This window comes from Mobula birostris, chromosome 14 (assembly GCF_030028105.1).
Source record: "Mobula birostris isolate sMobBir1 chromosome 14, sMobBir1.hap1, whole genome shotgun sequence".
NCBI lineage: Eukaryota > Metazoa > Chordata > Chondrichthyes > Myliobatiformes > Myliobatidae > Mobula > Mobula birostris.
The window spans coordinates 12,109,198-12,397,555 of record NC_092383.1 but is presented as its reverse complement, the minus strand read 5'-3'; the positions used below and the strand labels follow the sequence as shown (position 1 = coordinate 12,397,555).

The following is a 288,358-nucleotide window of genomic DNA, read 5'->3' as shown; positions in this document are numbered from 1 at the left end:
TTTGCTGTGATTTAAGGCTCTGAAGTTAAAATATACATGCATGGAAACTGAGATGCTTGCTGCTTCGGGGTGTAAGTACACCAAATGCTGATAGTTTCACTAACGTTATTTCCATGACCGCTAGCCAGATAAATACAGCTGCTTCAGTCTGAGATTACTGTTGACACCTCACCCCATGAGATCAAGCGTCACAGTGACATCAGCTCTTCAATGCCAACACGAGGTTGAGGTTAGTCTTGCGCCAGCTTGTTGCAGTTGGCTCGTCATAAAGGTGTTGACTTGCCACAAAGGTATGGGTTAGTTGGGCAAGGCAGTAGCATAACAGAATTCCAGATTACCAACGACTCCTGACTCTATTTCTCTGCTAAAATGAAGTTCATTATCTTCAAGGACCTCACCTAAATGGACATTTGACCTGCGTCAGCCCTTACATACTTCGGGTGGCGGGATGGAGACACACCTCTACCAAAGGAGGTGTAAGGCACTCCTTCCTTCTACTAGCCTGCAGGTCACCCTTGGGCAAGGTGTAGCACCTGATTAGCCCCCTGGTCAGGATCCTGAAGCCATGGGAGCAGGTGGTGGATGGTCATATGAGCAGCTGGTGCATATCACAAATCCTGGTTATGTGGCCATTGAGGCCAGGCAGACAATCTCTGGAGAATATTGATAATGGCTAGGGGCACTGCCCAGAGGAAGGCAATGGCAAACCACTTCTGTGCAAAAGTTTGCCAAGAACAATCATGGTCGTGGAAAGACCATGATCACCCACGTCATATGACACGGCACATAACGAAGGAAGCCCAAATGTTGAACATAATTGGTCCATTTGAAATGCAGAGCATTGCTTTCAAATCTGAGACACAAGAGACATAAGATTGTGGAATCCCAAGCAAAAATCAAACACTGGAAGAACTCAACAGGTGAAACAACACCTGTGATTGTAAAATTCATCAGAACTGACAAAGATGCAAAGCAGGAGATTAAATGACAAAGCACTCCCCTGATTTTCCTCAAGTTGTGAAGTGAAGGTTTTATGTCTGAGAGGAAAAAGAATGCTCCTCATTTTGACGTATTATTCACATGACATCACTCCACAGTACCCTGTAGCATCAGCCCATGTGATTTGAACACAGGGATTCAAAAAAAAACAATCTGGAATTGAGTTCAAGGACCGTAAGGTAATGTTGTATCTCCATAAAACTGGTTGGACCACACCTGGAGTATTGGCTTCAGCTCTGATTGCCTCATTATAGGAAGCTTTAGAGAGGGTGCAGAGGAGACTTGCCTAGATGCTGCCTAGATTAGAGAGCATGTATTATGAGGAAAGAATGAGTGACCTAGGCTTTTCTCTTTGGTGCGAAGGAGGATGAGAGGTGATTTGACAGAGGTGTATAAGATAATAAGAGGGGCAGATAGAATGGACAGCCAGCACCTTTTTTTCCAGAGTGGAAGTGGTTAATATGAGAGGGTGTAAAGTTAAAGTGATTTGGAGGAAAGTATATGGGAGGATATCAGAGTTTTTTACAAAGGGGGTGGTGGGTGCATGGAACTATGTAAAATGATCTTTGATGTTTTGTCCCGTCTCCCCTTCCCCCACCACCACTCCGCAGCCCCGTCTTCCTCAACTCCTGGGCCCTCAGAGGCTCCATCTTCCTCTCACCCCAACCCTCCCCTCTCCATTGACACCCCCAGCCTCCCCCCTCCCCCCTCTGATCCCAGCTCTCATCCATGCCGGGTCTTTACCATCCCCTCCGACCTTCAACTGTCGGAGGCAGAACGCTCTGTTCTCAGTAAGGGCCTCACGTTTGTCCCCCTTCGCCCACATCTCAGCGAGTTCTGTGTTCACCATGATGCGGAACTTTTCTTCCGCCGTCTCCGTCTCCGAGCCTACTTCTTCGGCAAGGACTCTTCCATCCCCACCGATGACCCCTTCTCCCGTCTTCAACCCTCCTCTTCTTCATGGACACCCCGCTCTGGTCTTCTGCCTGCTCTGGATCTCTTTATCGCTAATTGCCGACGGGACATCAACCATCTCGACTTCACCGCACCTTGTCCCCATTCCAACCTCACTCCTTCCGAACGCTCTGCTCTTCACTCCCTCCGCACTAATCCTAATCTTATTATTAAACCCGCTGATAAGGGGGGTGCTGTTGTAGTCTGGCGTACTGACCTCTACCTTGCCGAGGCACAGCGACAACTCGCAGATACCTCCTCTTATTTACCCCTCGATCGTGACCCCACTAAGGAGCACCAGGCCATTGTCTCCCACACCACCACCGACTTTATCCGCTCAGGGGATCTCCCATCCACTGCTACCAACCTTATAGTTCCCACACCCCGCACTTCCCGTTTCTACCTCCTACCCAAGATCCACAAACCTGCCTGTCCTGGCTGACCTATTGTCTCAGCTTGCTCCTGCCCCACCGAACTCGTTTCTGCATACCTCGACACGGTTTTATCACCCCTTGTTCAATCCCTTCCGACATATGTTCGTGACACTTCTCACGCTCTTAAACTTTTCAATGATTTTAAGTTCCCTGGCCCCCACCGCTTTATTTTCACCATGGATGTCCAGTCCTTATATACTTCCATCCCCCATCAGGATGGTCTCAAAGCTCTACGCTTCTTTTTGGATTCCAGACCTAATCAGTTCCGCTCTACCACCACTCTGCTCCGGCTAGCGGAATTAGTCCTTACTCTTAATAATTTCTCCTTTTGCTCCTCCCACTTCCTCCAAACTAAAGGTGTAGCTATGGGCACCCGTATGGGTCCTAGCTATGCCTGCCTTTTTGTTGGGTTTGTGGAACAATCAATGTTCCGTGCCTATTCTGGTATCTGTCCCCCACTTTTCCTTCGCTACATCGACGACTGCATTGGCGCTGCTTCCTGCACGCATGCAGAACTCGTTGACTTTATTAACTTTGCCTCCAACTTTCACCCTGCCCTCAAGTTTACCTGGTCCATTTCCGACACCTCCCTCCCCTTTCTAGATCTCTCTATCTCTGTCTCTGGAGACAGCTTATCCATTGATGTCTACTATAAGTGTACTGACTCTCACAGCTATCTGGACTATTCCTCTTCTCACCCTGTCTCTTGCAAAAATGCCATCCCCTTCTCACAATTCCTCCGTCTCCACCGCATCTGCTCTGAGGATGAGGCTTTTCATTCCAGGACGAGGGAGATGTCTTCCTTTTTTAAAGAAAGGGGCTTCCCTTCCTCCACTATCAACTCTGCGCTTAAACGCATCTCCCCCATTTCACGTACATCTGCTCTCACTCCATCCTCCCGCCCCCCCACTAGGAATAGGGTTCCCCTGGTCCTCACCTACCACCCCACCAGCCTCCAGGTCCAACATATTATTCTCCGTAACTTCCGCCACCTCCAACGGGATCCCACCACTAAGCACATCTTTCCCTCCCCCCCTCTGCATTCCGCAGGGATCGCTCCCTACACAACTCCCTTGTCCATTCATCCCCCCCATCCCTCCCTACTGATCTCCCCCCGGCACTTATCCGTGTAAGCGGAACAAGTGCTATACATGCCCTTACACTTCCTCCCTTACCACCATTCAGGGCCCCAAACAGTCCTTCCAGGTGAGGCAACACTTCACCTGTGAGTCGACTGGGGTGATATACTGCGTCCGGTGCTCCCGATGTGGCCTTTTATATATTGGTGAGACCCGACGCAGACTGGGAGACCGCTTTGCTGAACATCTACGCTCTGTCCGCCAGAGAAAGCAGGATCTCCCAGTGGCCACACATTTTAATTCCACATCCCATTCCCATTCTGACATGTCTATCCACGGCCTCCTCTACTGTAAAGATGAAGCCACACTCAGGTTGGAGGAACAACACCTTATATTCCGTCTGGGTAGCCTCCAACTTGATGACATGAATATCGACTTCTCTAACTTCCGCTAGGCCCCACCTCCCCCTCGTACCCCATCTGTTACTTATTTTTATGCACACATTCTTTCTCTCACTCTCCTTTTTCTCCCTCTGTCCCTCTGAATATACCTCTTGCCCATCCTCTGGGTCCCCCCCCCCCGTCTTTCTTCCCGGACTTCCTGTCCCATGATCCTCTCGTATCCCCTTTTGCCTATCACCTGTCCAGCTCTTGGCTCCATCCCTCCCCCTCCTGTCTTCTCCTATCATTTTGGATCTCCCCCTCCCCCTCCAACTTTCAAATCCCTTACTCACTCTTCCTTCAGTTAGTCCTGACGAAGGGTCTCGGCCTGAAACGTCGACTGCACCTCTTCCTACAGATACTGCCTGGCCTGCTGCGTTCACCAGCAACTTTGATGTCTGTTGTTTGATGTTTTGGATATTGGATACCTGAAACATTGACTTTCCCTTTATCTTCACAGATGTTGTTTGACCCACTGAGTTCTTCCAGTAATGTGTTTTCTATTATTGAATCTGATTCTGATCTTCACAATATTCAACATCTGTACACTCAAAATAAATCCCAGTCCAGAGGAGAAAGTCTAGGACATGATTCTGGCTTCTTCCCCCTTTCTTTCCAGTCCGGACGAAGGATCTCAGTCTGAAACATCAACTCTTTATTCCTCTCCGCAGTTGCTATCTGACTTGCTGAGTTTCTCCAGCATTTTGTATGTGTTGCTCTTACATCCAAAACAAGAAGCTAGATCTCTTGCTGCTCGCCCATGAGCAACACTGCTAACAAATGCTAAACCGGAGGAACTCAGCAGGCCAGGCAGCATCTACGGAAAAGGGCAAACAGTTGACATTTCTGGCGAGACCCTTCATCAGGACTGGAGAAAAAAGTTGAGAGGTCATAATAAGAAGGTGAGGGGGAGGGAGGAAGAAGTAAAAGGCAGTTGAAAAGTCAAAGGGCAGCAGAGATCACAGAGAGGGAACAGTGAGAGAGGGTCTCACTGAACTTCTGATGAAGGGAAGATTTAAACTCCTTCAGGGTAGGCATCCCTGTTAAGAGACTTCGCAGTGTAGTATTCGAATCGCAAACAAGAGAAAATCCGGAGATGCTAGAAATACAGACTGCACACACAAAACATTCTCTCACTACTTCCCCTCTTACCTTCTTACTCTGTCTTCTTATCTTTTTCTCTCCAGTCCTGATGAAGGGTCGCAGCCCGAAAATTCAGCTATTTACTTTTTTCCATTGATGCTGCCTGGCCTGCTGAGTTCCTCCTGCATTTTGTGTGTGTTGCTCGGATTTCCAGCATCTACAGAGTCTCTCTTGTTTGAAATGATAAATTGTTCATTTTCAAGGACTCTTCATCTCACCTTCTTGATATTTATTGCTTACTTACTTATTATTATTATTTATTTGCTTTTGTATTTGCTCGATTTGTTGCCTTCTGAACTGTAGTTGAACGTTCAAGTTGGACGGTCTTTCATTGCTTTTGATATGGTATTATTCAACAGATTTATTGAGTATACCCTCAAGAAAATGAATCTCAGGGTTGTATATGATGACACATATGTACTTTGATAATAAATTCACTTTGACATTTTGAACATTGATGTGAAGTATGTTGAAACAAAGTGTCAAATTTAGTTGGAGTCAGAAGGATTTCGACTCAAGTAGTTTGCCTGTACAGGTAGCATCCTCTTTCTGCATCAAAAGCTTGATCTTTTGATGTCCTGAATTTAAGTCCCATAGGCTCATGCTTCAGAGTTCTGTGGAGTAATGTCATCTGGTCAATGTGTCAAGATCAAGCACGTTGTTTTTCCTCTCAGGCAGGCATAAAACCTTCATGTCATAGATTAAAGTGAATCAAGTAAGTTCTAAGTCTTTTATCCTCCTGTTTTTACCTCTTTTCCAGTTCTGATGAAAGGCCTCAGACCTGAAAAGTTTATATTATTTTACTGAGATACAGCGCAGAATAGGCCCTTCTGGCCCTTTGAGCCGCATTGCCCAGCAACCCCCCCATTTAACCCTGGCCTAATCAAGAGACAACTTACAATGACCAATTAACCTACCAACCAGTACGTCTTTGGACTTTGGGAGGAAACCGGAGCACCTGGAGGAAACCGACGTGGTTGTGGGGAGAATGCACAAACTCCTCAACAGGCAGCAATAGGAATTGAACCTGGGTCGCTGGTACTGCAAAGTTGGGTGCTAAACGCTATGCTACCATGCTGTTAAGTGTTAATTCTTTCCACTGGCACTATTGACCTGCTGAGTTCCTCCAGCAGATTGTTCGCTGAGGTGCTGAGTATTTCAAACATTTTCCGCTCTTGCATTAGACTTCCTGCATCTGCAGTTTTCATTGGAAGTTCAAAGTTTAAAGTTCAAAGCAAATTTATTATCAAAGTACAGATATGTCACCATATACTACTCTGAGATTCACCCTGAGATTCATTTCACCTCCTTGCCGTTTGTGGGACCTTTCTGTGCACTAAAAAAAAGGCTTATTTGTTTCCCCACATTATAATCCTGAATACTCTTTAGAAGTACTCAGATGAACAGAGTGAAGTGTTTTGAGAGTTCCTGCTGGACTTTGCTTACTTATTGATGCAGCAACAAAGAAGGCATGACAGCCATTATATTTCATAGAACATAGAGCATAGAATAGTACAGCACAGTACAGGCCCTTCGGCCCACAATGTTTTGCCGACCCTCAAACCCTGCCTCCCATATAAGCCCCCACCTTAGATTCCTCCATATACCTGTCTAGTAGTCTCTTAAACTTCACTAGTGTATCTACCTCCAGCACTGACTCAGGCAGTGCATTCCACGCACCAACCACTCTCTGAGTAAAAACCCTTCCTCTAATATCCTCCTTGAACTTCCCACCCCTTACCTTAAAGCCATGTCCTCTTGTATTGAGCAGTGGTGCCCTGGGGAAGGGGCGCTGGCTATCCACTCTATCTATTCCTCTTATTATCTTGTACACCTCGATCATGTCTCCTCTCATCCTCCTTCTCTCCAAAGAGTAAAGCCCTAGCTCCTCATTAGAAGTTTGAGGAGATTTGGTAGGTCATCAACGACACACAAATTTCTACAGCTGTACCATGGAGAGCATTCTAACTGGTATCACTGTCTGGTATGCGGGGGCGGTTTGGGGGAAGCTACTGCACAGGATTGAAGTAAGCTGGAGAGAATTGTAAACTCAGCCAGCTCCATCATGGGCACTATCCTCCCCGGCACCCAGGACATCTTCAAGCAGCAATGCCTCAGATAGGTGGCGTCCATCATTAAGGACCTCCATTGCCCAGGTCATGCCTTGTTTTCATTGCTTTCATCTGGAAAGAGGTACAGAGCCCTGAGGATTCGTATTCGATATTCAGGAACAGCTTCTTCCTCTCCGCCATCAGATTTCTGAATGGGCATTGATCCCATGAACGCTACCTCACTACTTTTTTATTTTTATTTTTGCACTACTTATATATATTTACTGTAATTAATGTTTTTCTTTTATTATGTATTGCATTGTACTGCTACTGCAGGACAATAAAAATTGAAACATATGCGCATATGCCAGTGATATTAACCATTATTCTGATCCTTATTCTGATCAGCTGACCTGTGTTAACCCCAAACGGATTGAGTTGTCTTCCACACAACAGAGATGTCAGAGTGAAAAAAAGGAATTCAGTTGTTAGTTGCTGCATCCTTGCCCCGACTATACCCTGTACCAGCCAACCAGTCCCCAACTCAGCAAGGACAAGGCCATTGCAACCAGACAATAGACAATAGGTGCAGGAGTAGGCCATTCGGCCCTTCGAGCCAGCACCGCCATTCACTGTGATCATGGCTGATCATCCACAATCAGTACCCCGTTCCTGCCTTCTCCCCATATCCCTTGACTCTACTATCATTAAGAGCTCTATCTAACTCCTTCTTGAAAGCTTCCAGAGAATTGGCCTCCACTGCCTTCTGAGGCAGAGCATTCCACAGATCCACAACTCTCTGGCTGAAAAAGTTTTTCCTCAACTCCGTTCTAAATGGCCTACCCCTTATTCTCTGGTCCTGGACTCCCCCAACATCGGGAACATGTTTCCTGCCTCTAGTGCGTCCAATCCCTTAATAATCTTATATGTTTCAATCAGATCCCTTCTCATCCTTCTAAATTCCAGTGTATACAAGCCCAGTCGCTCCAATCTTGCAACATATGACAGTCCCGCCATCCCGGGAATTAACCTTGTGAACATCCGCTGCACTCCCTCAATAGCAAGAATGTCCTTCCTGAAATTTGGAGACCAAAACTGTACACAATACTCCAGGTGTGGTCTCACCAGGGCCCTGTACAACTGCAGAAGGACCTCTTTGCTCCTATCCTGAACTCCCCTTGTTATGAAGGCCAACATGCCATTAGCTTTCTTCACTGCCTGCTGTGCCTGCATGCTTACTTTCAGTGACTGAAGAACAAGGACACCTAGATCATGTTGTACTTCCCCTTTTCCTAACTTGACACCATTCAAGTAGTAATCTGCCTTCCTGTTCTTGCCACCAAAGTGGATAACCTCACATTTATTCCTTCATCTAAATCATTAATGTATATTGTAAATAGCTGCGGTCCCAGCACCGAGCCTTGCGGTACCCCACTAGCCACCACCTGCCATTCTGAAAGGGATCCGTTAATCTCTACTCTTTGTTTCCTGTCTGCCAACCAATTTTCTATCCAGGTCAGTACCCTACCCCCAATACCATGTGCTCTAATTTTGCCCACTAATCTCCTATGTGGGACCTTATCAAAGGCTTTCTGAAAGCCCAGGTACACTACATCCACTAGCTCTCCCTTGTCCATTTTCATAGTTACGTCCTCATTAAATTCCAGAAGATTAGTCAAGCATGCTTTCCCCTTCGTAAATCCATGCTGACTCGGACCGATCCTGTTACTGCTATCCAAATGTGCCGCTATTTTATCCTTTATAATTGACTCCAGCATCTTCCCCACCACTGATGTCAGGCTAACTGGTCTATAATTCCCTGTTTTCTCTCTCTCTCCTTTCTTAAAAAGTGGGATAACATTAGCTACCCTCCAGTCCTCAGGAACTGATCCTGAATCTATAGAACATTGGAAAATAATTACCAATGTGTCCATGATTTCTAGAGCCACCTCCTTAAGCACCCTGGGGTGCAGACCATCAGGCCCTGGGGATTTGTCAGCCTTTAGTCCCATCAGTCTATCCAACACCATTTTCTGCCTAATGTTAATCTCCTTCAGTTCCTCTGTTACCCGAGGTCCTCCGGCCACTATTGCATCTGGGAGATTATTTGTGTTTTTCCTAGTGAAGACAGATCCAAAGTACCTGTTCAACTCGTCTGCCATTTCCTTGTTCCCCGTAATAAATTCACCCGCTTCTGTCTTCAAGGGCCCAACTTTGGTCTTAACTATTTTTTTCCTCTTCACATACTTAAGGAAGCTTTTACTATCCTCCTTTGTATTCTTGGCTGGCTTGCCTTCGCATCTCATCTTTTCTCCCCATATTGCCTTTTTAGTTATCCTCTGTTGCTCTTTAAAAGTTTCCCAATCCTCTGGCTTCCAGAGGAATAATATGCAAGAGTAAACAGCACAACTGCCTCAAAGAGTAATATCCAACACTAACTTTTCCATCTCCCATTGATTCCCTCTCCATCCTTAAAGTTGCATTTCTGGCTGTCACAATATTTCCCCTTTATCAGCCCAATAACTAAATCTCTTTCTGAACTTTTGCAACGATCTCTGCACGAGAGGCCGTGAAACTAAACTGATAGTCACCTCTTGCCCAATACCAACTACTTACATTTAAGTTGACCCTGGTCAGTAATCCTTAAATATTAAATATCTTTATGTTCATGTCCTTTTAACTGTACTCTTCTGTATCCTTGTAACCTCCTTCAGCCTGTAGGATCTTCAGCTTCTTGCATTCCTTCACCTCCTGACTCCATGAGCGCTCCTGTCTCTGGGAATCTGGACGCAAAGCACTTGAATTTCCTCCCTAAATCTTCCTTTCTCTCTCACTCTCCGTCTTTTACTTTTTACTCCATCTTCCTCTCTGTATCTCTTTTTTCTTTCTGTTTCACTCTCTTTATTTTCCTTCTCTGTTTCTCTCTCTCAATGTCTATTTTTCTTTCTCTCTCTTTCTCCCTTTCTTTCTTCTCCTTATCCTTTCTCTGTCTCGTTCTCTTTTCTGCCTCTCTCTCTCTCTCTCTCTCTCTCTCTGTCTGCTGTTATCTAACCATCTTTGGAAACAATCATTTGGACCGAATGCTCCTGTACTTTTCTATGACTCTATTCTATGACTGAGATTTTCCACCATCCGTGGGATACACAAAGAACTACCACTTTTTGTCCATGTTCTCCTCCCTCCTTTGGTGATTGACTGTCATTGCAGGATGAAAGGCCTCACCACAGTACCGTTCACCCCAATTAGTAAATGTAGTGACTTTGCCCATTACTCTTTACTGCTCCATCACTAGGCATCAGCCAAGGTATCAGAGGGTAACATGTGGCCATAGAACAGTCCCTAGTAAAAACCAACACCTTTGGTCAGGACATTAAGAACTGAGGGGAAACACGGCCTTGTTATTTTGTGATGTAATAAACTCTGTATAACACAGAAAGTTAAAACCAACAGGAGAGAAAAGAGCTCGTAAACACTCAGCATTGTTTGCTGAAATAACCCTTAGGAAACAGCGGAAGAGAACTAAATAATGTCACTGTACAGATTTCTTGATTTTATATCTTGTCTTTCACGCACAGATGCCTTGAATTGATCAGTTCTGTTTTCAATTAGCTTTAGGTTCCTACAGGATTAGTTCATCCCTTGTGGGGATACGGTGGAAAATCAACAAAAACTGCCAGTCTTTTCCAAATATCAAGAGACCCTGGAGCTATAACACAAAGACCAGAAAATGATTGGGGTAAGGAGAAGTTGATTGCTTTATCAAGCCAAGGGCTATTGTAATGCAGTATTGCCTGGCCCCTCAGTTCAGAAACAAATAACTCAATTTAAGACACAACTTCAGACAGACATTCATCACAGCGAAGGTTGAAGAAAATGTCAAATTTCTAGCTATTGCTTTATGGGATGTTAAGGGAAGATTGGACCTTACTAGTTCTGCATTTCCATGAATGTTCATCAAGATGACTTGATAAATGTACGAATAGTGGCCCAACATGAAGCAACTTGACAAGATCAAAACCTTTTCATTGGGGAGATGATTCAGACAAGAAAAAGAAACATTTCAGTGTTTTCTCTCAGGTGATGACAAGTCTGTGGAGGAGCTGTGGAATTTTGCACAGATGAAACAGGGCATTTGATGCCTGTGCTTTTACCAACTCTTTGAAATTGTCTTCTAATTAGCCAATCTGCATTGTTCTGAAAATGTTGTAAATTAGTAAATTGGTTTAGTAATGACACACTTACACAGGTACAGTGAAAATGTTGATTTGGATGCTATTTCTCCCCACCATCAGCAATATTGTAGGGTAATGTAATTAGTGAAAATGAACATAATTCACAACCACTGGCATTGAGTTTGGGTTTCACTTTAAGGGGCCAGTCTGCTGTGATGACGTAATTACGTAAAGGGTTTCTAGTGTGCTTTGAGTTCAGTTCTTTTGGTGTTCAACTGATGAGTTGTTATGGCGAAACCCCACTGGAGGCTGCCAAACGCAGCAAGATCCAGACTTACAGGACACGACAGGTGATGCTCTGCTTCAGTGGGTGATGTTACACATGGGAATTCATCCAGGCTAAAGTGGCTAGACCTCTACTCGGAGCAGATTTCCTGTGTGCCCAAGGACTGTTGATCGATCTTGTGGCTTGTGGATGTCAAGGACTATGGGTCCCTCAGTAAGTTCCCCATAACGATTCTGTCAAGCACATGAAGCACCACATCTGAGTTTACTTGACTGCTGGGCAAATCCCAAACCTCACCAAGCCCACATTCTCCACGGTAGTTACAAAACATGAGATCGAGCATTACATTTCCACAACTGGTCCATGAGTCTGTGCCCATGCACATAGACTGGACCCAGAAAAGCTAGCAACAGCGAAGGCTGAGTTTGCCAACATGGAAAGAGTTGACAGTGTACACCATTCAAATAGTCCCTGGGCTTCGCTCCTCCATATGTTCCCGAAGTCTGATGGTTGTTGCTGCCCATGTAACATCTACTGATGCCTTAACGAGGTCACCGCCCCCAATTGCTACCTTGTCCCACACATCCAAGACTTTTCAACATGTTTAAGCAGAATCCAACACCCAGGGCATACCCTTTCTCACTGTTATCATCAGGAAGGAGGTACAGAAGCCTGAAGGCACACACTCAGTGATTCAGGAACAGCTTCTTCCCCTCTACCATCCATTTCCTAAATGGACATTGAATCTTTGGACACTACCTCACTTTTTTTTAATATACAGTATTTCTGTTTTTGCATGTTTTTTAAACTATTCAATATATGTATACTGTAATTGATTTACTTGTTTATTTATAATTTTTTTTAATTTTAATTATTATTATTATTATTTTCTCTCTGCTAGATTATGTATTGCATTGAACTGCTGCTGCTAATTTAACAAATTTCACGTCACATGCTGGTGATAATAAACCTGATTCTGATTCTGAAAGTCATTTTTCCAAGATTGGTTTAATTAGGGGCTACCACCAGGTGCTTGTGTGCTTGGGAAATATTCCCAAAACAGCTGTGCTAACCCGATTTGGCCTCTTTGAGTTTCTGCACATGCCATTTGGGCAGAAAGACGCAGCACAGACTTTCCAATGGCTGCTATACTCTGTATTAAAAGACTTTGATTTTCTTTTTGTTTACCTGGATGACATATTTGTCACCAATGCATCCAAACCCAGACATGTAATCCCATCTCCTCACACTTTTCGAGCACGTAAGCCAACATGGGTTGATTATTAATCCTTCTAAATGCCATTTTGGATTGTCAGCCATTGACTTTCTTGGCCATCGCATCTCCGCAGAAGGTGCGAAACCCTTCCTATCAAAAATAGCCGCTATTATGGATTTCCTACCACCCCACCCTACTGTAAAACTACAGTAGTTTTTAGGCATGGTGAACTTCTATCATCGCTTCATTCTGCAAGCTGCTGAAACTATGCTTCCCCTGTATAGTGCGCTTAAAGGGAAAACCCGTAATCAAGTGCTTGACTGGTCAGCGAACATGATCAGGGCACATGATGGTACCAAGGGAGCTCTTTCTAACGCCACCCTACTGGTGCACCTGCTCCCCAATGCACCCATGCCCATTACTATTGACACTTCAGACTCTGCTGTGGGTGCTGTGCACGAACATTTGGTCTGAGGCATGTGGCATGCGCTCCCCTTCTTCAGCCACCAGTTCAGCCCCCCGAAAGGAAGTACAGTATATTGACTGTGAGCTTTTCAGTCTCTGTCTGGCTGTCCGCCATTTTTGTTTTCTTTTAGATAGTCGTCATTTCACAGTGTTCATTGACCACAAACCCCTCGTGCGTGTGATGGCTACATTTTCAGACTCTTGGTCTGCGCAGCAGCAACGCCTCCTGGCCTACATATCTGAGTTCACAACTGATATACAATATATCAAGGGGAAAAAATAATGCTGTGGCTGATTGCTTGTCTCGTCCAACCATTGACAAGTAGAGCCTGACTGGGCCAACGTGGTGGCCAACCAAGCTGCTGACCCAGAGGTCCAGGCTTACAGAACAGCAGTAATTTCGGGGAATCTTTGGTTTCTGCCCTGTGCGATGATTCAACCAGTCACCCTTGCTCCATTGTGCCAGCAAACTGGAGACGGATTGTTTTCGACTCCAAGCATGGCCTCTCGCGTCCGGGCCTGAAGGCCTCACAGAAACTAGTTGCACTAAAGTTTATGTGGTATGGCCTTCGATAGGATGTGCGTGATTGCAGTGCAGCCTGTGTGGGGTGCCAGCGGGCAAAAACGAACCATCACATTTGGACGACTTTGGCATGTTTTGAGACCCTGTGCAACGGTTTGACCATGTCAATGTAGATCTTGTTGGTCCCCTTCTCCCCTCCCGCGGTATCACGTGCCTCTATACCATGGTGGACTGTACCACCAGGTCGTCAGGTCGGCCTCCTAGCCTCAACAATGGCTGCAGACATGGCTTGGTCATTCACCAGCACCTGGATTGCTCCGTTTGGCACCCCGTCTGATATTTCCTCTGACTGCGGTCCCCAATTCGTATCAAACCTCTGGACTGTGATGGCCCAGAAACTTGGCGTAAGGCTATCTCACACCATGGTGTATTACTCGCCATCCAGTGGCCTATCTGAGCAGTTTCACCGCTCCTTCAAGGCTGCTCTGAGGGCTTCCCTGACTGATGAGTGTTGGCATGATCGTCTCTAGTAGGTCCTGCCGGGGCTCAGAACAGCTCCAAAGAGGGCCTGCAATCGTCCGTAGTTGAGTTGGTATACGGACAGCCATTACAAGTGCCAGGCGATTTCACTCCTGGTGCTACAACCGCCTGGCCCACCTCTCAACAGCGTTCCACCCTCCTAGGCAAATTCAATCCTTTTTCACCTATTCCTACCTCCTATCACGGTGGACAGCACTCTTGGGTTCCTGTTGACCTACGTTCTGCCTCATTAGTTTTTGTCCTCTATGATGCACATCAACATCTCCTTAAGCTCCCTTATGATGGGCCATTCCACATTTTGGAATGGGGAGAAAAGACTTTCATCGTAGATAAGAGGGGTAAACCTGAATGTATTTCAGTAGGTCACCTTAAGCAGGCCCACCAAGATTTGGAGGATTCCGCTACCATGCCCCTGCTGTCACAATGCCGTTTTCAGTGAACTTTGGGGTGGGGGTGTGACTGTGTAGGGTAATGTAATTGGTGGAAACGTATATAATTCACAACCACCGTCATTGAGATGGGGTTTCACTTTAAGAGGTTGCTCTGACGTAATGACGTAATTACGTAAAGGGCTTTTAGCGCGCTTTGAGTTCAGTTTTTGGTGATCAATAAATGATTTGCTGTGGCTTTCTGAAACATAAAACACCTCCACCATTTCAATTGCGAAAACCTACAGGGGGCATTGCCTAAAGAAGGCAACATCTACCACCAACTATTACCACAATCTGGGCTATGCTGTCTTCTCACAGTTACCAGGGCAGGAAGCACAGAAATCTGAAGTCCCACACTACCCAGTTCAAGAACAGCTACTTCCTTTCAACCATTCAGTCTTTGAACCAACAAGCAAAACCCCAATCAATACAGTTTAGCAACAATATGACCACTTTGTATCAAAATGGGTTTTTTATTCTAATTGTTTCTTGTTGAAAAAATTGTTTATAATAAATGTTAAATTTATGCTTTTGTCGTGAATGCAGTTACACGTATACAGTATGATATTGTGCAATTCATGTTCTCAGTATTATTATGTTTTAATTGCACAATTTGTCTTCTTTTGTACATTGGGTGTCTGTCAATCTTTGTTTAGGTAGAGTTCTCATAAATTCTATTGCATTTCTTTATTTTCTGGTAAATGCCTGCAAGAAAATGAATTTCAGTGTCGGATATGGTGACATATATGAACTCCGATAATAGATTTACTTCGATTTTGATATACCTGTGCACATGACAATAAACTTGACTTTGGCTTTGACATTCCTATAGACCATTTTATGACGACAGTGCACTGATACAGTATGTCCGAAAACAATGTCTGACTGCAGAATAGAGAGCAGTGCAGGGAGACAGTAACGTGCAAAGCCATAATGAGCTAGTTCGTGAGGTCTTGTCATATTAGGGAATGTTCAGTAGTCTTATAACAGTAGGTTGGAAGCCGTCCGTGAGTCTGGTGTTATGTGCTTGCAGGCTTTTGTTTATTAATTTATGAGATACAGTGTGGAATAGGCCCCTCTGGCCCTTCTAGCCACGCTGCCCAGCAATCCCCCCCATTTAATCCTACCTAATCACAAAGGGTGCATCACAACCTGGTGTGGAAGTTGTCCTGTCCAAGACTGGAAGAAGCTGCAGAAGATCGTGAACACAGCCCAGCACATCACACAAACCAATCTTCCATCCTTGGACTCACTTTACACCGCACGCTGTCAGAGCAGTGCTGCCAGGATAATCAAGGACACGACCCACCCAACCAACACACTTTTCGTCCCTCTTCCCTCCGGGAGAAGGCTCAGGAGCTTGAAGACTCGTACGGCCAGATTTGGGAACAGCTTCTTTGCAACTGTGATAAGACTGCTGACCAGATCCTGACCCGGATCTGGGCCGTACCCTCCAAATATCCGGACCTGCCTCTCTGTTTTTTTGCACTACCTTACTTGCCCTTTTCTATTTTCTATTTATGATTTATAATTTAAATTTTTACTATTTACTATCGATTTGTCCTCCAGGGAGCGTGAAGTGCAGAATCAAATATTGCTGTGATGATTGTATGCTCTAGTATCAATTGTTTGGCGACAATAAAGTATAAAGACCAATTAACCTACCGACCGGTACATCTTTGGATTGTGCGAGGAAACCGGAGCACACGATGGATAGCCAGGTTTCCGGGAGAACGTACAAACTCCTTACAGGCTGTGGCAGGAGTTGAACCGGGGTCACCTGTACTGTAAAGCATTGTGCTAACCACTAGGCTACCGTGTCGCTTTACTGAGGCAGCGAGAAGTGTGGGCAGACTCTGTGGAGAAGCCTCAGAATGGTCTCGGCCCGAAACGTCGACTGTACTTTTTCCCATCGATGCTGCCCGGCCTGCTGAGTTCCTCCAGCATTTTGTGCGTGCTTCATGGAGAAGAGGCTGGTTTCCATGATATTCTGAGCTGTGCCTACAACTCTCTGGAATTTTTTGCGGCCTTGAGCAGAGCAGTTGCCATACCCAGCTGTGATGCAACTGGATCAGATGCCATCAGCGGTGCATGCATAAAAATTGGTGAGGATCAAAGGGGACATGGGTGGGTATCTATTACTCTTTTTGGAATTTACTGTCAAATCTGCTTCCACTTTCACCACAGACTCAGAGCTCAGTAACTCTGTCCACATTTTATCCCTCATCAAATAGTTTACTCATGTGCTCTGCTTGATCAGACCCCATGGCCTTGCTTTGTTCCATTGCCTTTCGCATTCTCTCTTACACCTGCAAGGATCTTTCTTTATTGAAGCAAGGACTCGACAGGCAATGGGAATCACAAAAATAGAAGATGCTGGAAAAACCCACAAGGGAGGCAGCATCAGATGGATGCAATTCTGCTCAAGGAGCAGAACCTAAAACATTGTGTAATGCCCTGGTTAAGGTTTCTACTGCTATGCTATGGGGTATTTCGTTTAGTAGTTTTCTGTGAAAGCCGCAGGCCCTGCTGGTAGGATGCTTTGGTTTTAGTTAAAGATAAGGACGTATGTTATTCAACCTACGTATCTGGTCACAGCCGATCAGGATGGTGGAATTGGGAGAAGATTCTAAAGAGAGCCTGGCGGAGAGAGATTTGTGACAGACACAGGTGGGGTTCATAGTTTTTTGGCGTGATTTGTGGTAAAGAGAAAATCGGGAGAAACGCCCTCAGGATTCGATCCAACAGGAAGACGTGATTGCAAAGAGTGCTTCACGAGATGAAGGAGTCCAAGATGGGAAGACCTATCGGTGATTGGCGATGAGAATTCAGTGCTGTGAATAACGGTTATACCAAGCTTTTGGAAGAGATGAGCTTCGACGATCTTGTGCACATTTAGACTGGTTTAAAGGTAATGGACCCTTTTATTTTTTTCTTTTCTTGCTTTTCTTTCTTTTAATATAGGCATCCATTAGTCTCGTGAGACCATGGATTTGTGCCTTGGAAGGTTTCCAGGGCACAAGCCTGGGCAAGGTTGTATGGAAGACCGGCAGTTGCCCATGCTGCAAGTCTCCCCTCTCCACGCCACCGATGTTGTCCAAGGGAAGGATACTACGGCCGATACAGCTTGGCACTGGTGTTGTCGCAGAGTTATGTCTGATTAAGTGCCTTGCTCAAGGACACAACACGTTGCCTCAGCTGAGGCTCGAATTAGCGACCTTCAGATCACTAGACCTACGCCGTAACCACTTGGCCACGCGCCAACACTTTCTTTTAATAGCTGTTTGATAAAGCTGAAATTAGTAAATATACTTTACAATTTTATGCAGTGTATGATCTGTTATTTCTTGCTGACTGATAATAGTGTATGAGCAGTATTTACACAGCATTTGCTCTATCAAGGTTCTGTTAATTAGAACATCCCAACTTTCCCATTTAGTTGGACCCTAAATCATACAACCCTAGATGTATATTGCGTATGAGAGGTGTCTTTCTCACCACTGAGTCACGTAGCTGTTAACAGAGTTAGCTATCGAGCCAAATTTGCATACAAATCCTCGTGAGGCGGTAACATTTGATTCTGTTTCCAAGGAGAAAAGGAGGAGAAGATGGCAGCGCGACGGCAGTGCACGCGGCCTCTCCGGTGAATGAATTATATCTGTTATCTGTCAAGTAGAGGACCGTGCACAATTCTGATTTGATGGAGACGGATGTGAGAGTACGGAGGAACATCTGGAAAACTTCTGAAATGCCCGCTTCGCTGCCGCTGCTACTGTGTGGTAACCGGAATCTCCGGAGCAGAAGGCCCCGAATCCTTGGCTTTGCTTGTTTCAGCGGCCGGGGCTAGGTCGAAGGCGCTCGACAGAGGATGGCGCTCGGGAGGCTGTATCGGAGGGGCTGGTTGGAGGCTCGAAGTTTTCGGACGGATGGACTCAGTGTCGGCTGTGGTCGGCTGCTTCCAAGGCATCGGCAAATTGACAGTGCTTGGAGGTTTATGGCAGGGAGTTTCTCCCTTTTGCTGCCTGCTATCGGGGTCTCAGGAGTCGATGGACTCGGGGACTTTTGAGAGTTTATTTACTGTGCCCATGGTTTGTTCTTCATCAAATTGTGGTATTGTTTTGCATTGCTGTAACTATATGTTATAATTATGTGGTTCTGCCAGTGTTAGTCTGTGGTTTGTCCTGTTTTCTGTGATATCACTCTGGAGAAACATTGTATCATTTCTTAATGCATGTATGCATTTCTAAATGACAAAAAAAGAGGACTGAGTGTTCTCATAATCTAATTTTCTGCAGTAGCTGCTTGAGTTGCTGAGTGCCTGGTTTGATAAAGCTTCCACAGTCAAGTCCCAACTTGTTTAAAATGCGCAATTAAATTTACAGTCAGTGGTCACTTTATTAGGTACAGGAGATACCTTATGAAGTGGTCACTGAGAGCAGCTTCATCAAAATAAAGTCATGCTGCTCATGACTATTTGACGACCCTGATTTGGTTTAAACACTGTGTATGACACATGTCTAGTGCACCAAGTATAGAAGGAATCCACTTTCCAGGGGGTCGAATTTATAAATTCTACACTCTGTGGCCTCTTTATTAGTTACACTTGTCCGCCTGCTCATTAATACAAATACTTAATCAGCCAATCATGTGTCAGCAACTCAATGCATAAAAGCATGCAGAAATGGCCAAGAGGTTCTGTTGTTCTTCAGACCAAATATCCGAATGGGGGAAGAAATGTGACCTAAGTGTCTTTGGCCAGGGAATGATTGTTGATGCCACATGGGTTGGTTTGTGTACCTTAGAAATTGCTGATCTCCTGGAATTTTCACACACAACCATCAAAGAATGGTGTGATAAGCAAAATAAAAATCCTATGAGCGGCAATTTCGTGGGCAAAAATGCCTTGTTAATGACAGAAGTCAGAGGGGAATGGTCGGTCTGGTACAAACTGACAAGAAGGTGACAGCAGCTCATATAGCCACACGTTTGAACAGTGGTGTACCGAAGATCACCATAAAACAGGGAGTTATTTTGTTATGTCTCCCTTCTCACTGTGAAAGGGGACACCTCTTTTTTCCTGTGGCATGTTGAATTGCTGGGTAAATCATTAGTTTTTGTTGTACTGTAGATCATGGTCTTTATTGTAAGGCCTTGCTATTGCATGCTTAGTGGTGGAAGGTGATAATGGTTTTTTGCAGAAGTGGGTTGGGGTGGAGCTGGGGGGGTAGTTGCTTTGTGGCTGCATGTGCGTGGGACAGGGGAGTGGGGGGGCCTTGGGGTTCTAATTTTTTTTCATTTTAAAATCTTTTTATTAATTATTATTGAAAATCAACAAAAAAACATTGAAGTAATCAAATCAACATATCAATATGTACAATAAGAGTTAAACTATTAAGTAACAGATTAACCAAACTAAACAGTATACCAATACTGTTGTAAGAAAAACCAAACTGTTAAAATTTTTTGGGGGGAAAAAGAACTCCTACTAACTAAAACAAAAAAACCTTACTAACCAAAAAAAAACGAGAAAAAAAAACCATTGGGAGCACAACCCCGGAGCTATACGCCATACAAGCTTCCATAAAAGAAAAGCATCAATCCGCCAACCAAATCCAACTACACAAGGATCAGGAGACCATCTTAATTAACTCAAATCAAATGATAGTAGCAGGCAAAAGAACCCCACCTTTTCTAAAAGTCAAATCGAGGATCGAAAGATTGACTTCTAATTTTCTCCAAACTAAGACATAACATCACCTGAGGGAACCATTGTATCAAAGTGGGAGCAGAAGCATCTTTCCATTTCAATAAAATAGCCCTTCTGGCCAATAATGTGACAAGTACAATTACATGTTGGTCTAATATAGAAATATGGTGAATATATTGAGGAATTATACCCAACACAACTGTCAATTTATTAGGTTGTAAATTAATTTTTAAAGCTTTAGAAATTAGATTATGAGGATACGCAGTCCTCTTTTATTGTCATTTAGTAATGCATGCATTAAGAAATGATACAATATTCCTCCGGTGTGATATCACAAAAACACAGGACAGACCAAGACTGAAAAACTAACAAAACCACATAATTATAACATATAGTTACAACAGTGCAACAATACTATAACTTGATGAAGAACAGTCTATGGCACAGTATAAAAAAGTTCAAAGTTTCTTGAAAGTCCCACATCTCATGCAGACGGGAGATGGAAGAAAACTCTCCCTGCTATGCCTGACCACAGTCCGACTCTGAGTCATCCGAAAACTTCGAGCTCTGATCAGCCCTCTGGCACCAAGTACTGAGTACCGAGCACCATCTCAATCTGAACGCATCGGCCTCAGCCTTGGTCGCCAGCAGCAGGCAAAGCCAGGGATTTTGGTGCCTACCCTTTAGAGATTTTTCGATCCCACAATAACAACAGCAGCGAACTAGGCATTTCAGAAGTTTGTCCAGATGTCCCTCTGCTTCTCACGTCTGTCTTCATCAAATCAGAATTGTCCACGGCCCCTATTTAACAGATACGATATCATTTCACCGGAGAGTTGCGCGCGCTGTGTCGTGCTGCCATCTTCTACAGAGAAAATAGATTTCCAAAACTGTTTCAATACAGAACATGACCAAAACATATGTGTCAATGTAGCCGTCTCAGTTTTACATCTATCACACTGACTATCAACATTAGGAAATATTTTAGACAGTCTCTCCTTTGTCAAATAACAACGATGTACAATTTTATATTGAATCAGAGAATGACTGGTACAAATCGAAGAAGAGTTAACCAACTTCAAAATTCGCAGCCAATCCTCTGTTGTCTGACTCTCACAGCCATCTGGACTATTCCTCTTCTCATCCTGTCTCTTGCAAAAACGCCATCCCCTTCTTGCAATTCCTCCGTCTCCGCCGCATCTGCTCTCAGGATGAGGCTTTTCATTCTAGGACGAGGGAGATGTCCTCCTTTTTTAAAGAAAGGGGCTTCCCTTCCTCCACTATCAACTCTGCGCTTAAACGCATCTCCCCCATTTCACGTACATCTGCTCTCACTCCATCCTCCTGCCACCCCACTAGGAATAGGGTTCCCCTGGTCCTCACCTACCACCCCACCAGCCTCTGGGTCCAACATATTATTCTCCGTAACTTCCGCCACCTCCAACGGGATCCCACCACTAAGCACATCTTTCCCTCCCCCCCTCTCTCTGCATTCTGCAGGGATTGCTCCCTACACAACTCCCTTGTCCATTCGTCCCCCCCATCCCTCCCTACTGATCTCCCCCCGGCACTTATCTGTGTAAGCGGAACAAGTGCTATACATGCCCTTACACTTCCTCCCTTACCACCATTCAGGGCCCCAAACAGTCCTTCCAGGTGAGGCAACACTTCACCTGTGAGTCGACTGGGGTGATATACTGCGTCCGGTGCTCCCGATGTGGCCTTTTATATATTGGCGAGACCCGACGCAGACTGGGAGACCGCTTTGCTGAACATCTACGCTCTGTCCGCCAGAGAAAGCAGGATCTCCCAGTGGCCACACATTTTAATTCCACATCTCATTCCCATTCTGACATGTCTATCCACGGCCTCCTCTACTGTAAAGATGAAGCCACACTCAGGTTGGAGGAACAACACCTCATATTCCGTCTGGGTAGCCTCCAACTTGATGACATGAATATCGACTTCTCTAACTTCCGCTAGGCCCCACCTCCCCCTCGTACCCCATCTGTTACTTATTTTTATGCACATATTCTTTCTCTCACTCTCCTTTTTCTCCCTCTGTCCCTCTGAATATACCTCTTGCCCATCCTCTGGGTCCCCCCCCCCCACCGTCTTTCTTCCTGGACCTCCTGTCCCATGATCCTCTCGTATCCCCTTTTGCCAATCACCTGTCCAGCTCTTGGCTCCATCCCTCCCCCTCCTGTCTTCTCCTATCATTTTGGATATCCCCCTCCCCCTCCAACTTTCAAATCTCTTACTCACTCTTCCTTCAGTTAGTCCTGACGACGGGTCTCGGCCTGAAACGTCGACTGCACCTCTTCCTACAGATGCTGCCAGGCCTGCTGCGTTCACCAGCAACTTTGATGTGTGTTGCTTGAATTTCCAGCATCTGCAGAATTCCTGTTGTTCTCTGTTGTCAAGGTCATGTTAAGCTCTCTTTCCCAATCTTGCTTAATCTTAAGTAAAGGATACTGTTGTAATAGTAAATTATAAATTTTCCCAATAAAACCTTTCACTAAAGGACGCATTTTTAAAATAATGTCTAACAGGTCAGAGTCTTGTATATATGGAAAGTTACTTAAATATTCTTGTAAGAAATGTCTGACCTGAAGATATTGCAAGAAATGTGAGTACAATAGAGAATATTTAGTTACTAATTTCTCAAAAGACATCAATCAGCCTTCTTGAAATAGATCCATGAAGGAATAACCTCCTTTATTCCTCCAAAGAGAAAAGGTAGGATCACTAAGTGAAGGTTTAAATAAATAGTTTCGATAAATTAAACTAAGAAGGTTAAATTTTTTAAGATGAAAAAAATTACGAAACTGGTACCAAATTCGTAATGGCTGCTTAATCATAGGATATAAATTTAAAATGGAAATTTTGACTAGTTGTACAGGTAAAGAGGCTCCTAATAACAAAGTTAAGTAAAATTGTTTCACAGCTCTCAATTCCAAATCAACCCAAGGTGGTCGTTCGTTTTTATCAGTCCAATATAACCAAGAACACACATAACGTATATTAACCGCCCAATAATACATTCTTAAATTAGGCAGAGCAAGACCTCTATCCTTTTTTGATTTTTGTAAATGATATTTTCCAATTCTTGGTCTTTTATTATTCCAAACAAAAGATGAAATAATAGAATCAACCTGATCAAAAAACTCCTTAGTTAAAAAAATAAGAATATTTTGAAATACATATAAAAATGTTGGTAAAATCATCATTTTAACTGCATGAATTCAGCCAGCTAACAAAAGTGTAAGTGGATCCCATCTACAAAATAATTGCTTCATAAAATTCACTAGGGAAACCAAAGTAGCTCTATAAAGGTCTCCATAATTTTTAGTGATGATAATACCTAAATATTTGAAAAAGTCCATAACTTTAAAAGGAATGTCATCATATATAGAAGCAGAATCATTTAGAGGAAATGATTCACTTTTATTAAGGTTTAATTTCTATCCTGAAAACATTCCAAATTCATTTAATAATTTCAATAAACTAGGAATAGTTTCTTCAGGATTCGAAACATAAACTAAGAGATCATCAGCATAAAGGGAAATCTTATGAATAGTCCCATTTATGGAAATTCCTTGAATATCTTTAGCTTCACGAAGTGCAGTAGCCAAAGGTTCCAACAACAAATTAAATAACAGGGGACTTAACGGACATCCTTGTCTCGTACCCCGTGAAAGTTGAAAAAAAGATCTACAATTATTAGTAATAACAGTGGCAATAGGGTTTTTTACATCACTCTAATCCACTTATTAAAATTAAAAAGTTTTAACTTATTAAAAAGTTCTAACTTTTTAACTGTCACTCATTCTTTGGGGCGCACTTCTCTTTTCGTGGATGTCTGTTGTATACATTTCTCTGATATTAAATAGAATTATTGAACTATTTAACACTCAATATGTCAAACATTGAAGTGGATGGGATACAGCAGCAGAAGACCGTGAACCTACACTCAATGGCCACTTTATTAGGTACAGGAGGTACCCAACCAAGTAGCCTCTGAGTGACTGTTCCATGGTTCTCTGGGGCAGTGCATTCCAAATGCACGAAGTTGTTTCATCTCAGACCGAATTGGTCAGCATTTTACAGCAGTCAACCTTCCTGAAGTTTGGCTGTCTATAATCATACAGTATATTGTTCTTGCCATGCATTGGACACAGGGCAAATTCTCATGGCCACTGGTGACCTTTTCCTGGTTCATAAGTAACCTGCTCCCCAGTACAGCTGAAGAGAAAGATAAAACTAAAAATCCAACCATGCAGGTGGCCTATAGGGTGATGAATTTGTAATTCATTGTAGGGTTATTTCATTTAATTGAGCCCACAAAATATATTTATGAGCAGAGAAATATCTTTTAACAGGGGCTTGTTGCTCTCCGTCAATCACTGGGTGTCTCAGTGCAAGGGACATTGATTTCATTTAAGAAAGTTGCAGAGGATGGAAAAGCAATGACTTGACAGAGGTTTTTGAAATTATTAAAGGTATCTTAACAAGGTCGCTGCATGGAAGAAGGTGAAAGTGATATGACAGTCGCCAGTTATGCGCCACAGTGGCGTAATGCTTAGTATGACAGTAATACAGCTCGGGGTGGGGGAGTTCAGAGTTCAAATCCGACACTGTCTTGAGGAGTTGGTACATCCTCCCGTGAATGAGTGTGTTTCCTCTGAATGCTCTGATTTTCTCTCACATTCCAAAGACTTACCAACTACTAGGTTGGTTGAACATTGTAAATTTCCCGTGATTAGGCTGGGGTTAAATAGGTGGATTGCAGGGCAGTACAATTCATTGGGTCAGAAGGATCTGTTCTGCACACTTTCTAAACTTCAAAGTAAATTTTTGTATCAAAGTACATATATGTCACCATATACATCCCTAAGATTCATTTTGTTGTGGGCATACTCAACAAATCTACAGAATAGTAACTATAACAGGATCAGTGAAAAGCTGCCCAACTAGGGTGTTCAACCGGTTTGTAGAAGACAGCAAACTGTGCAAATGTAAATATAAATAAATAGCAATAAATAACAAGAACATGAGATGAAGGTCCCTTGAAAGAGAGTCCATTGGTTGTGGGAACATTTCAGTGATGGGACAAGTGATGTTATCCTTTTGGTTCAGGAGCCAAATGGTTGAGGGGCTGAAGATAGCTGGATTTTGCACATCCACGCTTGCATAATTCTACAGATGCCTGGTAGAAAGCATCCTGACAAGATGCATCACTGCTTGGCACGGAAACTGCACTGCAGCGCACAAGAAGGCTCGACAATGGGTGGTCAAAACTGCACAGCACATTGCCGGCACCAGACTACCTGCCATCAAGGGCAAATATAGAGAAAGTAGTCAGAAAAAGCCAGTAACATCATGAAGGATCCCACCCACCCTGCCACTCCTGTAAGGGAGGAGGTACATAGCATCCACACCAGGACCACCAGACTCAAAGACAGATACTTTCCCCAAGCAGTAAGGCTGATCGACACCTCCACCCACTAACTTACCCGTTAGTCACCTTATGTACGGTTTAGTATCACCTAACGGACATACAATCAATCTACATATATAAGTTATCTTATGTATTTCTATTTATTGAGCTTTTTGTTATTATTGTGTTATGTAACTTTCGTGTTTTTTGTGCTGCTTTGGATCTGGAGTAACAATTATTTTGTCCTCCTTTACACTTTTATACAGGAACTAACATTAAACAAAATATTGAACAGCTTGTTTTCTAAAGCAACATACTCAAAATGCTGGAGGAACACAACATCATTGGAAATGTATAGACAGTCGACGTTTTGGGCTGAGACCCTTCTTCAGGACTGATAAGGAAGTGGAAAGAAGCCAGAATAAAAAGTATATATTTATTGTGTTTTTTATTATTATTATGTTCTTTACCTTTTTTGTGTTGTTTTGTACTGCGTAGGATCCAGAGTAACAATTATTTAATTTTCCTCCACACTTGTGTGCAGGAAATGACATTAAACAAACTTGAATTTTGAATTTCAATCAGCACCATACAGCAGTAAAGTTCTTTCACCTGCTAGAGAGGGAGAATGGATTCCTTTCCTGGTAAAGGAAATGGAGTCCAATTCTTCTCTGTTAGATATTGTTTTAATAAAAACCTGATTGTAAGAGGTCTTTGGATCAGACATACGCTTCACCATGTTTTCTCATTCAGCCCTGTCATGAGTGTATCATGTCAAAGTCAATGTTCAAAGTAAATTTATGATCAAAGTATGTAATGTCACCACATACTACCTTGAGATTCATTTTCTTGTAGGCATTTACAGGAAAATAAAGAAATACAACAGAACTTATGAAGGTATTGTAAAGTGCCTGACATTAACGTGTGAAGAAGTAAAATGTCTACAGTTCGGATCTTCCCTCCGCTCTTCCTGCACTTAATCTGTGCGTCTGTCTCAAGAATTAAAGCACTTTCAACAGCCTCGTAGCCCAAGGTTAAAATAATTGCTATCATATCTAGGGTTAGGGGATCAGACTCATGTTGCATAATCAATGTGGAATAATATTCTCTCAGTTTACTGAACTGTGATGAAGTGAAATATGTTTATCCAGACTATCTTCACTCCATGGTGGTTTGCCAACTGGAGCTGGGGAAAGGAACATCAGTTACTTCTTGACTTGATCTACGATGCTTTTAACTAAAGAATCAGGTGCCCTGTTGGCTTTTGAATTCTCCCCTTGCAATTTGTTTGGCCTTCTTCATTTGAAACCTTTTGGAACTAAATTGTGTGAAGTGCTATACAACAAGATCAATCTTAAAGCGTGCATCTTGAACATAGAACATAGAATGTCTAATCCACATGAACCAATGAAGAAGGAGAGAACTTGTATTTCTTTATCTCTGGAAGTGTGAAGTATTTCTGAAGTGTAATCATTTTTCTCAAGTTGGAAGAACAGACGTCTGCTTGTGAGCCTCAGTTTCCCACAGACAGCCTCGTGTTGGTTTTCTGTTTGTTGAGGGCTAAGTGCTGACTAAAAGAAGAGGGCAAACTCAGATAAAGAGAGGTGATCTTGGCCCAAAGCATCGGCTATTCATTTCCCTCTGAGGGCAGATTGCAATTCTCATTTGAAAGGCTGCTCCTGTAAGAGTCCAATACTGACACCACTGCCACTTAAAAGCAGGGTTAACCATTCAGGACAACCATTCATCAGATCTGGTCACCACCCAAAAGGTTACCTCAATTTATCCCTCAACAGATGTTGCCTGATGTGCCCACTATTCTCTTTATATCTTATCAGTCCTCATTTTCAGCACCTTTAGTATTTTGTTTCTGGACCACACCAGAATCCGACTAAGGGGCCGAATGGCCTACTCCTGCTTTTCTTATGTTCTTACGTCATGTTATTTTTAGCATTATCCACATTTTGCAGTCGAGAGTAGCAGTTAATACCTGGATCCATCCACATTGCTATTTGTGGGCTCTTGCAAGAATAGAAAATTGATTGCCACGTTTTTCGTATACTGGAACAGCGATTACTCAAAAATCAAAGTCAAAGTAAACTTATTAATAATGTACGTATGTGTTACCATATACTACCTTAATATTCATTTTCTTGCAGGCATTTACAGGAAAATCAACATTTTTGTTTGCAAAGCCCTAAAAGGAAAGAGAAAGGTGCTAGAGTGAGTGAGTTGTGTGCATGCTATGTTGACACCAGAAGTGTGGTGACATTCGCAGCTCTCGTGCTGAATGCCCCTCAACACATTCCTCAGACTGTTTTGGTCTGCACCTATTGTCTATTGTCTATTGTCATTGACGCAATTCACTCTATGTTTTAATGTACATGTGGCAAATAAAGTTAATCTTTCATCTTTAATCTTTAATCTATAAGGATGCAGATCTTGCCTTAACTCAAGATGTTCCATCCTCCCTGACAAAAGGCACATTAAGATCAGTTATAGGAATGGAACCTTGTTATGTTTTGTAACTCCAGAAACCAATCAAAAGAAAAACACGGGAGCCGGGAAAATCGCGTACTTAGTTTTTTTCTTTAGTGAGGCACTCACATATGACAAACATGAGAGAGTCTGCAGATGCTGGAAATCCAAAGCAACCCACACACACAACTCAGAACAGGCAGCATCGATGGAAAAGAATAAAGAGTTGACGTTTCAGTCCTGATGAAGGTCTCAGCCCAAGATATCAACTGTTTATTCTTTTCCATAGAAGCTGCCTGGCCTGTTGAGCTCCTCCTGCATTTTGTGTGTGTTGCTTTCATATAATGTCGTGGCTTAATGACGTATGCTATTCAAAGTTCAAAATTCAAAGTCAAAGTAAAATTTATTATCAGAGTCCATACATATCACCACATACAACCCTGAGAATCTTTTTCTGCAGGCATGCCTAGCAAATCTTTAGGTCAGGAACTGTGAACAGGATCAAAAGACAAAAAACTGTGCAAATCAGATATAAATAAATAGCAATAAATAACGAGCACGAAATAACAAGATAAAAGAGTCCTTAAATGAGTGTCGTTATCCCCTTTTGTTTCACAGCCTAGTGCTGCATCTCCTGAAGCATTTGTATCTCCTACCTGAAGGCAGCAGTGAGAAAAGTTCATGGCCTGGGTGGTGAGGACCTTTGGTGATGGATGCTGCTTTTCCACGGCAATGTTTCGTGTAGATGTGTTCATTGGTTGGGAGGGTTTTACCCGTGATGTACTGGGCCGAATCCATTCTCTTTTCTAGGATTTTACGCTCAAAGTCATTGGTGTTCCCATCACGTATTTCCTGCGTATAACCCATAATGAATTATGTAAACAACCTAAGAATCTTAATCAAACGATGTATTACAATATTGCAACTATAATTGAAATATTAACTACATAACAGGCCTCATCTAAAATGAGATCAATGAGCCTCACCTAATTTACAATGTCAAGCCTTTAGGCAGGTTTGATGAGTGCTTTATTTCCTCTCTGTCACCTTCTATTCCTATTTCTGACGGGAAACTACCGATGATTTGGGGCCTTTTAAGAAGAAGAGGTGGGGAGATAGAGGACACATGGAACATATCTCCAGTGCTGGTACACATCATGGGCCAAGTGGAAAGAAAAATTATTTTTAGACACAGTGCAAAATTTACCAGCAAGGTCCTCAGAGAGTTAAGGGGATCGGGCAGATGGATGTTTGGCAGCCGAAGCACTGAGTATTAATTGCAGGATGAAGCCTGCCTGTGGGACTTCAGCAAATACTTAAAACTCCAATAGCTTTCAAGCCGCTTATATTTCTTGATATTCTCAAATCCCCATACAGCTGTGGCATTCTTGCCATTAATATTACCTGTTAACTAGGGCCTGTCAAATAAAAGTTGTACGCAAATATCCTAGTACATGGAGGTGTTAAACAGGAAAGTTACTGCACAGCATGACATCAGTGTCTGATACCGTAGCCATCTGGGCCCAGATTGTCAGCACTGACTGCAATGGAGTTTGTTTATCCTCGTCATACGGAAGAACTGAAGGGATTGAAATGCTTCGTGTGTCCTGGGTAAAGTTTTATTTCTTCATATATGCCCTCCGCTGTGGAAGTTCACGTACTTTATATGGGCAAAAGCACTGCAGGTGACTCAAAGAAGTATACATCCTGAACAAAGGAGGGAAGAAAGCCGGTGCTGGCCAGAGCGAAAAGAGAGAGAAGTGGCAGCTGGTATATTACTGAGGGAGAGAGTCACCCGCCTCCTCGCTCACCAGCTCCATTCATGCAGCCCACTCCCAGACTGGAATTAATGGACTGAAGTCTGCACGTTCAGTCAGAAGTCCAGAAGTCATAGCCCAGTGGCCGAGGCCTGAAAGCCTGTCCTAGAGCTGGAGGACTGACCGTGCGTGTGGGAGGAAGGGAGGGTGAGGGGGGGAAAGGGGCTTATTTTGTTGCTTGTTGTGGCATTCCCCTGGGAGGTCATCCCCCACAACGATATCCAAAGCGGTATACATATTATTAAAGGGAATGGCCACGAGAGTGCTTTGCACTAACTGCCTATTCACATTTCTATTTCTCCTGACAGTTACCTAGCTACCTGCCTCCTGCAACACAGGGGTGACTACTTCCTTGTAACTCTGATCAATGATCGCCTTACTCTCCCGAATAAGCCAAAGTTCATCCAGCTTCCGCGCTAGGTCCCTAACATGGTCTTCAAGGAGCTGCAACTGGATGTACTTCACGCAGATATAGTTCTCTGGGAGACTCTGGGTCTCCCAGAACTCCAACATCCAGCATGAAGAGCAAACAATGGCCATTTAAATTACACTAAGTACCCCTGACACAGTAAGGAAAAAAGGGAATCTTAACAGAAACTTACCCAGAGCCAACGCCTCTTCCGAGCCAAAGGCCCCCTTTGAGCTGAATATCGTCCTGGTATCTACCCTGTATCTAAACTCACTGCCTGTCTACACTAACCTGTTCTATGTCTTTATTCTATTTATTTATTGACATACGGTGAAGAATAGGCCCTTCTGGCCTTTTGAGCCACACCACCCAGCAATTCTAGCCTAATCGCAGTCACATGGCCAAGTGGTTAAGGCATTCGACTAGCGATATGAAGGTTGTGAGTTCGAGCCCCAGCCGAGGCAGCGTGTTGTGTCCTTGAGCAAGGCACTTAACCACACAGTGCTCTGCGATGACACTGGTGCCAAGCTGTATCGGCCCTTGCCCTTCCCTTGGACAACATCGGTGTCGTGGAGAGGGGAGACTTGCAGCATGGGCAGCTGCTGGTCTTCCATACAACCTTGCCCAGGCCTGCACCCTGGAGAGTGAAGACTTTCCAGGCGCAGATCCATGGTCTCGCAAGACTAACGAATGCCTTAAATCACTGGACAATTTGCAATGGCCAATTAATGCCTTTGGAATGTGGGAGGATAGTGGAGCACCCAGAGGAAACCCACCCAGTCACCGGGAGAACATACAAACTCCTTACAGGTAGCAACGGGAATTGAACACCGGTCGCTGGTACTGCAAAGCTTTGTGCTAACCATTATGCCACTGTACCACCCCATAGAGGACTGGGAAGTGTACACTGATATGGGGTGGTTGGCATCACTCGTTCAAAAGCTTTCCTGTTAATCGTGAAACAAAATAGTTAAACCAACCACTTTTGATTCTATTCCAAGGAACAGTGCCTCCAACGCCACAGTGAGTCAGCCATAACGCTGGAGAACCCCAGCAAGAAGAGCTCCGAAGCTGAAACTGACTCATTTGAGAGGAGTCATGGCGGGGTTCTTTCAAGGCTTGCTGAGCTGAATGCAGAGTTGCTGTTTCTCTGATTTGGAGCTTAACACGAAGGGTCAGAATCTCAAAATAATGATTCTGACATTCGGGAGAAAGATGAGAAGACATTTATTCTTCCTTTGGGTAGTGATCATTTGGATTTCAGATATTAAGAGAATCGAGAAAGATGGAGATGGTGCAAGAAAGTAGTTGGTGGTCAATAGGTTTTCAGATATTAAGGGAATCAAGAGATATGCAATCAGTGCAAGAAAGTGGGTTGTGGCCAATAGGTTTTCTGATTTTCGGAGAATCTAGGTTTATGGAATCAGTGCAAGAGTATGTTATAGAGATCAAGGATCAGTGATGATATTATGAATAATGGAGCAAGTGGAATGGGTTGGATACCTACTATTGCTTGTATTTCTAATGTTCTTATGTTCTTATTCAAACCAGCCATAATCTTGCAGATCTCTAATAAGTCTTCCCCAACTTCATTTTCTTCAAGGAGAACAAACACAGCTTTGCTTGCCTAACCATGTAACTAAAATCTCTCATCATTGGAGTCATTCCAGTAAAACTCTTTTTCTTCCCTCTCAAACGCCTTCTTTCAGTGTGGCATACAGACTCAATACTGTATTTGTGGCTGAACCAGAGTTTACCCTCTCACCCCTTCTCACCTGCCCATCACCTCCCTCTGGTTCCCTTCCTACTTCCCTTTCTTCTATAGTCCACTGTCCTCTCCTATTAGTCTCTTTCCCCTTCAACCCTTTAATTCTTTCACCTATCCACTCTCAGCTTCTTATTTCATCCGCCACCACCCACCCACCTTCCCCCCTTACTTGGTCTCACCTATCACCTACCATCTTGTACTCTTTCCCGTCCCCTATCTGATTATTCTGGCTTCTTCCCCCTCCTTTCCAGTACTAATGAAGTATCCTAACCTGAAATGTTGACTGTTTATTCCCCTGCATAGCCTGCTGAGTTCCTCAGCATTGTGTGTATGCTCTTTAAGATTTCTAGCATCTGTAGAATCTCTTCAGTTTTTGAAGAAAACTTGATTGTTTGGGAAAAAATATATAGAATTTCATCTGTCTGAATACTGGGTAAGCTGAAAACATTGAGAAGTTATTTTATTTTGTGTGTGTTGCCCAAGATTTCTGCAGAATCTCTTACGTTTATGAAAGCTTTGTTGTTGGACACTGTTAGAGATTCCATTCCATCTGATGACCAATGTCCAAAGTTGTTGTCTGTGGACATGCCTGACATCTTCCCCCCGTCCTTTTCAGTTCCAAAGAAGAGAATCAGTCTGAAATGTTGACTATCTATTCATTACCATAGATGCTTCCTGACCTGCCGAGCTCCTCCAGCATTTTGTGTGTGTAGCGTGGACATCCATTCCAACGTCCCTTTATCCTTCAACAATGCACAATACCTTTACCATTATTGTACATTCTCTTATCTTTTTCACAGCTCCATTAACAATGGATTTTAAATTCCATTGACCACTTTGCTGCTCAACCAGACATATCATTTATATCTTATTTAAGTCTTGAGTAAAATCTTGTTGAACAGAAAGAATAGCTCCTTTAAAATCTCCTGATCTTTCCAAGGCTGCTTAAGTATAAATCAACTTACTTAAATTTAGCAGAGAAAGAAGGGGCTGGTTATTAATTGGTTTGAAAATGGCAAAGGTGTATACTGCCTCATGTGGATGATTCCTAACAACTGAAAACTTCAGTTTCCTCTCTGAGTTTAAGAGAATGATCTTGGGAATGAAAAGGTTAATATACGGGGAGCATTTGATGGCTCTGAGTCTGTACTCACTGGAGATTAGAAGAATGAAGGGAGGATCTCATTTAAACCTATTGAATATTGAAAAGCCTAAATAGAGTGGAAATAAAGAGGATATTTCCTATAATTGAGGAGTCTAGGACCAGAGGGCACAGCCTCAGAACAGAGGGATATCCTTTTAGAATAGAGATGAGGAGGAATTTATTTGGTCAGATGGTGATTTATCTGTGGAATGTATTGCCATGGGTGGCTATGGAGGCCAAGCCATTGGATATATTGAAAGCGAAGTTTGCTAGATTCTTGATTCATAAAAGCCTCAACGGATACAGGAGAAGAATGGAGTTGAGAGGGATAATTAATCAACCATGATAGAATGGCAAAGAAGACTCAATGGGCCAAATAGCCTAATTCTGCTCCTACTGTATGTCTCATGGTCTTTAATTCTCTCATGCCAGTTATCTGGACAACAGCCTCAACCACTTTTGATTTCCCTCATAGTTTATGACACAACTGGGTATAGTGTGGAACAGGAAATAAACCAGGCGCAGTCAACACTTCATCTCTAAAGATCTGGGCTTGCTTTCAATGAAAATAAAAGGGAATAGATCATAGCTTGACATTAATCCAGTGGAGTGTGTTATTGATTAATGGGTCTCAAGGTGAAAGGAAGCTAGATGATCTGCAATGCTGACATTCTATTTGTCTCTCTGAGGTGAGTTTCCAAAAACAGACCATCATCCTGCTCTTCCAGTTCCATAGCTGGGGTGACAAGGTAGCCTAATGGTTAGCACAAGGCATGACAGTGCCAAACGGGTGCTTCAGTTTCCTCTCACATATCAAAAACGTACAGGTTAGTGTTGGAAATCTGTGGGCACGTTATGTTGGCACCAGAAGCATGGCAACACTTGAGGGCTGTCCCCCCCCCACCCCACACACACACCTTCTGACTGTATGTTTCATTATTGTTTCAATGTATATGTGAAAAAGAAAGCTAATCTTTAATCCTTATGAATTTTCTGAGCCACAAAATGATGTTAGCTGGTAAATGGAAAATTGGAAAATAGAAAAGGAAACAAAAAGGCAAAATGAAAAAAAGCTAAAATCCAGAAAGATTTCTTTAAAGGTCTCCTCTCATCTTGAGGCCCATTAATCAATAATGCTCCACACTTAGTAGGTGTCAAAGAATGATCTATCCTTTTACTCCACTTGGAAGAAAATCCAGATCTTTGGACAAAGTTTATTTCTCACTCCAAACCATCCCCATGTGTGTCATAAACAACTGTGCAGAGAATCAAATTGAATTCAGCCCATTGTGCAGATAACAACATCAGGCAGAAGAGCAGGAGGTATTGGTAATGACCTACAACACACCTCCCTGAGCCCCATGTTAAATAATAATCAGTCTCTTCCCTCTCCACTGAATTTAAGGGAGCAGAATTATTGCTTAATCTGCCTTGGGTAGGTCCGTAAACTTTTACAGAGGCATTTCTTCTACTCATGAAGTTTCTACTCAACCTTAAGACTTCAAGAAAGTATACGTGGGCAGAAAAACTACAAGCAGAATTCAATCCAGAGAGTGAGAGTCAATGCACTGGGGAATGGAACAGGTTAGAGTATACAACAGATGGAAGTTTCAAGGTTCAAGATTCAAGATTGTTTCATGTCATTTCCTGTGTACAAATGTAAAGGAAAACAAAATAATTGTTCCTCTGGATCCAAAACAGCACAAAAAACTACAAAAGATAAAAAAAATAATAATAATAATTCAAAAATGACAATAACTATAAATACATAAGATATATTATCAGAGTACATACACACCACCACATACAACCCTGAGATTCTTTTTCTACAGGCATACTTTAGCAAATCTATAGAACAGTAACTGTAAGCTGTAAACAAACTGCAAATGCAGATATAAAATAAATAAGTAGCAATAAATAACAAGCATGAAATAACAATAAAGCATCCATCAATATAACAATAAAACAGAGTCCTTAAATCGAGTGTAGTTATCCCTTTTTGTTCAAGAGTCTGATAGTTGAGGGTTCGTAACTTTTCATGAACTTGTTGGTGTGAGACCTGAGGCACTTGTACCTTCTACCTGATGGCAGCAACGAGAAAAGAATGGCCTGGGTGGTGAGGATCTCTGATGATGGATGCTGCTTTTCCATGACAACATTTCCTGTAGATGTGCTCAAAGGTTGAGAGGGTTTTACCTGTGATGTACTAGTCCGAATCCATTACCTTTTTATATTTATGGTGCTATTTTTAGATTGATTGTATGTCCATAAACTGACACTAGGCACAGGAGTGTCTGTACATAAGGTGACTGACAGGAAATGATAAAGTAGCGGTGGATGGGGTGTGGAGGGATGGGATAGTGGGTGGAGCTGTTGAATGGCCTTACTGTTAGCCTCCTCCCTGATGGGAGTAGGACGAACAGTCCATGAGCTGGATGGGTAGATCCTTCATGAAGTTACTGGCCCTTTCCCAGAACCTTTCTGTATGAGTGCAGGATGCTGCCAGTAATGTGCTGGGCAGCATCAACTACCCGTTGTAAAGACTTCCTGTCTGCCGCAGTGCAGTTTCCGTACCTAGCAGTGATGCAGCTCGTTCGGATGCTTCTAGCTGTACGTCTGTATAATGACGTGAGTGTAGATGTGCATAGTCCAGCTCTCTTCAGCCTCCTCAAAAAGTAGAGCCATTGGTGAGCTTTCCTGATTGTGTAGGATGCGTTTTGGGTTCATGGGAGGTTGTGTGAGATATGCACTACCAGGAGATGGCAACTACTTGAAGTTTCCACAGCTGTGCCATCGAAGTAAAGTGGGACGTGAGTGGTGTGAGTTCTCCAAGAGTCAATAACCATCTCCTTTGTCTTGTTGACATTAGGAAGAAGTTACTTGCCTGGCACCAGGCCTCAAACTCTTCCACCTCCTCTCTGTAGGCTGTCTCAGCATCGTTGGTAATGAACTCACCACTGTCATATCATTGGTGAACTTGACAATGTGATTACTTGGGTGTTTGGCCATGCACTCATGTGTGTGCAGAGTGTATAGCAATTGGCTTAGCACATAGTCCTGTGGGGCATCGGTGTTGAGCCTGATGGAGCAGTTGTGCATCCTCACTATCTGTGGTATGTTTGTTAGGAAGTCCAACACCCAATTGGACCTGGGATATTATCTGTCCTGGCTCTCACATGGAGGCTGACTCTCTGAAGGATGTTAAGTGGTGGTGTCAGAATAAAGGACTCTTTAAGTTCCACAGACGTACCGTGGACAGCATTCTAACAGGCTGCATCACTGGTCTTGTAGGAGGGGGGCGGGCCACTGTACAGGATTGAAGTAAGCTGCCGGGAGTTGTAAAATTAGTCCACTCCATCATGGGCACTAGCTTCTGTAGTATTCAAGATATCTTCAAGAAGTGATGCCTCAAAAAGGCACCATCCATCATGAAGAATCCCCACCACTCAGGACCTGCTCTCTTCACATTGTTACCATTGGGAAGGAGGTGCAGAAGCCTAAAGGCACACACTCAGTGATTCAGAAACAGTTTCTTCCCCTCTGCCATCCGATTTCTGAATGGACGTTGAACCCATGAACACTACCTCACTGCTTTTTATTTCTTTTTTTGCACCACTTATTTAATTTAAATATTATATATATATATATACACACCTTCATAATTCACAATTGTTTTCTATATTATCATGTATCGCATTGGACTGCAGCCGCAAAGTTAACAAATTTCACAACATATGCTGGTGATATTAAATGGATTCCGATTCTGAAGTTTACTGATTCTAAAAGGAAACAGGATAAATCAATAAACTGATTAAAATGGCATATGTGATGCTTTTCTTTGTTAGTTGAAGCACACAGTAGAACATAAAATACAGGAGGTTATGCTGGAACTGTATAAAATACTTGTTAGACCAGGGCTGGAGTACTGAACACAGTTTTGCAAGGATTGGAAAACTCTGGTTAAGAGGAAAGGCCTGATTGTTGCCTTTGAAGGAAAACATTGAACAAATGTATAAAGTTTATAGCATGGGGAGCTATTTCCTTTATCAGAGGGTTCAAAAACCAAGGGACTGAGAAGGTTGGTGAAGGAAGGCGTAAAGGAATATTATTTCACCCACAGGGTGGTAGGGATTCGGGATTCTCGGCTTGGAGCGAAAACGTTCATAGTTAAAAGAGAAATTTATTTTGTGCCTTTGAAGAGGCAGTGATGCAAAGTGGAATTGTCTGCAAAGACTTTTTTCCAGTGAGCATAGATAAGGTGAGATGAAAGGTTCCCATCACTTTCAACAATATTCTATGACTTCTGAAATTGCTTTCCCCATACACCTTTCCCCAGGCAAAAACGGTATATAAACATAATTTATTGTCCTTCAGTCTCAAAATGAGAACATCTTTGAACAGAATCTTTACAATACTGAGCCATTGTTTAAGGTTTCAACAGCTTTGAGAAAAAACCTTTTGTATCTAATGAGCTAATAGAACTTCGAATGCTTTGCCTGCTGTGACTTTGGATACAGATTCAACAATAGCCTTCAAACGGGACTGAGGTAAATTCTAAACAACGCTGAAGGCAGAATTATCCATTAATTTAATTGCTCCTCCTTTGATGCCACCCCTTCCATTTTCCAGGCTCTACGTTCTGGAAATCTTTCTCCTTTCCTATCCATGTTCCTGTCCAAATGCCTCTTAAATGTTGTAGCTGCACCCACTTCTGCCACTTTGTCTGTCAGCTTGTTCCATACAGTCACCATCCTCTGAGTAGGAATGTTGCCCTTCAGGTCTTCTCTCTTCCCTCTCACCTTAACCAACATTTGGGGACCCCTATTGGGGTAAAAAACTGTGACCATTCACTTTATGTGTGCAGCTCATGATTTTATAAATCTGTATAAGGACGTCCCTCAGCCTCGTGTACTTGAGGGAAAAATATCACATTAGTCATAGAGTCATAGAACACTACAGCATAGAAACAGGGATTGTGGCCCATCTAATCCATGATGAACACTTATTCTGCCTAGTCTGATCAACCCACACCTGGACTAGCCCTCCATACTCCTTCCATCCATGTACTTATCCAAATTTCAATCTTATTGATATCTTTCCTGTAGGTAGGTGAGCAGAACTGCGCACAGTTCTCCACATTAAACCTCATCCAGGGTACTGAAAGAAATGGCAGAAGTTATAGTAGAGGCTTTGGTCATGATTTACCCAAAATTCTCTTGACTCCAGGCAGGTCCTGCCGGATTGGAAGACAGCGACTGTCACGCCACTGTTCAAAAAAGGATGTAGACACAAGGCAGGTAACTTCTTTCCAACTGTGATAAGACCGCTGAACGGATCCTGACCCAGATCTGGGCCGTACCCTCCAAATATCTGGACCTGCCTCTCGGTTTTTTTACACTACCTTACTTTCCATTTTTCTATTTTCTATTTATGATTCTTAATTTAAATTTTTAATATTTACTATTGATTTGTAATCCAGGGAGCGGGAAGCACATAATCAAATATCGTTATGATGATTGTACGTTCTAGTATCAATTGTTTGGTGACAATGAAGTATAAAGTATAAAGTATAGGCCAGTTAGTTTAATATCTGTAGTTGGGAAAATGCTCGAAGCTATCATTAAAGAAGAAATAGCAAGGCATCTGGAAAGAAATGGATCCATCAGGTAGACACAGCTTGGGTTCAGCAAAGGCAGGTCCTGTATGACAAACTTACTGGAGTTCTTTGAGGATATAACAAGCACAGTCGATAGAGGGGAACAGATGGACGTTACTTGGATTTCCAGAAGGCATTCGATAAGGTGCCAGGTAAAAGACTTCCCCATAAGATAAGGATATATGGGGTTGAGGGTGATGTATTAGCATGGATAGAGGATTGGTTAACTAATAGAAAGCAGAGAGTTGGTATACATGGGTGTTACTCTGGTTGGCAATCGGTGGTGTGTGGTGTGCCACAGGGGTCAGTGCTGGGACCACAACTGTTCACATATACATTAACGACCTGGAAGAGGGGACCAAGTGTAGCGTATCTAAGTTTGCTGATGATATTATATTGAGTGGAAAAGCAAATTGTGCAGAAGATATGGAGAGTCTGCAGAAAGATATAGATAGATGAAGTGAGTGGGCAAGAGTCTGGCGATGTTGGTAAATGCAAGATCATCCACTTTGGAAGAAAAAATGAAAGAGCAGATTATTACTTAAATGGTAAAACATTGCAGCATGCTGCTGTGCAGAGGGACGTGGGAGTGCTTGTGCATGAATCAAAAAGGTTGGTTTGCAGGTGCAGCAGGCTATCAAGAAGGCAAATGGAATGTTGGCCTTCATTGCTAGTGTTTTGAATTTAAGAGCAGTGATATTATGCTGCAACTGTACAGGGTACTGGTAAGGCTGCATCTGGAATGCTGCATGCAGTTCTGGTCTCTTTACTTGAGGAAGGATATACTGGCATTGGAGGTGGTGCAGAGGAGGTTCACCAGGTTGAATCCAGAGATGAGAGGGTCAGACTATGAGGAGAGATCGAGTCACCTGGGGCTGTACTCGCTGGAATTCAGAAGAATGAGAGGAGATCTTATAGAAACATGCAAAATTATGAAAGGGACAGATAAGACAGCGGCAGGAAAGTTGTTTCCACTGATAGATGAAACTAGAACTGGGGGGCATAGCCTCAAAATTTGGGGGAGTAAATTTAGGACGGAGATGAGGAGGAAGTGCTTTTCCTAGAGAGTGGTGAATCTGTGGAATTCTCTGCCCAAAGAAGCAGTGGAGGCTACCTCTGTAGATATAAGGTTGGATAGATTTTTGCCTAGTAGGGGAATTAGGGGTAATGGGGAGAAAGCAGGTAGGTGATGAGTCCATGGCCAAATCAGCCATGATTTTATTGAATGGTGGTGCAGGCTCGATTGGCCAGATGGTTTACTTCTGCTCCTATTTCTTATGTTCTAAATAAGTTCAACATAACATACCAACTTCTGTAGTCAATACTTTGATTTATAAAGGCCAATGTGTCAATGCTCACTTTACAGCCCTATCTACCAGATGCCATTTTCAAGGAATCTTCATTCCCAAATCACTTTGTTCTACAGCACTCCTCGGTGCCCTACATTTCATTGTGTAAGACCCACCCTGACTGGTTCTCCCAAAGTGCAACACCTCACACTTATCTGCATTAAATTCCACCTGCCATTTTCCCACCCATTTTTCCAGCCTCTCTAAAAGCACAAGCTTTCCAGCCCCACTAACATCATAGCATAACTTTTTTTCATAATTCTTAATTCCTTGATCACTTCCCTTTTGAAGGCTCTGGAACATCCCAACAATGTTTAAGGCAGTTGTTATGGAAAAGGAGAAAGTGTGTGGGAACGGGACTAATTATCAAGTTTAATATCATTGGCATGTGTCGTGAAATTTGTTGTTTTGCGGCAGTAGTACATTGCAATACATAATAATAAAAACTAAAATACAATATATATAGAAAGTAGCATTAAATAAAATTAAATTAAGTAGATAGTTCAGAAAGAGAGGAAAAGAAATACTGACTTATTGTTCATGGGTTCATTGTCCATTCAAACTCTGATGGCAGAGAGGAAGAAGCCGTTCCTGAGTCATTGAGCATGTGTCTTCAGGCTCCTCCACCTCCTCCTTGCTGATAGTAATGAGAAGAATTCATGTCCTGGGTAGTGGGCATCCTTAATGATGGATGCTGCCTTTTGAGAGTTTCCTGGCTGCTAGGGAGACTAGAGCCTATGATGGAGCTGACTGAGTTTAGCAACCAGTTAGAATGCTCTCCATGATATATCTATAGAAATTTGAACGTATCTTTGGTGACATACCAATTCTCCTCAAACTCTTCATGAAATATAGCTCCTGTCATGTCTTCTTTGTAGCTGAATCAATGCGTTGGACCCAGGATAGATCCCTAGAAATGTTGACACGCAGGAACATGAAATTGCTCCCCCTTTCCACTTCTATGAGGAGTGATGTGACTTACCCTTCCTGAAGTCAACAATCAATTCCTTGGTCTTACTGATGTTGAGTGCAAGGTTGTTCCTGTAACACCACTCAACCAGCTGACCTACAGTATCTCGCCCTTGTACACCACCTTGTCACCATCTGAAATTCAGACAACAATAGTTGTATCATCAGCAAACTTATAGATGATGCTTGAATTGTGCCTGGCCACACAATTGTGGGTGTAGAGGGAGTAGAGTAGTGGGCTAAGAACGCATCCTTAAGGTGCACCAATGTCAATTATCAGCGAGGAGGAGATGCTTCTTTAAAAGAGCTAGTTCAGGTACGAAGGGCAGAATTGCCTCTTTTGGGTTTGTGCTGTTCTAGTTTCATGGTTTTCCTTCTTCTCTATTCCACATAATTAATTTAGCCACTGCAACCGTACCTCCAAGCGTGAAGGAAAATATGGGGTTCTATGCACATTTAGTGACCACTTTATTAGGCATACCAGAACACCTGCTTGTTAATGAAAATATGCAATATTGGTCTCAGCCCAAAACATCAACAGTTTATTCCTCTCCATGGATGCTGCTTGACCTGCTGAGTTCCTCCACACTTTTTTGCTCTAGATTTCCAGCATCTGCAGGATCCCTCAAGTTCCTATTTATATTCTTCAATCTCTTGCCAAGTTTGTAACTTTACTCCATAAAGCCTTTTGATGTTACCTTTTTAACTTGGCACAGCTTGTAGAGCTGGGTGTATGCAACATGCACAAGACTGCCAGAGAGGTTAGTTATTTCAATGAGCTGTTGTGATGTAGAACACTTCATTAACTCAACGATAAAGAATACAAGATTGCGTTTCTGTTGCAATTTCCATAGGAGCCTAAAATGTTTTACAGTTTATTTTTAATATTAAAATAAACTTAGCAAAGGTTACTCAGGGGTATTTTTAAGTGGCAGGCACTGTTGTCGTGGAAGAATTGTGGCAGCCATTTTGTGCACATTTAGCAACCACGCACTGGAATGTGATAAGGACAAAATAATTCCACTTTAGTGATGCACACTGGGTGAAAATTATCCACTAGAACACAAGGAAAATCTCTTCTAAAAGTAAGGATAATGGTCAAAGGAAAATTTGGAGGTTGCTGCAGCAATTCTGTGCTTTTTAAAAATAATTCTTTCTGTTCACCTGAGAGAGTAGAGGGACTTCCCATTGTGCTACTCTCTAGAGCACTATCTCCAAAAGTGCAGCTCTCTCTCAACACTGTACTAGATTGTCAAACTAAAGTTTTGTACCCAGTATCCTACAGAATCAAGGATAGTGCAGTGGTCTCTAATCCGCAAGAAACAACAAAGGCTTCAATCAAAACAGAGATAGCTTCCATCCGGCCCGATGAATAATCTTACCTCAAGTACAAACAAGGAAGATTATAGACTCATGGAATTTAGTGAATCAGAAGAAAGCCACTCAGCCAATCAAGTCCTAGAGTCATTGAGAGGCCATTCGGCCCACATTGTTATGGCAACTAAGTGGCCCATGAGCTTGCCCCAGTTTTTGCATCAGGCCCATATCCTTCTAAACCATTCCTATCCATATGAATTTTCAAAAGTCTTTTAAATGTTTCACTTGATTCTGGCTCTACCGCCTTCACTACCACCTGTGTGAAAAAGTTGTACTTTTAAACCTTCTTCCCCTCTCTTTAAACCTATGCTCTGTACCTTTGGATTCTCCTACCCTGGGGGAAAGAAAATGGTTATTCAGCTTACTATGCCTTCATGATTCTATGAACCTCGATGAGGTCACACCTCAGCCTCATACACATCAGGGAAAAAAAGTCCCAGGCAACTCAACCTTTCCTTCTAACTCAAGCCCTCCAGTCTGAGTAACATCCTTGTAAATCTTCTTTGCACTTTCTCCAATTTAATGACATCCTATATATTCAGCTGATACTAGGCCAATCCTGTTTTGCAAATTAATCTCTCTCAAATGCCTGCATAATATTCTTTCAGAAGTACTGATTAGTTCAATTTAAACCATCCCTGCAGGCATTGTATTCAAGATTATAATTACTTTCTGCAGAAGAAATCATTTTCCTCAAATCCTCAGTGTATCCTTTTCCCCAAAATTTTAAATCCATGTTCCCCGGCTATTGAAATAAGAGCTCCCCACTATTAACTCTTTCTAAACCCTCTTTCGAATGCTCCTTCAAATTGCCAATCTTCAAAGCGTAAACCCAAGAGATTCTGCAGATGCTAAGAGTAACATTTACAAAATGCTGGAGAAACTCAGCCGATCAGGCAGCATCCATGGAGAGGAATAAACTGTCCACATTTTGGGCCAAGGCACTTCTTTAGGACTATCAGCAGGACTGGAAGGAGTTCTGGCCTGAAAGCTGCCTGATCTGCTCTAGTATTTTGAATGTGTTAGTCTCCAAGAACAATCCTGGATCTAAATCTGATTGGAACTTCCACATCTTTTCTCAACATATGGCAATCAGAAATAAATGGAATGCTTGCTTAGTTGTAACCTAACTAGTCTTTTATAGCTTCTGCATGATTTCCCTGTTTTAGCACTCTACAGCTATATTAATGAATCCCAAGATCCAAAATGCTTTCCCAATCAATTCCTCATAATTTCACAACTCTACAGTATATGCGCCCAAGTGGGCATTATGATTTTAACCAGAATAAAATACAATAAATTAGTTCTCAAGAAACCCCAGACACTTTATGATAAACACATTACAGAAAGTCCGCAACTTGAGCTTCTGCCATTATCGAAGACAGTCTAAACAGCCTCTGGAGCTGCACCAATGAGAAGATTAAAAACCCCTCCTTTGTGTGACCCAAAACAAACCAAGAAACTTGTAGCAACTCAGCACCTGGTCCATGCAGTGTACTCTATTTTGCTCATCTTGAGAAGAGTGTCTGTCTTGGAGACGTAACTGTGAAATACAGGTGTTTCTCTACATTTGCTTGTCATATAAAAAAAGCAGTAGCCATATTTCAAGTGATTATGACCAACATCGGAGCCATGAGCTTTGGATGCAATTTCTGGTAGGAGTTCCCAAATTATCAACAGAAATGGGCACCTAATTTTATTTGTTTTTGCCAGCTTGAATAGCATTCCCCTTTCAAGTGGGTGGCACATCGGCATAGCAGTTAGCACGGTCAATTCACAGTGCTGGGAATCACCATTCAGGGTTTGATTCCCATTGGTATCTGAAAGGAGTTTGTACATTCTCCCCGTAGCTAAGTAGGTTTCCTCCAGATTCTCTGTTTTTCTCCCACATTCCAAACATATGGTTAGGGTTATGGTTAGCGCCTCCAGATTTGACTTGATGCAAATAACGCATTTCACTGTGTGTTTCGATGTACATGTGACAAATAAAGCTAATACTTATCTCTAATATTTAAGATCAAACAATCCAACATAGAGGGGGAAGTTCTAAAACCTCAGCCTCTGTAGCCTCCCCAGCACTGAGGACACCTTTAAAGGGTAAAGTTTAAAAAAGGCGGCATCCATTAAGGACCCCCATCAACCCGGACATGCTCTCTTCTCATTGCTGCCTTTAAGGAAGAGGTACAGGAGCCTGAAGACACACACTCAACGGTTCGGGACAGCTTCTTCCCCTCTGCCATCAGATTTCTGATTGGGCAATGAACCCATGAACACTACCTCAGTATTTTCCCTCACTTTTTCTACTACTTAATTAATTTATATTTTATATACTTCTTTTATGTTTTATGTTTTTATTACTATGTACAGTATTGCAATGTACTGCTGTCACAAACCAACACAGTTCATAGCATATGTCAGTGATATTAAACCTGATTCAGATTCTGATTAAACCTGACTCTGATCCTGAAGTGAAAATAAGATGCTTTGAACATCATGGAGCACCCCCTGGCTTACATTTTCCTATTGAGCCTGTCCTTAATGTTTTACATTATTTTTTTGTGTGCTAAGTAGTCTTTGTTTTGCTTGCGACTATTCATAACAGCATGATACACTTTCCTGCACCCATTCTCTCTTTGGCAATAGACCGTGCCCAGTGACAGAGTTCATGATGGTCTCCATCATTGTGGCTATGTTGGTGTCCAGTATTATCTGCAATTCATTAGTTAGATCATGTCTGGTTCTTCAATCTCTCGAGACAGAACTATTTAAATGGCTAAGAATTACATGTGCTGTGACAATGCATCTGAATGCCAAGCAATTCAACCATTAGCGCCAAACCTGGAGTACAAGATCATCTCCACTTCAGACTTTCCATGAATGTCCTATATCATTTGAGGTCAGAAATACTTCACTCTCCCACCCCCGTCATTCTTTCTTCTCCCCTCTCCCATCAGGCAGAAGGTATAACCGTTTAAGAGCAGCAGAATCAAGGCCAGCTTCTATCCCACTGTTATCAGAAACAGAGCTCTCATATGCCAAAAAAAAAAGAATTCTTGAACTCTTGATCTCCCAATCAGAATCAGGTTTATTTCCACTGACATATTGCATGACATCTGTTATTTAGTAGCAGCAGTACAGTGTATACATGAGTACTCTGAGTTACAAGAAGTATTAAAAATAACAAATAAGTAGTGCAAAAATAGAACAAAAATGGGGCAGTGTTCACAGGTTTATAGTCTGTTCAGAAATCTGATGGAAGAGAGAAAAAACTGTTCTTAAAACATTGAGTGTGGGTCTTCAGGCTCCTGTACCTCCTCTTTGCTGGTAGCAATGAGAAGAAGGCATGCCCTGGATGGTGTGGGGCCTTAATTATGGATGCCACCTTCTGAGGCATCAATTGTTGAAGATGAGAGGCATACACAAAATGCTGGAGGAACTCAGCAGGCCACCTATGGAAAAGAGTACAGTTGACATTTCAGGCCACACCCCTTCAGCCTGAAACATCGACTGTGCTCTTTTCCTCGATGCTGCCTGGCCTGTTGAGTTCTTCCAGCATTTTGTATGTTGCTTGGATTTCCAGCACCTGCAGATTTTCTCTGGTTTGTGACTTGTTGAAGATGTCCTCATTGGTGGGGAGGCTATGGTCCATGGAGAAGCTGGCTGAGTTTACAACCCTCAGCAGCTTTTTCTGATCCTGTGCATTGGTCCTTCATCATTGTGTAGTGTGCATTGGTACTTCATCAAGGCCCTTGCAATTTAATTGTCTGCCTGAACTGCCCTTTCTCTGTAACTGCAAAACTATATTCTGCATTCTCTTTTCTTTTTACTACCTTGATGTAATTATGAATGAAATTTTGGAACCCCTATCTAAGAAAGGATGTGTTGACATTGGAGATGGTTCAAAGGAGGTTTACAAAAATGATTCCGGGATTGCAAAACTTAACATATGAGGAGTGTTTGATGGCTCGGGGATTGTACTCACTGGAAGTCAGAAGAGCGACGGGAGATAATAAATGTTGAAAAGCCTCAAAAGAGGAGATGTGGAGAGGATGTTTTCTTTGGTGGGGGAGTCTAAGACCAGAGGACACAGCCTCAGAAGAGAGGGATGTCGATTTAGAATGGAGAAGAGAAGGAATTTCTTTAGCCAGGGAGTGGTGAATCTGTGGAATTCATTACCACAGGCGACTTTGGAGGCCATGACTTTGGGCATACTTAAGGTAGAGGTTGATAGATGCTTGACTACTCAGAGCATGAAGGGATAGGGGAGAAAGAAGGAGATTAGGGCTAGGAAGGAAAGTGGATCCGCCATGATGAACTGCCAGTGCAGAGTCGATGGGTAAAATGGCCTAATTCTGCTCTTACAGTGTACCTTATGGTCTTATAATCTTATGATCTTCGTGGATAGTTTACAGACAAAAAAAAAGCTTTTCATTGTGTCTCAGGACATGTGACAATAATACACCCGTGCCAATACCAAACACATACAATAAGGTTTCATTTTGTGTATATATAAAATTTGCTACCTATTTCAAATTTCTTAATTAGGAGCGTCATGATCAAGATGGATCACATGGTAATTTTTGCGCTGGTTATCTCTTCAACTCCTTCAAGCTCCTTCATCTGTGCTGAGATTTAAGCATTAACTGAAGGTTTAGACTTTTTCTACGTAAAAAGAGGTGCCACCAGATCATTAATATTAATGTTAGGTAATAGTCGGGCCTTGATTTCTCATCTTACTTGGAAGTCAAATGTGACACTCCCTTTATCCACACAGATTCTGAATCCAAAACCTCTAAAGAAGGAAGCATGTGGCACATTGTGTCCCATTTGCTAGCACTACCTAGCTTGAAAAATGCAGAAAGATCGCATGGGTGAAGTACCAGAGTGCAGTGCTTTGTGGCTATTAGAAGCTAAAGCTTCCAAGAATAAAAGGAATATGAAAGTTAAAATATACAAAACTACACTCAGTGTCCACTTTATTAGGTACTCCTATTCAGCTTCTCGTTAATGCATATTTCAGCAGAAATTCAATGCATAAAAGCACGCAGACATGGTCAAGAGGTTCAGTTGTTGTCCAGACCAAACATAAAAATGGGGAAGAAATGTGATCTGAGTGACTTTAACCATAGAATGATTGTTGGTGCCAGACAGGGTAGTTTGAGTATCTCAGAAACTGCTGATCTCCTGGAAATTTCATGCACAACAGTCTCTAGAGTTTACAGAGAATGGTGTGAAAAACAAAAAAAAGCATCCACTGTGCGGCAATTCTGTTGGGAAAAGTGCCTTGTTATGAGAGAGGTCAGGGGAGAATGGCCGGACTGACTCAAGCTGACAGGAAGGCGCCAGTAACACAGCAGTATAGCTAGAGTGGTGTGCAGAAGAGCATCTCTGAACACGCAACATGTCGAACCCTGAAGTGGATGGGCTACAGCAGCAGAAGGCAACAACGGGTTCCACTCCTGTGGCCACATTATTAGGTACAAAAGGGTACTACGCTGCGTGTATAACAAGATCTCCATTTCTGGGATTGAGATTTATCTTGTCTCTAGGATACTACATAAATACGATGATAAGCCAGAGCATTTATAATGACTAGCAGCTGTTAAACAAGATTCTCCATCCCCTAACTTGGAAAGATCTCGATATGAACCCTTAGGACAGACACATCTGGAGTGGTGCTTGTGCTTATACGGAATAAACAAGTGTCAGTAATAATGGATGCAGCTGATCGGGACCACAGGTGCTCTGGCGCAGTTTACAAGTGTCATAAATGGGCACAAAACCCAGAATAAATGAACTCTTCAACTCAACGTGACCCAGAGGAGACATCACCCTATTCCCAACACCATAAATAGATTGCCACAGTCTGAGTGTTTTTATCTTTTCTTTTCCTTAATTATCATTTATAGAGCCTCTTTAACTTTATCTCCTTATAAAATAAAACCAGAGCAGATGGACCCTTATGCTGGGAGTCATATAGAAACAGACCCGGGTTAGCATGCCCCCTGGGACCCATATGAAGAGCTGGTAAATGTCAGTGAGTTGTATCTTCAACCACCAAAAAACGTAGCAGTCTTGGACCAGATGCTAATTGTATTGTCGAACCTCCCACCGAATACAATCAACAGAGACATGTCAAGATGTAGAAACAAAAAAGTGGTTCACCCATGAGGCTGAAATATTAACATAATGGAATGTTAAGTAATCTTGCTCCTGCCCCCTGGAAACAATGCCTATGGGTTGCCACATTCTTTTTTACCGGACCAAGATGTGGTGATGTTGCTCCTCTCCTCACTCAACACTTCAGAGGTGAGGCCCAAGCAATAATGAGGCTTCAGGCAGTGTAGTGCCAAGAGCCCGCTGCTAAAACACTCCTGGCAGCCTTTGACAGGAGCCTTTGCTTGCTGGTAAAATGGCTGACATTTAAAATTAAAGTTAGTATTGTAATAAAAGAGAAATTATTAAATATTTCAAAGCCAATAAAAGTAACTAAAACACATTAAGTACACTCAGACAATAAAATAAATTTAAAGGCAACTTAACCCCTTGCCTCCTAATCTTTTTCTCTACAAATGGCAACTCTGATATAGTGATAAACGAGAGATTTTGCAGATGCTGAAAATCCGAGCAACACACACAAAATGCTAGAGGAACTGAGCAGGCCAGGCAACATCTATGGAAAAGAGTACAGTCGACGTTTCGGGCTGAGACCCTTCGGCAGGACTGGAGAAAAAAAGATGAGGAGACTTGAATAAAATTATGAGAGGGATAGATAAATTTGATGTGGATAGGCTTTTTCCATTGAGAGTGGGGGAGATTCAAACAAGAGGACATGAGTTGAGAGTTAAAGGGCAAAAGTTTAGGGGTAACATGAAGGGGAACTTCTTTATTCAGAGAGTGGTAGCTGTGTGGAACGAGCTTCCAGCAGAATTAGTTGAGGCAGGTTCGAATTTGTCATTTGAAGTTAAATTGGATAGCTATATGGACAGGAAAGGAATGGAGGGTTATGGGCTGAGTGCAGGTCGGTGGGACTAGGTGAGAGTAAGATTTCGGCACGGACTAGAAGGACCCAGATGGCCTGCTTCCATGCTGTAATTGTTATATGGTTATGGTTATAAAACAGAAAGTGATATTACCAGAAGTTGGAGAATTCTGTGTTTATACCAAGGGGCTGGAGACTACCTAGATGACATATGAGGTGTTGCTCCTCCAACCTGAGTTTAGCCTCATCATGAGAGGAGATTCTCCAACTTCTGGTAATTCCCTCCCCCTCCCTTCCTCTATCCCTATTTCACTCTACCTCCTCCCCCAGCTCCCTCATGGTTCCATCTCCTTCTTCTACCACCCATTGTTTTCAGGGCTATGACGTCAATGGTTCCCCTCCCCCACCCCTTTGTCTTTCAAATTACTGGTTTTTCAACTGAAGCTACAAGCATTCTTCAACTCCTTCCCCACCTTTCATTCTTCAGTCCTGACGAAGGGTTCCGGCCCGAAACGTCAACTCATCGTTTCTGACTGATGCTGTCCGACCTGCTGAGTTCATCCAGCATACTGAAAGTGTTCCATTGCTCTCTAGGTCATTGAGGCATACAAGCCTTCAAACCACAACAGGTTTGTGGTCCTGTTGAAGGAATTCTAACAGCATATAGATAAAAATCTTCTGCACCATCTTTAAAGCTTTCATGTCTTTCCTATAAAGAAGTGACCTGAAATTAATACAATACTCCAAGAATTGTCTTACCTGAGTTTTATAGAATGCAACATTATCTCATGTGAACATTAGCAATAGTGACCAAAGTCTCCCATCAGGAAAATAATCTGCCCACCTTGCTCAGACTCCGAACAAGCACTAATATTGTTGATTCATACCTCCGCTCAGAAATAGCCAAGCAAGGCATTCAGATTAATAGCAACAAACACTAATACCTCCATGTGATGCCATTAATGTGGCTGTATTGTCGTCTACTCCTTTCGAGATGATCTGTTTGCCAAGAAGATCCCAGAAGAATCAGCCCAAACAATTGAGTCTACTTTCAGATGCACACATTTGAGGTAGCATGAACTGCAGTTGGAGATTATTAGTTTTGCGAAAGGTGCACTCTGATCTGGCCAAAACCTTGTGGTGTCCCAGAGCAAAGAACTTTCCACCACTGGGCCAGGGTTTATGGGAATAGGCTGTTCTCTTCACAGCCCTGTGTAATATACTCTTCAGCTGTCTAACCATGTACTGTATGTCAGAGAATTACTGATGCTGCACTGATGTAATGCAAACCTCATAATTCAATAGAATTATCTGCTTTTAACTTCGAGTGGTGATTTATAGTGAAACAGTATTTTTATAATAGAACATAATTTTGTGACAAATGAAGCAAATTCGGAGATTTCTGTTCCTTCTGTAACAAAGGTTTGGTGAAGCCTGAAAAATCTAATATGTGAAACTTGTGTGTGCACAGACACAGACACACACACAGACACACACACACACACACACACACACACACACACAGCTATTCACAATCATACACATAGTAACAGTAATACATCACACACAAATACACATGCATGGACTCACACATAAACAGCCCCAATGTCATACACCCATACATATACCTAGAACATATTTCAACTAATGCCTGAAAATTCAGTGTAGGCATGTCTACATTAATGCTGCTTTAGGTCTCAGAGGTAAAATATTATGCTCTTAGTCATTTTTCCAATTAATTTTTAATAGTTTCAAGATGAGGAGCTTCCCATGGGACAACACGCCATAGACGTTAAGACTATAATACCATCAGACATAGGAGCAGAATTAGGCCATTTGGTCCATTGAGTCTACTCCACCATTCCAAATTTGCTGATTTAATTATCTCTCTTAACCCCATTCTCCTGCCTTCTCCCTGTAACTTTTGAAACCCCTATAAATCAGGAACCTACCAACCTCTGCTTTAAGTATACCTGATGACTTGGCTGCCACAGCCATTTGTGGTGATGAATTCCACAGATTCACTGCCCTCTGGCTAAAGACATTCTTCATCATCTCTGTTGTAAATGGACATCCCTCTATTCTAATGCTGTGGTCTTTGGTCCTGTACTCCCTCATTATAGGAAACATTCTTTCCACATCCACCCTTTCTCGGCTTTTCAGTATTCAATGGGTTTCATCCAGAACTCCATCAGTCCTCCTGAGCCATCAAACGCTGCTCATGCACTAACTTTTTTTATTCCCGGAATCATTCTTGTGAACATCTTGCAGATGCTGGAAATCCAGAGCAACGCGCACAAAACGGTGTAGAACTGAGAAGGCGGGCATCATCTATGGAAAGGAGTAAAAAGTCAACGTTTCAGGACGAGACACTTCCTCAAGTGGTCTCATAGCTATGTCAGAGCAGACCAGTGGACTTGACAGGAACAGACCAAGGACATTCTTGGTCTTCTATATTGTCAGTCTTGCGTGACTTCAGCTTGCATACTCTGCACTATTTATTGTTTGTGCCTGTCCATAAAACCATGAGATATAGTAGCAGAATTAGACCATTTGGCCCATTGAGTCTGCCCTACCATTTAATCATGGCTGATTCATTTTTTGCTCTCAGCCCCAATCTCCTGCATCCCTTCATGCCCTGACGAATCAAAAATCCACCAACCTCTGCCTTAAACATACATAAAAAACTTGGCCTCCACAGCTGCCTGTGGCAACAAATTCTGCAGATCCACCACATTTACATCCCTCCTCATCGGCATTCTAAGAAGATGCCCCTGTGTTTTCAGGTCCTAGACTCTCCCACAACAGGAAGCATCCTCCACACATCTACTCGATCAAGGCCTTTCGCCATTCGATAGGTTCCTCTGAATTCTAGTTAACACAGGCCAGAGCCGTCAAACGGTCCTCATATGACAAGCCGTTCAATCCCGGAATCTGTCACTGTATTTATTGTTACCATGTACGCTCTCTGCTCTGTGAGCTTCAACAGAGCAAAGAATTTTATTGTATCTGCTGTACACTCAGTGTCCATTTTATTAGGTACTTCCTGTATAAGCCAACAGGCTCATCTGGATCTGAATCTAATGAAACCGAAAGGGAAGCGAAACACTCCTATGGTCTTCAATGAGTTAACTGGTGAGCCAAAGGGTTGCACAATAAGATTGACATTTCACGTACCTTTAACTGTATGTGCCTGGGCGACAATCCACTGATGAAAAGCCAAGCACGTTATTGTGAATTAAATGTTTCCGGAAAGGTTTGTGGCATAGACACATGATAAGAAAATTTAGAATTCTGAAACAGAAAGCTAATTCATCTATCTTTCAATTAGCATTTGAAAGTCTATTGTCTCCTTTCTCTCAAGACTTTCATGCATACTGAAACTAAATGTTCAGTTGCTGTTAAATTGACACATACCCTTAAGGACTTAAAAGGCCAATTAATTTTGTAGTTATTTCAAAAATGTGATGGGAATTGCAAGATATTTCACAGTATCTCTGCTCCAGAATGAATGAGTTTTCTGCAGGTCCCACACCCACTCCTTGTGTGCGAGAGTCAGCACTGAGCATTATTGAGCTCTGTAATTCGAAGCAAGTACAGGGACACTACCTCCTTACACACACACACACACACACACATCATAAGACATAGGAGCATAATTAAGCCATTCAGCCTATCGAGTCTGCTGTTCCATTTCATCATGACTGATTTATTTTCCCTCTCAACCCCATTCTCCTGCCTTCTCTCTGTAACATGTGATACCCTTACTAATCAAGACCTATCAACCTCCACTTTAAATATACCCAGTGACTTGACTTCCACAGCCTTCTGTGGCAATGACACAGACACAACCCCCTCACTCAGAGGGACAGTCAGACAGACAGACACACACGTGCGCCCGCACACACACACACACACAAACACACACCCACACACACACACACACACACACACGCACGTGCATGTACACACAAACATACACACATGCACTTGTGCACACACACGGGCGCACATAGACAAGCACGTACACACACAATTAAATGTACACAAACACAAATCAAGGGATGTATACACACATATACACACTCTCTGACGATGGTGTCTGAAAAGAGGGTGCTGTCCAAGTCGCATGCCATCTTGGTCAATGTCTCCCATCCACTACATAATGTACTGGTTGGGCACAGGAGTACATTCAGCCAGAGACTCATTCCACCGAGATACAACTCAGAGCATCATAGGAAGTCATTGCTGCCTGTGGCCATCAAACTTTACAACTCCTCCCTTGGAGGGTCAGACACCTTGAGCCAGTAGGCTGATCCTGGACTTATTTCCTGGCATAATTTGCATATTACTATTTAACTATTTATGGTTTTATTACTATTTAATTATCTATGGTGCAACTGTAACGAAAACCAATTTCCCCCGGGATCAATAAAGTATGACTATGACTATGACTATATACACATACAGTGATATGCTTACATATGCACAGGTACACACACAGAAATACATATAACATCTGTGCATGCACACACATACATTCAAACACACGGTATATACAAAGTCCATATAAAAACACATGTTGACCAAAGCACACACACACACATTTACACCCATAAGCACACACACACAAACACACACGCACACACACACAAACACACACACACACACACACACACACACACACCCATGTACCAGATGTCCATAAACAGACACATGCGAAGTTTGTCAAGTTGAACCAGATCGTACTCATGAGCTAGAATATCCCCAACCCAGGCTGTAAAGCCAGTTCCTGCAGACAATAGTACCACAAATGGATTAGCAAATTTAGCAGATGAAAAATCGAGCTCCAGTACCAGTTGCCCAGGGCACACACCCACTAGAACATTGGAGAGTACATGCTTTCACCCTTGACGGATCTCAAGCTCTCGAGCTTATCATTTTCACAGTTAGTTATGTCCTTCTCCTTAGTTACTGTAGAATTGAAATCATGCTGCTCACTTAATTATCGTTATAATTTAGAGTAAATCCAACCCTGTGCTCTGGGATTTATTAACAGTCACTCGCCGCATTTGAGCAAAAAATGAGCAATTGCAGAATTGGCGTTTCTACTCACTTTTAAGGAACAATGAAGTTCCTGTAACTGCCCTTATTTTCTGGCCTTCTTGCATTTAAAAACCAATAGATGTTACCCCGAGATGAGTTGATTGACATTTTCTTTTGAAAAAAATAAGCAATATATACACACACAAATTTGAGAGGAAAATCCCCTTTCATTCCATCGAAATGAAGGCCTATCCATTTTCACTTTACAATAGATCTAATCTCTTGCTGTCAGAGCCCATGGGGCAAAAAATGATGAGAAATTTGTGAAGTATTGTAAAAGTAATTCAGTACAAGAAGGCAGAGAAAACGAAATGTTGAAATGACTGTATTAGGCCAGAGAAAATCCGATATAATCCTCCTAAATCTGATCTGGAGGCACGGCTTTGTGTCAGAACATGTTGTAAAGATGGGGATTATCATTATAGAGCATCCTGCAAGTGAGAATTTTTTTTCTTGAGAATCTCAACCAATGGTTATCTAGAATCAGAATAAAACCGCAGCCCAGCACATCCTTTCCTAGCAAAATGACTGCCTAAGCTTCCTCCATTTGCCCACATTTAGCACGTATCACCCAAACCCTTTCCAATCCTTGTACTTGTCCAAGAGTCCTTTAAACGTTGTTGTTGTACCTGCCTCAAACTACTTTCTCCAGCAGCTCATTCCATATGAGGTGGCATGGTAGTGTAGTGGTTAGCATAACACTTTACAGTATTGGGGGCCTGGGTTCAAATCCCAACACAGCCTGTGAAGAGTTTTTGTGTTAGGTCACGTGACCACATAGGTTTCCTCCTGTAGTCCAAGGACATACAGGTTGGTAGGCTGATAGGTCATTGTAAATTGCCCCGTGATTAGGCTAGGGTTAAATCTGTGGGTTGCTGGGCGGCTCGGCTTGAAGGACCGGAAGGGCCTATTCCATGTTGTATCTTAATAAATAAATAAATGCACCATCCTCTGCAATGAGAAGCTTTCCATCAGGCCCTTTTTAACATCTTTCCTCTCTCAACCCTAAACCTATGGCATCTGGTTTTTGATTCACCTTCCCTTGGAAAAAAGACCGTATGAATTGAACCTGACTGTGTCCCGGTTGATTTCCTGCACCTTCCTAAGGCCACCCCTCAATTCCCTATGCTCCAAGGAACATGGTCCTAGCCTGTAACCCTCAGGCCCTCAAGTTCTTGGCAAAATTCATGTTACTGGCAAGGTTCCTGTGATTCCTGATGAAGGGTCTCAGCCAAAACTCTTTACTCCTCTCCACAGCTACTGCCTCAACTGCTGAGCTCTTCCAGCATTTTGTGTATATTACTCTGGATTTTCAGTCTCTCCAGAATCTCTTGTGTTTAGCATTCTTATCAATCTTCTATGCACTCTTTCAAGTTAATGACATCTGTCCTATAACTGAGTCAGATTCAGAATCAGGTTTTTTATCACTGACATATTTCATGAAATTTGTTTTGTGGCAGCAGTACAATGCCTTAAAAAACTGACTGCAAGTTACAATAAGGAGTATAAAAAGTAACTACGGATTACAAAGACAGAGCAAAATAGTGAGGAAGTGTTCATGGGTTCATGGTCTGTTCAGAAGTCTGATGGTCAAGCGGTTGAGGGAAAGAAGCAGTTCCTTAAGCGTGGAGTATACCTTCAGGCTCCTGTTCCTCCTCCCTAACAAGAAGAGGGCATGTCCTGAATGGTGAGGATTTTTAATGATGGATACCATCTTCCTGAGGCATTGCCTTTTGAAGATGTCCTCGGTGGTGGGGAGGCTAGTGTCCATGAGGGAGTTGGCAGAGTTTACAACTCTGCAGCATATTCTGATCCTGTGCATTGATGTCTCCATACCAGTCAGAACACTCTCCACAGTACATCTATCGAAATTTGCCAGTCTTTGGTGACGTACCAAATCTCCTCAAATTCCTAATAAAACATAGCTGCTGGCATGTCTTTTTTGTAATTGCATCAACGTGTTGGATCCAGGATAGATCTTGAGCAATGTTGACATCCAGGAACTTGAAGCCAGGTAACCAAAACTCTACACAGTACTTTAAGTATGACACCACCATCTTGTACAACAGCAACACAAAATCCCATCTCCTATAATCCTTATCCGCTAGGTTATCATTTTCCAGTAATGTAACTGGTACACATGATTTTTGAACTAGCATTACTTAAAAAAAAACAAATCCCAAAAATTTAGGAACTAACTTCAAGGACTGACATAACACAACACACCTGGTACAATTCATCACTCTCGTGGATGTGGGAGTTAGGGGAAGGAGGCGTGGCAGAAAGGGGCTTCACACTTCCAAGAGAATTAGCGACCCCATTTAGTGAGTAAACTAGCCAGCCGGTGGTGTAATGGCATCCGCACCGGATTTTGGGGCGAGTGGTTCCTGGTTCGATTCCAGACAACCCCTTGCACGCTTTCCATCTGTGCTGGGTCGAGCATCAAGCTAGCAACTCGGCCTCGTAAAACAGAGGGTTGTCTGCAAGGTTGCCTCTCAATGAGCCATTGAGGCACGGGGAGGATATTATTATTATCATTATTGAGTAAATGTAATATATTTTACATGGCTTTACAAATTACCTTGAGGGAGAAATGGAACAATATTCTATTCTTTGACATAGCTCATATATAATTATTATTTGCATGAAACCATGACAAACCTGGCAGTACTAGGTGTCAGGATGGTTCTCTAGGCTTTAGAAGTAGTAGGGTTCTTCCAGTTAACGAGCTACCGAAATTCACAATTATTTGTTTAACACAAAGTTTCAGGCATTTATTGATCTTTTCACAATGATACAGCTGCTGCTTCAAGCCAATAGTCACTGATTAAAAGGGAAGATTAGAAAACTGCCTTTGGAGGCCAAGGTAAATAGACATTAACTTTGACCTTCCATTATTGTAGCCAAGGTCAAGAGTAGAGAATGGCAGATATTAGCTGTCTGGTACCACTGGCTGGAGACAAATTTACATCCTGAACAGGATGCGACAGTGAATACTTCTCCTTTGTTTTAATGACAGTGATCACTTGCTGCCTTCAGAGTGTTAGAGCCTCCTCCAAACTTGTGGACTTCGGAATGTCTTAAGAGCCCTTTAAGTGTTACTGAAACCATGCAGCACTAATAAAAAGGTAAATTGATACTTTGGCTTATTATCACAATCAGAATCTGAATCAGGTTTATTATCACTGATATAGGTCATGAGATTTGTTGCTTTGCAGTGACAGTACAGTACTAGAGTATATAGGGTGTCCAGGTAGGGGAAGCACATCTGATGAAGGGACTTGTCATGTCCATTCTGGGGCAGCTCACTCAACTTTGGTCTCCACCAAGCACCTCAACTCTCACCTGTGGCTCCAAGTAGCTGTTTGCGACCACATCCCGGTCTGCAGCTTCAAGAGGTGAGGGTAGCCGGCAGCCTCATACCCTGGCAAAATAGGAACATGCCTATCCTCGCATGCGAAGCCAGCTCTGGCGGACTGGGTGGATGAGATCTACAGTGAGAACCAACGGCAGGAAGGGCGGTGCTGCAACACTCCGTGGAGAGGGAAGGGCATGACGAGGCACAGAAGGTGCCATGGTCATCCTCCACAACCAAGGAGGACCCCAGTTTGTGACACTTGTTCATGTCACTGGATCCAGACTTCTGAGGTTGAGAGGAACTGCCTCAGTGTAATGACTTTTCCACTTTTTAAAACTCGCCTGCACAGGTTTCCTGTCATCATCAGCACGATGGACAACCACAGTGCAATGAATAATAACACTATAAGTTCCAATAAAACATATAATAATACATCGAGCAAAGACAGAGGTAATGTTCATGGGTTCAAGGACCATTCAGAAATCTGATAGCAGAGGGGAAGAAGCAGATCCTAAAATGTTGAGTCTGTGCCTTCAGGCTCTTGTACCTCCTCCCTGTTGGTAGTAACGGAAAAAAAGGGCATGTTCTGGGTGGTGGGCATCCTTAGTGATGGCTGCTGTCATTTTGGTTCGGCATTGTAACATGTATTGAGGTACAGTAATAAAAAACTTTGGCTTGCATTCCATCTATACAAATCATTTCATTACATCAATGGACTGAGGAATTATTTCAAGTCACACCACCCAGCTACCTAACTATTCAACCCTTGCATAATCGCAGGATGATTTATAATGACCAATTGACCTACGTATGTCTTAGGTCTGTGGGAGGAAACCGGAACACCCGGAGGAAGCCCATGCAGTCACGGGAGAACATACAAACTCCTCACAGACAGCACTGGAACATAACTCTGAACTCTGGAATGCCCCAAGCTGTAAAAGTGCTGCACTAACCACTATACTGCCGTGGAATGCTATGCTATGCCCCCGAGTAGAAGGGAAAACAGCAGCAAAATGGAGAATAATGTATAACAGTTGTAGCAAATAACATTTCACTTAATATTTGTGCTAAGTATCAACCACAGTATAAACCCAGCCCACTATAGAAAAAAAAGTCCCTGGATTTAATAGCAGGAGAATTAGCAGATTAATCAGTCACAGGGAATATCATGGGGATGGTTCCCAAAGGTCAACCTGCACAAGAATATAGTTTTGATCCCCTTTTTTTAAGAAAGAACTTGCTGGCATTGGAAAGGGTCAAAATGAGGTTCACAGGATTGATCCCAGGAATGAACGGGTTAGCATATGAGGTACATTTGGTAGTTCTGGGTCTGTACTTGCTGGAGAATAGAAGAATGGGTGGGGAGGTCCGGGAAATGATCTCATTGAGAGCTACCAAATATTGAAATGCCAAAATAGAGTGGATGTGGAGAGAGTGTTTCCAATAGTAGGACCAGGGTACAGTGTCAGGATAGGACATCCTTTGAGAACAGAGATGAAGAGGAACTTCTTTAGCTTGATGGTGGTGAATCTGTGGAATACATTGCCAGAGATAGCTGTGGAAGCCAAGTCTTTGGGTGTATCTACAGTGGAGGTTGACAGGTTCTTGATTGGTAAGGGCGTCAAAGGTTACAGGGAAAAAGTAGGAGAGAGACAATAAAATCAGCCATGTTATAATAGCAGAGCAGACTTGATGGGTCAAATGGTCAAACTTTGCCTCTCTGTCTTATGCTCTAATGGGGCAAAAATTTCCTTGCCCCAAATATGCTTACTGCTGTGAAGCATTTTTCTGCATGTGTCAAATGTGTACAAATGAAAGCGAACCATGACAAAATCAAGTTTTACTTGTGAGGTGGGAGTTGCACAAAGGAAAATGTGTCATCCTTCATCATTACTTTGTCGTAGGTAAATGCTCCTCAGCGTGACTTCTGCTTGTGTGCTGACGACACAAGTAAATCTTAAGTCCCTGGGCCAAGCTTGAATGCAGCCAGAAAGTTTGGTCAGCCTTCCAGTGCTCCATGTAAATGTACTCAATGGTGGAGAGGGCTTTGCCTATAATGGACTGGATTGTATTCACCATTTTTTTGTAGCCTTTCCTATTCCTGAGCATTGATATTTCCTTACCAGATACTCTCCACTGTGCATCTATAGAAATCTTTAGTAGACACCAACCCTCCAGTTTGCTCATCAGATTTATTGCATTTGGTGATAGGGAGCAATCCCATTAAACAGTGGTGATGAATACTTTAACATAGATAAATTGCCAATTATAAATGAGATGTCCTCCAAACTGGAGCCAGTGGGTTAGAATACAACAACTGTGCGTCCAATGGAAGCGCAGCAGTTAGCTACAGCCTGGGGCATCGGATTTTGGAGTTCATTCCCAGCGTTCTCAGTGGGCAGGCTCTGCCCCCTTCCCATGGAATGCACGGGTGTTCCCCGGTTTCCTTCCGTAGTCCAAAGACGTACTGGGTAGGTTAACTGGTCGTTGCAAATTGTCCCGTGATTAGGTTAGCGTTAAATCGGGGTTGCTGGGTCCGTGCTGCTTGAAGGGCTGGAAGGGCCATTCTGCGCTGTTTCGCTAAGTAAATAAATATTGCATGGGATAGCATGGGCTGGCATGGAGTTGCATTCCAATCCATAGAATGGCGTGGCATTATCTGGGAAAGAGCCCTCAGTCAGAGTTGATCAGGAGCTTGGAGATCTTTGTTCTTCACGTAACATGGTTCATTGCCAAAGTCATTGACAATGTTCTACAACAAGCAATATTGGTTTTGTCCTCAGTCACCTGGACAGATATTGCTGTGCTAAGAGCATTTGGTTCTAGTTTAATCAAAGAAGTTGAATTAAGGCTGGCTGTCCACTGTACAGAAACATTATGTGTATCTCACTGGTGGGATTTGTCACTGCAGGCTGGGTCAGCAGTCAAAGCCCTTGAGGTGGTGATGGTAGGAGAGCAATCTTGTCCAGTCTCTGCAGCCCGCACGGTGTGGGCGATGCTCTGCACAGGAACCCAGCAAGGTGGGAAGGAGATGCAGGAGACTGCAGACACTTGAGTCAGGAGCAACAATCAACCTGCCAATCTGTTTGGATGCTATTTTTTTATTAATATCCTGACATATTTTTATTTAGATGCAGCATTATAAAAGTTTTTACAGGGAATCTGGTAAATTTATAACAAGCACATGAACCAGAATCCTGGTGGGTTTCAGTGGAGAAGAACAAACAGCACTAGCGAACCGGATTTTGAACCATCTGGAGTTTTGGACAGTCGATAGCAGACAATCAGAGATAAATAAGCTTTACTTATCACATGTACATCAAAACATAGAGCGAAATATGTTGTTCTGCATCAACGACCAACGTAGTCCAAGGACGTGCTGGGAGCAGCCCGCAAGTGTTGCCCTGTCTCCAGCACCAACATATAGCATCCCACAACTGACTGACCCTAACCCTAACTACATTTTTCTGGAACGTGGAGCAGAACCAGTTCACCCAGAAGAAAACCACAAGGTCACGGCGAGAAAGTATAAACTCCTTACAGACAGTTCTGGTTGGTGATTGTTGCCAATATAAAACAATTGCACTAACTGCCAGGCTACCGCACCATTTCACTGTAATTTCATCACTTGCTAAGATCGTGTACCATAATGACCACTTTGCCTTTCAGAGCAACCTTTATGGGGAATCATACGAAGCAGCTGGGGGTCATAAGAAGTTTTATAAGTATTTATTTCATTATCTGTTTTTCCATTGCTTTGCTTTCAACTGAAGCTGTTATTATCTTGTTCTAGTGGCTGACCGTGTAATCTTATTTAGAAACTCTTGCAATATTTATGACACAGAGAGACACACTAAGGAAGCAGTGACTAATCCCTCTCATAGCCACAAACAAGGAATAAATAAAATTCTGTAGTTCTGTAATTGTTCCTCTGTGAATTGGCATCCATCTCTATCTACAGTTCTGCAGCTTGGACATGTCAAAGGTTGAATGCTCTTTGAGCCTCTTTTAAAAATCTTCTCTTTATAAGATGACAAGGCCTTCACTGGACCTTGAAATCAGTTCTGTGGGAACCTGAATTGGAGTTGTACCTTTCATAGCAATTGCCTCAGAGCCTCCTGACCATTCAACACTGCAAAATACATTTTGAGTAGGAACTGCTGGTGTTGTGCCAAATATACCAGGATAGCACAGAGCTGGCCTTTGCCCAGCCTACTTAGGCTCTGATCTCTGTGCCATAAATAAAGGACCTATTTTTAAGCATTTTAAATAAATGCCTGTAACATGCATAAGGCAAAATTGTGGTCTAGATGCTTACTTAAGACATCTTTTAGCAAATTAGTACAATATTAAAAATTATTTTTCTTCTGTGGTGCAGACAAGAAAAAGAACCCCAACCCCACAGGAGACGTGATCTGTTTATTTTTTCCGAAACCATCCCAGGGATGTTCGCTCACACTATCATGCAATCCAACTGGCTGCAGTACCTCACCAGAGTTTCCCCACAGTAAGGGTTACCAGATTGTTCAAGCAGATGGGCTCTTGATGCAGCTGGCACTAGTTTCCCCATCAACATACATTTATTTGATCCAATGGACCCCCCTCGTTCTGACCTTCATGGTTACCATAATTAATGTGGGGCCTCATGATGGCTCTGGATGAGTTGGGAGACGAAAGGTGGAAATGGAGTGTCAGAAAAGAGGGAAACTCGCACCCCCTGACCTGAGGACATCCAAACACATTTCCAATACGTGCTACTTCTCAAGTTCCAGCAACGCTTTACAGTACCAGTGACCGAGGTTCAATTCCCGCCACTGCCTGTAAGGAGTTTGTACGTTCTCCTTGTGACTGCAAGTGCTCCAGTTTCCTCCCCCAGTCCAAAGACATACTGGTTGATAGGTTCATTGGTCATTGTAAATTGCCCCATGATTAGGCTGGGTTTCAATCGGGTGTTGCTGGGCAGCATGGCCCAAAGGGCCAGGAGGTCCTATTCCGCGTTGTATCTCAATAAATAAAGCTTTAAAAAATGAATTCTAGCCCTGATGAAGGATCTCAGCCTGAAACGTTGACTGTTTATTCCTCTCCATAGAAGCTGTCTGTGTTTTGTATTTGTTACTCGGGATTTCCAGCATCTGCAGACTCTCTTGTGTTTAGAGCTCCAAACTGGTTTGTAGTTTAAGAACGTCAGCAGTGAATTTGCACGCAGTAATCTTCCACTAACTGCATGAGATTATGGCTAGATGTTGTTCCTAGCGTATGTTGACTGAGGCTAAGCAGGGTTTCCCCTGCTCTCCTTCAATTAAAGCTATGGGACCTTTTTGTGAAGCAGAAGTACAGACAGGCTCTACTGCAAAGCATAGTATCATTGAGAGGACAAGACTCACTCAGCCCAGCAACGGGATCTCAGCAATGCTAATATCTTAAGCAGAGAGCTTCAGTCCACAACCCTAAAACTGGGATGAAATGTCGGTAGCATCTGAGCTACAGCCACGTGACTTGAAGCATTATCCCAAGTGAGACCAGAATGAGCTACAGTAATGCAAGTACAGTATCTAATAATACATGCAAAGTGCCGGAGGAACTCATCAGGTCAGGCAGCATCTATGGATAGGAATAAACAGTTGATATTTTGTTCTAAGACCCTATATCAAGACTGGACCCAATAAACAATTCATGCTTCAGGCCGAGAGCCTTTATCAGGATTGATGAAGGGTCTCAGCCCAAGCTATCGACTATTTATTTCCTTCTGTAGATGCTTCCTGACCTGCTGGGATCCTCCGGCATTTTGTGTGTGTTGCTCTGGATTTCCAGCAACTGCAGAACCTCTTGTGTTTATTAGTATCTGGCGTGGCACAGAAATTGTGCTGCCTGAGGAACTCAACAGGCCATGTGGTATCTGTGGTGGGAAATAGACAATCAACATTTCCACTTCCATCTATAGACGCTGCCCAACCCATTGGGTCCTCTGGAAGCTCAGTTATGCCCCAGACCACAGCATCTGCAGTCTCTTATCCCTCAGTTTGACACAACATACGTGGCTGAGATGTTTTTGTGAGGAGGATAGTCCCAGACCAGCTCAGGTTCAGCTGTGGTAATGTCCCTCCCATCACCAAGTACTAGAGTTATACAGCATTAATACAGGCCCTTCGACCCAACTCATCCAGGCTGACCAATTCAGGCATAATCTGTCCAGAATTAATCATCTGTAGTAGTTAATGCAATGCTTTTTGGAGTTCAATTCTTGCATCCTCTGTAAGGAGTCTCTAAACATTCTCCCTGTGGATTGCATGGGTTTTCCCCACATGCACCAGTTTCCTCCCACAGTCCACAGGTGTATCAGGTAGGTTAGCTGGTCATTGTAAATTGTCCCTTATTAAGTTAGGGTTAAACTGGGGTTGTCAGGGGTTGCCGGGGGTGACACTGCTTGAAGGTCTGGAAAGACCTACTCTGTATCGCTAAATAAATAAAGGCAACCGGAGCCCTGCCTGACTCAAGATCTTTCTGGAAAAGTTATAAGGAGAGAGGAGACACTACAGGGCAAACCCAAACACTTCAAATCAAATCCTTAAGTAAGCAGAATATTGCATAGTGTGTAGACACTAGAGACTGCTGGTGCTAGAATCTGGAACAGTACACAAGAAAAGCCGAAGGAACTCAACACGTCAGGCAGCATTGATGGAGAGAGATGGACAACTGAGCTGAAGACGTTGACGGTTCACTTCCCTCCATGGATGCTGCCTGACCTGTTGAGTTGCTCCAGCATTTTGTGTGTTGCTGGGCCAATAAATGAAACACACATCTAAATATTCTGCTATATTTTCAGAGAAAAATCTACACCATAAGAGCACATGAACCAAAGAATATAGAATTAAGCCCCTCAGCATCTCAAGCTTCTCCATCATTCTTGTGCCCAGGTTCCAGCGAAACCTCTGTGCTTAAAGACCTAACACCATCTTCCCTCCACAGAAGCTACCTGACCTGCTGAGTATTTCCAACCTCTGTTTTTAATTCAGTTTTCAAGCACTAACAGGGTTATTTTTCAGCAGAAAATGGGAATTGCTCCTGATTAATGATTTTATTTACTTGTTTGTTTGTCTATTTATCTATCTATCTATCGATTTATTTATTTATTTATTGGCATATAGCGCCCATCCAGCTGCACCACTCAGCAACCCACCTGTTTAGCTCTATACGAACCCACCGATTTAACCCTAGACTAGTCACAGGACAGTTTACAATGACCAATTAACCTGTCTTTGGACTGTAAGTGAAACCGCAGCACTGGGTAGAAACCCGCACGGTCAGGTGGGATCACACAAACTCCTTACAGACAGCGGCGGGAATTGAACTGGAGTCGCTGGTACCTAAAGCGTTGCGTTAACCACTACGCTACTGTGCTGACCCATCATTTATTTGATCTGTAACTTGAAATTAGTATCAGCCCCTAACTCAATTAACGAATTATATCCTGTTTGGCTTGTGTCACGTTGACAGGAGCATAAAGAAAGAGGGAAGAGTGATTTAGCTGCAGGGGATATAATGACGAGATGGGACAGATATGTTCATTTTTATTTAAAGCATAAACTCATGGCCAGCTGGCTGCACTGTCAACCTGCTTGAACCCTGATTCGTCTTTAGTACAAGCATAGCTGTCATTGAGTTGGCTGGAATTCAGTGACAGGCTGCCCAGAGGCTGGGGTGGGAGTACAGCTGGATATGTCTGTGTTTTATTCTTGTCAAACTAAGCGTGAAAGCGCTTTGCTAAAGAGACGGTGTTTACTTTTTGACCCTTCCAGCCTTTTATTCCAACTCAAGCCATTTTCACCTTGATGGAATCTTCACACTGAATGCTTTAATAATGAATTCCTCCAGACCTTCGCCGGTGTTTATTTCCCAAAGGAGGTTTCAATTGAATCACTTTAATCAACATCCCAAGGCTCTGCTAAAATGGTCTAAGTAATTTGTGATTTTTTTAAAAACCTGCACTTTTTTCTCTTAAGGTGAAGCTTCTTTTCAGCATGCAGTGCTAGACACGATCTGCATTTTTTTATCCAGACATGCATATTTGCGCCAGTGCAGGGAAGTCATAGATATCACTGAATCAAACAGCAAGGAGCCAGGCTTCTCAATCCAACCTGTCTATGTCGACTATTTGGCCCACTGTCGTCTAGAGTCATAGAAGAGTACAGAACAGAACCAGGCCCTTCGACCAGTCTAGTCTGTGTTGAACCATTTAAACTGCCTACTCCCATGGACCTGCACCTGAGCCTGTACCATAGCCCTCCATACCCCTACCATCCATGTACCATCCAAACGTCTCTTAAATGTTGAAATCAAGCTCGCATGCACCACTTGAGTTGGCAGCTCATTCCACTCTCTCACCACCCTCTCAGTGAAGAACTTTCCCCTCATGTTCCCCTTAAACCTCTCACTTTTCACCCTTGGACCATCTCTAGTTGTAGCTCCCAACTAAACCTCTCCCATTCAGGTAGTTATTAATGTGCCTGCCTCAACCATTATTCCTGTCAGTTCATTCTGAACATGCATCGACCTTTTCATGAAGAAGCTGCCCCAGATATTTCTTTTCACTTCTCTCACCTCTGATCTCTGATCTATAGAATATATTATAAACTATAATAACAAAGAAGGTGTAAGGCACTCCTTCCCTCTGCTAGCCTGCAGGTCACCCTTGGGCAAGGTGTAGCACCTGCTTAGCACCCTCCACCCCTGACCAGTCAGGGTCACGTGAAGCCATGGGAGTAGGTGGTGGATGGTCATATGAGCAAATCACAAGTTCTGGCTATGCAACCACTGACACCAGGCAAACAGTCTCTGAAGAATATTAATAATGGCTGTGGTCACAGGTCTTATAAATACATTTCCCAAAAGAAGGCAATAACAAATCACTTCTACTGAAACATTTGCCAACAATAATCACGGTCATGGGAAAACCATGATCACCTATGCCATATGACATGGTACATCATAATGAAGATGATGACATATAAAATAAATGAAATTGGTTGAAACTAGAACTAAAGGTTTAGTGTGAAATAGTGAAATATTTAAGGGAATCTGAAGGGAGCTTCTTTACGTCCCTGCAGAAGTGTTGGATGCAAGTTCAATTGTAACATTTAAGAGAAAGTTTGATAGGTACATAGATGAGAGAGGTATGAGGGCTATAGTGCAGGTGCAGGTAGATGGGATTTGGCAGAAGACCAGACTGGCATGGACTAAATGGACCAAAGCACCTGTTTTCGTGCTGTAGTCCTCTTTGATTCTTTATGAATCTTAAGAAAACCAGGTAGTAGTGTTCTATCCATCAATGTATCCAAGTGACTTGATTTCTCCAGGTGCCTGTTCTTCACTAGTAAATCCCATCAGGATTTGCAGTCAGCAATGAATAATGACTTTGTCCAACATGTCTAAGATCTGTTTATCTACTGAACCTTGCACATGTTACAAAATTATCTCCACGAGAAATGTGCTGATTTACTTAAACAAAATGTGTGCCTTTAAAGTTAGTGCAAAATTTTGGACTGTAATAGTAATTACCGAATGCATAATCTTGAGAAATAGGAGATGCAGAGGGCCAGTGCTTATTGTTCACACAGCCTATCTCACCTGTTGTTCCAGATTGAATAAGGTCTGATTGGACCTTTGACCTTAACTCAGAAAAAATGCCAGAAGATGAAGAGCAGTTTCCTGTCTATGTAAGAACTGGCCATTTCCACCTGTCGGTATTTGCTTTAGAGACGCACACAAATTACTGGGTCAACTCAGCATTCCAGACAGCGTCTATAGAGGGAAAGAAATAGCCGAGACCCTTGGCCAAAATGTTGACTGTTTGTTCCCCTTCCTAGATGCTGCCTGAATTACTGAGTTCCTCCAGTATTTTGTGTGGGTTGCCCAAGACTTCTAGCATCTGTAGAATCTCCTGTGTTTAGTATTTTCTCTAGGTTTTTTTATTGCATTTGTATTGTCTGGCCTACAAATCATGTTCCACAGCATAACTATTGACAACGCATTACACAGACATGGAATTATAAATTGATACTTATCACTACTTAATTACATTTACTCACTTGGTCTCACCCTACCGGGATATTCCCTTTATTCTAGCCCTTCCTCTCCATCTTCTCTACTACTAAACTAACCAGTTTCTTTCTTTCCCAATTCTGACGAAGGATGCTGGGCCTGGAAATGTTAACTCTGTTTCTTATTCCATGGGCAATACCTGACCAACCAATTGCTTCTGGCATTTTCTGTTTTTATTTTTGACTTCCTGCACCTCCAGATTTTTTTTTTGAATTTCACTCTGCAAGCTCTGGCTGTCTTTATGTAGGTGTTGGTGGGTTCCAATGGAAACAGAATGTTTTCCATTTCCTCAAAGGATTCGGTATTTAAAATGTAAACTGGTTTAGCCATTCAACTTTAGCAATTGTCATAGCTGAACATAAATGCGATGACAATCAATATTTTAGGCCGAAATCCTGGGCCAAAACATTCCCCTCCATAGATGCTGCTTGATTTGCTGAGTTCCTCCAGCATTTTGTCTGTGTTTCTCAAGGTATCCAGCATTGGAATAATTTCTTGTGCTTAGTATTTGGCTCAGTTTTGCTGGTTGCATTTGCATTGTCACAGACAAGGAAACATAATTTGAACCTTTAAAAATGTTGTCTACCTCACATATCCAAGATTAACTATATTCACCATATATATTTACATGTGTTGGGTATTTGCTGGAGTGGGTTGGTGCTTCGCACACCAAAAATCAACAATATTCAACAGTTATAAAGAATATAGAATTATATAAAAATAAAGTTAAAGATTAAAGTACAGATATAAAATAAAATGTGCATAAATACATAAATACAGTACCAGCATTACAAAAAGTGGAAAAAAGTGTTCCACCTCCCTCTTTCCTGGTTTCCATCACCTTCTGGGAATGTAGTGATTGGGGGAATTATTCTACCCCAGGCACAGCAGGAATCAACAAGAGATCTGGGCATATTCCAGACTTCCTTCTGCTACTCTGGGGTGGAATGCACAGAACGTTGCTATTTGTACCAAGTAGGGGCTATGTATAGAACAGTACTCAAGGAAAACACAACAACTCGGTGGCTAGACTCACCACCTCCCCTGGGACCAGTCTGAGTGGAGTTATAAATAAGGAGCCTAAAGAGACTTTCAAGTTTCACCCACACCCTTGAGAGACTTAAGAAACACACAAAAATGCTGGAGGGACTCAGCAGGCCAGACAGAATCAACGGAAATGTTTAGCTAGTTGACGTTTCGGCGAAGACCCTTCTGCAGGACTGAGAAGGAAGGGGAAGATGCCAGAGTAAAAAGGTGGGGGAGCAGAAGGAGTCTAGGTGGGAGGTGATAGGTGAAGCCAGGTGGGTTAAAAAGGTCAAGAAAAAACCTGATAGGAGAGGAGTGTGGACTATCAGAGAAGGGGAAAGAGGAGGCGATTCAGGGGAAAATGGTAGGCAGTAGAGATGAAGTAAAAGGTCAGAGTGGGGAAGAGAGGGAGCCGGGGGAGGGAAATTTGGTTACCAGAAGGAAAAACCGATATTCATGCCATCAGGTTGGAGGCCTACTAGATGGAATATAAAGTGTTGCTCCTCAACTCTTGGAAACTGATGCTACTCATATTTATAGATGAATTAATCAGATGAATGAAATAAATAGTTGTAGAAATATCTGACTATAATGAACTAGGATTCAATTTACTTTTGATTGGGAATGTGCATCAATGTAAAATCCATTCCCAAATCTAACAGGACAGGCATATTAGAGATGCAAGAGGCAGTAGATGCTGGAATCTTGAACAACACAAAAAATGCTGGAGGAATTCAGAATTTTTGAGAGGAAAGCAATTGGGAAAGTCTTGGGTCAAAACCATACCTCAGTGCAAACACACTGCTGCCTTCACCTGTTCACAAAGCCATAGGTTCTACTGTTATAACACTATTGAATGGCTTCCTAGTATGGTGAAATGGACTCTTTACCACCCAACCTATCTTATGATGAATTTGCACCTTATTGTTTACCCACGCTGCACTTTCTCTGTAGCTGTTACACTTTAATTGTCATTGTTATTATTCTAGATCCCAGCATCTACAGTCTCCTGTGACTCCATCAAGAATGGAAGATGGGGCATTATTGGAATGGTCATCTGAGGGAAGCAAAAAGGCATGGATGAGGTCTTCATCCATCTGTACAAGGGACAGTCACAGTCTGTCTTGACTTCTTTTGACATCCATTCACTCATATCCTCTCAGGTGGCATTATTTATCTGGAAGCCACACTGCTTCTAGAACAATGAAGCCATCTTCGGCCAAGAAGTGATGCTCCGGTTGCCATATCCTCTCTTTGCCAAAGAACAAGGAAAAAGAGTCAATAATCAAAATTCATCTGGTCAACAGCCTGTAGCCAAGTCCCTCTTGCAAAAAGCCTCAGGGAAATTCAGGGCAGCAATTCTGCCAAGAACTACAGATGAAGGAAATACTATAACGGGTAGTGTTCTGTCCTCCAAATCAGTCACTGATAACATCCAGAAGTTTGATCACACAATCTATGCTATTATTCCTTTGCATTTTACAAGATCTCAAAGTTCCAAGTACGTACATGTCACCACGTACAACCCTTAAGGTACAGGACTTGAACTTTTATCTCGGTGTCATGGAATATTTAACCGAGATCTTTTTCAGAATCCTGGGGATCTTTATCATTGGGCTCAATCAGCACAGGAATAGAACTGCTCGGTCAATAATCCAAAGGACAATCTGAAATCAAGTTCAAATCCAGCAACGGCTGCTGGAGAATTTAAGTTCAGATAATTAAATAAATCTGGAATAAAACATCAGTGATTTGAAATGACCAGATTTTTGTGAAAATTTCAAGAAACACTCCTGGATGGAAATTTGCTACAGTAACTTGGTTGACTCCATCACTGCTCTGAAATCAGCCATCCAGCCCTTCATTTATTTGAAGTGCAGGGTAGGAATGAGCAATTGGTGCCAATGTTCATATCAATTCCTGTCTCACGCAAAACTTTAAAAAATGTGTTGTTTAAAAATGAGGAGAGTCTTGTCATTAGACTGTAAAAGCATAAGACAATAGAGGCAGAAATAGGCCATTGAGTCAGTACTAGGGGACAAAATGCTTTTTCCCTTTTTGCAAGGCATTTTGGTCATAGTTAAGTCCTGGATAGTTTAGATAATCCTGCTCAGGTTCCACCATGTTGTCCAAGTCAAATCCCTGATGAAGTGTCTCAGCCTGAGAGGAGAGTGGACTATGGGAGAAAGGGGAGGAGGAGGGGCACCAGAGTGAGGTGATAGGCAGGTGAGGAGGAGAAAAGAGGTAAGAGGAGAGCCATAATGTGCAGTAGAAGAAGAGAGAATTGGGAGGGGGGAAATTACCACAAAAGAAATCAATGCTCATGCTTTGAGTTGGAGGTTGCCCAGATGGAATAGGAGGTGGTGCTTCTCCAATCTGAGAGTTGCCTCATATGGCAGTAGAGAAAGCCATGGACTGACATGTTGGAATGGGAATATTAATTGGAATTAAAATAGTTGGCCACTGGGAAATCCTATTTGTTGCGGTACTTACCGGAGCTGTCCCCCAATTTACATCAGGTCTCGCCGACGTACAGGAGGCTGGATACGCCGGGAAAACCGGATACAGTAGACAATGCTGATAGACTTGCTGGTGACGTGTTGCTCAGTCTGCATCTATTGAAAGAAATAAAGAGTCAACATTTCAATACAGCTCCAACTCAAAATGCATCAATTTTGCAGCACACCAGCAGGGCACATCCCGTGAATTCACTTAGCCTTCACTCGCTTCTTCATTGCTTATAGTGATAGTTTTCCACAATTTACTGAAAAAAGTGTTATAATAATGGTTTGAATAAATTCCTTTGCTTTTGAACTAACAGTGAACTGCCACACCATCTTAAACTGAAAGTTTCCATAAGTAATTGGGTTGACAAACTAGGTAACACATAGCCGAGAGGATCCTTGCAGTCCACAGAGCAAAAAGACTTTCTCCTCATCCACATCGCCTTGTGTTCTCTCCAATTTCACCAAAGAAGGGCTATATTAATCCAGGAATCTACTTTATCATTTATTTTCACAGTAGAATAACGCATTTGTTCCATAGTTCAATCTGGATTCTCTCTAATGGCTCATTAAATGTTTTGATCTTGGAAATGAACAGCCCATCTGTGCAAAGATGGCTGAATCATCTGGGATGACGAAAAGATGCTCGAATGTCCGGGCAGTGTCTCGGAATAAAGAAGGAAGAAAAATTTAGAAAAATGGCATCAGTTCCTGCTCTCCATTAAATGGTCCCTGCAGGATAGATCATTTGTACATATGTACATCAGGCTTGGTTGTGGAGTCATGCATCCCAAATTCATACTATCCATTGTCTGGACTATCACATGTCAGATAATAATCTGACCACCCACTAAAGTTAGTAGTGTGCACCTCTGCCTGCATAATATTCTGATGGGTAAAGCCACCGGAATTCAAGCTTGGTCTCTATTCTAAACCAAATCCTTCTGAGCTCCTGACCTCCAAACCCTAAAATGCAATCCCTAAAAAGAGCATGCAGCTCTAAATCTATAAAAGTCCTTATCCTTACCAACCTTTAAATGCTAAATCAATCCTCAAGTGCTAATCCTTAACTCTAAAACCTAACCCTGTACTTTTCTCCCAAAGATTAGAATGCTTAGTACATAACAGCTAATCTCACTCTAAAATACCTTTAGGGTCCTCATACAATCTTTATCTTTAGCTCAATTCCTGTCTTTCAATCATATGCTTTCTCTTTCAGGGAAGGTGATGTTTAACCTTGAACTCTCCAAAATAAATCCACTCTGGCTGAGTATCAGTGAGTAAAGCTAAATAAAAAGCCATGAAGAACGTGAGCCAAAAATCCCAGGAGACAAGTATAACTTTCAAAGTCCAGCAACATGGATGGGTGCAGAAGGACACCCATAGAAAGCATAGAAAAACTACAGCACAGAAACAGGCCTTTTGGCCCTTCTTGGCTGTGCCGAACCATTTTCTGCCTAGTCCCACTGACCAGCACACCGACCATATCCCTCCATACACCTCCCATCCATGTATCTGTCCAATTTATTCTTAAATGTTAAAAAAGAACCTGCATTTACCACCTCGTCTGGCAGCTCATTCCACACTCCCACCACTCTCTGTGTGAAGAAGCCCCCACTAATGTTCCCTTTAAACTGTTCCCCCTTCACCCTTAACCCATGTCCTCTGTTTTTTTTCTCCCCTTGCCTCAGTGGAAAAAGCCTGCTTGCATTCACTCTGTCTATACCCATCATAATTTTATATACCTCTATCAAATCTCCCCTCATTCTTCTACACTCCAGGGAATAAAGTCCTAACCTATTCAACCTTTCTCAGCAACTGAGTTTCTCAAGTCCCGGCAACATCCTTGTAAACCTTCTCTGCACTCTTTCAACCTTATTAATATCCTTCCTGTAATTTGGTGACCAAAACTGAGCACAATACTCCAGACTCAGCCTCACCAATGCCTTATACAACCTCATCGTAACATTCCAGTTCTTATACTCAATACTTTGATTAATAAAGGCCAATGTACCAAAAGCTTTCTTTACGACCCCATCTACCTGTGACGTCACTTTTAGGGAATTTTGTATCTGTATTCCCAGATCCTTCTGTTCTACTGCACTCCTCAGTGCCTTACCATTTACCTTGTATGTTCTACCTTGGTTTGTCCTTCCAAAGTGCAATACCTCACACTTGCCTGTATGTTTGGTGTTGTGCTGTCCACGAGGGCCAGTCAGTCAGCATGCATAAAGTTTGAGGGGAGGTCAGCGTCCTATCGTTGGCTAGTCTGGGGGTTGATACCGAAGATCAGAGCCCGAAGGTCGATTGGAGATCCAAAAATTGAAGTCTGATGGCCGAAGCCTGGAGAGTGGACACCTGAAAACCCGGAAGCCCAGAGAACTGGAGAACCGGAGGCCTGTCCTCGAATTGGGGAACAGTGTGGGTGGGAGGGAAGGTGCTTTGCCGTGATTTATCACTCGTTGTGTTCGGTCTGGTTCTGCCAAACATTGTTGACATGCAAAGTTGGCACCAAAATGTGTGGCCTCCTGATTGCAGAACCTAAAGACTTACTTTCAAAGTCTCTACAACTCGTGTTCTCAGTAGGTACGTATGTATTGCCTTCTTTTGCACATTGGTTGTTTGTGTGTAGTTTTTTGTTCCTTCTTTTGTATTTCTTTGTTCTACTGTAAATGCCTGCAAGAAAATGAAACTCGGTATTATATGGTGATATTTATGTACTTTGATAATAAATCCACTTTGCTCTAGGGCTGAACTTCTAGACAACTGTTATTGACATCCTTTTCCTTTCAGTAATGGACAGCCTTGCATTTTGATAGCATTTACCATCCCTTGGAAGACAACTGAGCTTCTTTGAAGTATGGTCACTGCTATAATGTGGGAAATATAGAAGCAAAATTATGCACAGCAAGGTCCCATAACAACAAAGTGAATCCAAGAACACAAGCTGTCTCCCTGCTATTGATCAAGAACTAAATGCTCATGACAAGGAGAGGTGGGATCCTCCGCACTTTTCCAATATTGAGCAATGGGATATTTGATGTGCCACTGACAGGCCAGATTAACATCTTATCTGAAAGACAGTGAACCTATTCCCTTCCAACAGTGCAGCACTCCCTCAATACAACATTGCGGTGTCACCCTAGAATTTTGTATTTAATTCTCTTTATTAGGCCATAAGCTTCTGATTGCAATCAAATACAAAATATACTTTCCACTATGCCTCAGGAATGGAATAATAAAACATGTTCCAAAGAAAGGTCTTTGAGAACCTTTCTCTGCCAACATTCAAAGTTCAAAGCAATTTTTTTAATCAAAGTACAGATATGTCACTATTACCATGAGATTCATTTACTTGCAGGCATTCACAGTAAACACAAATAAACACAACAGAATCAATGAAAAACTCCACACTGACAAAGACGGACAAATGTGCAAAAGATAACAAATTATGCAAATACTAAAATAAAAAACATTAAATAAGTAAATAAATAATACAGAGAACATTTGGAACATAGAACAGTACCACATAGGAACTGGTCCTTCAGCCCATAAAGTAATAAGTAAATCAACAACGCCCAGAAACTAATCCCTCCTACCTCCACAATGTCCATATCCCTCCATCTTCCTTACATCCTATCTAAATCTCTCTTAAATGCCTCCAATGTATTTGCCTCTACCACCCTACCAGGCAGCACATTCCTTGCAACCACCACTCACTGAGTAAAAAAACTTTCCCCTCACATCCCTTTTGAACCTATTCCCTCTCACCTTCAATGCATGCCCTCTGGTATCAGAATCCCTGAAAGTGAGTCCATAGGTTGCGGAATCAGTTCAGTGTTGAGGTGAGTGAAGCTATCCACTCAGGCTCAGGAGCCTGGTGGCTGAGGGTTAATAAATAGTCCTGAACCTGGAACATAGGCCTTCATTTAAATTTTACTAATGGAGTCAACGAGACCATGACCAGACATGAACAGAACGAGGATCTTTGCCTACTCTTTCACCAACACAGTAATGAGGGAACCAATCATCAACTGGGAATGTCTGGGTCACATATGTGCAAACTGATGCACTGAAAGTGTTTTTAGAAGCAGAGCTCTTAATGAGTTGGGGACCTTTCCCAACATGATGAAAATCATTTCTGCTGCACTTGCAGGAAAGTTTCTCGATTTGAAAGGTCATATGGGATGCTTGAGTTAAATTGAAGGGTTCATCTGTCAACAAGCCAACCCTGTTCAAAATTTTTAAGACTGCTTCCAATTCAGACAAGCTTCAAAAGAAAATTCCTGGCTTGGGTGTAGAAACAGATGGTTCAAAATGTTAAGGTTAGATATAATTAAGTTGATATTTGTCTTCTAGAAGCTTTAAGGGAACAATAGAACAGAATAGAATAGAACTTTATTATCATTGCTCAAGACAACAAGATTGAAGTGCTACTCCAGTCCGTGCAAAACAGATATTTGCAATGCATTCAGTATGGCTTAACTTAAAAAAAAATGAATTCCATATTTACATGCAACAAGTGACTTTGATGGTCCATAACACTCAAAGGCCATTGGCAAGCCAGGGTGTAGCTTTATTCAGCTGCACAACAGCCCTCGGGATGTAGCTGTTTTTCAGTTTTACTGCCTTGGCTAAGATGTTTCTGTATCTCTTACCAGATGGCAGGAGATCAAACAGACATTGTCTGGGATGGGATGGGTCTTTAATGATGTTACAAGTGCACCATAGGCATCGAGAGTTATAGATTATCTCCCGGTCTGGTAGTTGAGTCCCAATGATGTGCTGAGCCGTCCTAATCACCCGTTGGAGAGCTTTGTGACCTGTCTTGCTGCAGTGTGAGTACCACACTCTCTATCGTACTTCAATAAAAGTTGGCCAGCAATTTCTGAGGCAGATTAGCTCACTTTAAGCACCTCAGGTAGTATAGTCACTGTTTCTAAGTTTGTTTTCTAATTGCACAAGTCACGTTTAGCTCAGGCTGATATGGTAAGTGGTTATTACGACTGATACCTTGTTGCAAATATCCTTACTTATTTCAAGCTACTATGCGATTCTCCGTACAACCAGGTATGTAACACTGTGTATACCCTTTCTCCATTGAGAAGGCAAACAGTTAAACTCTTCAAGGATACCATGATAATTAGTTGTTGAGGAAAATAGTATAAATGTATTTTTAAGAAGTGAGGTAAATGCTTAAATAAAAGAAAAAAAATTAGGAGCAGATGATGGAAATCTGAAATAATACACAAAATGCTGGAAACATTCTGTAGTCCAGGGAGCACCTGTGGAAAGACAAACGAGTTGACATTTCAGAATAAAGACCCATGAAGAACTTAAAATTTGCTTTCCAATTCAAAGTTTAAAGTGGATTTATTATCAAAGTACATATATATCACCAAATACAACCCCGAGATTCATTTGCAGAAAGCTCTTCTTCTCATGCTTGCATGAAAACTGGTTAGTTCAGCTGAAGGTTATCCATCTGTAATATTCCCTTAGGTTTTTTCAGTCTCCTCTAGCAATATAACAATGTCTGATCTGCTCGGCAGGACTCCACCTCAGATCTAGACTGATCATTTCCTTCCACAGATGCTGCCTGACCTGCTGAGTTCCTCCATCTCCTTGATTTGTTGCTCCTGGTATGGACCACCCGCAGACTCCTACGTCCCCACCTTTGTCTCTCATAACCACTTCCGATGCCGGGTCCTTGATCTAAAATATTAACTCTGTTCCTCTTTCCACTGATGACAAATAATAGGAGTAACAGACACAAAATGCTGGAAGAACTCAGCATGTCAGGCAGCATCTATGGAAAGGAATAAGCAGTCAACATTTCAGACTGGACCCTTCATCAGGACTGGAAAGGAAGGACAAAGAACCCAGAATATGGAGGTGTGGGGAGGGGAAAGAGTACAAGCCAGAAGAAGCCAGGTGAGGGGAGAGTGGGGGATGAAGTGAGAAGCAGGGAGGCAATAGGTGGAAAAGGTAGAGGGCTGAAGAAGAAGAAAGGCGGGAGGAGAAGATGGCAGCGTGAGGCAGCGCGCGCAGCTCTTCGGTGAAATGATATCTTATTTGTAAGTAGGATGCCGTGCACAATTCCGATTTGCTGGAGACGGACGTGAGAAGGCATAGAGGAAAATCTAGAGAAATTTCTGAAATGCCTGGTTCGCTGCCGCTGCTACTGTGCGATCGAGAATCTCTGGAGGGAAGGTCCCAAAATCCCCCGCTTTGCCTGCTGCTGGTGACTGAGGCTGGGGTCGAAGTGCTCAGCAGAGATGGTGCTCGGTACTCGGTGTCGGAGGGCTGGTCGGAGCTCAAAGTTTTCGGACGACTCAGAGTCAGATTGTGGTCGGGCATGGCAGGGAGAGTTTTTTTCCTTCTTCCGTCTGCATGAGATGAGGGACTTTCGAGAGACTTTGAACTTTTTTACTGTGCCCATGGCCTGTTCTTCATCAAGTTTTGGTATTGTTGCACTGTTGTAACTATATGTTATAATTATGTGGTTTTTGTTAGTTTTTCAGTCTTGGTCTGTCCTGTACTTCTGTGATATCACACCGGAGGAATATTATATCATTTCTTAATGCATGCATTACTAAATGACAATAAAAGAGGACTGCGTGTCCTCATAATCTAATCTAACAGGAGAGGAGAGTAGACCATGGGGAAAAGGGAAGGAGGAGGGGCACCAGAGGGAGATGATGGCAGGTGAGGAGAAGAGAAGAGGGAAGAGGAGAGCTAGAAAGGGGAATGGAAAAAGAGAGAAGTGGAACGGGGGAGGGGACAGAGGGAAAAGATTACCAGATGTTACAGAAATCGGTCTTCATGCCATCCATCAGATTGGAAACTATACAGATGGAATATGAGTCGTTGCTCCTCCAACCAGAGGACAGGAGACGTTAATAGGTTTAGATGGATTAAGATGGAAGGAACATTGTGCAGAGTGCAAACAACATCATGAACATTTGCGCCAAATAGCCTGTTTCTGTTCTACACTTGGCTTTACTCCCAGACTTACTAAAGAGTATTGTGCTATAGTTTCAATAAAAGTACTGGCAACAGGATATCTGCACTGATTATCTCTTCTAGTGTTAGAGCAAGCCAAATATGCCTTGGATAATTGGAAAACAAATTAAGAAAATATTATTCCCTTCAAGTTGGTAAACAATGAATATGGGCTCAATTGTTTCTACTGTGCCCTGTGGATCACCTTTTAACACCCAAGCCAGAAATTCTAAATCTTGTAATCCCATATTATCAGCAGTGCCTTACACTAAGTGGCCACTTTATTAGGTACACTTATACACCTGCTTATTAATGCAAATATCTAATCAGTCAATCACATGGCAGCAACTCAATGCATAAAAGCATGCAGACATGGTCAAGGGGTTCAATTGTTGTTCAGACCAAAACATTAGAATGGGAACGAAATGTGATCTAAGTGACATTGACCGTGGAATGGTTGTTGGTGCCAGACGGGGTCGTTTGAGTATCTTGGAAACTGCTGATCCCCTAGGATTTTCATGTACAGCAGTGTCTAGTGTTTACAGAGAATGGTGTTTAAAACAAAGAAAATCTGGTGAGTGACAGTTCTGTGGGCAAAAATGCCTTGTTAATAAGAGAGGTCTGAAGAGGAAGCCAGACTGGTTCAAACTGACAGGAAGGCAATAGTAACTTAAGTAACCACATGTTATAACAGCGTTGTGCAGAAGAATATTTCTAAATGCACAAGAATTTGAACCTTACAGTGGACGACTACAGCAGCAGAAGACCACAAACATACGCTCAGAGTGCAATTTATTAGGTACATGAAGTACGTATTAAAGAGGCCACTGAGAGGTCACTGCATATTCAGGTTTCAGTCAATAAAAGTTGACAATTCAAAGTCTGCACAAATATCAATTAGTATGCAAATTAATAAGACAAAGTACATTTCAAACACCTTGAGCAGTAGCCTTCTCTCTCCATGCATAACCTATTATGTTCTCTTCACTTACAAATGGCCATGACCTATTTTTCCTCGAGCACTTTTCAATGTAGGCACTCTTTTGGGGAGATTACTGATCTTATCAGTTTAGTGATTCTTTTAGTTGCACTGTGCTGTTCTCTGCACGAACCCTCTATTGAGCTTGAAATGGTAATGGTACAATATGCAGAATGGATGAGCTTTTCCACCTTTGTGCTCTTGAATGTTATTATGTTCTGTCTTCCTGAACAGTTGTCCCATTGTCATTTTATCCCCTTGCTCAGCCATTCACAAAAGGGTTTCATTGACCATATGGGCATTGAGGTCATCCATTTTTACAGTGGAAAAAAAATCTCTTGCTCCTCAAACCTACATTCATCTCTAAGGAAGTAAAACAGAAAGGGTCCATTGTTCATTTCCAGACACTTGGCCATCACACTGAAGTAGTTTTTTTTAAATGATGCACTGGCAAACAAACACATTTTTAACCGCAGCACTTTGTGAAATAATTCTTGAACTTATGTTTTGTTTTCAATTCAGAGATCCTGAATTCTGGTTCTGGGGTGCTGGTAGTGGCATTTGAGTGGTCACAGTTATCTTTATTATCTTCCATAGTCTTTGCTAAATACACTTTCAACAGTACAAATTGGAACGTTCTCATTTCAGCTTTTAACACTTGGGAACTTCATGTGTTATGATCACATATTGATTAGCCTGGATATTTCACCTTCTGAAGGCACATGACCGCAGTACACTCTCAATGGTTTATACCTCTCTGATCATAAAGTAAGTTTGCAATTTAGGTGCCGAACCCAAACATACAATCAAAGTTCAAACTACAGTTATTATCAAAGTATGAATGCTTTATACAACCTTGAGGTGTATCTCCTTACAGGCAGCCGCAAAACAAAGAACTCCAATGTTGACTACCAGCAAGTTGTCACTTAAACCAGCGAGTAGTGCCACCTCCAATCAATGCTGAGCTTTAGGCGCTAAACTTAATTATGAAGGGCATAGATAAGGTTTACATGCAGTCTTTTGTCCAAGACCTGGAAATCAAGAACTAGAGGGCATGGGTTCAAAGGTTCATTTTATTGTTAAAGTATGCATGTACAATACAACTCTGATATTTGTCTTCTGCAGATAGCCATGAAATACGGAAAACCATCTTGGACTTTCGATCAAGATGACGCCAGAGAACGATTCCTCAGGTGACGTCTTCCAGGCAGCCAATTTCTTCAATTATTTCACTTTCTCTATGTCTTCTGCTTGATCTTTTTGTCTTAACTGGTTTAGGGAAACTATTGGAGCCTGTGGCGTGCAGTTCGGAATTCGATCAAATGATATGGCACACTGCTGTGTCCGGAGAGGACCGAGAACATGAGCTGCCTCATGGAGAAGACCAGAGACATGGTCCTGAAGAGGATGAAGAGCACAAGCTCCCTCATGGAATAGACCAGAGATTAGACCAGTGGGATCATGGATGACTCCATTTCGAAGCGTTGAGGAAAATTGAAGCATTGAGGCTAATGCGGAAGAGGTCAATGGTCACTTTCAATGGAGGCCACAAGGACAACGACAGTTGGTAGCCAGGTCAGTGTCAGTCACTCTTCATGGAAAGACTGAGTTCATGCCACCACTCTCCTCAAATGCTAATGGGAGGATGTTTTCGATATTCTCGAGATTTATGTGATTATTGGATTGTACTTTATATTAGTTTTGTTCAGTTTTTGGTGCTTCCTTTCTTGTTGCTGATTTGCAGATGGCCGATTTGTTACTTTTTGTGTGAGGGAGGAATTGGGGATTTAGTGGTCTGATAATCTTGTTGGTGTTTTTCTTTGTGGGCGATCTATTGTCTTCTTTTGTGAGAGAGAGGGTAGGGGATTTTGATGCTATCATTGCTGAGTTTCTTTGTGAGCAAAGGGGTTGGGGATTTGGGGCTTTGGGCTTGAAGGTCAGAGGGAAGAAATATAATGGGAGCCTGATGGGAAACTTTTTCACCCTAATAGTGGTCAGTATATGGAATGAGCTGCCAGAGGAATTGTGTTAGCAGCAATTAAAGGGTATTATGAATCTACGACTCTGTGACTCTAAGGAACAACTACCTTGCAAGAGATTCTGAGCTTCAGAGAAGTTCCAATTTTTCAGAGATTCAGTAGAAATTCAACCCATTAAGTGTAGGGAGATTTTCTGGTATTTAGATTAATTTTCCCTTAACAATACAGATGAAAATAATTAATATTACAGACCAGTTTTCTGTTATAGAAAGGGGGAAGAAGCCAGTATAGGAAGGTGGGAGGCAGGGAAGGAGATAAAATAGACAATAAGTTTGTTATTCTAACTTATAAAAGTTACAGGTGGCAGGATACGTTTCTACCAAAGGAGGAGGAAGGTACCCCTTCCCTTCACTAGCCTGCAGGTTACCCTTGGGCAAGGAGGAGCACCTGATTAAACCCCCTCCCACCCCCCACCCCTGATCAGTGTCATATGAAGCCGGGGGCAGGTGGTGGATGGCCATATGAGCAGTTGGTGCATATCACAAGTCCTGGTTATGCGACCACTGATGCCAGGCAGACAATCTCTGAAGAGTATTGATAATGGTTGGGGTCACCCATCTTGTAAAGGCACTGGCCAAAAGAAGGTCATGGCAACCAAGTTCTGCAGAAGGATTTGTCAAGAGCAATTATGATCATGAGAAAACAATCGCCTATGTGATACGACACGGTATGTAATGATGATGGTGACAGTAATTTGTTATGCCTGCACTGTACTGCTGCCACAAAACAACACTTTTCACAACCATGATAATAAACCTGATTCTGAATAAAAAGGGGGCTTCTTCCCTCTTTCTTTGTAGTCCTGATGAAGGGTCCCAGCCTGAAACGTTGACTGCTTATTCCCCTCCATAGCTACTGCCTGACTTGTTGAGTTCTCCAGCATATTTTTTTTTTGTTGCACAATATTTCCATCATGTGCATACTCTCTTGTGTTCAAAAGTCTAGAGTTCCCTTCCTTTTTACAATATGGGTTTATTGCCCACTTTTCAGTGGGAATGTGAGGCCACTCGCTCGGCCTTATCATGTGAAGGAAGTAACTCAAATTTGTTTCTACGTATCCCTCTGCATTGCCCTACCCAACTTGCATTATCAATTACGCCCGTGCTTCCTTCATCGGCTCACCTGTCGGGTGGGTCGCCATATCAGGAATGCAGCCGTGTGAATAGACCTGACAGGACAGGAAAATGATGAGAGATAACCTTGCTCTACCTTGACAACTAATATTAATTGCTCTCTGATGTCAGGAAATATTTCTTGGCCTTGTCTTCATATTTCGTGATAATTCTATTTTGTCAACGTAGAAATAATTGGCATGCTGTGTTAGCATGCTTCATTGCTGACATTCACGGTGTTGGATAAAGATTGTGGATTCAGCCTCACCTTAAGACTTCATGTCATCGCCAGGTTTCTTCTCAAAAGTGGAGGGCTGAATTATGATTTGGATATAATTAAACTAGAGCCTGCTAATGTACTTAGATGGATATACACACAGTGGTTGACCAATTAACTCACTTATTAGCTAACTCATGTACCTAATAAAGTGGTCACTGAGTGTATGTTTGAGGTCTTCTGTTGCTGCAACCCATCCTCTTCGACATGCTATGCGTTCAGAGATGCTCTTCAACACACCACTGTTGTAACACATGGTTATTTGAGTTACTGTTGCCTTCCTGTCAGCTTGAACCAGTCTGGCCATCCTTCTCCGACCTCTGTCATTAAAAAGGTGTTTTTGCCTGCAGAACTGTTGCTTCCGTTTGTTTTTTACACTATCCTTTATAAACCCTAGAAACTGTCGCGCAAGAAAATTCCAGGATTTAATGTCAGAGAAATATATACAATATACATCCTGAAATTTATTTTCTTCGCAACCATTAACGAAAACAGAGGAGCGCCCCAAAGAATGAATGACAGTTAAATGTTAGAACCCCAAAGCACCCCCCAGCTCCCCCCTCCCACGCATAAGCAACAACTAAGCAATGATTCCCCCCTCCCCCACAAGCAGAAAAAGCATCGGCACCCTCCACTGAGCACTCAAGCATGCAGCAAAGCATCAATAAAGACACAGCCTTGCAGTACCCCAAAGACTACTTGTTCACCCAGCAATTCAACATACCACTGGCTCGCTGTCTCCCTAATAAGGGAAAAAGGGGTGTCACCATTTCACAGCGAGAGGGGAGACATAACAAACAATTCGCTGATTTACGATGTTAAAAGTCTGTTGCGTCACTTTTTCCGAGCTCTGTGCCCAAAGAACCTGGGTTCTGGGCACACAGCCAGCAGCCAGCTTGCTGCTTTCGATCTTCCGTCTCCCACCAATTTCCTGCAGAGGAACCGACCCCGAGTCAGCCCACCTCTAGAGCCACGAAATACCAGAACCCTGAAGGCGTGCTAATCTTCAAGGCCGCGTCCTTGGTATATTGAATAGGGGCCAGTCATGAGACCCCGAGAGCAGGTCCCGTTCTCACAAAGAACCGAAGTCAGCGTGTAACTCCAGGTCAGGGTCTTCAAAAGAACCGTGAAAGGGAAAAATAGAGAAATTAAGGATAGAAATAGAGCTGTTTCTGAAGATGCAAGCAAAGGAGTTGCGGTTAGGCGCCATCGTCTTCCTAAGCTCCACCTCTTTCTGAAATACTTAAACCATCCTATCTGGCACCAACAATTATTCTGCATTCAAAGTTACATAAATCACATTTCTTCCCCATTCTGATGTTTGGTCTGAAGAACAACTGAACCTCTTGACCATGTCTGCATGGTTTCATGCATTCAATTGCTGCCACATGTTTGGCTGATTAAAATATTTACATTAACAAGCTGGTATACAGGTGTACCTAATAAAGTGGCCACTGAGAAGAACAGATTCCACAGTTCAGCAACTCCTCTGGTCCTGTTCAGCCAGTGTTGGTGATGTATGAGAGCTGTTTCACCCTCTACCGTCGGAGACAAGCGACTTTTTGTTTAACCTTAGGCTCAGCATCTTGAAGGGCAAGATATATAGATGGACAGATTCAAGTTTATTTATCATGTGTACATTGAAACATATAGTGAAGTACGTTATTTGTGGAGAGAAGGAGCATCTTACACCTCCTTTGGTAGAGACATATCTCCACTCCACCACCCAAGGTGACAACATGTCATGCCCAAAATTCTCGCAAGAACAAGACAACGTAACAAGCAACAGCAAAACAAGCCCCATTCCTCCTTTCTACCCACACACATACTGAGTCCTCTAACCCCAGGATAGACAGTCTCCTTTGGCTTCCAGCCTCCGGTGGACTCGGACTCAGACTTGGACCCACAGACGTTGAGCTTCATCTTTCCAACAGACTCACAAGGATTTGCAGACCTATGGGCCTCAACTTCCAGACTTCAGTATCAACCTTTAGCCCTCAGTCCTCAGCAATAAGCCCAGGAAACGCCAGTCACCGAACCCTAGTCTGCTTGCAAATACCATACGTTACTCTCACTCATTCCAGAAGGATATGGAATCTTCAGAGAGGGTGACAGAAGATTTATCAGGATGCTTCCAGAATTGGAGATCATCTCTTATGAGGAAAGATTGAGCAAGCTAGGGCCTTTCTTATTGTAGAGGAGGATGAGAGGAGATTTAATAGAGGCATACAGGAGGCATAGATAGAGTGGATATCCAGAGACTATTTTTCCCCAGGGCTGAAATGGCAAATATGAGAGGGGGTAAGGTATCGAAGAAAGTATAGGGGTAAGGTCAGAGGTAGGTTTTATTACACAGAATGTGATAAGTGCATAAAACGTGGTGAGAAAGGTGATACTAGACGTTGGTAAATTAGAGGCATTCAATAGATTTTTAGACAGGCACATGGATGAAAGAAAATTGGAGGACTTTGTTGGAGTAACCTCTCCCACAAACCTTTAACCTACTTCAAGATAAATCCAAACTTTGAGTAGACAAATCTTGTGCCAACCCTTTAACCTACTCCATGTTTAGATTGACCTTGGACTAGGTTAAAGGGTCAGCACAACAACATTGGCCAAAGTGCCTGGATTGAGCTATACTGTTCAACAGTTAGTTGCCTCTTTATTAGGTACCTCCTGAAGTCTTCTGCTGCTGAACCTCATCCACTTCAAGGTTCAATGTACGATACATTCATATATGCTTTCTCCACATCACTGTTGCAATACATGGCTATTGGAGTTACTGTCTCCTTCCTGTCAGCTTGAATCAGTCTGCCCATTCCCCTCTGAACTCTCTCAATTGCAAGGCATTTTTCCTACAGAACTGCCATTCACTGGATGATTTTTTTTGTTTTTCACAGCATATTCTATAAACTATAGAGACTGCCATGCATGAAAATATCAAGTGATCAACATGCATGAAAATATCAAGTGATCAACAGTTTCTGAGATATACTGTACTCAAACCACCCCATCTGGCACCAACAATCATTCCACAGTCACTTACATCATATTTTTTCCCCATAGAAACATAGAAAACCTACAGCACAATACAGCCCTACGGCCTACAATGCTGTGCTGAACATTTAGAAATTACCTAGGGTTACTCCACACTATCCATAACACCCCCAACCTTTGTGTCATCAGCAAATTTACTAACCCATCCCTCCACTTCCTCATCCAGGTCACTTATAAAAATTACGAAGAGAAGGAGTCCCAGAAAAGATCCTTGAGGCACATCACTGGTCACCGACCTCCATGCATTCTGATATTTGGTCTGAACAACAACTGAACCATGTTTACATGCTTTGATGCATTGCGTTCCTGCCACATGTTTGCCTAATTATATATTTGCATTAATGAGCAGCTGTATAGGTGTACCTAATAAAGTAGCCACTGAGTGTAGAGAGGGCAACCAAAGTCTTTTTCCCAGGGTTAAAATCACTAATATGAGGGTACATAACTTTAAGGTGTTTGGAGGAAAGTATAGGGTGATGTCTGAGGTAGGTTATTTTTCACACAGAGAGGAGTAGGTGCATGAAGAGTGGTAGAGGTATGTGCTGTCAGAGGTGGTGGTAGAGGCAGACACGTTAGGGACATTCAAAAGTCTCTTAGGTAGGCTGATGGATGAAAGAAAAATGGAAGGCTTTGTGAGCACCTTCAATCTATTAGGGTGAATTCCAGAGGTATGGAATCTAGCAAATATTAATTTTAACAGCAACCAGTCTTCAGATCTGAATGTGGACTGTAGATGTAATTTTAAAAGCAGCTTGGAACAATGGTCTTCCTGGAGCTGCAGAATGGGTGATTCACCTACTCCTAGATTAATCTAGCCTTGGAGTAGGTTAATGTCGTGCCGATCCTTTAGTGTACTAGATTAATCAGAATCAGAACCAGGCTTGATATCACTGGCGTATGTGGCAAAATTTTTAACTTTATGGTGGTAGTACAATGAAATACATGATAAATAAATATAGAGAAAAAAAATGAATTACAGATAGCATGTCTATTAAATAGGTGTGTTGGCACGTGGCCAAGTGGTTAAGGCGTTCGTCTAGTGATTCGAAGGTCGCTAGTTCGAGCCTTGGCTGAGGCAGCGTGTTGTGTCCTTGAGCAAGGCACTTAACCACACATTGCTCTGCGACGACTCCGGTGCCAAGCTGTATGGGTCCTAATGCCCTTCCCTTGGACAACATCGGAGGTGTGGAGAGGGGAGACTTGCAGCATGGGCAACTGCTGGTCTTCCATACAACCTTGCCCAGGCCTGCGCCCTGGAAACCTTCCAAGGTGCAAATCCGTGGTCTCAATGAGACTAATGGATGCCTATATATATATATATATATATATAAATTAAATAGGTAAGTTAAATAATAGTGCAAAAAAAACCAGAAATAATAAAATAGTGATATATTGTTCATGGGTTCAACGTCCACTTAGAAATCAGATGGCAGAGGGGAAGAGGCTGTTCCTGAATTGCTGAGAGTGAGTGCCTTCAGGCTTCTGTACCTCCTTCCCGACGGTAACAATGTTAAAGTGTTTGCACAATATTATGGGCCAAAGGGCCTCTATTTGTAAAAGTCCCATTCCAGAAGTTAGTAAAAAGTTATAGGAGGATCCATTGGGAAAGTGGGGACATAGACAGACAGACACACACACACACACACACACACACACACCCGGACCAAGGTCACTCACAAACCACAGCTACTGCCTACTGCCACTTATCAAGCTTTACTGTGTTTAATGTGGTTTAATGGAAGGGTTAACTTGTTATTGATGTAACAGTAATCTCCAGCCTATTATGCGCTGGCAAACAGGAAACAGCGGTGTTTGGTTCAAATTAATAACAGATTAATTACATCAGGGATCCATTGAGATGACAAAATACATCAAGCATGTCCCATGAGATCATGAAGCCACTGACTTGGAACTGGCAGCAGTCCATGGCATCACCTCAGCTCCACATCCAAAAAAGAAAGTAAGACGAACAAAGATCAATTCACCAACTTCCTGCCACTGGCACAGATTATTCTTCTGAGCTGGAATATCTCCCGACAGGGATCAGATATATTCAATCAGTGTCAGGAAACTGAACCAAATGGTTTCATTTGTTTCCTCTCCTGCTTAAAACCGACCACTATGCTCAAGCCTTTTGGTCATCTCCTTTGTTATCTTATCTGCACCATGTCAAATGTTGTTTGATAACACTCCTGTGAAGAGCCTCAGAACATTTTTACTCCATTAAAGGAGAGATAAAATCTCAGATTGCTGTTGCTGTTGTTTACAAACTCAGTAATTAATCCAAACTGAAGATGCTCTCCTTGAAACAAAAAGGTTGAGAGATTTGACAGAGAATCAGAATCAAAATTAACTTTTTTATCATGGATTTTGGTGATGTGAAATTTGTTGATTTGTAGCAGAGATTCGGTGCACAAAACACAAATTTACTTTAAAAATGCAAAAACAAATAGTCCATGGTCATAGATCATAGAGTCAGCACAGAAACAGGCCCTTTAGTCCATCAAGTCTAGACTGACCTTTAAGCATCAATTTAAACTAGTCCCATGCTATGCCTGTCTTTTTGTTCTCCCACTTCCTCCAAACTAAAGGTGTAGCTATGGGCACCTGTATGGGTCCTAGCTATGCCTATCTTTTTGTTGGCTTTGTGGAACAACCTATGTTCCAAACCTATTCTGGTATCCGTCCCCCTCTTTTCCTTCCCTACATCGATGACTGAATTGGTGCTGCTTCCTGCACGCATGCTGAGCTCATCGACTTCATTAACTTTGCCTCCAACTTTCACCCTGCCCTCAAGTTTACCTGGTCCATTTCTGACACCTCCCTCCCCTTTCTAGATCTTTCTGTCTCTATCTCTGGAGACAGCTTATCTACTGATGTCTACTATAAGCCTACTGACTCTCACAGCTATCTGGACTATTCCTCTTCCCACTCTGTCTCTTGCAAAAACGCCATCCCCTTCTCGCAATTCCTCCGTCTCCGCCGCATCTGCTCTCAGGATGAGGCTTTTCATTCCAGGACGAGGGAAATGTCCTCCTTTTTTAAAGAAAGGGGCTTCCCTTCCTCCACCATCAACTCTGCTCTCAAACACATCTCCCCCATTTCACGTACATCTGCTCTCACTCCAACCTCCCGCCACCCCACTGGGAATAGGGTTCCACTGGTCCTCACCTACCACCCCACCAGCCTCCGGGTCCAACATATTATTCTCCGTAACTTCTGCCACCTCCAACGGGATCCCACCACTAAGCACATCTTTCCCTCCCCCCTCTGCTTTCTGCAGGGATCGCTCCCTACACAACTCACTTCTCCATTCGTCCCCCCCATCCCTCCCCACTGATCTCCCTCCTGGCACTTATCCTTGTAAGCGGAACAAGTGCTACACATGCCCTTACACTTCCTCCCTTACCTCCATTCAGGGCCCCAGACAGTCCTTCCAGGTGAGGCGACACTTCACCTGTGAGTCGGTTGGGGTGATATACTGCGTCCGATGCTCCCGATATGGCCTTCTATATATTGGCGAGACCCGACACAGACTGGGAAACCGCTTTGCTGAACACCTACGCTCTGTCGGCCAGAGAAGCAGGATCTCCCAGTGGCCACACATTTTAATTCCATATCCCATTCCCATTCTGATATGTCTATTCACGGCCTCCTCTACTGTAAAGATGAAGCCACACTCAGGTTGGAGGAACAACACCTTATATTCCGTCTGGGTAGCTTCCAACCTGATGGCATGAACATTGACTTCTCTAACTTCCGCTAATGCCCCACCTCCCCCTCGTACCCCATCCGTTATTTATTTATATACACACATTTTCTCTCTCTCTCTCTCTCTCCTTTTTCTCCCTCTGTTCCTTTCACTATACCCCTTGCCCATCCTTTGGGTTTTTCTCCCCCCTCCCCCTTTTCTTTCTCCCTGGGCCTCCTGTCCCATGATCCTCTCATATCCCTTTCGCCAATCACCTGTCCAGCTCTTGGCTCCATCCCTCCCCCTCCTGTCTTCTCCTATCATTTCGGATCTCCCCCTCCCCCTCCCACTTTCAAATCTCTTACTAACTCTTCCTTCAGTTAGTCCTGACGAAGGGTCTTGGCCCGAAACGTCGACTGTACCTCTTCCTAGAGATGCTGCCTGGCCTGCTGCATTCATCAGCGACTTTGATGTGTGTTGCTTCCATTTTATTGTCCTCATGTTTCCCTCAAACTGTCTGCAGATTTTGCTATTCTCTATTGCCCCCTACACCACTGGCCCTTAGGGCAGCCATGAAGGTTCTCCATCCCTGACGGTGTTCAGGGCTTCCTTCAATGCGTCAGTAGCTTGGTGTGCACTACTGTCAGTCTCCATGTAGAGACTCAGGAACACCATCCCACTCAGATGTTGGAGGATTCTTCAGTGCTGTTTCCCTAACAATTTTATTTTACCATTCAGGGTTGTTAGCCCTGAGCTGAACCCCTGAACCTGGAGGTCTGGTGGACCATTCTTAGTCTGACCCCTGCCCTTTGACCTGCCTGGCATGGGTGAGCCTACCAAGAGCCCTGACTCCAGCCAAAATTGCTCTCCGGGTCATTGAGGCACACAAACCCCCAAACCACAACAAGATTGTGGTCCTCTTGGAGGAGATTATGTGCCCCAGCCACACATTAAAGTCTGCTTACACAGGCCACTATGTTTGGGACATGAGGCCGAATTGCCGCACCTGAGTGAAGTCCCTGTGTTCACAGGGAGAGTGTGCAGACTCCACACAAGTAGTATCGATGGTCAGGTTTGTACATCGGGTGTGTAATGGAATAGCTCCATCACTACGCCATCATGGTGCCCTTAAGGTCCTGGTTTGCTTGCTAAATAGAGGGAGGTGCTCATATTAACAGGTAATTCATTGACTGGGTGCTTGCTCGGGGTCTGTGGGGGGGGGCAACAGATGTAAAACATTCGGCAAAAGATACAAGGATGACATGAGGAAAAACCTTTTGATTCAGTTCACTACCTTAGAGAGTGGTGAGAATGAAGTCAAAGAGGACGTACAAGAAGTGATTGAATTGACACTTGTCATACAGTGATAAAGTAATACAGCACGAAAACAGGCCCTTTGGCCCAACTCGTCCATGCTGATTATGGTGCCCACCAAGTTACTCCCATTTGCCTGGGCTTTGCCCATGTTCCCATAAACCGCTCCTATCCATGCACTTATTCAAATGTCCTTAGAATATCGGTATTGCACTTGCTTAGCCACTTCCTCTGGTACCGCTGTAGATACACACACCTCTATTCTACTGTGAATGCCTGCAAGAAAATGAATCTCAAGGTAGTAAGTATATGGTGACATATACATACTTCAATAATAAATTTGCTTTGAACTTTGAACTCTGTCCAAAGAAGTTGCCCCCTGGGTTTCTTGTCAAACGTTTACCTCTCACTTTGAATATATACCCTTTTGTTCCTAGTTCTCTTTCTTGGGAAAAGACTGTGTAGTTACACCCTTTCTCTGCCCCTTGTCAGGGAATACCTGGCAGCATCAAAGGACAGGGAAAATGGCATCAGAACACCAGAACGGAATTGATAGGAAGTATAGCCTCATGCAGTGCACTAGTGGGATCTAATGATCCCACCAGTTACCCCCTCCTTCCCACCTCTTACCACCACTGTTGGATTCCTAAAGCACTAATGTTGAAAAAGAATACTTAGCATATTATATTGTGTTAGTTTTGCCTCTGGAACCAGACAATGTATTCCACTTCCCCAATGAGTCAGATGTACAAATAATTCTTAGCTTTATTGCGTGGTGGGGAGTGGGGGGGGAGATGTAATCCATGCTACAGAATAGGGAATATTCCATAGAACATTTTGGAATATTTACTCATTGCAGTGCTATACAGCTGACATTTCATATCAACCGTTTTCTGGTCACAATGCAATCCCCGACTTTTCGACTTTTCAGCTTTTCAAAATACAGTAGTTAGATAAGCCCTCAAATTGCATTAGAATTTGAACTAAATTTATTTATTTATTTCTCAGCTGCTGGATGAATAGATGAAACACCACCTCTGTGGTCCAAAGCCCTTGAAATAACCCAGCAACAGAGAGAGATTTACCAGTATGCTGCCTGGATTAGAGAGCATGTCTTATGACGCTAGTTTGAGGGAGATAGGGTTTTTCTCTTTGGAGCGAAGGAGGATGTGATGTGACTTGATAGAGCTGTAAACCTAGAGACTTTTCTTTCCCCCCAAGGTGGAAATGGCTAATACAAAGGGCATAATTTTAAGGTGATTGGGCGACCATAGGGAGGATTTCAGAGAAAAGTTCTTTACATGATTTTTATTAACGACCTGGATATGGGGGTAGAGGGGTGGGTTGGCAAGTTTGCAGACGACACAAAGGTTGGTGGTGTTGTAGATAGTGTAGAGGATTGTCGAAGATTGCAGAGAGACATTGATAGGATGCAGAAGTGGGCTGAGAAGTAGCAGATGGAGTTCAACCCGGAGAAGTGTGAGGTGGTGCACTTTGGAAGGACAAACTCCAAGGCAGAGAACAAAGTAAATGGCAGGATACTTGGTAGTGTGGAGGAGCAGAGGGATCTGGGGGTACATGTCCACAGTTCCCTGAAAGTTGCCTCACAGGTAGATAGGGTAGTTAAGAAAGCTTATGGGGTGTTAGCTTTCATAAGTCAAGGGATAGAGCTTAAGAGTCGCGATGTAATGATGCAGCTCTATAAAACTCTGGTTAGGCCACAACTGGAGTACTGTGGCCAATTCTGGTCGCCTCACTATAGGAAGGATGTGGAAGCATTGGAAAGGGTACAGAGGAGATTTACCAGGATGCTGCCTGGTTTAGAGAGTATGCATTATGATCAGAGATTAAGGGAGCTAGGTCTTTACTCTTTGGAGAGAAGGAGGATGAGAGGAGACATGATAGAGGTGTACAAGATAATAAGAGGAATAGATAGAGTGGATAGCCAGCGCCTCTTCCCCAGGGCACCACTGCTCAATACAAGAGGACATGGCTTTAAGGTAAGGGGTAGGAAGTTCAAGGGGGATATTAGAGGAAGGTTTTTTACTCAGAGAGTGGTTGGTGCGTGGAATGCACTGCCTGAGTCAGTGGTGGAGGCAGAGACACTAGTGAAGTTCAAGAGACTACTAGACAGGTATACGGAGGAATTTAGGGTGGGGGGTTACATGGGAGGCAGGGTTTGAGGGTTGGCACAACATTGTGGGCCGAAGGGCCTGTAATGTGCTGTGCTGTGGTATTCTATGTTCTATGTTCTACAGAGTGGGGAAGTGCATGGAATACCCTGCCCGGGTGGTGGTAGAGGCAGATACATTAAGGGCATTTAAGAGACTTTTGGATAGGCACATGGATGATAGAAAAATGGAGGGCTATGAGGGGGTGAAGGGTGAGATTGACCTTAGACTAGGTTAAAGGGATGGCACAACATTGTGAGCCAGTGGGCCTTTTTTGTGATGTAGTATTCTATCTTTTATGAATTTTCTAATAAGAGACTGAGAGGTGTCTTGATAAATACATACAAAGCACAGACAAAGTGAACAACCAGAGACATTTTTCCCAGGGCAGAAATGGCTAATGCAAGGAGGCAAAACTTTAAGGTGACTAGAGGAAAGTAAAGGGGAATGTCAGAGGTAAATATTTTACACAGAGAGTGGTAGGTGCGTGAAACACCCTGCCAGGATTGGTGGTAGAGGCAGGTACATTAGGGAAATTTAATAAATTCTTAGATAGTCACACGGATAATGGTGAAATATAGGACTATGTAGGAGGGAAGGGTTACAGCTTACAACAGGTTAAAAAATCAGCACAACATCATGGTTCGAAGGGCCCGTACTGTGTTGTAATGTTCTATGTTCTATCACAAGAGACTGCAGATACTGGAATGTGGAACAACAAGCAAACTGCTGGAAGAACTCATCGGGTGGAGCAGCATCTGTGAGGGGAAAGAAGCTGTCAATGGTTTGGGTTGAAACCCTGTATCAGGACTGAGTGTAGAAAGGGAAGACAGTAGTATAAAGAAGAGAGGGGAAGAGGTGTGATAAAGACCAGTTAGGAGATTGGTGGACCAAGAGGGGCTGAAGGATAATACGCAGAGTGTGGGGGGAGGGGGAATCAAAGTGAGGAAGGAGCAGTGGTGATATAGCCTTCAGTGTGGTCATGTTGTCATGGATAATGTGGCTACATGACCACACAGGATAATCTTATACCATACTCAACAGTTACTTGTACATTGTGTTTTGTAGAATTGCCTTTATATTTCTATTTATTGTGTTTTTTAATGCTGCATCAGATCCGGAGTAACAAACATTTCTTTCTGCTTTGTACTTGTGTACTGAAAAATGACAATAAACAATCTTGAATTTAAATAAGAGTTAATTTGAGATTTGAACAAAAAGACCTGGCCAGAAATTTCTGCTGCTCATTTCCCTCCCTAGATATTGCCTGGCTTTCTGCGTTCCTCTGACAGTTTGAGTGTGTTGCAAGATTTCCAACATCTAGAGAAACTCTTGTGGCTTTGATCTTTTGTACAGCTTTCAACAGAGCATAACAGCCAATGCTCATAGAATGTGGATGTCCCTGCTATTGTAAGTACTTGCTTTCTGTTCCTATCTGCCCCTGAATTAAAAATGTGTAGTAAGAATCAGCTGATAAAGGGTCGCTGACTGATATGTTATTGCTATTTCCCTTTCCTTCCTTCCCTACCGATTACGTCCAGCATTTTCTGTATTTCTGTCAAATTTCTACTGTCTGCTGATATTTTTTTAATGCCTTACTTCGACCAGAAGCCGGTAAGGATCGCTAATATCTTTCAATGAAGGATGTCAATGCATCAAATGGACTTTTATAACTTTGTTGTGCAATTCCACTTTTACATCATTGAACTTAAATTCACAAATTGTCATGGAATTGGTATGGGCTAATTATTGTCATATATACCAATCCCACCCCACTCCACCCCCAAAAATCAGGGTCACATGAAGCCATGGGAGCAGGTGGTGGAAGGTCATTTGAGCAGCTGGTGCATATCACACCAGCCTTGCACCAGCTCTTTCCCCTTACTGGTTTTTCACCTGGATATCACCTCCCTGCTTCCCCTCCCCCACCCCTTTATCTTTCCCCTTACTGGTTTTTCACCTGGAACCTACCAGCCTTCTCCTTCCCACCCTCCCCCACCTTCTTTATAGGGCCTCTGCCCCTTCCCTCTTCAGTTCTGACGAAGGGTTCCGGCCCGAAACGTTGACTGATCATTTCCACGGATGCTGCCCGACCTGCTGAGTTCCTCCAGCATGTTGTGAGTGTTGCTTTGCCCCCAGCATCTGCAGAGTATTTTGTGTTTACGCGACACTGACACCAGGCAGACAATCTCTGCAGAGTATTGATAATGCTGGGGTCACCCATCTTGTAAAGACACTGCCTGGAAGAAAGCAATGGCAACACCACTCTGTAGAATTTGCTAAAAACATTCATAATGGCCCACATCATATGACACAGTACATGATGTTGATGGTGATGATAATACTAAGATACAGTGAAAAGCTTGTCTTGTATATGGTTTATAAGATCGAACAGTTGCATTGGTCTGGAATAAGGTAAAACAATAACAAATGCTGTGCAGGTAAATGATAAAGTGCAAAATCATAACAAAAGTAGAGTGTGAGACCAATAGTCCATCTTATTAATCAAGAGTCTATGAACAGTGGGAGAGAAGCTATCCTTGAGCCTAGTGGCAGGTGCTTTCAGGCTTTTGTAACTGCTATCTGTTCAGAGATAGGAGAAGAGGTCGGGTGGGATTTGAAATCCCATTTCTAGATCAGTGGTCCATATCTCTGGCTGTTTTTTCCCATTGATTTATTACTATGCTACTGTAAATTAGTGCAGTCATGGCTCAAGTTGAGATGAGAGGAGAGAGAATAGATACCAGATCAGAAGTTGTTCTACAGAACAAGAACTGGTATTCAGATTTCCAGCACCTGCAGTATTTCAAATTGAAATCTGTTTTAATAATGTTGATGGACAGTGTCCTGGAAGCCTTCTGGTCTTCTCTTGAAAAAGTGACATGGGACCATCCACCCAGACGAGAACACAAACGGGGTTTTAGCTTAACAATCCATCTGGAAGTTAGCATTTCCAATAGTACAGTGCTCCCTCTGTATTCAACCAGCATGTGTGCTTAGAAATCCATGCTCCATTCTTCAGAGCTGGACTTCGGTCCAAAGCACACAATATCCGGGATTCATTGACTCATTAATTTCAATCCGTTTATTGTGTTTATTTTGTCAAACCAGTCTGTGCAAAGGAAGCTAATGCAAAAAAAAATTGGTTTAAGCTTTTTGATTAAGTTTGTAATATGGAATAGAAGGGAAGTGGAATAAACGTATTTAAACGATATTGCCTTCATTGACTCATCAACCACTCAAACCAGGCAAGGTACACTAAGTGGCCACTTTATTATGTACCTTCTGTATATTCGTGATCTTCTGCTGCTGTAGCCCATCCACTTCAAGATTTGCCGTGTTGTGTGTTCAGAGATGCTCTACTGCACACCATTGTTGTAACGCGTGGTTATTTGAGTTACTCACACCTTCCTGTCAGCTTGAACTAGTCTCTCGTTTCTCCTCTGACCTCTGTCATTAACAAGGCATTTTCACCTATGGAACCGCCACTCACTGGATAGTAATTTTGTTTTTTTTTGTACTGTTCTTTGTAAACTCTCAAGACTGTTGTATGTGAAAATCCCAATAGATCAGCAGCTTTTGTGATAGTCATACCACCCTATCCAGCACCATGGTCAAAGGCATTTAGATCACCTTTCTTCCCAATTCAAATGTTTGGTCTGAACAGCAACTAGACCTCTTGACAATGTCTGCATGCTTTTATGCATTGAGTTGCTGCCTGTTGCAATAAGCGAATGAAGTGAACCCAAGTGCAGGTCACAGGCACGGAGGTTGAGTTAGGATGCTTACGCAGATGTGAATGTTGAACAGCAAACATGAAGGATCTGGACCCAGAGCCTTGACACAGAGAGACGGAGTTTCATAGATAAACTTTGAAACTGGAGCAAAACTTAGAACACATGGTCCTAAGCAGCTGAAAACCGTTAATTACCACACTGGCAAAACCAATGATCTGGCGACTAGTGGTTGTAACACTGGGGTTCTTATCCTGAAGGTCTTGATGGAAACCAGGTGTGTCGTCATCAAAGACAATTAGAAGCAAACCGTGGCACAAACAAAGGAAACTAGGAGAAAGATAGGGAATTAACGATTGGGACCGTGACACTGTCACATAATTGGCTGATTACATATTTGCATTAATGAGGGTGTACTGGTGTACCTAATAAAATTGGCCACTGAGTGCTCAGTATATCCAATGCATTCCCCTATGGCCATGGCTTTAATTTCAAGTCCCAAATTGACTGTTCTTGCATAAATATTTCAGAGTGTTGAAGGAACAAGATTGATCCTTTTAAGTGATTATCTGAGAATTGACAAGAGGATCAGTTTTTACACAGCTGAAGTACTTAGAGACTGTGGATTTGAAAGATAGTTATGTTTGATTGGGCACCAACAATCTATAGTAAGGTAGGTAAAGCTGTTTAATGAGGTTCTTTTAAATATAAATTATTATCCCTGAACTACCCATTCAATACCTTTCAAAAATCCTGATTTATCCACTTTCAGATTATCACCATTGTCTACACAAAGCAATTTTCCCTCACATTATAAAGCTCAAAGTTCAATAAAAATGTATCATCAAAATATGTACAGTATATTTTATTTTTAGTTTGAGATACAGCATGGTATCAAACTCTTCCAGCCCAATGAACCCACACCCCCAATGACACCATGTGACCAACTAACCTATTGTACATTCTTTGGAATGTGGGAGGAAACTGGAGCACTTGGAGGAAGCATATGTGGTCATGGAGAGAACATACAAACTCTTACAGATAGTGGCGGAATATTATTTATACAGATACTTTGATAATAAATTTACTTTAAAATTTGAATATATATAATATTTGAATATATGTAGTATTTATATATGCAGTATGTATGAGTGTTTCCATATATGTACTTTGATAATAAATGTCAATTCATCCTTTACCTACCATTTAAAATCTGTTCCACTTGAACCATCTGTTAATGAAATCAGTTAGTTTCTCTCTGCCTAAACCCACCACCTTTATCAAATCCCCACCAAATCTTGTATGCTTTGGTCCCAATGCTTCAGCTTCTCACAGACCTGTGAACGCACAGCTGAATGGAGTCCCAGGTTTCATTTCTTGAGCTCAGCAGTTTTCAGTAGCACCGTTGCCCCTCAGTAGAAGCTTGATCAAGTATTCTCCTCCCTATTGAAAGCCGTAAGGAGCCCATGTGAACTTCACCCTGCCTGAGGCTTGAAGCATTCCTCTTGTTTTCTTATTCCCTCAACAGAAGCACGTGAGAGAGCATGCAGAGATTTGCCGAACTCTGCCCCTCAATGTTTCGTGTAATATGAAAGATATTCTTTCTTGAACAATGCATCCTCTATATCAGCTTGTGAAAAGAAATTCCTCCCATGTCTGGCTCAATATCTCAATGCTTAGTGTTCAATTTTCTGAATTCCCGGAGAATAACTAATCAAATTAAAAGGCAGTGCATTGTAATAGACTGCTCTATAGTACATACAGTGTTGAAGAGGTAGAGATTAAAGATTATCTTTATTTGTCACATCTATGTTGAACCATCAAAACATACAGTGAAGTGTGTCATTTGTGTCAACGGCCAACACAGTCTGAGGATGTGTTGGGGGCAGCCCGCAAGCGCTGCCATGCCCACAACTTATTAACCCTAACCTGTATGTCTTAGAGTGTGGAAGGAACCTGGAGAACCTGGAGGAAACCCATGTGGTCACAAGGAGAACATGCAAACTCCTAACGGACAGCAGTGAGAACTGAACCCCTATGTCTCGTGCTGTAAACATTACACAAATGCCTAATGGTCCCCCAATAGGGACAATCCTAATTCACCTTGATTGGGTGATAAGTTGACTGGAAAATGTGGATGACCCATACCTTAAGGAAAGGCGAGTCTATACTTGTCAGGTTGATTGGATCACAAGGAACTCACAGTGGCCAAGGAGAAAAGAATATCCCTAATACTGATCTGTCCTGATCAATGTCCTGATCGACAGATAGCTCTGTGAGCTCACAGGTAGATAGGGTAGTTAAGAAAGCTTATAGGGTGTTAGCTTTCATAAGTCGAGGGATAGAGTTTAAGAGTCGCGATGTAATGATGCAGCTCTATAAAACCCTGGTTAGGCCACACTTGGAGTACTGTGTCCAGTTCTGGTCGCCTCACTATAGGAAGGATGTGGAAGCATTGGAAAGGGTTCAGAGGAGATTTACCAGGATGCTGCCTGGTTTAGAGAGTATGCATTATGATCAGAGATTAAGGGAGCTAGGGCTTTACTCTTTGGAAAGAAGGAGGATGAGAGGAGACATGATAGAGGTGTACAAGATAATAAGAGGAATAGATAGAGTGGATAGCCATTGCTTCTTCCCCAGGGCACCACTGCTCAATACAAGAGGACATGGCTTTAAGGTAAGGGGTGGGAAGTTCAAGGGGGATATTAGAGGAAGGTTTTTTACTCAGAGAGTGGTTGGTGCGTGGAATGCACTGCCTGAGTCAGTGGTGGAGGCAGATACACTAGTGAAATTTTAGAGACTACTAGACAGGTATATGGAGGATTTTAAGGTGGGAGGTTATATGGGAGGCCGGGTTTGAGGGTTGGCACAACAATGTGGGCCGAAGGGCCTGTACTGTGCTGTGCTGTTCTATGTCCTATGTTCTATGTTATGCTCATGCCTCATAGCTCAGGGCTTGGCTTCAATCTGATCTCCACTGCTGTCCATGCAGGACTTGCAAACATTACCTTATAACCAGGCAGGGTTTCTAGTTGGCCTCCTTCCCCTCCCCCATCCTTTTTATTGTGACAACTTCCCCCTTCCTTCTCAGTCCTGAAGAAGGGTCCCGGCCCGAAACGTCAACTGTTTATTCCTGTCCATGGATGCTGGCTGATCTGCTGAGTTCCTCCAGCGTTTTGAGTATGCTGCCTCAGTATTTATTTACTTGTTTGTTGCTCATTTGTTAATTTATTTTTGCACGGTTTGTCCTCTTTCCAACATGGGTTGCTTGTCAGTCTTTGTATGTAGTTTTTCATTGATTCTGTTTTATTTCTTTGTTTTCCTATGAATGTCCGCAAGAAAATGAATCTCTAGGTAGTAGATGGTGAAATATACCTACTCTGATAATAAATAAAGCCAATCTTGTATCTTGTTGTTCCTGGTTTCATGGATCATTTAGTAAGTTGATGGCAGAGGGAAAGAAGCAGTTTCTGAATCACTGAGCACGAGCCTTTGGGCTCCCGTACCCCCTCTCTGGTGGTAGTAACGAGAAGAGGGTACGCCCCAGATGCTGAGGGAGTTTAGTAAAGAATGGTTAGCCACTTAGTTAAGGCACTGTCACTTGAAGATGCACTTAATGGTGGGGAAGCTTGTGCTGGCTGAGTGTACAACCGCTTGTGATCCTGTGCATGGGAGCCTCCATATGAGGCTGTGATGCAACAAATCAGTGCCCTCACCACTGTACACCTAGAGAAATCTGCAGGTCTGTTTGGATTCAAACCAAATCTCCTCACACTCCTAATTCATCAACGTTTTGGGCCAGAACATCTCCTCTGAGATGTTGACAGTCAAGAACTTCAAGTTGCTCACCCTTTCCACTGCTGACCCCTCAATGTAGATTACATAGAACGTAGAACAGTACAGCACGTTACAGACCCTTTGGCCCACAATGTTGTGCTGACCCTCAAACCCTGCCTCCCATATAACCCCCCACCTTAAATTCCTCCATATACCTGTCTAGTAGTCTCTTAAACTTCACGAGTGTATCTGCCTCCACCACTGACTCAGGCAGTGCATTCCACGCACCAACCACTCTCTGAGTAAAAAGCCTTCCTCTGATATCCCCCTTGAGCTTTCCACCCCTTACCTTAAGTCATGTCCACTTGTGTTGAGCAGTGGTGCCCTGGGGAAGAGGCGCTGGCTATCCACTCTATTTATTCCTCTTTGATGCATGTTCTCCCGACTTTCCCTTCCTGAATTCCACGATCTGTTTCTTGGTAGTTGAAGTAAATCTACGGAGAGAGTATTTTATTTCCAAAAGCATACTTTACTCATAATACATGCTGCAAATAGTCAGCATTATCTCCATTCATTGGAGAAAGCAATCAACATATTCCCTTATGGTAGCGTAGCAGTTATCCCTAAGCTTTACAGAATCAGCTGTAAGATCGGGGTACGATTCCCACTACTGTCTGCAAGGAGTTTGAACATTCTCCCTTTAACTGCAGGGGTTTCCTCTGGATGCTTTTCATTCCCCCCCCAAAAACATTCCAAAGATGTACAGTTAGAGTTTGTGAGTTCTGGGAACGCTATGTTGCCGCCGGAAGTGTGGCGACACTTGTCCAGCACAATCCTTGCTGATTTGATTTGTCACAAATGACGTATTTTGCTGCATTTTTGATGTAAAAAATGACCAAAAAAAGCTAATATTTATCTTTAGATCTTTATCTTAAACATTGCTTCAGGGACGTGATTGACGAACAGTTACACTTGGCTCAGCCCTGGAGGCAGACCGATGACCATGAGTAAAGATCTGCAGGCTCCACCTCAGTGTCATGAAGCCTTGTAACTTATCGGTTCATTTGCCCTCTGAGTTCCACCTCCTGCTGATACTCAGTCAGGAGCAAAGGAAATGAAGATTGGCCTCCATGCATGGAGTAAAATTAGGGAAATAGAATCAGAATCACAATCAAGTTTGATATCACCGACAAATGTTGTGAAATTTATTAACTTTGCGACAGCAGTACAAGGCAATACATAATGACATGGGAAAAAAACTTAATTACAGTAAGTATGTAGATTAATTAGTTAAATTAAATAAGTAGTGCAAAAACAGAAATAAAAAAGTAGCGAGGTAGTGTTCATGGGTTCAATGTCCATCCAGAAATCAGATGGCAGAGGGAAAGACACTGTTCCTGAATCATTGAGTGTGTGCTTTCAGGCTCCTGTACCTCCTTCCTGACGGTAGCAATGAGAAGAAGACATGTTCTAGGTGGTGAGGTCATAAATGATAGACGCTGCCTTTTTGAGGCAAACCTTGATTTCAATTCAACAGTTATTTATTGTTTTGGTAGATTCAGATTCATATAGTTATTTATTCAGATCAACAAACCTAATTAACAACCTAATGTTGTGCTTGGGGCAGCCTGCAAGAGTCACCACACATCTCCGCCACCAACATAGAATAAGAGCAATATTTAGCAGAGCAACAGCAACAAAACAACCGTGAAGCGTCCCTTTCCTTCCTCCCATTCACACCCCCACGCACGAACTCACACCCCCACGCACAAACTCACACACACACACACGAACTCACACCCCCACGCACAAACTCACACACACACACGCACGAACTCACACCCCCACGCACGAACTCACACCCCCACGCACGAACTCACACGCCCACGCACGAACACACACCCCCACGCACGAACTCACACCCTCACGCACAAACTCACACACACACACACACACACACAGACAGTCCTCCAACTTCAGCACCTCTGGGCCTCCAGCCTTCATTGGACCTCCTACCTGCACACACCTCCAGTAACGCTGATTGCAGGGGAAGGTACGTGTTAATCTGGCGAAGGTACTTGCTAACCATTCTCAATGGTCTTCATCCACAGTGCTTGCCATCCCAACATGGATGTCCTCAGTCACAGGCCCACATCGTTGGCCATTGAATACAGAGTGCTGAGTGGAGGCCTGGACCTCTAACTTTCCACATCCCTGTCCCTAAATTCAAATTTGGCCCCAAATTCTCCTCTCTGTCCCCAAAACATTCTCTACAAACCTAAAGGTCAACTTCTGAGCTATTATATATTATGTAATAATCACGTGTTACCTGATCTGGTGGTGAACAGATATGAAATAAGCAAAGGCCTGCTTGGTTGACTTGAATAGTTAAGAGTTCTCAATTATTGTGATTCATCAAGGAATCTGAGTTGCTAAGGAGGTGATGCAGCAGATCAAATCAGCTCAGAACAATATCATCACAACTTTTAGGAGACACGTTTCCTGAATACCATCCCACACTCCCTCACAGCCACCGATACTACACAAAGGGAACTGAACAGGGGAAATATACCCCAGTTCCTCTCAAGGAAAATCTTATGCTTCATGGCAGTGAGACCAGAAACTGAAAGATCTGATTTCCAGCTGAAATCCCTACCTGATTCTCACCATGGAAGAGGGAGAGTGGGTGGGAGCATCTAGCAATCAGCACTTGATCTGAAGACTATAATGGAGGGTGAGAAGGAAAGATCTTGTGGTCTGGGAGGAAATCAAGGAAGAAAAGATTTTACAGTTGAAATGAGTATCACTTGGTTAGCAGAGTGTCTAATATTCACAGAAATGCATCAATGTGCAAACAAAACCACCAAGTAATCTTCACATATTGATAATAATGTAGTTAATGTCTCCTTAATATCCTAAAGTACAGCTTTGAAGTGTTAACAATTTAAATTTTTCATTGTGCATTAAACCACTTAAGACAGATGAGGTAAATCTTGGCTGGTGATAAGATCAAGGGGGTGTGTGGTAATGATGTGAGAGAGAGAAGAGAGAGAAGAGAGGAGAGAGAGAGAGAGGAGAGAGAGAGAGAGAGGAGAGAGAGGAGATATATATATATCCATCCAGGAATGTACATAGGCCAGTATCGGAAGAGCATGGATACTCCAGACGGCTTTAGGGCTGGAGTTTGGGAATGGGGAGATCATTGATAGATCTCAAACAAGAATGAGAATATTGAGTTACTTAAGATCACTTTTTAAAATGAGAAGTACTAATGTGTTGGAAATAGTTCAGAGACGATTTACTCAACTTATACTGGGTTGCCTTATGAAAAGATTAGGGCAGATAAGGCTTGTATCTGCTGGAGTTTAAAAGAGAGAAGGAGACTTGACTAAAGCATATAAGATTTGCAGAGTTAACTGGATGGATGTGCTTAGAATGTTTTTTTTCTTGTGGGAAATCTGGGCCAAGGGGTCTATGTTTAAAACATAGGGAAATGGCTCATATTTAAGATGGAAATAAATATTTTTTTCTCATGAAAGTCATGAAACTCTTCTTCAAAAGGTGGGGGATGAAGAGAGTTCGAATGAAATCAGAGGCTGATTACAATCAGATTAGTCACATTCTTATTGAATGATAGAGAAGGCCCAGGGAGCCAAGTTGCCCGCTCCTGGTGCTAACGGCTAGCATAACTCTTTTCAGCGCCAGCAGTCAGGGTTCAATTGCTGCCACTGTCTGTTAGGAGTTTGTACGTTCTCCACATTACTGCATGGGTTTCCTTTGGGTGCTCCCATTTCCTCCCACATTCCAAAGACGTACAGGTCAGGAATAGTAAGTTATGTGTGCGTTATGATGGGGCCAGAAGCAGGGTGACACTTGTGAGCTGCCCCCAGCATATCCTTGGACTGTGTTGGATATTGATCCAAACGATGCTTTTTACTGTATGCTTCGATGTTTCGCAGTACATGTGACAAACAACCTTTTGTTGTTCATAGATAAATATTGGTTAGTGATCATGAAAATCATGAGCTAACAAAACTGTTTGAATGAGGGTTCAGGCCAAAGACAAACTCAAGTGTTGAAGTGAGAGACCGTGCAGTCTTCGCATTCTGAAGGAGTGTTATGCTTAACTGATTTGCAGCAATCAATCTGAGAAGCATTCAAACTTTGTAAAGTTCTCTGGCACATGTCCAGCCAGAATCCTTCAAGTTATTGGCTCACAAGTTCACCTGGCACCAAACAAGAAATATCCCAGCTGTTAAAATGGCTGGTTCGCCCATTCAATTGTCATTAATAAGCCAATCTGACTGGTTCATAATCAACAATACCCTGGGAGTGCTGTCAGGCTGTCTACATTATTGTGTCTGGCATGGAAGGTTGACTTCTTTCCAAAGTTCCATTAGTAGGTCTGTCAACGCGAAGCCAGCTCAACCACAAGCTCCCCTCCAGAGCAGTTCCCTCCTCCCCAATGTAGATGGTGAATCACAAGAGGGGTTAGCAGAGGAACTTCAGAAGGGGGTAAATTCAAAGGAGATGTGAGGGACAAGTTCTTTTACACAGAGAGTGTTGGGTACCTGGAAAGCGCAGTCTGGAGTGGGGTAGAGGCAGATACATTAGAGATGTCCAAGAGACATTCGGATAGGCATATGGATGTCAGGAATGTGTGGATTGATATGGGCATTGTGTAGGCAGAAGGAATTAGTTTAGTTAGCTACTTGATTACTAATTTAATTGGTTTAGCACAATACTGTGGACTGTAGGACCTGTTCTTGTGCTGCACTCATCTATGTTTTATGTTCTAAGTGGAAATTTAAACGAAGAGAACAAAATATTCAGAGAGAATAACGCAAAAGTTGAAAAGCCCTCAGCAGTAATTTGAGTTTTCTTTTAATATCTGGTGTTAACATTCCAGCAAAGATATACTAGTGTAATCTTTATTTTTGCCTTGGTGTCACAGTCCGTGAACTAAACACAAGCAGAACCAGCCACCACTGAGGGAATGGACTTCCCAGACTGCCACTGGCTGTTCCACGGTTAATGATTCCACTGAACTCTATGACTTTCAGGCCTGCAAATATTGAACACTGAGCTGAACTGTACTGAAGTATACCTTTTGATTTTGTGTTTCTTATATTCTAACTTTTTGCTTGTATTTTTGTTGCACTTTGCACGATTTTTTTGCATGTTAGGTGGGAGGAGGGTTTGCGATTTGATGTTTTTGAACAGGTTGGTTCTGTGGTTCTTCTTTGTTTTGTGACTGTGGGAAAGACAAATTCCAGGGTTGTATACTGCATACATATTTTGAGTCTTTGAATACAGTACTGTGCAAAAGTCTTATGCACATATATATAGCTAGGGTGCCTAAGACTTTTGCACAGTACTATAGTAATTTTATTTGTATTGCACTGTACTGCTACTGCAAAAAAAACTAATTTCATGACATATGTGAGTGATGATAAACCTGACTCTGGTATGGGTGTCTAGTGTGGACCAAGTGGGAAAGGAGCAGGGAAAGGGTTGGGATGAGGGGAAAGAAAAGAGGAGGGAGAAGCACCAGAGAATGATCAATAAACCAATTGTCTGGAATCAAATGAGCTTGCCTGGTGTGTCCCATGGCTCTCCACCATTGCTGTCTCCAACATCTTTTGCTCCCACCAGATTTACAAACTCGCTCTCCGCTGCACATTGACAAATACAGTACTACGCAAAAGTCTTGAGCATATATACAGTATATAGCTTGGGTGCTATATTTTCATAAGTATCTAAATGTAATGCCTCCCTTCACATTTGAAGGCTGCCCAGAGTTCTGTGCTACCATGATGCTGAGTCTTATCCCTATCACACTTGGAATGTTGTCTTCAGTTCTGGTCACCTCATTATAGGAAGGATGTGGAGGCTTTAGAGAGGGTGCAGGAGGAGATTTACCAAACTATTGCCTGGACAAGAGGGCATGTCTTATGAGGGTAGGTTGAGCAAACAGATGACAGGTGAGACCAGATGAGGGAGATGGCGGACGGGTGGGGAATGGGGAATTAGTAAGAACCTGGGAGGTGATAGGTGGAAAGGGTGAAGGGCTGAAGAAGAAGGAATCTGATTGGAGTGAAGAGTGGATTATGGAAGCAAGGAAAGGAGGGGAACCAGATGGAGGTGATGGGCAAATGGGGAGAATGGGGGGGGGGGTGCGAGAGAGAATCAGAAATAGAGAGAAGTGAACGGGGGAGAAATTACTGAATATTAGAGAAATTGAAGCTCATGCCATCAGGTTGGAAGCAACCCAGACAGAATATGAAGTGTTGCTCCTCAATTGCCTTCTTTCTTTAACATTTAATTTGAGTCATAGCAGGGAAGCAGATTCTTCAGACCACCAAATGCGTGCTACCATTGTGCTTCCTGTCATATTAATCCTACCTCATCCTATCTATTCTCCTACATTCCCATCAACTCCGTCCATATTCTACCACTCAGCTACACACTTTACAGAGGTCAACTACCTGACCGACCAGCACATCTCCGATAAAGTGGGAGGGATCTGGACCATCCAGAAAAAAACCCTTGTGATCACATGGAGAACATGCAAACTTCACACAGACAGCATCCGGATTCAATGCAGGTCAATGAAGAAGTGAAGCAGCTTCTCTACTAGTTGTGCCTCTGCATCTGATTTCACAGGCTTTGAATTTACTTAATAATGTTATTTTTAACGTATTTCCATCTGTTACACTAGTTTTATGATATCTCCAAATCTGAGAATCATTTCACAGACTAAGGGCAATGATACTGTTCTGATGTTCAGCTTTTGCAGTTCTTCAAGCCTCTTGCAATGTTTCAGGGAAGATCTTCATCACTGCTCCATCCAGTCACTCGTCAGTGGACCCCAGTGTGAAAGCTCCTTGGCAACCCGCCTACTACCAGCAGTTGTGAGTGGATCACAGATGGATCACAGATTTGGATGAATTTATTGTCAAGTACATTCGGGTGCAATAAAAATCCTTGTTTATATGAAGCTGACAGAGTAAGCAGTAATAATAAACACAAAGCGACACTGAAAAAACGCTGGAGGAATTCAGCAGGACAGGAAACTTCAGTGGAGAGGAATAAACAGTCGACAATTTGGTATGAGACACTTCATCAGTACTTGGATGCAATGAGATGAGGTTGAATTTCTTTAGCCAGCAGGTTGTGAATCTTTGGAATTCGGTTGTACATTTCGGAAGAAGAAAAAATCGGGCAGATTATTATTTAGATGGGGAGAAAATTCAAAAATCGGAAGTGTAAAGGGACTTGGGGGTCCTCGTGCAGGATACCTTAAAGGTTAACCACCAAGTTGGATTGGCGGTAAGGAAAGCGAATGCTATGTTGGCATTCATTTCAAGAGGAATAGTGTATAAGAGTAAGGAGGTGTTGATGAGGCTCTACGGGGCATTAGTGAGACCTCATTTGGAATACTGTGTGCAGTTTTGGGCTCCCTATCTTAGAAAGGATATACTGATGTTGGAGATAGTTCAGAGAAGATTTACAAGGATGATTCCTGGAATGCAGGGGCTAACATATGAGGAGCGTCTGTTGGCTCTTGGATTGTATTCATTAGAGTATAGAAGAATGAGAGGGGATCTCACAGAAATGTTTCGAATGTTGAAAGGGTTGGACAGAGTAGATGTGGAAAGGTTGTTTCCCTTGGTGGGTGAGTCCAGGACAAGAGGCCATAATCTTAGAGTTAGAGGGTACCCAGTTAAAACAGAGATGAGGAGAAATTTTTTTAACCAGAGGGTTGTGGATTTGTGGAATTCGTTGCCACATATGGCTGTGGAGGCCCGATCATTGAGGGTGTTTAAGAAGGAGATGACAGGTATCTAATTAGTCAAGGTATCAAGGGATATGGGGAAAAAGCCCGAAATTGGAACTAGATGGGTGAATAGTTCAGCTCATGGGGGACCTGCAGAGCAGACTCGATGGGCCGAATGGCCTACTTCTGCTCTTTTGTCTTGTGATCTTGTGATCTTGTGAAATGGCTGTGGAGGCCAAAGTGGAGGTTGAAAGGTTCTTGATTAGTAAGGGCCAAAAAAAGGAATCTCAGTCTGAAATGTCAACTGTTGATTTCTCTCCATAAACGCTGCCTGACCTCATGGGTTTCTCCAGCATTCTGTGTGTGCTGCTCTGAATTTTCAAAGTCTGCAGAATCTCATGTTCATAATAAACATAACAATGACTGCAGCAACAAGTATAAAGCAACAGAATGGTGCCAAGATTGTATCTCAGTCTGAGGTAGTGAAAAAGGAAGTGCTGATTCAAAGATTCAAGATTCAAAAAACTTTATTGTCATTCTAACCGTACATCAGCTCTGCAGGGCAGAATGAGACAGCGTTTCCCAGGAGCAGTGCAATCATAACATAACAAATGCAACACTAAATAATAAACATAACAATAAATAGTAAAACACAACAGCCACATGTCAGTTAAAATCAAGTTATAAGTGTCTAGCGCAAGTTAAAAGTGTCCAAAGCAGAGTCAGGTGGAGCAGCTATTTAGCAGTTTGACTGCCTGTGGGAGGAAGCTGTTTAGTAGCCTTGTGGTTTTAGTTTTGATGCTCCTGTAACGTTCGCCTGACGGCAGAAGAACAAACAGTTCATGGAGAGGGTGTGAGGGGTTTTTAATGATGTACCGTGTCTTCTGGAGGCATCGACTCTGAAAGAGGTCTTGGACAGAAGGTAGGGAGACCCCAATAACCTTCTCTGCTCCCCTAACCACCCTCTGCAAGGCTTTTTTGTCGACAGCACTGCAGCTGGAGTACCAGGTTGTGATGCAAAAGGTCAGCACACTCTCAACCACGCCTCTGTAGAATGTAGTTAAGATGTTAGTGGGGATGTTAGTGATGTAAACAATAATGGAATAACAGAGAGAGGAAGGGTTAAGGGGATTCAGCTCAGATTCAGATTACTTTATTTTATCACATATCTATCAAAACATGCAGGGAAATGCATCCTTTGCATTAACAACCAACATAATCTAAAGATGAGCCAGCCGGTGGTGTAGTGGCATCCGCACCAGAAGCAAGTGGTCCCGGGTTCGAATCCAGCCAGCTCCTTACATGCTTTCTGCCCGTGCTGGGTTGTGCATTGAGCTAGCAACTTGATCCTGTGAAAAACAGACAGAAATGCTAAAGAAACAGCAAAGTTGCCACCCGATGCGACCCAAGGCATGGAAAGGGAAAACAACGACAATCTAAGGATGAGCTGGGGGCGGCCTGAAAATGTTGCCACACCTTCCATTGCCAACATAGCATGCCCACTACATTCACAAGCGACAACAGCACCAAAGCTCCATCCCTTCTTTCCACCCACTCACACACACAGTCTTTAAATCACAGGACAGTCTGCTGCATGGACTCCAGCCTCCAGTGGACACGCAGACTCGTAGATGTTGGACCTCTGACTTCCACAGTAATTTATCCAACCTTTTATCCCATATACTCTCTGTGACTCTCTCACAACTGAGGGATATTCATCATATATTAATTCAGAAAGGTTCGTTCTCAACATAGATGTGCTCAATAACTTAACAACAGGTTAAACTGACTGGAGGTGAAGTGGTTTTACTTCAACTGAGACCAAGGACATGGCAGCAGCACTTGGAACGAGATGTGAAAGAGGCGATTGGTACAGAAATCTGACAGCAGTGGGGAAGAAGCTGTTCTTAACTCTGGAAACTGAGACTTTCAAACTCCTGCAACACACATAAAAGTTGCTGGTGAATGCAGCAGGCTAGGCAGCATCTCTAGGAAGAAGTACAGTCGACGTTTCAGGCCGAGACCCTTCGTCAGGACTGCTTCCTCGTGTTTGCACTTTCAAACTCCTGTAACTTCTCCTAGAAGGTTAAAGAGAGAATAATAGGATGGCCAGGAGAGCAGGCATCGAGGTGGGGACTTTCAGTGGATGTACAAGCCTAGTACAATCCTACCTAAAATCTGCGATCACACTCCTGTAGATGATGCATCATAACACATAGCTGCAGGTGGCAAGTGCTGACAGAATAGGGCTTGGCTGTGTGGTGCAATCTCCTGTCAAGTATCTCAGCGGCACTCGTGAGCTGTCTTATGAGAAGGAAAATTCAGGCAGCATTTACAAAACATTAAGAAGGAAAAAAACATGTTTCTGTCATATTTTTCAGAAGATCTGAACTTCCCCTCCCGAAATGTTTCACAACCCACAAGGTGATTCTGATATGAAGCCACCATTGTAAGGTAGACTACTTGTGCACTGTAGGCTCACGTTAAACAAGGATGTGAAGTGAACAGACAATCTTCTTCTGATATTGATTGAGAGATATATGTTGGCAAGGGCACTGGAGATAAATGTATGGAGGAGCATTTGATGCCTCTGGTCTGGTACTTGCTGGAGTTTAGGAAAATAATTCAGCTTCAGCTTTGTTTATAAATCATATCTACATGGAAACATACAGTGAAATGCATCATTTGCATTAACAACCCAAGGATGTGCTGGGTAAAGCCCGCAATGAGAGGGGATCTCATTGAAACCTTCTGGATATTGAAAGGCCTAGACAGATTGGATATGGAAAGAATATTTCCAATCGTGGGAGTGTTGAGGACCAGAGGACATAGCCTCATAATACAAGAACATCCCTTTAGAACAGAGATGAAGAGCAATTTCTTTAGTCAGAGAATGGTAGATCTGTGGAATTCATTGCTACAGATGGCTGTGGCAGTCAAGCCATTGGGAACATTTAAAGTGATGAAGTGGGAAGTGGGAACATTGATAGGTTCTTCATTAGTAATGACATCAAAGGACATGGGGAGAAGTCAGGAGAGTGGGTTGAGATGGAAAATAAATCAGTGATTATTGAATAGAGCAGCAGACTCAATGGGCTGAATTACCTAATTCTGTTCCTATGTTTTATGGTCATTCAGGATTAAGGATTTTGATCCAAAACGTTTACTGTCTATTTTCTCCACAGACATTGTCTGGTCCACCAAGTTTCTTCAGCATTTTCTATATTGCACTGGAGGTAATTCTACTGTTTTCCTCAAAGTAACCCACAGAATAATTTACGTTCAGCTGGGAGAGCAGAGAGCATAAATTTTCAAGGCCTCGTTCAAAAGACAATACATTTCTCAGAGCCACACCCTCTCAGTGCTTCAATGAAGCATCAGCTGCTATTTTCTTGTACCGCCCCCCCCCACCCCCCGGGAGCAGAATGTGGGCACCTGACAGCAGCTTGTGGAGGAACACTAATAATAAACCATCTCTGGTTGAGTTCCATGGTTTACTTCCCATCCTGCGGAAGACTAGAGGTGGCTTCCTGTCGAGCTTGATCCCAAGGAGAACGCACTTCAATTGGAGATGCCATATTTGTGCTCCACGGTAGCATGGTGGTTAGTGCGACGCCATTACAGTTCAGGGAATTCTGGAGTTTGTAGTTCAATCCTGGCATCCTCTGTGAGGAGTTTGTTTGTCCTCCACATGGAATGCGTGAGTTTTCTCCAGGTGATCTGGTTTCCCCCTACAGTCCAAAGAAGTACCAGTTAATAGGTTAATTGGTCATTGTAAATAGTGCTAGTGTTAAATCAGTAGGTTATGGGATGGGTGGCTCATTGAGCTAGAAGAGCTGGTTCTGCACTGTGCCTCATAATAAATGTTTCAAAAAGGCAACAACCTTCATTACTGACCCCCGCCACCTAGAATATGTACCCATCCCATTAGTACCATCAGGGAGAAGGTACAGAATCCTGAAGGCACACACTCAACATTTTAGGAACAGTTTCTTCCCCTCTGCCATCAGATTTCTGAATGGTTCATGAACCTTCTTCACTTTTTCTCTCTCTTTAGTAACTACATATTTCCTTTTCATATATTTCTTATTGTAACTAAGTATTTTTAATGTATTTCACTGTACCGCTGCAATAAAACAAAGCACTTCATGACATTTGTCAGTGATTCCGATGACGCTAACATTAACTATGTTTCGCTGCCCTATTTTCTTTTCCCACCCTCCAAACTCCTGATGTACGTATGTTAATCATTATTGTTTCCACCGAAGTTTTTGCTGCAGCACAACATTCCTCAGGACTGGTGCTGCAGGTTCACTCCCTGCCATTCATAGGAACATATGAACGTAAGAAATAGGAGCAGAAGTCGGCCATCTGGCCTGTCCAGCCTGCTCTGCCATTCAATAAGATCATGGCTGATCTGGCCGTGGACTCATCTCCATCTACCTGCCTTTCCCCCGTAACCCTTAATCCCCCTACTATGCAAACATCTATCCAACCTTGTCTCAAATATATTTACTGTGGTAGCCTCCACTGCTTCATTGGGCAGAGAATTCCACAGATTCACCACTCTCTGGGAAAAACAGTTCCTCCTCATCTCCATCCTAAATCTACTCCCCTGAATTTTGAGGCTATGTCCCCTAGTTCTGGACTCACCTACCATTGGAAACAACTTTCCTGCCTCTATCTTATCTATCCCTTTCATAATTTTATATATTTCTATAAGTTCTCCTCTTATTCTTCTGAATTCCAGCAACCAGTCCCAGGTGACGCAATCTCTCCTCGTAGTCTAATCCCCTCATCTCTAGAATCAACCTGGTGAACCTCCTCTGCACCACCTCCAAAGCCAGTATATCCTTCCTCAAGTAAGGAGATCAGAACTGCACACAGTACTCCAGGTGCGGCCTCACCAGTACCCTGTAGAGTTGCAACACAACCTCCCTGCTCTTAAGTTCAATCCCTCTAGCAATGAAGGCCAACATTCTATTTGCCTTCTTGATAACCTGCTGCACCCGCAAACCAACCTTTTGTGATTCATGCACAAGCACTCCTAGTCTCTCTGCTCAGCAGCATGCTGTGATTTTTACCCCCATTTAAATAGTAATCTGCTCTTTCATTTTTCCTTCCAAAGTGGAATGCCTTGCATTTACCAACTCTTGCCCACTCACTTAACACATATTATTCTCTCTGCAGACTCTCCATAGCTTCTGCACAATTTGTTTTTCCACTCAAATTCCCATCCTATTCCCCTCTCCATCCAAAATTTGGCAAAGCCCTGCTGCAACACCACTCTTACAGTCAGTGGCCACTTTATTAGGTCCCTCCTGTGCCTAATAAAATGGACAATGTATGTTCGTGGTCCTCTGCTGCTGTAGCCCATTCACTCCAAGCTCAATGTTTTGTGTGTTCAGAAATTCTCTTTTGCACACCATTGTTGTAACACATGGTTCTTTGAGTTCTTGTAGCCTTCCTGTCAGTTTGAACCAGTCTCACTATTCCAACCTCTCTCTTGAACAAGGCATTTTACCCACAGAACTGTCACTCACCGATTTTATTTTTTGTTTACACACCACTGTTTGTCAAGCCTAGAGACTTCTGTGCGTGAAAATCCCAGGAAATTAGCACATTCTGAAAACACCACGTCTGGTACTATCATTCCATGGTTAAAGTGACTTGGATCACATTTCTTCCCCTATTCTGATGTTTGGTCTGAACATCAACAGACCATGTCCGCATGCATTTATACATTTAGTTTTAGGAATGGCTGGTTAGGTATTTGCATTAATGAGCAGGTGTGCAGGTGTACCAGATAAAGTGCTCCCTGATTATAGGAGCAAACTGGAAGATCACACAAAGTTAGTGTTTGAAATAACAGATAACTTATTAAAAGCTGTTGCACACCAGGAGACCAGCCAAAGCCGATCAACCTGAGCATGAATTCGGCAGAGTGTTTTTACATTCTTAGTTGAGCACAATACAAGTAAAACTACATTTTGATAACTGAGTGGTGGCTACAGGCAGACTCAATTAAGTAAAAGACTAGGTCCTGTTTCTAGAAGAAAATGATTATTGCCAGGTCTTACAGGAAATCTAATTAGTGAGGTTCCTGACACTAGAGAGTCATTGCTGCTGCATTCCATGTCTCTAGTTTTGTCTGTGGTTCCCTGTTACCACATTATCATAATCCAAGTTGCTATTTACGAGTGAATAACTCTCACAATTCCCTCAACATTACACTGAAGTATGTTGTTTGCATCAACAACCAACACAGTCTGAGGATATGTAGCGGAGGTTTTAGTATGACACCATTATATCGAGGGGTCTCTGAGTTTAGAGTTCAATCCCAGTGTCCTCTGTAAGGAATGCATAGGTTTCCTCCGGGTGTTCTGGTTTCCTCCCACCGTCCAATGTTGTACCACTTAGAAGGTTAATTTAAATTTTCACATGATTACACTAGGGTTAAATCTATGTGGGCACGTGGCCAAGTGGTTAAGGCATTCGACTAGCGACCTGAAGGTCGTGAGTTCGAGCCCCAGCCGAGGCAGCGTGTTGTGTCCTTGAGCAAGGCACTTAACCACACAGTGCTCTGCGATGACACTGGTGCCAAGCTGTATGGGTCCTAATGCCCTTCCCTTGGACAACATCAGTGTCATGGAGAGGGGAGACTTGCAGCATGGGCAACTGCCGGTCTTCCATGCAACCTTGCCCAGGCCTGCACCCTGGAGAGTGAAGACTTTCCAGGTGCAGATCCATGGTCTAGCAAGACTAACGGATGCCTTTAAAATCTGGTGTTGCTGACAACAAGACTCAAAGGGCTGGGAGGGCCTATTCTGCACTTTACCTCTAAATAAAAAAAATAAATAGATCTGCTGGGGGCAGCCCGCCATTGGTGCCACGGTTCCAGCACCAATAAAGAATGTCCACAACTTGTTAACCCTAACCCGTACACATTCTTGGCGTGAGCACCCAGAGGAAAACCATATGGTCATGAGGAGAACATCCAAAATCCTTGCAGACAGCAGGCGGAATTGAACCCCAGTTTCACAGCTGGCACTGTAAAATGTTGCACTTGCCCCTGATGAGAAGGTTTACATTTACTTCCTTATATTCTCATGTGCAGAACTTTTTCCGCGAAGAGATGCCAACGACAGTATCAGTTACACTTTAGGGCAAGAGTGAGGATTTATGTCGACGGTGAGCTTCTTTGGTCACAGGAGCTGGCTGTTGTCCTAAACACACAAGGTTCTGTTGATGCTGGAGGAACTCAGCAGGTCAGGCAGCGTCTATGAAAATAAATGAACAGCCAATGTTTCAGGCCAAGACTCTTCATCAGGACTGGAGTAGAAGGGGAAGATGCCAGAATAAGAAGATGGGTGGGGGGAGGGGAAGGATAAGATAGAAGGTGATAGGTGAAGGCAGGTGGGTGGGCAGTTATCCTGCCTATGTACTCCTCCTATCTCAGAGCCTTTTGAGAAGTGGGTGGGTTGCAGTTGGATATGGAAGGCAAATACAGATACTACAGACAAGCTAGGGAAAGAGACACTGTTGGGAATGCATCAGCGACCCAGCTGGCAAATACATCAGGAATGTAGTAGAGGTTCACCCTGCATTGAGGAGGAGAGGATGAGCACACATGAGACTGTAACTGCTGGAATCTGGAGCATCAATTTACTGGAGGACAGCAGGTTAGCAATATCTATGGGATGAAAGGAATTTTTAGCTCCCGCAGATGCTGCTCGACCCACTGAATTCGTCCAGCAGATTGTTTGTGATTGAGAAAGAAAATATGTCCGCACTGTAATTATCCTCAAGTGTCACAGACGAGGTTGAGGAACTACACTTCCTCATTCTGATGATAAATTCTTCGTGGATCTGCGATCCAATGGCTCGTGGCCCAGCCGAAATATCCTCCAATCCTCCGCTCAGAGAGTCCAGTGAGAGTTGGGGGCAGGGGATGATTGTTGGTGGCTGCTTCACCTCTACACCAAAAGTCAGCTGCCTCATTGCTTGGATTGTCATCCCAAGTTGAGAGGTTTTCTTGGAGGTGGTAAAGAACAAATTAATAAAAAGAATCTCATTCAACAGGAAGTAGGTGAAAGGAATTAAATAAATATTTGATGGGAATAAAGCTATGATGGGTTATATTTAAGATAAAAATTTCTTTATCCTGAAGGAAGTTATTGTTGCAAGGTTGCTCAATCAGAAGTATATACTTTAAAATACAAAATGTTGGGCCAGCTGGTGGCACAACGACATTGGCGCCGGACCCGGGAGCAGAGGTTCCCGGGTTCGAAACCAGTCGGGTTCGCGCCCGAGTAGGCTTTCCATCCATGCCAGGTTGAGTGTCGAGATCACAACTCGACCTCGTAAAATAAGGGGAAAAATACTGCGAAAATATCTCTCTCTCTCTCTCCCCCTCTCACTCCGCACCTTGTAAAAGCCATGAAAAAGACATCATCACAAACGCACGCACGTGCAGACGCACACGCACAGACTCGCACGCACGCAAGCACACGACAAAAAAAAATGTAAGCATTGAAGCATTGTAGTAATATAAGCATTATAGTAAAAGATCAGGGACAGGATTAATTAAAGGGCCCTCTCCCTTCCCTGTCTCCTATGGTCTATTCTCCTCTCCTATCAGATTCTTTCTTCCACAGCCTTTGACCTTTCCCACCCACTTCAATTCACCTATCCTCTTTCTCCTCTCCTCCTCTCCCCACCTTTTTATTCTGGCATCTTCCCCCTTCCTTCTCAGTCCTGAAGAAGGGTCTTGGCTTGAAACAAGGTCTGTTTATATTAACTTCCATTAATGCAGCCTGGCCAGAATTTTTGTGTGTGTTGCTCTGGATTTCCGGCATCTGCGGAGCCTCGCATTTTGTTAATTGAAGGGCTCTTTTCAAGAGAAACAGAGTTAATTTTGGGGCTCTTAAATAGAATAGGACTCAGACTTGAACTGGTTCTCTATCCACAGGTGCTGCCTGATATGATGAGTATTTCCATTACATACTGTGCCCAGCATTTGCAGGATTTTGTTGACTTTGATTCCTTTCAGAAATCTGCTGCAGGTGAGAACAGCCCCATTCCATGCTGTAAAATAAGGTGGCATTGTTGTGAACATAAAAGCATACTGTGAGTAGTGCTAACTCTTTTTCAAACTCAACTTCTTTTGTTACACCATTAAATACAAATTGTATCAGGCCACTGCTAATGGTTTTGACACCTTCACTCCTGTCAGCGTGTGTTACAGGCCTGACGTTAATGGCTTGAGCAGTCAGCTCTGTTACACATCTATAAAAGGGATAGTGTATCTTCCTATTCTATTCAAGCTGTTTTCTTTTTTCAGAATGCACCTTTGAAAAGCCAACGGGAGTGACATTACCCAAAGACCAAAATCCTTTTTGAAAAGGAAAAAAGGGCTTTTCAGAAGGAACAACAATAATTGACAGCCAGAAATGTAACTTTCTCACCCTCCAACACATGAGGGAAGAGATAGCTGAACGCTACCATTGTCTTGTATAAGAGTACTTGTGAAAGCCAATGTCAGATGACATTCTATATTCCCTTGATTCACTGCATTGTGAATCCAGCGATATCTGCAACTTCTGGGAATCAAATTTCCTGGGTTGCCCCCTCACCTCTCACCCTGCACCTTAATATTAGTCTTCAAGAACAGGCATTGTCTTTCAACAATATTATAACTGTTGGGGGTGGGACTGAGCTCCCATGTGTCTCCCTTAAGTTAACACAGAGTGCTGACCGTGCGAGGATCTTCATGGAGCTTTCCAAAGCACACGATGTTTAAAAAGGCAGATGCAAAAAATTAGGGGCAGCTTCCCGAAGTTTTATGTAGTGTCTTTGTGCAGTGCTTTCAAACAACTGAAGAAAACAAGAGAGTTCTCCCCAAGGTCCTGGCCAAATTTTATCCCCTAACCAAATTTCCACTAAAATAGAGTAAACATGAGTAAGATGCAAAATGATTGGAAGGACTTTTGCCAGCTATTGCAGGACACCTGTTATCTGAACTTAGGATCATACTGTTTGCAAATTGATTGCCTAATCAAAGTTCAATGTTCAAAGTAAATTATATTATCAAAGTACATATATGTCACCATATACAACCTTGAGATTCATTTTCTTGCAGACATACTCAGCAAAGCTATAGAATAATAACCATACAAAAAAAGTGCTGGTGAACGCAGCAGGCCAGGCAGCATCTATAGGAAGAGGTACAGTCGACGTTTCGGACTGAGACCCTCATCGACTGTACCTCTTCTTATAGATGCTGCCTGGCCTGCTGCGTTCACCAGCATTTTTTTGTGTGTGTTGCTTCATTTACCAGCATCTGCAGATTTCCTCAGGAATAATAACCATAACAGGATTAATGAGAGATCGACCAGAGCACAGAAGGCAACAAACTGTGCAAATGCAGGTAAATAGCAATAAATAATGATAACATGAGATGATGAGATAAAGAGTCCTTAGAGTGAGGTCATTGGTCATGAGGACATCTCAATGGACGGGCAAGTGCGTGTAGTTAACCCCTTTTGTTTAAGAGCCTCATGGTTGAGGAGCAGTAACTGCTGCTGAACCTGATGGTGCGAGTCCTGAAGCACAAGTACCTTCTACCTGATGACAGCAGCATGAAAAGATCATGGTCTTGGTTGGGGTGATCTCTAATGATGGATGCTGCTTTCCTATGACAGCATTTCATGTAGATGCGCATAATGGTTGGGAGGGCTTTAACCATAACGTACTGGGCCAAATCCGCTACCTTTTGTAGGATTTTCTGTTCAAAGGCATTGATGTAAGTAATACTTACATTTCTGGTTGGCCTACTGTCATATTCAGCTAAAAAGGGAGCAAGAACGATTCCTAAGGATATTATATGGACTGGAGGACTTGGGTTATAAGGAGTGTTTGGAGAGCCTGGGATTTTATTCTCTGGAGTGTGGGAGGCTGAGGGTGACTTTACAGAGGGTTGTAAAACCATGTAAGCCAAAGATAAGGTGAATAGCCAGAGTCTTTTCCTCCGGATCGGGGGGTGGGGGGGCAAAACTAGACAGCATAGGTACAAAGTGAGGGGAGAAAGGTGGAAAAGAGACACAGGAGACAATCTTTCACATGGAATCAGGTATGTGAAAAAAGCTGACAGAAGCAGGTACAATAAAACCATTTACAAGATATTTGGGCATTTACATGGATAGATATAGTTTAGAGGAATATGGACCAAACATAAGCAAATAGGGGAAACTTAGTTAGGCTCTCTGGTTGGTGTAGACGGGTTGGGGTGAATCCGAATCAGGTTTAGTATCACCAGTGCGTGTTGTGAAATTTGTTGTCTTTGCAGCAGCAGTAAAATGCAATGCATTAAAAACCCTGAATTACTGTAAATATCTGTATAAAGTAGTTAAATAAGTAGTGCAAAAATAGAAATAAGAAAAGTAGTGAGGTAGTGCGTATGGGTTCAACGTCCATTCAGAAATTGGATAGCAGAGGGGAAGAAACTGTTCCTGAATTGTTGAGTATGTTTTTTTTTCAAGCTTCTGTTCCTTCTTCCTGACAGTGACAATGAGAACAAGACATGACGTGGGACGGGGCGGGGGTGGTCTTTAATGATGGATGCCACCACTTTGGAGGCATTGCTCCTTGAAGATGTCCTGGGTACTACAGACATGTTGAACGTCCTGTTACCATGCTGTACAGCTCTATGACTCTACCACAGATTTGTGGCTTTCCTATTTTTCAGTATGAAGGGTTTGCAAAAACATTTAAAATGCAAAAATACTCAATCTTAAAATACAAAGTTATGTTATACTGTCAGCCCTTCACTCTTCTCAACTCTAGTCTAATTCTATGAGGAATATACTTATTAATTTAATATCAGCAGCATCAAATTTATACTTGATACTCTACACAGCCTCTTCCCTGCTCCCACAAACCCAGCTCCCTGGACTTTCTCCATACTGATTCCTGTATTCATAGACTTATTTGAGGGAAATGGGTTAAAATCCCTCTGAGAAACTTTGGCAGAAGAACAAGGGAAACACAGGGCAACTGGCACATTCGTTCATTTCTGGTATTTTTCACTAATTCCAGGAGATTGAGAGACCACACATATGAAACTTGCCCACTCTTCATCTCTGAAGTTCAGGAGCTGAAACTGGATTTGTGTTGGTCTAAAAATTGGCAGTGTCACATTGGTCATCCATGATATTTATTTCGTTATCTGCCATCCAACAGGCTGGTCCAATGAATTCAGTAGGAAACACCAGGCAGCATACAACGGCTGGCAAAAGTAATTCCATCCTACCACATCAGTACATCAGAGCCCCAGATTATAGACAATAGACAATAGGTGCAGGAGTAGGCCATTCAGCCCTTCGAGCCAGCACCGCCATTCACTGTGATCATGGCTGCTCATCCACAATCAGTATCCATTTCCTGCCTTCTCCCCATATCCCTTGACTCCACTAACATTAAGAGCTCTATCCATCTCTTTCTTGAAAGCATCCAGAGAATTGGCCTCCACTGCCTTCTGAGGCACGGCATTCCACAGATCCACAACTCTCTGGGTGAAAAAGTTTTTCCTCAACTCCGTTCAAAATGGCCTACCCCTTATTCTTAAACTGTGGCCTCAGGTTCTGGACTGCCCCAGCAACAAGTTTCCTGCCTCTAGCGTGTCCAATCCCTTAATAATCTTATATGTCTCAATCAGATCCCCTCTTATCCTTCTAAATTCCAGTGTATTCAAGCCCAGTCGCTCCAATCTTTCAACATATGACAGTCCAGCCATCCCGGGAATTAACCTCGTGAACCTACGCTGCACTCCCTCAATAGCAAGAATGTCCTTCCTCAAATTTGGAGACCAAAACTGCACACAATACTCCAAGTGTGGTCTCACCAGGGCCCTGTACAACTGCAGAAGGACCTCTTTGCTCCTATACTCAACTCCCCTTGTTATGAAGGCCAACACGCCATTAGCTTTCTTCACTGCCTCCTGTACTTGCATGCTTACTTTCAGTGACTGATGAACAAGGACACCTAGATCTCACCTAGATTAGTGAATGGACCTCTAGCCTCTGCGGCTCTTTATGGGTTCAAATCCAGATGTTCGACTCAAAAATGATGGGACATTGACATAGCCATACCCCAATCTCTTTTGTCCACTTTGGTCAGGAAGGAGGTACAGGAGCATAGGACTAGGACTGCCAGACTGGATAACAACTTCTTCCCTCAGTCAGTGAGACTAATGAATACCCTGCCACCACTGAGGTCTCATCACTAGGTCAGTGAGCTATCTACTGTTTACCCGTGCTGTGCATTACATGCACATTGAATGATATTTTATTAACTGATTTGTGGTAATATTTTGATTTAACTGTTGTGTGTGATATATGTTTTGTGGGCGTACCATGGTCCGGACAGATGTTGTTTTGTTCGGCTGTATACAGTATATGTGCATTCACATGATAATAAACTTGAACCTGAATTTGAATTTGTTAGTGGAGCTGCGGCTTCAGTGACCCGGGAACAATCCTGATATAGAACATTACAGCCCTTCAGGGCTGACTTTTTAACCTACCTTAAGATTAAACTCAGACCTCCCTCCCATATAAACCTCCATTTTTCTATTACCCACATCTTTCTATCGTAGGACACAGTAGCAGAATTAGGCCATCCAGCCTATCAAAATCTGCTCTGTCATTCCATCATGGCTGATTTATTATCTCCCTCAAACCCATTTTCTTGCTTTCTCAGGTAACCTTTGACACCGTTATTAATCAAGAACCTATCAACCTCCATTTTAAATATATCTAATAACCTGGTCGCCCACAGCAATGAATTCCACAGATTCAACACCCTCTGGCTAAAGAAATTCCTCCTCATCTCTGTTCTAAAGGTACATCCTACTATTCTAAGGCTGTGGTCCTAGACACCCTCACTATTGGAAACATCATCTCCATGTCCACTTTATGTAGGCCTTTCAATGTTTGGTAAGTTTCAGTGAGATCATCCTCGTTCTTCTAAACTCTAGTGTGTACAGGCTTACCTTGCTGCAGGTTTTCCCTGTAACTGTGAATGTCTCATCTTGAATACATCTGGTTAGTAGGTCGGTTGGCCACATAACAAAGTGTCCAGTTGAGTTGGGCAGTGTAGGGGTGGGAGCTGATTGGAAGGTGGGGTAAAGAAAACAGGATTAAAATAGGATTAATGTAAAGAGATGCTCAGTCTGTTGCGATCTGTAAATATGTAGGCTGATAAACAAGTTAGAGTAACAATTGAAAGATTGTTACTCTACCAACACTGCCATCTTCTGCATGAAATAATGTTTTTTTCTCGTAAGGGGTTGTGCAAGTTCTCTTGGAACCACTCGGCAGGAGAGCAGGGAAGTTATTCCCACTGTCAAAGTTCAAATTTCAAGGAGAATTTATTATCAAAGTACATATGCACTCGGTGGCCACATTATTAGATACACCAGTACCCCTGTTCATTAATGCAAATATCGAATCAGCCACTTATGTGGCAGCAACTCAATGCATAAAAGCACGCAGGCATGGTCAAGAGGTTCAGTTGTTCAGACAAAGCATCAAAATGGGGAAGAAATGTGAAGTAAGTGACTTTGACTGTGGAATTTTTGTTGGTGTCAGATGAGTTAGTTTGAGTATCTTGGAAACTGCTGATCTCCTGGGATTTTCACACACAACAGTCTAGAGTTTATAGAGAATGGTGTGAAAAACAAAAAAAACATTAAGTGAGTGACAGTTCTGTGGGTGAAAATGCCTTTTTAATGAGGGAGGCCAGGGGAGAATGGCCAGACTGATTCAAGCTAACAGGAAGCTGACAGTAACTCAAATAACCACATGTTGCAAAAGTGGTGTGCAGAAGAGAATCTCTGAACACACAACACATCAAACCTTGAAGTAGATAGGCTATAGCAGCAGAAGACCATGAACATATGCTAGGTGGCCTCTTAATTAAGTATCTGCTGCCCTATTAATGTGACCACTGAGTCTATTTTAATAACTGTGCTATTTCTAACTTTCAGAAAGTAGCATCCGAGCACGGACTGTCTGAGTGCAGGGTGAACTGATTTTTCAAATAGTTCTGAGGCCTCTATTCTCATGTGTGATGGGCCAAGACTCTATTTCTAGCCGAGGTTTCAATCCCTCCTTTTCTGTCTTCATCAGTAAGCCAGTCAGTGAACCCAAGGGCAGAAAAATAAGCTCTGTGACCTCACCAAATACAAAAAAGTTGGAAAAGGCATCAAACAACAGGAATACTGCAGATGCTGGAAATTCAAGCAACACACATCAAAGTTGCTGGTGAACGCAGCAGGCCAGGCAGCATCTCTAGGAGAGGTACAGTCGACATTACAGGCCGAGACCCTTCGTCAGGACTAAAAGGCATCAAACAATTTTTGTCACCTGTTAACTACTGAGAGCTGGCATCTGAATTTATGAAGTCATTTTGGAGAATTAGGCGAGCATTTCCAACCTGGAACACAGCCCCATTGAATTTTCGGGACCTGCCATTTCAATGTTTTTTTTTGATATTCTATATTTTTCATGACTTTCAGAGGAAGGGCTCGCAGTTGGATGTGCTCAGACCTCATTATTAGGATACATTCTGCTAAGAGCAATAATGCAATCTTGTTAGAACATCCTTTTAGTAAAGTATGTTCTGATCTGGTCCTCCAGCACATCCCATCCACTTCACCATATTTTCCTTTGCATGTCAGTGCAATGGGTTAATCTAGTAAGTGGCCAGGCTAATAATTGATGAAAGGTGAAAGTTAAACGCATAGTGTGGAGAAACCATAAAGGCTTTGATTTTTTTCATGCATCTGCAGTGAACCCCCCATCAAAAATAAGACCTTAAGACAAAGGAACAAAATTAAGTTATTCATCCCATCGTTCTGCTCCGCCATTCATTCAGGGCTGATTGATTTTCCCTATCAACCCTATTCGGCTGCCTTCTCCCCGTAATCTTTGATGCTCTTACTAATCAAGAAACTATCGACCTCTACTTTAAATGTTCCCAATGACTTGGCCTCCACAGCCATCTGTGGCAATGAATTCCAGAGATAAGATCATAGGATACAGGAGCAGACTTAGGCCATTTGGTCCATTGAGTCTGCTCTGCCTTTCAATCATGGCTGATCTTTTTTTTTACTCTCCTCAGCCCCCCTCCCCAGCCTTCTCCCCATAACCTTTCATGCTGTGTCCAATCAAGAACCTGTTAAAATCTGTCTTAAATATACCCAACGACCTGGCCTCCACAGCTGCCTGTGGTAATAAATTCCACAAATTCACCACTCTCTAGCTAAAGAAAATTCTCCACATCTCTGATTTAAATGGACACCCCGCTTGTCCTGGACTCCCCCACCATGGGAAACATCCTTTCCACATCTACCATGTCTAGGCCTTTCAACATTTGGAAGGTTTCAATGAGATTCCCCTCATCCTTCTAAATTCCAGTGAGTACAGTCCCAGAGTTATCAAACGTTCCTTATATAATAACTCTTTCATTCCCGGAATCAGCCTTGTGAACCTCCTCTGAACCCTCCCCAATGCCAGCACATCTTTTCTCAGATGAGGAGCCCAAAACTGTTCACAATACTCAAGGTGAGGTCTCACCACTGCCTTATAAAGCCTTAGCATCACATCCCTGCTCTTGTATTCTAGACTTCTTGAACTGAGTGCTAACATTGCATTTGCCTTCCTTACCACCGACTCTATCGGTGCTCTGCACAAGGACTCCCAAGCCCCCTTTGCATCTCAGATTTTTGGATTTTCTCCACATTTGGAAAATAGTCTGCACATTTATTTCCTCTACCAAAGTGCATGACCATGCATTTTCCAACATTGTATTTCATTCGCCACTTTCTTGCCCGTTCTCCAAATCTGTCTAAGTCCTTCTGCAGCCTACCTGTTTCCTCAACACTACCTTCCCCTCCACCAATCTTTGTATCATCTGCAAACTTGGCAACAAAGCCATCTATTCACCCTATCACCCTCTACAACTATATCGTTCCAGAAGCCAGGGAACTACCACCCTCTGGTTTCTGGAGTCATAATCCAACATTCTGAGCAATTCTGAACAAAGATTCTGCCTGCAAAGCCACAGTTTTGCAATATCAATATCAGAGTGAATTACAATATACTTTAGAGACACGCTCAGTGAATTCCTTATTAGGTACCTCTTCTGCTGCCGTAGCCCATCCACAAAAAAACACCTGAATAAATTTAAATACATAAGATGCATAGACTAATTGTATACATACATTAAATAAAGTGATGCTACGTAGGTACAGAAGTATCTGTACATCAGGTGACTCTGACAGGAAATGATAAAGTAGAGGTGGCGGAGATCGTGATGGGATGGGTTAATGAGCGGAGGTGTTGATCAGCCTGATGGTTTGGGGAAGTAACTTATTTTGAGTCTGTGTTAAAGACGATGCAAATTGTATGTGATTTGATTTACACTTTAACATGAAATACAATTATATTGTAGCATATCACTACATTGTAGTACCTTTTGTTAGAGGGTACCTTTTTAAAGTTTTGACTGCACTAAAAAAATCATTCAGAACTAAACCCTCTTTACCTGCTTTCCTTCTGCAGATTAGCTATTGAGGTAATTGGGTGACCACTTCGTCGAGCGCCTCCGCTCCAACCACCAAGGTTGGAACTTCCTGGTGGTCAAACATTTTAATTCCCATTCCCGTTCCAACATGTTGGTCCATGGCCCCCTCTTGGGACAAGATGAGGACACCTTCAGGGTGGAGGATCATCACCTTATATTTGGTCTGAGTTGCCTCCAACCTGATGGCATAAATGTTGATTTGTCCTTCTGTTAAAGAAGAATTTCACTCCCCTTCCTCTCTTCTTCTATTCCCCACTCTGGCCCCTTATCTCTTCTCACCTGCCTATCACCTCCTCCTGGGTCCCCTCCTCCTTCCCTTTTTCCTACTTTCCCACCCACCTAGCTCACCCATCACCTTCCAGTGATCCTCCTTCCCCTCCCTCCACTTTTTTTATTTGGGTGTGTTCCTTTCCTTTCCAGTCCTGAAGAAGGGTCTCGGCCCGAAATGTCAACTGTTTATTCATTTCCATAGATGCTGCCTGACCTGCTGTATTCCTCCAGTATTTTGTGTGCGTTGCTTTTGAGAGAATATATTTTCTAGAAAGGATCTACAAACTGCTTCACACATTATGCTATAAGATATCATTCTCACATAATGCAGGCTCTTGATCTCCCATTTCTGCATACAGCTCTGTCAAAAACATATTATTCCTATAATTTCCTATTAAATTTATGAAGGCTTTTAAATGGCCCTAGTCACTTGCAAGACTACAGCACTAAGAGGCCAAATAAGGAGCGTTCTTCAAATAATATTATTTTAACTTTGATTTTATCTTTCCAAGTCTAATCTATCAATGCTACAACTCTCTTATTTAAACAACCTAATTTTAAAATACATTACATGTCTGTTTTTTCTCTATTTCTTTGACTGTATTCTCCTCTGCAGAATGGGATCCAAAAATATCTGAGTGATCTCCATTGAGCAAGATTTGACCTGAGGATACAATTTATCATCAAATTTCCCTGCTTTTTTTTTCTTTCAAAAAAATCAACAAAAGGCAACTAGAATCTGGAACGTTAGGTCTGACAAGACACGCCAAAAGTAAATGAAAAACAAAAGAAAAAATTGGATTAGTGCAAGGTAAATCACAAACTTGATCTGACCTTGCAATCATGGGATAATTCCTGCAGAAATTATAAAGCTCATTTTCCAAATATATTTACACGGATTAGGAATTTGCTGTGGTGTGTTTGTGTGACATGCAACACAAAAACAATATACAACAAATGCAAAGAGTAAAGAATTATATAACAGTAAGTTAGAAATGCAGAGGCTCGAAGTTTTCGGACAGACGGACCCCGTGTCGGCTGTGGTCGGGTGCTTCCAATGCATCGACAGTTCTTGATCCCTGGAGGTTTATGGCAGGGAATTTCTCCCTTTGCCGCCTGCTATCGAGGACTCAGGAGTCGATCGACTCGGGACTTTGAGACTTTTTTTTACCATGCCCATGGTCTGTTCTTTATCAAGTTACAGTATTGCTTTGCACTGTTGTAACTAATTATGTGGTTCTGTCAGTGTTAGTCTTTGGTTTGTCCTGTTCTTCTGTGACATCACTCTGGAGGAACATTGTATCATTTCTTAATGCATGCATACATTTCTAATTGACAATAAACGAGGACTGAGTGTTCTCATAATCTAACATGCCTAAATACATTAATACCAGCATGTATTTACAATATAAACAACAATATAAAACGTGGTTTAATGTGTTTAGAGTGCAGGTACAGGGGTGGGGGGGTTATAGACAGTGAGGGTGGGGGTGGTTAACTAGAATGATTGATCTGATTAACTGCATGGGGAAAGAAACTTTTAAGGTGTCATGAAGTTTTCGGTTTGGTTCTTCATCAAATGATATTTTGCAGGGCATCATCATGGTTCTGCTGTTGTTTCTGCTGGTGTACAGCTCTAGAGACCCCAGGTTTGCTTGTCGTTGTGGGTACTGTCCGTAGAGTTTGCTCCAGCTTTCCTTCTTTCCTGCCTCCCATAACCCAAAGAAATGCTGGTTGGCTACTCAGATACAGTGAATTGCCTCTGGTGGAAGGTTAATGCCAAAAGAAGTCAAATGAGAGTTGCACTTGCATGAGAGTGTAGGATTTTGTGACTAAAACATGTGAGATTTTCTTATTGTGCTTAACAAGGAGCAGTCACTTTACACTGACGTTAGAACATCAGACACTGTCTCTTAAAGTGAACACAGCAACTCAATGGTGGTGTTTGTGAATTATGTAGAACAGGTTGTATCATTTGTCACCCATTACATTACCCTGACTCTACAAGAGTCAGATTCAGATTCATTTATCTATCACATGTACATCGAAGCATTGTTTGCATGGACAACCAACAGGATGAGCTGGGAGCAGCCCGCAAATGTCACCAAAATAGCAGGCCTACAATGCTCAGCAGAAAAACACAAGCAATGAGAACAAAATAACAGTATTAAGACGAGCCCCTTTCCTCCACCCCACTTCCACCACCCATCCACCTACTTGCAGACACAGACAGGTCTCCTACCCTCCAGAGTCCTTGGGCACAGTCCCACAGACATTGGGCCTCTGACTTCTAGACATGCCAACCCAAGGGCTTTGACCATTGGGCCTTGACTTCCGGCTCACTGACTTTGGCCTTTGACCTCCTGTATCGACTGCAATACTCATTGATCATTGGACGTTGAACTCGGGCCTTGCACAATGACTAAGCAGGTGTGCTTCTTCTTGGGAGGGTCAAAGAGTTTAAGGGAATAAGGAGAGATAATGGGACTAATAGAATTGCTCTCCTCAGACTGTCACAGGTCTGATGGACTGATTAGCCTCCTTTTGTGTCATTATAAGTGTAAGATAAGACTAATGGCTTTCCTCAAACTGACAGCTTTATTTGAAAATTATTGTAGAAAGGTATGTAGAGGATTGAAGTCTGTCAAAGGAACAGGTTCCTGTCACACCCTGCGGATCAGGTTTTTGAGAGTTCTACTTCTGTGTGTTGATAAGTAGCAGTGAGTCTGTAGGTCAATGTAAGTGCTTAGGTAGAAAAAGGTACAATTAAGAATTTGCAACATTTTTTCCCCTATTCTCACTCACTTCTATTTCAGCATTTTCTCAGAAACATCTGAAAGCACTTCACATAAAGATTTGCAAACGATGCAGACGAGTTTTTAAAGGTCAGTGGTAGTCACACAAGCACAGTGTCTTATTGGCCCTGCACAAACTTTGAATGCCCCAGTTCCACCTGGTCTGCACCAATTAACTAAGCATAGTTATGGTTTGCAGTAACTCCACAGGTTGGCCTCGGTTCTTCTAACAGAGGAAGAGAAAATACTCTGGGGTTTGGTAAGGTTGCTGGAAGTGTTTGCTTGTAGAATTTTGACTATGGCTGGATTTGCCTTAGCAATGATGCCATCCATGTAAATTAGCTGGTTAACCCTCACTGTACCCCCATCAGGGAGGAGGTACAGGAGCCTGAGGATACACACTCAAAGTTTTAGCAATAGCTTTCTCCACTCCTCCTGTCCCCATCAGAAGTTTGAGTTGTCCATGAACCCATGAATGCTACTCCTCTACTTTGATTTCTTCCTGTACTATTTATTAGCTATATATACTTCTTATTGCAACTTCTAGCATTGTTTATGAATTACACAGCACTGCTGACACGATTAAGTAAATAGCAGAAAAGAGGACTAGGGAGTTGGTGTTCCTGCGTTTATGAACCATTCAGAAATTTGATGGTGTAGGAAAGAAGCTATTCCTAAAACATTGAGTATGGGCTTTCAGCATCCTCTACCACATCCCCAATGCTAGAAATAAGAAGGGGGCATTATCCCAGATGGTGAGAGCTCATAATGATAGATGCCACCTTCTTGAGAGACCCCCTTTTCGATGTCCTTTATGGTGGGAAGGTTCATGCCTGTGATGGAGCGCATAAAAGTTTTGATAGGATTAGAAGTAGGCCAACTAACCTCCTTATCCTATTTTCTTCTGAACAGAAACACTTAGCTTACATAATAAAGGTCAGTACCAAACTGTCCAACTCTTACCTGTTCCAGTGAGTGAGCTTGAGACAAACCCTTCCTTATAATGGAGCATTCGATGCAAAACAATTTCTAATGAGGAAAGTGTTGTCTCTCAGGGAGCTCTGGTCCAATATGACATGGACCTGAGCCACTTATTCTCAAAGGTTAGGAAAGTGTTTGTGTTTCCACGGTGTGCAAGGACCAAAGGTTAATGTCAGAGAAAGGTTACTAAACCATCATGTAGAATATCACGAAAGGTCTTCCAATATATGGGAGAGTTAATCTGAGATATACAGTCAGTACATGGGGGTGTGAGGGAGAGCTTTGGGAGCCTAGATCAACAACAAATTTCAAAGAGCAGTGGGAAAGTCAAATACTGTGTGTGTGGGGTGTTGGGGGTGGAGGGGGGGAGAGAGAGAGAAAGAAGGAAAGAGAGTGAGAGAGAAAGAGAGAGAGAGAATTTATTGCCTTGGCAGGGGAAGTTAATGTTTGAAGGAAGAACATGTTGGGAAAACTTCTGCAATAATTTGGACAGATAAGTAAACACATATTAACACGGAGATAGAAATTATCCTCAGCTGTCACTGCCAAACATGCTACAGTGCTGTAGTTATCTGTAGTAATCCACTTTGGAAATTTGGTTTCATTTGTTCATTCAAACTACTGTAATGCTTAATATTTGGCACGGATGGGGAAATTTCTCTCCTGCAATCAAAAACCAAATTGCTGGAGGAACTCAGTGGGCCAGGCAGCATCTATGGAGGGGTGGGAAACCACTGACAAGGTTGTGTTACTCCATATACTTCATAGATCGGGCCTGGACTTCCTTGTTTGTTCAAATGCAACTAAATGATCTCTCCGATGGTATATGTCGGAATGAGCAGGACTACAAGGGTTAAAAATACAGAAGTAATGCCTTATGAGGAATACATGCAGTGATTACAATGAGCAGTACTTTTGATTTGCAGAGGACAGATCCACTAGGGAACTATGGCTGGGTATAAAAATTACGTTTTCTTCTTTGAGAGATGCATCTTAAACAAAAGATATATTTACCTGACGGTGTGACTAATGCAGCTGTTCCTTTCTTCATATATCTTAAGTATGATAAATGGTTGCTGCCAAATATATCCTGAGCAGGTGCTTTGTGGAGCCTGAGGCTTACATCACAGGAGGACTCTTTCACATTAACCCTTGCGTGAGTAAAATTTATCTTTGGGTCTCTGTGAGTTATATTTTTGTCCAGTTTTTTTTTCCTCTGAGCTGGGTTGGGAAGGTAGTAGGATGTTAACATCAAGCAAGATTGGCAGATAGACAAATGGAGACCAAAAGAGAGACACGTATATTTAGATAGGTTTGAGATCATTTTTGGAGTTGTCCAAAAATGGTCAAAGGGAACAAAGAGCACTCAGAGTTTGCAGTTTGCAGCTGTCCATTAAGTCCTGGGGAATTTCTGCGTCATACTGCAATGGTCCCCGAAGTTCGATCCCCAGTAGGGAATGTGAAGGAGGAGCAGATGTTCCGTAAGGTTTAGAGTCATTCAAATCCAGAAGAAGGAATATTTCATTTCTATTTGTTCAAGTGTGGGCATATAGAGGACGTGGCTTTAAGCTAGTTGACCAAATTCCAATTAGAGTCATGGAGAAGTGCAGGATGACACAGAGCCTATTCAGTCCATCTCATTCATGCCAACCAAGTTGTCTAACAGAGCTCTACACACAAACTACTGGTGGAACTCAGCAAGTGATGCAGCACTTATGGAGTGGGATAAGCAGCTTCCTGGCCTGCTGAGTTTCTCCAGCATTTTGTGTGCATTGATCAAAGTTTCCAGCACCCACAGAATCATTTGTGCCTGAGTTTGTCCCATTTGACTGCATTTGGCCCATATCCCTCTAAGTCCTTCCTATCCAGACACCTGTCCAAGGGTAAGATGAGGAGAATTATATTTAACAGAGTGAGTTACAGACGAAAGCATGGAGGAGAGGAAATTACAGGATGACAGGGAACAACTTTAACTGGAGAGCTCCTGAAAAATAACTTAGTCTTCTGCTGTACCTACTTATGAAGATGGGCTGTAATTGATTAGTGGCACCTACGTAGAATTAGCTCACCCACCTGGAGACACCACCAACAGGCAAGTTCGTCAAATCACTTCGAGCAGAATGGACACCACAGTAGCATAGCGGTTAGCACAACGTTATTACAGCCTGGGGCATTCCAGAGTTCAGAGTTCAACTCTAGCGCCGTTCCAGAAGGAGTCTCCGTACGTCCACCGCATGGATATTCTCTGGGTCCTCCGGTTTCCCCCCACAGTCAAAAGGCCTACTGGGTAGGTTAATTGGTCATTGTAAATTGCCGCATGATTAGGTTAGCGCTAATCTGGTTTGTCAGGGGTTGCTGGGGCAGTGTAGCTCAGGCGGCTGGACGTGCCTACTCTGTGCTGTATCGCTAAATAAATTCACCCAGCCAACACACTTTTCGTTCCTCTTCCCTCTGGGAGAAGGCTCGGGAGCTTGAAGACTCATACGGCCAGATTTGGGAACAGCTTCTTTCCAACTGTGATAAGACTGCTGAACGGATCCTGACCCGGATCTGGGCCGTACCCTCCAAATATCCGGACCTGCCTCTCGGTTTTTTTTTTGCACTACCTTACTTCCCATTTTTCTATTTTCTATTTATGATTTATAATTTAAATTTTTAATATTTACTATCGATTTGTAATCTAGGGAGTGGGAAGCGCAGAATCAAATATCACTGTGATGATTGTACGTTCTGGTATCAATGTTTGGCGACAATAAAGTATAAAGATTTCAGAGATTAGTGAGCAGCTAAGACATTGAAACCAGTACTACAAAATCAAATGCTTCTCAACAACTAGTATACAAAGATTTACCCCCTGTATCTATAAATTCTCCCTTCTCAGCCTTTCCTCCTCTCTGGTTTCTGTACATATTTGAACAATGATTTGAACTATCAAGGAATCAACCTTTCTTTGTTTAGGGCACCTTGTCAATACTGTTTGTGCTTGGGAGCAACTGGGAAATTAAGCAGATACTAATTTTATAAATATGGTTCAGAGGTTAAAAAACAATTCCCAGCACTAGGGTCAGGGATTTAATAAAGCAGACAGATCTTCTAAAACGTCAAAGTATAATTTAAGCCAAGAAACAAGTAAATCATGGCTGAAAACAGCTGGCAGTTCTGTATCACCCCATTACTATACAGTATAGACTACGGATCGAGCCTGGACTTCCTTAATTTATTTATAATCCAAACATTGGACTTGCTTTGCAGAGCTCAAATCCAAGCAGCAGAACCTTAGGAACCGAATGCAATGAAGTGGGGTCCAATAGCTGTTGATTTGAATTCCAGCAGAGGCTGTGCAAAGAATCAGGACCCAATATTTTCATGACCTCTCATAAGATCATAAGGATGTCAAAGCTTTGGACAAGGTGCAGAAGAGTTTCACCAAGATGCGGCTGGATTAGAGGGTGCGTGTTAGAACAAGAGGCTGGTTTTCTCTGCAGCGGCGGAATCTGAGGGGAGATCTGATAGAGGTTTATACAATTATAAGAGTAGAGAGACAGTATATACTTTATACTTTATTGTCGCCAAACAATTGATACTAGAACGTACAATCATCACAGCGATATTTGATTCTGCGCTTCCCACTCCCTGGATTACAAATCGATAATAAATATTAAAAATTTAAATTATAAATCATAAATAGAAAATAGAAAATGGAAAGAAAGGTAGTACAAAAAAACCGAGAGGCAGGTCCGGATATTTGGAGGGTACGGCCCAGATCCAGGTCAGGATCCGTTCAGCAGTCTTACCACAGTTGGAAAGAAGCTGTTCCCAAATCTGGCTGTACGAGTCTTCAAGCTCCTGAGCCTTCTCCTGGAGGGAAGAGGGATGAAAAGTGTGTTGACTGGGTGGGTCGTGTCCTTGATTATCCTGGCAGCACTGCTCCGACAGCGTGTGGTGTAAAGTGAGTCCAAGGATGGAAGATTGGTTTGTGTGATGTGCTGCGCCATGTTCAGGATCTTCTGCAGCTTCTTCCGGTCTTGGACAGGACAACTTCCATACCAGGTTGTGTTGCACCCTAGAAGAATGTTTTCTATGGTGCATCTATAAAAATTATTGAGGGTTTTAGGGGACAGGACAAATTTCTTTAGCCTTCTCAGGAAATAAAGGTGCTGGTGGGCCGTCTTGGCAGTGGACTCTGCTTGGTTGGACCAAGTCAGGTCATTTGTGATATTGATCCCGAGGAACTTAAAGCTTTTGACCTGTTCCACTTGCGCACCACTGATGTAAATTGGGTTGTGCGGTCCACTACTCCTTCTGAAGTCAACAACCAATTCCTTCATCCTGCTGACTTTGAGGGATAGGTTTTTGTCTTCTCACCATGCCACCGGGTTCTTAATTTCCTCTCTGTACTCAAACTCATCATTACCCGAGATACGGCCTACAATTGTGTCATTTTTTCCCAGGCTTGAAATGTCTAATACAGAGGGCATGTATTTAAGGTGAGGGGGGTTAAGCTCAAAGGAGATATGAGGGGCACATCTCTCACACAGAGTGGAGGATTCCTGGAACGTGCTACCTGGGGTGGTGGTAGAGAAAGACACATTAGGGATGTTTAAGAGATGTTTAAAGCATATGAATGCAAGGGAAATGAAAGAATATGGACATTATGTAGGAGAATAGCCCTTAACTCGGCAGTGGAGTTATCGGGGCACCGTCTTTTGACAGTGTTTCCGTAGCAAGCTATTCTTGTTTTTACGCGGCCAAGTTGCTAGCTCAACGCTCAACCCTCAACCCGACTTGGATTCGAACTCGGGAACCTTGGCTCCGGAGTCTGGCGCTGATATTATTGCACCACCAAGCGGGACAGACATTATGTAGACAGAAGGGATTTAGTTTAGTTGGTCATTTGATTCAAAGATTCAAAGCATGCTCATTATCAAAGTTTGTACGCAGTATACAACCCTGAAATTCGTTTTCCCACAGACAGCCACGAAACAAAGAAACACCTTGGAACCCGTTCAAAGAAAACACCAAACAACCAATGAGCATTGAAAAGAACTAATCACACAAACGGCAAAAAAATACAGCAAATAAAAACACAGAATATTAAACATCAAACTGCAGTGTCCTTGAAACAGTCTGGGAATGTTAAGTTCAGTTCAATTTAGGGCTGTGTCGTCCTTTTGCTGCCGGCCGCAGAGTCTGTCCACCCTGATCAAAATTGTACAAAATAGCAATTAAAAAAAGGAGTAACTAGAAACAGATCATAACATGAACTGCAGAATCCTGTAAAATACAAATCCAATTTATAGAGAGTATAAAAAATTGTTTTCTATATTAGTATAGTGAAGATTTTAAATCAACTAATGCAGCATGAGTAAAGCAACACACATAAAAGTTGCTGGTGAACGCAGCAGGCCAGGCAGCATCTCTAGGAAGAGGTACAGTCGACGTTTCGGGCCGAGACCCTTCGTCAGGACTGACTGAAGGAAGAGCTAGTAAGAAATTTGAAAGTGGGAGGGGGTGGGGGAGTCGAAATGATAGGAGAAGACAGGAGAGGGAGGGATGGAGCCAAGAGCTGGACAGTTGATTGGCAAAAGGGATATGAGAGGATCATGGGACAGGAGGCCCAGGGAGAAAGAAAAGGGGACGGGGGGGGAAACTAGAGGATGGGCAAGGGGTATAGTGAGGGGTCAGAGGGAGAAAAAGGAGAGAGAGAGAAAGAATTTGTGTATATAAATAAATAACGGATGGGGTACGAGGGGGGAGATGGGGCATTAGCAGAAGTTTGAGAAGTCAATGTTAATGACCTGATAGTTTCAAAGTTTATCAGAGGGACTGATTAGAATATAATAGAATGCTATATAAATATTTAGAGTAATGTGGCGACCCACTTTCTAGCACACATGAACCGGCGCACACCGACAGAGAGGCCAGCCTCAAAAATGGCGCCAGGCCATCTTCACCAGCAGCGGGAAAATCCCGCGCGCGGAAAGGGTCTGGGAATATGCATTCCCACAGCAGTCCCGCCCAGGGAGGGCGGGAACGGGAAGGCTTTAAAGCAGGCCACGAAGTTTGAATAAATCTCTTTTATCGCAACTCCAATTTACCGACGCCGTGTGGTTATTCTAGCGCTGTGTGTAGCACACCGCTACAGTAAGTTAGTTCAACTTCAAATCAAAGCAAAGCAAACAAATGAGTTGTGAGGTGTGAGTTGGCTATGATAGTTTGCATGATTACAAAAGGGGCATAGCGGTTAGCACAATGCTATTACAGCACCTGTGATCCAGGTTTATTTCTTGCCACTGTCTGTAAGGAGATGACATTCTCCCTGTGAGCAAACCACAAACAAGAGAAAATCTGCAGATGCTGGAAATCTGAGCAACGCACACAAAATGCTTCAGCCCAAAACATCGACTGTACTTTTTCCATAGATGCTGCCTGGTCTGCTGAGTTCCTCCGGCATTTTGTGTGTGTTTCTCCCTGTGAGGGTAGTTTTCTTCCAGGAGCTCTGCTTTCTCCCACATTCCATACAAATGTGAGCTATTAAGTTAATTGGTCACATGGGTAAAATTGGCCAGCTAGGGGTCATTAGGCTGGAAGGGCTTGTTACTGTGCTGAATCGCTAAATGAAGTAAATAAATACAATTGATGGAATGGTTAACAGTTAAAGATTTAATACATAGGTTAATATAAATGTACATCAGGTCATCAACTTTAAAGTACAAACGACAAACAGGCAAAGTAATCAAACTGAGTCTAATAATTGGCCTAGATCATTGAGGCCCACATCGGAGGTGACAGCTGATTTCACTCAGTCTCCATGATCTTCACTCCAGGACGCCAGAACCTCTTGCTGTTCTGTCATTGGGTCAACTTAAACACTGGCTCAGATAGACTGAAAAGATAGGCTGTCGGGTTGGGACGAGAACTGATTTAACTCATTCTCCGTAATGGTCATCTCCAATGTGCTGTGGCCATGAAGTCTGCCCAGACTGCTGTGCTCCATGCTCGCTAATATGATGAACTGTTAAGTGAGGCTTTGGGCCTGCTCTGGGCTTCGGATCTGAGAGCTCAATTTTGGTTCAGAATGCTGTTGTTCACTTCAATTGTTTGCATGATTTGTAGGTTTTTTTCCCCCCTTTCTCTTGCGCATCGAGTGTTGGTCATTTATTTTTATTTTTATTCATTTTTTTCTTTAATTGGGTTCTTTCGGGTTTCTTGCTTTGTGGCTACATGTGAGGAAGCAAATCTCAAGGTTGTGTAATTTATATATTCTCTAATAATAAATAAATCAATCGTCAATCTTAGACCTTGAACCTTAATAAAGAAGGTTAAAGGAAGTACTTGCTCAAAGGAGGAAGTCATAATGTTTCCAAGAAATAACTATGAACAATGCAAAAATTTAAAAAATACAGCGAGGGAAGACCTAGAAACCAATAGAGAAAGGGAAAGTAGAATATGAGATCAGATACCGAAGAACTTTTGTAGATACAATCAGTGCCACTTTATTATGTACTGTATCTGCGGTACCTAATAAAGGGCCACTGATAATATGTTAGTGTCTTCTGTTACTTAAACTCATCATATTGTGAGTTCAGAGATGTTCTTCTGCACACCACTGTTGCAACACATTGTTATTTGAGTTACTGTCGCCTTCCACTCAGCTTGAAGTAATCTGGCCATTCTCCACTGACTCTCATTAATGAGGTATTGGCCCCGACAGAACTACTGCTCATTGTTTTCCACATTAGTCTCTGTAAACTATAGAGATTTCTGTGTGTGAAAATCCCAGGAGATCAGCAGATCCCAAGGTAATCAAACCGTCCAGTCTGGTACCAGCATCACTCCACAGTCAAAGTCACTTAGATCACATTTCTTCCTCATTCTGATGTTTGGTCTGAACAACAACAGAACCTCTTGACCATGTCTGCGTGCTTTTTATGCATTGAGTTGCTGCCACATGATTGGCTGAGTAGATATTTGCATTAACACTGAGTGTATATAAAAAAGAAAAAGGTTATCATGAATTGATGTAGATCCCCTTGCTGACTGAGAAAGGAGAAATTATGGTGGGGAATAAGAAAATGGCAGAGCATTAATGAAATACTTTGTTGTTCTCAATGAAGAAGGCACATCCATTGAAATACAAGAACAATGAGATAAGGGTGAGTGAAGAACTGAATGAAATTAAAATTATTTATAAAATGCACTGAAGAAATGAATAGAACAGAAAGGCAAAAGTCCTCAAGAGCTGATGACTGGTGCCCATGGTTTTGAGGAGATGCCTGTGGAGAGAAAATATGCTCTAGCTGTTATCTTTCAAAACTTGATGGAATTAAGACATCCTACAGATTAGAATTAGGAGATGAATTACCACTAAATAAGAAAGGACAAACAGAAAACATGCAAGCTGGTAGCCTGACATCAATAGAAATGAAACCGGTAGAACTTATTATTAAAAGAAACCGCAATAGGATACTCAGAAAAATAATAACCAAAGAGTCAATGTGGAAGTATGAGAGAGATATTATGGATGACTAGTCTCCTAGAGCATTTTTTTGAGGATGTAATCAGCAGAATGGAGAAGGGGGACCATGGATGTGTCTGATTTTGACTTTTCAGAGGTCTTCAACAAGCTGTTACAGGAGAAGTTTCTAAACAATACAGAACACATTGGATGGGATGTAATGATCAAGGAATAACTGAGGACAGGTTAATGGATAGCAATAGAAATTAGAATACAATAGGCAATTTTGGGTTGGGAGTTTAAGGACTAGTCAAGTGACAAATAGGGCAGTAACCAGTGTTGGGGCCCAGTTGTTCACACATTTTATTAATTATTAGATTAATAGGGAGCAAGTATAATACTGATGATGATGATGATGATGATAACAAACTAGATGCATGTGCAGCAGATGTGCAGAGATTTCAAGGGGAATATAACCAGGCTAAATGAAAGGGCAAGGAAATGGCAGATGACATATAATGTGCAAAAGCACGAGGACAAGTCATCAACTTTTGTAAAGAAGAAATTGTGGTGTTACACAGGCTCCCATCTACATCAACAGTATTGAGGTTGAGAGGAACAAAAACTTCAAGTTCCTAGGTCTGAACATCAGCAGTAGTCTGTCCTAGTCCAACCACATTGATCTCGTGGGAAAGAAAGCTCACCAATGTCTCCACTTCCTCACAAGGGTAAAAATATTTGGCATGACCTCGTCAACCCTTACCAATTTTTATCAATGCACTGTTGAAAACATTCTCTAAGGATTCTTAACAGCTTGAGACCATAAGACATAGGAATAAAAATAGGCCATTCAACCCATCAAGTCTACTCCACCATTCCATCACGGCTGATTTACTATCCCTTTCAACCCATTCTCATCTTCTTGGCACAACCTTTGATGCCCTGACTAAGCAAGAGCCTATCAACCTCCACTTTCAATGACTTGGCCTCCACAGCTATCTGTGACAATGAATTTCACAGATTCACCACTCTCTGGCTAAAGAAATTCTTCCTCATCTCTGTTCTAACTGGATATCCCTCTATTTTGAGGCTGTGCACTCTGGTCCAAGACGCACCAACTATGGTAACTATCCTCTCCACATTCACATTGTCTAAGCCTTTCAAAATTTGATGTTTCAATGAGATCCCTGTCATTTTTCTAAACTCCAATGAATACAGCCATCAAAAGCTCCACATACATGAACCGCTTCATTCCCAGAATCATTCTCCTGAACCTCCTCTGGACACTGTCCAATGCCAGCACATGCTGTCTTAGATAAGGGTCCCAGAACTGTTCAGAATACTCCAAGTGCAGTCTGACCAATATCCTATTAAGCCTCAGCATTACATCCTTGCTCTTATATTCTAGTCCTACCAAAATAAATGCTAACATTGCATTTGCCTTTCCTTACCACTGACTCAACCTGCAGTTTAACCTCTAGGGAACCCTGCACAAGGACTCCTAAGTCCCTTTGCACCTCTGATTTTTGAATTTTCTCCCCATTTAAAAAGTAGTCTGGGCTTTTATTCTTTCTACCAAAGTGCATGATCACACACAATTCCCTATACTATATTCTATCTGCATTCCTTTGTCCATTCTCCTAATCTGTCTAAGTCCCTCTGCAGCCTCCCTTATTCCTCAACACTAACTGCCCCTCCACCTACCTTCATATCATCCAAAACTAGTCCACAAAGCTATTGATGTATAATCCAAAGTATTGATATATAATGTGGAAAGAAGTGGTCCCAGTGCCAACGCCTACAGAACAGCATTAGTCACCGACAGCCAACCGGAACAGCCCCTTTATTCCTACTCTTTGCCTCCTGCCAGTCAGACAATCTTCTATCCATGCTAGTATTTTCTTGTAACACTATGGGCTCTTATCTTGTTAATCATTGTGAGGCACCTTGTCAAAGGCCTTCTGAAAATCCAAGTAAACAACATCCACTGACTCTTCTTTGTCTATCCTGCCTGCTATTTCCTCAAAGTATTCTAACAGATTTGTCAGGCAAGATTTCCTTTAGGGAAATCATACTGACTTCAGCCTCCTTTGTCACGCACCTCCAAGTATCCTGAAACCTTATAGAACCATAGAAACTACAGCACAGAAACAGGCTTTTTGGCCCTTCTTGGCTGTGCCGAACCATTTTCTGCCTAGTCCCACTGACCTGCACACGGACCATATCCCTCCATACACCTCCCATCCATGTATCTGTCCAATTTATTCTTAAATGTTAAAAAAGAACCCGCATTTACCACCTCATCTGGCAGCTCATTCCATACTCCCACCATTCTCTGTGTGAAGAAGCGCCCCCATCCTTAGTACTGGACTCCAACATCTTCCCAAACACTGAGGTCAGGGTAACTGGTCTATAATTTCCTTTCTTCTGCCTCCCTCCCTTCTTAAAGAGTGGAGTGACACTTTTAATATTGCTACTGAGGCAAACAATCAGCCTTAATCTTATTAAACACAGGAACAGGCGTGGGGCTGTCAGTGTTCTCAACTTTACCTTCTTATGTAGGAAATTACCTTACGTATAGACAAGGTAAGAGATCAGATTGCAGAGGTAGTATTAGAAATCCAACTCATACATATCTCTCAAAAAGCAAAGACCTGAATAGCAACTGCTCTAGTGTGAAGTGCACAGAAGCCATTGCTCATTCTTTATCAGTGTGCTACACAGTCTATTTATTAAAGAAAGTGCATGCTTATTTTAGAACTCCAGCTTAAAGGGTGTGAATGGAGCTGGTGCTTTGGAAATCCGTCCTTGGACCAGAATTATGCTTGGATGGTGACTATATTTACCTAGACTCCACTGGGGGAATGCTTTCTACGCCACCAATCTAATTTCAACATGATTAGATCTGTCAGATTGTGAGTCTGATTGTATTTGCCTGTGAAACTTCTCGTAAATGTTGATGCAATTTTTGGTAATGGCTCTGCTGTTCTTGGTTCCAACAAGTCATGTTGGTTTTGTTATGACTTCCCTTGTAGGCTGCATGGGAGATTATTTCTCAAAACAAGTTCTTTTGTCTCAGATCCAATGTGAAGGGTGGAGCCCAAAAGAAACAGAACAAGAAAGCTGGCTCATGTAGCCATCTTTATTTCCTTTCCCTTTTGAACATCACCACTGTATGCTTAATCGAAGAACATGGAGTTTCGCGTTTAACTTTATTTCACTATGGAGACTCCTCGGCTTTGTTGGCAAGAAAGTGGTGGATTCAAACAAAGACTGACAAGCAGGATTCAGCTCGGTCCATCACAGGAAAAGCCCTCCCCGTCGTTGAGCACATCTACTAGGAGCACTGCCGCAAGAAAGCATCATCCATCATCAAGAACAGCCACCATCAAAGCCACGCTCTTTTCTTGCTACTGCCATCGGGAAGGAGGTGCAGGAGCCTAAAGGCTGATTTATACTCGTGCGTCAAATGTACGCCGTAGGTACGGCGTAACAGCATACCCTACGCTGTACTCTACGCCAACCCTACGCCGTAGCCTAACGCACGCTTCTCCCAAAATGCAACTACGCGTTGCGGCGACGCAGACCGAACAGCTGTGATTGGTCCACTTGGTAGCATCGCATTTCCTCCTGCGCTGCAATAGCTTCCCATTGGGCGACTGAAGGGCAGGGAAGGAATTCTGGCTGCAATGCTTTCCATAAAGCTTTACAGACCTCCGAAATTATGGAGGACCCTGTGCTTGACACCAGTTTGTAGCTAGCTGCTACAGCCTGTTGACTTCCACCTGAAGCTGAAACTTCAATGGTGATTGCCAGTCTCTGAGTATACTGTGAGTACACTGATGCGAAATAAACGTTTGGAGACGATGAACCAAATCATCAAATCTACCTGCCGACTTCTGAAAACATTTGAAATGCATTTTCTCATCCAAGTCTGTTAGTGGCCGGACAAGCACAGCAAATTCACCCCCTCCTTCAGTTTCAGTCGCCATTGTTTGAAGTTTGAGTTTCTTCGTGTTGAAACTCAACACGAAGCAACTCAACACAGTGGCATAGAAACCCCACCGCCAACTAGCGTTTTGGCGGTGAATTGCAGAGAGACGCAGACACACCAACGTGCAAGTATAAATGCTCACGACTTGCATAGGCTACAGTGCAAGCTAGTATGCACAAGTATAAATCATCCTTTAGGTCCCACCCCTCCAGGTTCAAGAGCACTTTTTACCCTTCAACCATCAGGCTCTTGAATCAGAATCAGGTTTATTATCACTGGCATGTGTCATGAAATTTGTTACCTTAGTAGCAGCAGTTCAATGCATACATAATATAGAAGAAATTAATTAATTAATTACAGTATATATATATATATATATATATATATATATATATATTGGAGATTAAAAATTGTGCAAGAACTGAAGTAATATATATTGAACCAGCATGCATAACTCCACGCACCTCAACCCTGAACTGATCCCACAACCTATGGACTCTACAATTCACGATCTCAGTATTATCTATTTACTTATTTTTTGTATTTGCGCAGTTTGTGTTCTTTTGCACATTGGTTGCTTGTTAGTCTTTGATCGAGTCTGATTTTTCATTGATTCTATTGTATTTCTTTGTTCTACGAATGCTCGCAAGTAAATTAATCTCAGATGATCCTATGAATCCATGATGACACTTGAAAAATGAATCTATTGTGACATATACCTACTTTGATGATAAAACTTACTTTGAACTTTGTACTTTGATAATGTGGACCCAACCTGTTTTCTAACTGAAGGCTATGATTCACAATTCCTTTTCCTTGCATTCACAGTTGTAAACATTTTCTCTCCCCAATGTAACAAGCAAACTGTTGGAGGAGCACAGTCGCTTCAATGGAAGGAAATGTATGGTGAACGTTTCAGATCAAAGACTTTCATCTTCCCTACACAGATGCTACCTGACCTGCTGAGTTTCTCCAGCATCTTATCTGTAGCTCTTCAGATTCCAGCATCTGCAGTCTCCGCAGTGTCTCACCAGTGTAGTCTGGCTCAGCTGTTTGGCATTGGTGATGTGCCGAACTATCAGAGGATAAAACATTAGACTCAGCCTCTGGAATTTCTCTCAAGCAGCGGTAAAAGCACCCAAGGAACTATTTCAAGAAAATGCAGCTAAGTTATTCTGTTGTCCATTCTTTGACCTACATGACCAATGTTTGGCCTGCTCCTGCTTCTATTTCATATCTCTTGAGTTCTTAAAATCAATGATTTGGTCTCTTATTTTGTTGCTTGGGGATTCAAACTGTTGAAGTGTTCTCCTCCTCTCCAAATATGATTACACTTCAAAAGCATCTCCTGCTCTGAAGGACTTCTTGAAAAGTCCTGGAAAGCAGATGAAAGATGCTATAATGATACAAGTCTTTTGTTTAACAATTTTTACAAGAGCTACTGGTTGCAACTGGAGCGGTGATTTCTAACCTGGGATCCACAAACCCCTCAGTTAACCCATGACATAAAAAAAGGCTGGGAACCCCTGATATGGATTGATTATTTTGGTCCCTATCCTGGGACCATAAGGGAAGAAATTGATACGTATTCCATTCTCTCATAACTGTTCTTATCATTCACTGACACAGTCATTGCTTCTCTAAGTTTAGTGCTCCAATCATGCAATTTTATATCCCGCTGCTCCATTCTGGTAAAAGTAGGGACCCGTTCATTCTCTCATAATCTACCTAAGCCGTCAATGGAATGTCACACATTGATTCCATAAACTTTCCATTTCTTCTGCAATCACAAGGCTTTTGAAAGCCAGACCTGGCCTCCATCTTCCACTGTTTCATTTCCTTTCATTATTCAGCTATGCAGCATGTGCAAATTGTGCTTCAGCCCCCCAAATTCACACCATCCATCAGGAAATTTTTATCCTATTTTTTCACTCACATGCCAGGAGCTACCCACCCTCCAATTATTCTGCCATTCATCCACACCAGCAGCAATTTACAGCGCGCTACCAAACAGTATGCCTTTGGAGATTAGCGCACCAAGGGGAATCGCATCTGGATACAGGAGAACCTGCAAACTCCACACAGACAGCATTTAAAGTCAGGATTGAACTTAATTCACTGAAGCTGTGAAGTAGAAGGAGTGATCAGCCTATTTAACTACATTGCTTCATTCCACTTTGCAAATCTCCTTCACTTTCAAAGTTAGTGCTTTTTGGAGTGAAGGTGGAAGAGAGGTCACTTGATAAAGGTACATACAATGATAATCAGCATAAATAGAATGGGCAGCCAGCACCTTTTTTCCAGAGTGGTAATGGCTAATCTGAGAGCATTATTTTAACGTAATTGAAGAGAAGTATAGGCGGGGGTGTCAGAGGCAGTATTTTTTAAACAGAGTGTGGTAAATGCATGAAATGCGCTGCAGCTACATTAGGGACATATAAAGATTCTTCGATAGGCATATAGATGAAAGAAAAATAGAGGGCTATGTGGGAGGAAAGGGTCAGATTGATTTTGGAGTAGGTTAAAAATTCAGCACACATTATGGGATGAAAGGTCTGTACAGTTCTAAATTCTATGGATATCGGGAGTGGAAGAATTATGCTCAGTGATGATGTCCAGACCATCTGACATTTTGAGTGTATCCTCTGAGCATGAACAATAGACCGTTAGACAAGACTCAGAGTTGTTAAACAACCTTTATTGTCTTACCCCTGGGTTAACCCCTTCCTGAAAGTATAGCATAAAATCATAAAGTGATAAAGAAAAAGCAAAATGATTTTTTAGCAGAATGAACTTCCTATTTTTGGCAATCAAACCTATTATTTAATCATCTGGTAATTTACTTTATTTGGAATTAACTTAGCAGAGCAGCATAGATTGAATCAATAAACTCATTTCACAATGCATCTCAATACCAGATGACACCATCTATTTAACAGCAGACAATGGGTGTAGCTGTTACAGAAATGGCAATAATGAATGGGCCACATTAGTTAGACACTGTCACTAACAGCTCTGTGTTTGGCTTTGGATAATCTCGTTGCGACAAGTTATATGGTCTTTTGAAGTTTTTGGCACCTATGAAAAGGAACCTGTGTGTAACTGATCCATTTTCCACAGGTGTGACCGAATTCATAAAACAATGGAGGATCTGTGTATAGGTGGAATCCTCTGTTCACATCTTTCATGTTGTCTGATTTGGAATTAACATTGGTTCTGGGTCTTCCCACCTGAAGAGACAATGGAAATGAATGATTTAGTTTATGAGTGGTACACATTCGAAAAAAAATATCAAAGGCTGAGGGTACAGGGGACAATAGATGTCTGGAAAGCAAAACCTTCATTATCTCAGAGACTAGAGAAATTATACTTAGTGACCACTTTATTAGGTAACTCCCTTACATGCAAAGTGACCACTGAGTGAATTTTCATGGTCTTCTGCTGCTGTAGCCCACCAACTTCAAAGTCCAACATGTTGTACTTTTAAAGATGCTCTTCTGCACACTAATGGTGTAGTGTGTGGTTATTTGAGTGACTGTCACCTTCCTGTCGGTTTGAACTAGTCTGGCCATTCTTCTCTGACCTCTCTCATTTTCACCCACAGAACTGCCACTCACTGAATGCTTTTCTTTTTTTTGTTTTCACGCTGTTCTCTGTAAACTCTGGACTGTTGAATATTTAGCCTTTGGATTTTGATACCCATTGGAATAAGACTCAACAAAGGAGCAGTATCTCTTCCTAATCATATTAACAGTGGCACAGCAGCTCAGAGGAATCATTGGGACCAATTAGTGTTTATTTGAATAGTGGAAACTTCAGGCATTTCAACGTATCTGTCAGTCTGGTAAGTACTTCTTCCAGCCTATCAATGAACGGGTTTATCATTTTCACAGTGAGATTCTCAGAGCATGTCTGCTCCCGAGCAACACAACCTCAATATTAGGGAAGACACAACAGTGGTTATACTACCTGAGGTGCTTAAGGAGAGCTAATCTGCCTCAAAAATTGCTGGCCAGCTTTGATCGCTCTGTGATAGAGAGCATACTGACATATGGAATGACAGTGTGGTACTCCAGCTGCAGCAAGACAGAGCACAAAGCACTTCATTGGGTGATTAGGATGGCTCAGCACATCACTGGGACTCAACTACCAGACTGGGAGACAATCTACGACTCTCGATGCCTACAGCGCACTTGTTACATCATAAGTGGCCCAGCCCATCCCAGACACTGTTTGCTCAACCTCCTGCCAGCTGGTTGGAGATACAGAAACATCTTAGCCAAGATGGTAAGGCTGAAAAACAGTTTCTTCCCAAGGGCTGTTGTGCAGCTGAGTAATGCTACACCCCAGCCTGCCACTGGCCTTTGAGTGTTATGGACGATCAAAGTCAACTTGTTACATGTAAATATGGGAATTATTTATTTTAATTAAAACTGCATGCATTGTATCTGTTATGCATGGACAGGAGTAGCACTGCAATCTTGTTGTCTTGAGCAACAACAATGAAGTTCTATTCCATTCAAAGACAGCAATAGCTTAGAGACTTCTCCTGTTGATAAATGTCATCTCTGTAAATTTACAATATGTGAAAAAGTGTTAGGCACATACATATGGTAAGGGTACCTAAGGCTTTTGCACTGTACTATAGTAATTTTATGAATTGCACTGTACTGTTGCAGCAAAAAAAAGTCATGACATATGTGAGTGATGATAAACCTGATTCTGATGTGTCTTTATTGTGGACTGAGAGTGGGAAGGGGGCAGGGAGAGGGGAATCATGGTTGGGAAAAGGAGAAGGGAGAGGGGAGAGAGCAGAAAGCACCAGAGAGACATTCTGTAATGATCAATAAACCAATTGTGTGGAATCAAGTGACCTTGCCTGGTGTTTCAGGGCTGGGTGTGTCTGCACATGCGCCACCCCACCTCTGACGCTTCTTCTTTGCCACCTGTCCCGCACCCTTCACGCGGTGCTCCACCCTCGCCATCCCCAACATCCTTTGCTCCTTACCAGATTTACAAACTTAATCTCTGTTCCACGGTGACAAATACAGTACTGTGCAAAAGTCTTAGGCACCCCAGCTACATATATGTACCAAAAACTTTTGCACAGTACTGCATGTACAAAATCTAAGCTGTATTTCAATACATTCAGGACAATATTAAAATCATCCAGCCCACGGTTCCGATTCCTCCTGTAAAGTTCCCACTAAAAATCCCAGCCAGTGCATGCAGCCAACTGAGAGACCCATAGGCTTAAATTTCATTCAAAGGACAACAGCCAACAGTCCCTAGTTTCCGTAACATTCAAATGATTTTGAACAGATTTGTTGTGGCTTTTGATACCAGCCACATCTGGTAACTGGATGATATGGACTGCATGAGTCAATCTAGCCATAAAGAAGACTGCACTTGTACAGAATGAATCATTATGCCTCACAGTCTTCGGAACTACATTGCACGTATCACAGTTAGGGCCGTTAAATTAGCATTCTCTTTGTTTTCCTCGACTGATGTTATAGTGTCAAAGTCATGTTTAGCTTCCAGTGAGCAAAAGGAATTATCTTGTTATTTTAAAAGCTTCTGTTAAAGGTTCTTTTTAACAAAGGGAATTCTGGAATGCAAGTTCACTTCAATTAAATGTTACCTATTTGTAATTTTAGAAGTATCCTTTCATTATTGTTTATTATGTATTTTGTGGCTCTTCAAATTTGAAATCATTAAACTGTCTAACTATTATAGTATTTTCAGCTAGAAAATCATGATATTTTAGACATAATGCATTAACTTGTTCATCGCCAAATGTGAACTCACAATCTGCAATTGCGGAGAAATCAAAAGCTGACCATTCTTGTACCTCATCTTCAGGAAACCTTTCTTCTAAATGAACACAACGACTATTAATAAAAGTCATCAGTGAATTTGTATCTACTGTGATGTTTTCTTCACATTGTTGGCTTAGCAAAACCTTAACTTTGTCACTCCACGAAACATTGTCTCCCAGATACTACTTTCTTATCTTGTTAATTTTGCCTCGCGCAAAATGAAGTGAATCAATCGGTGTCAGGCCACTCTTTTGCAGAATGTTGCACAGTGCAGCCAGCTCATCAAAGACATCACTTAAAAGCTGTAAAGCTACTTTGTATGTGATGTTTATCAATTTCTTGTGTCAGTATTCAGCCACAGGATCATTTGACTGATCTTTGTCAATAAAAACTTAGTAAGCTATCTACAGGATTTGAAACAGATCTTTGTAAACTTTATGATATGAACACTGTCCACCAAAGATGGCTGCCGCTGTGATGCAGCTGTACAAACTGGAACAGGAAAGGTAAGGTAACGTAAATTAGAGACGTGCATTGTGGTATTTGGAAAATCGACTAACTAGTTAACAGAAACATTTAGCTAAAAGATTATTTTCAAGAAGTATAATTATTAATTACTACATTATTTTAGGTAACTAACCTTTTGTGAATTTCCTTTGGGCACTGGTTGAAAAACGTGTGTGCACGCGCATATGCGCACAGCTTAGAGGGAACATAGCTGGTAAACCAAGTAGTTTCTTTTTTAACAGCAATCCAGAATGAGCCATGCTTTTTTTTTATTCCATATTTATTTAATTAGCTGAACTTAAACTCTCTGTTTGGTGAGGTGGGATTTGAACTCGCTGTTCAATCATCGGTCAAGGGCTGCAGGTCCAGCAAATTAACCACTTTGCCACCAAACACCAAGTGGTTCAATTCTGCCAACCAACAGGGATCAGCCCTGCTTGGCTAAGGCTGGGTGTCTAGACCTTGTGGGTTTGCCTGGCATAAAATCTTACCACAGTATGCAGTGACGCCCCGTTAAACACACAGCACATTCACAGAATCCGTTCTGCCTCACCTTCAGTACAGCCACTCAAATGATGATACCAGCAGAATTTGTAAGGTGTGTTACAGTGACAATGGTCTGAAAGCCCACCAGCATTAATGTAAATGCTGTACTTTTATTACAGAGTGGTCAGCACTGAGGACAAATTTGCTCTCCATGGGATTGAATTAAATCCTGACAGAAAATTCACAATAAAAATAGCTTTCACTTGTTCACTATAGCTAGCCCTCAAAATAGACACAGTGTTGCAGATGGAAATGAGAAATTCTTCACTCCTTAACTCATCCACATGACATTCGGAGGCTGTCCAGGCAACAATGATTCATGTCTGACATTTAGAAAAATAAAATACAAATCTGTAAAATTTTCATCACTAGTCAGACAAAATATTGTATACAATTGAGCCATGGAGTAATTTAAAGTATGGTTTGTTCATTTCCAGTGAGGAAAACTCCAGGAGGATTCCCAAATCACTTCTTAATCTCCACCCTTTTCAGGAATTTGGAAGTAAAATGTTTTCCTTAGAAGTTACAAAGCAACTTCAGAGAGTCAGAAACACAAGAGGTTCTGAAGATGCTGGAAATCCAGAGCAACACACACAAAATGCTGTTGGAATTCAGCAAGTCAAGCAACATCTATGGAGATGAATAAAGAGCCAACACTTATGGCTGAGACACTTCATCAGGACTGATGCTACCTGACCTGCTGGGTTCCTCTAGCATTTTGTGTGTAACAGAGAATCATAAAGCCCTATGGCTCAGAAATGGGCTCTTTAGGCCAACTTTTCCATGTCTATTGTGATGTCTATCTATGCTAATCCTATCTGCCCACATCAGGCTTCTTTCCTTCTTCTCCTTTCTTACCCAAGTACCTGTCCACTGCTGTTCTTCTTCTTCTTAGGCAATCCTTCAGGATTGAGAGTATCCTGTTACCAAGGATTTTGAGGTGGTAACTTGCTTTCCATCTTATTTCTCTAATTGTTACTGCAGACCATTCAGGATCAGCAGAATTGATTGTGGACTTCAGAAAGGGTAAGACGAGGGCACACACACCAGTTCTCACAGAAGTAGAAAGAGTAAGCAATTTCAAGTTCTCGTGTGTCTGAGGATCTATCCTGGGCCCAGTCTTTCAATACAGCTACAAAGAAGGCACAACAGTTACTATATTTCATTATGAGTTTGAGGAGATTTGGTATGTCACCAGACATTTCTCAAATTTCTACAGATGTACTGTAAAGAGCATTCCAAATGACTGCCTCACTGTCTGGTATTCGGTGGGGGGGGGGGGGAGAGGAGTGGCTATTGCACAGGATTGAAAGAAGGTGCAGACAGTTGTAAATTTAGTCAACTCCATCATGGGCACTAGCTTCCGTAGCAACCAGAACATCTTCAAGGAGCGATGCCTCAAAAAGTTGACATTCATCATTAAGAACCTGCATCATCCATGACATGCCCTCTCCTCATTGCTACCATCAGGAAGGAGGTACAGGAGCCTGAAGGTACACACTCAATGATTCAGAAACAACTGCTTCCCCTCTGCCATCTGATTTCTGAATGGACATTGAACCCATCAACACTACCTCATTGCTTTCATATTTTTATTTTTGCATTACTTATTTAATTTAACTACTTAATATAACTGGTGACCCCGGTTTCCATTCAGGGGGTCAGTGTGGACATGGTGGAGGATTACAAATAGCTGGGGATACGAATTGACAATAAACTGGACTGGTCAAAGAACACTGAGGCTGTCTCCAAGAAGGGTCAGAGCCGTCTCTATTTCCTGAGGAGACTGAGGTCCTTTAACATCTGTCAGACGATGCTGAGGATGTTCTACGAGTCTGTGGTGGCCAGTGCTATCATGTTTGCTGTTGTGTGCTGGGCAGCAGACTGAGGGTAGCAGACACCAACAGAATCAACAAATTCATTCATAAGGCCAGTGATGTTGTAGGGATGGAACTGGACTCTCTGACGGTGGTGTCTGAAAAGAGGATGCTGTCCAAGTTGCATGCCATCTTGGACAATGTCTCCCATCCACTACATAATGTACTGGTTGGGCACAAGAGTACATTCAGCCAGAGACTCATTCCACCGAGATGCAACACAGAGCGTCATAAGAAGTCATTCCTGCCTGTGGCCATCAAACTTTACAACTCCTCCCTTGGAGGGTCAGACACCCTGAGCCAATGGGCTGGTCCTGGACTTATTTCCATCTGGCATAATTTACATATTATTATTTAATTATTTATGGTTTTATATTGCTATATTTATACTCTATTCTTGGTTGGTGCAACTGTAACGAAACCCAATTTCCCTCGGGATCAATAAAGTATGACTATGACTATATATACTTACAGTAATTCACATTTTTAATCTATTATTATGTATTGCATTGTACTGCTGCTGCAAAGACAACAACTTTCGTGATATACACTGGTGATAGTAAACCTGATTCTGATTCTGATATAAGAGTCAGGTTTATTATCACTGGCATGTGTCATGAAATTTGTTAACAAATTTCACGATGTATTTGTTAAAATTGATTTGGAGTTTATAGTTAAGCAGGGAGGAGTGTAGTGTATTCAATATTTCAGTATTATTTGAGTGATATCGTAAATATACTGTTTGATGAAGCATTCTTTGTTTATTTACAAAATTCATTATGGGTTATATTTTAGAAGTACGTGAATGGCATATGTTATTATGCCGCCACATCAGATGCTAGTGGCTCAATAAGAAAAAGGAAGAGAAACTCAGTAGACACCATCCCAGCTCCTGTGTTTTTCTTTCGATGAGTTTCTGGAGTTACAAAACATAACAAGAATGTTCTCCACTATGGAAATTTGCAAGACTTTTTGGTGACATACCAAATCTACTCAAGCTCCTGATGAAGTAGAGCTGCTGGTGTGTCTTCATGATTACGTCAATGCATTGGACCCAAGATAAATCCCTTGAGATTTTAATTCTCATGAACTTAAAGCTGTTCACTTTTTCCTCTCCTGACTCCTCAATAATGCCTGGTGCATATTTTCCTCTCTGCGAAATCCACATTCAATTCCTTTGTCTTGCTGACGCTGAGTGCGAGCTTGTAGTTGTGACACCACTCAACCAGCTGTTCGATCTCACTCACTCCAACACACTACCTCATTGCCAGCTGAGGTTCCGCCAGCAACTGTGGTGTCATCAGCAAATTTATAGACGGCGTTTGAGCTGTGCCTAGCCTCACATTCGTGAGTGTAGATAAAGTAGAAAAGCTGAGCTAAGTATGAATCTTGAGATTTGCCTCTGTTGGTTGCTAGTGAAAAGGAGATTGTATATCTCACCTGCACTCTGCAGCCTCCCAATACAGAAGTTTGAGAGGGAGGTAGAGAGGCGGAGGCTTTGAAGCTTGTTGATTAGTAGTGAGGGGTGATCTCTACAAAAAATATGGGGCTGATGCGTTTTGCAGGTTGAGTGGAGTTTGCATTTATGCTGAGACATCCTGTGTGGACGGAGGGGCTCAGGAAGAGGAAGGTCTGAGGGGTGTGAGAGTAAGAGTGTCAAGGGAGTGGGGTTCAATGGAAAAGGCAGATCTAACCATAGAAGAAGATGAAATAAAGATGCAGGATTTCTAAGAGTCTGAGGTGAGTGGTGTCTGAGAGAGGGGGCTAAGGTAGAGATGTAATTGAGAAGGAATACATTGCACGCATCTGAGCATGGATCAAGCAAGAGTGGGCAACAATATGCATGCCCTTCTATGAGACTATGTTTAGTTCCTACTCATCTTCAGCCTCCTGCCTCTGGCCTAAGACCTTCCTTTGCTATGCCCATCGTACACATTGGCCATACCATAATAACATTGTGGAAGCAAAGTACTCCCAACCTGAGGGACCAGCTAAGAAGATACAGGAATCTTGGAAAGTTGTACTTTGGTCTCCAAAATGCATTCTGCAATAGAATGTGGTTCTGATGCAGAGCAGAACATGTGTTGTGCACCTCTGACTACGGGTAATCTTCTTGGGAAATATATTTAGAAATCCATTTTAGAAATAAGTAGGCGATTTAGACATACCTATGAGATCTAGAAGGCACATAGACACTCCCTTAATGGAAGTAAATTGCCAGTGCCCTCATAGGCACACCAGAGTGAGGTTCTGAAGGACCTATGGAGTGGAGTTTGGAAAGAACATAGAACAGTACAGTTCAAAAACAGGTTCTTCAGCAATAATATTCAAAGTTTAATGCAACTTTATTATCAAAGTACATATATGTCACCATATAGAAGTCTGAGGTGCATTTTCTTGCAGGCATACTTAATAATTCTAATAACCATAATAGAATCAATGAAACACTGCACCAACAACCAGTGTGCAAAAGACATCAAACTGTGCAAATACAGAAAGAAAGAAAGAAAGAAAGAAAGAAAGAAAGAAAGAAAAATAATAAGTAAGCAATAAATATCAAGAACATGAGATGAAGGTTTCTTGATAGTTGATGGGTAAAAACTGTTCCTGAACCTGGTGGTGTGAGCCCTGAGGATCCTATACCTAACTCCTTATGGCAGCAGTGAGAAGAAACCATAACCTGCGTTGTAGGGGTCCCTGATGATGGATGCTGCTTTACTGCAACAGAGCTCTGTGTCGATGTGCTCAATGGTGGGGAAGGCTTTATCCTTGATGAACTGGGCCTTAACCATTACTTTTTAGTAAAATTCTCCATTCAAGGGCATTGGTGTGTTGCTCTAAAGAAATGAGCCCTCTAAACCAATCCCTTCTTCGGATACAATGTCTATATCCTTCCATTTCATGCACATTCATGTGCCTGACTAACTACCTTGCTGTTGCCTGTTCTTACCAATCAGGGAGTCAGAAGGAGAGAGATCAGAGAATATCCACTCAGTGGCCACTTTATTAGGTACACCTATACACCTGCTCATTAATGCAATTATCTAATTAGTCAATCATGTGACAGCAACTCAATCGATAAAAGCATGTAGACATGGTCAAGTGGGTCTGTTCTTGTTCAGACCAAATATCAAAGTGGGGAGGAATGTGATTACAGTGACTTTGACAGTGGAATTATTGTCGGTGCCAGATGGGGTGGTTTAAGTATCTTCTGGGATTTTTGCACACCGCAGTCTATTGCAGAGGTTTCCAACCTGGGGTCAAATGACCCCTCGGTTAATGGGTAAGGGTCCATGGCATAAAAAAGATTGGGAACTCCTAGTCTATAGAGTTTACAAAGAATGGTGCAAAAAGCAAAAACTTCCACTGAGTGGCACCTCTGTGAGAGAAAATGGCTTGTTAATGAGAGAGGTCAGAGGGAAGTGACCAGACTGGTTCAAGCTGACAGGAAGATGACAGGAACTCAGATAACCAAGCATTACAGCAGTGGTGTGCAGAAGAACATCTCTGAATGCCAACATATCAACCTGGGAATGGATGGACTACAGCAGCAGAGGACCATGAATGTACTCAGTGGGCACTTTATTAGGTACATTAAGTGTAGATTCAAGCTTACTTCCCAGACGTACATTGAAACATAAAGTTAAATTCATCATTTGCATTAACAACCGACACAGCCTGGGGCGGCACACATTCGGGCACCAATGTAGCATGCCCACAGTGTTTGATAAAACAACACAGAACACAACAAGCAACAGAACAACAGCAAAGCAAACTTCTCCCGGATATTAAGGTGTAGGGTGCGTCAGGTACATTTCCAACCTCAGGTAGAGGTAGGGATTGAACTTGGGTCTCTGGATCTTTGAGACAGTGGCTCTACTACCACTGCTCTTCCTGTCGAAGGTTCACATGTGTTCTGGCCTTCCATCTCACACACACACACCTCCTGACCCTTAGTGAATTACTTGTTTCGATAGTGGTAGAATCAGAATCAGATTCAGAAATCTGTTGTTATGCAGCAGCATTACATTGCAATGCATAATGATAAAAACTGTGAATTATGATAAGTAGAAGGAGAAGGAGATGAGTTATTAACTTCAAACTTTCTGCATTTTCACTCAAAGAGTTGAACAGCACGTGCATGTAACAAGAGCTGTATAACTCATCTCTTTCTACCTAAGGCCACAAACTTACCAATCACCCCTGCTGTGGACCACCTGGAGGTCCAAGACGCTCTCGTTACATGTACATGCAGCTCAACTCTTTGAGTGATAATGCAGAAAGTTTGAAGTGAATAACTCATCTCCTTCTACCTTAGGCCACAAACTTATCAATCACCCGTGCTGTGGACCACTTCAGCAAAGAAGGGATACATATGCTCCACGACCGCTGGACTAAGTGTGTACATGTAGGAGGGGACTATGTTGAAAAATAAATGTGCTAGGTTTTCTAAAATTGACTCCTTCTACCATAGGCCACAAACTTATCAATCACCCCTTGTAAAACCCATAATGAATTATGTAGAAAAACAAAGAATCAAACAAAATATTCACAACTTTTACAGAAATATTGAGTACACTACAATTCTGATTGGTTTAATCACAGTCTGGCATGTAGCTTCCAATGCAAAGGATTACAAGAGTCTGCAGAGGCTTGTAGACTCAGCCAGTTCCATTACAATCACAAATTCTCATCGTCAAGGACAACTTCAACTGGCAGTGCCTCAGGAAGATAGCATCCACAGTTAAGGACTCTCACCATCTGGGACACACCCTCTTCTCATTGCTGCCAATGGGGAGGAGGTACAGAAACGCAAAGACCCACAGTGAACATTTTAGGAATGGCTTCTTCCCCTCTGCCATTAGATTTCTGAACAGTCCACGAACCCACTGCTTCTCTTCCTCACTATTTATTACTTACTTATTTATTGATAACTTACTGTTACTTTTATGTCTTGCACTGTACTGCTGCTGCACGAACCTGACAGATCCTGATGCCATATACCCTCCTTTACCCTCTTCCTCAGAAACTTTCCGTTATCTGGCACCCTTTCAACTTGTTCTTAACTCTGTCCCCCAGAATATACCTTCCACCTTACTATTCATTGGCAAAATATTCCTTACACTCTATTTGGTTCCCTTTGAAACACCCCGATCACTTCATCAGAGCCATCTAATACTTTGTACTGTTAAATCTATATACAGCAGGGATTTCTGACGTTGGGTCCGCAGACCCCTTGCTTAATGGTATTTGTCGATGGCATGTAAAAGGTTGGGAACCCCTGATATACAACCAGATGAATTCTGATGTGATAATGTTCTTGAGAGCTCAGCATGGCATGCTAGCTTAAGATGGTGAATTAACCAGTCAATGCCCACCTGCCTGAAGAAATTGCTGGCACTACACAGAGCTCTTTCCTTTAATTTTGCGAGTCCTATACGAATCAAGCTTCAACACCAATCCAGTTTCCTCCATAATGGCTGATCCCAGTCAGTACAGCGGTGGGATGCAACAATTTCTTATTTTAGAGATATAGCATGGTAACAGGCACTTCCACCCAATGGCCCGCACCACCCAATTACACCAATGCGACCACACCCACTAACATCATTTACAGACTTGCAGGCATTGCTCCCCACAGAGATCTGAAGACACACTACAATAAAAATTGAAAAAGGTAAACAGAACTCGGATCCACGGCACCCACTGCATCATCATGTGCCAGTTTCCAACCGCCTAAAATCGAGGAAAAGCTTTACTACAGTGGAGGAACTACCGCACGGAACATCCCCCCAAACATATAGGATTGACCTCTGACAACAAACAGAAGCCAGAACCCCACCAAACAATACAGTGCAAGACCCCACAGAAATGTTGCCAGACGGGGCACTGCTTGACAGACGGAAGTGGTGCACTCTCAACAGAGCGAGAGCGGGAGTTTGTAGGATGGGAGACAATATGGTGAAGTGGGGTTTAAAGACCAGCGAATCCTGTGAGTGTGGCGAAAGGGTGCAGAACATTGAACACGTTCTGCGCAACTGCCCACTCTCCCCTGATTGAGCTGACACTGACCTGCTCAACGTCAACCAAGCAACACTAGAGTGGCTGGCTGTCTGCTGTGACAAGCTATGCTGATGACCAATGCGAGCAATTAACCAGTGGTCTATGAGGTATCCAGGGAGAGGTAGCACCTCGGGTGAAAGGGCTTGTTGTGTCCACTCCGGGGCAACTCTTTCTATCTGACTGGATACTCAGCTCTCATCTGTGGCTCCTAGTAACTGTTTGCATGTGACAGTTGGCACACCCCGATACACCGCTTTGACAGGCAGGCTAAACCAGGTGAGGGTAGCCGGTGGTCTCATACCCCGATGAGATAGGGATCCTGTCCTAGCCTGCAAAGCCAGCTCTGACAGACTGGGCGGATGAGATCTACAGTGAGATCTAACAACCAGGAAGGTGGTACTGTAATGCTCCGTGGAGAGCGAAGGGCATGCCAAGGTAGAGAAGACGTCATGGTCATCCGCTGCCACCAAGGAGCGCCTCAGTTTGCGATGCTTGTTCGTACTACTGGACCCAGACTTCTGAGGTCGGGAGAGTGGAATTGCCCCAATGGCTTTTCCACTTTAAAAACTCTCCCGCACAATACTCCTGTCATTGGCAGACATGATGGAAAACCACCATGGATCAATTCGCCTACAAACCCGTGAATGTAGGAGGAAACTGGAGCACCTGGAGAAAACACATATGGTCGAGGAAAACGTAACCACTCCTTACAGGCAGCGGGACAAATGAATCTGGGTCACTGGCACTGCAAAACGTTATACTACCTTCTACACTACCACATTTCCCCACCCCGGATGAATGATTTCGAATTCATCCACAGCCGGATGAATTTAATAACATTTAAGGAGTACGCAAATGAGCATTTGAATCTCTGATGCATAGAAGGCTGCGGGCAAACTGCCGGTAAATAGGCTTAGCATGGCTATGTACTTGATGGTCAGTACAGCCACGGTGGGTTGAAGAGCACGTCTCTGTCCTATACAAGTCTACAACTCTACATTGGAATTAACTCTGACGAATAGTGGGTCTTAAAATGCAAGTATCATAGGCAGTGAGAGGTTTTCTGGACCGATATGCAAAGATTCTGATTGGGAGGCGTCCTTGAATGGATATTAGTCAAGAATAAAATTGGAATTGATAATAGTGCTCACTACAGGTTCATTGTCGAGGCATAGAAGGGTCACTTGGGGTAGGGTAAAGCTGTCTGTGGAACAAGACCAGCAGCATGGGATGGAAAATGGAAATAAGAGCTGCAGCCAAGTTTAAATTGGACTTGGCAAGTGTGGCAGAAATATACACAGGAGAAATATCTAGTGATATTTTGTAAGTATGTAATAATCTTTTTGTTCTTTGTGGTATAAAATTTCAGTCTCTAGGGCACAGAGAAATAGCTGAACCTCCCAGTAAATTAAATTTCAACTTGGGCAATTAGACCATGTATCTTGTAAATCAAAAAGGATTTAACCATGCTTGGTGCACATGGATGAAAGTATATTGCCTCATTTGAGCATTAGGGAGTTATGAAAAGATCACCAATGTCTCATTCAACAGATCCCTGTAAATAGTAGAAACTGCAGGATTAGTGCAGTCATGTAGCAGGCTCAGCTAATCCACATCAGATGGCTAATCCTTTACAGTAATGACCCTCATCAAGACCTCAACAATCAAATACAGATTTGGGTTTTAAATTTAATTAGCTTCTGGTGAGTTAGCAGTCCAAACGTAATGAAAGGAATGGGATACTAAGGCATTTCACAAGCTGAAAAGATCTCAGGAGATCCTAAGAAGGGGGGATTTACCAGAACAATCTGTTATGGTATGACCATAGGATTCCATCTCCACTTCATGCATTTTGCTTGAAACTCTAAACTTACGGAATGGAAACTGGCCCTTCAGCCCATCTGGTCCATGCTGGCCAGAATGCCCATCCAAGCAAGCCCTATTTTAGCCATAATCCTTTCAAGCCTGTTAGGGAATTTTCTGAAAGAATCCCTCCAGATGAATTGGCTACTGTCAATAATGATTTGGGGTTTTTTTGTGCGTAGGGAGACAGTTGATTTTCTTGTTGGTGTTTGAGTGATTTGTTTTTTGTACATGGGGGGTGATGTTTTTGTTGGTTGCCAATTTCACCTTTTTTTCTGCTCGTGGGGTGGGGGTGGGGTTGATGTATTTTTTTTGAACAGCTTCCATGTCTTTTTTTGTTTCGTGGCTGTCTGGAGAAGATGAATCTCAGAGTTGTATATTGTATACATACTTTGATAATACAGTGTCTACAAAAAGTATTCATCACCACCCCCCCGCCTTAGAAGTTTTCATGTTTTATTGTTTAACAACATTGAATCACAATGGATTTAATTTGGCTTTTTTAACCATAGAACCATAGAACCATAGAAACTACAGCACAGAAACAGGCCCTTTGGCCCTTCTTGGCTGTGCCGAACCATTTTCTGCCTAGTCCCACTGACCTGCACACGGACCATATCCCTCCATACACCTCCCATCCATGTATCTGTCCAATTTATTCTTAAATGTTAAAAAAGAACCCGCATTTACCACTTCGTCTGGCAGCTCATTCCACACTCCCACCACTCTCTGTGTGAAGAAGCCCCCCCTAATGTTCCCTTTAAACTTTTCCCCCTCACCCTTAACCCATGTCCTCTGGTTTTTTTCTCCCCTTGCCTCAATGGAAAAAGCCTGCTTGCATTCACTCTATCTATACCCATCATAATTTTATATACCTCTATCAAATCTCCCCTCATTCTTCTACACTCCAGGGAATAAAGTCCTAACCTATTCAACCTTTCTCTGTAACTGAGATTCTCAAGCCCCGGCAACATCCTTGTAAACCTTCTCTGCACTCTTTCAACCTTATTTATATCCTTCCTGTAATTTGGTGACCAAAACTGAACACAATACTCCAGATTCGGCCTCACCAATGCCTTATACAACCTCATCATAACATTCCAGCTCTTATACTCAACACTTCGATTAATAAAGGTCAATGTACCAAAAGCTCTCTTTACGACCCTGTCTACCTGTGACGTCACTTTTAGGGAATTTTGTATCTGTATTCCCAGATTCCTCTGTTCCACTGCACTCCTTAGTGCCTTACTATTAACCCTGTATGTTCTACGTTGGTTTGTCCTTCCAACGTGCAATACCTCACACTTGTCAGTATTAAACTCCATCTGCCATTTTTCAGCCCATTTTTCCAGCTGGTCCAAGTCCCTCTGCAGGCTCTGAAAACCTTCCTCACTGTCTACTACACCTCCAATCTTTGTATCATCAGCAAACTTGCTGATCCAATTTACCGCATTATCATCCAGATCATTGATATAGCTGACAAGTAACAATGGACCCAGCACTGATCCATCACTAACATCGATCAACAGAAAAATACTCTCTCGTGTCAAAGTGAAAATAGATCTCTACAAGTTGATCTAAATTAATTACAAATATAAAACACAAAATAGTTGATTGCATAAACATTCGCCCCCCCCCCGCCCTTTTAACATGACACACCAAATCGTCACTGGTGCAGTCAATTGCTTTTAGAAGTCACATAATTAGTTAAATTGAGTTCTGTTTTTGGAGACCTGTGTGCAGTCAAGGTGTTTCAATTGATTAGAACAAAAATATACCTGTTTCTGGAAGGTCCAACTGCTGGTGGGTCAGTATCCTGACAAAATCTACACCATGAAGAGAAAAGAGCACTCCAAGGAACTCCGCAAAAATGTGATTGAAAAGCACAAGTCAGGGATGGACACAAAAAAACCTCCAAGTCACTGAATACTCCTTGGAGTACAGTTAAGTCAATCATCAAGAAATGGAAACAATATGGCACAGCTGTAAACCTGCCTAGAGCAGACTGTCCTCAAAACATGAGCAACCATGCAAAACAGGACTAATGAGGGAGGCCACCAAGAGATCTGTGACAACTCTGGAGAAGTCACAAACTTCAGTGGCTGAGATGGGAGAGACTGCACATACAACGGCTGTTGCCTGGGTGCTTCACCAATTGCAGCTTTATGGGAGAGTGGCAAAGAAAAAGCCACTGTTTAAAAAAACTCACATGAAATCTCAGCTACAGTTTGCCAGAAGGCATGTGGGAGGCTCTGAAGTCAGTTGGAAGAAGGTTGCATGGTCTGATGAAACCAAAATTGAGCTTTTTGGCCATCAGGTTAAACACCGCACGTCATCAAAAACACACCATTCTTACTGTGAAGGATGGTGGTGGCTGCATCATGCTGTGGGGATGCTTCACTGCAGCTGGCGCTGGAAGGCTTGTGAAGGAAGAGGGTAAAATGAATGCAGCAAAATACTGGGAGATACTGGAGGAAAACCTGATGCAGTCTGCACTGTGACTTGGGAGAAGATTGTCTTCCAGAAAGACAATGACCCCAAACATTAAGCCAAAGCTACACAGGAATGGATTAAGAACAGCAAAGTTAATGTCCTGGAGAGGCCAAGTCAGAGTCCAGACCTCAATCCAATTGAGAATTTGTGGCTGGACTTGAAAAGGGCTGTTCACTCATGATCCTCATGCAATCTGACAGTTTTGTAAAGAAGAGTAGGGAAAAATTGCAGTATCCAGATATGCAAAGCGGATAGAGACCTATTCATACACACTCAGGCTGTAATTTCTGCCAAAGGTACATCTACTAGATACTGTCTTGAAGGGGTTGAATACTTATGCAGTCAATTATTTTGTGTTTTATGTTTGTAATTAATTTAGATCGCTTTATAGAGATCTATTTTCACTTTCACATAGAGGAGTCTTATTCTGTTGATCACTGTCAAAAAAAGCCAAATTAAATCCACTGTGGTTCAATGTTGCAAAACAATAAAACATGAAAACTTTAATGAGGGGATGAATGCTTTTTATACACACTGTAAATGTACTTCGAACTTTGACAAGATGCCTAAAATTAGGGACAAGAGTGATGCTCAAGCTCAAGTTTAAGTTCAGGTTCATTGTCATTCAACCATACACATGTATACTGCCAAACACAACAATGTTACATGCACAATATTTAGTTATTTATTGAGATACAGCACTAGACAGCCCATTCCTGCCCTTCAAGCCACACCATGCAAAAAGCCACAACTTGACTAATCAAAGGATAATTTATAATGACCAATTAACCAACCAACTATTATGTCTTCGGACTGTGGGAGAAAACCCTGGCGGGACAGTGACAGGAATAGATGCTGTATTATTGTGATAATCATCAGCATATAAAATAATGAAACTCCATTTGGAGAGCTGATAATGATTGTTATCTATTGTTAGCTGGAAAGAATTGTTACCCATTCTTTCTCCAAACTCAATTCATTCGGCTTCCGTCCTCCAACCGTATGGAGAGCTTTTAAAACCCAGGCTTGATTCCATAGGACCAATTTTCCTTTAGCTTGTCTTTCCTCCTCTTTCCATTGGAGGGAGAAGTTTATCTTGGGCAGTGCTGTCACTCAGGTGGTTTCCGACTGGATGTGTGCCAAACCAATCCTCCAACCAGCGAGCAATTCTATGCCACCTATTGGTTTCTTGACACTCACTATGAAAATGCAAATCTTTCTTCATTCTTTTACTAGTAGGAAATTAAAGCATGCAGCCTGGTCTGAACAAGAGTAGCTTGATATGTGGGTATTGGGTGTCTAATCCCTGTACTCAACTATTGAATTTTATCTCAGTTAACATTGGCTCATGCTGCAAAGTCAACAGCTACTACGTGAAGTGATATAACATAGAACATACAGAACACTACCACGCAGGGCAGGCCCTTCAGCCCACAATGTTGTGCTGACTTCTTAACCATAGTAGCCTAATGTTTAGCGTGACACTTACAGTACCAGTGACCCAGGGTTCAATCCCGCCACTGCCTGTAAGGAGTTTGTATGTTCTCCCTGTGACCATCTGGGTTTCCTCTGGGTGCTCTAGTTTTCTCCCACAGTCCAAAGACATACCAGTTGGTTGGTTAATTGATCATTTTAAATTGGCCTATGGTTAGGCTGGGGTTAAACTGGGGGTTGCTGGGTGGCGTAGTTTGAAGTGCTGGCAGGTCTTATTCCGCATTGTATCTCAATAATTTTTTTTTAAATACTCTAAGATCAACCTAACCCTTCCCTCCTACATAGCCCTCTATTTTTCTATCATCAAGTTTCATTTTCAGAGGCAGACCACAGTACGATGCCTACACAATAAAGTCTCTTTAGCTCTATACTTCAGGAATAAATTTCTGGGCAAATACCTAGTCACGATAGGAGTTGCGGAAAAATGCCACGTTCCCTTAATTTGAAAAGCTACTGCAGTGTCTGAAAAGAGCTTGGGTTGTCCTGAAAGGGAGGAAAAAGCTGGTGTATAAATGAAAGCCTATTTTCCTTTGTTGAAGTGACTCCTTGTCCCTCTCCACTACCTCACTCTTCATGGATATATACATATTGAGAGCATGATCAGGTTAGCTAACATCCTTCAGGGAGAGAAAACTGCTCTCCTTGCCCATGCAGGCCAGTATGTGACATTCTGGTCCACATTGGCTATCTGTATCTCAGTTCAGAGACAGATGAGAAATGTCAGTGTTGCTAAAAATGACCAGGCCCCGTGAATGAATGACTAAACCCCATGGCCACACAGCTCACTGGCACTCATCGCCCAGTCCCTGTTGATGAATAAGCACCTGGGCAGGATATCAAAAGGTGACTCGCAATATGAGAAGGTGCTTTCAGGAGGAAGTGGAAGCAAATCTCAAGGATTCGTCATTAACACAAGAGATTCTCCTTGCAATGCTCTAAGCTTCAAACAAGCTGATTTGAAATCTCTGAAGAATTAAAAAATGTTCTCTGCTTTTTCAGGAGTTAATTCTTTCTAATCATATAGACTTCCTTCGCAAAAGCTTCATGCAGGAAGCACTTGGGAACCAGATGAATGAGTTGCTCTTGAAGGGGTAATGATTTGACGGAACTATTTTTTATGAGCTCTTGTCTGCTTTCTGAACGACTAGCTTTCTTATTTCTTTGTCATCACATCAACAATGAGGTCTGTCAGATGGCTTCTGTGTTTGTAATGAGTAAGGCCAGTGTCATTCATCGACCCCCCCCCCCATTTAAGCCAACACTAATCCTCTTAGCCTCCCTGTGACTGTCCTGCACAAACACTGAAATATACGCAGACAAACATAAAGAGCATTGAAGATTGGTTGCCATGGAGACTTACACTGTACATACAGCCCTTCAGCGCATCAGCTCCATGCTAGCCCACTTAAATTAATCCTATAGATTTTACTCTCTACACATTCACATAAACACTGAACAACTTGCCCCAGGTCTGACACCTCACTGAAACTCTGGAGACAGTTTATGTTGGTCGATTAGTCTAAGTTTAGAATTTTAAGGAGACTTGACATATCGCCAAATACTCCAGCAAACCTGTTGAAAGTATCCTGATTGGTACAGCATTCCTAACATACAAGAATGCAAGAGGCCGCTGAGAGCAGTGGACACAGTCCATCACAGGCACAGCACTCCCCACTATAGAAAACATCTACACGAGAATCTGCCTCATAAAGGCACCACATATGTATCCCCACCCTCTAGGTCATGTCCTCTTCTTGCTGTTACCATGAGGTACAGAAGCCTGAAGTCCCACATTACCAGGTTCAGGAACAGCTAATTTCCTTTGACCATCAGGTTCTTGACTTGACCAGCACAACTCTAATCCCTGCTCAGTACCACAGACTACCTTTTGCACCACCACGGACTTGACTTTAATTATGTTTTTTTGCTCTAATGTCCTGTTTTGCATGTTTTTTCTCTTCTCTGCCTCATAAACTTATGTATAATGAAAATGTTGATGGTGATGTTGCTGCAAGAATTTTTTTTTGTACTTGTACCTCAAGGTTCTTGTTCAATGACAATAAGTTTGACTTGGCTTGACTTTAAGTCTTTTGGATGCGAGAGGAACTGGAGCACCCTGTACAAACTCCTATTGATGTGTAGGGGAGAGTATATTGACTAGCTGCATAGAAATACCAATGCGCTTCAAAGGAAAATCCTACAAAAGGTAGTGGATACGGGCCAGTCCATCATGGGTAAAGCCCTCCCAACCATTGAGATGCTGTCACAGGAAAGCAGCATCCATCATCAGGGAGCCCCCACTCCCAGAGCATGCTCTCTTCTCACTGCTGCTATCAGGAAGAAGATACAGAGACCTCAGGTCTCACACCACCAGGTACAGGAACAGTTGTAACCAAACAAACATTAGGTCTTTGAACCAAATGGGATATCTTCACTCAACTTCACTTGTCCCATCATTGAAATGTTCCCACAACTTATGTACTGGCTTTCAAGGACACTTCTTGAAATTTCTTGATATTTATTGCTTATTTATTTATATTATTGTTTCCTCTTTTAGCATTTGCACAGTTCATTATCTTTGGCACTCTGGTTGAGTTGGGCGGTCTCTCATTGATTCTGATATAGTTATTATTTTATATATTTGTTGAGTATGCCCACAAGAAAATGAATCTCAGGGTTGTACATGGTAGCATATATGTACTTTGATAATGACGTTTACACTGAACTTTGAACTTTGAACTTTGAAATTCAAGTCTTCAGATGCAAACTCCACATGGACAGCACCCAAGGTCAGGTTAAGCCCGGGTTATTGGAGTGCGGGGACAGCACATTTACTGACAGTGACATTGTGTCTTCCCCAAAGTTATTTTTGCACATTGAGGATGTTCCCACTTGTGCAAAGCCAGAGCTCAGTATCTGTAGAGGCAAAGAGTGTGTTGGGTCAAGATCCTGACGCAGGATCTCGACCTGAAGTGTCAGCTCCCACAACCCGGCTTCACTGAAACCACCGAGATCTACCAAGCTTATGTTCTGGTTTCCATATGTGACTGCGTCAGACATATACCGGGAAGGAAAGTGTATGAGTGGATGGGTGGGAGGGAGGAAAAGGACTTGTTTTGCTATTGTTGATTTGCACACAATCAGTGATACAGGAATAGTTTCTTCCCCTCTGCCATCCAATTTCTGAATGGGCATTGAACCCATGAACGCCACCTCACTACTTTTTGATTTTTATTTTTGCACTACTTCTTTCATTTAACTATTTAGTGTATATATATATATATATACTTACTATAATTCACATTTTTCTTATTATTATGTATTGCAATGTACTGTTGCCGCAAAGAGAACAATTTTCACAACGCATGCCGGTGATATTAAACCTGATTCTGATTCTGTTGTTGCTATTGTTAGCGTTGTTCTGCAGAGCATTGTCGGCATGCTATGTTAGCCCTGGAATACGTGGTGACTCTTGCAGGCTGCCCCCAGCACATCTTCAGGTTATGTTGGTTGTTAATGCAAATGACGTGTTTCAATGTATGTGCGATAAATAAATGAATCGGACTCTGAAAATGAACCCATGAAATGAAAAGGAAATATTTATTACCAAAGGAGATCTTTCACAATGCAAGCAGCAACTGCCACAGGCAGTGTATGTCACACAGATGATTAGCTGTCATTTTCTACAGTATGACTTAATGCGGAGAGAAATCTTTTTTTTCTTCAGTAACTAAATGGTCTTTTGTGCAGCTTTCTGGAGCCCCAAGGCCAGTTAAGTGTTTAGCAAACTCCCTTTAATGGCATCTATTGTTCATCTCCTTCACTATGTAAGAGCACTAAGTGTCCTCCAGTACATCTATTACTCATACTGAATGCATCCCTGGCCGTGGCTTCACTGGGAAATGGTCGACCATCTGCATGTGTGTCTTTATGCAAGTTAATGGGATTTTGTGCAGTTTATGGCTGGTGGGATGGAAGCATAAGGCAAGACATTGCATCACTTACTGGTAACAAGAGCAACTCCATTCATGGACGTAGTTTGAATCTCCCCATGCCATCAACGATATCTCAGAAGGGACTAACAATGGTTCTGGGACATTTGTCCTGAAGATGCCTGCAGCAACCCAAGCTGTGACGATGGTGTTGTGATGGGTGAAACCAGTCATCACAAGCTTGTACTAGAGTCCCTGAATCTGGTTATCCACCACAAAAGCACTTCGACAATTATAGGTGACTTGGACACCATTTCCTCCTTTAATTCTTCCTTCACCTACTTAGATTCTAAGCTGCAACGTTCTTTCCAGAAATCTCCCCACCCTGCTACCTCTTTTATTAATTTTCAGACACAACTAATTTGCTATGTGGCTTGATATAATTTTATTTTGCTTTATTGCAGTCCTATGAATCACCGTAGGATGGTTCTGTTACAACGAGCATTGTAACAGGTTATAACGTCTCCTAGAATACAAACTGGGTATTGTCTCTAAGATGCAGACCTTCAGTGCGGTCTTTAACTCACTTCCCATTCTGGCCTCTTGAGTGATCCAGAATTCAATTGCTCAGCGGGGTCTAGTCCCGATGAAGCGTTTCGTCCTTCCTCCAGATGCTGCCAGACTTGCTGAGCTCCTTTGACACTTTGTGTGTGTGTGTTACTCTAGTTTCTAGGGCTCACTTTGACCTTCCATATGGGTGGCGCAGTAGCTTAATGCTATTACACCGCCGGTGACCCAGGTTCAATTCCGCCTCTGTCTGCAGGGAGTTTGCACATTCTCTCCATGACCGTGTGGGTTTCTTCCGGGTGCTGCAGTTTCCTCCCATGTTCTAAAGATGTACAGGTCAGTAGGTTACTTGGTCACATCAATGTAATTGGGCAGAGGGGGCTCATTGAGTTGGAAAGGCCTGTTACTACTACTACTACGTCGACTCAGGCCTAGGGGGCCGGCGTCGGGCACGATGACGGACTCTCCACTTCTGTTACTTTAAATAAAATATCTTATTTAAAGGGATAATGTGCCTTTAATTGTATCTTTAAACAAAATAAAATACTTTGCAGAACCTTCATACAATGAAACCAGATAGTACATGTCAGCCAGTTATGCAACTGTGGATGGCATCACAATTAAGTCCATTTTTTTCATTTGCCAGTGAAGTAGGGCACAAGTAATCCTCCATTCCACAAATTCTGCTTGGGTATTGTTTTTTATTCATTTTCTTAGCCTGTGGTAGAGGAACAGCAGCCTAGATGTAATCAACTCACAAGCATCAGTGGAACAGAGCAAGCAAAATTGATACAAGCACATCAACCTATCTAGAGGACTGACATTGGTATCGGTATTGGTATTGGTTAATCCGTTTCCTATGTGCCGCTGTACAGCGAAAAGGGTTTGCTTGCGTACCATCCAAACAGATCATGCCACACATAGCTACATCATTATCATCATCATCATTATGTGTTGTGTCATATGACACAGGCAATCATGGTCTTTGACCATGATAGTTCTTGGCAAATTTTCCTACAGAAGTGGTTTGCCATTGCCTTCTTCTGGGCAGTGTCTTTTCAAGACGGGTGACCCCCAGCCACGATCAATACTCTTCAGAGATTGTCTGCCTGGGATCAGTGGTCGCATAACCAGGACTGGTATGCACCGGCTACTCATAGGACCATCTACTGCCTGCTTCCATGGCTTCACGTGACCCTGATCAGGGGGGCAAAGCAAGAGCTACACCTTGCCCAAGAGTGACCTGCAGGCTAGCGGACGGAAGTAGTATTCCCACTCCACTTCCCAATGACTACATCAAGATTGTAAAAAAGGAAAACAGAATGCAGAATGTTGTGTTACAGTGACAGAGAAAGCGCAGTGCCGGCAGACTATAAAGTACAAGGGCCACAGCGAGGTAGATTGGCAGATTAGGAGTTTCTCTTTTAGTGTATGAGAAGTCCATTCAAGGGTCTGATAACAAGAGGATAGAAGCTGTCCATGAGCCTGGTGGGACAAGCTCTTAAGCTTTTGTATATTCTGCCCAATGGGAAAGCGAAGAGAGAATGGCCAGGGTTGGAGGGGTCCTTGATTAGGTTGGGGGTCTTCCTGAGGCAGCAGGTAGTGCAGACAGAGTCAGTGGAGGAGATGTTGGTTTGCCTGATGACCACGTTGCATTCACAACTCCCTGAAGTTTCTAGCGGTCTGGGGCACAGCAGTAGTTGTGCCAAGAAAACTCACCCACTGGCATCCCACTCAATTCTCGTGTAGTATTTAGCCACTTTTCCTCCAAAAGGACCAAAACCTTGTCATAGGATTCAGAGGGTTACGTGCCTCAATGATCCAGAGAGCTATGTGGGTTGGAGTAAGGGTTTATAGAAACATAGAAACATAGAAAATAGGTGCAGGAGTAGGCCATTTGGCCCTTCGAGCCTGCACCGCCATTTATTATGATCATGGCTGATCATCCAACTCAGAACACCGCCCCAGCCTTCCCTCCATACCCCCTGACCCCCGTAGCCACAAGGGCCATATCTAACTCCCTCTTAAATATAGCCAATGAACTGGCCTCAACTGGTTTAGTTCTTGGAAGGTTTGCCTGTGCCAAACAGGTCAAAGTGTAGAGTCCAGACCAAGAGCGGTTCATCAGGCCTCTAGGCTTGGGGGTTTAGCTCAGAGCTAAGAACTCTGACTGGTTAAAAAAAATTGTCACGGAAACATCAATCCTTCTTTAACTGTGCGTGACAGTATGGACAGACAGAGATGGAGGACTTTCATTGCAGCCCTAAATGCAACGGCATAACAGGCAGTAAGTAAGTTAGTCACCTTGGCCTCATTTCCTAAAAACTTTTCATTTCTTCATGTGAACATCAGCAGCCTTTCAACACCCACTTACCAATTGTTAATGAAACAGACACCCATGGAAATACCTTGATGAAATTTATAGTGACTGTTTCACTGACTCACCCAAATATGGAGAGTGAATAATAGTGGCTGATCATCTTTCATTACAGCCAAGTTTTGATGAATGGTGAACAACCATCATTGATCGAACAAAAATACAAACTTTGTGCCTTTCTTAGCCACCCCTACATGGCTTGCAGAACATTTGTTTCAGATTTCCTGCCGCTGCAGCGATTGTATTGGAATCTGTTGTTAAAATGGGACCATCTTCTATGAAAGCTCTTAGATTATTGTGCAAAGGAAGTTTTTTTTGTTACCTTCAGGAGTAGCTGTCTTGGCAAAATATTCTTCTCTTCACCCAATTCTCACTTTGGAACCAATGTTCTGAGGCTAATTTGTCTCAGAGCCAGTGACAGCAACAAGACTGTAGCCAAGCAGTTTACCGTGCTGCAGTTTGGCACAACCCCAACAATTTTGAAGTACCCAACAGTTCTGATGTTCCCAACTGTCCTAACGTCCCATGATCAGGTCAAAGTAAACACTGTTTCTTTCTCCACAGGTACTGACTGATGTGTTGAGCATCCCTGGTCTTTGTTTTTAAATGCAAAAGATTCTGCAGTTGCTGAAAGTGCTGAGAAGACGTACAAAATGCTAGAGGAAAGCAGCAGGTCAGGCAGCATCTATGGAGAGGAATGGGGTAGACTGAAGCCTGGTTTATACTTCTGCGTCAACACGTCGCCATAAGGTCTGCGTCACCGCAAACCCTCCGCAAAGCCGACACGGAACCCTACGCCAGAGCCTGAGTTGCTGCGACGCACACCTCTCCCAAAATGTAATCACGCGTCCCGGCAACGCAGACCGTAAGAACTGTGATTGGTCCACTTGGCAGCATCGCATTTCATCCTATGCTGCAATAGCTTCCCATTGGGCGACTGAAGGGCAGGGAAGGAACTCTGGCTGCAATGCTTTCCAGAAAGCTTTACAGACCTCCGAAATTATGGAGGACACATTTTGTTTTTACGAAAAAAGACGCTTGCTTCTTGTTTACGCCGAGAGAGACTACCATGACCATGAAGCCTTGCGCGGGCAGATGAGTGCGCATGCGTGACGTGCGTGAATTGCAGAGCGACGCAGATACACTAGCGCACAAGTATAAATGCTCACAACGTGCGTAGGCCGCTTGCGTAGGTGACGGCGTCCAGTTAACGCAGAAGTATAAACCAAGCTATACTTTGAAGACACTTTGCAGTGATCCCGCTGAAGTGCCTTGGACTGAAACATCAAAGTCTGGGTGAAGGGTCTCGGCTTGAAACATTAACCGTTTATTCCTTTCCATGGATGCTGAATGACCTGCTGAGTTCCTCCAGCAATTTTGTATGTCATTCTCTGTTTTTATGTCAGGTATTCAGCATCTGCAGTTTTGTACATTTGCATCAACTCCCAAGCTCTAGGCTTCTTTCACATTAGTTGAACTCAGCTAAATCTCTTATGATGTGGGTGGGTGCTGGGTGCTCTTTATTGTCGCAGGATGTTTGACAGCTTTAAAGATACCATGTGCAGCATGCTGACATGGAATACGCCTTGCCCATTGTCCTCATTTGCACCAACTTCTATTCAGACGTCAATGACATACCTTGCCTCTTGGATAATGTCTGAGACGGTGGGCTGAATGCCCACCTTCTATGCTGTGATTTGCAATAAGTTAATGAGGATCCAAAGGAGGAATTCTACCACTCTGTCAATCACTCAGTCAAGCTCTTCCCAAAATTCTTTTCATTTTGTTAGCTCTCCCCTTTCCCTCCAAAACCTTCCACATTCTTGTCTCCCCAACATACTTCCACTCTGCTTGAACGAGGCGATCTTGATTGTGAAGGATATGTATCGAAGAAAGATTCTGCAGTAACCTGGCAGTTCTTTCACAGCCTAAGATATTCCACAGCAAATGCACCAAAATGCAAATAAATCATTTGGACTTGCTTTGTAGGATCAGAGATTGTTTCCACGGTGTAAATTAAGCTATCCAACCAGTTTAGCATTCTTCGTTATTTCTATCTCATCCATCCAACTGCTGATTGGCTAGTGTTAGGAAAATATCCTTCTTTAACAGACGTATTTTCTTTAGGAAATAAATATTTAAGTCTTCTGCTGTTTCGAACAAGACTTCTTTCTAATCGTAGACCATCTTCCTGCAACCTCAGGACAGGCGTGGATGTGAGAGAGCTCTGTTCAGCCACGTTTTGCAGTCGGCCATTTTGTTTTCACCACTGGTTTCGAGACCTTTTATTTCTTGCCAGAAGAAGCATCAAATGGCTGATTTATGTTCTACAATTTTGCCTTCTTGGTTTTAAAAGTTCCTGATTTACACAGCCTTTCCTCGCACAGCTGACGGATCTAGTGTGAATAGACAGATGAGCTCATTTACTTGGCAAGTATATTCAAAAATAGAACTGAATTTGGGAAGCTACAATAATCTTTGGCATGGTCTTCCCATCATTCTGCTCAATGCCAAATGGTTTTCAAGTTATATTGACAGGTTTTAGCAGATTTCAAAAAAGGTTATTGTAAAAGGCTGCTTTTACAAAATTATTTTTCACTAATGAGGAGGACAATTGGGACAACATTTTTGTTTCTCACTTCAACAGCTGCAACCACCACGCACCACATCTTTTATTAATATAGCCCATTTAATGAAGCAAACATTTCACAGGAGAATTATTGAACCAAATCTGACAAACAGTCATCTTTGGAGGTATTAGGTTAAGTGATCAAATTCTTAGTCATAAGTGGAAGTTTTCAACAGAAAGCTCGGAGACAGAAGGGAAGGAAGTTGAAGGAGGACACTTCTGGCCTCAGAGGACCCTTAGGAATGGCCAAGGGTGGCAGAGTGGTTGAATTCTGGGGCGCTCAAGAGGCCACAGTGGGAGGTGAGTTGTAGGACAGGAAGAGCATAGAGATAGGGAGGAATGAAACTAGAGAAATTTCAATTTTAATTTAATTGTTGTTCAGCCATAACACAAGAATACAGCCAAACAAAACAGGATTCCTCCGGGGCCGAGGTGTAAAACACATTACGTACAGCACAAGGCACATCTTGCATATATAATTACAACCGCAATAAAACATCCAGTCACAAAAGTAATAATAGTATTGTCAAGTTTTGTAACTACAATACATTAAGCTAATTCAAAGGATGGCACTGGAGTCCAAGGTGTGAGTCTGAATTTGAGTTTATTTTAAGCGAGGCACCCACATATCATGTGGTAACGTGATGATGTATATAATTCGTCTCAGTAGCATAGTGTTAGCACAACACTGTACAGTATCAGCCACCTGGGTTCATTCCCCACCACTACCTGTAAGGAGATTGTACGTCTCCCAGTGATCGCTTGGGTTTCCTCCGGGTGCTCTGATTTCCTCCTACTGTTCAGATATGCCGGTTGGTGGGTTAATTGGTCATTGTAAGTTGTCCCAAGATTAGGCTAGGACTAAATCGGGGGTTGCTGGCTGATGCAGTTTGAAGGACTGGAAGGGCCTATTCCACACTGTATCTCAATAAATAAGTACACTTATTTATACGTATAACTCATAATGAATTATTTAAATAAGCATGAATGCTTAATCAAACAACATGTATGTACAAGATAACTCAAATATTTCTGAAATATTAAATACGCAACAAATACAGCCCAAGTCCCTGAGTGTCATGGCCTTAGTTTGATGGTGTATGGGATGTTGCTCTGGAACTATATTTCTGCTGGATCAGGCCTGCAGTCGTCCTCATCCGTCCTCATTATGCACTCATACAGCTGCAGGCAAATGCAGTCCAGCTTGTCTACCACTGAGTGAACACTAGAGGGCAGCACTGATGGGAACAGGCATCACTGAAGGAAGGGGCCGTCCCCCAACCCAACACATGCATCCACCATGCCACACCACCTCTGGCATCTCACGCCTTCCCCTGGGTATTTGCATCAGGCAACGCTGTGGCATGAGGGCCTGGTCACACACACCTCCCTCACTACACAAACCTACTCACACACACCTCCCTCACCACACCAACTTCACTGCCGTTCACACGTTCACCTTACTTGCCACACACGCACATCTCCCTCGTGACTTCCCATACATTCCTTGCCCCGCCACCGACCACACTTAGAAGCACTATTGTAGATACTGCTTCTCAGGTAGGATTTGCCTGAGGATTTGCCTTGCACTCCCAGTGGATGTGGAAGCTCCACAGAATTTGATGGGCATGCTGAAGGGTCAGTGTGCGTTCAGCCAACGAGAAACTTGGTTGTAAATTCTGTGGCGTGAGGGAGCTCACATCAGCAGGTACTGAGATGGGTCTGTGGTGTGGGAGGAAAAGGTAACAAAAGGCCCAGTGGAGACCAAACCTTGGCGTGCTGCGAACAACTCCTCTCCTTGATAATGGTCCACAGCAGTGCTACACCAAAAATGATGTAATATGATGCGCTTCTGATGTACAAATTGCATCAACTGCATTAGGGTGTCCTGTCAAATTTCCCGCATAACATGATTTGATCTGGAGATGATCACATTCGCCCTGCACTCAAAAATAAATAGAATTTCAAAAGGCTAGCGATGAAAATATGAGAGTTGTAACTGAATTTGCAGCGTCCTGTACCCAAGCCCTTACTGCATCTCCTAGTATTATTACAATGAAATGCGGAGAGGGTTACCTCAGTGCCCTGGCCTGCCCTCCAGCTTCCATTTCAGTATCATTACAGCAGCTACATGCCCATTAGCTCTCGGCTCTTTGTGGGAACGTGCTGCATTACAATGGCCATGCTTCAGGATTAGTTCTTGGATGTGCAGAGCTGAAGAAGATATACAAGTGCCAATCTTTTGTTCAACTCTTCATTTAGAAATAAATTCATTGTCCTGTTGATACTAGTACTCACTCTGCAGCTGACCATTCAGTTGGATTAGTAAACTACTGAGAAGTGTTTCAACCATTGATGATGAGCATGTGATTATAGCTCTGGGATTTCTAACTTTCAGTAGCCAAAAAACTCATTCTGGTAACACAACAAGGAATGTGAACAGGACAAGGCCATTCAGCCTTTCAAGCCTGATCTGCTATTAAACAAGATGGTAGCTGATCTTTCCCCTCAAACATAATTTTCCTACACCAATTCAATATTCCTTGGTTCCATTAATAATACACAAATTATCAATTTCTGTTCTGGATGCAATCAGTGTCTGAGTCTCTCAGGTGCAGATTTCTAAGGGTTTGCCAAACCCTGAGTAAAGAAATTTCTCTTCATTAAGTCCAAACTGGACAAATCCTTTTTCTTTTCTCTCTGAGGGTTCAGTGAAAAGAACTGGCTTAACAAGTCTGGTGCATCAACAAATCAAACAGGAAGGATGAGGATGGCTCCTGGCCTACTTAAACCCTTTAAGCTATACTCATTTTCTCCAATCTCAAATTGATGAATAGGTTCCCAAGGATTCTGAGCAATTTTGGGCCCCATATCTAACAAAGGATGAACTAGCATCGGAGACAGTTCAAAGGAGGTTTACAGCAATAATCCTGGCAATGAAAAGGATAATGTATGGAGAGCATTTAATGTTTCTGGGCCTGTACTCATTGGGGTTTAGGAAAATGAAAGAAGATCTTATTGAAGCCAACAAAATATTGAAAGGCCTGGACAGAGTGGAAATGTAGACAATGTTTCCAAAAATGGGAGAGTCTAGGACCAGAGGGTGCTGCCACTGAATAGAAGGATATCCATTCAGAACCGAGATGATCAGCAAGTTCCTCAGCCAGAAAGTGTTGAATTTATGGAATTCATTGCCACAGACAACTGTGGAGGAAAAGTCATTTAAAGCAGAAGTTGATAGGTAGTTACTTAGTAAGGGTGTAAAAGGTTACGAGGAGAGGGTGAGAGTATGTGGATAATAAATCAGTAATGATGGAATGATGGAGCAGACTCAATGCTCTGAATTGAATTGAATTGAATTGAGCTGAATTGAATTGAATTGAATTGAATTGACTTTATTACTTACATCCTTCATATACATGAGTAAAAATTTTTACGTTACGTCTCCGTTCAAATGTGCAATGTGCAATTATAGTAATTTATAATAAATATTATGACAAAAGGATAGTCAATATAACATAGAAATACAGTTGTGTCAGCCTGAATTAATCAGTCTGATGGCCTGGTAAAAGAAGCTGTCCTGGAGCCTGCTGATCCTGACTTTTATGTAGCGGCACTGTTTCCCGGATGGTAGCAGCTAGAACAGTTTGTGGTTGGGGTGACTTGGGTCTCCAATGCTCCTTCAGGCCCTTTTTACACACCTGTCTTTGAAAACGTACTGAATAGCGAGAAGTTCACATCTACAGATACGCTGGGCTGTCCGCACCACTCTCTGCAGTGCCCTGCGATTGAGGGAAGTACAGTTCCCATACCAGGTAGTGATACAGCCAGTCAGGATGCTCTCAATTGTGCCCCTGTAGAAAGTTCTTAAAATTTTGGGGGCCATACCAAACTTCTTCGTCTGAGGTGAAAGAGACGCTGTTTTGCCTTTTTCACCACACAGCCAGTACGTACAGACCATGTGAGATCCTTGATGATGTTTATGCCGAGGAACTTAAAGCTGTTCACCCTCTCAACCCCATATCCATTGATGTCTTTAGGGGTTAGCCTGTCTCCATTCCTCCTGTAGTCCATAACCAGCTCCTTTGTTTTTGCGACATTGAGGGAGAGGTTGTTTTCTTGACACCACTGTGTCAGGGTGATGACTTCCTCGCTGTAGGCCAGCTCGTTATTATTTGAGATTTAGCCAATCTGTATGGTGTCGTCAGCAAATTTAATTAGCAGATTGGAGCTATGGGTGGCGACACAGTCATGGGTATACAGGGAGTAAAGGAGGGGGCTTAGTACACAGCCCTGAGGGGTCTAGTTCTGCTCCTATGTCTTATGGTTTGATACAGTCAATAATCCAGATGAACACAGGAACTTTTTTTCTTTTATTCGCTAGAAATTCTCAAAAGCAAAAATAAAAAAATAAGATATCGTATCAGAGCTCTCATCAACCTCAGTGGATGAAACATTCTCCTCGTTTCCATTGTGAAGTCACTGCTGGATAATTATCCACCGTTCGGTCCTTGTTCTGCGAGCTAACACCTCTCTGAATGTATCTCAGAGGATAGCAGCCTTACCCTTGAGTCAGGTGGTTAGAGGTTCAAGGTCACTCAAGGCTTTGAGGACAAAAATCCGGGATGACATTCCAGTGCAGTAGAGCGGCCACAGTACAGCACTACTGCAGGTGTTGCCTTGAATAATTGAACTCTTGTGTCACTGTAAGAGATTCCCAGCACTTTTTTTGAAGAGCTTGTGAATTTTGGCTGACATTTATTTCCCAATCAACATTGCTGAAGCAAGTATTCTTGCCATTATAAACAAGCTTTCTCCAGGCAAATTTGTTGTATTATTACCCTTTCTTTGCTATGATTTCTGTGAAAGAACATTGACTCCAATTAGAAGGGTTTCTTTGGCTGAAAAGTGCTCTGAAATCTCTGGGAAAGGATGTGGATAGCTCTAATAAATGCAAATTGTTATTTCAATGTGTTTAGAAGAGCTACTGTACTGTGAAAAAGTTATCACTAGGGTTGAGGACGAGAATTTTGCTCAGTACTGTAGTAACTCAGTTCTGTACTGCTGCTGAAAAAAATCATGACATATGTGAGTAATGATAATCCTGATTCTGATATGGGTCTCTATTGTGGACTGAGAGTGGGAAGGGTGCAGGGAGAGGGGAGTCATGGTTGGGAAAAGGGGGAGGGCGAGGGGAGGGAGTGGGAAGTACCAGAGAGACATTCTGTAATGATCAATAAACCAATTGTTTGAAATCAAATGACTTGCCTGGTGTCTCAGGGCTGGGTGTGTCTGCACCTACTCCACCCCACTCCTGCCCCTGGCACTCCTCTGCCACCTGTCCCACACCCCTCCCACGACACTTTACCCTCGCCATTCGCAACATCTGTGCACCTGCTCCATATGAACAAATTTCTGTGCAAATGTTTTAGGCACCCTCGCTATATGTATGTGCCTAAGACTTTTGCACAGTACTGTATGTGAAATAATGAAAACATCGAGTCACAGTGCCCTAGAATAGTACAACACAAATATGTCACCTCTGGACCGTTGTGTCCTTGCCAAAGTTCTTGGGCATCTACACATCATATATGCCTGCATTGGGCCCATAATTATCTGTATATACTGTGGTTGTAGCTGGCATCCGCCTGTCTCGAAGGACAACGGGTGATGATGATCATCATCACAAGCCTGGGTGGAATGTATGGAGATCCTGAGATGCCAAGTCGTCAAGATCTGCCTCTCAGCCTCACCAGTGTAGTTCAAATGAAACCTTATGAAGCAATATGTTTGGCACCTGCTTAGCTGCAGGAGCTGCCGGAAGGATATTCAGTGACGTCCAGCTGCCTTAGGGGCTCCACTCCGGATTTCCTGTCTGGGTTTATTCCCATAGTCTTCATCTCTCCCGAGCTGCCAACAAGGCAGTGGGGTTATTTACCCATAGCTGGAGATCAGGCTCATGAGCACCAGGGCCTGTCCACAAACCGTTGGGCCTGCCTGCTACTTGTGCAGGGGCTAGACCTCTTCCCCATTCTCTGTAGTTCTGTCTGAGTCCAAAAGGAGCTCAGTTGCCATGTGTCACCAGCGAGGAGGCACTAGATATGGCTTGCTGCTGGAGAGACTATGTACTGGCACTTACACATTCTGCTCTCCTTTTCGCAAGACTGTTAGCCAGCAGTAGAAGCTGAAAGTGAGAGCGACAAGCACTATACACCACACTACTACACTAGACACATCACAGCAAATATTTGGACACCAGTATATACTATATATGTCTCCTAAACATAGTGATTGCATTTAATTCCTCCATATCCTCTAACAGCATGTTCTAGATATCAACTATTCCTAATACAAAGAAAAAAAAATCTCTCAGATTCCCTTTAAAACTCCATCCTCTCACCATCAGCCTGTGTCTCGTGTTTATCATACCCACTCCAAGGAAAAATGAATTTGGCTATCTACCCTATATCTCTCATAATCCTATATAGTTCCATCAAGTCTCCTTCACTCCAAAGGAAACAGGCTCAGATATCTAGGGAGCATCCTTGCTCATCTTTTCTGGGTATATATCATGACTTTGACAGAAGATAGTCCAAAAGACCATAAGATATAGGAGCAGAAGTAGGCCATTCAGCCCATTGAGTTGCTCTACCATTCCATCATGGCTGATTTATTATCACTTTCAATCCCATTCTCCTGCCTTCCACCAATTACCTTTGATGCCATGACTAATCAAGAACCTATCAATCTCCACTTTAAATATACTCAATGACTTTGCTTCCACAGCTGTCTGTGGCAATGAATTCCACAAATCCACCAACCACAAGCTAAAGTAATTCTTCCTCATCTTTTTTCTAAATGGACATCCCTCTATTCTGAGGCTGTGCCCCCTGGTTTTAGAGTCACTCACTATAGGAAACAGCCTCCCCACATTTACTCTATCTAAGCTGTTCAATATTTGATAGGGTTCAATAAGATCCCCCTCACTCTTCTAAACTCCAGCAAGTACAGCCCTGAACCATCAAATGCTCCTCATATGTTAACCCTTTCTTTCAGGAATTATTCTTGTCAACCTCCTCTGGACTCCCTCCAATGCCAGCATATGTTTTCTTAGATAAGGGGCCCAAAACTGCTCAGAATACTACAAATGCAGTCTGGCCAATGCCTTACAAAGTCTCGACATTATATCCCTGCACTTATATTCTAGCCTTCTTGAAATGAATGCTAACACTGCATTTGCCTTCCTTACCACCAACTCAACCTGTAAGTTTACCTGCACGATAACTCCAAGTCTCTTTACACTTCTGATTTTAAATTTTTCCCCTTTTATAAAATAGTCTATGTCTTCCTTTCTTCTATCAAAGTTCATGATTAATCATTTCCCTACATTATATCCCATCTGCCACTTCTTCACTCATTTTTCTCATCTGTCTAAGCCCTTCTGCAGATTTCCTGCTTCTTCAATACTACCTGTCCCTCCACTGATCATTGTATCATCCATAAACTTGGCCACAGAGCCAACAATTCTGTCATCAATTTCGCCTGGGATCAATAAAGTATGACTATGACTATGATCCAAATCATTGACATATAAAGTGAAAAGATGTGGTCCCAACACAGACCCCTGTGGAACACCACTAGTCACTGGACCCCAACCAGAAAAGGCTCCTTTTATTCCCACTCTTTGTCTCCTGCTAGTCAGCCAATTTTCTATCCAAGCTTGTATTTTTCCTGTTAAGCCATGGGCCCTCATCTTGTTAAGCAAACCTTATGTGTGGCACCTTGTCAAAGGCCTTCTGAAAACCCAAGGAAACAACAACCACAGACTCTCCTTTGTCTATCCTGCCTGTTGTTTCCTCAAAGAATCCCAACAGATTTGTCAGGCAAGATTTTCCTTTGAGGAAACCATGCTGACTTTGGCCTATTTTATCATGTGCCTCCAAGTACCCTGAAACAACATTCTTAATAATGCACTCCAACATCTTCCCAACCACTGAGGTCAGGCTAACTGGCCTATAATTTCTTTTCTTCTGCCTCCCTCCCTTCTTAAAGAGTGGAGTGATATTTGTAATATTCCAGTCCTCAAGAAAGATTCCAGAATCAAGTGACTCTTGAAAGATCCTTACAAATGTCTGGAGAATCTCTTCAGTTACCTCTTTCAGAACCCTGTGGTGCAGACTATCTGGGTCAGGTGACTTACTGATCTTCAGACAAATAAACTCCTCACAGGCTTCCAGCCGGGTACAGGTATCAGTTATAACCAACATTTCGATGACTAACTCTGCCATCTTCAGTTTGTCATCAAAACAAATGTGTAGTGGAGAGTATGTTGACTGGCTGCATCACAGACTGGTAAGGAAACACCAATGCCCTTGAATGGAAAATCCTAAAAAAAATTAGTGGATATGACCCAGTCCATCCTGCGTAAAGTTCTCCCAACCATAGAGTACATCTACATGAAAAGCTGTCATTGGAAAGCATTGTCCACTATCAAGGATACCCACCACCCAGGACATGTTCTCTTTTCTCTGCTGCCATCAGGAAGAAGGCAAAAGAGCCTCAGGACTCACACCACCAGGTTCAGGAACAGTTATTGCTCACAGCCACCAGAGTCTTGAACCAAAGGGGATACTTTTACTCAACTTCACATGCCTCATCATTGAAACTTTCCCAGAACCAATAGACTCATCTTCAACGACTCTTCATCTCACGTTGACAGTTATTGTTTATTTATTTATTATTATCTCTTCTTTTTGTACTTGCACAGTTTGTTGTCTTCTGCACTCTGGTTGATCGCACTAGTTGGGTGGTCTTTCATTGATTCTCCTATTGTTATTGTTGCATTGATTCATTAAGTATGCCCACAAGAAAATGAATCCCATGGTTGTATATGGTAGTATATATGTACTTTGATAATGAAATTTACTTTGAACTTTACTTCTAAACCAGGCTGTGATGCGACTAGTCTGAAAGATCTCCATCTAACATCTATAGAAGGTTCTAAAAGTCTTTGGTGAAATACCAAATCTCCTCAAGCTCCTAATGAAATAATGATTGCCTCAGTATGCAGGACCCAAAATCGATCTTCGGAGATGTTGGCTCCCAGGAATTTGAAGCTGTTCACCCTTGCCGGAGTTTATCATTTCCGTGTATTTAAATATCAAGAAATCTAAGTGTATTGTCAGTCAGAATGCTATAGGGCCTGCACTTAAGTTATGAGAAGGGGAGTTTAAAGGGGATGTGTGGAGCACGTTTAGACGCAGTGAGTAGTAGGTTCCTGGAACGTACTGCCAGGGTTAGTGATGGGAGCAGATGTCGTAATAATGTTTAAGAAGCTGTTAGATAGATGGGCAGCACTGTAGCATCGTGGTTAGCACAACACTTTACCGTAACAGTGACCCAGGTTCAATTCCTGCTTCTGCCTGTAAGGAATTTGAATACTCTCCCCGTGACTGTGAGGTTTCCTGTGGGTGCTTCAATTTTGTCCCACAGTCCAAAGACATGCTAGTTGGTAGGTTAATTGATCATTGTAAATTGTCCCGTGATTAAAGACTAAGGAGCTAATTATCAATTTTGGAAAGTCATGGGATGACGAGTATGCTCCAGTCTACATTAATGGAGACATAGTGGAGAGAGTGTCCAGTTTCAGGTTTCTGGGAATACATATCTCAGAAGACCTTACATGGTCCACGAACACCACTACAATAGTTAAGAAAGCACAGCAAAGCTTGTTTTTCCTCAGGACGCTGAAGAAAGCTGGTCTACCTGAACAGATGCTGGTGACCATTTACCGCTGCACCATAGAGAGCATCTTAACATACTACATCTCTGCGTGGTATCTCAGTTGCACAGCAGCTGATAGAAAAGCACTTCAGCGGGTCGTCTCTAGTGCACAGAAGATCATCAAGACACAGCTCCCAGCCCTGGAGGACACCTACAGCTCTCGCTGCCTAAAGCTGCAAGCAGCTGTAAGGACAATACGCACCCATGCAATCATCTGTTTGAACTTCTTCCATCTGGCAGACGTTATAAGATTTTCTATGCCTACACTTCCAGACTGAAAAGTAGCTTTTTCCCCAGAACTATAATTGCTCTGAACCAATTGATCAAGCATCATCTACAAATTTGTTATATTGCTACTTTAATACTGGATTTATGACTGTCATGCATCTGAGTTGTGCTTTTGTACTGCTAGACATTGCTTGTACTGACTGGTTACTTGATTTTATTTATTGTTTATTTATTTTATTTGTTGTTTTATAGCATTGAGTATGAGAGTTGCAAACATTTTCGCTGTATTGGTGCATGACAAATTGTACAATGCAATGACAATAAAGATATTATGATATGATTATGATTATGAGGACACGCAGTCCCCTTTTATTGTCATTTAGTAATGCATGCATTAAGAAATGATAAAATGTTTTTCCAGTATGATATCATGAAAACACATGACAAACCGACTTAAAAACTAACAAAAACCACATAACTATAACATATAGTTACAACAGTGCAAAGCAATACCGTAATTTGATAAAGAACAGACTATGGCACAGTAAAAGTCTCAAAGTCTCTCGAAAGTCCCATCATCTCACGCAGACGGTGAACCTCCTGCGCCGCCAACTTGCCGGTGCAGCATCCTGGAAGCATCTGACCACAGTCCGACTCCGAGTCCGTCCGAAAAACTCCGAGCCTCTGACCCACCTCTTCGACACCGAGCACCGAGCACCACCTCTGCTGAGCGCTTCGACCCCGGCCCCGGCAACAGGCGATATGCAAAGCCGAGGATTTGGGGCCTTCGTCTCCAGAGATTCTCCATTGCACAGTAGCAGCGGCAGCGAAGCAGGCATTTCAGAAGTTACTCCAGATGTTCCTCCGCACTTCTCACGGCTGTCTCCATCAAATCCGGATTGTGCACGGCCCCTAGTTAACACATAATCGATATCAATTCAGAACGGCCGCGCGTGCTGCGTCGCACCGCCATCTTCTCCTCCCTCCTTATTTCAATTCAATTTTCGGTTAGGTTAGGATTAAATCAAGGAATTGCTGAGTGGTGTGGCTCGAAGGGCAGAAAGGGCCTGTTCTGTGCAATATCTCAATAAATAAATAAATAGATAGATAGATATACAGGCAGACACATGAATATGCAGGATATGGAAGAATATGAATCATGTAAAAGCATAGCAGATTTAGTTTAACTGGCATTGTGAGCAGTACTGTTGTAGCTTCTAGATTCTGTGCACCTGGGGTAATACAAACATATTGGAACAAAGTCTTGGATGTAATCAAGAAATCTAAATTGACTGTCAATAAGCAAGAATGAAAAAAAAATGCGGGTTAAACTAGGAAGAGAAGGTTGAGAGAACACTTCATCTTCCCGGGAGCTTCATAAAGAGAATACACTTGGCCTGATGCAGAAGGCCTTGGCCATACAATTCTTTATAAATTATGAAGTTAATAACATTGAGAGGTGCCTCCTACCTTTCAAACATTTACTACTCCCTATTTCTGCTATCGTTTGCATATGGAGTGTTCAAATTGCCACTCCACCTCCACTCATGACTCAAGAAAGGTTGACCTAAACATTTAGAATGCACCCCATTCCCAATTAGTCAAAATTTATTGTTCTTTTTTATTTTACATGGCCAAAGTATCAGCTGATTGTGCCTTAAAGACGCATTGATGAGATTTTGTTACATTTGAAAATATTGGTTCTATTAATAACGTGATATACATTTCCCAGTAAATTGATCCAAGTGTAAGAGTTTAGTTGGTTCGAACTAAATCAAAATATCAGTGCAGGTTTATAGACCTTCTCAGATTTATATAGACTCTCCTAGGTAGCCCATTGGGAGCAATATTACATATCTGTTATGATATGTACAACTAGTCTACAAATAGATTCTGAAAATAATCATATGGACGAGTTTATATATGTCTTTGCACAATCATGTTTATTTACTCAGGAATTTGTAGTTAGTTCTGTGAGAGAATTCTCCATTATACTGCACAGAGAGGAGAAATCTGCATTTTCACCTTCAAAGTACTGGCATTTATCTGTCTTTTGCACATTTATTTCCCGTTTGCTGTGCAGTTAGTTGGAACTTTAATTTATATTCATTAAATGAAGTATGCTACAAATAGACTGTGGTGAGTAATGCCTGAATTCACTCAGTGAGATGGGGTCAGCAGACTCCCAATTCACATGAGGCAAGAAGGCAAAGTCTCTGGTGTATGAAAGAATCCCCTTGTTAGTGCTTAACAAGAGTTCAATAAATTGTGTCTCTTTCTTATTGAAAAGATAATGGATTCTGTAAACATATGTGATGGATTAGGTCATTAACCATGGTCAGTGAAAGAATTATCTGTTTATTGCCTGGTTTGCCTCTTTGAATTTAATATTATCTTCGGTTTTAAGGCAGGCTCAGCCATTTTCACAAACTATGGGCCCACTTCTAACATGATCTTCTGCAAAGTCTTTCATAGAATGTGTCATACGGCATAGAAACAAGCCTTTGCCACTCATCAAGTGCCTATATTACACTCATCCTATACAGATTCTATTTTACTTTCCCCAAATCCCATCAACCCTAGATTGTATCTACATGCTGGCAGCCACTCACAGCAGCCAACTAAACTTCTGATCCACAGAGCTCTGGGAGATAGGAAGAAACTGGGGAGGCTGGGGAAGCACATGGAGTCAGGGAGAGAATGCACTGGCTTGACAGGACACCAAAAGTCAGTACTGAGACTGCAATTCTACTAGCTATTTCACTGCATCTCAGTTTGTTGCGTATTGATTAGCTTGTCATTACCACAGCATGTCCTTTCCAATTGGCATCCACATCTCCCAATCTGTCAAGCTTTTTTTTTGCTTTCATTAATTCGGGCAGCATGGTAGTGTAGTAGCTGGCACAACACTTTACAGTACAGGCGACACAGGTTCAAGTGCCGCTACTGTCTCTAAGGAGTTTGTATGTTCTCTCCGTGACCACATGGGTTTCCTCCGGGTGCTTCAGTTTCCTCCCACAGTCCAAAGACATACCAGTTGGTCGGTTCATTGGTCATTATAAATAGCTAGGATTAAATTGGGGGATGCTGGGCAGCATGGTTCAAGGGGACAGAAGGGCCCACTATGTGTTGTATCTCAATAAATAAATTCCTTATCTGATTCTGAATTCCCATCACTCACCCGAGCTCCCCTTTACAACACAAAGGTGTCATCTCACTTGCCTCTTCTGCCTAGTTGAAGACTTGCCTCCCACTTTTCCTCGTTCTCTGCTGATCAGAAGCTGTTGCCCTACACCATTCTAGCATTTTTCATTTCTCTTCTCAGTTATCATGTGAGCTGCGTATTGTGGAATATTTTATGTCATGGGCGCAAACCCACAAGTCACTAAACTGGGATGGAAAATTAATCCCATATTGAGCCGAAGCAGAATGGAGACAACCCCTCAGTCAATATTGGTTACTACCCATCTTTAAAGGCGAATTTGGATGATGCAGTGCATAGCTATTAGAGTTGTTGCCTCATAACTCCAAAGAACCAGGTTCAATCCTGGTTTTCAATACTGCCCATTTGGAGATTGCATGTTCTTTCTGTGACTGTATGGTTTTCCTTGAACTTCACTGGTGTCCTCCCACTCTCAGGGATGTGTGAGTTAGTAGGTTAATGGCCTGTTATCACCCTAAAATCGAAATTTACCCCTGACTTTTCAGGTACTTACTTACTCACTGCCCATTACGTCATTGGCATTTAGGGCAGCAATGAACGTCCTCCATCTCTGGCAGTGTTCACAGCTTCATTCATCATGTCAGTTTCATTACCGCCAGTCATGCAAGTCTTGGGAGGAAACTCAGGAATACCATCGCACTCAGATGTAGTGGGATTCTTCATTTCTGTTTCCGTAACAGTTTTGTGTTACCATTCGGGGTTGTTAACCCTGAGCTGAACCCCCCAAACCTGGAGGACTGGTGGATCACTCTTAGCCCGGCCTCTACCCTTTGACCCTACTAAGAGCCAAAGCACAAAGCCCTGACTCCATTCAAAATAGTTCTCTGGGTCCTTGAGGCTCCTAAGCCTCCAAACCCAACAACAAGATTGTGTAAACACAGGGAATTTTGCAGATGCTGGAAATTCAAGCAACACACATCAAAGTTGCTGGTGAACGCAGCCGGCCAGGCAGTATCTCTAGGAAGAGGTACAGTCGATGTTTCGGGCCAAGACCCTTCGTCAGGACTCATTGTGACTCTGTTGGAGGTGATTTCTGGAGTAACTCATGATTTTTCCACCTTTTCCTGCCTTGATGGTGACCTGGACAATGAGCTTAGGTCTCTCTCTCTAAAAGTTATACTCACCTTTTCCCTAGTGACAATATTGAAGCCGATAATGATCGCATTGTCTGGTTTTGCAGACGTTACGTTTTGTTAATACAGTGAACCACAAGGTTACAGTACCAGGTTTATGAGAAACCTTTCTTTTCGTTTTATAACCTATGTACTCTGACACACCCTGACTGATCAACTAAGCACATCAATTCCTTCCAGGGTTTTCATAAGGTGTCTAGGTACACACAACTAATGCAATGATACTGTGAATGGCTCATTAAATTATGGTTCTGACAGGCAAACTAAAAACAAATATAAAGAACAATAGTAATGTTTGGCCTCACACTTCGACTCTTAAGTCTTTTGGTGATTACGGGGGGTGGGGGGAGGTTTCCTGGCACATCTTGTACTCATCAAGTGAGCAGTGTTGGTGTAAGGAAATGGAAAAGGAAGATGTTTGTCAGCCTTAGTTATGTACAGTTTTTCATAAACTCCATTCTATTTCATTATTTTCCTGTAAATTCCTGGAAGAAAATGAATCTCAGGCTAGTATATGGTTACACATATAGTACATACTTTGACAATAAATTTACTGTGAACTTTAAATTGTTGTATGGATCCAGTATCAGCATTACACAGTAGGGGAGAAACACTGCTAGCATTGATCATGTGAAGGCATCGGTCACAGTTTGAGTTCAACCTGTCGTGTTTGATTCCATTGAAACCAAATGAAGGAGGTGTGTGAAACTTGTGCCAAAATAATGTTCATCTATCCTCAAAAACGATCACAACCTTGTCACAGGGTTTGGAGGCTTGCGTGCCTCAATGACCCGGAGAGCCATGTTGGCTGGAGTCAGGGCCTTGTGTTTTGCCTCTTGGTAGGGTCACCCACGCCAAACAGGTCAAAGGGTAGAGGCCAGACTAAGAGTGGTCCAGCAGTCCTCCAGGTCTGGGGGTTCAACTCAGGGCTAACAACCCTGACTGGTCAAAGGGAATTGTTATGGAAACAGCAAGGAAAAATCCTATATCTATGGGCAGACTGAGATGAAGAACCTTCATTGTTGCCCTAAGTGTCCATGGCATAATGGGCAGTAAGCAAGTAATATTTATCTGTAGCATAATGAAGAAACTTCTTCCTCTGTATCTTGGTGAGGTTGCATTCATTGCCCAACCCAAGGTCCTGACGAAGAGCTCTTTCCTTGCACTATTCTAGTCATTACCATTTCTCTTCCCATTTATCATCTGACCTATCTACTATGGATCATTTGATGCCATGGGAACATACCCACCAGTCATTAAGCGGGGGGCAAACAAACAATCCCATATAGAGCCCAAGCAGACTGGAGACAATCGCTCAGCCAATAAGGGTCAATAACCATCTTTTAAGATGAATTTGGATGATGCAGTGCATAGCTATTAGAGCTGCTGCCTCATAACTCCAAAGACCCAGGTTCAATCCTGGTTTGCTCAGAGATTGCATGTTTGCATGTTTTAGGCATGAGAGATTTGGTACATTAATGGTTATTGCAAGTATTGTAAGCACACATTGTGTAACTGAGTGGTCAAATCTGGCGGGGGGGAGGGCGGTGGAGAAGGGAGAATACAATGGGATTAATATGTAAATTGGTGTCTAATAGTCTACCTTTCAACCCACCAAGTCCTCACTGACAATTAAGCATCCAAAGTACAATGGAACAATACCCTAGCAGGGGTGACAGTGGAACAGCAATGGCAAGTGTTTCTGGGAATAATGTGGAAGGTGCAGGATCAGTTCGTTCCAAAGAGGAAGAAAGATCCTAAGGGGAGTAAGGGGAGGCCGTGGCTGACAAGGGAAGTAATGGACAGTATAAAAATAAAAGAGAAGTATAACATAACAAAGATGAGTGGGAAGCCGGAGGACTGGGAAACTTTCAAAGAGCAACAGAAGGTAACTAAAACGGCAATACGTGGAGAAAACATGAGGTACGAAGGTAAACTAGCCAAGAATTCAAAGGAGGATAGTAAAAGCTTCTTTAGGTATGTGAAAAGGAAAAAAATAGTTAAGACCAAAATTGGGCCCTTGAAGACAGAAGCAGGTGAATTTATTATGGGGAGCAAGGAAATGGCAGACTAGTTGAACAGGTACTTTGGATCTGTCGCCACTAGGGAAGACACAAACAATCTCCCAGATATAATAGTGGCCAAAAGACCTAGGGTAATGGATAAATTGAAGGAAATTTATATTAGACAGGAAATGGTGTTGGATAGGCTGTTGGGTCTGAAGGCTGATAAGTCCCCGAGACCTGATGGCCTGTATCCCAGGGTACTTAAGGAGGTGGCTTTAGAAATCGTGGACGCATTGGTAATCATTTTCCAATGTTCGATAGATTCAGGATCAGTTCCTGTGGATTGGAGGGTGGCTAATGTTGTCCCTCTCTTCAAGAAGGGAGGAAGAGAGAAAACAGGGAATTATAAACCGGTTAGCCTGACGTCGGTGGTGGAAAAGATGCTGGAGTCAATTATAAAAGACGAAATTACGACACATCTGGATAGCAGTAACAGGATTGGTCCGAGTCAGCATGGATTTACGAAGGGGAAATCGTGCTTGACTACTCTTCTGGAATTTTTTGAGGATGTAACTATGAAAATGGACAAGGGAGAGCTAGTGGATGTAGTGTACCTGGACTTTCAGAAAGCCTTTGATAAAGTCCAACATAGGAGATTAGTGGGCAAAATTAGGTCACATGGTATTGGGGGCAGAGTACTGACATGGACTGAAAATTGGCTGGCTGACAGAAAACAAAGAGTAGCGATTAACGGGTCCCTTTCGGAATGGCAGGCAGTGACCAGTGGGGTACCATAGGGTTCAGTGTTGGGACCGCAGCTGTTTACAATATATATTAATGATTTAGATGAGGGAATTAAAAGTAACATTAGCAAATTTGCCGATGATACAAAGCTGGGTGGCAGTGTGAAATGTGAGGAGGATGTTATGAGAATGCGGGGTGACTTGGACAGGCTGGGTGAGTGGGCAGATGCATGGCAGATGCAGTTTAATGTGGATAAATGTGAGGTTATCCACTTTGGTGGTAAGAACAGGAAGGTAGATTATTATCTAAATAGAGTCAAGTTAGGAAAAGGGGAAGCACAACGAGATCTAGGTGTTCTTGAACATCAGTCACTGAAAGCAAGCATGCAGGTACAGAAGGCAGCGAAGAAAGCTAATGGCTGCTGGCCTTCATAACAAGGGGAATTGAGTATAAGAGCAAAGAGGTCCTTCTGCAGTTGTACCGGGCCCTGGTGAGAACTCACCTGGAGTACTGTGTGCAGTTTTGGTCTCCAAATTTGAGGAAGGACATTCTTGCTATTGAGGGAGTGCAGCGTAGGTTCACAAGGTTAATTCCTGGGATGGCGGGACTGTCATATGTCGAAAGATTGGAGCAACTGGGCTTGTATACTCTGGAATTTAGAAAGTTGAGAGGGGATCTTATTGAAACATACAAGATTATTAAGGGATTGGACTCGTTGGAGGCAGGAAGCATGTTCCCGCTGATGGGTGAGTCCAGAACCAAAGGCCACAGTTGAAAAATAAGGGGTAGGCCATTTAGAACGGAGTTAAAACTTTTTAACATTTAAAACTTTTTCACCCAGAGAATGGTGGATATATGGAATGCTCTGCCCCAGAAGGCTGTGGAGGCCAAGTCTCTGGATGCTTTCAAGAAAGAGATGGATAGAGCTCTTAAAGATAGCGGAATCAAAGGTTATGAGGATAAGGCAGGAACAGGATACTGATTGTGGATGATCAGTTGTGATCACAGTGAATGGCGGTACTGGCTCGAAGGGCCGAATGGCCTACTCCTGCACCTCTTGTCTATTATCTATTGTCTATTGTCACCTATTATTCGTGAATACTGGACTAATCTCATTTTAATCTTCTCCAATTACCATCATCTCCACCCAAATAAAGCATACAATATAAAACATAGTACCCTGCTGTGCAGTACAGGCCATTTGTCCCATGATGCTGTGCTAATCTTCCCCTCCTATATAGTTCTCCATTTTCTATCATTCATGTGCTTATCTAAGAGTTTTTAAAACACGAAATACTCTGCTGATGCTGGGGTCAAAGCAAAACTCACAAAACGCTGGAGGAACTCAGCAGGTCGGGCATCATCCGTGGAAACAATTCGTCAACGTTTCGGGCCGGAACCCTTCATCAGGACTGAAGAGGGAAGGGGCAGAGGCCCTATAAAGAAGGTGGGGGAGGGTGGGAAGGAGAAGGCTGGTAGGTTCCAGGTGAAAAACCAGTAAGGGGAGAGATAAAGGGGTGGGGGAGGAGAAGCAGGGAGGTGATAGGCAGGAAAAGTGAAGAAGGAATAGGGGAAAACACAATGGGTAGTAGATGGAGGCAGAACCATGAGGGAGGTGATAGGCAGCTGGGGGAGGGGGCAGAGTGAAACTGGGAAGGGGGAAGGGAGGGGGAGGGTATTACCGAAAGTTAGAGAATTCAATGTTCATGCCAAAGGGCTGGAGACTACCCAGACGGTATATGAGGTGTTGCTCCTCCAATCTGAGTTTAGCCTCATCATAGCAGTAGAGGAGGCCATGTATGGACATATCCAAATGGGAATGTGAAGCAGATTTGAAGTGGGTGTTTTTTTAAATGCCCCTAATGTATCTGTCTCCAACATCACCCCTGGCAGGGTGTTCCATACACCAACCATTCTCTCTGTAAAGAACTTACCCCTAACATCCCCTATATTTTCCTACAATCCCCCTAAAATTATGTCCCCCTGGTATAAACCATTTATGCCCTGGGGAAAATTCCTCTGGCTCTCCACTCGATCTATGCCTCGTATCATCTTGTAAACCTCTACAAATCAAATCTCATCCCCCCTTCATTCCAAAGCAAAAATCCTTTGCTCCCTCAGCCTATTCTCATAAAACATGTTCTCTCATCCAGGCAGTATTCTGGAAAATACTAGGCACAATTTGCTTTGTCCAATTAATATTCCAACCTGAATATCTTTTTTCTCAGGATCAAAAAACAGCCTAAACGCGAGGAAATCTGCAGATGCTGGAATTTCAAGCACGACACGTAAAATTTGCTTGTGAACACAGCAGGTTGGGCAGCATCTATAGGAGGAGGTACAGTCGATGTTTCGGGCCAAGACCCTTCGTCAGGACTAACTCAGTTAGGTTTTGTAATATCCAGAGCATCTTCAAAGAGCAATGCCTCAAAAAGACAGCTTCCGTCATTACAGACCCTCATCACCCATGTCAAACCTCGTTCACCTTGCTGCCAGCAGGAGGGGGGTATAGAAGCCTGAAGACACACACTTAACAATTGAGGAACAGCTTCTTCCCCTCTACCATCTGATTTCTGAATGGAAATTGAACCTATGAACACTACCTCACTACTTTTTTATTTCTTTTTTTTCACTACTTTAATGTAACTATTTAATATATATACCTAGCGGTGTACATACATCTATTGATGCTTCTGGACACTTCTTCAGTGATGTTCCTGGAACCGTCGGGTGTTTCGGGTCTTTCAACATCATACAACCTCCCCCAGGTGACCCAGCCGGGGCTGATCAGACCCCAGCTTGTGTCCTGATGGCTAGCTACTTATGACTCCATGGCTCCCCTCTTTTGAGCCACAGCCATCTTGAGGCCCTCTCTGCCACATCGGTGGTACTGCGGATGGCTCTCCTCTTCCTCTCTCCCTCGATGCCCAAAATGCTGAAGGCTCGAGCTAAGGAACGGGCTGCGAACCCCCTACAACCAACCTCCACTGGGAGACATCTTGCTCTCCATCCAGCCTACAATAATTCATGATTTTTTGATTATTATGTAATACATTATATTCCTGCCGCAAAGACGACAAATTTTACGATATAAACCAATGATATTAACCTGATTCTATTCTGATTCTGAATCAGGTTTATTATCACTGACGTATGTTGTGAAATTTTTGTGGCAGCAGTATAAAAATTTGCCATAACGACAATTAAAATAAATAAATGGTGTAAATAAATAAGTTGCGATGTTATGTTGTGATTGCACTGCTCCTGGGAAACACTGTCTCATTCTGCCCTGCAGAGCTGATGTATGGTTGGAATGACAATAAAGTTTTTTGAATCTTGAATCTTGAATCTTGAATCTTGAAAAGAGGTAGTGACCATGGGTTCACAAACTGTTCAGAAATAGGATGGCAGAGGACAAGAAGCTGTGCCTAAAATATTGAGAATGGATTTTTAGGTTCCTGTACCTCATCTCTGATGGAAGTAATGTGACATGGACGTGTTCCAGATGGTGGCGGTTCTTAATGATTGTTGCTGCCTTCTTGAGGAACCAACTTTTGAAGATGTCCGGATGTTGGAGAAAGTTGTACCCGTGATGGAACTGGCTAGGTCTACAATGCTCTGCGGCCTCTTTTGATCCTCTGCATTGTTGCTCAAGTACCAGGCCATGACTGAGCCAGGCAGAATGCTGTCCACGGTACATCGTAGAAAATCGCTCGAATCTTTGGAAACACACCAAATCTCCTCAAGCTCCTATAGCCACTGACTTGCTTTCTTCATGCCTTTGTGTTTGGTGTGTCTTGGGGAGGTGGTAGGAAACTCACGGTAAGCTGTACACATTATGAACGTGAGTAGTAGAATATGGGATGAGTCGATGAGTCAAAAGGCCTGTTTTTGTGCTCTGTGAGTCTTGGGTGGCATGTAGCATAGTGGTTAGCACAACGCTTTACAGTACGGGAGATCTGGGTTCAATTCCAGCTACTGCCTGTAAGGAGTTTGTATGTTCTCCACGTGAACGTGTGGGTTTCCTCCAGGTGCCCTGGTTTCCTCCCACAGTCCTACTCTACACCATATCTCAATAAATAATAAATAAATAATTAGAGAATTCATAGAACATAGAACACTACAGCAAAGTACAGGTCCACTAGCCCACAATGTTATGCCGACCCTTTAACCTACTCTAAGGTCAATCTAACCTTCCCTCCCTCACAACCCTCCATTTTTCTATCATCCATATGCTTATATAAAAGTCTCTTAAATGCACTAAATGCATCTGCCTTTACCACCACCCCTGGCAGGGCGTTCCATGCACTCATCACTCTCTGTGTAAAGAGTCTACCTCTGACATCCCCTCTATACTTTCCTCCAGTCACCTTAAAGTTATATCTCTTCATCTTAGCCATTGCCGCTCTAAAAAGTGTCTCTGGTTGTTCACTCTGTCTGTGCCTCTTATTATCTTGTACGCCTTTATCAAGTCACCTCTCATCCTCCTTCACTCCAAAGAGAAAGGCCCTAACTCACTCAACTTTTCCTCATAAAATATGCATTTTAATCCAGGCAGTATGGTAAAATCACTTCTGGTAAAATGTCAGAGGAGTCAATGAAGCAAAGGGTCTATTTTTGTGCAGTATTTATAATTAGACCCTTCATTTAATTTTTTAAATTTTTTCAAAAACACAGAGTCTCATGTTGATCATATTATCTCCAAATTAGTCCCTGTATAGGGGGATCACAGGGAAATGGAATTAGGACACATGATCCTATCCAAAGATACAGCATTCACCATGTGCGCACATTCCATGGCCACTTTATTAAGTACCTCCTGTACATTATAAAGTGACCACTGAGAACATGTTCCTGGTAGCTGCTGTAGCCCCTCTATTTCAAGGTTCAAGGTGTTGTGAATTTAGAGATGCTCTTCTGCACACCTCTGTTGTAACACGTGGTTATTTGAGTTACTGCCACCTTCCTGGCAGCTTGAACCAGTCTAGCCATTCTCCTCTGATCCCTCTCATTAACAAGGTCTTTTCCCCACAGAACTGCCTCTCACTGGATTTTTTATTATCATTGGCACCGTTCTCTGTAAACTCTACAGACTATTGTGCGTGAAAATCCCAGGAGATCAGCAGTTTCTGACATACTCAAACCACCCCATCTGGCACGGATCACATTTCTTCCCCATTCTGATGTTTGGTCTGAACAATAACTGAACCTCTTGACCATGCCTGCATGCTTTTATGCATTGCGTTGCTGCCATGTGATTGGCTGATTAGATATTTGCATTAACAAGCAGGTGTACCGGTGTACCTAATAAAGTGGCCACTAAGTGTCATCTCACACAACTACTTCCTGCACCAGATGCATTGGTCAAAGAACAAAATGAGATAGGCAGCCAGTTTTCATTAAGGCCTATGCATCTGAACCGACCTATTCTGAAGAATGTGTGGCTCTGAGGTGGAGGGAAGATAAAATATTAACTTGGCTTTATTTATGACCACAGCAGGGAGACAATTTGAGAGATCGTTGACAAGCTCTTTGTGGTAGATCTCACTGACAGGAACTACAGCTGCACATACACTATAGCTTCTGGACCTCAATATTTCTACATAGACCCTTCTGTCAAAAGTACTTTCGTCTTAATCTTCCAGAATCCTCTCCTTAATATACTTATTGACAAAGAACCGTTTAAATCTGTGGAACCTGTGCTTATCTTGGCTGCTGTGATACCATGAAGCTTCAGGGAAAAAAAGTATAAAGTTCAAATAGGCATTCTCATCAATCTCTGCATATCTCAGGTTGCTGATAGCAACAGATCTTATCAGGAGACAAAGATTATACAATCATGGTTAAAGGAATATTCCCTACAAGAAAGAAAGAATACTATATAGAGAGAGGGCAAAGCAGAACTAAATACATGATCTATGTGGGCGACCACACCTGAATTTCCATAGCACCTTTCACAGTCTCAAATCTCAAATAGTACTTGCCAGCCAATGAAGAATTTTACAATCTGGTAAAACAAATACACGTAAACAAATCCCTTAATGTATATGATGAATAATGTTGATCCTTGATCCTTAATCCTTGATCAATTTACACTCAACAAACTCCTGTGAGCAACAAGATAATGGACACAACACTGGTGATATTAGCTGATGTTTAAGTAGTGACTGGATTATCAGCGTTAACCACACACATAGATACATACCCTTCTGCACATTAACTCCATGCTGACCATCAAACATCTGTAAAGTCATGGAAACATACAGCCCTTCAGCCTATCTAGTCTGTGCAGGCCAATTTAAACTCCCATCGACTTGCTCTCCATAGCTCTCCATACCCCTGCCGTCCACGTACTTATCCAAACTTCTCTTAAATGTTGAAATTGAGCCCGCATGCACCACTTGCACTGGCAGCCCGCTCCATCCTCCGTCCGTACTATTTGTACACGAGTTGCATTCTTTTTTTATTTTCTCCCCATGCTCATATTCGACCACTCACCTGCACACCGGTGGCAATGTAGAATGGCCAACCTACACATCTTTGAGATGTGGGAGGAAGCCTTAGAAACCAAAATGGGTGTCGTTGTCACATCATTCTATTACAGCGCTAGATATCTGGGTTTGATTCCCACTCTTGCCTGTATGTCCTCCCACGTTCCCAAGACTATTTTGTTAGAGTTAGTAAGTTGTGGGCATGCTATGTTGGTGCCAGAAGCGTGGCAATAGTTGTGGGCTGCCTCCAGTACATCCTTGAAATGTGTTGGTTGTTCATGCAAACAATGTAATTCACTGTATTCTGAGATACAGTGTACATTCAATCGATATTTCAATGTTTCAGTGTATATGAGACAAATAAATCTTATCTTTAAAATCTATCCGGGGGAAAACCCACTTGGTCATAGGAAGAATGTGCAAACCGCACAGACACCGCCCAAGGTCAGGATTGAGCCCACAGTCCTGAAGCTGTGAAGCAGCAGTTCTGCTGGTCTTTCTCATAAAAAGGCAGAGAATATTTTATACCCAAATGAAACAGTTAACAGGACTGCTGTTTAGCTTTCCAACCTCCAAGAACAAATACCTCCCTCGGCCTTGATCTGGGGAGCCAGCCCCTGATGTAGTGTACGAAGTGGATCTTGATTGTCTTGAATCAGAGATATGCTATTTTAGATTATGAGAACACTCAGTCCTCATTTATTGTCATTTAGAAATGCATGCATGCATTAAGAAATGATACAATGTTCCTCCAGAGTGATATCACAGAAAAACAGGACAAGCCAAAGACTAACACTGACAGAACCACATAATTATAACATATAGTTACAGCGGTGCAAAGCTATACCATAATTTGATGAAGAGCAGACCATCGGCACAGTAAAAAAAAGTCTCTAAGTCCCGCTCGACTCCCGAGTCCCTGATAGCATGCAACAAAAGGGAGAAACTCCCTGCCATAAACTTCCAGGCATTAGAAGCACCCGACAACAGCCGACACTGAGTTCATCCATCCGAAAACTTCGAGCCTCCGACCAGCCCCTCCGATACAGCCTCCCAAGAGCCATCCTCTGTTGAGCGCCTTCGACCTTCCCCCGGCCGCCAAAACAAGCAAAGCCGAGGATTCGGGGCCTTCTCCTCCAGAGATTCCAGACCACACAGTAGCAGCAGCAGTGAAGCGGGCATTTCAGAAGTTTCTCTAGATGTTCCTCCGTACTCTCACGTCTGTCTCCACCAAAGCAGAATTGTGCACGGTCCCCTACTTGACAGATTACAGGATATCATTCACCAGAGTGGCCACGCGCGCTGCATCATGCCGCCATCTTCTCCTCCTCCTTCAGATTTAGGCTGTTAGTAACAGTCTACAGGCTGTAGGTACCAGGGTGCTATTTAATCACATCAGTTTCCTACCTTATTTTCCTCAGACTGCGCCAATAAATTGTATTTTTGAAGACACAAGTGACTGGAATCTGAAATGACAAACAATTTGCTGGAGGAGCTCAGCGGGTCGAGCAGCATCTGTGGAGGTAGAGGAATTGTCAATGTTTTGGGTCAAAATTCTGCATCAGGATAAGATTATATATTTCATTAACAATGGTAGTATTGCTTCCCTTTAAAGAGACTGTCTCTTAACTAATTATTACATAGCAACTGTGTGACTCATTCATTTTAATTATAGCATTATGTATCAACTTAACTTAGACCAGAATTAATAATATGCAAGGTTTGCCAGGTCTATGTCACTCCGTATCACTCTGGAGTTGCCTGTCATGTATTAGAATAAGTTCATTATCACTGACACATTTGTTGTTTTGTGGCAACAGTACAGTCCAATACTGGGGTGTAACAGTCCAATTGGGGTGTATGGGGTGTCAGGGGAGGGTAGCACCTCTGGTGGGGGAACATGTCGCATCCTTTTCAGGGCAGTTAGTCCACCTTTGGTCCCCACCTGGCACTCAGCTCTCACCTGTGGCTCCCTGTAGCTGTTTGCATGCGACAGCGGCCACACCCCGGGCAATGGCTTCGACAAGCCGGCTAAACCAGGTGAGGGTAGCCGACGGGTCTCAAACCCTCGGTGAGATAGGGAGTTGTCTATCCCAGCATGTGAAGACAGACTCCAGCAGACTGAGCGGACGAGACCAATGGAATGTCCAACGGTCAAGAAGGCGGTCTCTGCAAGTGTCGTGGAACGTGTAGAGTAGGACAAGACACAGAAGACGTCCTGGTCATCCACTGCGCCTAGTCCCATCTCCAACCGTCTCGACTCTGTCTTGCCATTGGATCCAGATGGGAATTGGGAAGAGAGAGTGAGGCTGACACTGCGCAACTCCCCTCATTTAAATCTAAATCACGCGCTAGTCTCGACACCATCATAATGGCGTCGATGTCCTCATCGACGTCAATGATGGACGAACAACAGTCCAATACATAAATGATACTATAAGTTATAATAAGAAATACTTTAAAAAGAAGTGTGCAAAAGAGAGGAATATAGTTAGATAGCAGTCATGGGATCGTGGGCCATTCAGATGGTGGAGCAGAGGGCAGGGTGCCATAAAATACAAGGACTAATACATTGTCTAATTACAGAGTATCAGGGAAATACATGTTTTATTTCATAGTTAATCCCTATTTTATTTTTATTTTTATTTTTTCATCTGATCTTGACCAAATTTCCATGAATTAAGCAGTTTACTTGCTCATTTCACAAGTTTGCTGCAAGTCAGCAACATGATGGTGAGCACGGAACGAAGACCAGGTAAGGATGCTAACTGTCCTTCCAACTTTTCTGAACTATGGTAGATTTTTACAACAAACCGGTGGCTACATGGTCAACATTTCTGATAGCAGCCACTTTCAGTCCAGGTTCCTTTAAATAACTGGATTTAAGTTCCCCAGCTGTTCTGGTAGGATTTGAACATTTCTCCATAGTTTGCTCCTCCAAGTGGACCACAATCTTGTCGTGGTTTGGAGGCAGAGCTTTAAGCTTTGGCCATGCCAAACAGGTCAAGACTAAGAGAGGCCACTGGTCCTCCAGGTTCAGGGGTTCATCTCAGGGCTAACAACTCTGACTGGTAAAAAAAATTGTTACGGAAACAGCAATGAAAAGTCCACTGAGTGTGATGGTATTCCTGAGTCTCTACCCAGGACTTGCATGACTGACAGTAGCGAAAAGTGAGAGGAAGTTACGGACATGATGAAGGAAGCCCTGAACACCGCCAGAGATGGAAGACCTTCACCGCTGCCCTAAACACCAACGGCGTTTCAGGCATGACCCAACCACCATAGATTATTAATTCATTAAAACAAACCCTGCTGTCATAATTTTAACTCTGATGTCAGTTAAAAATACAGTAGAAATTAGACTTTGAACTTATTAAGGACTCTTATTCCACCGAGATGCAACACAGAGCGTCATAGGAAGTCATTCCTGCCTGTGGCCATCAAACTTTACAACTCCTCCCTTGGAGGGTCAGACACCCTGAGCCAATAGGCTGGTCCTGGACTTAATCCCTGGCATAATTTACATATTACTATTTAACTATTTATGGTTTTATTACTATTTATTATTTATGGTGCAACTGTAATGAAAACCAATTTCCCCCCGGGATCAATAAAGTATGACTATGTCTATGACTATATAGTATCAGACAGATACCTCTTGTATTCTATGCTTGGTATAGATTCAGTGCAAGCAAGTATTTAAGGAAAGTTGTATCAATACCAAAGCACCCACTTAATATTTGTAACCAAAGGTGAGCTTCCCTTCTGCAGATTTCCTCTTAAATAGCACACACAGCTGTCTGCCTACGCAGGATACTCTGGTTTTATCGGAATCTTTTATTTATTCTGAACTGCAATGACTTAATCCACAATAATCTTCTTCCTCTTTCCAACAGAATGGGCTACAAGGGAGTTCATGTTTGCTGATGAAATTCAGATGAGCTCTATGATAACTAATTAGTAATTACAATTTTTTTTAATGATCCCAGAATTTTAGTGCATCCTGGTCTGACAGTGTTAAAACTCATCCAGTGGCACTTTCTCTGATTTACTAATTACAGCTTGTTTCATCTCTCAGACAGTGTGTGAAATGTATGCCTGAGTGAATGGAATTACCAGGGAAAGTCTGTTAAACGGGTTATATCAAGAACTGGAGCAGACCAAGATCCTTGAGAACATAGATTATAGATCAGTACAGAAAATTACAGGCTGTTGTAACCACCCCCAAGATCAATCTAACCCTTCACTCTCACATAGCTCACTGCTTCTCTACCATCCACGTGCCTAGAAATCACTTAGATGTCCCTAATCTATCTGCTTCTACCACCATTCTTGGCATATATTCCGTTGCTCTTTGTGTAAAAAACCCACTTTGTGCATCCCCCTATACTTTCCTCCAATTACTTAAAATGTCCTTTTGTAACAGCCATTTCCGCACTGGGGAAAAAGAAACGGAGCAACACAATACAGGAACATGTATTTTATCTGAAATGTTCTGCCAAACTAATTAAACTAATGACACCTAATCCCTTCTGCCTAAACGTGGTCCATTCTCTGCATTCTTACGTGCCTATCTAAGAGCCTCGTAAATATCTCTATCATGTGCCTGCACCACCACCCCAGGGAGCGCATTTCAGACAAACCCCTCCCCACTCTCTGTGTAAAACCTTGCCCCACGCATCCCCTTTGAATCTTCTCCTCGCAGTTTCAATGCATGACCTCTACCAGTAGATATTTAGACACTGGGTAAATGATACAGTCTGTCAAATCTATCACTTCTCTCATAATTTTATTAAAATCTATCAGCTGTCCCTTCAGTATCTGCCATTCCAAAGAAAACAACCCTGGTTTGGTTACCCTCTCCTTATAGCACATACCCGCTAATCCAGGCAGCATCCTGGTAAATCTCTTCTGCACCCTTTCCAAAGCCTCCACCATGTCCATATCTTTCTTACAGTGGGGCAACCAGAATTGTATGCAGTACTCCAAAAGTGGCCTGTTTAGAATTTTATAAAGCTGCCGCGTAAGACATCAACCCTTGACTTCAGTGCATTGACTACCAAAGGCAACCACATCATATGCCTTCCTTCCTACCCCATCAACCTTCAGCGAGCTCTAGGTTTGAACCTTCTGTACATCAACACTGTTAAAGAATTCTGCTATCCACCCTGTACTTTGTCTTTGCATCTGAATGTTGCAGCAGGATGCAAGCATTGATCTTGACTGTAGCTGCCACTTTATAAACTTTGGATAAGAACATAAGAAATAGGAGCAGGAGTAGGCCATCTGGCCCATTGGGCCTGCTCCGCCATTCAACAAAATCATGGCTGATCTGGCCATGGACTCATCTCCACCTACCTGTCTTTTCCCCATAACCCTTAGTTCCCCTACTATGCTAAAATCTATCTAACCTTGTCTCAAATATATTTTCTAAGGTAGTCTCCACTGCTTCATTAGGCAGAGAATTCCACAGATTCACCACTCTCTGGGAAAAGCATTTTCCATTCATCTCCATCCTAAATCTACTTCCCCGAAACTTGAGGCTATGAGGATGCAACTGAGACTTTCGGATTTAAATTGCAAATGCACCATCAACTACCTGGCCACTGCAAAAGAACAGGTTTGGAGCCCAGGGTTCTCATCAATATCCTATATTGTTGCAAAATAGAAGGAAGCCATTTGGAGCCTTAGTCTCATCCTCCCACTTATTTCCCTACAACCATCACATCCCCATCATCTCTCGACAATTCTCCTCCCGCCCACCCACACTAGGGGTAACTTACGGCGGCCAACTCACCTGTAAACCAGAATGTCCATGGAACGTGGGGGAATCTGGGACACCTGGGAGAAACCCATGCTAGTATAGACTTTATGACCATAGGGAATAAGAACGGTGAACCATTCAACCCTTAAGCATGAGTAATCCAAATCCACTTTCCTGCAACGTCCCTATAATCCTTCATTCCCTTGCTAATTTAAAATATATCCATCTCAGATATACAAGAAGGCTGAGAGAAATCTAACAAAGATGCAAAAAAAAAATTAAGGATGAATAGAGGAGATTTCAGGATGTGCAAGATCAAATTGTTGTAAATATTGGTATTGGTAACACACACAAAAATGTGGGAGTAACCCAGCCTTTGTGTGGGTTGCTTTAGATTTCCAGCATCTGCCGATTTTCTCAAGTTGGTATTGGTATTGGTTTATTATTGTCATGGGTACCGAGAGACGGTGAAAAGCTTGTCTTGCACACTGTTTGTACGGATCAATCATTATGCAGCGCATTAAGCTGGGACGAGGCAAAACAATAACCATGCAGAATCAAGTGTAATAGCAACAGAGAAAGTCCAGTGCAGGTAAACAATAAAGCGCAAGATCATAGCAAAAAAGATTGTGATACCAAGTGTCCATCTTATCATACAGGATGATCTTATCATAAGGAATTGGACACGCTAAAGGCAGGAAACGTGTTCCCGATGTTGGGGAAGTCCAGAACCAGAGGCCACAGTTTAAGAATAAAGGGTAGACAATTTAGAGCGGAGTTGAGGAAAAACTTTTTCACACAGAGGGTTGTGGTTCTGTGGAATGCTCTGCCTCAGAAGGCAGTAGAGGCCAATTCTCTGGATTCTTTCAAGAAAGAGTTAGATAGAGCTCTTAAAGATAGCAGAGTGAAGGGGTATGGGGATCAGGCAGGAACTGGATACTGATTGTGGATGATCAGCCATGATCACAGTGAATGGTGGTGCTGGCTCGAAGGGCTGAATGGCCTACTCCTGCACCTATTGTCTATTGACCGTTCAAGAGTCTGATTGCAGTGGGATAGAAGCTGTGGTTGAATCTTGTGGTACATGCATTCAGGCTTTTTGTATCTTCTGCCCAAAATAGGACAGGGGAAAAGGAGAAAAGAGAGAAGAGCAATGGGTGGGGTCTTTAATTATGTTTGCTGATTTACTTAGACAGAAAGAAGTCTAAACAGAGTCCATGGAGGAAAAGTTAGTATAGGTATAAGATAATGGTTAAATTCGAAGGGCCGAATGGCCTACTCCTGCACCTATTTTCTATGTTTCTATGTTTCTATATAAATCTAATATTGAATTCAGTAGAATTTTTTTGTTCAACTTGGAACTTACTAACTAAAGGCTTATCTGAAGTGAATATCATGTAAGATGAAGCTAGACGTAAGCTAAGGCCAGAAAGCGAAAGGATATGTTGACATTATGGGAATGAAACATGGTAGAAGGAACCTCATGTAGTGCATCACAATAAGATGGACTGGATAGGTGAAATGGCTTCTTTTTAAGGTGCAGATTAAATCTTCTGCTGCGTCATTTCTCACATTAACTGCAAAACTTTGATCTTTTCCATCCCTGCAACTTGATAATTTGATTCCCTTGGAATATACAATCAGTAAAAGACAGCATGCTAATCTATCTTCACTCGTCGCCCCAGGGTAAGCTGGGGACAGAGTATCTGTGTCCGTTATGTTGCAATCCTATACCAGTGGTTTGCATGCTAGGAAATGTCATTAACGTCATCAGATGTCTTCATTAAAAAGATGAAAGTACAGAAAAGCACATACAGATTGGATGTGTGATCCTGGTTTTGATTCTTACAGGCTGGTCAACCCTGCAGAGCCTTGAGGCAGCTGAGAGAATGCTGGAAACCCTCAGCAGATCAGGCAGTAAATATGGAAAAAGAAAGAGAAAAGGTACGAAGATGCTGACAGTCCAGAAGAAGGCTATTGTCCCGAAAGGTGAACTGTCCATTTCCCTTCATTACATGTTGTGTGATCTTCTGAGGCCCTCCAGCACCCTTGTTTGTTGCTGCAGAAAGAAATGATTGAGGCTTTAGAATGCAGAGTCACCTCACTTCTCTCAAACCATGTCTTACTTCCCACATCCCAACTACTAGATACTATGGCCCAAGATAGTATTGTATGAATTTTCTTGCCTATGGTCTTCCCAGGTTCAGGGCAGCAGCAAGACCAGTGTACCAGATCAAACCAGTAACTTGGTTGGGTCCCACATTTCTGATCTCTGTACTCTCTGAGGAAAGGAAACCATAAAGAGGATATGTTATCACCACATTTACAAGGAGCACTGCCACAGGAAAGCAGCATCAGTCATCAAACCCCAACACCCAACCCTCCACCATCCAGACCATGCTCTCTTCTTACATCAGGCGGGAGGCACAAATGCCATATGTCCAGTCCACCAAGTTCAGAACAATTATTACCCTACAACTGCAAACACGAGGAAATCTGCAGATGCTGGAAATTCAGGCAACACACATAAAAAATGCTGGTGAACGCAGCAGGCCAGGCAGCGTCTATAGGAAGAGGTACAGTTGACGTTTTGGGCCGAGACCCTTCATCAGGACTAACTGAAAAAAGAGATAGAAAGAGATTTGAAAGTGGGAGGGGGAGGGGGAGAAGATTTGAAAGTGGGGGGAGGGGGAGAGATTTGAAAGTGGGAGGGGAGGGGGAGAGATTTGAAAGTGGGAGGGGGAGGGGGAGAAGATTTGAAAGTGGGGGGAGGGGGAGAGATTTGAAAGTGGGAGGGGGAGGGGGAAATTTGAAAGTAGGAGGGGGAAGGGAGAAGATTTGAAAGTGGGAGGGGAGGGGGAGAGATTTGAAAGTGGGGGGGGGAGATTTGAAAGTGGGAGGGGAAGGAGGAGGAGATTTACCCTACAACCATCAGGATCCTGAACCAGCATGGATAACTTCACTCCATCTCAACTCTGAACTGATTCTACAACCTCTAGACTCATTTTCGAGGACCCCTCAACTCAGATTCTTAGTCTTATTTATCTATTTGTCCTCTGTTGTTTTATTTTCCTGAAAGTGCCTGCAAGAAAATGAAACTCAAAGGAGAATATGGTGACATATACATATATATACTTTTAATAAATGTACTTTGATTTTGACTTTAATTCAAGTGGATTGTGTTGACTGGTTTTCTGTATAATTAACATCATGAGCATCCCTCAAGTGTGTTATTGCATTTAGTAAGAGAGAGTTGAAAAGTTTTGAAAGTCTAAACACCATACCTATATGAACACCTCACTTAATTAATATTTTTTCTTAAACAAAAAGTGAAATATTAGCTTTTTGCACTGCACAGCTATCAACAAGTCCCTGTGAATAAACATTTTTCATCAGTTATCCAAACACTCGGAAACGAAGGCCTTTACAGGATGCAAGCCAGACCTGGCTGTTTCCTGGTCTGAGATAAATCACAAGCTGGTGTTGGGAACATGCTCGCAGGTTTTCATACTTTTGAATTATGTAAGTCTGGCGTGACAACCATTTGTTTTCTGTTAAACTAGGTTCTGTTGGGAATGTAATCCATATAGCGGATTGTATTATCCCTGGGAAATAAGCACACTACTTCTTAATTTGTCATTTTAATGTTTTTTCAATAATTAGGGAGCTGAGCTTGCATCAAAGGCAACCAAATAAGTGCTTGGCAATTTATTTTTATTTTGGAGAGGTTAAGGGCTATTTTCGTTACCATAGCAATACATACGTAAGAGGCATTTTTCATGATATATTCCTCCTACGTATTGAAATAAAGCAAGTGACTCACGGAATGCCTTTACAATGGAAGAGATGCAATGAAGGGGAAGTTGCTTGACAAGCCCACGATGGTGGAAAGACGCACAGGTGGGGTCAGGAGGAGTTCTGCTCAGATTGGGTACCTGCCACCAATACCAGCATAGTTTGTTTGGGCCGCCAGCGAACAATGCTGCCAAGGGCAACATTATCCAGATAGTCTGCAAAACTGTTTTGTTCACTTCTTTTACAACTTCTTTTTCTTTTAAGTGTGGTTTGGTACTGCTGGAGCCTATGATCTACAGTTTGATAGTGTGTTTTTGGGCCGATTGAGCGATCCAGTGCTTTGCTGTCTCCAAGAAGGCTCCAGGAGGCGAGTAGCCTCAAGGCCAAGAAGCCTGAAGATGAGGCACGAGCTCATGATCATCTCCATTTCTCGCTTGTCTCACCTATTGAAGTTTCGAGGAAGATTGAAACCCCGAGGTGAGGGCGGAAGGCGAGAGAGTGTTCGGTGCCATCTACCAGCCTCTCACTCACTGTTTGCCGGAGGAAGGTACCTGCGTATGACGGTCTCTCTCTCTCCCTCTCGCTCGATGCTGTCAGACGATGCTACCAAACTTTTGGGTCTGCAGTTGGTGGATTGGACTGATGGCCACTAAGCTGAACTGCATACGGACTCCTTCGATTTTGTCCTTTCTGGATTTTCGCTCTGCTCATTGTTTCCTGTTGCCATTAGCAGGTTTTCTTCCTGCGGGGGGGGGGGGGGGGGACGGTTGATGTTCTTGTTGCCATTTGCCTGGGAGGTTGATGCTTTTGTTGCCATTTGCATGATTTGATTTTTGCACATGGGGAGGGGATTGATGTTTACCTTTGAACAGGTCCCATGGCTTTCTTGTTTTGTGGCTGTCTGCGGAAAGACAAATCTCAATGTTGTATAGTACATACGTACTTTTATAATAAAAGTACTTTGAATCCTTTTTAGTTAATGTTCACATGATGACATGTCCTTTCTCAGAGATCTTGCTTTATTTACTGAGTGAAAGAAGCAGGAGGTATGGTGAAAAGGGGGATTCCTGAAAGTGACACACATCAGGGTGAATGGAAATGGTAAACTGGGAAATAGATTAGTCCACAGATCAGAAACCTTCCTGTTTATGGAACGGTTTGTGCAGAGCGGAAGAAAGATCACTTTGATCAAGGTTTGTCAGTGGAATAATCAACTGTACACAATGCCCAAAGCCTAAGTGAACCTTGGACCTTCCATTGGTCTCGTCCGCTCAATCCGCCGGAGTCTGTCTTCACATGCTGGGATAGACAACTCCCTATCTCACCGAGGGTTTGAGACCCGTCAGCTACCCTCACCTGGTTTAGCCAGCTTGTCGAAACCATTGCCCCGGGTGTGGCCGCTGTCACATGCAAACAGCTACGGGGAGCCACAGGTGAGAGCTGAGTGCCAGGTGGGGACCAAAGGTGGACTAACCGCCTTGAAAAGGACGTGACATGTTCCCCCAGAGGTGCTACCCCTCCCCGACACCCCATACACCCCTAAAGGCTTGGAGTATAAATGCAGAGAAGTCATAGGAAAGGCTTACTGCTGCTTTACAAGGCATGACCATAACCATGTCTGGAACACTGTGAACAATTTTGTTCTCCTATTTAAGGAAAGGCTTCCCTTGGAGCAGGGGTTCTCAATATGGGGCCCATGAACCCCTTGCTCAATGGTATTAGTCCATGGCATAAAAAAGGTTGGGATCCCGTGTCTTGGGGTATTGTTGCAGTTCTGGTCACACCATTACGGGAAGAATGTGGATGTTTAGAAAGGGTGCAGAAGAGGTGAACTAAAATGTTGCCTTGTTTAGAGTATATGAGCTATAAGGAGAGGTTGAACAACCTGGTTGTTTTCTCTGCAGTGTCAGAGGTTAAGGGGAAACCTGAAAGAAGTCTATGTATATAGCATACTGTATCAACGTAAACCTTATTTATAACTTAAAAATGACAAGAATAAACCATGCAATGGTATAATGGTTAGCACAAAGCTTTACAGTACCAGTGGCTCAGGTTCAATTCCCGCTGCTGCCTGTAAGGAGCTTGTACATTTTCCTGTGACTGTGTGGGTTTCCTCCAAAGTCCAAAGATGTACTGGTTGGAAGGTTAAATGATCATTGTAACTTGTCCTGTGATTAGGCTAGGGTTAAATCTGGGGTTGCTGGGCAGCGTGGCTGAAGGGCTGGAAGGGCCTATTCCATACTGTATCTCAATAAATAAATATAAATTTTATTCTTACATTCATAGTCAACATGTTAAGTAGTGCTCTACTACATTCCCCAAAACCAATAGGACTGTTGCCACTCACGTGGCCCTCTGGGATGGTACATGACGACAATAACTAAGGGGCTTCCTCACCCAATCAGACCACTCCAGAAGCAGAAGAACCCAATATTGTTGTACGGAAGTTCATAAAATTTTGAGAGGGATGGATAGGGTAAACAGAATTTTCTCCCAGGGTAGAAATGTCAAATACTAAAGAACATGCATTTAAAAAATGAGAGGGGAAACGTGTGGAGCATATTTTTTGCACAGAGTGTGGTAGGTGTGGAAGCAGATACGTTGAGGTTTTTAAAAGTCTTTTAGACAGATGTATGGATGTTCAGGAATTGAGGGATATGGATCGTGTGAAAGCAGAAGAGATTTACTTTAATTTGGAAACACCTTTGGCTCAGATCGTGACCAAAAGGTCCTGTCCCTGCTCTGTACTGTTCTATGATCTATATTCTAAAGATATTATTTCCTTGGATCATAAAGTTCAAAGTTCAACATAATTTATTAAAGAGTTTTTCACTTATAAAATCTTAAAGATTTATTAAAATCTCACTAATTTATTAAAGAGGATTCATTAGGATGATCCTGGGTACACAGTGTTTGTTCTACAAGGAAAGGTTAAATAGCTTTGGGACTCGTCAATGTTGTTGAGAAGGATGACAGGTGTAGAGTTCCTTGCTACAGAGACGATGGTTGATTTGAAGCATTTGGGGATAGCAGCCTGGATGAGTGATGTGTAGAAGACATCCATGGAGATGTCTGTGAGGTGGTGTGCACATTTCCTCAGTACTCAGCCTACTGGCATTAGCCATTTTCATCCTGGGTAAAAGTCTGTGGCTATCCACTCGATCTACGCCTCTTCTCATCCTGTACACTCTATCAAGTCACCTCTCATCTTCCTCTGCTCCAAAGAGAAAAGTCCTAGCTTGCTCAACCTATCCTCATAAGCCATCCCTCTAATCCAGGCAGCATCCTGGTAAATCTCCTCTGCATCCTCTCCAAAGCTTCTGCACCCTTCCTATAAAGGGGCGATCAGAACGGAACACAATACTCTAAGTGTGGTCTAACCAGAGCTGCAACACTGCTTCATGGTTCTTTTGTGCAAAAAAATGAAGAAAATGACAAAAACCTGGACACCAATCAGTTTGAAGCTGGCACAAAACAAAACATGAAGTGCAATTGTTACATGTTACAGAAAGGAAGTATCACAATACATGAAGCAGAATTTCTCCAAAATGCAAATGCCTCATCAGAAAGGTTACCAGGCCCTCAAAACAGAGATTGGAGCTGCCACAAAATACAGACTAGGAGCTCCATTAAAAAATAGAGGATCATTTCAACAGAGGGACAATGCAATTGTAATAAAATACATTTTCAGATGGCTTTTGGTTCATCGTTTACTTAAATATTCCTATATATATAGAAATATTTTTGTTAATAAAAATGTGGTGTTGTCAGGAATATCTTGCAGCCTCTCCAGAGAACTTAAAAAACTTAGTTAAATTTTTATCCATGATGCTTTCTGACTTGTTGTCTTTCAGATTTTTTTTGATTCTTTCAAACTATAGCCTGTGGCGAAATGGAATAAATTCTCAGCCCTGCAGCTGAGCACCTGTGGTGTAGTGTTCTGAGCAAGTGGGAGCCTGGATATCTCTCTGCTATCCATTAACCGCTCTCACACAGTTAACACTGTGGACACCGAGGTCTGGGTTTTATTTATTCATCTTGCAGGAGCATTCTCCTGGGATCTCACTGTTGTCACAGAGAAAAAATATATTGTGGACTTATTTTCAGGTTTGCTGAGAAGGAAGAATTTTAGGGCTGACTGTTTCAAATTTCTGAAATGTTGTTTAAGATGAAAGTGTATTTTATGCCACCTTTGATGCTGAATAAAACAAAGCCATTTATTAAAGGCACAATGGAAGAATGTTTGATCTGGAATTTTAGCTAGATCTAAATATGTTCTATGTTAGTTGAAAGAAAATGTGTTATATACTTCCTAACCTAATCTGGATGGTTTCTACTCCTGGTTTCGATTGAGCTGATGGTTTCTCATGGCAATCTAACTGAGAGACCTCAGCACACCCAGCCTGACTGCCTGTTGTTTGCTCTGTTCACTTTGATTTCTTGGGCTAATCAAGGTCACAGTTTTACTTTGATCCTCTGCCTTTCACCTCTACCTCTCAGCTTCACAAGACATATAGGGAGAAAGGTGGATAAATTGCTGCCCTAATATCCTGTGGCACAAGTTGTTGATCTCTAGAGAAATAAGTTTGAATGTAATCTTTAACAATTGATCACTTAAATTCAGGCAATTTAACAAATCTGCAGCAAAAGATTTTGTTTAAGATCTCCAATCTGAACCTTTTGGAATGAAACAACATTTAAGTTAAGGATATATTGAAATTTCAAGTACCAGCCATCAACGATGGTAATTTTACATGCCAGATTATTTATTGTGCCTTATATGATATTGCAGGCAAATATCTGTTGTATTTATCCAACACCTTGCATTCTCTCTGCTCTCAATGGAAAAGGGAAATTTGTGATCAGGAAACTCGCAATTTAATTCATCAGAAACCTGTGTGGGGGAGAAAAAAGCTTGTCCTGCACACCCACTCTCATTCTAAATGCATGCCCTGTATTATTAGGTGACTTGACTGTGTAAAAGCTACCGACTATCCAACTGTCTACTCTTCCCTCTTTCTTCCTCACTTCTCCCTCTTTCTCTTTCACTTCCCTTCCCCCATCTATCTCTTTCACTCTCTCTTTCTCCTCCTCTCTCCTTTCTCTCTCCCCCTCTCTATCTCTATCTTTATCACTCCCTCGCTTTCTCGCTCTTCATCTCTTTCTCTTTCCCTCTCCTTCTCTCGCCCCCACCGACCACTATCACTATCTCTATCTATCACCCTCTCTCTCCCCCCACTCTGTCTCTATCACACAATCTCTCTCTCTCTCTCCAGCAGAAGCAGAACATTCATTCCTCCTCTTTAGCCAGAGTGATGAATGCATAAATTCATTGCACCAAAAGGCACATCGAATACTGTACAGCCGTTAATCTAATGATCTGATTAACACAGGCCTTATTGAAATGTAAAATAGCACACTGTGAATGACATAGCTCAGTTGTCACAGCACCAAGTGCATATAATTGACAATTTCTTTTGGCATATTTCTTAGCGTGTTGTGAAAATATATTAACAGAGAATGTATCCAGAGCAGAAACCAGTCATGAAGAAACAGCAGATGTTACCGTCTTCATATGATGGATTAGGGATGGGCAATACTGAAAATGCTGGCCTTATCAGCAAACACACCCCTCCCTCTCCCCCCACCATCACCACCATCTGCCCTGAAAATGAAGGGGAAATAAAATAATGTAGAAAGCAAGTTGTCCTTTGAAGCTTCCCCTTTTGAACATGGCTGTGATCACAGGCACAGAGGCAGAGTAGATTTAACTAATTATTGAACACGTAATAGCCATGGATAATTAGATATACTTAGCATATAATGAATATTAATCAGCATTCTTCCATCAAACCCCAGAAGTTAGTTTGTGGGCTACTTCTAAAAGACCATTCCTTTAGGTCTAAAATGTACGTGTAAGATTTGGTATGCATTAAAAATTCTGACCAACTTCTATAGATGTGTGGTGAAGAGTGTATTGACTGGCTGTATCACAGGTAGGTATAGAAAAACCAGTGCCTTTGGATGGAAAATCCTACAATAAGTAGTGGATTCAGCCCTGTTAAAGTTATTGTTCTAGAGATTTGCTGATTATGCCCACAGAAAAATGAATCTCAGGGTTGTATATGATGACATATATCAGAATCAGGTTTATTATCACTGACATGTGTCGTGAAATTTGTTAACTTAGCAGCAGCAGTTCAATGCAAAACATGATATCATAGAAGAACAAACAAATAAATAAATAACAGTATATGTACATTGAATAGATAAAAAAATCATTCAAAAACAGAAATAATATATATTTTAAGAGTGAGGTAGTATTCACGGGTTCAATGTCCATTTAGGGATCAGATAGCAGAGGGGAAGAAGCTGTTCCTGAATCACTGAGTGTGTGCCTTCAGGCTTCTGTACCTCCTTCCTGATGGTAACAATGAGAAAAAGGCATGCCTTGGGTGCTGGTGGTCCTTAATAATGGACGCTGCCTTTCTGAGACACCGCTCCTTGAAGATGTCCTGGGTAACAAAATTTACTTTGAATGTTGGACTTTGAACTTTGTATATTGTCTGCACCCATTCAGCCCAAATTCTGTCAACTTGACTTAGAAGTTGCTACCTGAACCCGAGATGCCCTTGGTCCAATCTCCATTCTGCATGTTAAAATGTGCACTCCTCATGAAGCAGTGTTCCTCAGCAAGTAGCGATAAGGTTTACTGCCTCGTTAGCCGAGGACTTTGAGGTTAATTTTGCTCTTATTGTACCTTTGATAAAGTCACCTCATACAGCACAGCCCTTGTTTCTTCTGTGTTATTAGCTGGGAAAATAAATTAATATTCAAGCATGGTTTCAGTTCACTGTGCATGTGTAACTTTAAGTATGTCACTGTTAGCATACATATACACTCAGTGACCATTTTATTAGGTACACCTGTACACCAGTTCAATGCAAGTATCTAATCAGCCAATCATGTGGCAGCAATAATGCATAAAAGCATGCAGACATGGTCATGAGGTTCAGTTGTTCAGACCAAACATCAGAATGGGGAAGAAATGTGATCTAACTGACTTTGACATGGAATGATTGTTGGTGTCAGACGGGGTGGTTTGAGTATCTCAGAAACTGCTGATCTCCTGGCTGTTTCACGCACAACAATCTCCAGAGCTTATAGAGAATGCTGCAAAAAACAACAAAACAATGTCCAATGAGTAACAGTTCTGTGGGTGAAAACGCCTTGTTAATGAGAGAGGTCAGAGGAGAATGGCCAGACTGGTTCAAGCTGACAGGAAGGCGACAGTAACTCAAAAAACCACGTGTTACAACAGTGGTGTGCAGAACATCTGTGAACACACAATACATCAAACAGCAAGAGAAGACCATGAACATATATAATAAGTGGCCACTTTATTAGATACAGGAGAGACCTAATAAAGTAGCCACTGAGTGCATATAGTTGCATATAAAGTAGCTTTGTAAATCCACATATGTTGCATTGTGTTTAACATTGTAAGCCTGTATATATCATATTGGATATAGTGTTGTTAGTGTGAAAGCCTATATAATTGAATATAGCATTGTAAATATACATGTTACATTGTTTAACATTACAAGCCTGCATATATCATTTTCCATGTAGTATAGTTAGTGTAAAACATACATAATTGTGTCTAGCATTATAAATACACATACATGTATATAGGGCATTGCATATAAAGCTGTAAGCATTCATCTGTAGCACTGCATTTAACATTTGAAGTTTGCATACATGGATTATACATGGTTTTGTAAACATACATTTATAGTTGAGCATTGTACTATGTTTCTAAAATTCCATTCAATTGACTTAAATGAAGCAGAATTTTAGAAGCAGGCTGCAACTTGCTATATTAGGCACATGTAGTACAAGCGAGCAAAGACAACTTTCTACCTTGATTAATGATGATTTAATGTTCTTCTGTTCTCTTCTTTCAATTCCAAGGATAATGCTGAACCTTCTTAAATACCTGTCTGGCATGAACTTACAGATGGGTGAAAACCTCCTTCAGCTACACATAGCAGCAAAGATGAAACCATCTTTTTCAGCTTCTGTTGGTTTCTGCCTTTAACCATTATGCTCCCTGAGTTGTATCTCATTCTCATTTCAGTGGTGCAAAGCCTTGATTGGGAGTTGATTATATCTCTCTAGATCTTTCAATCATCAGAATTGCCTTCCTTTCCACAATCATCTATCTCTGCTTGGAATGTGTTCCCAAGGACACCTACACTCAATCCCTTCTCTTTGGAGTTTCCAACAGTCATTCTCTAGAGCTGACAGGGCTCATATCCTTTTATCCAACCCGAGTGAACAGACACTCGTTCAATATGTGGCTGCCCATGTCCTTATCCACCTAGAGCTGCACGCTTCCCTTAACTGTATGCTCGTAAATCTTCTCCTCACCCTCGCATGTCCCTGTGTCCCCACCCATATCTACCATATCAGCGTCCTTGCATCACTGTCACCGACTTCCCACACGAGAAAATGGGTGCAAAAAGCTGAACTGTCTCCAGTCTGGCTCTGTGGGAACTGCTTTCTTTTGGATAAGATGTACTGGACAACACAAATTTTGCTTCCCGAATACTTTAGATTAGATTAGATTCAACTTTATTGTCATTGTGCCGAGTACAAATACAAAGCTAATGAAATGCATTTAGCATCTGACCAGAAATGCAAAGAATAGTATTATTTACAAAATAACTGTGAATAAAAAAAGTGCTACAGCACACAAATGTAAAAGTACTGAGACAGTACAATACGGATGCAATACTGTTTAGCGCTGTGATGAGAGGTTCAGCAGCGTCACAGCCTCAGGGAAGAAGCTCTTCCTGTGCTTGCTGGTGCGGGAGCAGAGGCTTCTGTAGCGCCTGCCGGATAGGAGGAGAGTAAAAAGTCCATGGTTAGGGTGAGATGCATCCCTGATAATGCTTTTGGTCCCACCGAGGCAGCGTTTATGGTAGATGTTCTCAATGGTGGGCAATTGGGTGCCGGTGATCCGCTGGGCAGTTTTCACCAGTCACTGGAGGGCTTTGCGGCCTGATATGGGACAATTGCCATACCACACTGAGATGCAGTTGGTGAGTATGCTCTCAATGGTACAGCGGTAAAAGTCCGTCAGTATCCTGGGACAGAGGTGAGTTCAATCATGCTCAGTAGGAAATAAAGGCGCTGTTGCACATTTTTGTGAGTGTATCTTAAGGATTTTGGACTGCTGCTCATGAAAATCACCATAAAATTTCCCTATCAGACTCTATGATTTTGAAATCACCTGCATTTGTCATTTCAATTCATAATTCAAGTCATTTAAAATGTTGCCCACAATGTAAGCTGAAAAGTTTCCTATCTTGTCTATGCATGCATGGGCATGCTTAGTCAGGGCAGATGCTGCAAGGCAGGACATGTTTTAGAAAGGCTATAAAAGCGTCATACACACACTATTCTATGCATTGCACTTGCATGTATATAGGTTTGCAATCACCTTAAACTCTCCTCCACTCGCCATAAAAGGATATCCTCTGGTATTAACCATTGCTTTACTGGGAAAAAGGTGCCAGCTCGCCCACTCTATGACTTACAATCTTATATACCGTTATCAAGTCGCCTCTCATCCTCCTCTCCAAAGAGAAAAGCTCTAGTTCACTTAATCTTTCCTCTTAAAATACGTTCTCTAATCCAGGCAGCATCCTGGTAATTCTCATCTGCACCCTCTCTAAAGATTCCACACCCTTCCTATAATGAAGCGACCAGAACTGAGCACAACATTGCAAGTGTGGTCTAAGTAAAGTTTTATTGAGTTGCAACATTAGCTCATGACTGTTGAACTCACTCCCCCAACTAACAAAGGCCAACATACCATACGCTTTCTTAAACACCTTATCAACTTGCGCAGCAACCTTGAGTGGTCTATGGATTTGACCCCCATATCTCTCTGTTCCTCCATACTACTAAGAATACTGCCATTAATTTTTGTCCTCCTTGTCAACAAGTATGACCTTCCAAAGTGTACCACTTTACGTTTTTCTGGATTGTGCTCCACCTGCCACTTCTCAGCCCAGCTCCGTATCCGATCAATGTCCCATTGAAACCTATGACAACCTGTTACACTATCCACAACGTTACTAACCTTGGTGCCATCTGCAACATTACTAACCCACACTGCCACTTGCTCACCGAACCCATTTACAAAAATCACTTTGATGCTGAAGTTGGCCCATACACACTAATCCCATTTTCCTACATTAAGTCTATATCTTTCTATTGCTTGCCTACTTAGCACCTGCCTAAGTGACTCATAAGCACAGTTATTGTACCTGTCTCCACGACCTTCTCTAACAGAAGAGTTCCGGTTATTAACTGCTGTCTCTGTAAAAAAAAATCCTTTTCCTCAAATCCCTCTTCTCACTTTAAAACTGCCCTCTCTTTTCTTTTGGATAGCCCTAATAAAATGATTCTATCATCCATATTTATGACCCTTTATTAGGTCAACTCTCAGGCCTGGTGCAGGGCGTCAATTGACAATTCCTTTCGCTCCACAGATTCTGCTTTACTCCCTGAATCTTCAATCGTTTGCTGTGGTGCTGACCCTCCTTTGCTGCAGGAAAAACAAAATTCAGTCTCTCCCCATAACGAGAGTAGTCCAGCGCTGAAGCACCTTCAATTACTCCAAAAGACTGAGGTTTGGTAAAATACTGAAAGGCTTTTATTCGCTGTACAATACGACCTCCACAGTGAGGGTCTGCCCTCGGACTGAGGGGGAGGGGCAAGGCGAACACCTTTATACGGGACTCTGTGGGAGGAGCCACAGGGGCAGTCAGAGGAGCCACAGGATCAGTCAGCAGAGGTGTGTGTCTAGACAGGTAACCGCGTTGCAACATATATACATGGTTTACCACATTCACCCCTCCTTTTTTTTAAAAAGAGTCCCGCGGGGTGAAGTGACTGACAATATTTACAAGAAGTATATTTACAGGTTAAGTCTATCAGGCAGTCGAATCCGTCGCTGTGATCTACGTAGCACCGGCGATGGCGGTTGTGCTGGCTCCGGCTTGACTTCAGGTGCCAGCACGTTAGGCGTCGGTAATCCCTCGTGCGTGTGCGTCGCACCCGGTATGGGAGTGTCGTGTGGTGTCTGTATAGAGTTTGGGGTGCACGGTGTCTTGTAGGTACATACATTGGTGGGTACGGGGTCAATAGTCACCACGGAGTGTTCAGGGTAGGGGCCCAGAGCTCCTGCGGGCGCCAGGTCGCGGATGGAGACCGTATCCTCCTGCCCATCAGGTAAAACCACGTAGGCATACTGGGGGTTGGCATGAAGTAAGTGAACCCTCTCGACCATTGGGGAGTATTTATTGCTCCTCGCATGTTTCCGAAGCAGCACTGACCCCGGGGACGTGAGCCAAGTTGGTAGGGTGGTTCCAGTGGTCGATTTTCTGGGAAAAGAAAAGAGCCGCTCATGAGGGGTAGCATTGGTGGCTGTGCATAACAGGGAGCGGATGGAGTGGAGTGCCTTGGGAAGGACCTCCTGCCAGCGGGAGACCGGCAGTCCCTTTGACCTGAGGGCTAAGAGTGTGGCTTTCCACACTGTGCCATTCTCCTTCTCTACCTGTCCATTCCCCTGGGGATTATAGCTCGTGGTCCTATTGGTTGCAATTCCCCTAGCCAGTAGGTATTGGCGCAGCTCGTCACTCATAAACGAGGACCCTCTGTCACTGTGGATATAGCATGGGTATCCGAACAGAGTGAAGAGCTTGCGCAGGGCTTTTATAACTGACGTGGTAGTGGTGTCGGGGCAGGGATGGCGAAGGGGAACCGCGAGTACTCGTCATTAAATTAAGAGAGTACACATTGCGGTCGGTGGAGGGAAGGGGGCTCTTAAAGTCGACACTCAGTCGCTCAAAGGGGCGGGTGGCCTTGATGAGTGGTGCCTTTTCGGGTCGATAGAAGTGCGGTTTGCACTCTGCGCAGACTTGGCAGTCCCTGGTCATCATCCTGATCTCCTCAAGGGAGTAAGGCAGGTTCCGGGCTTTCACAAAGTGGAAACGCCGGGTGACTCCCGGGTGGCAAAGGTCTACATGTAGGGCATATAGCCGGTCGATCTGCGCGCTGGCACATGTTCCCTGGGATAGGGCATCGGAGGGCTCGTTGAGCTTCCCACCTGTACATGATGTCATAGTTGTAGGTGGAAAGTTCGATTCTCCACCTCAGAATTTTATCATTTTTGATTTTGCTCCGCTGCTGATTATTAAACATGAACGCGACTGAGCGCTGGTCAGTTAGCAGGGTGAACCTTTTGCTGGCAAGATAGTGCCTCCAGTGCCTTATATCTTCCACTATGGCCTGGGCCTCTTTCTCTACCGCAGAGTGCCGAATTTCAGGGCCTTGAAGGGTACGGGAGAAGAACGCCACCAGTCTTCCCGCCTGGTTGAGGGTAGCAGCCAGCGCAAAGTCGGAGGCGTCACTCCCTACTTGGAAGGGAATGGCCTCATCCACCGTATGCATTGCTGCTTTGACAATGACCCTTTTATGCGGTTGAAGGCCGTGTGGGCCTCGGCAGAGAGGGGGAATGTGGTGGACTTGACCAGGGGGCGGGCCTTGTCTGCATAGTTAGAGACCCATTGGGCGTAATATGAAAAGAAGCCCAGGCACCTTTTGAGGGCTCTGAGGGTGTTGGGAAGAGGGAGTTCCAACAGGGGGCGCATACGGTCGGGGTCAGGGCCAATGACTCCATTCTCCACGACACACCCAAGGATAGCAAGTCGGGTGGTCCCAAATACACACTTGTCCATAGGTGAGGTTGAAAGATTTGGCCGCTTGGAGAAATTTTTGGAGGTTGTTGTCGTGCTCCTGCTGGTCGTGACCGCAGATGGTGGTGTTATCCAGATATGGGAACGTGGCCTTCAGTTGGCACTGGTCCACCATCTGGTCCATTGCCCTCTGGAAGACAGATACACCATTCGTGACACCAAAGGGGACGCGCAGGAATTGATAAAGCCTGCCGTCCACCTCGAAGGCAGTGTAAGGGCGGTCCTCCCGGCGGATGGGGAGCTGATGGTAAGCGGATTTTAGGTCTATGGTCGAGTACACCTTGTACTGTGCTATCTGATTGACCATATCCGCGATGCGGGGTAGAGGGTACGCGTCGAGCTGCATGAACCTATTGATGGTCTGGCTATAGTCCACGACCATCCTATTCTTCTCCCCGTTCTGAACAACGACCACCTGCGCCCTCCAAGGACTTGTGCTTGCCTCAATGACCGCCTCCCTGAGCAGCCGCTGCACCTCCGACTTAATGAAAGCTCTGTCCCCCGCGCTGTACCTCCTGCTTTTAGTTGCCACAGGTTTACAGTCGGGGGTCAGGTTGGCGAACAGCGGAGGGGCAGGGATCCTGAGGGTGGAGAGGCCACAAGTGGTGTCGGTAGTGTGGCAGTTGGCATGATGTTGGGTGGGATGTGCGGGTCGGTGTGTGTGTGTGGTCAGTAGCGGAGTACGTGACATATCACTACAAAACAGGGGATTTATGACAGTAATTGGCGGGAGGGGCCCATCGTACTTCATTGTCACGCTTTTCAGGTGGCTCTAGAAGTCCAACCCCAACAGCACAGGGGCACACAGTTGAGACAAGGCCAGTAACTTAAAGTCCCGATATTCTGTGCCCTGCACCACTAACGTCGCTATACAACCCCCCCCCCGGATGTCTGTTGTATGCGACCCAGAGGCCATAGTGACCCTCTGACTTACCGGCCGTATCATGAGTCCACAATGCTGCACCGTGGCCGGGTGGATAAAACTCTCCGTGCTGCCTGTGTCAAACAGGCAGCTTGTCCTGTGCCCCTCCACCAGGATGTCCATCATTGACCTTGCGAGCTGGTGGGGAGCGCTTTGGTTGAGGGTCATGGAAGCCAGGGTGGGATCGCTGTCTTGGTCCAGCGCGGTGGGGTGGCCCGTGAGCACCCGTTGGTCGTAGGCGGTGGGAGGTGGCGCCGACCAAGATGGCCGCCCTCATGTCTCGCACTTGGTGGCGGCGTGCAGGGAAGATGGCGGCCCCCATGTCTCGCACGTGGTGGCAGTGTGCAGGGAAGATGGCGACCCCCACGTCTCGCATGCGTCGCTGCTCTATCCCGCTTGCGGTTTTGACTTACAGACCTTGGCGAAGTGGCCCTTCTTTCCGCAGCTGGAACAGGTAGCTTGTTGGGCCGCGTAGCGTTTCTGGGGTGCTTCTCCAGTCCGCAGAAGTAGCACTTCGCGGACTCATGACTGGCTGCAGCCGAGGTCGATTCGCCGGCGGGTTGCGGGGTCTGCGGCGCCCACGAGGCCATCGGGGGATCGCGTGCCTGGAGAGCCTCGGAGTTATGCAGAGCGGTCTCCAGCGTGTCGGCCAGCTCGATCGCCAAATTTAGGGTAAGATCGGCTTTTTCCAGCAGCCGCTGGCGCATGTACACTGACCTGGTCCCCGTAACGAAGTCGTCTCTCACTAGGAGTTCTGCATGCTGCGCCGCTGTCAGCTCCTGGCAATTGCAGGCCCGCACGAGTGTCTGTAGAGCCCGGACAAACTCAGCACTCGATTCCCCGGACCGTTGTTGCCGTGTCGCTAAGAGATGCCGAGCATAGACGCTGTTTATCGGCCACAGGTATTGTCTTTTGAGTGCGTTCATCGCGCCGTCGTAGTTCGGCTGGTCTCTGATCAGCGAATAGACCCGTGGACTGACCCTGGAGAGTAGAACTCTGCGCTTTGCTACGGGGTCGGTCGCTTTAATCTCCTCTAGAAACGCTTCGAAGCAGGCCAGCCAGAGTTCAAAAGCGTTTCCAGCGTCAGGCATTTGCAGATCGAGGTCTAATTTGTCTGGTCTCACGGCCTGTTCCATGTTTTAAAATGTACAGCGAATAAAATTGAAGCACCTTCAATTACTCCAAGAGACTGAAGTTTGGTAAAATACTGAAAGGCTTTTATTCGCTGTACAATACGACCTCCACAGTGAGTGTCTGCCCCCGGACTGAGGGGGAGGGGCAAGGCAAACACCTTTATACAGGACTCTGTGGGAGGAGCCACAGGGGCAGTCAGAGGAGCCACAGGGGCAGTCAGCAGAGGTGTGTGTCCAGACAGGTAACCGAGTTACACCATATATACATGGCTTACCACAAGCGCAATAGATTTCTTTCGATTTAGACATCAGCTCAATTATGTAATTATGTTTGAGCAATTGGAAATTACCCTTAAAGCTACTTGCAGAGCATTCAGAACAGTTACACAAAATGGCAGCTTTAATGTTCCCTTGTATCCTAGTAGGGTGGTGGGGTGGAGATACGTCTCTACCAAAGGAGGTATAGGACATCCTTCCCACTGCAAACCTGCAAGTCACCGTTCAGCAAGGTGTAGCACTTGCTTAGCACCCATGATCAGGATCGTGTGAAGCCATGGAAGCAGGTGGTGGACAGTCATATGAGCAGCCAGTGGATATCTCAAGTCCTGGTTATGTGACACTGACGTCAGGCAGACAATCTCTGAAGAGTATTGGTAATTGCTGGGGGTCACCCGTCTTGTAAACACACTGCCAGGAAAAGGCAATAGCAAACTACTTCCGCAGAAAAACTTGCCAAGAACAATCATGGTCAAAGACCATAATCACCCACTTCATATGACACGGCGCATAATGACGATGATGTGCCCTAGTAATAACTCGTTGGAGTACTTAAAATATTATAAGGAGTTCTGTGACGTCTTACTTAGTAAATAGTTAGCAATTTGTAATGTAATTATCTTGCAGTAGAGAGCAGATGCTGATATTGATATCATTGTAGCTCACCTGACATCAACAAGACAGATTATATGGTCATTAGAGGAGCTGGCTGTGCAAGTTTCCTGAATGCAAGTTGGCTGCTAGTTCAAAGAGGAAGTGGAATTAGTTCAAAGAGTACTTCACCAACTATGAATTATTTTGGGGTTTCCAAAAGGGAATTCCCTGGAGCGTCATACAATGAGAGATTTGTTTATTTACTTATTTATTTAGAGATAGAGCCGCGGTAACACCTCCTTCCTGCCCCCTGAGCCCACCACCCAATTACACACATGTGACCAATTCACTTACTAAGATGTACGTTCTTGGAATGTGGGAGGAAACTGGAGCACGTGGAGGAGACCAGTGCAGTCACAGGGAGAAAGTACCAACAGCTCACAGACAGCATTGGGAAATGAGCCCATGTTCTTCCTTTCACTCCGGAATCCCGAGCTCATAAAGGCATAAGTTTGTGGTTAAAGGAATAGTCTTAAAGGTGAAGTAACCTTGCACATGAGACCGGAATTCCAAATTCTCTTCAGAAATGGGTAGTCGTAGAGTCGTGGAAAGGTGCAGCATGAAAACAGGCCCTTCAGCCCACTAAGTCCATGCAAGCCATCAACCACCCATTTATACTGGTCCTTCATTAGCCCCCAGTGCCACATGGGCTCACTAAGGCATTGGGGGGGGCAATTTAGAGTGGCTGATTAGCCTACTGACCCATTGAGGCTGTGGAGGGAAAGCAAAGCACTGGAGAACTTGGAGGAAACCAACAGACAGCATTCCAGGTCAGGATAAACCCAGGTCACTTACTGTGCCCCTGTATCACTCTAAAGAAAGAGTTGGTATTGTGTAAAAATTCCACCTAGGTAACTGATGGGCATTTTCTGTCACAACTGGTCTATGTCGCTCTCTGCCATTACAATACTCACACTCTAAAACAAATGCAGCTGTCCAAGAGTGATCTGCACATTAATTGGCCCATTTGTGTAATTTTTGTGTGTATGTGTGTGTGTGTGTGTGTGAATGCTCATTGTGGCTGTGAAAACAATTACCTTTTTAATTCAGTGCTTTAAGTTATGTCATTTGGTAGCGTTGGATAATGACAGTACACCAAGAGGCGACTTGTAGCTGTCAATTATTTTAAAAATATGGTTCTAATTAATGTTTGCTTAGTGAAAGCAGCCACCTCCTTGGTGCAGGAGGAGAGCTTCATTAATAGGCAACAATATGCCCTGGGAAAAGAGCTGTCGAGAGTTACTTCAGAAAGGTCAGAGGGCAACTGTCCATTTTTTTCTGCTGAGCTGACGAAGGGATTGCCCGTGAATGTTTTTGACAGTTTTATCCTTTTTGTGCACCACTCCATAATCAATGCATAATTGTGCCTTATTTACTGTATGTAGCTTACAAGTGTGTTATCATGAGAACCATTCCATTAACTCCAGTTTGGGGTGATACCACTCCACTGCACATTGTGATTTCAAAAGCTTTTTGCCATAATGTCGCTGGAGTAAAGCTGGCATTACTGAATGGTACGTTTGTTACTGTGCCTTTTCTTACCAAACCACATACATAAAATGCTGAAGAAACTCAGCAAGTCAAAATTCAAAGTTCAAACTAAACTTATTACTGTTGTCACCACATACTACCCTGAGATTCATTTTCTTGTGGGCATACTTAATAAATCCGTAGCGTAATAACCACAGCATATTCCATGAAAGGCCACACAAATTTGGGCATCAACCAGTGTGCAAGAGACAACAAACTGTGCAAATACGAAAAGAAAGAAATAATAGTAAATAAATAAGCAATAACTACTGAGAACATGAGATGAAGGGTCCTTGAAAGTGAATCCTTTGGTTGTGGGAACATTTCGGTGATGGGGCAAGTGAGGTTGAGTGAAGTTATCCCCTTTGGTTCAAGATCCTGACGGTTGAGGGCTAGAAACCGTTTCTGCACCTGGTGATGTGAGTCCTGAGGCTCCTCTCCCTCCTTCCTGATGGCAGCAGTGAGAAGAAAGTATGTCCTGGGTGGTGGTGGTCTCTGATGATGGACGCTGCTTTCCTGTGACGTTGTTTCATGTGGATTGCTCAATGATAGGGAAGGCGACGGACTGGGCCATATACACTACTCTTTGTAGGACTTGTATGGCACTGGCTATCGTGCAGCCAGTCAATATACTCTCCATGACACATACCAGGCTATCGTGCAGCCAGTCAATATACTCTCCATGACACATCTACAGAAGTTTGTCAAAGTTTTAGATGCCATGCCAAATCTTTCCAAAGTCCTAAGTAAGTAATGGCGCTGTTGTGCTTTCTTCATAATTGTACTTATGTGCTGGGCCCACGACAGAGCCTCTGAAATAATAACACAGAGGAATTTAAATTTGCTGACCCTCTCCAACCCTGATCCTCCGATGAGTCAGACAGCATTGATGGAGGGGAATAAACAGTTGAAATTTCAGACAGGGAGCCTTTATCAGGAGAGGTATCCGGTGAGCCCCAAGTTCAAGCCTGGATTTCAGGGTCCCATGATCGGCTAGTCCAGGGCCCAATACCAAAGCATGAAGCCCAAAGACAATCAGAAGTTCAGAAGTTGAAGCTCGATGGCTAAAGCCTGTAGACTGGAGGCTGGGGGACTGTCTGTGTGTGTGGGTAGCTGAGAGGGAGGAAAGGGGCTTGCTCTGCTGTTGTTGTGTTCTGTGTTGTTCTGCCGAGCATGGCAGATGTGCTAAGTTGGTGTCAGAATGTGTGACAACACTTACAGGCTGCCACTGGCACATTCTTTGTTGTATTGGTTGTTAATGCAAATGACACATTTTACAATATGTCTCCACGTGTGCATCATAAATAAACCAGAATCTGATTCAAGGCCCTTCATCAGGACAGATATTTGCCCACATCATCAGATTCCAAGCTCCCAATCTTCTTTGTTCAGCTCCACGCTGGTTTCCTCCTTCAATGGGCCCCCGCTGTTGTGCTTGCTTTTTAGCCTATCTTGGCCTCTGCAGCTCATGTGAATTCACACAGCACTGTGAAACCACTCTTAGAGACAGAGAGTCATATAACACTACAGCACAGGAAGAGGCCTTTCGGATCATCTAGTCTGTGCCGAACCATGAATCTGTTTAGTCCCATCGAGCTGTGCCCGGACCATAGCCTTCCATACCTCTGTCATCCACGTACCTATCCAATTTTTTTCTTAAGTGTTGAAATCGACCCCACATCCTCCACCTCCACTGGCAGCTCCTTCCACGTTCTCACCACCCTCTGTGTGAAGAAGTTCCACCTCATAATCCCATCCAACATTTCAACTTTCACCCTTAACCCATGACCTGCAGTTGTTGTCTCACCCAACCTCAGTGGAAAATGCCTGCTTGCATTTCCCTATCTATACCTCTCATAATTTTGTATACCTCTATCAAATTTCCCCTCAGTTTTCTATGTTCTAGGCAATAAAGTCCTAAACAATTCAACCTTTCCCTCTAACTCGGGTCCTGAAGTCCTGGTAACTTCCTTGTAAATTTTCTCTGTATTCTTTCAATTGTATTACATCTTTCTTGTAGGTAGGTGACCAAAGCTGCATGCAATACTCCAAATTAGGCCCCACCAACGTCTTATGCAAAATCAACACAATATCCCAACACCTATACTCAATACATTGATTTATGAAGGCCAATTTCTTTCTTTATGACCTTATCTACCTGTGACACCACTTTCAAGGAATTATGATTCTGTATTCTCAGGTCCCTCTGTTCTACTGCACTCTTCAGTGACGTATTGCTCACCATGTAAGACCGACCCTGGTTGATCCTCCCAAAGTGCAAAGTCTCAAACTTGTCTGCATTAAATTCCATCCCATCCTACTGATGTCATTGGTACCGACGTGGAGCATGACCTCTAGCTGCTCACCTTCCCACTTACGAATGCCATGGACCGGATATAAAATGTCCCAGACTCTGTCACTGAGGAGCCAACAAACCATCTGGGAATCTTATTATTGTCCAATGAACCTCCTTTCTGTTCACCTAATGAACAAATCCCCTCTCACTACAACTCGCCTCTTCTCCCCACTTCTGACCCATACAGCCAGACTCAGTTCCAGACACTTCTCCCTGGCCACATCCCCCCCCAACTCCAAACAGAATCCAAAACAGTAAGGTTATTTTTGAGGGATCAACTACAAGGGTACTCTGCTTTTGTTGTCTATTTCCTTTCCCTTTCCTGACTGTCACCCAGATACCTGCCTCTTGCAACATAGGGGTGTCTACCTCCCTGTAGTTCCTCTCTGTCACCTCTTAATTCTCATGTATCAGTCAAAGTTCATCAAACTGCAACTCCAGTTCCTGAACCAATCTCTAGGGAGCTACTGCTTGGTGCACTTAGTGCAAAAGTGGTTAACAAGGAGACTGGAGGTCTCCCAAAGTTCCTACATCTCACACAAGCTCTAGACCCATTCTCAGCGCGCTAGCTATGTACCAACAGAGAAAAAAAAAACTTACTAGAAACTTACTTAGAGCCTGTGTCTGTGCTTGTGCAAGCCTGTTGAGGCAAAGCCAGACCACTTTAACACTGTCCACTCCAACAATGGCCACTCCACTTATACCTTCTATTGGATCAAACAATGACTCATTCCCAATGAGATTTGCAGTTTTCAAATGGTTCCCACCATTTGATGTTGCTCTCTCACTACTTCAATCAACGACTTACTCCTGAAGAGACTTGTAGCTCTCAAATGTTTTCTTCCCTGCTAGATATCGTTCTCTCACTCACTACTTCAAACAGTGACTCACTCCTGATGAGATGTGCAGTTTTCAAAAGGCCAGTCTTCACCTTCTTCTCTTTATTTTTCTTCTTCATCTTCTCCTTCTGGCTCTGCCTCTTCTTATTCAGCAGTCCTTTGGGACTGAGGATAACTTCCTGTCAGTCCAGTCTTGAAGATGGGACGTTGACCCTGTATGGTTTCTTTCAATGTGTACTCTGGCTACCACATGAACTTGACAGAGTGAGATCCTGGTCCAACCACAAGGAGATCCAGGAGAGGACTTGGATTCTGATAGAGTGGGTAAATATCCTTCAGCTGTGGTTTGTTAGGACATGACTCAGTAGCAAGCTAGTACAGGTCGAGCAGCATTAGTAGAGGGGAGGGAACTGTTGACACAAGAGACTGCTGACATTGGAATCCACAGTAGCAAACAACCTGCTGGAGGAACTCAGCATGCTGTTTTGTTATCTTAATTTGCCAGAAGCAAAATCTGAAGGAGTTGATTCCCATCGCCAGCTCAAGGTGAGTGATCATGAGCTTCAGAGAGAATCCAAGATTTATGAGTCAAATATAAAGTTCAAAGTTCAAAGGAATTTTTGGATCAAAGTACATTTATGTCACCTTATACAACCTTGAGGTTTGTTTTCTTTGGGCATACTCAATAAACCCGAGAGCCATCATGGAATCTATGAAAGACCATACCAACTGGGCGGACAACCAGCATGCAAAAGACAACAGACTGTGCAAATACAAAAAGAAAGAATCAATAATAATAGCATCTTAATTCCCATTCCCATTCTCGTTCCGACATGTCAGTCCAAGGCCTCCTGTTGTGCCAATATGTGGTCACACTCAGAGTGGAGGAGCAACAACTAATACTCAGACTGGGTAACCTCCAACCTGATGGCATGAATGTCGATATCTCCTTTCAGTAAAAAAAATTCCTCTCCCTTCCCTCTTCTTCCATTCCCCACTCTGGCCTCTTTCCTCTTCTCACCTACCCATCACCTCCTTCTGAATCCCCTTCTCCCTCCCTTTCTCCCATGGTCCACTCACCTCCCTATCAGATTCCTTCTTCTCCAGCCCTTTACTTTTCCCACCCACCTGGCTCCACCTACAAGCTTCCAGCTTCTTCTTCCCTTGCCCCCACCTTTTTATTCTGGTGTCTACCATCTTCTTTCCAGTCCTGATGGAGGGTGTCGGTCTGAAGCAGCGACTGATTATTTATCTCCATAGATGCTGCCTGCCGTGCTGAGTTCCTTCAGTGTTTTGTGTGTGTTGTTTAAGGTTTATGATAGGCGGCTAATCAGGTGGGTTGCCATGAGCTGGATAGTATTAGTCTTCCTGGGGGTTATTAATGTTGCACTCGCCTCCAGTAACCACTAGAAGTAGATGAAAGGATCATGGCTGAAGGCACAGTACTATACTGTACTGTTGTACGTTCTATGCTCAGGTAAGGAGTAGTTACCATCGGGAAGGATACGCAGAAGCCTGAAGTCACACACTCGACAATTCAGAAACAATTTCTTCCCCTCTGTGATCCACCTTCTAAATAGACATTGAACCCATGAACAGCACCTCACTACTTTTGTGATTTTTTTTGCAGCACTTACTTTAACTTAATTTAATAACATACAAATATATTTTATGTAACTCTATTTTTTCTCTATGTTTATTTATCACATATTTCATTGTACTGCTACTGTAAAGTTTACAATTTCGCAACATATGCTAGTGATATTAAACCTGATTCTGATTCTGATTTCACCACGCTTTTGATTGTAGAGGGTGGAAAGGTGTCCGTAGTTAAAGTAACCTCCACAGGATTACCAGACACTGAACAGTTCTTGAAGCTATGCTATATATGTGACTGGTCCAGATGAGCTTCTGTTCAATGGTGAACCATGGGATATTGATGGTGAGAGTTGGGCAAGGTCATGCCATGTTAAGGTTAGGTGACCAGACACTCTTGGCTGCAGATGGACATTACCAGCCACATTTTTGGTGTGAATGCTACTTGGCATGTATCAGGATGATTTCCTAGCCTGTTCCACCTGCTGAGGTCCTCCGGCATTTTGTTGCTCTACATTCCAGCATTTGCAGTCTCTTGTTCAAAGTTTACAGTTCAAAGTAAGTTTATTGTCAAAATGCGTACAGTATTTGTCACCGTATACAACGGTTAGATTCATTTACTTCAGGCATTCATAGTAGAACAAAGACATATATCAGAATCAATGAAAAATTACACACGAAGACTGAGCAACAACCCAATGTGCCAAAGAAGACAGACTGTGCAAATACGAAAGAAAGAGGAACAAATAAACGATAAATAACTACTGCATATATACATACTGCGAAGGTGAGAGTCACTCTCCCTCTGTGTTGTCAGAGGATGGTACTGACGTTCTGGGTCTGTGGTTTGTGGATTGGACTGCAGTTCCTGGTTGCTCCTTTCTCCGTTGCCATTTTGGGTGACTTTGCACCAGGACATCCTGCGGATAACAAACACTGAGCTGAACAGAGTATCAAACAAGAGAAAATCCGCGGGTGCTGGAAGGGTCTCAGCCCGAAATGTTGACTGTGCTCTTTTCCATGGATGCTGCCTGGCCTGTTGAGTTCCTCTAGCATTTTGTTAATAGAATATGGAGTCTTTCAATTTTGTGCTTTATAGTCTGTGTTTTTAGTTGTTCTTTCCATTGCCATTTGTGCAATATATTTTTTTTTGCATGTGTGGGTGTTGATGTTCTTGTTGTCGTTCATGCAATTTGTTTTTTGCAGGTGGGAGGTATGTTTTTCTTTGAACGGATATTCCATGGTTTTCATAGTTTTGTGGCTGTCTGTGGAGAAGATGAATCACAGGTTGTATACCGTATACATAATAAATGTCCTTTCAATCCTGTGAAGCCTTTGAAAGCGAGTCCGTCAGTTCAGTGTTGAGGTAAGTGAAGTTTTCCACACTTGAATGCTGTCTAGGTCTCGCTGTGTGAAGATGATGGATAGGTTCATTTGCTAATGAACAGCAAAAGGAACAGAGCATTGTGTAAGCATCTACAGCCATTCCCCCTTTCACCTTATGATGGAAGGAAGGTTATGAATGAGGCCACTAACGTTGGTTGCATTTGGGACACTGCCCCGTGGACCTCCTGAAGTGAAGTCCTGGGGATGGGATGATTGACCTCCAACAACAAGTATGGCTCTATTTCTTTTAGAGCAGTGACTCCCTTTAGCACTACGTTGGACTGATAACTTGCCTATGTACATTGATCTGTGGTCTGCGTATGCATATTGATCTCTCTCTTTCCCTCTCACTGCAACGTGAATTCACCAGTTAAAGCCATCTCCCGCGTGCGTGCTTTCATTTAATTGATATGTGGTTACACAGACACAACAAGATCGACCATTATGCTGTGTGCGAGATATGACACCCATCACTGAAGTATTTTCCCTTTGAAGCACATTGACTTCACTAAACAGGGTACCTTGCTGACTCTCTCAGTCAAATGCTATACCAATATCCAGTGCAATCACTCTCACCCAACCTCTGGAACTCAGCTCTTGGATCCATGTTTGGACCGAGACTGATGTGGTCTGGATCTGAACAGTCTGAGAAAGGCCACACTAGACATCAGTAAGGAGGTTACTGGTGAGTAACTGTCAGTGACAGCTTCCTTGGTTTTCCTTATGATAAGGGAGGGCCAATCAAAGTTCAAAGTTCAAAGTAAATTTATTATCAAAGTTCATATATGTCGCCATATTTACTTATTATTGTAGAGATAAAGCTTGGAACAGGGCCTTCTGGCCCAATAAATCACACCACCCAGCAACCCCCCTGCTTACCAAAGCCTAATCACAGAACAATTTACAACGACCAATTAACCTACTAACCAGTTCGCTTTTGGACTGCGGGAGGAAACCGGAGCACCCGGAGGAAACCCATGTGCACGTGGGAAGAACATTCAAACTTTTTTACAGAGGACGCTGAAAGTTAACTTCAAACTCCGACATCTCAAGCTGAAACAGCATCGCGTGAACTGCTACACTGCCATGACGACCTATGCTACCCTGGGATTCGTTTTCGTGCCGGCATTTACAATAAATACAAAGGAACACAATAGAACAAATGAAAAACTGCACACAGCAAAGAAGGAAAAATAATCCTTGTGCAAAAGACAGAAAATTGTGCAAATACAAAAAAGAGAGAATATTAATAATAATAATGAATTAATAAATACTATAAATAAATAATATACTTTATACTTTATTGTCGCCAAACAATTGATACTAGAATGTACAATCATCATAGTGATATTTGATTCTGCGCTTCCCAGAAGTGTTCTTAATGTTAATGTAAGAACATTAAGAACATAAATATTAAGAACATGAGTTGTAGAGTCCTTGACAGTGAAATCATAGGTTGTGGAATCAGTTCAGTGTTGGGGTGAATGACATTATTCACTCTCGTGCAGTTGTTAGCTGGGTAAGTTTGTCCAGGACATGACCGCATTATTTGGGGTAACACAATGGCATAGCAGTTAGCATAACAGTATCGCAACGTCAGCGACTTGAATACAATTCCCACTGCTGTCTGTAAGGAGTACGTACGTTCAACCCGTGACCTCGTGGGTTTCCTCTGGGTGCTCTAGTTTCTTGCCACATTCTAAAAACATAGAGATCAGTAGGTTAGGAGGGAGGAGAAGATGGCAGCGCAACGCAGCGTGCGCAGCCGTTCCGAATTGGTATCGTATCTGTGAAGTAGGACGTCGGGCACAATCCTGATTTGATAGAGACAAACGTGAAGAAGCACGGAGGAACATCCAGAGTAACTTCTGAAATGCTTGCTTCGCTGCCACTGCTACTGCGCGATCGAGAATCTCCGGAGGGAAGGCCCTAAATCCTCGGCCTTGCATATCGCATTTTGCCGGGGCTGGGGTCGAAACGCTCGGCAGAGATGGTGCTTGGTGCATCGGTGTCGGGGAGTTGGTCGGAGGCTCGGAGTTTTTCAGATGGACTCGGAGTTGGACTATGGTCAGATGCTTCCAGGATGCTGCATCGGCAAGTTGGCGGCGATGGAGGTTTACCGTCTGCGTGAGATGATGGGACTTTCGAGAGACTCCGTGATTTTACTGTGCCCATGGTCTGTGCTTATCAAATTACGGTATTGCTTTGCACTGTTGTAACTATATGTTATAATTATGTGGTTTTTGTTAGTTTTTCAGTCTTGGTTTGTCATGTGTCTCTGTGATATCATTCTGGAAAAACATTGTAACATTTCTTAATGCATGCATTACTAAATGACAATAAAAGAGGACTGCGTGTCCTCATAATCTAATCTAATTTAAATCTAATTAGCCATATGGGTGCAGTTGGGTGGTGTGGGCTTGTTAGACCAGATGGGCCTGTTTCCATGCTGTATCTCTAAAGTAAACTAAAATTATTGGACAGATTCTATTGACGTAACTGTAGTGAAACAGCTGTTCCTTCTGGTGCCCAGGCCTTCAGTACCACAGCAGGGAGGCTATCACTTTCTGGGGCCTCGTCTACATCCAAGGGCTCTCAGCCACATTTTCTGATCATGGGAGTGAATCGATTTGGCCAAGAGTTGACTTCTGTAACAGCGGGATTCTTGGGATGAAGCTGAGATGGATCATCTGCTTGGTACATCTGGCTGAACGATGCTGTGAACGTTTCAGCCAAATGAGATCATAGTTAGTGGGAACTTACAGCATTAGCTACACTTGAAACCTGTTTTCTTCATTCTGATTGACCTTGTGGCGTCATGAGAGGTGCTGCTGAAATATAAGTTTTCTGTTATTATGCAGCTGCCTTGGTTATAATTATGACTAGGAGCTCCCTTTGGATTTTAAGTTCAAAGTTCAAAATAAATTTATTATCGAAGCACACCATATATTCTGAGTCATTTTCTTGTGGGCATTCACAGTAGAACAAACAAATACAATAGAACTAACAGAAATGCTACACACAAAGACAAGCAACCATTGTGCAAAAAAAAGACAAACTGCAAATGTAAAGAAAAAGCAAATAATAAAAATAATAAATAAATAATACTCAGAACATGAGTTGCAGACACCTTGAAAGTGAATCCATAGGTTGTGGAATCAGTTGAGAGTTGTGGTGAGTGACATTATCCACAGTGGTTCAGGAACCTGATAGTTGACGGGTAATAACTGTTACTGAACCTGGTGGTTTTGGACCAAAGGCTCCTGTACCTCTTTCCCAACGGCAGCAGTGTGAAGAGAACATGATTATCCTAAGGGTATCTTCCACCCTGTTGGTGAAACACAGACAAAGTCTTCCACTAACCTTGATTACGTGTGGCAATTTCAGCCAACCAACTAGCACTGGGGCAGGGAGAATGCTAAGGAATCTCCTGGCATTCGAATGGGCAATAATTAAATCCATTTAAAGCTTGCAGGAAAATCTTGATCAGAGCAGCTAATCAGAGAACTGGTAAGACTAGAAGAACATGTGGATTATGTCAAAACAAACATTGCTAACTATATAATAACTATGTGCCACCAAGATTATAACCACTTGTCATTTTTCTTACAATGACTTGATTAATATTGTAAATTTGTTATGTTATTAATCAACTACAACAACAATGTACTACCCGGTAATTATTATATTGCTATTTAAGGAAACGTGTATAAATTGGCTGCTGTTTCTACAATGCTTCAACTATTTTTCAAAAGTACTTCATTGGATATGAAATATTTTGGGATGAAGTTGTGAGGAGCACAAATACATGGAAGTGTTTTTATTAGGTACAACTGTACATCAGCTTGTTAATACAAATATCCAATCAGCCAATCATGTGGCAGCACTCAATGCATAAAAACATGCAGACACGGTCAAGAGGTTGAGTTGTTGTTCAGACCAAACATCAGAAAGGGGAAGAAATGTAATCTAAGTGACTTTGATCGTGGAATGATTGTTGTCGTCAGATGGGGCGGGTTGAGTATCCCAAAGTCTGCTGATCTCCTGGGATTTTCTCACTCAACAGTCTCTAGAGTTTACGGAAAATGGTGTGGTAGTTCTGTGTGCAAAAAGACTTTTTTAATGAGAGAGGTCAGAGGAGAATGGTCAGACTGGTCCAAGCTGACAGGAAGGCAGCGGTAACTCAAATAACCACACGTTACAAGAGTGGTGTGCAGAAGAGCATCTCTGAGTGCACAACACTTTGCACTGTGAAGTGGATGAGCTACAATAGCAGAAGAGTTGGTGGCCACTTTATTAGATACCGGAGGTACCTAGTAAAGTGATCATTAAGTGTATTTGTTTGCTTATCTCATAGTCAGTAAATTCACCTCAATGTTAAGCTCCAAAAGTACGTCCATTCCTAAGGCCATGGACATGTCATGGAACCCTAGACAGCGAAAACATGTGGAAACCTATGTGTCTCTGAACTCACCTGGAGTGTGAAATGCTGGGGAAAAAATGGTATCTGAAGACAAGAAGGGAAGTAAGAAGTCCCAAAATTGTACAATTTTGTTGAGCCTTCTTAATATATAATAAAATATTCCACAGTATATTTCATCAATTTTGTTGAGCTTTCTTAATATATGATAAAATATTCCATAAAATATTTCAAAACATCAAAATAGATGTTTCCATTTCTAGCTCTACCAGTTTGTTTCTGACACCAACTTCTGTTCATGTTACACTTTTAAAAGAGCAAAGATTGAACAAACCAAAAATAGAAATTATTTCAGGAGAACAACTTCAAAGAAGACAGCACCCATCATTAAAGACCCTCACCGTCCAAGACATGGTCTATTTTCATTACTACCATCAGGGAGGAGATACAAGAATCTGAAGACAAACACTCAATGTTTTAGGAGCAGCTTCACCAGCAAATTTTTGAATGGTCTATGAACCCATAAACGCTACCTCACTGATTTGCTATATTTTTGCACTATTTATTTTTTTCTATATTCTTAATGTAGTTTATATTAATTTTTATGTACTGCACAGTACTCTGCAACAAAACAACAAATGTCATGACATGTGTCAGTGTTATTAAACCTGGTCAACAACTTTAAATTCCTCAGTGTTATCACTTCAGCAGATCTGTCCTGCACCCAGCAGATCAGTGAAATTACGAAGCCGGCAGCATCTCTGCTTCCTTAGAAGTTTGCAAAGATTCAACGTGACATCTGAAACTTTGACAAACCTCCATAGATGTGTGATGGAGAGTATATTTACTGTCTGCACCACAGCCTGGTATGGAAACACCAATGGCCTTGAACAGAAAATTCGACAAAAAGTAATGGATACAGTTCAGTATATCACGGCTAAGGTTCTCCCCACCATTGAGAACATAGAAACATAGAGACATAGAGAATAGGTGCAGGAGTAGGCTGTTCGGCCCTTCGAGCCTGCACTGCCATTCAGTATGATCAGGGCTGATCATCCAACTCAGAACCCTGTACCTGCCTTCTCTCCATACCCCCTGATCCCTTTAGCCACAAGGGCCTTATCTAACTCCCTCTTAAATATAGCCAATGAACTGGCCTCAACTGTTTCCTGAGAATTCCACAGATTCACCACTCTCTGTGCGAAGAAGTTTTTCCTCATCTCGGTCCTAAAAGGCTTCCCCTTTATCCTCAAACTGTGACCCCTCGTTCTGGACTTCCCCAACATCGGGAACAATCTTCCTGCATCTAGCCTGTCCAATCTCTTTAGAATTTTATACGTTTCAATCAGATCCCCCCTCAATCTTTTAAATTCCAGAGAGTATAAGCCTAGTCGATTCAGTCTTTCATCATATGAAAGTCCTGCCATCCCAGGAATCAATCTGGTGAACCTTCTTTGTACTCCCTCTATGGCAAGAATGTCTTTCCTCAGATTAGGGGACCAAAACTGCACACAATACTCTGTGCATCTACATGAAGCATTGTCACAAGAAAGAAGCATCCATCATCAGGAACTCTCACCACCCAGGTCATGCTCTCTTCTCACTGTTGCCATCAGCAAGAAGGTACAGGAGCCTCAGGACCTACACCACCAGGTTCAGGAACTGTTATTACTCCTCAACCATCCGGCTCTTGAACCAGTGGGGATAACTTCACTCACCTTCATTTACCCCATCATTGAAATGTTCCCACATCCCATGGATTCACTTTCAAGGACTCTTCATGTCACGTTCTTGACATTTGTTGTTTATTTATTTATTTATTATTATTATTACTTCTTTCTTTTTACTATTTGCATAGTTTGTGTCTTTTACACACTGGTTGAATGCCCATGTTGGGTGCGGTCTTTCATTGATTCTATTATGGTTATTATTTTATTAAGGATTTATTGAGTATGGCCACAAGAAGATGAACCTCAGGGTTGTATATGGTGACATAAATGTGCGCTGATAATTAATTTACTTGGAACTTCGATTCTAATTCTAAATAAAAATAGGGCAATCCACCTTCACCAAGCTCATTTGTCACTTCCCATGCTGTGCCATTCTGTGTCGTTCTGGCACCTCCTCCCAATGCTAGCCTAGATACTAGAACGTCAGCAGGGCTCAGGGCAGTGGGGGGCATCATAATCCTGTGTACAGCACAGATCAGTGTGTGGTCACCCCCAGTACCTGACAGTGGTGAAGTCCTGCTGCCAACACTGTCATTTAAACTGAACATTTGAAGGCTTCTGTGACCTTTATCATCACATGGGTCATGGTCTTTGCTCACCATGTTGGTGGTGAACGAAGTCCAACAGGAAGATTCACAAGCAAAAGTGCTAGAGAGTTGAGGCAATATTATGCTTGGCCTCTGGACTCCATGTGGTGACCTGAAGTCAGGCAATTAATGACAAAACTGTAGCAAAGATCAGCTAACAAGTTGAAAGAATTCATATTTGCCTGTGTGTCTCAAACCTCCTGGCATGTCAAGCTTAGAAATCTTCGGAGGTGGTCCAGAACAACTCCCAGCCAGTTTGGGCCCAAAATGCTGGAGGAATTCAACAAGTCAGCCAGCATCTGTGGAGAGGTCTCGGCCCAAAATATTGAGTGTTAATTCCCTCTGTAGATGCTGCCTGACCTGCTGAGTTCCTCCTGCATTTTGTGTGTGTTGATCTGGGTTTCCAGTATCTGCAGAATCTTTTGTGTTTGTGAGAAACATAGAAACATAGAAAACCTACAGCACAATACAGGCCCTTTGGCCCACAAAGCTGTGCCGAACATGTCCTTACCTTAAAGATTACCTGGGGTTACCCATAGCCCTCTATTTTTCTGAGCTCCATATACCTGTCTAGGAGTCTCTTAAAAGACCCTATCGTATCCGCCTCCACCACCGTCGCCAGCAACCCATTCCACACACTCACCACTCTCTGCGCAAAAAACTTACCCCTGACATCTCCTCTATACCTACTTCCAAGCACCTTAAAACTGTGCCCTCTTGTGCTAGCCATTCCAGCCCTGGGGAAAAGCCTCTGACTATCCACACGATTAATGCCTCACATCATCTTGTACACCTCTATCAGGTCACCTCTCATCCTCCATCACTCCAAGGAAAAAAGGCCGAGTTCACTCAACTATATTAACATGGTCTCAAGTATTGTTTGATATCACTGCAATGAAGCACCTTTGGGTGTCACTGCATTGAAGGAACTTGATGAAGGGAAGTTGTCATAGTTCTCTCCAGCTTTGGACTGATATTTGCTATTGCTTCATTTTGCTGAGGAGAGATTGTCCCCTCAAGGCACCACAGATAGACAAGTCTGAGCAGCTAGCTTTCCAGCGTGCTGTGGGAAAGAGAAGGCAGGATGTCTGTCTAGCATAGCTTGAGATGAAAGTGTTGCACCTCTGGCCCTGACAGTTCTTCCTGTGATTTGTAGCAGTAGTTCCCTCCTTCTTGGCCTTTTTACAGGCTTCCGTTTAAATTTATAGCAAAATGAAAGTAGGCAAACTGTTTAATTTTCTCTAATCATTCCATTCTGATCATGATCTCTTTGCTCAGCCCAGGACATAAATCATGTTGAAGTGGTGGTTATTATAAAGAGACGGTTTCTATTGTCCCACAGAGACAATGTGGAAAATAGTTGAACAAACTAATGGATAGACTATTACAATTAACTTCATAAGCAGGTCCGGCAGCATCTACATTGCAATATAATATTGAAAATCTTCCCTTGATGCACACTGTAGAATCTAAAAACACAACACATCAAACCTTGAAGCGTCAGGGGTAAGTTTTTTACGCAGAGAGTGGTGAGTGTGTGGAATGGGCTGCCGGCGATGGTGGTGGAGGTGTATACGATAGGGTCTTTTAAGAGGCATGAACAGACAGAAATACATTCAGTAGACACTTTATTAGGTACCCCTTGTACCTGACAAAGTGGCCACTGAGTGTATATGTTATCAAATGCTCTTTAGGCTTTTAAAAAAGGAATCACAATTAGGTAGTTAAATCTTGCAGACCACATTTCATCATTCAAGAAATCAATGAGATTTCCATTTCCCAACCCAATAACACGACTTTCGAGTCAAAATCTTGGAATATGTGTTATTAAATAAATAAATACTTCACTCAACCAATCAAAATATTGCTTTAAAGTTATCATCAATTCTATAATTTAGCTTTTACTGAAATATTTTAGTCGCAGTTTAGAAAACTTATTTCTGAAAGGAATCCTCACTCGATATAAGATTCCCCACTGATAAAACTGAATCTATAATGTTTTGAAGTGCTTACGTGACTCTAGAGATCTCAACAACAATAGTATCATTTGATTCAGCTGTCATAAACACAAGAGATTCTGCAGATGCTGGAAATCTTGAGCAACACACACAAATGCTGGAGGAACTCAACAGATCAGGCATTATCTATGGTGGAGAAAAAAGTATTGACAATTCAGTCAGTAAGTACAATGCCATCAAACTGACTGAGCATCTAATCACAGACAGAAAACTAGGAAGGCTGTAAGGGCTTAAGGCATAGGAGCAGAACTAAGCCAATTGGCCCATCGAGTTTGCTCTGCCATTCCATCATGGCTGATTTATTTTCCTTCTCAGCCTCATTATCCTGCCTTCTCCCCATAATCTTTGACACCGTACTTATCTAGAACCTCCCAACCTGGACTTTAAATATACGCAATGACATAGCCTCCACAGCTGTCTGTGACAATGAATTACAAAGATTACTACTATTTAGCAAGGGAGCTTCCTCCTTATCTCTGTTCTGAAGTTATGTCCTTCTATTATGGTCATTGTACATTTTTCTGTGATTAGACTAATGTAAATAGATGGGTTGCTAGGTAGTGTGGTTCGTTGGGACAGATGGGCCTGCTCCATGATGTATCTCTAACTAAATAAATAAGTAAGGTAAAGAACCTTTCAATCTTTGCCTTAAATACAGTATACCTAATGACTTGACCGACACAGCCCTCCATGGTAACAAATTCCACAGATTCGCTACCTTCTGAAGAAATTCCTCCTCATCTCAGTTTTAAAGGGAATTCAATTCCATTCCGAGAAGGCCCACCAGCGCCTTTACTTCCTGAGGAAGCTGAAGAAATTTGGCTTGTCCCCTAAAACCCCCACTAATTTTTATAGATGCACTGTAGAAAGCATTCTTCTAGGGTGCATCACAACCTGGTATGGAAGTTGTCCTGTCCAAGACCGGAAGAAGCTGCAGAACACAGCCCAGCACATCACACAAACCAATCTTCCGTCCTTGGACTCACCTTACACCGCACACTGTTGGAACAGTGCTGCCAGGATAACCAACGACACGATCCACCCAGTCAACACTTTTCGTCCCTCTTCCCTCCAGGAGAAGGCTCAGGAGCTTGAAGCCTCGTATGGCCAGATTTGGGAACAGCTTCTTTCCAACTGTGGTAAGACTGCTGAACGGATCCTGACCCGGATCTGGGCCGTACCCTCCAAATATCCGGACCTGCATCTCGGTTTTTTTGTACTACCTTACTTTCCCTTTTCTATTTTCTATTTATGATTTATAATTTAAATTTTTATTATATTTACTCTTGATTTGTACTTCAGAGAGCGCAGTATCAAATATCGCTGTGATGATTGTACGCTCTAGTATCAATTGTTTGGCAACAATAAAGTAATAAAGTATTTAATCTGAGGCTACACCCTCGGATCTAGACTCTTCTACTACTGGAATCACCTTCTCCACATCCACTCTTTCCAGACTTTTCAGAATTTGGTAGGAATGAGATCTCCACTCATCCTTCCGAATTCTATGGAGTACAGGCCCAGAGCCTTCAAACTCTCCTCATACAGCAAGTCTTTCGCTCCTGGGATCATTCTTGTGAACTGCCTTTTGACCCTCTCCAGTTCCAGTACACTTTTCCGTAGGTACAGGGCCCAAAGTTGCTCACAATTTTCCAAATAGATCTCTGGACCCTTCACTCTTCCCCGTATATCATCAGACAAAGGGAAAGCAGCTTTTATAATCACTGCGAAATGCTGTCTCTGATTTTTAAAATCTTCCCCCTTTCAGAAGCTCTCAAAACCAAGATTAACTTGTTTTTTTCACCTTCCCGCTAAGATGATGTACATTTTGACGGGGTTAGGCATTACCACAACAAATGGAGATGCTTTAAACAGTTGAGAGTAACGTGAGGCTGTCTGCTTTGACACAGCCATTATAACTGAGGTCACCCTTTCACTTCTGAGTGATGTAGATTACTCTATAATAGCTGTAATTACAGTGCATCAGCAACAGCATCAGGCAGCCTAAAGTGGACCACAATAAGCTGAGTTGGAAAGCGTCCAAGAAACCTAATAAACCTGCAATTTTTACTTCCTCTCTAACATGGAAATAGCATTCGTGTTTTTCTAAACTAGCAAGTATGTTTTGTCTATTCTGCTTTTAGCAATCTCAGCTAATTTGACCAAAGTAGACCCAACAAAGGCACAGTACTCCCCTCTCTGCAGAAATTAGTCTTTGATCTTAAGGGCTTAACATGTGTGTCAGCTGCCAGTGGTACTCACCTCCTGTCATTTGGTTACCTTAAAGCCAGTAGAACTACAGTGGGAAATTACAACATATGGATAAAACATTGATGTTTAGCATGAGGATTCACAAACTTCTCCTTCATTCACTTGCAGTATGGTTCAGGTGCAGGTCAATGGGACTAGGCAGTTTAAATGGTTCAGTACAGACTAGATGGACCATAGGTCCTGTTTCTGTGCTGTAGTTTTCTATGACTCTAAGATATAACTGGCCAAACGCAGGTAAATGCAATTTATATAATAAGCCGAAAGGCCTTACTCCATGCTCTACAGATCTGTAACGTATAACTATCTCGTCTTTCTAGGATCAGAGGACACAACTTCAGAACAGAAGATCGTCTCTTTAGAACAGAGATGAGGAGGGAGTTCTTCAGCCAGGGCGTGGTGAATCTGTGGAATTCATTGCTACAGATGGTTGAGGAGACCAAATTATTCGGTATATTCAAAGTAGAAGTTGATATTTAAAGTAGAGGCAGTGTTTGAGGGTCGGCACAACATTGGAGGCCGAAGGGCCTGTACTGTGCTGTACTATTCTATGTTCTATAAGTTCTTGATTAGTAAGGGGTGTCAAATGTTATGGGAAGAAGGCAGGAGAATGGGGCTGAGAGGGATAATAAATCAACCATGATCGAATGGAGAAGCATACTCGATGGGCCAAGTGGCCTAATTCTGCACCTGTGTCTTATGGTCTTATTACATTGGCTGGGTAACCTGCAGTGAGTGACTCATCTTCCGATACCCCAAAGACGTTCAAGCATTTACAAGGCAGGATCGTGATGGGAACACTTGTCTGGACGTGTGCGCTCCAACAGTGTCAAGAAGTTTGACGCCAATCCAGGAGAAAGCAGCCTGCTTTACCCTGGATGCAGTAGTTAATTTTCCAAACTGTAATTGTGTACTAACACGAGCTAAAAATCAATTGATGAAACCTGTAGATTATTCCTTGTCTTAGTAACAACAGCCACAAATTCTGCTGGATTGTCATAAGAACCCATTTGTTTAATCGTGACCATGAGGGGAGACCTTCCTTACCTGGGATGGTCTACACTCAGTGGCCACTTTATTATTTACCTCCTGTACAAACTAAAGTAGCCACTAAGTGTATGTTCATAGTCTTCTGCTCCCCGGCCCATTTATTTCAAGTTTTGATGTGTTGTGTGCTCAGAGATGCTCTTCTGCACACCACTGTTGCATTTGTGTCAGTTTGAATCAATCGAGCCATGCTTCTTTGACCTCTCTCATTAACAAGGCATTATCACCCACTGAACTGCAACTCACTGATTTTTTTTTTTGTTTTACACAACATTCTTTGCAAACTCTACAGGTAGTTGCCATGCATGAAAATCCCAGGGGATCAGCAGTTTCTGAGATACTCGAACCACCCTGTCTGGCACCAACAATCACTCCACAGTCAAAGTCAATTAGATCACATTTCTTCCCCATTCTGACATTCTGAACCTCTTGACCATGTCTGCATGTTTTTACGCATTGAGTTGCTGCCACATGATTGGCTGATTAGACATGTGCATTAGCAGGCAAGTGTACAGATGTACCTAATAAAGTGGTTACTGCGTGTATATGTGATTCCAGACCCACCCCGTCTTTATTCTGTTCTGGAATGAGCCACACAGCTCAAGGGCAATTTTTGGGATGCTGGGCTGTCAGCAACAACCAGATTCTGTAAAAAATGAATTAAAATCATGCACCCTCAACATTCATTCTCTCTTCTATCGACACGCTGTTTCTACAGTGTTTGCAGATACTCGCCGGAGCTAGGTACTCCAAATTTGTCACTTCTCCCTCTGAGAACGCCAAGCACAAACATAGCAAGCGTATGGGAACACCTGAAGTCACACATTACACATTGTCCAACTTGCGTAGTGGAAATAGGCTAGCAACAGACACAAAATGCTGAAGGGGAATTAACAGTCGAGGTTTTGGGGCCACTTCGTCAGGACTGGAAAGGAAGAATGGGGCCGAAGCCAGAATAAGAAGGTGGGTGGAGGGGAAGGACGAGGAGAGAGGGGAGAAATTACTTGAAGTTAGAGAAATCTCAAAGCTCCTGCCATCAAGTTGGAGGCTCCCCAGTTGGAATATGAGGTGTTGCTCCTCCAGCAGGAGATTGGCCACATCATGCCTGTAGAGGAGGCCATGGACAGACATGTCAGAATGAGGATAGGAGGTGGAACTGAAATGGAGATCCTTCCGTTTGTGGCAGACAGAGCTAAGGTGCTCCTACCCCCCAATCTATGTCAGTCTCACCAATATAGAAGAGGCCACATCAGGGGTACCTGACACAGGAGATGAGCCTAGCAGACAATGGGCTGAAAGGCCTGCTCCTGTGTGACTCCTCAACTCTAAGACATAACAGGTTTGTGATACTATATGATGGCAGACCAGAGATACAATCCTATATTGGTTGCCTGCTGTACTGAGTAAATAGTACACAACATGCTGTTAAAGAAATGCTTGTTCTTATCAACTGTCCTGAAATTAGAGTGAGGATAGGAGTGATTAGTGGCTGACTATAACTACTCAGGCACAGCAGGACAATCTGTGTTTAATTTTGCTTGCCCCAATGATTCCCTGTGTGATATGCAATGAGGCATTTCCCTCACTCATTTCCTCTGACCTTCGCCTATACAAGCAACCGCTGTGTTACCACAGCTTAGCGAACAGAAATTCACCCTTACAGAAGTCACAAGTATCTACCAAAAAAAAAAATCAGAGGTATGGAATCAAAATTAGCTCTCAAGGAATTTTTGTGTAAAAAAAAATCAAATAACTGAACATAAGATTTCTTTTTTCAACCTACATTTCTTGAGGCTGGCACATTTAATGATACGTTGTGTTACAGAAAATTGTGAAAAAGATGATTTTCTAGTAACACAATATTCCTATAACACAGGGGTCCGGTTAACTTATTGGGGAACAAGCATCCCAGAACGTAAGAACTCTATAGGGCCAAGAAGAATAATAGAACATAAATGTAAAATATAGAAAGACTACAGCACAGTACAGGCCCTTCAGCCCACAATGTTGCACCAAACATTTAACCTAATCCGAGTCAGTCTAAACCTTGCCTCCCACATAGACCTCTATTTTTGTTTCATCCATGTGCCTAGCTAAGAGTCTATTAAATCTCCCTACTGTACCTGGCTCTGCCACCATCCCCAGTAGTGCATGCCAGGCACCCACAACTTTCTGCATTAAAAATCTATCCATGACAGGAACCCCACCCCAATACGTTCCTCAAATTACCTTAAATTACACCCTCTTGTATTAGCCATTTCCACCTTGGGAAAAGTCTCTGCCTGTCCACTCTATCAATGTCTCTCATCATCTTATACACCACAATCAAATCAGATCTAATCCTCCTTCACTCATAAGACAAAAGCTCTCGCTCACTTAATGTTTTCTGAGTAGGCATGATCTCTAATCCCAGCAGCTTTTTGGTAAATCTCCTCTGCATGCTCTCCAAAGCTTCCACAACCTTCCTTTAATGACTTGAGCAGAGCGAAGCACAATCCTCCAAGCCTGGTCTAGGCAGAGTTTTATAAAGCTGCAACATTACCTCATGGTTCTTTGACTGTGGAAGCCATTTTATCCTCAGTTGAGGTGCATATTCAGGTCTGGGAAACCTTGACCTTGCTTTTCCTTTCTAACCTACAGGCCAAAGAAATCTATTTGAATGACCCCAATTCTAACGGTGATTGATCCAATTTAGTGTACTTTATTTAAACTTGGCAGTTTTGAAATAAATATTTGCTTCTGAATGGGATTTTATTGTTCTCAATTTGCATTGGAAATTACGAGGAGTAATCACAGCCTCCATCATTCCTGCTACAAGGGAAGCTTTATCTGATTCACTTACAGAGCAGAGGCAATATAATCAGCTGTGAAAAGGGATAGGAGATAGTTATCTGAGTTTATTCTACAAATACTTGGCAAGGGTGATAGATTGAGCTGTGATATCTGCAGCTCGGAAGAAAGTCGATAGCTGAAAGAGTGAAATACTCAGTTGCTGCCATTGATCGCCTTGTCAGACACTCGGAATCCAGCTCACTCAGAATAGCACAAGTCAGACATCTGAGCTCTTTAACCCCTTGCAGACTGGAGTCCAGCTATTACTTGATTAGGGAGTGGCGGTAGGTTGGAGGTTGGGAAGGGGCACCAGACGTGGACCTGTGCTACCCGGGCAGTCTCATCTTCCTTCTCACTGTTCATTAAAAATAAATTGAGCGTGGATTTTCAATCCTTCTGTTGATCCAGCACAAATCTTGCTAAAAATAGGAATAAAATCTTGCATTCTGACTGTGTGGATGTTCAGAAGTTCAAAGGTTGAAAGTATTATCGAAGTACATAGATGTCACCATATGCTTGTGGGCATTCACAGTAGAACAAAGACAATAAAATCAATGAAAAACTGCACACAAAGACTGACGAGCAAATAATGTGCGAAAAAAGACAAACTGCAAATACAAAAAAAAGATAATAATGAATAATATTAAGGACATAGGTTGTAGAGTGTTTGAAAGTGAGTCCATAGGTCAATTTTGGAATAGTCTCATTACAAGTTTTACCACTAGACAAAAAAGTTTCATTTCCATGGCATTTCAAATGATCTCAGCGGAAGATGACTGCAGAAGGCCATATCACCCTTCAAATCTGCTCCACCATTCAGTTAATTCCCAGATGATCGGAATTTCAATTTCCATCTTCACAGCTTCTGCCCAATTCCCTTGACACACTTATCCAATGAAGATCTCAGCCTTGAAAGCTCCAATTATTCCATAGCCTATGTATCCCAGCTCTAGGCTTCTAATTCAATCTGTGTGAAAATGTGCTCTGTGAGATTAATCCCAAATCAGTAATATTACAGCAAGGAGCCCCTGATTTCAGAAATCTGCTCTTATTAAGATCAATGCAGAGTATCAGAAGCAAAATAAAACACACTACCACTGTCATGTAAGATGCTATTGACAAGGGTGAGTTTCAAGGCAACTTACTTTGATACCAATAGCCTAATTTCAGTTTAAAACTAATGTCCCTTTGCTCTGAATGTTCAACCAGAAAAAATAATTTTTGCTCTTCACTCAAAAGATCTTCTAAATTTTAGACATCTGGAGTGGAAGTATGGTTTTCTTTCATAGTTATCCTCAGAAAAATTTAGTAGTTTCAGAATCAGTCAGGTTTAATATCACTGGCAACGCACACAAAATGCTGGGGGAACTCAGCAGGCCAGGCAGCATCTATGGAAAAGAGTGCAATTGACATTTTGGGCCAAAACACCGACTGTACTCTTTTCCATAGATGCTGCCTGGCCTATCGAGTTCCTCCAGCATTTTGTGTGTGTTGCTCGGATTTCCAGCATCTGTAGATTTTCTCTTGTTTGTGATTGGATTAATATCACCGGAATATGTCATCAAATTTGTTAACTTTGCGGCAGCAGTTCAATGCAATACATGATAAATGTATGAAAAAGAGTTTCCCATCCTCAGGTTTTCTCTGAATATATTTAATGAATGTTTTAGTTTAAAGTACATTAGTTCTATTTGTCCCATGTATGTTGAAAGAATTGAAATTGTTTATGTTAATAACCACCGGAGTTCGGGATGTGCTAGGAGCAGTCTGGAGGTATCACTATGCTTTTGGTGCCAACATAGCATACCCACGACCTACTAGCCTTAGCCCATACATCTTTGGGACTGGAATTTTGATGAATATTTGTAACATCAGCTGATTGCTCTTTGACTCATGTCCAGAATTTGCAGTGAGCCATGAGACACCCATGTCTGCCACTGACCACCAAACCAAGTATGAGTATAATTACTACGTTTACCCCAGTGGAAATGAGTAGTTGGGAACCAGTCCAACCCTTTGCCTCGAGGTGCTACCCATTCAAGAGCTATCTGACACTCAATAGGACAGGTGTTCCCAACCTTTTTTATGCCATGGAGCCTTACCATTAACTGAGGCGTCTGTGGACTCCTATTGAATAGAATCATGCTTGTGGAAGGGTAGAACGAGCCCTGCCAAAAACAACTGAAGGTACCTCTTCCTCTTATCACCTCCCAGTTTCTCACTTCATTCACCCCTCCCACTACCCACCCAACTTCCCCCTCACCTGGTTTCACCTAACACCTGCCAGCTTGTGCTCCTTCCTCTCACACCGCCTTCTTATTCCGGCTGCTTCCCCCTTCCTTTCTAGGCCTGATGAAAAGTCTCAACCTGAAGCATCCGATGTTTAATCCTCTTCATAGATACACCTGATCTGCTGAGTTCCTTCAGCACTTTATGTTTGCTGTTGAACTAACTTTGACAGCAGGCTTAGTCACCCTTCTTGGCTTAGTTGACTGTTAGCTGTCGACCTTTTTGAAATATTTAATGATCATTAGATAAATTAAAATTTAATTTAAAATGGTATAAAATGTTGGGAAAAAAACATTAAAGCAAACTAATGTTATTTTTAAAAGCTTAAAACTTTTAAAATTACTCAAATTAAAATAAATGTAGCTCATGGTTGCTTGACTTCTCATTTCCAGTCTCATGCCGTCACTCTGCATCTTTGGCTAACCTTATTTATCAAAATCTATGACGTTCAGGCTTGAAGATTTAATTATTCCACCACAGCTGCCTACAGCAATACATAGAACATAGAAATCTACAGCATATTACAGGCCCTTCGGCCCACAATGGTGTGCCGGCCATGTAACCTACTCTAGAGACTGCCTAGAATACACACAAAGTGCTGGGGGACTTCAGCAGGTCAGGCAGCATCTGTGGAGAAGAATAAACAGTCAATGTTTCAGGCCAAGACCCTTCCTCAGGGCTGGAATGGAAGGGGGAAGAAGCCAGAATAAGAAGTTTTGGGGAATGAGTACCAGCCGGCAGGTCATAGGTAAAGCCAGATGACAGTGAAAATAGGTGGATGGTGAAGGGAAGTTGAAGCAGGAAGATGGAAGGTGACAGGTCAAAGAGGTAAGGGGTTGAAGAAGAAGGAATCTGAAAGGAGCAGACAGTGGACCATGGGGAAGGGGAAGGAGGAGGGGTGCCAGAGAGAGGTGATGGGTTGGTAAGAAGAAGAAAGTGGTTAAGAAGAGAGCCAGAATGCCTTCATTTCCCTCAGTGCTTTGCCCAAAATAAGTTCAGCATGGAGGAATACATATTCACATCATGGAGAGCAGTGGGTGACAATCGGCCGGTTTCACGTTTTACTTCCCTTTGATCACTCTGTTTAAAAGGTTTTGGCATGGACTGGGTGGGCCAAGAGGCCTGCTTCTGTACTGCACTTTCCTATGACTCTATGACTCTGCTTCTCTCTTCCGCTTCACGAATCTCTTTGAGCCTTTCGTCATCTGCCCATGTCTCACACTTGGCCTGCTGCCAGAAATTCTGTCCGATTCCAGTCATGGGATGCTTTGCCACATTGAAAGTGCATTGGAAATGCAGGGTACTCCAACTGCCTGCAGATTTCACTGAAGTGCAGCTAAAAGCAGCATCGTGTTCTGGTGTCTAAGGTATAGACTCTGCACGTGGATTAACATCAGTGACATTTCATCGGTACTGATTAACTTCTTCAGCTTCATTCATGATAATTCTAATGGAGTTCTGAACAGTAATTTGGAAGCAAGGCACGTTTTGTGTGATTGGATGCTGTCTTCTAACGAGATAATCCTTAATTCGCAACGACTCCAGGGCAAGGCAGTAGCTGTAATTAGAAACAACAGCAGGAATAAGAACCGATTCTCAGACTACTTGTGTCCTACTTATGACAGACATGAAGGTGTCCAGTTTAATGAGCAAGATTCAATTAATTAAGTAGCTCCAACACCATCCTGCAGAGTAACATCAAATCTATTTCACTTTGGCAAAGATTAAATGATGGCGCCACTTGGACAATCAAAGGTTTTCCTTTAAGATTGTACAGCATGCAATGTAGAACTTGGAAATTTCTGTCTTGCTCTTTTGAAAATAGTAATTCACTTTGAGCTACCTCTCCACGGACCCTTCCCTAATTTTCACGTGTCTAGGCAGTGAATATTATTCAGGTGTTCCACTGTTTATTCCTCTTCATAGATGCTGCCCCAACTGCTAAGTTCCTCCAGTATTCTGTGTGTGGTGCTAATTTTGCTTGATGTCTTCAATTTATTTATTTGGAGAGACAGCAGAGTAACAGGCTCTTCCAGACCAACAGGTCCACACTGCCCAATTTTTCTACCAGGTGGGAATTGATAATGACTGAACTAACAGTATTGGTGGAGTTAATAAGGGCATATCTAGATAAAGTGGACACAGAGGACAGGAAGAGGATGTTTCCAGTAGTGGAACAGTTTAGGACCTGAGAGCATAGTCTTAAAATAGAAGGACATCCCTTTAGAAGAGAGATAAGGAGGAATTTCTTCAGCCAGATGGTGGTAAATCTTTGTAATTCCTTGCCACAGACAGCTGTGGAGGCCAAGTCATTGAGTATATTTAAAGTCGAAGTAGTGAGATTCTTGATAAGTAAGATTGTCAAAGGTAGGAGAATGGGGTTGAGAAAAAAAAGGTGAAGCAGACTTGATGGGCTGAATAGCCTAATTCTGCTCTTATGTCTTATGCCCTTATGGCCTTCCTAGTTTTCTCTCTATGATTAGCTGCTCAATCAGTTTGATGACATCGTACTTATTGACTGATGTCAACACTTTTTTCTTCACCATAGATGGTGCCTGATCTGCTGAGTTTCTCCAGCACTTTGTGTATGCTCCTCAACAGTTCCAGCATCTGCAGAGTTGCTTGTGTTTATGACAGCTGAATCAAATGATACTATTTTTGTTGAGATCTCTAGAGTCACATAAGCACTTCAAAACATTATAGATTCACTTTTATCAGTCGGGAATCTTATATTGAGTGAGGATTCCTTTCAGAAATATGTTTTCTAAACTGCGACTAAAATATTCCAGTAAAAGTAGATTTATAGAATTGATGGTAACTTTAAAGCATTATTTTGATTGGTTGAGTGAAGTTGTGCTGATTTATTTGGTAACACAGATTCAAAGGTTCGATTCCAAGATCATGAGAAAAGGAAATCTCGTTGATTTCTTAGAATAGGACATACAATCTGCATGATTTAACTATCTAATTGTGATTCTCTTTCTAAAAGCCTGAAGTCCATTTGGTAACATATACACTCAGTGGCCACTATATTAGGTGCAGGCAGTACCTAACTGTATTTATGTATGTTCATAGTCTTCTGCTGATGTAACCCATCCACTTCAAGGTTCAATGTGTTGTGTGTTCAGAGATGCTCTTCTGCACACCACTATTGTAACACATGGTTATTTGAGTACTCTTGCCTTCCTGGCAGCTTGAACCAGTTTAGCCCTTCTCCTGTGACCTCTCATTAACAAAGCATTTTCGTCCACGATACTGCCACTCACTGGATGCAGTTTTTGCTCTTCACAGCATTCTCTGTAAACTTTACGGACTGTTGTACATGAAAATCTGAGGAAAGCAGCAGTTTCTGAGATACTCAAACCACCCCATCTGCTACCAACAATCGTTCCACTGTCAAAGTCACTTAGATCACATTTCTTCCCCAATCTGACGTTTGCTCTGAACAACAATGAGCCTTAGACCATGTCTGCATGCTTTTATGCATTGAGTTGTTGCCACGTGGTTGACTGGTGAGATATTTGCATTAATGTACGGGTGTACAGGTAACCACTGAGTGTAGGTGCCAGCTCTGTAATCAACTACAGCGAGTACATTCCCGATAACAATGGCTCCACCATTTACTTGATAACCATGCAGAACTGTGAGCTTTGACAATAAATACAAACATTAGCTTCTTTCCAAATCTGAAAAGCATTTATTGATGAGGTCAACGTGGGAAATAAATAAAAACCACAGAAACATTCATAAAAGTCCTGAGTGCCTCATCATGAAGATTATGTACACTAGCAGTTGCTAAGTTTCTATGCATTAAACATATCTGGGCTTGTATTAATTGTGCTGATTATAAAGCATAGCTTAACTATGCTATCACCACTCATCAGTTCCATTGTAAACCTGTCAAGAAAGACCATCTATTTGGTCACCTGCATGGGGAAAATAACACTACTCATCATGAAATTAATGAGAAACATTGGATCATTGTCCATGGTTAATGCAATAGCTGAAAGACACTTTGATGAAGAATAAACATGAATTATGCAGCTTCTGGCTTTCAGAAAGCAAAGTTGAAATGAACAGTGTGACTGACATTTTCAGGTGTGTGTGAAAGATTCCTGAATTCCTGCTGTAGAAAAATTATTCTTCGGTGTGTATGGTCTGCAATCTGTACTAACAAAATGGAAAATAACCAGCCGCTCAGACAAGGATCCTGCCTCAGTGCTTGGAGAAGAAAGTTGAGGGTAGAAGAGAAGAATCCTGCATGCTGTCTGTAAGGAGTTTGTACGTTCTCCCTGCGACCGCGTGGGTTTCCTTCCACAGTCCAAAGACCTACTGGATGGTCAGTTAATTGGTCAATGTAATTTGTCCCATGATTAGGCTAGGGTTAAATTGTGGGTTGCTGGGCAGCATGGCTTGAAGGGCCGGAAGGTATCTTAATAAATAAATAAATAAATAAAAGACTTGCGAGTTCTCAAATAGCTTCCGTGGACCTTGGCATGTTGAACCTTATTTTAATATTGCTTCAGAGCACTTTAACATTTCAACTCTGAATTAAGGATTCATTTACCTAGTTGCATATACCAAGCTGTTCCAATTACAAGTATCATCACCATCATCATTATGTGCCATATCGTATGATGTGGGCCATCATGGTCTTCCATCTGTCTTTAACCCCAGAAGTTCTAATAAGTTCTTCAAAACTTTTGCCTGTCCATCCCTTGATATAACTCATGAATGTCATGTGCTGTCAACCATGACAAGTATATTCTTTCTCAAATAAGGTGTACATTGACCAGCTCGACTAAGCTCTTTGATTGAGTGATTTTCCAACACTCTCTTTATGATAGCAATAAAGAGGTGATGAATTGTGCTTCAGTTTAAATACACGACCTTTTTTGTTCAGACAATATGAAACTGTCCTGAAATACAGTATTAAGCTAAGATTTGGAGTTAAATTTATTCCATTCACAGTGGACCTTTCTCTATTATAGCAATAACCTTAGTTTCATGACAGGGATGTGGGGAGTTAGATTCTAGGCCTCTGTTCCATGCTCCATGCTTGAAGACCATTGATGTGGACAAGGGACGTTGTACATGTGGAGTCTAGGCCTCTGCATTGCGTTCTGTTCTCGAAGACCATTGATGTGGACAAGGGACGTTGTACATCTAGAGTCTAGGCCTCTATTCCGTACTCAATGTGTGAAGGTCAAGTGACATGGAGCGTGACAAGGACAACCATGGAGGTCGGGCTGGAAAGCTCTAAGAATGAGAACCAGTGAGGTGAGAGTAGGAGGCCCACTGGTCAGCAAGTCCCCCAGGTCGGTGGTACCATGATCAGTTGTCCATGTGAGCAGGAGGCACAACAGCCAGTGACTACCTAGGTGAGTTGGCAAACCCAGAATTTGAGGCCTGGTGTCTGGGATCCCATCATTAGCTAGTCCCGGGGTCGATACTGAAGATTCAAGCCTGGTTCGGAAGACCTGGGCCTAAGAGTCTGAAGTCCACCAAGGCAGTTGGAGTCTGCTGGAGGCCTGGAGTCCTGAGCTGGGGTTAGATAACTATCTGTGTGGGTGTATGGATAGCGGGGTTAGAGAGGAAAGGGACTTGTTATGCTGTTGTTGTTTTGAACTCTCTATGTGGATGTATGGGTGGGAGAGAGGGAGGAAAGGAGTTTGTTATGTTGTTGTTGTTTTGGACTCTCTGTATGGGTGGGAGGGAGGGAGGAAAGAAGTTAGTTATGCTGTTATTGTTTTGCTGGTTGCTGCATCCTGTTTTGTTGTGCTCTGTGTTGTTCTACTGAATATAGTGGGCATGCTATGTTGGCACTGGAATGTGTGGCGGCATTTGCAAGCTGCCCTGAGCACATCCTTAGGTTATGCTGCCCGTTAACACAAATTCAAATCAAATTCAAGTTTAATTATTATTCAACCATATATGGATACAGCTGAATGAAACACCATTCCCCTGGAGCTAAGGTGCAAAACATACTCAGAGCATTCAAAATAGCGAGCAAAAAGACAAATATATGTGTGCGTGTGTGTGTGTGTGTGTGTGTGTGTGTGTGTGTGTGTGTGTGTATAGCCCAAGTCCCAGAGCAACATGCCCCGCCAGTTGATGGTCTAGATCCCAAAAGTGCGCAAACATACACACGCAATTCAGCCAATCATTCCACCGATCGAACACTGGAGGGCAGTACTGATGGGAGAAGCCAGCCCCCAACCAAACATGGATGCCAAGCTACGCGGCCTCCGGTGTCTCCTCTCCTGGACTGCAGCAGCAGGCAAGCCCGCAGTTTGAGGCCTAATCCTCACTACAACTAAGGCCACACAGCTCCTCACTGTCTGCCAACAGAGTCTTTCGATCACAAGAGAAACGTCCAAGACAATCGCCTATGGTTACAATGCACTCCGCCTTCGCGCACCAACTCCTATGCTTCCAATGTCTTTGATGCCTTCCTGTAGCAGGCAACAACGTGGTCTGCACCCAGTCCAGAACTTCCTTGTATGTTTCCATGTACATCTGATAAATAAGTAAATCTAAATTAATTGTATTCATAATAATCCAATTCGATATGTGAGGAACTAGTCTCAGACATTTGGTGTAGGTGCTTGGCTGAAGAACCAAGGGTACAAATTTACCACCAGCTGAAATATGATGGAACACCTCCCGATCAGCATCCTGCCGAAACCTATAGTCATAGTCATAGTCATACTTTATTGATCCTGAGGGAAATTGGTTTTCATTACAGTTGCACCATAAATAATTAAATAGTAATAAAGCCACAAATAATTAAATAGTAATATGTAGATTATGCCAGGAAATAAGTCCAGGACCAGCCTATTGGCTCAGGGTGTCTGATCCTCCAAGGGAGGAGTTGTAAAGTTTGATGGCCACAGGCAGGAATGACTTCCTATGACGCTCTGTGTTGCATCTCGGTGGAATGAGCCTCTGGCTGAATGTGCTCCTGTGCCCAATCAGTCCATTATGTAGTGCATGGGAGACATTGTCCAAGATGGCATGCAACTTGGACAGCATCTTCTTTTCAGACACCACCGTCAGAGAGTCCAGTTCCATCCCCACAACATCACTGGCCTTACCAATGAGTTTGTTGATTCTGTTGGTGTCTGCTACCCTCAACCTGCTGCCCCAGCACACAACAGCAAACATGATCGCACTGGCCACCACAGACTCGTAGAACATCCTCAGCATCATCTGACAGATGTTAAAGGACCTCAGTCTCCTCAGGAAATAGAGACGGCTCTGACCTTTCTTGTAGACAGCCTCAGTGTTCTTTGACCAGTCCAGTTTATTGTGAATTCGTATCCCCAGGTATTTCTAATCCTCCACCATGTCCACACTGACCCCCTGGGTGGAAACAGGGGTCACCGGTACCTTAGCTCTCCTCAGGTCTACCACCCGCTCCTTAGTCTTTTTCACATTAAGCTGTAGATAATTCTGCTCACACCACGTGACAAAGTTTCCTACCGTAGCCCTGTACTCAGCCTGATCTCCCTTGCTGATGCATCCAACTATGGCAGAGTCATCAGAAAACTTCTGAAGATGGCAAGACTCTGTGCATGTAATAGAAATGGTCATCCACTTAACTGGTTCAAGCTGACAGGAAGGCAACAGTAACTCAAATAATCATGTGTTACAACAGTGGTGTGCAGAAGAGCATCTCTGAATGCACAACACATCAAAACTTGATGTGGATAGGCTACAGCAAAAGAAGACCATGAAAATACACTCAGTGGCCATTTTATTAGGTATAGGAGGTACTTCAGTGTCCACTCTGTGTACGTGACAGTCAAAGGCTGATAGTGTCAACAAAAGAAGTAGGAAAGATTTGAAGTTATAAAGCATCCCCATCCCTTTCAGAAAGTCCCAGGGTCTCATATGGTCAGTGCGATTGCCGAAGAGACTTTAAGATTAGCTTTATTTATCACGTGTACATCGAAACATTAAAACATATAATGAAATGCATTGCTTTGCATCAGTGACCAACACAGTCTGAGGATGCGCTCGGGGCAGCCCGCAAGTGGCGCCACGCCTCTAGCGCCAACATTGTATGCCTACGACTCACTAACTCTAAACCTGACTGTATGTCTTTGGAATATGAGGGGACGACAGAGCATCTGGAGGAAACTCATAGGGAGCACGTGCAAACTCCTTACAGACAGCAGCAGGAATCATATCCCAATTGGTGACTGTTGGCACTGTGAAGCACTAACGACTATGCCTCTGTGCTGCCCTGCTATGTATTGTGATTACCGATGCAGTAAATATTGCTGCTCATTTGTGTATAGAGAGCTCTCACCAACAACATTGTGATTATGGCCTGATTAGAAATGTTAGTGGCAGATAAATACCAGCCTTTCTCCAGCTCAGGGAGAGGAATGTCATCTCCGCATCTTACTACTGATATTTACAATGAGCCCATATAACGTGAAGCAAAACTTAGTTTCTCCATGTTGATATCATCTCATGGAGTCCCAATGAGTCAGATGACATGAATAGGAAAATCTCATTTTCTGTCACCTAGATAGCCCCATTGAATCTGTGAGCCAATATCCAATATAACGCTTATCCCATAGTGCCTGTCCCATAGGTATCCCGATTGAATCTGCAGTCTAACTCTTCCACGCTGGAGACACTATCACTCCATACCTCAAACTCCATCCAGCCAACCTTCAGCTGATCCTGCAATTATTTTATGCAATTGTTTTTCTTACAGAGTTCAGCCAGGGCTTCTCTTTTCCCATTGACTTCACACCCAGGCCTATTTTGTGATTAAAGTGTGAGATAAATCAAGAAGGAAAATGAAGGATTTCCATTCCTATGGCATCTCGGAAAAACCTTGCATGTGGCCCCAATGCACTGAGCGACTTTTGGTGTAATGTCTACTTTAGTATAGGGGAGGTGGTAACTAAGCTGCTCACGGTAAACATGTACAAGCTTACTTACTTACTTAAACCCATCACCCTTACTAGGGCATAGGCCGCCAACGGTAGCTTGCCAAAGTTATCCCAGTCATTCAAGTCGTCTTCTTGGTGTATCCTTCCTCTCCCAAGGATGAGGTTTTTGGAGCTTCTGTTAGCATTTCTGTAGCAGAGGGTTTTTACAGGATGGGGTTGCTAGTCCCATGCCCAACTCTCTCCTTTCGCAGCTGGGCTTAGGATCATCCACAACGGAGTTAAGCACGTACAAGGAAATGGCCAAATCATCCGGGGATTTTTTTTCCGGTCATGTTGATTGGGAGATAAATGCTAACAAGGGCATTGTGACTAGTTCTCCTCCTCATCTTCTGGCAGGACTTCTGTTTACCCTCTCAGCTGAAAGCAGTGTGGTACCTCTTTTGCACTGTACCGGACTACATACTTAGTCCTCTTTACGCCTCCAGACACTTGAAAGAGGCACCTCTAAAGTATCTTTCAGGGCAGTAAAGTGATGCTTTATTCCAACTATTTTGAGAAACTATCAACATTCATATGATCTAACTATGTCATTGAAAGGAGAAATATTTGTTCTATAATTTTCTTTGAAGGGTTATTTATCAGTTACTAAAGGGGAGGGCGGTGATAGGCTATTCAGGCATATAGGGAAGAAGAGTATGCCTTTAATTATAAAATGCCACATGACAACAGACCAACTTGAACCTGATATACCCAGGTCCTATCAAACTTAGCTGGCCAGTGGTGTTGTGGCATCTGCACTGGACTGTGAGGCGAGTGGTCAAGGGTTCACTTACGGCCAGTTCCTTGCACAGTTTTCGTCTGTGCTGGGTCGAGCACTGATCTTGCAATTAGGCCTCATAAAACAGGCGAAAAATGCTAAAGAAACGGCAAGGTGCCACAAGGCACAAAAAGGAACAACAGCTATCAAATATGGGTCAAGTGTCTAGGCTCCACAGAAACTGCGCCTTTTGGGATGTCCCAAAGCTGTTTATGGCCAAAGATAGACACATTTACACTGCTGTTATAAAGAAAATATAGGTCATATGGGAGCAATAATCAACATATTTGGAATACCTTGAAATTTGCTGTCTTAGTTTGAAATTTGTGGATGTTTCACTGAATCACCCCTCCTTAACAAATTTCCAAACCACTTTATTTTTCCAGAAAGATACCATTTATGCATCCCCATGGTCAATAGAGATTGAAGTGGTGATGTAAACAAAGACTGTGTACTCATCCCTGACCTTGTAATCTCATGCAGAGCATTCACCTTCAGTATTTCCAGAATCACATTACCAACTCATTATGTTACAGCCAGGCGATGTGAACAATGTGCCTTCACTGAGAACCATATCACTTCAGTTGATCAATGGAGCTGCTAATTGCAATCAACATCACTGTGTTGATAAGAGCATCCAGAGGTGGCATAGTAACACACACCTAGCTGCCTTAACCCTTCAGAACCCAGAGCACTACACACTCAGTGGCCACTTTATTAGGTACACCTGTACATCTGCTCGTTAGTGCAAATATCTATCAGCCAATCATGTGGCAGCAACCCAGTGCACAAAAGCATGCAGACGTGGTCAAGAGGTTCAGTTGTTCAGACCAAACATCAGAATGGGTAAGAAATGTGATCAAAGTGACCTTGACCGTGGAATGATTGTTGGCACCAATCGAGATGGATTGAGTATCTCCAAAACCGCTGATCTCCTGTGATATTCATGCACAACAGTCCCTAGAGTTTACAGAGAATGGTGTGAAACACAAAACAGCATCCACTGAGCGGCAGTACTGTGGGCAAAAAACACCTTATTAATGAGAGAGGCCAGAAGAGGTTGGCCAGACTGGTTCAAGCTGTTAGGAAGATGACAGTAACTCAGAAAACTACGTGTTAGAACAGTGGTGTGCAGAAGAGCATTTCTGAACACATAACATGTCTAACTTTGGCTGCAGCAGCAGAAGACAACGGAACATATACCCAGCTGCCATTTTATTAGGTATAGAAAGTACCTGGTAGAGGCCATTGAGTGCATGTGCATATGTGTGTGGAATGCTTTTGCCGTTGTATCTTGAGGCTGGGAATTCCATCAGGGCTGTTCGCCAGGATCAGCCTTTCAGTGGCAAAACTTGCATCTTGGTCGATATGAATTACATGGATCAAAGTCCTGCCAGAGGGTTTCGGCCCGAAACGTCGACTGTACTTTTTTTCATAGATGTTGCCTGGCCTTCTGAGTTCTTCCAGCATTTTGTGTGTGATATATGGATCAAAGGATACACTTCAGAATCAGGTTTAATATCGCTGGCATATGTCGTGAAATATGATGTTTTGCGGCATCAGTAAATTGCGATAGATTAAAATGAAAACTATAAATTACAATGAGACTACTACTACTACATCGACTCAGGCCTAGGGGGCCGGCGTTGGGCAGAATGACGGACTCTCCACTTCTCCCTCTCCCTCATCAGTGTGTTCAGTTCATCTACATTAGCCGCGCCGCTGTCTTCTAGGAGCGTGTTGACCATAGTCTTGGGAGGGCGCCCAGGGTGAGAAGTCTATATAAAAAGACAATTAAATTAAATTTTAAAACATTAAATTAAGCAATCAGACAGCGTTCATGGGTGTATTGTCCATTCAGAAATCTGATGGCGCAGCTGAAGACGCTGTTACTGAAATGTTGAGTGTGTGTCTTCAGGCTCCTATACCTCCTCCTTGATGGTAACAGTGAAAAGAGGGCATGTCCTGGGTGATGGAGATCCTTAATAATGGATGCCATCTTTTTGAGGCAGTACCTTTTGAAGGTGGCCTGGATGCTGGAGAAGCTGGTGCCTGTGACGGAACTGACAGAACTTATGACCTTCTGCAGCTTTTTCTGATCCAGTGCAGTGGCCCCTCCATACTAGACAGTGATGAAACCAGTTAGAATGTTCTCCACTGTACACCTGTAGAAACTTGCGAGTGTTTTTTGGTAACATACCAATACTCCTCAAACTGCTAATGAAATATAGCCACTGTCGCACCTTCTTTGTAATTACATCAATATTCTTAATGTTGTGTTACTCTAAAAAGGTTCGAAGATTCCTTTTGTTGTCAACTCTGATATTTGTCTTCTCCAGATAGGCATTCAATATAGAAAGACCATGGGTGTTGATGAAAGAAAATAAGTCAACTCACCCCCCCCCCCCAACCCTGGCATGAAAAAGATAAGAAACAATACTTGCAGACCCCAAAAATCCCCCCTCTGCCACAGCAAAAAGAACAGTGACAATAGCAGTCCCCGACCCTGTCACTCGCATAAAAAAACAGCAACAATAACAGTCCTCAACCCCATCACTCACATAAAAGAATGACAGTAGCACCAAACCACCAACCACCCCCCCCCCACTTACACATAAAAAATTAACAGATCAACCACCCACCAATCGGCCACAAGAAAACATCAAAAACTGAAGGGAACCAATATAAAGTACAGTCTAATAATCATATAAATCTCAGAATATCGGAAACTTTTTCATCTGCATACAAGGACAGCAGCTCCACGAACACAGTCCTTCTGTAAAGAGTGACTGCTGACTCAGGTTCAAACGCCGCCGATCCGGCTGCTGAATCCCTCCACGTTCACCTCAACGCTTCAATCTTCCTCGCCTCTTCAAGATGGACCCATTCATGACCCTGCACCTCTTCTCTGGTCTTCTCCAGGAGTCAGCTTGTATTCTTGATCCTTTTCGGATCTCCATCTCTGATCTCCTTGCACCAGCTCTCCAGACACAGCATCATGATGGATCCTTCGATCAAGTTCCAAACTGTATGTCACAGGCTCCAACCTGTGTAACATAAACAAGACAAGAAGAACAAGCAGAAGGCAGAGAAGAGGTGAAATAATTGGAAAGATATGCTGTCTGAAGATACCACCTGAGGAATTGTTGTTTGTTGGCTCCATCTTGACTGGAAGTCTATGACTCTATGACTCTACCTAACAATTGTCCATAACCCAAGACTATGAGTGTTGAGTGATTTTGTTGAAGAGGATATTTTAGGAAAGCCCTATCCTGCCTTTGTATCAACATTCAGTTTGGGCAGGGAACATTAGGAATAGAAAGAGGAATAGGAACTGAATCTTCATAAACCTTCACCATTCAATATAATTGCGACCTATTTCAATATAATTGCGACTTATTTTCCACTTTCCTGCTTGGTTCCAAAATATCTGGACCCCACACCCCCCATATAAGAAATTTGTAGTTTTGTGGCAGCACTACAGTCGCAAAATCACTTCAAAGAACTAAATAAACAAATATCATAATAAAAGAGTAACAAGAGAGTGTTTGTGGTTTCACGGACCATTCAGAAATCTGATGGCAGAGAAGAAAGATTCAATCGGAACTTGAAGGCAACCTTTTTTATACAAAGGAAGGCATGAATCTGGAATGAGCTGCCAGTGGGAGTTGTTGAGGCAGGCACAATAAGAACTTTTAAAAGACACACAGGCAACTATGTTGACTTCAAATATTTAGAAGACTATGGGGCAAATGCAACTAGCTTGGATGTGCCTCACATACCCAATAAATACAACATCAGATCTTCAGCTACTTTCAATATTCCCAGTCCCAATTTTGCAGGGAGAATTAACAGGGAATGGGATCGCTCTGTGAGCCATTAATAACTCAATGGCCTGAAATACCCTCCCATCTGTGTCATGAGGAAACATGGAAGACTAAATTTTAGTGTTTCCTCATATAAGTTCCCTCCCACCACTCTGGCCATTTTTGCCATTACTCCCCTCTTCCGTCTGGCTCCATTCTTACCCCTTCTCTTCCCTTCACCTTCCTATTACTTCCCTCTGCTGCTTCTCCTCCTCCTTTTTCTCCCATGGTCCACTCTTCTCTCCTATCAGATTCCTTCTTCTTCAGCCCTTTAGCTTTTCCACCTATCACCTCCCAGCTTCTCACTTCCTCTCCCCTCCCCACCCACCTACCTGCCCTTCACCGATCACCTGCCAAGTTGTGCTCCTTCCCCTCTTCCCACCTTCTTATTCTGACTTATTCCCCCTTCCTTTCCAGGCCTGACGAAGGGTCTAGGCCTGAAATATCGACTGCTTAATCACCTCCGTAGATGCTGACTGAAGTCACCTGCTGACTTCCTCCAGCACTTTATGTGTATTTCACATTAAATACAAATGGCCAAAGGACAATATTGTTCAAAACAATTTTTTAATGTGTGTTCCATTAAAAATACAAGATGTCTCCATCCAGCATACTCCGTGTGTCTCCACGTCCGAGTTAGTGAAGCCATAAATACCACAAATCTATAAGTGACAAGATGGCACTGGTGAAACTCAGGGATGTCACAGTGGTCTGCTTACAAAACTTCTAAATGTACAGTACCTACTCTCACTGCAATTGTTGGCCTGTAATATCCCTTTAAGGTCCTTTGCACATTGGTTGTTTGTCTACCCTGTTGGGTGCATCTTCCATTGATTTCTGTTATGTTTTTTGGATTTACTGTGTATGTCCACAAGAAAACAAAGCAACACACACAAAGTGCTGGAGGATCTCAGCTGGTCAGGCAGCATCTATGGAAAAGAGTAAACAGTGTATGTTTCGGGCCAAGACACAGGCCTGTATATGGTGACATATATGTACTTTGATAATAAATTTGCGTTGAACTTTGAAATGTTCCTACTTTTTCAGCTCGGGTAAAAATTCCCATCATGTCAGCATTGTGTAAAATTGTTGTTTTAAAAGAGCAGTGTTTTGTGGATTTACCAGTTCTCTGAAGTATCAGCAAAAAATCTGCTGACCTGCCAACCAATAAATCTCTAAAGTGTGTGGATCCATACAGCACCTTTCACAATCTCAGCACAGCCTGAGGCTTCACACTGTCAGCCAATATATTTTAATTGCAGGCACTCTTGTCACCGAGGGTATTTGCACTGCCCTCCCTCAGAAACTGAGCCAAAGTCATCTTTGAAGCAGTGTCTCGTACATCTGCCTGAGAGGTCTCCGTCTTCTTGTTTTCACAGGAAACATTGGCCAATCTTATCAATGGCTTAACCAGCGATTTCTATATCAATGATGCATTTTTGAAATCGAAGATGCTGCTAATGCGAGGAACCCTTTCTGGCTTCGTTGCAATATGATGCTGACATCTAGTTGTTAGAAAACATGAAAGAGAGAGAGGCAGGGAGTTCTAGCATTGCACAGAGGAAAGGATGAAAACAAGAGAACACAACAAAAATCATTACACGCCTGAGGGGTGAAAAGAATTAAATCTCTCTGGTCTGAGCACCTCAAAGCAATTCTACGGTGTTGAATTCCGAGCCACATCCATACTTTATGCTCATTGATGAAGCTGTGTTTAAATTTGGCTTCCCTTTATTCAGTTGGAGAAAAGTAGCAAGAAGATGCAAGGCCTAGAATGTGGTACACTGTGCCATAGGTTCTGATACCCACATTGCATCACAGTTTGTCATATCTGCCACTAGTGCATAGCATAAGGAGTGCAAGTCCTTAAGGTATGAATCATTCTAGATTCAAAAATTCAAGAGGGTGGAGGTGTAACACCTTATATTTTGACTGGGTACCCTCCAATCTGATGGCATGAATATCAAATCCCACCCCCCACCCCCAATTCCGCTACTCCCCACTCTGACCTTTCTCACCTGCCTATTACTTTCCCTGGATCCCCTCTTCCTTCCCTTTCTCCTAATGTCCACTCTCCTCTCCTATCAGATTCTTTCTTCTCCAGCCCTTGAAATTTCCCACCCGTCTAGCTTCCCTACCACCTTCCTGCCGGCCTCTCTGACCCCCGCCCCCAAGCTGTTTATTCTGGCATTTTCTCCCTTCCGTCTCAGTCCAAAGGAAGGGTCTCGGCTTGAAATGTCGACTGTACTCTTTTCCATAAGTGCTGCCTGGCCTGCTGAGCTCCTCCAGCGTTGCGTGTGTGTGTGTGTGTGTGTGTGTGTGTGTGTGTGTGTGTGTGTGTGTGTTGCTTGGATTTCCAGCATCTGCAGATTTTCTCTTGTTTGTTCAAGCTAGTTTATTGTCTTTCTTCAGCACACAAATATAAAGGAGAATGAAATGATTTTTTAAAATTTAGAGATGTAGTACAGTAACAGGCCCCTCCAGCCTTTACAAGCCCTTGCTGCCCAATTACAGCCATGTGACCAGTATACATACAGACCCATACGTCTTTGGAATGTGGGAAGAAATTGGAGGATCCAGAGGAAACCAGAGTGGTCACAGGGAAAACGAACAAACTCCTTACAAACAGAAGTTACTCCAGATCTGATGGAGTATTTAAAAAAAAATAAGCATAAAAAACACAATAAATATAAATATAAAAGCAATCCTTTAAGGCCGAATAAACATAAGATCAACTTATATACACACACACGCGCGCGCGCGCGAGGGGTGATTGATAAGTTCGTGGCCTAAGGTAGAAGGAGTCAGTTTTAGTAAACCTAGCACATTTATTTTTCAGTGTAATCTCCTCCTATATTTACATACTTAGTCCAGCAGTGGTGGAGCACACGCTCCCTTCTTTGTAGAAGTCGGCACCTTGGACCTCCAGAAGTGGTCCACAGCAGGGGTGATTGATAAGTTTGTGGCTTAAAGTAGAAGGAGATGAGTTATTAACTTCAAACTTTCTGCATAATCACTCAAAGCTCATAGAGTTGAACTGCACGTGCATGCAACGAGAGCTGTATAACTCATCTCCTTCTACCTTACGCCACGAACTTATCAATCACCCCTCGTGTGTGTGTGTGTGTGTGTGTGTGTGTGTGTGTGTGTGTGTGTGTGTGTGTGTGTAGTACATAGACTGATAGTCTGTACATAAAGTGAAGCTAGGTGCAGCTGTATCTGAATATAAGATGACTCTGATACGGAAGATAAAGTGATAAGCAGTGGCTTGGGGAGATAGCAGCAGGGCATTTGAAAGCACAGTTAATCAGTGACTGTGTCAGTGTAGGTATGAGATGTGGCATGTACGTGCAACGTGGGAGTGCATGGGGGAATGAAGCGGCTGTGGAGAGGAATGGTATATTCAATGCACAACAAAATCATCAAAGGCCGTTACCTCACGGAATCCATCTTCAAAACAAGGCAGCACTTATGAACAGGGTGATCAACAACCATTTGTTTGTATATTCTGCCCTTAATGGGGTCTTTCAATTATCAAATAAGGCATATGTTTAGTCATCGGATACAAAAGGTGTCTACGAGCGAAAACACCTGCCATTGCCGAAAATCTAAATCTGAGAGTTAGATTTCTCTTTTTGTTTTTCCCCTCCTTCCATTCTCCTTACTTCAAAGATAATCCAGAGCGCTGAGATCCAATTAATCACCAGTCTCATGAACTTTACTAATTGATTTCACCTCAGAATGTTCACTGTACAATCCTCACTTTTACCTTCCATCCTGCTTCTGGTCCCCCTTTACCCAACTGTCTTCATCAGAATCTTTCATTCCTCTGACACTACCCCCACTCTTCATCATAATATCCCTACTGCACTATAGAAAGCTGGAAGAGATCAGCAGTCAAGCAGCATCTGTGGAGGCAAACGTTGTAAGTACACGTTTTGGGTCAAGATCGCGCATCAGGATTAAGAGCAAATGGGAAGGTTTGCCAGTGTATTAGGGTGCGGAGTGGGCCTGCCATAGAGCCTGTTGCATCATAGATGAAAACAGGAGGCAAGACAATGAAGGGCAGGTGGAGGTAGGACAGTGCAAGGTGGGATACCAGCTGGTCAGTGACATGTGGAGTATGGAGTGGACCAGATGGAGGGAGGAAAGGAGATGGGTGAACAAACATTGTACCTGGATATGGAGAACCCCTAGGGTGTGTGTAGCTGGAAATTCAATGGGTTGCAAGCTACCTAAGAACATGAAACCTTGTTCTTCCACCTTGTGTTTGGCGTCTCCATAGCAATGGAGAAGGCTGAGGACAGACAGGTGGCTGTGGGAATGGGAAGGAGAGTTCAATGACGTGTGACAAGAAACTGAGATGGACACTGCAGTCAAGATGCAGGTGCTCCACAAAATGGCCGCTTGGTTTTACCGCTGTCAAGAAACCATGTCACAAACACCGAACACATTGGACCCGGGTGGAGAAGGTGCAAGCGAACATGGGCCTCACCTGGAGGGCTTGTTTTGGTCCCAGGAAGGTGGTGAGAGAGGAGGTTTAGGGAAAGGTGGAGGGGTGGCAGGAAAGAAGGGAGTGTCTTTATTTTCCAGTGAATGCCTGTAAGAAAATGAATCTCAAGGTAATATCTAGGTACTTTGATAATAAATTTACTTTGAAATGTAACCACCTTTATACCCATTCTGTTGACTTCAGGAATTGTTGGACATATATACCAAGGACCGCCCCCCCCCCAATCCCTCCATTGAATCCAGTGTAACAGATTAAAAGAGAAGCATGTTAAATGTTGCCTCTTCATATTGTTAAAGCTTTTTATTATAGATCCTTTTGGCACAGGGCACAAGATTGTTATAGCCTCACCCTAGCAACACTGATGTACTCAGCACTGTGACAGGAGGCTCATCAGCAATTCTGCCTTGTGTCTTCCTATAAATCTAAGCCGATTGTGATGTTGTGAACATTCAGTTCAGGGCTCGTTCCATATTTCAACAGATTCCTGTGTCATCCTGTGCCCTTGCTTTCATCTCAGAATTCTTTTACGGGGGAGACTGATGTGCTGAATAAAAAGAAGTGGTCATGTTATATGCATATCTGCGACATGCCTGTCAGAAATCGTGATGATCTTGACCCTGAGAGTATATCAGAGGGAAAGATTAGATTTGATTTGCTTTCATTTTGAAATTTTGCTGGGTTGTTTTTTTTCCCTCTTCCTCTTCTCTCCTCCATAACACTAAAATATCTTCGCTGAGCTTAGGATTGGTGTCCTCAGAGGTTTGACCGAGGCAAGGCAGAGCAGAAGCTGAACTTTCACTGTTTTCAGTTCCAAGCCCCTTGTGATAAAAACCAACATTACATTTTAGATTTTGGATTATTTCTTGAACCCATGCAACAATGTCAGGTTACATTTTGCCTTCATTGTAGCAGAACACCACAAGATGCCTTAATCAGGAGAAAGCAAAGTCAAACCTTGAGACACAGAAGGATATACATTCAGTGGCCACTTTATTAGCTACCTCCTGTACCAAATCAAGTGGCCACAGAGTGTCTGTTTATGGTCTTCTGCTGCTGGAACCCATCCATTTTAAGGTTCGACGTGTTGTGTGTTCAGAGGTGATCTTCTTAACACATTGCAGCACATGGTTATTTGAGTTACTGTTACCTTCCTGTGCGCTTGCCCTAGTCTGGCCAATCTCTTCTGATCTCTATTATTAACAACGTATCTTCAAGTTCAAGTTTATTGTCAACTGACTGTACTTATATACAGTGTGTCCACAAAACTGCTGCTCTCTGGATTTTTTTTTGGCTTTTGAACTATCCTCTGTAAATTCTGTAGACGATTGTGAGTGAAAAGCCCAGGAGATCAGTTTCTGAGATGCTCAAACCATCCCATCTGGCACCAGCAATCACTTCACAGTCAAAGACACTTAGATCATATTTGTTCCCCATTCTGATGTTTGGACTGAAAAACAACTGAACCTCCTGATCATGTCTGCATGGGCAGCAGGCTGCGGGTAGCAGACACCAACAGAATCAACAAACTCATTCGTAAGGCCAGTGATGTTGTGGGGATGGAACTGGACTCTCTGACGGTGGTGTCTGAAAAGAGGATACTGTCCAAGTTGCATGCCATCTTGGACAATGTCTCCCATCCACTACATAACGTACTGGTTGGGCACAGGAGTAGATTCAGCCAGAGACTCATTCCACCAAGATGCAACACAGAGCGTCATAGGAAGTCATTCCTGCCTGTGGCCATCAAACTTTACAACTCCTCCCTTGGAGGGTCAGACACCCTGAGCCAATAGGTTGGTCCTGGACTTATTTCCATCTGGCATAATTTGCATATTATTATTTAATTATTTATGGTTTTATTTTGCTATATTTATACTCTGTTCTTGGTTGGTGCAACTGTAACGAAACCCAGTTTCCCTCGGGATCATAAAGTATGTCTATCTATCTATCTATCTATCTATCTGTCTTTCTTATGCGTTGAGTTGCTGCCAGATGATTGGCTGACTGGATATTTGCTTTAACGAGCAGGTGTACAGGTGTACCTAATAAAGTGGCCACTGAGTGTATCTGGGACGTCAGAAACTCAGCCGAAGATGTCCGTGAGGTGCTTTACTTTCATGTTTTAAACAATGTCGCAAAGAATCAAAAAGATATTGAGAGATTAAGCACTGAAACACACCCTTCAGCCTATTTTGTCCATGGTGATTGTCATTTTATGCAAATTTTACCCCAACCAGAGTCATAGAGACATCGAATGTTATAGTATAGAAACAGGTATTTCACTCATATATCCATGTTGAAGTATTATTCTTGTTACATTTCCAATATCTTCCCTCCAAATTCTACTACTTACATGCTCACAGGGATCTTTTCAAGTGGCCAACTAACCTATCAAAGTATACTTTTTTGGGGGGTCATAGGAGAAAACTGGAGAACTGGCATGATCACAGGAGGAACATTCAAAGTCCACTCAGACAGCAACAGAGGTGAGGATTGAACCCACTGAGGCAGTGGCTCTACCAGCTGCCCTTCTCTGTGCTGTAAAGGGACAGAGAGAGTGAAAGGGCTTTAGGGAGAGAATTCCAGAACTTTGCTCTCAACAGCTGAAGGCACAGCTGCCAACAACCGGATCAATTAATTTTAGAAGCGTTCGCGAATGCAGTAATCGAGGAGCGTAGAAAAGTTGAAGGGCCCAAAGAGACTGCATAAATAGCAAGGAGAGAAGTCATGAAGAGATTGAAAACAATGGTGAGAATTTCAAAATACAGGCATTCCTTCACTGCAAACTCGTGCGAATGAGCAAGCAGAAGAGTTGGTGTACAGTTTAGTATTAATCTGCACCACGTCAATTCCTGTATCTACTTCTCACAGCCACTAGCCTCTAAGAAAGCATCCCAACATTTTTGTTCTCTGATCCAAAGCAGGCTTGGTCACATTTACCCACATTGAACTCAACATACCAGATATCTGCTATTTCACTGCCTGCTTTGTTAACTACATACTTTCAAGCAGAGTCCACATAACCCCAAGTCTTTCCTTTCAATTCCTTCTCTGCTGCCACTACTCACTATTTTTCCCATCTCCTCTGGCCCTATAATCCTCTGAGACCTCTGTATGTTTCTGGTTCTTTTCCTCTGTCTTTTTCACAACCTAAGATTCAGTTGTTGTCTACCACTGTTGACCAGGTCTTCAGATGGCAAGGCTCTAGTGTCTGGAATTCCCTTCTCAAACAGCTCAACCCCTTTATCTTTCTATCCACCTCAGTGTCACATCTTAAAGCCAATCTCCTTGATGAAAAATACAAGGGATCCTGCAGATGTTTGTAATCTTAAACAGCACACATAAAATTCTGGAGGAACTCGACAAGTCAGGCAGCATCTATGGAGAGGAAGAAACAGTCAATGTTTCAGGCAAAGACCCTTCAACAAGACTGGAAACCCACTTATCTCCCTCCTGTCACATTTATTCCTGCAAGCAACACAAGTACTACACCTGCCCCTACAGCTCCTCCACATCACTGAGACCGGATGAAGATTGGGGGCCCACTTCATCAAATACCTTTGCTCTGTCTGCCACAAAAGGCAGGATTTGCCGGTGGCCACCCACTTCAGTTCGACTTCCTACTCCCATTCTGACACATCTGACCAGGGCCTCCTCTACTGCCACAATAAGGCCAAGCTCAGGTTGAAGGGGCAACACCTCATATTCCGTCCAGGTAGCTGATTGATTGTTTTCTCTAACTTTCCAGTAATTTCTCCCACTTCCCCTTCTCTCCTTACCCATTCCCCATTCTGGTTACCCTCTCACCTCTTCTCTTTTCCACACCTGCCTGGTCACCTCTCCTCCTTCCCTTTCTGCCATGTTCTTCTGTCTTTTCCTATTAGATTCCTCTTGCATGTATTACCTCCCAGTTTCTTAATTCACTCCCCTTCACTCACCCTCCCACCTTCCCCCTTACCTGGTCTCACCCACCACTCGCCAGCTTGTACTACTCCCTTTCCACTTCACCTTCTTATTCTGGCTTCTGCCCCCTTCGTTTCTAGTCCGGATGAAGGGCCTTGACCAGGAATTTCAAAAGTTTTTTTTATTCTCTGCATTGATGTTGCCTGACTTGTTGAGTTCCTCCAGCATTTTAGACCATAAGACTATAAGGTACAGGAGCAGAATTAGGCCATTTGGCCCATCAAGTCTGCTCTGCCATTTCATCATGGCTGATCCATTTCCCTCTCGGTCCCAATCTCCTGCCTTCTCTCTGTATACCTTCATGCCCTGACTAAACAAGAGTCTATCAACCTCTACCTTAAATATACCCAATGACTTGGCCTCCACAGCCACCAGTGACAACCATTCGAAAAATTGATCACTCTTTGACTAGAGAAATTCCTCCTCATCTCCATTCTAAATGAATGTCCCTCTTTTCTGAAACATCCTCTCCACATTTTTATCAAGGCCTTTCAACAGTCAATAGGTTTCAATGAGATCCCCACTCATTCATTTGAATTCCAGTGAGTACAAGCCCAGAGCCATCAAACACTCCTCATATGATAAACCTTTCAAACCTGGAATCATTTTCGTTAACCTTTATTGAACACTCTCCAGTGTCAGCAATAACTTTCTTAGATTAGAGTCCCAAAACTGCTCACAACACTCCACATGCGGTCTGACCAATGCCTTTTAAAGCCAAAGCATTACACCCTTACTTTTATATTCTAGTCCTCTCAAAATAAATGCTAACATCAAATTTGCCTTCCTCATCACTGACTGAAGCTGCAAATTAACCTTTCGGGAATAATATGCTCCTTAATCAAATGTTTGATCTGTCCCAATACTTCCTTATATGGCTTTGTATCCATTCTGCTTGATACGGTGTTTGTAAAGCCCTTTGAGACATCAGGTTAAAGATGCTATACAAATAAAAATGATTATTTTCTTTATTGTGCTTCCTAACATTGCAGTTCTGGGAATATAAAACCTTTTATTCTTTCAATAATTGACTGATTGACATATCTGGCCAAAAAAAAAAACTGAGAGCTTGGCTAATATTCCAGGAGTACTCCACATTCAGTTAATCAGAGGAAATTCCTATATCCCTTTTATCATTGTCCCCTCTCCTATCCAAGTACCAACCTATCTCATAAGGATACCTCTGATAAAGAATATCTGCTCTGATCTTCTGTAACTTTCAAGAGACTTTTGGAAGTTTATTCAGGGTATGTCCACAATGCTGTCATCGTTTGAAAGATTCAGATGGATATTGAGACATGGCTTGCAGTTCATAAATCAATACTGACCACCTTTGATCAACTGATCCTCGTCCAAGTGCTCAGTTACTCTGTCTCTGATGATAAATTCCAGTAAATTCCCCGCAGCTGATGTTAGACTGACAAACTTTGTCTCCAAGCGATACTCACAAAATGCTGGAGGATCACCTGCAGGCCAGGTAGCATCAAGGGAAAAGAATAAACAGCCAACATTTCATGACAAGAGCATTCATCATTTATTATCCATCTGCACAGGGGAAGAAATAACTTCCACAGTCCACTGAGGCAGACAGACAAAGCAGCATTAATGATCTATAGAGTCACAGAGAACCAGGCTGAACCCCATCCTTCCCTTCCCGTCCCTGCACCAACCATCGACTACTTATTTGCATGAAATTAATTTCATTTTTTAATTTCTCCCCACATTCTCATAAACCCTGCCTCTCCTCAGATCTATCCGAACGCATAACGGCTTGGTATGGCTACTGCTCTGCTTGTGGCTGCTCAGGAACAAGACTCCACTCTCTAACTCTGTCTATACTTCTTGCTGTCTCAGTAAAGCAGCCAGCAGAATCAAAGATCCCACACATCCTGGGCATTCTCTCTTCTCTCCTCCCCCGTTAGGCAGAAGATACAAAAGCCTGAAAGCATGTACCGGCAGGCTCAAACAGCTTCTGCCTCACTGCTATCAAATTCTTGAATGGACCTCTCGTACAACCTCATGGTCTACCTTGTTATTATCTTGCATTTTAAATCATCTACCTGCAATGCACCCTTTTGGTAGCTTTTGTTCTTCATTCCTCATCATTATTTTACCTTATTCTAGCTCAATGCACTGTGTAATGATTTGATCTGTGAAAACAGTATGCAAGACAAGCCTCTCACTGTAAACACAAGGGATTCTGCAGATACACATCAAAGTTGCTGGTGAACGCAGCAGGCCAGGCAGCATCTCTAGGAGGAGGTACCGTCAACGTTTCGGGCCGAGACCCTTCGTCAGGACTAACTGAAGGAAGAGTTAGTAAGAGATTTGAAAGTGGGAGGGGGAGGGGGAGATCCAAAATGATAGGAGAAGACAGGAGGGGTAGGGATGGAGCCAAGAGCTGGACAGGTGATTGGCAAAGGGGATATGAAAGGATCATGGGACAGGAGGTCCGGGGAGAAAGACGGGGTGGGGGGGAACCAGAGGATGGGCAAGGAGTATAGTCAGAGGGACAGAGGGAGAAAAAGGAGAGTGAGAGAAAGAATGTGTGTATAAAAATAAGTAACAGATGGGGTACGAGGGGGAGGTGGGGCCTAGCGGAAGTTAGAGAAGTCGATGTTCATGCCATCAGGTTGGAGGCTACCCAGACGGAATATAAGGTGTTGTTCCTCCAACCTGAGTGTGGCTTCATCTTTACAGTAGAGGAGGCCATGGATAGACATGTCAGAATGGGAATGGGATGTGGAATTAAAATGTGTGGCCACTGGGAGATCCTGCTTTCTCTGGCGGATGGAGCGTAGGTGTTCAGCAAAGCGGTCTCCCAGTCTGCGTCGGGTCTCGCCAATATATAGAAGGCCACATCGGGAGTACTGGACGCAGTATATCACCCCAGCCGACTCACAGGTGAAGTGTTGCCTCACCTGGAAGGACTGTTTGGGGTCCTGAATGGTGGTAAGGGAGGAAGTGTAAGGGCATGCGTAGCACTTGTTCCGCTTACACGGATAAGTGCCAGGAGGGAGATCAGTGAGGAGGGATGGGGTGAACGAATGGACAAGGGAGTCGTGTAGGGAGCGATCCCTGCGGAAAGCGGGGAGGTGGGGAGGGAAAGATGTGCTTAGTGGTGGGATCCTGTTGGAGGTGGCAGAAGTTACGGAGAATAATATGTTGGACCCGGAGGCTGGTGGGGTGGTAGGTGAGGACCAGGGGAACCCTATTCCTAGTGGGGTGGTGGGAGGATGGAGTGAGAGCAGATGTACGTGAAATGGGGGAGATGCGTTTAAGAGCAGAGTTGATAGTGGAGGAAGGGAAGCCCCTTTTTTTAAAAAAGGAGGACATCTCCCTCATCCTGGAATGAAAAGCCTCATCCTGAGAGCACATGTGGCGGAGACGGAGGAATTGCGAGAAGGGGATGGCATTTTTGCAAGAGACAGGGTGAGAAGAGGAATAGTCCAGATAGCTGTGAGAGTCAGTAGGCTTATAGTAGACATCAGTGGATAAGCTGTCTCCAGAGACAGAGACAGAAAGATCTAGAAAGGGGAGGGAGGTGTCAGAAATGGACCAGGTAAACTTGAGGGCAGGGTGAAAGTTGGAGGCAAAGTTAATAAAGTCAACGAGCTCAGCATGCGTGCAGGAAGCAGCGCCAATGCAGTCGTCAATGTAGCGAAGGAAAAGTGGGGGCAGATACCAGAATAGGCATGGAACATAGATTGTTACACAAAGCCAACAAAAAGGCAGGCATAGCTAGGACCCATACGGGTGCCCATTTGCGGATTCTGCAGATGCTGGAAATCCACGACAACAAACACAAAAGCCTGGAGGAAGTCAGCAGGTCAGACAACACCTACGGAGGGGAATAAACAATCGACACTTCAGGCCGGGATCCTTCATTAGGATTGAAAAGGAAGGCGGAAGAAGCCAGAATTAGAACAGGGGGCACCTTACAGTGGGATGAGAGAGGAAATTGGAGCTCTCAGTGGAAACCCATGCGGTCACGGGGAGAATGTAGAAACTCTCCACTCAGACAGTGACTGAGATCAGAATTGAACCGGGGTCTCTGACACTGCAAGACAGCTACGCTACTGTGCCACCAGCCACGCCACTGTACCACTCACCTTTTCTTTCCAGAACTGGGGGGGCGGCAGGGTGGGGACATCCCTTGGTGAAGGGTAGACTAAAGCTGGCAAGGTGAAGGCAACCTCAGGTTTAAATGCTGTCACACTCATGCAGTCAGCACAGAGCCAGAGATCTGCTGAATTCCGTCAGGTTGCTAGGGTAAGTGAGCAAGCACATGGCAACATCATTGCTTGGAGAAGGGTAGCTGTTTCTCTTTACTGTAATACTCATTCAGAACCACAAAAGGAAAATATAATGTCATACATCCTCAAAGCACAAACATCCCCTCACACTGCCATGGAACCGTGCACAGTTACCATAGCAACGCACTGACCTTCATCCTCTATGATATAAAGATGGCTGCTGGGCAGGGACACTTGACTCATATCCGACTTTGCCCAGATCCCTTCTGATCTATTAATTAGAGATACAGCAGAGAATAGAGCCTTCCACCCCTTTGAACTGGACAACCCAGCAGTCCCCAATTTAACCCTAGCGTAACAGGACAATTTACAATGACCAATTGGGAGGAAACCGGTGGACCAGGAGAAAACCAATGCATTCCACACCTTGCAGCTGAAGATGGAATTGAAATCCAAACTTTGACTCCTGAGTTGTAATAGGGTCACACTCACTGCTATGCTACCGTTCCGACTTGCACTCTGTTCAGTCTTGGAGGAAAAAGGTGCACATGGCAACATAAATAAGAAAGAAAAATAGTTGATGTTCTATCAGATCTCTCGTGGACTCAGGACATCTCAAAGTGCTTTGCAGCCGACTGGTCACTCATCATCATCATTATATGTCCTGTCATACGACGTGGGCAATCATGGTCTTTCCATGACCATAATCGTTCTTGGCAAATTTTTCAACAGAAGTAGTTTATCATTCCCTTCTTCTGGGCAGTGCTTATATAAGCCAAGTGACCCAGCCATTATCAATACTCTTGAGACTGTCTGCCTGGTGCCAGTGGTCACATAACCAGAACTTGTGATGTGCACCAGCTGCTCATACGACCATCCACCACCTGCTCCCATTTCTTCACGTGATCCTGATCCAGAGGCTAAGCAGGTGCTACACCTTGCTCAAAGGTGACCAACCCAAAGGCAGGCTGGCAGAGCGAAGGAGTGCCTTACACCTCCTTTGTTAGAGACATATGTCCACCCCACCACCTGACTGGCAACTATCACGATGGAAATAGAGGCAAATATATGCACAGCAAGATCTCATGGGCTTCCTTCTGATATTGACATGATAATCTGCTTGAGTGTCATAAATATGTTGATTCATATTGATCAAGCATCTGGGATAAACTTTCCAATATTGCTTCAAAAGGAACCACGGGATGCTTGAGAAGGGAGGCCAAGCCTCAAGCAGAATATCGGCTGGAGCTTTAGTATGTACACCTCTGAAGCAGGACTTGGACTTGGGATCTTTGAACCCTTAAGGTGAGAGTGCTGTCAACTGATCAGATACAAATTAATTCTTAAAAGAAAAGAATGCCAATTTCTGAGTAGGAAATTAACAGAGGGAATAAAGCATTCAGAAGTTAAAAGTACAATCAAAAATCATGCTGACTATCACCAACATATATCAAGAAAATTATTGTGCGGTTGCAGTGGTAGAGTGCAATACACAAAAAAACTCTATTACAATGAGATGTGTAAAAAAAAGTACAGTATTGCATAAAGCGAGTTGGCACAGTAACATAGTGGTTAGCACAACGCTTTACAGTACCAGTGACCCGGGTTCAATTCCCGCCGCCGTCTGTAAGGAGTTTGTACGTTCTCCCCATGACTGCGTGGGTTTCTTTCAGGTGATTCAGCTTTCTCACTCAGCCCTAGATGTGCTAGTTGGTAAATTAATTGGTCATTGTGAAAATTAGGATTGAATTAAATTGGAGTTCGCTGGGAAGCATGGCTCATAGAGCTGGAAAGACCTATTCCACACTGTATCGCAATAAATCAAAAAAAACAAGATGGCAAAAAAATGGTAAGGTCATGTTCATGAATTCAGTGTCCATTCAGAAATCTGTTGGTGGAGGGGAAGAAGCTGTTCTCAAAATATTGAGTGTGTGTTTTCAGGGTCCTGTACCTCCTCTCTGATGGTGGCAATAAAAAGGCGTTTGTCATTGTAGGAAGTTTATCATAAGTACCATTATTTTTTATTTGTCACCCTCCCTACTCACTTTATAAAACCATAACTTACCAAAACATCTTGTCAATTGATAGCTGGTTGGAGGAACAGAGTTAGATTTGCTTTTCAAAGTTCAAAGTAAACTTTATTATCAAAGTACATATACTGTACGTTACCATTTACAAACCTGAGATTCATTTTCCTTTGTGCATACTCAGCAAATCTGTAGAATCGTAACTATAACAGAATCAGTGAAAGATCAACCAGAGTGCAGAAGACAACAAACTGTGCGAATGCAAATATAAATAAATAGCAACAAATAATGAGAACATGAAGTAACAAGATAAAGGGTCCTTAAAGTGAGATCATTGGCTGTGGGAGTGAAAGTAGTTAACCCCTTTGCTCAAGAGCCCGAGGGGTAGTAACTGTTCTTGAATCTTGTAGTGCGAGTCCTGAGGCTCTCGTACCTTCTACCAGACAGCAGCCGTGAGAAAAGCGCATGGTCTGGGTGGTGAGGACCTCTGATGAGGGATGCTGCTTTCCTACAACAGTGTTTCATGTAGACGTGCTTAATGACTGGGCGAGGGCTTGACCCATGATGCGCTGCGCTGAATCCACAACGTTTTGCATGATTTTCTGTTCAAAGACATTGGTGTTCCTATACCAGGCTATGATGCAGCCAGTCACTACACATCTATAGAAGTTTGTCAAAGTTTTAGTTCTCATGCTGAACCTCTGCAGACTCCTGAGGAAGTAGAGGCACTGCCACGTTTTCTTTGCAATCGCGTGTCATCTTGTTCAACCTACCCTGTACCAATGGCCTTCGGACTGCAGCTGCTGGTAGCACACCTTATATTGATCACTGTCATTGATTCAAAAAACCATTCGCTGGCTCCTTGGTCCACTGAGTCTGCACTAACCAAAAAACACCTTTTATATTAGGTGGCACTAACCCTATTTAGTTACTTCTCCACATTCCAATTAGTAAATATATAGACTAGTGGAGTTGTGATTCCTTAAGGTTGTTATAGCCAGGGGTTGCAGTGAGGATAAGCTGTCTATTAAATGCTCCCAATGGCATGCATCCCAAATAGCCTCTGACAACCAAGTCCAGCTCCTGGCCTTTATGTGTGGCTTAGCTACTAAACCTGGTGGAATCGTTTCTACTAGCAGGAGAAGGGGAAAGGCAGGTCACTGGTGTCTTAAAACCAATCGCTTTCAGCAGATGGGGCTCGTCAGACGTGGATGGCAGCTCAACTAGGAGAAGGCAAACTCTGATCTCAAGCCTCCATTGCCTTACGATTATTCCTACTCATGGGGAAGGCTTCAGGAGTAAACCCCAGGGAAAACTCTGGAGCTGGAGTCTCTACGGCAGTCCTACATTGAGTTCAACGCTGACTGGCAACTCTTGCGAGACTGCTGGTGCCAAACTGTATCAGCGTCTGCCATTCCTTTGGGTTCATCAGGTGGTTGGATAGGAGGAGCTTGCTACATGGGCAACAGCTTGCTCTCCATATCGTACTGCCCAGGCTTGCGTATCTAGACAGCTAGGGTGCAACATCCATGGTCGAACCCTGACCAACGGAGGAAGTGGAGTTGTGGATAGTGAGGTTGAGTGGCAAAGTATACAGCAGGATAAAGATGTGAGGTGATGCATCTTGGGAGATCAGATGCAAGAGAAAAATATACAGTAGATGGCAGGACCCCAAGGGGAAATTTAAGAGTCTCATAGATAGGTGCATAGACAAATGAAAAATGAAGGACTATATGGGAGGGAAGGGTTCGACTGATCTTGGATCAGGTTAAAAGGTCGGCACAACATGATGGGCTGAAGGCTGCTATGCTCTATGTACGAAGGGATCTTGGGTACAAGACTAGAGCTCCCTGAAATTGACAACACAAGTGGATAAAGACGACTTGTGGCTGGCTTCCTTGTCTCCAACTCTTGGTGCACAGAGTATAACAGGTGGTAAGTCAAGCTGCACCTGTATCAAACTTTGGTTCGATTAGATTAGATTATGAAGACACGCAGTCCTCTTTTATTGTCATTTAGTACTGCATGCATTAAGAAATGATGCAATATTTCCTCTGGTGTGATATCATAGAAACACAGGACAGACCAAGACTGAAAAAACTAACAAAACCACATAATTATAACATATAGTTACAACAGTGCAACAATACCATAACTTGATGAAGAACAGTCCATGAGCGCAATAAAAAGTTCAAAGTCTCTCAAGTGTCCCACATCTCACGCAGACGGAGAGAAGGAAGAAAAACTCTCCCTGCCATGCCCGACCGCAGTCCAACTCTGAGTCGTCCGAAAACTTCGAGCCTCCGAATCAGCTCTCCGACACCGAGTACTGAGCGCCATCTCTGTCCGAACGATTCGACCTCAATCTCGGTCGCCAACAGCAGGCAAAGCCGGGGATTTTGAGGCCTACCCTCCGGAAGATTCCCGACCACGCAGTAACGACAGCAGCAAATGGGCGTTTCAGAAATTTCTCTAGATGTTCCTCTGTGCTTTCACGTCCATCTCCATCAAATCAGAATTGTCCACGGCCCCTATTTAAAGGATACAATATCGTTTTTCACCAGAGGGCTGTGCACACACAAGCGCGCTACTCTCTCTCCTCCCGCCGAAATGTTAGGTCACATTTGGAGAATTTTGTGGAGTTTTGTCTGCCACCCTTTGGGAAGGATGGTCTGGATTAGCTGCGTCGTTCCAGATTTCCGGAATCTGCAGCATCTCTTGTGTTTAGGAAAGAGGGGGAGAGTGTGAAAGGTGTGCAGAAGAGTATGAGACTATAAGACTATAAGACATAGGAGCAGAATTAGGATATTCGTCCCATCGAGTCTGCTCGGCCATTATATCATGGTTGATTCATTAACTCTCTGAACCTCATCCTCCGAACCTTTGACGCCCAGATTAATCAAGAACCAATCAACCTCCACCTTAAATGTACTGAATAATTAATTGGTTACCAGGATACTGCCTCAATTAGAAAGTATTAGCCATAAGGAGAGGTTGAACAAACTTAAGTTGTTTCTCTGGAGCAGCTTTCACTCCCCTACACAATAGAACAACTTAAAGCAGTCAATTATCCAAACAGCTGGCACGTTATTGGCACGTGAGAGGAAACGGAAACGCCCAGCATCCATCACAGGGAGAATGTGCAAACTCCACACCTAGGCAGAGGTCAGGATTGAATTGAGGTCGCTGGAGGGCTGTGTGGCCACTGCATTACCTACTGCATCACTGTGCCTCGTCCTGTACCTCTGCTGAACCAAAACCCTGTGGACTGCCTGTCCCTTAAAATGGCCAAAAGGGAGTAGTTACTGGCATGTATGCTGTTGTGTCCAGTTTAGCACCCACTTGAAGTATCAACCCTTTCTATTATGATTTTGGCATCATTCCTAACTCCCTGCCTTGGAGGAGTTCAACTAAGTACTACAAGTGGACCAGGATTTAGTAGTTTCTTGGGAATATCAATGAAATTCCCAACCTGAACAAAGAATATTCCTGTTTGCCTCATCCCATTCCTGGCTGGGAGATTTAATAGACGTTTCAGTATATTCCTTGAAAAGAAATAGTGGCAGAAAACAAAAACTAAGTTTAACCCCTTCCCTTCTCCTCACCTACTCATCACCTCCCTCTGGCCTGACTCCTTCCCTTTTTCCCATGCACCCATGCACCTTATTTATGAAGTTATCCCTGCAGCATTTCTCATTACCATGTTTCTTCAGGAGAAAAACTTCTCTCCTGTTAGATTTCTTCTTCTTCAGCCCTTTACCTTTTCCACCTCTCACCTCTCAGCTTCTCTCTTCGTTCTCCTCTCTCACCCACCCACCCTCTCCCTCACCTGGTCATACCTTCCACTTGCCAGCTTGTATTCCTTCCACTCCCCCCTCACCTTCCTATTCTGGCTTCTTCCCCCTTCCTCTCCAGGTCTTGGACTAAAACGTCCACTGTTTATTCTCCTCTATAGATGCTGCGAGACCTGTTGAGATCCTCCAGCATTTAACACGTTACTCTGGATTTCCAGCATCTGCAGAATCTCTTGTTTTATAATCATGTTTAAACTCCCCTTAATAATAAACACTATTAGTACTTTCAAAGTTTGGCTCTGGGGAACTATATAGTTCGGTCATACTGCAAATTAAGATTCTATACATGCTGATCACTTTACCAAATGATTGCCCGTATATGTTGATAGCAACCAAAGACTAGCTTCGTCTTGAGTGCCTCAGGTACAAATACTTCTCCTTGACATGTTTTACCTGATCCTCCTTCCTCTTTCTCCTGAAGAAACACAAAAACGAGATATGCTGCAGGATGACTTAATAAATAAGAGCTCGGGCTCTGTTTTGAAACAAAATTTGATTGCCACATGGTTGACCCCCACCCCCAACCCAAGTTTCTTAAATGTATTCTGTCACCTCATGTCCTTCCTCTCAAACAAATTTCCAAGCCAGTATTCCTTAGTTTCCATGCCAACTATCCCATAAATTGTCCCTAGACGGGCGGGCCACATCATGAGAAACCTCTGATTTTAGTCATTCTAAGCACATCTTGAATCCTAAGTGCTGATTTCTTTGTGATTACACACAAGCCACACATGTCATTGACAGCATTGAAAGAAATTTGTTTTGAAATTGGTTGATATTTACTGTGGGTTAATTTATTTTCAGCAACTTTGAGTCGGTAATAGATGATCACTTCCACTCAGCAAGGAATCATTCACCTGACAATGATACATTAGGGAAAGCTATAAGAGCAACGAGAGGCATAAGAATCGCTAGCTTGAGTGTTTAATGGTAAATAACTTTGAATGTTATAGATGGATGTTAATTTATTCTATTATGCCAAGCCCCATATTGGGAGTTACGTTGGGAAGATGGATGACACTGTTGAAGTGTTGAAAGACAAACACCATCACTTGTGGCAAACATTAATGATTGGCCTCTCATTTCTATTGTAAAGAAATAACGCTTGTTTACACATTGGAGTTTCTGAACAAAATCAAATGGAAATTCAATGTCTGGATGTCAAACATTATTCAATGTGTTTTCAAACCTGGCCAGAATCTGTTCCTTTCAATCCTTTCACTTGTTTATTTTTTGGGAGATGACACCACTGGCAAATCCAGCAGCTATTCCCTTTCATTTCTCTCACCCTAATCTTAATTTAGAGGAGTTGAACTGTCACCTTGAATGTGCTGCTGTCCTTCTGGGAAAGGTACCCGCTCAACCGTGTGGGTTTCCTCCCACAGTCCAAAGATGCACTGGTTGGTAGGATAATTTATCATTGTAAACTGGCCTGTGATTGGACTTGGATTAAATCGGGGGATTGCTGGGCGGCAAGACTCAAAGGGCCGGAAGTGTCTGTTCCATGCTGTATCTCAATACATAATTTGGGCAGCACGGTAATTTAGTGGCTAGCACAACGCTTTACAGTACCAGGGACCCAGGTTCAATTCCCAATGCTGCCTGTAAGGAGTCTGAATGCTTTCACTGTCCAAAGACATACCAGTTGGTAGGTTAATTAGTTATTGTACATTGTCCTGTGACTAGGCTAGGACTGAATCGGGGGATTGCAGTTTGGTGAGGCTCAAAGGGCCAGAATTGCTGTATTTCAATAAGTAAATAAATTGTGCCGAGTAGGCAGATCCACTACATGCAAGACTGCCTTCCTATTCTTCTTTTTAGTTAGTCCATCAGGATTGCAGACAATTTGCTGCCACATCAGATCTGGGGGTCAGAGGGTCGCTGCTGAGGTCAAGGTGGAAATCATAGACCTTGCCAAAGATGAAGAAGATGGTAAGTGGTGGAATTATTTAGAGGAAGGGGCATTTACAAGGTGGTGAGTTCCTTCTGCTACTTATGGAAGACTTACACACTGGGAATATTCCAAAATCAATGAAAGCTGCTAAATCAATGAATTTGTATAAAATTAACCTCTTTATATTCATTGGAGAATTTAATTAAATCTATTGTCTTATACTCTAGTCCTGCATTGTATTCCCAGTCAGAACATAGAACAGTATAGCACCTTAAAGGTCCTTCGGCCCACAATGTTGTGCCAAGCTTTTAACCTACTCCCTGATCAACCTAACCCATCCCTCCTTCACAGCTCTCAGTTTTTGACCATCCCTGTGCCTATCTAAGAGTTTCTTAACTGCCCTTAATGCATCTTCTGCCTCTACTACCACCACGTGCAGCGAAAAGGTATACATTTACTTACCCAAGACATTCACATTCACCTGATCTGCTCCCTACAAGTAAGTCACGTAACTTCCTGCACGTTCCAACATGTAGAGTTGCAGCGTGGCAGACCCAGTATCACTGAAATGGCACAACTAGGCTCATTGACAGGAGAATAAGCATTCTGTGTATAACATAAACACAAGACATTCTACAGATGCTGGAAATCCAGAGGAATACACACACAATGCAGTGTCTAAAGAGAGGAATAAAAATCTGACGTTTCAGGTTCTCAACCTGAAATGTCAACTCTATTTCTCTCCTTAGGTCAGGCACTATCTAAAGAAAGGAATAAAGAGTCAGGCCAAGTCTCTTTATCAGGATCCCAAAATATCATATTTTATTCCTCTCCTAAGACACTGCTTGACCTGCTGATTTCCTCAAACATTTTGTGTCTGCATGGCCTTGACCGTACCCTATAGAAAGTTTCTCAGAAGTGACTACAGCAGCGTCATTATTTCGGTCTGATATTCAGCTGCGTTCAACCGAGACACGTGCCAATTTCAAAGAAGTGAAATGAAGAATAACTGATGATTGCAAAAGAAAAATCATTTGAAGGTTTCCCTTTGAACTCAATGACCTCCAGCTCAAAGGCATCAGCAGAAGTCCCAGGGGCTGATCTGGCAGTTCCTCTGACCTGCTACCTGTAGACCAATTAGCATCTACAGGCTTCACGCCAGTCAGCAAGTCTCATGTGAGGCACAAACTCTCTTACCGGATTGTGGAAAATCCATTCATTTTCACTGCGATGTGCTGACAGCTGTGTCTTGGGAGGCGGCAGGATTTGAAGGTTATAGGTTCGAATCTCAGTGCCGAAATGTGAGCTCAAAAATTGTGACTGACACTCCAGTGCGCCATGGAGAGAAGACTGAACCATCAGATGTGCTGCCTTGTAAATGAAATGTTAGTCTGAGGTTCTATCAGGTCTACCCAAAGATCTGATGCAGGTCTGTCAATCTCCCTAGATAGTTACTACTCAGTTAACAGCAGTAAACAGATTATCTGCTCCTTGCCACATTTCTGTTTAGACCTTAGACCATAAGAATTAAGCTATTCAGTTCATTGAGTCTGCTTCAACATTCCATCCCTATTTTCCTGACCTTCCCCATAAACTTTGACGCCTATACCGATCAAAAATCTATCAAGCTCTACTTTAAATATACCCATTAACATGGCTCCTCAGCTGTTTGTGGCAAGAAATTCCACAGATTCACCACCCTCCGGCTAAAGAAATTCCTCCTCATCTCTTTTCTAAAGGGATATTCATCTGTTCTAAGGCTGTACCCTCTGGTCCTAGACTTCCTCACTATAGAAATCATCTGCTCCACGTGCATCTGTCTAAGCCTTTCAATATTTGATAAGTTTCAGTGAGATCCCCCACCTCATTTTTCAAAACTCCGGTGAGTACAGGCTGAGAGCCATCAAACACTCCTCAGCCATTAACTCTTTCCTTCCTGGTATCAGTCTTGTGAACTTTCTCTGGACCCTCTCCAATGCCAGCACATCCTTTCATAGATAAGGGACCGAAAGCTGCTCATTGTACTCCAAGTGTGGCCGGACCAATGCCTTACAAAAGCCAGCATCACATCCTTGCTTTATGGGCACTTCTTGTCACCAAGTTAACTGTTATGTTTCCTATATTACAATAGTGATGGACATTTCCAAAGTATTTAGTTGGTTATAATTATATTATAAGAGGGAGGAGGAAACGATGGCGGCGCGACATAGTGCGCGCAGCCACTCCGGTGAATGATATTTGTTATGTGTCAAGTAGGGTACCGTGCACAATTCTGATTTGATGGAGACAGACGTGAGAGTACAGAGGAATTTTTACCGTGCCCGTGGTCTGCTCTTTATCAAATTATGGTATTGCTTTGCCCTGCTGTAACTATATTTTATAATTATGTGGTTCTGTCAGTGTTAGTCTTTGGTTTGTCCTGTTTTTCTGTGATATCACTCCGGAGAATCATTGTATCATTTCTTAATGCATGCATGCATTTCTAAATGACAATAAGTGAGGACTGCATGTTCTCATAATCTAATCTAATCTAATAATATGCTTTGCGATATTGTGAAATGCCCTTACCAACTCCCCATTTTGTCCTCAGAACAGGTTGACCAAGGCATTAACCTCTGGAATGTCCTCCCAAGTCTTCTGCCTAGTTCTTTAAAACTTACCTTTTTAAGATATCTTATCAAAATCAACTTTATTCATTATAAAAATATATTTATAAGAATAAACCATGTAACGAATTCATTCTTTACATTCATAATCAATGCTTTCAGTACTGTTCTATTGAATTCCTACACATCTATAGCACTGTTGCCATTCATGTGGTCCTCTGGGACGGCAAACTACCACAACAATTGAGGGGCTTTCTCACCCAACACAGTTCCTGCCTCTCCAGTAGCAGAGGAAGCCTACACCACGGCCCCTCTCATGTGGTGGCTGCACCAAGCTTCACCACGTCCCTCAGCATGTAGTCCTCCAGCCAGACTGCACCATTCCTCCAAGGACATTTTGCTCAACCCTTTGGTTATTTGCCTTAATAATAAGGTTCAATATACGTTTCTTTTGTTTGATAAAGCTGCCAATGGCTACATTAAACATGCTATGAAAATGGAAGCTGGTATTTAAAGTGGACATCTCACATTTATTATAGTTCTCCTGCCTCGATTACTTCAGAAAATGCAACATCCATAAAAGACTTTACCACAGAAACATTCACAAACCAGCAATGTCCTGGAATATTTTACAGCCAATAATATTTTGCAGTGTTGTAATGTAGGAAACGCAACTACCAATGAGTTCACAAACAACCTTGCTTTACCGGCCGAGCATGTCCGGGGGGGAAGGGGGTGTCTACCAGTGCTCCACCTGCCGAGTCAGAACATCACCCAAATGTTTTTTTGACAAAGTCTCGCGGCGGAAGTCCGTAACACTCTGATGGACGCATCTTAACTAGGACTTATGACCGAACTCCATTGTCAACTGTTGACACATTTCCTTTCCCTTCACAGCCAGGGACGTTTACCCACAGTGGGAATGGCTAAAATGGGGAGGGGGCATATCTTTAAGGTTTTGGAAAAAAATATGGGAGGATGATTTTTACAGAGAGAGTGGTAGGTGCATGGATCACACTGCTAAGGTTGGTGGCAGCAGTAGATACATTAATGTAGCGGTTATTTGAAAACAAACCAAACCCGCAGAGGCACTAAGCCAGGGTAATCAACACTGTATGACATTCTTCCAAATAATGAATTTCCAAATTGAAAAAGATATGCCTGATCCCTTTTTACGAAACCAGCAAATATTGTAGCAATAAAAAACTAACAAAACTAAATTTATGATATAATGGTCTAATTAGCGATATTAAGCAGTATAATAGCCTAACTAGCAGTTGAATAGTGTTCCAATTAGAAAAATAGCAAATAACGGTTGAATAGCATTCCAATTGGTCTTCAAAAAAATGATCATTCCGGGTTGCCTCTAACAAAACTAGACTAAACGCAACTAACTAAGACAAAGCATGAATACGTAACTATATTCATTTGCTTCTACCATGCCCCAACCAGCATGAAAGAAAACCATAATAAACTTGCCACAATATGCAATACAGAAAGAAAATAGATATGTGGCTGTAACAGACAGAAAACAGATACATGTCTCCTACAATTAAGGGCATTTAAGATAGGTACATGGATGAGAAAACATGGAGGGCTCTGTGGGAGGGAAGGGTTAGACCGATTTTGGATAGGTTAAAGTGTCAGCAGTTTATCATGGGCCGAAGGGCTTGTACTATGCTGTACAATCCACTATGTTCTGTGCTGCTCAATCCACAAACATTCAGCAGGCTGCTGTTGCTCCACTGTCAAACAATCAGCTCCATTATACCTCCCATCTACTGTCACATCCATGACAACTCAAGAATTGTAGCACTCCCTCAGTCCTGCAGAAGGTTCATGGGGCTTGAATCTTTGACTCTGACATGGAAATGCTGTCCACATCATGATCTAGCACTGTGCTGATGGCATAATATAACAAAGTCATAGTCCATATCAGAGAGAAAGCACAGGCAGGAATACCACTTTACAATTACAACAGCAGAATTACCTGACTGTACCTTATTCAACTACATTTACAGAATACTTAGTAAAACAATTCAAAATTCACATTTTAAGTGTCTACGGGTAAGATCGTGATTATTCTTAACACTGCTCAATTTCTATTGCGTATGAGCCTTTCCATAAAAGCCTCATTACGTTCACACCTACCCGTTCTCCTATTAATGTTACTGACAACAGCTCTGCTGTGCTTCAGACAAGTTGGTGAATTGCATTTACTTCCCAAGTCTGATCACTGGCAGAATGCGCTGGCTGTGATCACATGTGCCGCCTTCCTATTGCAGTACTGTGACCTTCGGCACTGTATATGTAACTGGTCTAACACGTAACTGTCCGCACCCTGACTCGCTCTGTCCCAGTTAGCCTTCATCCTTGTGTTCAGGGGCTGATAATATACTCTCGTTCAGTAACACCTCAATTTTAAACAGCTTGATAAGGGGTAGGGAACAATATATGTGATGGGTAGAGGTGGATTACCATCAGAAGAATCTTCATAGACCATAAGACATAGGAGCAGAATTAGGCCATTCTTTGATTTAAAAAAATGTACTTTGAATTTTTGAATCTTTGGCGTCTGCACATTTCCCCCATGACTACACAGATTTCCTTTGATGTTCCACCTTTCTCCCAAATGTGAGTAGCTTGATAGGATAATCAGCAGCTGTGCATTCTCCTATTCAGATTCAGATTCATTTATTTAGCACATGTACATCAAAAAATAGAGTGAAATGTGTCATTGATCTTGCCTTTTCACCATTGACGACATTTTTAAAAAGCGGTGCCTCAAGGAGGCAGTATCCATCATGGAGGACCCTCTCCATCTAGGACAGGCTGTATTTTCATTACTACCATCAGGGAGGAGGTACAGGAGCCTAAAGACACATACTCAACGTTTTTGTGTCAGCTTCTCATTCATTCATGGCTCCGTCTGTCTAGGTAGACAATGGTTCCAGGGCACAGACCTGGGCGATAAATATGGAGATCCTGGGCTGCCCAGGCATCAAGATCCCCCTCTCGGCTTCGCGGATGTGGTCCAAACGAATGCGAAACAGTACATTTGGCATCAGCTTGGCTGCAGGAGCTGCCGGGAGCTGACGTGATACGTCATCCAACCGCCTTAGGGGTTCCACTCCGGATTTGTGTAGGGTTTACTCTTTAGGCTTCTCTTCTCCCGAAGATACCCACAAGGCAGTGGGATCCGTAACCCTGGATAGGGGCCCATACGGGGTACTGTCAGCTGGAGCCAGCTGAGCCCGGGACTCGTGTAAGGCAGGGTCATCACGCCCTGTAGTAGTGACATATGGAGCCACATTTCTGAATAGTCCATGAACCCATGAACACTACATCACTATTTTGCTCACTTTTTGCAATATTTATTTAGTTCCTTTTATATTTCTTATCGTAACCTGGACTCAGTGGCCACATTGCTAAGTACATCTGTTTGTTAATGCAAATATCTAATCAGCCAATCATGTGGCTGAAACTCAGTGCATAAAAGCATACAGATGTGGTCTAGAGGTTGAATTGTTGTTCAGACCAAACATCAGTATGGGGAAGAAAAGAAATGTGATCTAAGTGAATTTGACCATGGATTGATTGTTGGTGCCAGATGGGGTGGTTTGAGCATTCCAGAAACTACAGATCTCCTCAGATTTTCACATACAGCAGTCACTAGAGTTCAGAGAGGGTGGTCCAAAAAACAAAAAAAAAACATCCAGTGAGCGACAGCTCTGTGAACAAAAAAATAGCTTGTTAATGAGAGAGAGAGAGAGAAGAATGGTCAGACTGGTTCAAGCCGACAGGAAGGTGACAATAACTCAAGTAATCACGAGTTACAGCAGTGGTGTGCAGAAGAGCATCCCAAGTCAAACCTTGAATTTGTTGGGCAGCAGCAGAAGACCACAAACATAAATTCAATGGCAACTCAATTAGGTACAGGAGGTGTCTAATAAAGTGGCCACTGAGTATATAGTAATATTTTTAAAAATATAAAGCATTGCTGAAACAAAGCAACAAATTTCATAAAATATCTCAGTGATAGTAAACCTGATTCTGATTCTATAGGCAGGATGGAAGAAGACTGGAATGTGGTGTTGGAAGGGAGCTATGGATGAACATTTGTCGGACAATAGATTACAGAGAAATAAAATGGGGAAATGGGATTGCTTTGAGGGCCAGAATGGAGTCAGATGGCAGAATGGCCTCCACTGTCATAAGAAGACACGTGAGCTGAAGAAATAATTCGTTATCAGCCTGGTGTTAGTGTCTGTTTTTCAGTATTGGTGTCCTCTCAAAGAGATGTACTGCCTTTGAAACAAAGGGTCCTTTCTCCGAACCATGGAACTCATTATAGCATTGCTGGCTCTCCTGAGCAGCACAATAGCAGAAAAATTCCAGGCACGCAGTGCAGGCAGCCCAGGTATCTGGTGAAATTATTTTTATGCAAATAAGATCCTGGGCTAACTGCTACATGAACCTGCACTGGTACATTTCAAATCGTCAGTCATGTTCCAAGTTAAGGCACCCCACTGTTAAACCAGCACTCTCTCGGCATGGTTCCCCTTTCTTACGTGTCAATGTATTTTTGTTGTC

The 288,358-nt window shown here is 42.9% G+C and overlaps 1 long non-coding RNA gene across 1 annotated transcript; it reads left to right on the top strand.

Annotated features, from left to right (window-relative positions):
- The first annotated feature begins 94,935 nt into the window (after window positions 1-94,935).
- On the top strand, window positions 94,936-205,189 carry LOC140209440 (uncharacterized). Its single transcript, XR_011888982.1, has 4 exons — window positions 94,936-94,976; window positions 192,517-192,626; window positions 198,201-198,302; window positions 204,395-205,189. It is a non-coding gene; the product is annotated as an uncharacterized lncRNA (long non-coding RNA).
- The last annotated feature ends 83,169 nt before the right edge of the window (window positions 205,190-288,358 follow it).